At 38.8% G+C, this 288,358-nt stretch overlaps 1 protein-coding gene and 1 long non-coding RNA gene across 2 annotated transcripts; one reads left to right on the top strand and one right to left on the bottom strand.

The window, feature by feature from the left end:
- Positions 1–67,825: 67,825 nt before the first annotated feature.
- On the bottom strand, positions 67,826–259,942 carry TAFA4 (TAFA chemokine like family member 4). The gene is made up of 6 exons (XM_072598722.1): positions 259,232–259,942; positions 205,273–205,408; positions 202,582–202,697; positions 98,399–98,554; positions 75,981–76,105; positions 67,826–69,981 (listed from the first exon to the last, which is right to left on the bottom strand). The coding sequence occupies exons 2-6, from the start codon at positions 205,350–205,352 to the stop codon at positions 69,970–69,972; spliced, it is 489 nt and encodes a 162-aa protein (XP_072454823.1). The 5' UTR covers positions 205,353–205,408; positions 259,232–259,942; the 3' UTR covers positions 67,826–69,969.
- Positions 72,875–100,469, top strand: LOC140497593 (uncharacterized). The gene is made up of 3 exons (XR_011964739.1): positions 72,875–73,426; positions 95,519–95,630; positions 99,746–100,469. It is a non-coding gene; the product is annotated as an uncharacterized lncRNA (long non-coding RNA).
- Positions 259,943–288,358: the final 28,416 nt, after the last annotated feature.

Below are 288,358 nucleotides of genomic sequence, written 5' to 3'. Positions count from 1 at the left end.
TACTTCCTCCATGAACCACAGATTGTGGCCCATCTATAACTTAGTGGTTCATCTTCAAGACCTGCCACAGTCAAACTTCATCCCCTTGAACCAACTTGGTGAATAGACTCTATAGTTTTTTGACTAAACTGGTCCTACAGTCCACAAGCATATATTTCATCTCTACTAAACTCATTTTTATAGCATCATAGGTTTACAACTGGAGTCAACTGATCAGTCAATTAATATGCATTTATTAAGTGATTGTTCTCTGAAATGCATTGTGCTAAGTGTTAGGAATGCAAAGAGAAGAGCAAAATATCCCTGCCTTCAGGGAGCTCACATTGGAAGGAGCTTGGAAATCATTTAGTCCCCTCTTTTTAACAGATGAGAAAACTGAGGCAGAAAATGATTCAATAACTTCTCCAAGTCACGCAAGTAGTACATGATACAGTTGCAATTTGGAACCATACCTTTCATTGTAAAAACCAGAGGTTTTTTTCCATTATACTTCACTGTCTTCATGGTTTTAGGCTCTACAAAATGGACATGACTTTTCCCCAATAAAATGCCTCATTTCTGACTTTGTAATCCCAGAGCCTAGCACAATGTTTGACATATGGTAGGTTAAGCTTTTTGTAGTAAGTTATGAATATTGGTAATTATTTGTTGACTGAGTAAATGAATTATATATCTGTTCTACTTATCTCACCAGGATGCAGTGGAGAAATAACATTGTAAAGCCTAACATCCTATACTTAAGATATTTTTATTAAGCATATTATTAATATATTATTAGGCATATAACATATATAGGCATATATAAGGCATATAATATATATATATATTTTATTAGGCATTTGTTAATGTATTATTAAATAGTAGGTGCTGATGATATCCTGCTTTACCTAGGACATTCCTTGTTAATAAGGATTCAGATTTGAAGCTAGAAGGGACCTTAGAAGCCATCAAGTCCAATTTCTTCATTTTACATGTGAGGAAACTGAGAAACAAAGAGTTTTATTGACTTGCCCAAGGATCTAGTGAGTGTCTGAGATGGGATTTGAACCCAAATTTGCCTCACCACAAACCCAAAGTCCTATTTCAGAAATAATCCCAAATCTGTAAAAATAAAAACAAATACAAAAACCTCTAGCATTCACCACTTTTGCCTATGACAGTCCTGGAAAAGGCCATCTATGATGCTTAAGCAGAATGATAAAATGTCCTTCTTTCCATTTGACTTCTCCTTTTCAATCGTTAGTTAATTACTGCCTCAGAGAATGAGCCTCGACCTTTTTGCCTACTCAGTCAATGCTCATTACACTTTAAATGCGACTCACCAATCAGTGGACTTTTTCCCTACAAAGTCATTTTCATACAAACAAACCCTGGAAACTTAAAAAGAATCTTTAAACTCTATTAAGCAGCACAGTTTCTTGGCAGGCATTTCTCCTGGGAAGGGATGTCTTCTATTCCAGTGCTATGTTATGACAAGCATGACAAACTTGAGAGCAATCTGTTCCAATTCGTGATGTCCCCTCGATTGGGTCAGGAAGAACCCACCAGGGGGCTCCAGAGGTCACTCCTCAGGGGCCAGGATACATTATTTTTGTTAATGGCTATGAACGAGGATGGCTTTCTCCAAAGAGTCCTAAACCATGTTTCTATACTGTGCCACATCATGGATTGCATGTACAATCTTACTGTAACACCAGACCATTTAGTTAGCATATTTTAAAAGCCAAGGTGCAAATGCATTTCTTGACCTGCTGTGTTGGATAATTCCCTCTGCCCTTTCCCAGCCTCACTAGTAAAGTGAGAGCTGCTTCCATTTCTTAAAACTTTAGTGAAAGACTTGTTTCAAATATTGCAAGGACACTTACCATTTCAAATGTAATATTCACCAAATCTCTCCTTCCTCTCATGCCCCTTCAGTTGGTTAGCTGATCTCAGACATTTTGAAATCCATCAGTGTCCACAGAATCATAGGTGTAGAGGTGGGAGAAACCTCAGAGGTCATCTTATCCAAACCACTCCTTTTACTGACAAGGAAACTGAGAGTCAAGGAGGTAGTGACTTGCTTAAGTTGGTTGTTGTTGTTTAGTTGATTAGTCGTATCTGACTCTCTGCTACCCCATTTGGAGTTTTCTTGGTAAAAGATACTGGAGGGATTTGCCTTTTCCTTCTCTAGCTCATTTTACAGATGAGGCAACTGAGGAAAACAGGGTTATGTGATTTTCCCATGATCATACAGCTAGTAAGTGTCTAGTAAGGCTGGATTTGAACTCAGGTCCTCTTGATTCCAAAGCCAGATATTAATTGTCAGAGACAGGACTTGAACCCATGTTCCTTGACTTTTAGAGTTAGTGCTTCTTCTACTACACCACACTACTTTATGAATTAGGCAAGGAGAGGAGGAGAGCACTCTGGGATATTCCACATTCCTCAAAATTTAATTTACAAGCTATTTTTCCAATGATGATGAGGATTACTTTACCAGGCAGAGTTCTTGACTTCTCTATCCCGGTTATACTGGGCACTAAGTAGGAAATAGGGAAAATTCATGAAATAGATGAAGATGGTCTTCCGGGCCACTCCATCTATCTTCCTACACACCTAGCCTTCCTCCATTTCAGCAAGTTTTCTTCATTCAGTCCTCCGACTGCTCAAGTTTCCCCATCTGACACTGAAGAAACAAGGTGCTCATCACCACATGATTCAGATCCTGCTGGAGCCCTTTTTCTCACAACAAAACCTTATCAGTTTTGAGTGTTACTTTCTTAGGACCTTCAATTAAAAGCTCACTGAGGCATTATTAAGGAAAGAAGGAAGCAGGCATTTATTAAGCACCTCTTATGTGCCAGGTTCTACAGTCCAGGAGACAGGTGTTATTATCTCCATTTTACAGTTGAAGAAACTGAGGCAGGCAGAGGTTACTTGTTACATGCAGTCCAAAGTCACACAACTAGTACATATTTGAGGTTGGATTTGAACTCAGGTTTTCTTGACTCAGATCTAGAACTCTCCCATGGCACCACATAGCTGTGTCCAATATTTTTACTAAATGAATGTTTCACAAGCACCAGGAAAGTGAAACTATGACCACTACAAGCCAGTCCGGGTTCATTAAGGACAAGCACACCAAAGTTGCCTCATTTCTTTTCGGGGAGAAAGTAATTAGACTTGTAGATTAGTGTTATGCCATAGACTTAGCATACTTGGCCTTCAGCAAAGCAAATAACACAGTCATTCAAGATACTTTATCCAGATGGAAAAAGTTGGCATGCTACCCTGGAAGGGATCTGGATTTTGAGTTAAAAGATTTGGGTTGGATTCCTGACTCTACCACTTACTATTTGTGTGATCTTGGGCAAATCACTTACACTAGTGACTCTCTAGGCCTCAGTTTCCCCATAGGTAAAATGAGGTGGTTGGACTAAATGTCTTCCAATGTCCCTTCCATCTTGAAGTCTGTAATCCTATGAGCCTACATAGGCTTGATGATAGAACAGTTAAATGTAATCAAAACTGAATGTCTCTAGGAAAGTGCTTTAGGAGTCTTCATTTTACTAGATTCTTTCCAATATTTTTATCAATGACTAAAAAAAATATAGGCAACATACTCATACTTGCTTACAATATTTCTAGGAGATGTCATATTTTAGGAAGATTTTTAATAGGTTAAATGTCATAATAAGAGAATAATAAGGAATATGGAATGTCATGAAAAGCAAGCGTGATATGGTCCTCTATTTGAAAGAACTGAGTATATTTAATCTGCAAAAGAGATGCCTACCAGGTGGAGCCAGAAGTGGATATGATTGCTGACTATGATAATTCAAAAGGTTATCATGTGGAAGAGTGATTCCACTTATTCTCTTTGATCCCAGAAGGCATATCTATGAGCAATGGGTACATTGATTTGAGGAGGGAGGAGATAGATTATAGCTCTTATAAGGGAAAATGGAACTGTCCAAAAATGGAAGGGGCCATCTTGGGAGGTAATGAGAATCTGAGGTAGAAGGCAACATTTATTGTTGGTGGTGTTATAGAGGAGAAATTTGATTAAATGCCATAAAGGTTTCTTTCAAACTCTAAGATTTTTTTATTCTAATTCCCAGTCGGTCACTGACTTCCTGCATGGTCAAACAAAAAAAAAAAACCCTTTATGGGTAGGCAGGGAGATCTGAGGGACACTATGCAAGTATATCTCTATCCAAACTCACTGGGCAACAATGGTACTAAAATTGCCATCATTACAAATTCATTTTTTGGTTTAAAATGTTACCTTTTCTAAAAAAAATCCTCTTTGAAAAATGAGACTTCAGTGGCAGTAAGAACATGTTCAGTCAGCAGACCTAGTATAAATCAGTTCATCAGAGGCCTCTACAAGGTCTTAAAGGAATGTGCTACAGATCCTGCACACGTTGTGGTTGTGTTTGTCCTTCATTCTTGAAGAGGACCATGACATCAAGAGGATGACATGATTTGCAGTTGACTTTGATTCGAGTGAGGGAGCGCTGTGCAAGGTCACCAGCCTCACTTTCTTCTACAGAGCCATCTGAATCCAGTAGCCTGATATTCATCAGGATGGTTGGAGATGACCCAGGATGCAATGTGAGATCCTGGCCCTTTCAGGCTAAGGTCTTATCACCTTCTCACTTTGAGTGAGATACACCCATTCAATGAATAGGTTTCTTTAAGTAATTACTCAAGGAATGGCCCCTTTAATCAAAAAAAAAAATCAAACTGGAAGTAGAAGACCTTCAGGGCTCCTGGGTAAAAGAGAAACAATTATTATTTAGTATTTAAATCCACTCTGTGCTAGGTGGGTGGGGCCTTGCTGTCCAGTCTATGAGCTCCAGAGTGAATTGGGTTTGAGGCTTGATCTTTGAACAAGAAATGTAGCCACTGAACCCAGAGGAAAAAAGGTAGCTTTTAGGAATGGAGGGTACCTTCCCCTGGTTGGAACACTGGAGGAGGAGGAGGAGGAGAGGAGCTGCTACTCACTCACAGGTTGTATTTGTCCTTCATTCTCCAAGAGGACCATGACATCAAGATGATGACATGACTTGCAGTTGACTTTGATTTGCGTGAAGGAGGGCTGGCCTTGCCCACTTAGATGGGTGAAAGAAGGAGGGTCAGGCCTGAGTGGAGAGCCATCATAATGTGTGTGGAGCAATATGAAACCTCCCAACATCTGTGGGATAGAAAGGACATTAAAAGAAGTACTGAGGCCTTCTCCATAGTTGGGAGTAAGAGTTGGGGGAGGGAGGGAATCTGGAGCTGAAAATAAAATTGATTTTTTAAAAAAGAGGCATTGATAAGGGAAGTGAGGAGCCTAGTCCTGTGTTTGGTTAAGTTTTCCTTAGTTTCTGTAGTTATAAAATGGGCATGTAGACACATGCTCTTTTCCTGCCTCACAAGAACATTCTAGAATAGGTAGTAGCAAAAATAATAATATTAGCAATAACTCAGATTTCCATAGTACTTTAGAACTGAAAGGCATCTCAGAGGCCATAGAGTTCAAGCCCCTCATTTTACAAATGACAAAACAGAGGCCCAGAAAGATTAATTGCCTTGACCAAAGTAAATCATACTGAATTTAAAGCCAGGCCCTAAGACTCCAGAACCCACACTCATTCCGCTCTAGCATCTTGCTTTTATAAAATACTTGCATAATAGCAACTGTGGGAGGTAACTAGGACAAGTATTATGGTCTTCACTGAATAAATCCTAAAGTTAGAAGGGACCTTAGGGTTTATCTAGTCCAACCACTACATTCTACAAATGAGGAAACTGAGGTCCACAAATGTCAAATAATTTGCCCAGGATCACCCAGGCAGTAAGTCACAGAGTCGGGACTCAAACCCCAGTCTCCTGCCTCCGGTTCTGATATTCTTTCTACAGAGCCATCTTAAGGAAAGACAGTATTGTTTGCCCAGGGCTTCACCGTCAAAGGACACAGATGTCTTTCTCCAAGTCCTACCCTCTTTCCACAACACCCCCAGAGCAGAAAACAAGGCCAGCTCTTCTAAAGACAGGGCTATAAAATCCAATAACATTATCTGACTTTTGGGGGGCCTCAATCAGGACACATGTCCTTTGTAGGACCCATTATCAGACACTATTTATTTGACAAGGAAAGATCAGAGGGAAATGCATTTTTTCCCAAATTGATAATTTTCAAGGGAGAAAGGGGTTGGCAGCTTCTCCCAACCCTTGTGTGAATGATAGCCCAACAGGATCAATTAAGCTCATTTGTTTACTCTTCCTATTAAAATGGCTCCAAGCAGTAAAACTCAGAGAAGGGGAAAGCAATCTCCACAAAGATCAAACTGATAGCTGAGGATGTAAAAACAAACTCAGCCATCTGAACCAAGCAGGCTCTGGGCAACAGAGGAAGGAAATTTGGAGTCAGAGCACCTAAGATTGAATATCAGCTCTGCTAACTTACTACTTGTGTAACTTTGGGCAAGTGACTTCACCTCTCATGGGTCTCAATTTCCTCATCAGAAAAAAAAAAAGTATTAGGGTAGTATTGGACCTTCCAAAGATCTTTACTGTCCCTTCCATATCAAAAACTCTATGAATGGAAGTACATTGATCCTGATTTGCCCAAAACACAGGGAAGAGAAAAAGTAGGTTTGTGCACATAGGATTCATTCATTTCTGTACTATCTAAAGTGTGGTTATCAGTAGAAGAAAGGAGGGGCCTGTGATTTATTTCACTGTTCTATGGAATTCCCAGGTAAAAAAGTTCTCTCAACTTATGCCAGTCAGCACCTTCTCTATAACTTAGTCTTAGAAAATTGCCTAGACTTGAGCATTAAGAGACAAAAATGTGTGTCAGATACAATACTCAAACCTTCTAGTTTCAAGATCAGTTCTTTATCTGGTATACCATATTGCCTTCCACTAACACGACTACCACTGATGATACCATCACATCTTTCTCTTCCTTCTCCCTCTCTTCCTCCTCCTCCCCCCATGTCTTGCAAGTCAGAAGATTCAGATACTTTGGAAAGTATGTGAAGTGTCTAGTTATCAATAACTGACATTTCTTTGGGAGTGAATTTTTAATGCACAATGTTTTGAACATTTTGGGGCCCATATCTATGATTTCCTAAGTGTAAGGAATACCCAGGGAAGGAACTCCCCCTGCCAATGCAGATTTTCAGCCATATGTGAATTGCTTGGGGTTACATAGCCAGTACACATCATTCAGAAAGGATAATGTGAATCCAGGTCTCTTCCTGACTCTACTATGGCATCCTACCTCTTGCACAGTAGGTACTTAATAAATGTGTATTGAATTAAATTGAATTATGTAACCACGGAGCCAACCATCCCCTTGCTAGCTCAAGCCTTAGAAAGTCCCAGCTTTGAAATAAGATATACAGGTAATGGGGTATAGAAATCTATCTTGCCCTACAAGAAAATAGAGGGGATGGGAATAAGAGAAGGGGAGGGGTATGATAGAAGAGAAGACAGATTGGGGGAAGTGGTAATCAGAATGCATGCTATCTTGGCGTGAGCAGAGGGGAGAGATGGGGAGAAAATTTGGAACTCAAAACCTTGTGGAAGTGTCTGTTGAAAACTAAAAATCAATTAATTAATTTAAAAATAAAAGTCCCAGCATCTCTCAACCTTTGGTATTTATAGAGGATTTTGTACGTACCTGATTCTTTGAGTTGTTAAGTATAAATGGAAACCAATACTTTAAAGGGCTCTTCATTTTTGCCCTGTGGTTCCTTGAAGAGCTAAACTCACTTTTTAAAAATATGTATAATTTAACATTTTAAACCAAGATGGAGAAGACACAGAGAAGGGCACCATGTGGGTGGCAAGAGCAGAGGGGGAGAAGTAATGACTTGTAATGACTCTGAAAATAAGAAGCTGATCACATCATCAGTTACATTTCTGAAATCATGCATGTAGAGTTATTCATTGACTCCCTACTGATACAATGGGAGTCACACTGATCAATTACAACACAAACCACTTTTAAAAATTAAGGGCTAGGCATGCGGTAGGAATGCCCCAAATCACATGATTTCTTTTCTTGTGACCATATTCAGGTAGCCTTTTCCTGATGCAAAAAATCATTCTCCCGTACCCAATATACATGAACTGAAAGAGTTTGAAAGCAAAATCTATGCCTGAAAATAAAAAGAATTGGATCTTCTCAGAGAAGAGAAAGGTGAAGGGTGATTTTTTTTCCTGTCTTCATGCATATGAAAGGCTGAATGATTCCCAAACTTAGACAAGAAGTCATTTTGTGGAAGCCATTGCCATCTTAAAAGATCTCACCCTTCCCTCTCCTGGATTCAAAGAATCAGAATCTCAGGGAAGGAGGGAACTTCAGCAGCCATCTACTCCAGTTACACCTGAAGAAGAATCCTGATTATAACATACCCCAAAAATAGTCTTCCAGACTTTGCTTGAAGATGTCGAATGTAAGGGGATTCATACCTGCCTAAGCAACTCTTTTCGTATTTAAAAATATCTTAAAGGAAAGGTGTTTTTGTTTTTTCCTTTCATTCAAGATTAAACATCCTTTTTTGGAAACCCAGCACATGACTCCTTCTGTCTGAATCTCTCTTCCAAAAGTATTTGAAAATAGCTTCATCTTCTCTAGATTAAGCATCATGATGTCTTCAAGTGATCTTGATATGGCATAAATTCCAGATACTTCACCATTCTAGTTGTCCTCCAGTAGACTCATTTATTCCTCATAATCTTATGGAATTGCCTGAGACTCAGTAAAGGTTATCCCAAGGTCACACAGGCATTAAGTTTCAGAAGCAGGATTTGAATCTACATCATTTTCACTCCAAGTCATTTAAATGAAAACCATACAACATGCACTTCCTAAGTGTCTCTTATCTGCTAGATGCTAGGCCTATTAAGACAAATACAAAAAAGCAATCCTTGCCCCCAAGAAGCATGCATTCTACTGGAAGACCTGACAGTCCACTATTCAGAACAATGTTAATATGAAACTACCATGAATTAAAGCCCAAATCCAGTAATTGTCCCATTAAATCATACAACAAATGGGTTGGGGGAGGGGTGCTATAAATGCCAATTCTCTACGTATTGCATGAAGAAACAATAAACTTATGAGCAATCAAATATAATAATTCTTCCCACAATAATGCAATGCATATATTATTTAGGTAGGATATGTGCAAATTCAATGCAAATTAAACAATTGGGTATATGGTTTACATGCAAATAAGGAATCCACTAGTTTCCAATTTCCATTTTATGAACTGCCTACAGCTACAATTTTCAGAATTGATGAGATGTTCAGACACTAATATACTTTTTGTCATAGTAATGAGATAAAAATGGGAAGCGATAAAAAGGCAACCTTTTATCACAAATTTCTTTTCAGCAGTATGATCAGGCTTAGAAATGGTTTATTAAAAGATATAAAGTCATGGTCCATGATTTGGAAAAGTGCTGATATTTTTTCAAACCAAATATATAGTAATATTTCTCTTCTTTGTCTATTCTAGGGCCTTAATACCAATGTTGTATCTATATGTGGTACATGAAGTCAACTAGGAACAACAAAGTAAACCCTTTGAGTCATCTTTGCAATAGATGCTAATAACTGTAGCCAAATCAATCATTTCTGAACCATGAAAATGACTAGCTAAAATAAAAGTGTCAAACTAGGAAGTGACAAATTACGAGAGGCAATAGCCCAGTTGAAAGCAACTAAAGTTATCTTGGAAAGTCTTCTCGGATCATAAGCAGAGTTAGAGAGCAGGCTAGCTGAAAGTTAAGACAGCCAAATGTGGGTATCAAAAGTGAATTTCCTTTAATTGTGTTGTTAGCAAAATTCTACAAGACATTATTAAAGGGATGGTTAGTAAGCACTTAGAAAAGGAAGCAGTAATCTTTAAAAGTCAGCAATGCATCATAAAGAACTGGCCATGCCAGAATAATGCAATTTTCTGTTTTTATAGGAAAAACAGCCTGATGGACCAAAATACTAGATACACAATGTACAATTTCTTCCATCTTGTGAAGGTAACTAATTAGTGAAAAACACTAAATAGCAAATTCTCATGCGATAAGAATCTAACTATTGCTAATTTCAATATGAAGATATGTAGACTTTCTAAAGCCCCTAAATTAACATTCATTTATCATCTGTTGATACTCAATTTTTATATTTGAATGCAATTAAAAACAATAGCAAAGAACAGTTAAAAACAAAACAATGAAAATAGTTCAAATGGTATTATTTACTGAACAAGTTGACATTGCATGGAAAATTTTGTAAATTAGGTAAGAGAGAATTCTAGGATTATAATAGTTTATAATAATAGTTTATAATACTTTCTTCATTTTGGGGAAACTTAATATGTGAGATTATCATTGCTACAAACCAGGAGTACTCTGAGAGAACTTCATGCAGTAACTGCAAAGATGACCCAAAGGGGCATTCATTTTGTGATGCTCAGTAGTTCTAAGGGCATATAATATACAAATCATCCTTTGCAAATTTAAAGAAAGACTACATAGAAATTAATGACTCTGTAAGACAATAAGAATTCCTAACAGAAAGTCAAATGACTTAGAAAATAAAAGGTCAGCTATCTCAAAGAAAAATAACAAATCAAAGATAGATAACAAGAATCAGAGGATTATCGAGAATCTATGTCCCAAAAAAGACCTGGATTTTGTATTTCAAGAAATCATAAAAAAAAATTTTCCACACTTATTATAACAAGAAGGATATGTGAAAGTGAAAAGAATCTCCTGAAAGAAACTCTAAAGTAAAAACTTCCAAAAATGTCACTGCCAAAATTCCAGTTTTTCAGATAAAACAAAACATACTACCAACAGCTAGAAAAAAAATAATTCAAACATTAGGGAACAATAATCACTATCAAGTAAGCTGTAGCAGTTATCACTCAAAGGAGTGGAGAACATGGAATGAGAGATAGAAGATACAGGTCTACCACCAAGAATAATTTACTCAGCAAGCATGAACATTACCCTAAAAAGAAAAAAAAAAGGTTCTTCACTGTAATAGAAAACTTTCAAGATTCCAAATGACAAAAGCAGAGCCAAAAAGGAACTTTGAAACACAAATATGGTAAGCAAGTGAAAAATAAATCAGAAGAGATTGTACAAGGATGACCTCATCACATTCTAATGGAGAAAGAGAAAAAGAGATTGCAAAGGGTTTTTTTTTTATTTTTAGTTTTCAACATTCATTTCCACAAAATTCTGAGTTCCAAATTTTCTCCCAATCTCTCCCCTCCCTCACCCCGTAACACCTTGCATTCTGATTACCCTTTCCCTCAATATGCCCTCCCTTCTATTACATCCCTCCCTTCCCTTATCCCCATCTTCTCTCTTTTTTTGTAGGGCAAAATAGATTTCTATACCCCATTACCCATATTTCTTATTTCCCAGTTGTATGCAAAAACAATACTCAATATTCGTTCCTACAACATTGAGTTTCAACTTCTCTCCCTTCCTCCCTCCCACTCATCCCCACTGAGAAGGCAAGCAATTCAATAAAGGCTATACATGTGTAGTTTTTCAAAAGACTTCCATAATAGTCATGTTGTGTAAGACTAACTATATTTCCCTCCATTCTATCCTACTCCCTATTTATTCTATTCTTTTTTTTGACCTTGTCCCTCCCCATAAGTGTTTACTTCTAATTGCTCCCTTCTCCCATTTGCCCTCCCTTCTATCATCCCCCTCAACCTACTTTTCCCCTTCTCCCTACTTTCCTGTAGTGTAATATAGATTTGCATACCAAATTGAGTGAGCATATTATTCCCTCCTTTAGCCAAATGTGAAGAGATTAAGCTTCATTTTTCCCCTCTCACCTCCTCCCTTTTCTCCTCTATTGAGTAAGCTTATTCTTGCCTCTTTTGTGAATGATAATTTGCCACATTTCATTTATCCCTTTCTCCTCCCAATATATTCCTCTCTCACCCCTTAATTTTATTTTTTAGATATCATACCTTCTTATTCAACTCACCCTGTGCTCTCTGTCTATATGTGTGTACACACACACACAAATATATATGTATATATACACGTATATATGTAAACACACGTGTGTGTATAAACCCTCCAACTACCCAAATACTGAAAAACATCTCAAGAGTTACAAACATTATCTTTCCATGTAAGAATGCAAACAGTTCAACTTTAGAAAGTCCTTTATGATTTCTCTTTCCTGTTTATCTTTTCATGCTTCTCTTGATTCTTGTGTTTGAAAGTCTAATTTGCTTTTCAGGTCTGGTCTTTTCATCAAGAATTCTTGAAAGTCCTCTATATCATTGACTAACCATTTTTTCTCCTGAAGTATTATACTCAGTTTTTCTGGGTAGGTGATTCTTGGTTTTAATTCTAGTTCCTTTGACTTCTGGAGTATCATATTCCAAGCCCTTCAATCCCCTAAAGTAGAAGCTGTCATATCTTGTGTTATCCTGATTGTATTTCCACAATACTCAAATTGTTTCTTTCTAGCTGCTTCCAATATTTTCTCCTTGACCTGGGAACTCTGGAATTTGGTTACAATATTTCTAGGAGTTTCTCTTTTTGGATCTCTTTCAGGAGGTGATAGGTTGATTCTTTCAATATTTATTTTACCTTCTGGTTCTAGAATATCAGGGCAGTTTTCCTTGATAATTTCATGAAAGATGATGTGTAGGCTCTTTTCTTAATCATGGATCTCAGGTAGTCCCATAATTTTTAAATGGTCTCTCTTGGATCTATTTTCCAGATCAGTTGTTTTTCCAATGAAGTATTTCACATTATCTTCTATTTTTTCATTCTTTTGGTTTTGTTTTGTAATTCCTTGGTTTCTCATAAAGTCATGAGCTTCCATCTGCTCTGTTCTAATTTTTTAAAAAGTGTTTTCTTCAGTGAGATTTTGAATCTCCTTTTCCATTTAACTAATTCTGCTCTTTAAAGCACTCTTCTCTTCATTGACTTTTTGGACCTCTTTTACTATTTGAGTTAGTCTATTATTTTAGGTGTTAATTTCTTCCGCATTTTTGGGGTCTCTTTCAGCAAGCTGTTGACTTGCTTGTTTTCTTGCATTGCTCTCATTTCTCTTCCCAATTTTTCTTCCACCTCTCTTACTTGATTTTCACAATCTTTTTTGAGCTCTTCCATGGTCTGAGACCATTGCATATTTATTTTGGAGGTTTTACATGCAGAAGCCTTGACTTTTAGGTCTTCTTCTGAAGACCTAAATTGTTCCTCTTCATCTGAAAGAATGGAAGAAAATACCTGCTCACCAAGAAAGTAACCTTCTATTGTCTTATTCTTTTTCCCTTTGGGGGGCATTTTCCCAGCCAGTTACCTGACTTTTGAGTTCTTTGTCAGGGTCCAACTCAGCAAAAAGTTTCTTTCAGGATACTAATGTTACAAAAGATCATAGAAGTGGTCAATTGAGGTAGAATAGCTATGGTTCTTTTGTGCTTTGAAGATGCTGTAAGAAAAAAAGTGGAATGGAAAATGATACATAAAAGGAAAATGGATGGAAAGATGAGGGAATTTTTAACACACAGGGTTGCTCAAATACAAATATAATAAGGATGGGGGAACAGGTGTCATTTGAATTTCACTTTCATCTAAACTGGTCAAAAGAGAGCAGAATATACCACTTAGTTTGGTGTAGGAATACTTTAAACTCAAAAGAGATAGAGATAGTAACAAAAAGAGAAAAGGGGAGAAGATTTAAAGAGGAATGAATCATCAGCAGAATAAATCCTAAACTTCGAGAGGGAATAGTGAAAAGAAGAGAAAAAGAAAAAGGGAAATAACTTAGGAGCATATAGAGAAGAAAAAATATAAGAAAATAGGATGGAAAGACATAAACAACCATCATAAATATGAATGGAAAAAATCATCCATGAAAGAGAAGAGGTTAACAGAATGGATTTAAAACAAAATTCAACAATATGTTGTTTACAAGAAAAACACTTGAAATCTAAAGACTCATAAAGAGTTAAAATAATTAAATGGAACAAAATCTATTTGCCTCAGCTGACACACACACACCAAAAATTTTTTAAATCAGGTCTAGCAATAACAATTTTAAACAAGGCAACAATAGAGACAGTTAAGAGAGACAAAGAGGGAAATGGAGAAAATTGATTGATTTCAATACCTAACTGGATGGCATAACTTCTAAATGATTAAAAGGAAAATGAAATGAATTGCAAGAAAAATAGAAAGTAAAACTCTAATGGTGAGGAAACTCAATGTATCTCTACCAATCTTAAATAAATCTAACCAAAAATTAAATAAGGAAAAAGTCAAGGACCTCAAAAGAATTTGAGAAAAATGATAGACTTCTGGAAATTACTGAATGGAAATAGGAGTATGCATATTTTTCAGATGAGAATGGCAGCTTTACAAAGATTGATCATGTCTTAGGACATAAAAACCTCATGAACAAATGAATAAAAGCAGAAATATAATATTTTTAACTTAATGGAATGCAATAAAGATTATGTCAAATAAAGTCTTTTTATAAGTATTTTAAATTGACAGGAACCTAAATAACTTAATCCTAAAGAATTAGTGAGCTAATGAATAAATCAAAGAAATTTTGAGGATGCAACCAAAGTGTCCTTAGGGGAAATTTTGTATTTCTAAAAACTCCCAATAACAAAAAAAGAGAAAACACAAATCAATGAATTAGGGATGCAAATAAAAATAGTGGAAACCAACAATATCAAAATAGAAATCCTAACAACCAAAAATTATATTAACAATTTTTTTATTTTAAATTAATAAATAAAAGAGGTGGTTTTTTTTTTTAAAACAGCATAATAGATAAATCATTAGCTAATTGGATTAAAGAGAAGAAAGAAGAAAACCATATTACCAGTATCAAAAATGAAAAGGGAGAATTCACAACAAGTGAATAAGAAATAAATGATATTATTAGAAATTATTTTTTCCAGATAAACTATACAACAATAAAGCCAATAAATTAAATGGAATATATGAATATTCACAAAATTTTTGAATATTCAAATTAACAACAAGAAATAGATTACATAAACAATCCAACTTCAGAGGGAGAAATCGAACAATCCATAAATGAACTTCCAAAGAAAAAAGTCTAAGACTAGATATATTCATACGTGAATTTTATAAAGAAAAGATGTGAGAATGAAGGGAGCTCAGCTGCATCAAATCTCAAATTATGTACCAAAGTAGCAATTAACAAAACAATTTACGATGGTTACAAAATAGAGAGATCTATCTACGAAATAATTAAGATTCACAATATATAGAAGTAAATGTATTTAGAACTCCAGTATTTATTAAAGACAAAGCCCCTAGCTACTGTAATAAGGAATGACAATTTGACAAAAAAAAAAAAAAAGAATTGCTTGAAAAAGCTGGACAGCAGTGTGGAAGGAATTAGATTTAAATTGACACCTCATACTTTAAGCCAAGATAAACTCTAAATAGAATTATGGTAAAAATATAAAAAGTTGTATCATAAACAAATTAGAGAAACATGGAAAAAATTGCTCATCCAATCAGCATGTGAGAAAAATGACTAAACCAGAGACAGAGGGAATGGTAGAGATAATAAAACAGAGAGATTTGATTACATAAGATGAAAGATTTTGCCAAATAAATCTAATATACTTAAGATTTAGAAGGCAATAATTAACTTAGAAAGTGACTTTGCAATGAATTTCTCTAACAAAGATCTTATTTTCAAGATATGTAGAAACTGATTCAAATTCAAAAGAATAAGAGCCATTCCCCCAACTGATTAATGGTTGAAGAATATGAATAGACTGTTCTCAAGAGAAAAAATCCAAGCTATCTATAAACATATGAAAAAAATGTTCAATCACTAATTAGAGAAATGAAAATTAAAGCAACTATGAAATTCCATATGACAGCAATCAGATTGGTAAAAATGACAAAACAGGGAAGATGATAAATTTCAGAGAGGCTATGGAAAAACAGCCAATAGATAGCAATAGCAGCAGATTTATTCCCATCTACTTAATTTAAAGCTAATTATATTCTCTTAAAGAAAAAATAAAATATTTTAATATGTTTTGGAAGTTTGCCCCCCCCCTAAAGTCAGAAAGAAATGGGTAATATAGATCGAGATCCTCATCGGCTGAACCTGAGTGGAGTCAATATTTTTAAATGAACATTTTTCGACCTTTTTTAAAAAACTACACCATTTTCCAAGTCCTGAGAGATGAATCATTATCAGAACACTCCAGAGTTAACTCAAAGTGCTGTTAGACTGGTCACCTCATTTTTAAATGCAAGAAAGAAAATTGAAGGGGTTATTTTTATGAAAAAGATGTAAGTAACATGGGCAGTATTTTTGTGTATGGGCATCGTTGCTGTGAATTAAGCATAATTTCTCCACTAATACATAAAATATGAAATTTATACTTTTAAATTTTAGTTTAATTTATTAAATTTCACAAGCATTTTATAACCTAATAGAATAAAAAAGAAAATGAAACTGCAAATCTATTATTTACAATTTGCTATTCCTTTTAAATATATAATAAAGTTATCATGTTACTTACTCTTTTTCATATTTTTCTTGCCTCCCCACTATATTAAAGATGGCTACCATTAGACACAAATATGTGTATACACATATACATCTATACACACAAACATATACATATACATACATATATAGGTATATATGTACGCATACACGTAAAATCATTCTAAGCCTACTTTGATTTATCAGTTCTTTCTCTGGATTCAGATAGTGTCTTCTTTCACGTGTCTTTTGTAGTTAATTTGGGTATTTGTAATAGTCAAAATTACTTAGTCGCTTAATGTTCTTAAAACAGTAATGATGTTATTGTATACATTGTTCTCTTGCTTCTTCTCATTTCACTCTTCCTTATTTCATGCAAGTCTATGTTTTTTTTTAAATTATCAAGCTCATCATTTCTTGTAGCACCATAGTATTCCGTCAAGATCATATACTACAACTTGTTCAACTGTTCCCCAATTGACAGGCATCCTCGCAATTTCCAATTCTTTGACACCACAAAGAGAGCTGCTATAAATATTTTAGAACATAAAGATTCTTTTCCTTTTTTCCCTAATCACCTTTGGAAATAGATCTACTGGTGGCATTGCTGGGCTCTTTGGCATGACTCCAGATTGCTCTCCAAAATGGATGGATCAGTTCACAGTTCCAGTAGTGAATTAATGTCCCGCTTTTTCCACATCTCCTCTAATATTTGTTACTTTCCCCTTTAATCATTTTAGCCAGTCTGGTGGGTTTAAAATGGTTGTTTTAATTTGCATTTCTCTACTCATTAATGATTTCGAGCACTATTTTCATATGACTATAAATTGCTTTGATTTCTTCATTGGAAAACTGCCTGTTCATGTCCTTTGACCATTTATCAATTGGCGAATGATTCATAGATTCGACAAAGTTTTTTATATATTCAAGATATGAGACCTTTACCTGAGAAACTGTCTATAATTTTCTCACAGTGTTGTGCTTTCCTTCTAATCTTGGCTACATTTGTTTTATTTGTACAAAATCTTTTTTAACTTAATTTAATTGAAATTATCTGTTTCATACCTCACACTGTTCTCTATCTCTTGTTTATTCAGAAATTGTTTGCCTATCCATAAGTCTGATAGGTAATATGATTCATGTTCTTCAAATTTTCTTGTAATATGTCTCTTTGTAAATAGGTTATGTATCCATTTTTGACCTTATCATGGTAAATAGTGTAAGATATTGTTCTATGTCCAATTTCTGCCAGATTGCTTTCCAGTTTTCCAAACAATTTTTACCAAATAATGATTTTTGTTTCTTTTCTTTTGTTTTTGGTCCTGACCTGTGATTTCATCAGTCTAGAAGATTCCTGGTATGGAAACTCCCTCCATCAATGCTGCATCTCAGCTGTAACTTAGAGAGTTGTTTGGGAAACTGAGAAGATGCCAGTATAAATCAAAGGCAGGACTTCTTGACTCCAAATGTGCTGCTAAATCTACCACCTATGTTACCTCCCATGAAAAACTTGTGCAAATATGAATAGTAATGGTAGTGATACCCAATTTCTAGAATAGACTTGTTATAATTCAGACTTTTGGGAGCCAAGATGGTGGATTAAGCAGTAAATCACTGTAGTTCTCCCATATTCACCTCCAAACAACCATAAAATAGTACCCCAAAACAAATTGTGGAACAGCAGAGCCAGTAGAAAGAGGTGGTGGCACAATCTCTTAGTGAAGGAGACTTAGAGGATCTCAAGTAAAGTCCATCTCACTCATTCATCTCACTCAGGTAAAAGCATCCCAGCAAGCCAGCAGCAAGCCCCACCTCAGCAAGCCAGTGGAAGATCTTGAGCCCTAGTGTGGTGGAGCAGGCAAACACCAACACCAGGACCCTCAACATCCCTTAGCATAGCCAAGGGAAGTGGCAGACTCCAAGTCCAAGAACTGCCATGTGCCTCAGTGTAGCCCTAGGGAAACACAGAAAAATCCCACCTGGCTTAAGCATAGACCAGACACCATCTCTAGGACCCCAGATCAATACCAGGTAAGCTCTCTATGGGCTCCAGTAGTGCCAACCACACTCACCCCACTCCCTCTACACAGCAGCAGATACGAGGGTCCCCCATTGACCCCAGGGCAACATAAGCACAGATCCATGTAAACAGTCAGGCCTGCAGCCACTGGCACAAGGAGTCTGAGACAGAAGCCCTTCTATCCTGGGAGGAGAGATCAAATTTAAAAGGAAGGAAAAAGGCCAGAAAAAAAAAGATGAGCAAAAAACAACAACAAAATCTGACCATAGAAAGCTATTATGGTTACAGAGAAGACCTAGACACAAACTCAGAAGAGGACAACAATGTCAAAACATCTATGGGCAAAACCCCAAAGAAAAACAGGAAGTGGTCTCAAGCCCAGAAAGAATTCATGGAAGGGTAAAAAAGGAGTTGAAAATTATATGAGAGGCAGAAAAAAATGGGAAAAAATTAGAGGAATGCAAGAGAATTATGAAAAAAGACTGAACAGCTTAGAAACTGCTTAAAAAGTAGGATTGGCCAAATGGAAAAGGAGATACAAAGATCCACTGAAGAAAACAACTCCATTTGTCAAATGGAAAAGAAAGTACAAAAGCTAATTGAGGAAAATAACACCTTAACAGTTAGAATTGAGCAAGTGAAAGCTAATGATTTTTTGAGACATCATGAATCAATCAAATAAGTTCAAAAGAATGCAACAATGGAAGAAAATGTAAAACACTTCATGGGAAAAAAAAGCAAATAACCTTGAAAATATGTCTAGGAGAGAAAATATCAGAATCATTGAACTACCTGAGTGCGTAATCAAAAGGAGGCCCTGGTCAGCATCTTTCAAGAAATTAGCAAAGAAAACTGCCCTGATGTCTTAGAACCAGAGGGTAAAACAGGCATTGAAAAAATCCACTGATCACCACAGGAAAGAGATATCAAAATAAAGACACCTAGGAACATTATAACCAAACATCAGAGCAATCAGATCAAGTAAAAAATACTACAAGAGGCCATAAACAAACAATTGAAATGTCAGGGAGTCACAATCAGGATCACACAGGATTTGGCAGCTGCAACATTAAAGGACTGGAGGTCTTGGAACATGATATTCCTGAGGCCAAAGGAGCTAGGACTACAACCAAGAATCAATCACCTGGCAAAACTTCAATCTTCAAGGAGGAAAGTGGTCTTTCAATGAAATAGAAGGATTTCAAAACTTCAAACAGAGAAGAACAGAAGTAAATCAAAATGTTGACCTCTAATATCAAGACCCAAGAGAAGCATAAGCAGGCAAAAAGGGAAAAGAAACCACAAGGGACTCAATAGAACCAAACTATTTATATCCCTACATGAGAAGATGATACTTATAACTCCTAAAAGTTGTATTATTAACAGTGTAGATAGAAGGAATATATGCAGACAGAGGGCATGGGTATAAGGTGAACTCGAGGGAATGACAAAAAAAATTCAAGGAATGAGAAAGATGAGTAAAATGGGTGCAGAAGGAAGGGAGAGGTAGAATGGAGCACATTATCTCACATGAGGAAGCAAGAAAGATCGATTACAGTGGAGGAGAAGATGGGAAGGGCACTATGGGCACTGCTTGGACCTTAATCTCATCGATATTTATTGGCTCAAAGAGAGAATAATTATACCCAAACAGTTGAAAATAGAAATCTATCTTACCTGACAGAGAAGTAGGAGGGGAGGATATTAAGTAAAGAGTGGTGGCAGAAGGAAGTACTGACAGAAAGGAGGGTAGAACAGTGGAGATGATAGATAGAAGCAAAACACTGATGAAGAGGAAAATAGTGAAGAGAGGACAAACAGGAGGAAGAATAGGATGGAGAGAAATACACAAGTAGTGTATTATAACATAACATAATCGTAACACAAGTTATGGTTATAACTGTGGATGTGAATGGGGTGAACTCTCCCATAAAATGGAAGCAGATAGCAGAGTGGGTCAAAAACAAGAATCCTACAATATGTTGCTTACAAGAAACACACAGAGTAAAGGTAAGGGGAGTAGGCTCTATTATGCTTCAGCTGAATTTAAAAAAAAGCAGAGGTAGCAATCCTGATCTTAGATCAAAGATCTTAGACAAAGTAAAAGCAAAAAAACTAATTAAAAGAGATAAAGAAGGACATCTCTCTAAAAGGTACCATAGGCAATGAAGCAATCAAATTAGAAGATCTGTCAGATCTATGGGGAGGGGAAAAATTCATGATCAAACAAGAGGTAGAAAGCATTATGAAATGGAGAATAGATAATTTTGATTGTATTAAATGAAAAGCTTTTATACAAAGAAAATCAACGCAACCAAGATTAGAAGGAAAGCAGACTACGAGATAATCTTTACAGAAAGTATCTCTAATAAAGACCTAATTTCTCAAATGTACAGAAAGCTGAGTCAGATTTATGAGAATACCAGCCATTTCTCAATTGATAAGTGATCAAAGAATGAATAGGCAGTTTTCAGATGAAGAAATCAAAAAGAGTGATAGAGAGAGAAAAAGAGAGAGGGGCATATAAAAAAGTGTTCTAAATCACTTTTGATTAGAGAAATGAAAATTAAAACAACTCTGATATACAACCTCACACCAATTAGATTGGCTAATATGACAAAAACAATGATAAATGTTAGAGAGGAGGTGGGAAAATTGTGACACTAATGTACTGTTGGTGGAGTTGAGAACTGATTCAACCATTCTGTAGAACAATTTGGAACTATGCCCAAAGGGCAACCAACCTGTGTATACCTTTTAATCTAGCAATAACACTGGTAGGTCTGTATCCCAAAGAGATCATTAAAAAAGGAAAACAGACCTAATATGTAAAAATATTTATAGCAGTCCTTTTTGTGGTGGCAAAGTATAAGAAACTGAGGTGATGCCCATCAGTTGGTGAATGGTTGAACAAGCTGTGGAATAAGAATGTAACAGAATTGTTTCATAGAAAATGAGGAGCAGGTAAATTTCAGAAAAACCTGGAAAGATTTGTACAAATTGATGCAAAGTGAAGTGAGCATAACCAGGAAAACACTGTATACAGTATCAGCAATATTTTGTGATGATCAACTAAGAATGACAGCTTTTCTCAGCAACACAATGATCCAAGACAAGAACAAAGCACTCACAAAGGAAAATGCTATCCATATCCAGACAAAGAACTGATGAACTCTGAATGAAAATCAAAGCACATTTTTTAACTTACTTTAATACTACTCATTTTTTCCTTTTGATCTGTTTCTTCTGCCACAACTGTGATGAATGTTGAAATGTGTTTTACATGATAGCATACGTCTAAACTATACCAAACTGCCTACCATTTTCAGAAGAAGGGAGGGGAGAGAGGGAGAAAAATTTGGAACTCAAAATCTTATAAAAATGAATGCTGAAATTTGTCTTGATATGTAATTGTGGGGGAAAAAACAAAATACAATTTAAAGGGAAAAAATAGAACACATTTACACCAAAGATTGTAAACCACTTTCTTCTACATTCCTATAATGTGATTTTTTTTAATGTTATTGAACCTATGATCTCATTGCTTTGATAAGTTCTTTCTGCACAATTTTCCCTCCACCAATACAGATCTGCAATCAATTTGAAACTCCTAATCTTATAGAGGTTCCTGGGTCACAAAGACATTAAGCGACATGTTTGGGATCACACAGCTAGCACATGTCAGAAGCAGAGCAGGTCTCTAGAACTTCCTGTCTCCAAGACTGGTTCTACCTGCTCATAATGCTGTCTCTCAAAATGAATAGAAGCAGGCACAGATTTTAAAACCAGAGGGGAACAAGCCAGCTTCCAGAGAGAGGAAGAGATTTGCATGGACAGTGACCTAGTTTCTGTTTCCTGGTTCAATGATCTTTGAACTATATGAGAAAATGCAGAAGCACTTCAAAATCCCATTCATATTTTTATTTCTCCCCCAACTCTTCAAAATAAAAATCCAAATTTGGTAATTTTATCCTAGAATCAAGTGTTCCTATCAAATTCCATGTGATTAATGGGAATGGGAATGATTTCCATGATGGAAGATGTTAACTGAGCTACTTTATTATTAAAAGATAGGTTTAGAGCTGAAAGGGACCTCAAAGACCATCAAGGTCAACAAACTCATTTTACAGAAGAAGAAACTGAGACATAGACGGTGACTTGGCAAAGGTCACGAAAGTGATAGTTTCAGAGGTGGGATTTGAACTCAGTTGCTCTGACGCCAGAGCCACCCTTCTTCAATATGATATAACTCTAACATATATTACCTGATATATTACATATATTATACACACATGTATATGTATATTATACATACATGTATGTATATTATACACATGTGTGTATATTATACATACATATGTATATATTATACATGCATATGTATATATTATACATGCATATGTGTATATTATACATACATATGTGTATATTATACATACATATGTATATATTATACATACATATATAACATATTACATGATAAATTATATTATAATATATTATATCATATATAATATATTATATTATAATAATATACTATGACAATATTTTATTCTATTATTACTATATTATTTATTATATTATATATTATACATATATGTATATCATACATACATATATATGTATATTATGCATACATATATATAACATATATTACATGATCTAAGAAGATATTAATGAGTCATGACTCATTAATATCTTCTTAGATCATGGGTTCTTAATCATTTTGTGATAATAATAACAATAACATTTATATAGCATCTACTACATGCCAGGAACTTTAAAAATATTACCTTATTTGATTCTGACAACAGCCCAGTGAGATAGGTACTATTATTATCTCCATTGAACAAATAAGGAAATGGAACCAAAGCAAACAGAGGTTAAGTGACTTGCCCAAGGTCACACAGCTATAAGTGTCTGAGTACAGATTTTAACTAAGATCTTCCTGACTCCAAGCCTAGAATTCTATCCACTGTACCATCTAGCTGCCTTTTTCATGTAATGACTCTTTTATTAGTATAGGGAAACCTATGGACTCCTCCAAATAATGTTTTTAAATACATAAGATTACAAAGAAAATTAATTATGTTGAAATACAGTTATCAATTTTTTTAAGTTCATAGATCCTGGGTTCAGAGCTACTCTTTTAATCGTTCTAGAATATCATTGCTGGGGGGTTGTCTTTGTTGGTTATTGCTTTTTAAGAGAGAAGTTACAATGTACCCCGTACTTTTCATATGAATTTAACCAATGAACCAAACTTATTTGAAGAGGTGTCTCCTAAAGGAGGCTTGGACTGGGAACTGGGCTGCCCAAAAAGCCAATTCATATTTATTTTATCTGCTGCTGTTAGGAAACACCTGCACTTTGGTCTCTGGAGCCTGTGAAAGTAATAACCCAACTGACATCCCCTCTGTTTACAGCACATTTTATCGATATTTTGAAAAGGTGTATTTCTCGACATAATTATGCTATACGAGTATTCACACCTCCTTGAGATTTGTGTTGGGTGACCTTGGAAGGGAATAACTCTCAACTAACTGAGTCTATAAATCCCCCAATACTCCTCCTGCTCCCTTCCTGATCCCCTTTCCCGTCTTTTTCATGTGCCCTTTTCACTGGTGGTGAAATGTTGATTGTTAGTGATTTTTCCAGCCTTTGTTGTTTTTTCCCCTGATTTCTCAACTCCCTTAATAAGTCTTCCTAAATGATAGGAAGCTTTCAGAACACTGAAGGTGAGAAGCTGTCCTGCTCCAAAGCGCCTCTCATTGTGAATGTGCAAAAGGCAAAGGCCATCCTTTTTATTAAGGAAGAATGAATTCTGCAGCTGTCGATACAGGGTGGAGGAAAAATGGAAGTAAATGAATTTTCCATTATCCAATCTACTGGATTCACAGCTCATGGTTTTATACTCTCATGTGGATGAATCCATGACCTCAATGATGCAGGTCCCCTCCATTGGGACAAATGGCCAACCATCCAATGCAAGTTATCCATGTCTTCCCATAAATCCTCTACCAAGATTTACCCTACACGTTCAAGGTCTGTTTCTAGGCTGGAGCTTTCACTCTTTGTTGTATCACGGACCCTTTTGACATATGTTAAAAATTATGGACCCTCCCATTCAGAATAATGTTTTTTGTATACATTCCTAATTGAAGGAAATGTACATTTCATTTGGTGGCCAATGAAAACAAAAGCTATATATTATTTTACCCAAGTTTAAAGACCCTCTGATATTTATCCATATATCCCTTGGGTAGGGTGGTTCTGTGGACCCCATGTTAAAAGTATTTCCTTTTATTTCCTGACTTAAAAGATTAGGAACATTTTTATCACATAAAATAAAGTTATATTTTCCAGTTTGGATCCCAACCTCAGCATTCGATCATTTTGGTAATGGAGTCAATGGCCTGGATTAAAATCCTCTCTCTCCTACTTATTACTTATGTGACCTCAGGAAAGGTCCTTAATCTCCCTAGACCTCAGTTTCCTCATCTTTAAAATACTTGATTTTTAATATCCCTGCCATCTCAAAACCTGTAATCCTATGAAGTCTCTCCCTGAGTAGGAAAGATAGAATTGGGACTTAAGCCTAGAGAATGTGAATCAAAAAAGGCTGTCAGGAACCAAAGCATAAAGTGACCTTGAACTGAATTAAATGCTCCTCTAGAATATGGAAGAATTATGTAATGACTGGGCTTGGGAGACTTACTGCTTACTCAGTTGAGTAATCCCCTTTAAATATAGCATCATGGTGGGTTTATTTCCTTAATTCTTTACCCAGCAATAAGAAGAATGCTAAAGACAACCCTTATCCAAGACTTGAATCCAGCAAATTAATAGTCCATTTCTTTGGCAGAAACAATTTACTAAAGGCTTGACTTGGTAATGTGGGGGAAAATACTGTTGTGAATTGGGACAGTTTCTTTAAAGCCATTTGCCAAGCCCCTACTATGTCCACCTAATGAGCCGATTAGTGGTAATAGACTCTTAGACAGACACGCAGAAGAAGGAACATTTGGCAATTAAAAGTATAAAGGGTTTGACTGAAAGCTCAGGGTCCAGGTGTCTTGGGTATTGCTCTGGTAACCAGTCTCCATTGCTAAGACAGTGAATTTCCTTTCACTTGTTTGTTGGTAAAGCAAGAAGCTTTTAAATCCAAGTTAAGAGGAATAGCAATTAATATTAGTTGCTCATAAATCTAATCCCATCAGGGCCTTGTGATAGATGGGATACATTTGATACCCAGCATCCTCTCTCTCTCTGGTTCTCCTTCTACAACTGAGACCAGTCCCAAAGTAGAAATTCTTGTAGGATAAATAATAAAAATGATAGTTAACATTTGTAGAGCCTTTTAAAGTTTGTGAAGCACTTTATCTCTATTTTACATGATTGTTACAACAACTCTAAGAGATAGGTGATATTATTATACTCATTTTGCAAATCAGACACTAAGCAACTCTTTCATATAGTTAAAGGTATCTCAGTAGAATTCTAACTCAAGACTTCCTGATTCCAAATTCAGTACTTTACTATTCCACCTAGTTCTTTCTAATGCTCTTACAAACCACAATGTCTTTTATTTTACTGTATATTTGGCTGAGTAAATGCATTCCTAATTTTCTTATACTTTAAACTTTGCCAAGATTTATCATTATAATTTGTGTTCAGTTGTGTATTTTATATGTATTTTTTCAAATCCTGATTTATATTACAGTTTAAAAAAATTAAAATCTCATATCTGCTATTTTCTTTGCAAGAATTTATAGTATGGCAAAGTTATTTTCATAATAATGTTTCTGACTAAAATCTGTGCATGGGGACTTTGTCCTAAAACAATTCAATAGCATTATGTTCCCTTTTATTTAAGAAGACTCTCTAGCAACCCTGCTTTCACAATGCCTTGGAGACCAAAGACACTTACTTATTAGGACTGAGAATTACATGGCACCAGAATGTTATGTATTGGTTTAGCAGTGCATGAGGTTTGTAAAGCAAAAGCTATGGAGTACAAAGAGAATAATTTATACTATGTCAATGATAATTCAAAGAGAAAATAGTATCAGAAATCCTGAGGAGACTAATCAACATGTAGCAAGCTGTATCCTGACTTTCTTCCCCAGAGCTGGGCTAGCTGCACTTCTGCTTAGCATCCTAGGGTACCCCCAAGAGATTTGAGATAATCTCTTCTCTACTGTGATCAACTCAAGCCCCCACCAACTAGGTAACCTCATCTCTTAGAGAGTAGCGATTAGCACCTTAATAACATTTAACTTCTTTAACATCAAGTGGTTTTACTAATGGATAATTACTTCACATATGCGGTAAAAAGAAATTGTAAACCTTTTCTCCAATACATCTGGGGCATACTTATCCCCAACATCACCTCATTCTCTCAGATACCAGGATTAAAACTTGACTCAATTCCTCTATTTCACTGGTCCCACCATCTTTATATCCAAAGATGACATCTGTGCCAGATGAGTCCTTACTTCAGATTTCACTGGCATCTCTCCAGAAGGTTGCTTCTGAAGACTGTTCCAGATTCTTCAAGGTATCAATGTTGGGCTGACTGACCACTTACCCTGGGTTCTGACTCCCAGATTCTTATACCTTGCTCTCCCAACCTTTTGAAATTCCCTAGATCAGAGAATCCACACCTTTCACCAGACACCATGAGCAAAAGAGTAACTGAAATTCCCCAGAAGCAACATGGCAAAAAGACCACAATTGAAGTTGACAGACCTTTGAAAATCCCTCCTGGACAAAGGGTCTCTTCTTCCGCACAGGGCTAACTGACCAGAACAAATTATAAAATGTCTATGAATGCTCCACAGCTTTCCAACTCATTTCCCCAATGAGTCATCACAATTCTGGAAGCAAGTTTCCCAGGTTCATGACATAGACACATGGAGAGACCGGCCTCAGGCATTTTGTGTACATCAGACTTCTATTACAAATGTTTTGATTGATCATGACTCCAAAACACTGATAATGAAATAAATCACCCTCCTCTAGGTAACTAAAGATACAGAACAAAACATACATTGTTAGACATGACCAATATCTTGGTTTGTCTTGCTTAACTTATTTGGCCCATCAGTCCTGCCACTGGACTTCATTGACTTTGAAAGAGCAACTGAGACTTTAGCCAGCTCTGCCCAGCTCACATCAAAATCATGACCAAGTCAACACCTCACCCTCATGATATCATTAATCCTGAGAACAAAGGGCTAACAAAAATGACAGACAGGCAACAACAGCTTAACTTACTTTTTACAAGGGAGGGTTCAAAGGTGAAGAATCATTGAAAGGAGATAGAGATTTTTTAGAAAATCATCAGTAAAACATGTAAAAAATTTTAAAGGAAAGGCTAGAGGAATATGGAGAAAGAGGGATTCTCTACAGTACTTCTTAAATTGTGGGTTGTGATAGGTCATGGCCCACAGTATAAGAGATGCTGAAAGAGTCGTGAATGGAAAAAGTTTAAGAAACCCTGCTAGAGAATGGGTATGAAAAACATGAAGAGAGAATGATGGTGGAGACGAGGTTTTTTTGTCTAGATGGTACATGAAGGACCAAGTCATGGTTTCAATGTTCACTTGGGTTCTAATGTCACAGGCAAACTAACCAACCCCCTCAACAAATCCTCCCTGACTCCCATGCCCAGATCCTACTGTAAGTACCTAAAGACTCCAGTGCTATGCCTAAAGCTAAGGCATACATTCCTATTTCTGCAACTACTAACCTAAAAGCCTGCCATGAGTGATATGGTTCATGTGGCTTCTGCTGTGTTATAAGTAGCTGGATAAACCTGAGCTACTGAATGAATTTGTCAGTGGTCAAATAGAGCAGTTTAATCCCTTTGGGCTGGAACCCCTGCCGGTGTTCCTCAAGAGATGTGTTAGAAAAGTGAAAGTTTTGGGGAATGGGGAACGGGGAATGAGAATGATCACTATTTTGATTTAATTGCTTCTTATTTACCTCACAATCTACTTTAAGAAAATTCCATTTTTAAGAAAAGCTCTTTCAATGGAGGGGAAGAGGGGGAAGTGAGGGGGAAGGAGAGAACCTTACTCTCATCTGATTTGGCTTAAGGAGGGAAGAACGTACACACTCAAATTGGTGAAAATCTATCTTACACTACAGGAAAGTAGCAGGGAGGGGTAAAGTGAGGGGTGTGGGGATTATGGAGGGGAGGGCAAATGGGAGGAGGAGGTAATTAGAAGTAGTTGCTTTTGAGGAGGGACAAGATCAAAGGAGAGAATAGAATGAATGAGGAGTAGGATAGGATAGAGGGAAATATAGTTGATCTTTCACAACATGACTGTTATGGAAGCATTCTGCATGACTACACATGTATAACCTATGTCGAATTGCTTGTCTTCTCAATAGGGGTGGATGGGGAGGGAGAAAGGGAGAGAAGTTGGAACTCAAAGTTTTAAAAATGAATGTTAAAAATTGTTTTTACATGCAACTGGGAAATAAGACATACAAGCAATGAGGTATAGAAATCTATCTTCCCCTGCAAGAAAATAGAGACGATGGGGATAAGAGAAGGGAGGGCAGATTGGGGGAAGGGGTAATCTAAATGCACCCTGTCTTGGGGTGGGGGAAGGGGAGAGATGGGGGGATAATTTGGAATTCAAAATCTTGTGGAGGTGAATGTTGAAAACTAAAACTAAATTTTTATTAAAAAAGTAAAGAAAATGCTATTTGTTTCACTATAATGTTAGGTGATTTATTCTGGCTTGTTCAGAGAAGATTCAGTCAAAATAAGGACAATTTATGCATCATGTTCCTGTGCTCTTTGCCCCAGCTAGGTTGTAACCTCCACATAGGTAGGAATTGTATCTTATTCACCTTTGTATCCCTTTCAGTATTTAGCACCATTGCAACAGAAAGTAGTGATGTTCAAGGATATAGTTATAGCTTTCAACCAGTAATGGAGACTACTGGACTCTACTCAGAAAACCTTGCTCAGGGACTTGATGCTTAGCAGGCAGTTAGATGGCATAGTGGAGGGAATAACTAACTTGTAGTCAGGAAAACCTCAAACCCAATTTTGTCTCACATTTTCTGTAGCCATGTGAGTTTAGGCAAATCATGTAATCTTTGCAGCCTCAGTTTCCTCAACTGTAAAATGAGACTAACCAGCACTTACCTTCTAGGACTGTTGTGAGGATCAAATGAGATAACATAAAGCAGTTTGCAAAACTTAAGAGAGTTCTATGACTAGTAGCTAGTGATTATCATATCTTTCCTCCCTAAGACTTCCAGTTTTCAGCCAGAGGGATAATCAGACAAGAGAAGGAGCATTGGTTGTAGAGTCAGAGGACATGGGTCAAATTCCTTACAGTATGATCTTGGTGGAGTCACTTAATCTCCATGGACCTCAGTTTTCTCATCTGTAGAATGAGGAGAGTTGACCAAAATGTCTATTGTGCCTCCCAGCTCTAGAGCAATGCTGCTAATGTTATATTTCATATAGAGAAAAGGAAAAGCAACATGGATGTTATAAAGGAATATCAAAAAGGCTGATGTTCAGAAAGACATCTTCATGACATGGCTCATTGAAACTCAGCTCTTATGACTTCCCTCCATGCACACTACATTTCAGCCAAATTGGGCTTCCTGTGGAGATGCACACAATTGCTAATCTTCAGCATCTGTGTCTTTACCATGGTATCCCTAGCACTCAAAATGCATTTCTTCCTCTCTTGCACTTCTAGAAACCTTAGCTTCCTTCAAGGTTAAGTTCAGAGAAGCTCCTATGGTAAGATTTTTCTAGTTTACAAATTGTCAGCATCCTAGCCACAGTAAAATCTTATTAATCAGAAACAGAGCTATCCCAAAGTGGGAACTAGAATGGCATGTGTGAGAAACAGAGTGGACCAATCAAGCAGCAAGTCATGAAGATGACCCCAAGATGTGGGGGCATCTAAATATGGTGAAATCTCATCAATACTCAATGACTATCTTCTCTACCTCCTATCCAACATTTCAACTCCTAGTCTAGGACCTCATGCTCCCAATCAATGAGAGTTCACCAAATCTCTAAGTGCCTCTAGACCAAAGGTATGCTGGATCAGCTCAAATTCTGGCTCCAAGAGCTGAATCTTAAATTTCCTGTGTATTCCTTGAAAAAGAGTAAATATTACAAATTGGGGCTTGATTTATTGTTCTGCTTATTATCTTGACTGAAGAAGGTAATGAAGAAAATGTTAATAATGCAGATTATTTTTTCCAGAGAGCTGATTGTTCAATATTTATTAACACACTTCTAACCTCTACCCCAAACTTTGCTATTACATGTGTAGATGCCCTCTCTTGATTACACTCCCATTTTCTACCTCTTTCTCTGGGAACAGTAATGAAATAATACTACCATTCCTGGAAAGGAAGCATCGATCCATTGTATGACTCCTCTCTCTAACTTTGTGACTCCCTATACTAAAACAACATGTGTTGTCTTCCCCTATTAGATTATAAACTCCTGGAGGGTTGGTATGCTTTGCTTTTAGTATTTACATACCCAGAACTTAGCATAGTGCCTGGCATATAAAAATGCTTAATAAATGCTTTCTTCATTATTCATTCATTGATTATCATCTTCCTCAAACTATTGCATCCTTCTTCATTTGTAAATGTTCTATCCCCCAAAGAGGACGTAAGCTCCTTGAGAACAGTGACTGTTTGTCATTTTGTCTTTACATCTCCAGAAACTAGCACAGTAGCTGGCACGTAGTAGGTCTATAATAAAGGCTTATTGAATTCATACTTCATAAATGATTATTGATCAAATGAATGAAGAATGATAAAACATAGCAAATTTATGCAAATTAATAAAAAATGGCTATCACCCAGAATTTTTGTCTTAGTCCTTGTATAAGGACTTGTATAATGTCTTTCCCTCTGGTAACTAAAAAAGAAAAATTTAATTTGTTTTAGTAAGCAGAAATTAAACATGGACCTAGTGTCAGGCACTCTGCTAGACATTGTCAATAAAAAAGACAAAAATGAAAACAGCCCCTCCTCAATGAGTATATTCTACTTGTAAGAAACATCATGTACACGGATAAGTAAATGCAAATTATATACAAAGCCATTACAGGGTAACTGTAGTGATGGAGAGGTCAGAAGAGCTGATAAGGGAAGGGAATCAGTATGGGGTTCATTATGGGGTGGTTCATGAGCAAAGGCAGTAGGAAATTCAAAAGGCAGAAGGGAAGACCGAAAGCGTTCCAAAGGCTGGTGACTGGTGACAACCCAGGCAAAGGCATAGAGGTGAGAGGGAGAGAACAAATTAGACCAATTTGGCCGGAATATAGAGTCCATGAGGGGTGTCCATGGTGAAATGAGTCTGTAAAGCTAGGGTAGAGTGAGAATGTCATGGAAACAAATATTTAGACATTTAGCTTTATAAGATAGTCACCTGTGCCCTTTGAATTGGCCATTGCTATGGTAGTCAGAGAGACTCTAGATACACAAATCCTAAAATGTTTACCATTCCAATCCCTTTTTCATGAAGCGTCCATGAGAGGTAATATGCTACATCAGAAAGAAAACTAACTCTAGAGTCAGAGGGTCTGCGTTCAAATCCCGCCCCAAACTCACAACCCATGTGATGTAGGCTAAAACATTTCATTTTAAGAAGCATCAGTTTCCTTATCTGTAAAAAGAGGGGGTTAGACTAGATATCCTCTGAGATCCCTTCTAGATCTCTAATCCTTGGATCCAATGGCTCAGAAGATATCTAATTTGTTGATTCATTTTCTATCTCTGTCTTTCCATGACATCTTTGATATGCACTTATCTAAGCTGTTCCCATCTTTAGGGTCTCACACACACACACACACACACATATGCCTGCCTATAGCCCTCCCTGAGCATAAAAGCAAAACTGAAGGGTTAGAGATGCCTCCTCCTTCCCATCCTCATTCTTTCTGGCCACATGAAGAGCAAAGGGAGTTGTGCAATGAAGAATACAGAGAATACACTTACAACATTGGGGTTATTTCCCTGCTCTTCCACATCATTACCATTCCTGCCACAGTAGTGATTCACAGGTGACAGCTTTTAACATGAGTGCCAGTACAATTCACACCCAGCTCCTACAGAGATCAGTGAAAATGTGCTTCCTTTCAAGAGCTGTAGCTGGCCTAGCCTGTCATACCTGATGACTTCAAGAGCAGAATAAACTATACTGTGCTATGAAAATTAAATCACAGCATGGAATAGATTGTCATTTGGAGGGTCATTACAATCATTTTTGCCTTTTAGATGTAATTCAATGTGTTTCCATTTTGTGAAAAGATATAGTTACTGAGAAGGTTCCAGGTCATTAAGATCTGAGAAGAGGGATCGTGATGTTGAGATAGAATGGAAGGTCGAGAAGGTAAAGAGACATTGAGTTCTGCCACTAGCTCTATCACATGGGGTCCCTGGGAATGATTTTCAAAACCATATTGTAGAGACCAATGGGCTGAACTAGTGAGGTCACCAAAACAGTCACAGAAGATAACCTTTCCTTTTTCCCCTTTTAGGACCTTGCCTCTTACTGAGAAAATTGAGACCATGTGATATGAGTTTCTTCTCCCATTCTCTTCATCTCCAAATGCTTAACATCATCCTCTGCTCTTTCTTTCTTTTCTACCAGTCTCTGAGAAAGAGAAGATCATTCTCAAACCCTTAAGTGTTGTTGAGTCATTTTTCAGTCATGGTCAACTCTTTGTGACCCCATTTGGAGTTTTCTTGGCAAAGATACTGGGATTGTTTGCCATTTCCTTCTCCAACTCATTTTACAGATAAGGAAACTGAGACAAACAGGATTAAATGACTTGCCCAGGGTCATACAGCTACTAAGTGTCTGAAGCCAGAGTAGGGCTCAGAAAGATGAGTGTTACTGACTGCAGGCCCAGAGCTCTATCCACTATACCACCTAGCTGCCCCAGTAAGAGAGAAAATAAAATTTAAAAGACAGCAAACAGTCCCAGGGGAGGGGCACCTCATCCCCGCCCCCTTAACCTTTTTTCCAGTTCCTTTTTAAATACTGTCTTCCTTATAATCTCTTTGAGGGAAAGTATTATCTTCCTTGCATTTATTTACCCAGAAGAACAATGCCTCTCCTAGTAAGCAGCTAATAAATCTCTCTCTCTCTCTCTCTCTCTCTCTCTCTCTCTCTCTCTCTCTCTCTCTCTCTCTCTCTCTCTCTCTCTCTCTCTCTCTCTGTGTGTGTGTGTGTGTGTCTGTTTCTGTCTGTCACTTTCTCTGTCTCTCCGTCTCTATTTCTCTGTCTCATCTCTGTCTCTCTCTATCTCTGTCTGTGTGTGTGTCACTTTCCCTGTATCTCTGTCTCTCTGTCTCTGTCTTCCCATACCCCTTCTCATGCAAAGAGAAATATAAAATCATCCCTACAGTCAAGAAGTTTACATTCTCCTTCTACTTCACTCTATACTGTATTTCACTCCCATCACTTGATAAAATTTTGCCAGTGACTTAAAGCCAAACTCAAATCCATTTCTCTAAGAAGTCTTTTCTGATCTCCTTTGCCCCCACAGTGGGTATTAGAGGCTGAAGGAGATTGGGGTAGGGCTTTCGTAGAAATCAGCAATTTCTCCTGAATATCTGGGATTTACCCATAGAGAACTTTCACTAGCCCTGTCAAGCTCCACATAAGCCTCTACCCTTATCATTAGTCTGATTCCCTCAATAAACAAGACAGCCACATTTCCCACCCTAATTATGAGCAGAAAAGAAACTGTCTACACATCAGTTCCAGAATAAGGTGTCAAGGTGTAAAAGGAGAGGGAGGTTTTTAATTAAACAATGTCAGGGCCCTCTTGATGGAAGCTCAGGGTTTAATTCCAACCCACTCTCAGTGAATACAGGAGGTCAAGAGCCCTCCTAGGCTCGCAGCCTTTGGGGTCCAGCAAGGACACATGTTGTACAATTGCTTCTGTCCAGACACATTGTTCATTGCCATGCAGCCATTTCCTATTTCTTTAATTAGGGGAAAGAAAAAAAGAACTTTGATGTAAATTCATAGCGTGTCAGTTTTAATCTGTGTACAATCCATCACACTTTGGGAATGTGTGTGGCAGTTCTCCTTAATAAAGGATTATGGAGAGCACCTGCTGAGACTAAAACATTTTATCATCTTTGTTAGCACCAGGAGCTCCAGAATTATGTCATGTTTGACTCCAAAAATGATTATTATAAGCCCCAGAATTAGAAACACAACAATGGAGCTGCTGATTTCAATTGCCCGTGAAACTCTCATTTGTGGAATCAAACTTAGTAAGTTTTCATTTTAATAGGAAACTAATAGGGCCACAGTTGTTAGACCAAGATGACTAATTCTTCCATTTCTGTATGTGATCAGATAATGACTTTCTCAGATACAAATTAACTACAAAACCAAAATAGTCTAGAAATACAAAAGGCATCCAAGTACTTTAAAAAATATTAATAAATGCCCACATACCATCAACTGAAACAGCATTTTTGGAAATGTCCGCTAAGAGGTTATAGTCCAACTGGATTCACTATGCACAATGCTTGTTATACCCAAAACCATTTAGGTAGCATGTGCGAGATGAACTTAGGAGAATTTTTCTGAACTTCAGGGTTCTGTCTAAGGCAATTATCATGCATCTCCCTGCCCATTCCCCAACATGGAAGGAAGGGAGAAGAAGGGAGAGAAGGGGAGAGGGATGAGGATCAAACCAGTAAATGTCAATTATTATTATTAAATCTGTGTTAACTTTGGTAGCCTCACCTTTCTGGATCTCAGTTTTCTCACTTGCAAAATGAGAAGACTGAAATGCATTAAATATCCTGGCAAAAAATGTCACTTAAAGAACTTTTATAAATGCAACTATGAAAGTTATTTTTACCTGAATAAAAGGTCTAAAGAAATGGAGAGAGATGCAATGTTCTTGGCTAAGCCATAAATCAATCAACAGATATTTATTAAATACTTATTACATTCTGTAGTAGGTGCTAGGGATACAAGGGAAAATGGAAGGAAAAAGGGGAAAAAAGAAAGGAAGAGAGAAAGAGGGATGGAGGGGAAGAGGAGGAAAAGGAGAAGGAAAAGAAGAAGAAGAGAAGAAGGAGGGGGGGAGGGACGAAGGAAGGAAGGTAGGAAGGAAAGATAAGGATAAAGCATTAAGACTATGTACTAGTCACTGTGCTAAATGCTAAATATAATCAATCATTTTAGTCCCAATCTTCAAAGAGTCTCTATTCTAATAGGGGAAGACATCACATAAAGAGGTGCTAGAATAAGGAGGGGAGACACGTTCTGTGTACTCTTTGGGAGAAAGCAACCAGCAAATGGAATAGAGGTCTAGTCTTAGGTAAGGGAAGGCATACCAATAACTCACCATTATGCCCACCAATATGGGAGGCATAGCAGCATAATCTAAGATTCTTGGGAGGGAGATGAGAACAGGCATCACAGTGAGAAAACAGCCAGAAATCATCCGATTTTTACTAACATATCCAAAAATATCAAACACTTCATAGAATAACACAAAATCATAACCAAATTCATCAAGATGAGTATTTATTCTGTATACACTTTATTTGTACATATAAGTGTATCCATATGTACAAAAATGTTCATAACAAATATCAGGTGTAGAGGAATGAATTTCAGATTTGAAATCTGCAGGCCTCAGATTAAATCCCATTTCTCCTCATGACTGCCCATTCGATGTGTCTTTGGACAAACTAATTAGCCTCTCTGATATTCAGTTTTCTCATCTCTAAAATAAGGAAGTTGGACAAGATGATTGTTCATGTCCCTTCTTGTTCTAACTCTATGGTCCTATTTGTGAAAGCGAAAGACTGAAATAAAAATACAGGCGCAAAATTGGGGACACAAATGGAAGCAATTCCCTTGGGGATGGGGAATAGTCTAAAGCGATCAGTGTGGACACACAGAGAACTCACGGACTAACTTCTATTTTAAAAAGAAATGTAAAAAAGAGATAAGGAAGACCAAGTGAACAGAAGATAGAGCCCTATAAAAAAAAAATATTAGAAATGCTACAGCTCAGAAGTTAGAGAATGAAGTTAAGGATACCAAAAGACATTTTCCCCCCAATATCAGAAGAAAAAAAGAGAATAGAAAAGGACTTTTCCTTGAGGAGGGTGGAACCATGTTAACTGCAACAGAAAGGAGGTTGAACTGCTCAATTATTATTTTGTCTCTCTATTCTCTACAAAAGACAGTAATCCTTCTATTGAGAGGTCAAAACAACAATGCTGAACAGGAAGCAAGTGAAAAGATAGTAAAAGAATCCTTGGTTGCCCTTGATGACTTCAAGTCACCTGATCTAAATGAATGGCATCCTTGGTTAGTGAAGAAAACTGGCAAATGTGATTGTTGGGTCCTTGTCCATCATACATGAAAGATCGTGGGAAATGGGAGAGGTACAAGTTTGGAGAAAGGCCAAATGTGGATCAGGTTCATGAAAGAGGTGATTGGAAAAGATCTGAAGAGGAAAAACATTCTAAAGAGCTAGCATGGCTTCATCCAAGTTATATCGGACTAACATCATTTCTTTATTTTGACAAGATTATTAAACTGATAGATGAGGAAAAGGCCATGAATCTATATAGATAACCTAAAATTTAGCTATGCTTTTGATACTTTTGTTGAGTCATTTCATTCATGTCCAACTATCCATAACCCCATTTGGGGCTTTCTTGGCAAAGATATTGCGATGGTTTGCTGATTCCTTCTCCAGCTCATTTTATAGATGAAGAAACTGAAGCAAGCAGGGTTAAGGGACTTACCCAGGATCACACAACCAGTATCTGAAATTGGATTTGAACGCAGGTCTTCCTGACTCTTGGTCCAGTGCTCTACCTAGTACAAGGAATATCTCATAATATTCTGGTGGAGAAGATGGAGACAAAATGGATATGATGATAATACAATTAGATGGATTTGGAATTAGCTAAGTGGCTAGACTCAAAGCGTAGTTGTTAATGGCTCAGAATCATCATAGCAGGAAGTCTCTAGTGGAGTACCCCTGGGGATCTGTGCTTGGCTTCATGCTATTTAACATTCTTATAAATAACTTAGATAATGGCATAGATAATATGCTCATCAAATTTGCAGATGACACAAAACTGAAAAGAATAGCTTACACAGTGGAGGAGAGAAGCAGAATGCAAAAGGCTCTTGCCAAACTTGACCACTGGACTGAATCAAATAAGATGAAATTCAATGGGATAAATGTAAGGTTTCACATGAGTCTCAAAAAAAAAAAGACAACTCCACAATATCAGACGGCTAAGCATGGAGAGATAGCAGGCTTTCTGAAGAAAATCTGAGGATTTTAGTGAACTGGTCAATAAAAGTCAACAGTATAAGGTGAGGGGCAAGACAAAGCAATCTTGGGTTACATTAGAAGGGATATAGCTTCCAGGAACAGGGAGGGGATCATCCCACTGTATGCTGCCCTGGTCAGACCACATTTGGACTATGGTCTTCAATTCTGGGCACCAATGTTTAAGGATCTTGGTAATACAGTATCCAGTGGAGGGCAAGATAGGAGACAACCTTAATTTGACAACCTATGAGGATCAGTTGAACAAATTGCCTATAATTAGCCTGGAGAAAAGAAGACTCAGGAGGAGCATGATAGCAAGTGTTTGGAGGGTTGTCATGTGAACATGTTGTCTCTAAGAGTGGAACCATGAGACGTGGCTAGAATTTACAAAGAAGCAAATTTAAGTTGGATGTCCGGAAAAGTTTCATAACAATAACCAAAAGGGAAATGCCTTGCCTCAAGAACTAATAGGCTCCCCCTCCTCAGAAATCTTCAAGGAGAGGCTACCTGCCCATTTATTGAGCATAATGTAGTGAGAGTTAAAGTAGATGGCCACTGAAGATCCTTCCAAATCGTAAATAGTGTGATGTTGTGATGTCACAGGCCACTGAATTATTTTCTAATTGTTTCATGTATGGCTTGTCCAAAACTGTAAGTTCATTAAACATGGCATCACATGGTCAAGGTTTGTGCCTAAAATCTGTGTGACAATCATGGACACAAAGAAGGTATTTCACCAGTACTTACTAACTTGATTCCCCTTTGGTCCGGCAGCTTTTGAAGCTAGGCTATTTCTATTTCAGGGACAATTTGGGCAGGAAAGGGATAATATTCACTTGTGTGTCACTAAGAACTGCAGCACAGAATGTGCCCTGGACATCAGAGCTGTAATAAGCAATTTTGGCACCCAGGGCAGGGAGCACTTAACATGTCCTCAAATTGACTTTGCAATTCATGATGTGGAAATAATATAAAAAGTAATTAAGATGAACTCAGCTGAATAGAAGCAGGAATTGCTATAGTAACTCACAAGTGGGTGCAATTAACCATGTTCTACAATCTGGTAGCTTCCTATTTTAACTGATTTTTTCTCACTAACTAGGTGCTAAGCTCCTCATTAGTAACCAGGAGTTTCTTCGCAGATTAAAGAACTACATGTTTTTGGCTTTTGAGACTTCTAATTTTCAGAACTCTGTACAAAGCCCCAGTCACCCTGCCTTAGTTACAAACAGCTCTATTAGACCTGAAGTCAAGATACCTGGATTTGAATTCCAAATGAGATGTTTACTAAGATGTTTAACCAAGCACAAGTCATTGAATTTCCCTTCTAAGGCTCAGTTTCATTGGAAAGCAGTTTACATATCATTCAAGGGCTACAAAAATGTGTTACTATTATTGAGCCATGTTAGGCCTTAGTCTTCTGACTCGTCTGCCCCCTGAGATGTTGTGGGGACAAGTGAGAAGGCAGACTGAACAATGCGATTCCCTTAGAAGTATGGATCTGTGATTTTGGAAGTATGGAGAGTTCCGGATGTGGGGACACTCTCTAGTATTGATCAGTCCCTGGGATGCTCCAAGCACTACCATTTTACCTTCCGATACATCCTCAGAAATTCTAGGTCTTATTAAATGCTCCACTGTCAACCCTTGGGATTTCTAGGACTTTCCATCTTCCCTACAGTTGAATTCTCTTACATGTGTTGTCTCCCCCAATTAGAACGTAAGCTACTTGAAAGCAGGGGGACTATTTCACTTTTTCTATTTGTGTCACCAGTGCTTCACAAATGCTTTTTCATAGGGGAGGAGCCAAGATGGTGGAGTAGAAAGATACACATATATTAGCTCTGAACCCACAGCCCATAAAACACCTGTAAAGAAGAACTCCCAACAAATTCTGGAGCAGCAGAAGCCATACAACAATGGAGTGGAGATTTCTGTTCCAGAGAGCCCTGAAAAACTGACATGAAAGGTCCATCACACCCCAGACCTGGAGCGGAGCCAAGCCCTGCCCTGCTCCAAGAGGAGCAGATCCGAGCAGGCTTCAGGAACAGAATCTCTAGCAGCCACAGAGGTCCCTCCACCCACAGATGTGAAAGGTCAGTGAGAGGGTCTTTTCAGCTCGCTGAGAGGGGAATGGGGTATCCCCATAACTCAGGCCCCCTCGGGAGGCAGCAGTGGAGGCTGCAGCAGACAGGGGCTCCCAAAGCAGGGAGGAGCTCAGATCCATTGTTGAAGGTCTCCACATAAACCCCCTGAGGGAACTAAGCCCCGTGTGGTGGCCCAGCCCCAATCTGAGCACCTGAACTTAATCTCACACTGAATAGCAGCCCCACCCCCACCCAAAGCCCTGAGGCTGGGGAGCAGCATTTGAATCTCAGACCCCAAGTGCTGGCTGGGCAGAACTGGAGGCAAGATGGGTGTGGAGAACACACTCAGAAGTCAAGTAACTGGCTGGGAAAACGCCCAGAAAAGAGGAAAAAAATAAGACCATAGAAAGTTACTTTCTTGGTGAACAGATATCTCCTCCCTTCCTTTCTGATGAGGAAGAACAATGATTACCATCAGGGAAAGACATAGAAATCAAGGCTTCTGTATCCCAAACATCCAAAATAAATATTCAATGGGCTCAGGCCATGGAAGAGCTCAAAAAGGATTTGGAAAATCAAGTTAGAGAGGTGGAGGAAAAACTGGGAAGAGAAATGAGAGAGATGCAAGAAAAGCATGAAAAGCAGGTCAACACCTTGCTAAAGGAGACCCAAAAAAATGCTGAAGAAAATAACACCTTCAAAAATAGGCTAACTCAATTGGCAAAAGAGGTTCAAAATGCCAATGAGGACAAGAATGCTTTCAAAAGCAGAATTAGCCAAATGGAAAAGAAGGTTCAAAAGCTCACTGAAGAAAATAGTTCTTTTAAAATTAGAATGGAACAGATGGAGGCTAATGACTTTATGAGAAGCCAAGAAATCACAAAACAAAGCCAAAAGAATGAAAAAATGAAAGAGAATGTGAAATATCTCATTGGAAAAACAACTGACCTGGAAAATAGATCCAGGAGAGACAATTTAAAAATTATGAGACTACCTGAAAACCATGATCAAAAAAAAGAGCCTAGACATCATCTTTCATGAAATTATCAAGGAAAACTGCTCTAATATTCTAGAACCAGAGGGCAAAATAAGTATTCCAGGAATCCACTGATCACCACCTGAAAGAGATCCAAAGAAAGAAACTCCTAGGAACATTGTGGCCAAATTCCAGAGTTCCCTGGTCAAGGAGAAAATATTGCAAGCAGCTAGAAACAATTCAAATATTGTGGAAATACAATCAGGATAACACAAGATCTAGCAGCTTCTACATTAAGGGATCAAAGGGAGTGGAATATGATATTTCAGAAGTCAAAGGAACTAGGACAAAAACCAAGAATCACCTACCCAGCAAAACTGAGTATAATACTTCAGGGGAAAAAATGGTCTTTCAATGAAATAGAAGACTTTCAAGTATCCTTGATGAAAAGACCGGAGCTGAAAAGAAAATTTGACTTTCAAACATAAGAATGAAGAGAAGCATGAAAAGGTAAACAGCAAAGAGAAGTCATAAGGGACTTACTAAAGTTGAACTGTTTACATCCCTACATGGAAAGACAATATTAGTAACTCTTGAAACTATTCAGTATCTGGGTACTTGATGGGATTACACACACACACATGCACACGCACACACTCATAGAGACAGAGTGCACAGAGTGAATTGAATAGGATGGGATCATATCTTTAAAAAAAATGAAATCAGGCAGTGAGAGAGAAATATATGGGAGGAGAAAGGGAGAAATGGAATGGGGCAAATTATCTCTCATAAAAGAGGCAAGCAAAAGATTTTTTTAGTTTGGGGAAAAAGAGGGGAGGTGAGAGAAAAACATGAAGTTTACTCTCATCACATTCCACAAAAGGAAGGAATAAAATGCACACTCATTTTGGTATGAAAACCTATCTTACAATACGGGAAACTGGGGGATAAGGGGATAATCAGGGTGGGGGGGATGATAGAAGGGAGGGCAATGGGAGGAGGGAGCAATTTGAAGTCAACACTCTTGGGGAGGGACAAGATCAAAAGAGAGAATAGAAGCAATGGGGGGCAGGATAGGATGGAGGGAAATATAGTTAGTCTTACACAACACGACTATTATGGAAGTCATTTGCAAAACTACACAGATATGGCCTATATTGAATTGCTTGGCTTCCCAAAGGGAATGGGTGGGGAGGGAGGGAGGAAGAGAAGTTGGAACTCAAAGTTTTAGGAACAACTGTCGAATACTGTTCTTGTTACTAGCAAATAAGAAATACAGTTAATGGGGTATAGAAAGTTATCTGGCCCTACAGGACAAAAGAGAAGATGGGGACAAGGGAAGGGAGGGATGATAGAAGAGAGGGCAGATTGGTGATAGGGGCAATTAGAATGCTTGGTGCTTTGGGGAGGGGGGAAGGGACAAATGGGGAGAAAATTTGGAACCCAAAATTTTGTGAAAATGAATGTTAAAAGTTAAGTAAATAAATTAAAAAAGAAAACAAATGCTTTTTCATTCACTTATTCATTCACCAATTCAGATCAGTGTGATGTAAGAAAAAAAAACAAAAACATTGGAGCCAGCAGGCATAGAATCAAATCCAGGCTCTATCACTTCTACCTGTATAAACTTGAGGTGGTAACTCAACCTCTGTGAGCCTCATTTCCATTATCAGTTATTAAAAAGTGAACTAAAGGACCTCCAAGTCCCTTCCAGAGTCAAACCTATAACTCTATCACAGAAGGTAACTAAATTGTCTATTGCTCAGATAACTAGCTTCTCCCAGAGTCTGAGAGGTGTAAGAGACCTCAGTAGCCTCCCAGCTCAATCTGTATCCAAAAATGATCCCCCCTATCTCACGCCCAACAATTGGTTATCCAGTTTCTGCTTAGAGACATTAAGGAGGAGGAGGAAGTCCGCCCTCCCTTGCAAGGCAGTCCATCCCATGCAGATCCCTGTAGGGAGAATTTGAATCAACACTCCTATTACAAAATTTGAGAATGCTTTGAAGGATCCATGATTTTGTCAATGTGGAGAATTAAATCCAAAGGAGATGACTTAAGCAGATAGAGTTTATGGAGTTGGTCTACAGGCAATCAGCTAGTAAATGCCTGAGGTGAAATTAGAGCTAAGGTTCTTCTTTTGATAAGCATCTATTAAACACCTACCATGTGCTAGTCACTGTGATGAGCACTGTACCCAGATTATGCTTTTATGTTGCATCATAATGCTATATACATAGATATAGATATATCTCATATGATATATGCATATATCATATGTGATATATATCATGTATAATGTATGTAACTCTTTTCTCTTCAAAGTCCTAAAGTAGTCCTATTCTACTATGGACTTGGTTACTGTAAACAATTATAATCTATTCTCCTATTCCACTAGTTCTGTGATTTATTTACTTGGTAACTAAGATTCAAGTCTTGAAAATGTATCATTTCTTTAGAAGAACTCATCAATTAAGAGTTCTGTTTTCAGCATCTGTAACACCTGTACATTGTGACATGTAGTCTCGCCCATCTGTGTACCTATATCCTCTCAGGAATATTCTTTCTATCTTATAGGATCCATGTTTGCCAAATACTCAGGATATATAACTTCTTCCACCCCGGACTAAATAGTCTACATCATATAATAGCCATCTGTAAGAGATGGAGAGCAAACTATCCCCAACACAGATGCAGCTCATTGTCAACAACCTGTCAGATCATTTCCATTCAGAGAAGGTTATGATGCTGTCTCTATTTCATTACATGGAAAATGTCAGGATTCTAGGTTCCAGTAACACTCTCGTGGCTGGCAAGTAAATTGTGCAAGTGCTTTCATATGCAGGTTTCAGAATGAAAGAGTTTCAAGAAGGAATGAATTTTTTTCTTTTGAATAAATGTCATTATTTTGAAGATTACAGCTGTTGCAAGAAGGGAAGAACACAGAAAAATTTCAGCCTATCGCTGATGGTCCATTATTATGTGAATTATAGGATCTCAGATCTAGAGTTGGAAGGGACTTCAAGGGCCACCTGGCCCACCCCTTCATTATACAAGTGAGGAAACTGATATCCACAGGGGCTAACTGATTTGCCCAAGGATACTCAGGTAGTATGTCAAGAGAAGTGACAAGCTCCCAAAGTCTACTGTGAAAAGGAGTCAAAAGCATCGTGGATTTGGAGCTGGAAGTTACCTTGGAGGTCAATTGGTCCAAACTCCTCACTTTACAGATGAGTAAACTGAAGGCACAGAAAGGTTAAATGATTTGCCTAATGTCAGCCGGGTAACAGATGGAGGAGTAGGAATTTGAGCCATGTTAACAAATCTTTCTACCACCCACAGCCATTCAGTTGTTATGGGATCATGACTGTTACTAAATTGACTTCAAAAAGCAATTTTCACAAATTCCACTTTAAATTTCACTGTATGTACTTTAGAATCATACCAAGATCAAACTAGAAAGGGAGAGTGTGGAAATGACTGATGGGCAGATTTAGGCTCAATATAAGGAGGAGAGTATCATCAGTGATGAAAGGGACATTTTGCAAATGATGGAAGTGAAGCCCAGGAAGGATTATTGACTCGATCTAGGTCACACAGGTAGTAAGTGGAAGAGATGGGATTTGAAATCAGGTTCTCTGAACAACTAATAAGTTACAAGCTATCCAAGTTAAGATAGGGCCACTTTAGGAGGTAACACCAACAGCAATTAGGATTTGTATAGTACTCTAAAGCTTACAAAGAATTTTACACATCTTTTTGAATCCTTACAACTACCCTATAACGTCGGTACTGCTGTTATGCTTATTTTACAGAGGGGGAAAGTGAGACAGACAAGGGCTAAGTGATTCGTCCTGGACCGCACATTTGTAAGTGTCTGAAGTAGGATTTGAACTCAGGTCCTCTTGACTCCAGGACTAGAGTTCTGTCCTCTGTTACTGTCCATCTAACTGCCAAGATGGCAATCTCTTCCTCAGGAAAGATCTTTCTCAAAGGCTCAGTGATCATTTTTTGGGACTTATAGAATGGATTCTTATTTTGCTGTAAGCTGAGCTCTTGGGTCCATTTCTTCTCTGAGTGGCTGAGTGGGACAAACTGTTCATCAGGTGAGGAGGCACATCCAGGTCATCTACTTATATCCTGGCAATTTCCTACAATATTTAAATTGAAAGTTACAAACACTCGAGGCCCCAAATTCTCCTTTCAGATAATTTGTATCCCCAAAGATAATAGATCAAAAATGATGTTATGACCGTTTTCCTATTCCCCTCCTCCAGGCTGAAATCATTCTGTTTTTACTTAGCATATATTTTTTTCTTTACATGTATATTTCCCCTTCACCTGAATGTGAGTTCTTTAAGGGCAAAGGGTATTTCGTTTCTATATTTGCATAGCCAGTATCAACTCTCGTTCTGTTAGGAAGACACCATTAATCAACATGAAATCTATCTGTCCAACCTAACAAAAGCCACAACTTTTATTTAGTGGATTTACTACCTAGCTCAGGCTTTATTTTAGGGGCAGTTTGGCCCCAAACTCCATTTCAGAACTGCTTGAAGATGAGAACAGCTGGTAAACTTCCTTTGATATTTGGCAATATCTGAACATCTGATTTGATGAACCGAGCAACATTTCAAGAGATTCTGAATATGTGTAAGTAGTAATGCCGCTAGTTCAGAAAGAATTCACTTTTAATTGCTCTGCTTTGTTGCAAAGATGCAGTGCGAAGATTTCAAACGTCTTTTAGCTGCCCAATCCTTTATGTTTTCATCAGGGATCCTACCTTCAGCTGCCTTAACAGTGGTCCAGGATAAGGAAAGAATTACTCATTGCCCTGGTCAGACCCTACCGTAGAGTATGGTGTTCAATCCATTTAGGAAGGGTGTTGATAGGGTAGGGAGTTCCCAAAGGGGGTAACCAGGGTGAAGATGGGTGTCAAGATCATGTAATGGATATTGCTTTATAGGACTATGCATGTTTAGCCCAGAGAAAAGAAGACATTAAAGAAACATCATAGAGTAGCTGTCTTCAAGTATTTAAAGGATTGTTGCTTGAAAGAATGGTTAGGACTGCTCTTCTTGGCTCCAGGGGCAGAACTGGAAGAAAGTGGGTATTAGTTGTAAAGAAGTAGACTTGATGTCAGGAAACATCGTAGCTTTCCCAAAGTGGAAAGGGTTTCTTTCAGAGACAATTGGGTTGCCCTCATTGGAAACCTTCAAGCAAAGAGTGGGTGGCCATTCCTCGAGAACATTTTAGAAGGCATTCCTGCTCCTCTCAGCTCCTTTTCACCTCTGAGATTCAGCCATTCCAAAATCCCTCCAACAGTGCCCTTTACACCACACAAGGTACTCTATTGAATCTAAGATTTAGAACTGGAAAGAACTTCAGATGCCACCTAGTCCAATCCCTTCATTTCACATACGAGGAAACTGAGGTTCCTGGTTATCAAGTGACTTAATCAAGGTCACACCACTAGCGCACTGGCAAAATTTGAACCTGACTCCAGCATCAGTAGTCTTTCCACTCTGGCAACTAGATAAACAGAACCTTTCATATTTTCTTCACCCTAATTTTTTTCTCCTGGAACTTTTTTTAGATCCACAGAGTTCCATTAGGGATTAGGGGAGCCTATCCGAAAAATCACCAAAGTAATGGTTCTAAAAGACACATGCCTTGTATTTCAAGGAGGTCAAAGACAAAGAAATGTCAAATATCCATCAAATATTTGTAGTCGCTCTTTTTGTGGTAGCAAAAAAAAATTGGAGATAATGTAATTGACCATTGACTGAAGAATGGCATGACTGTAACATAAGAAATGATAAATATGTAGAATTCAGATATATATATGTATATATATATGTATATATACAGAGTAAAATAAGCAGAACCAGGATGATATAATGGAAATACGACCATATAAAGGGGAAAATAACAAACAAAAATGTAGCCTATGTAATTATAATGACCACCTATGATCCTGAAGGAAAGCTGGCAAAATGCACCTCCCACCATTCTTTGAGGAAATAGAGGGCTATGAGTATGGAACTTTGCATACATGTCAGATTTGATTAATGTATCTATTTTGCTAAAGTGTTTTTTTTTATTTTTTCTAGTGATGGCTCAATGAGTAAAGACAAAAAAGAGAAATATCCAGAAATAAAGGTGATTAACAGAAATTAAATATGTGATATACATTTTTATATATTTGTCAATATATAAAAATACAATAAAAATAAGTAAATACAATAAAAAGTAAAATTAAATTAAATCTAAAAATTGTTTTCAAAGCTTTAAGAGCAAATGGACATTGTGCCAGTTCTTTCTGGCTGCTGATTAAGTTATGGCTTCTGTGACCATTAAAGAGCAGACTAGAGAAGTTGATGTCATTTTCTTTCTCGACCATATTGTAACAGCCCCAGGGAGACATTAGCTTGACATCAACAAAAAATGAAATAAAATAAAGTAAAGCCTAGCACGCATACCAGAAGGTAGTAAGTCATCCTTTGAAGCTTGTAGGGAGAATTATACTCTCCTAGGTCTGTGCAAGGGCCAAACTCTCCTCTGTCCAAACTCAGTCCCTCTTCTATTTATCACAGTTGTGGCCCAAGCGGCTTCTGCCAAGGCCTGAGCCTGATTCTCTACGGAAAATTGCAGAGAGATACTGTAAATGGCTTGTTTGGGGCAGACTTGCTGACCATCCTATTTACTCCATGATATCTGCTTAGTAATAAAAATCAGTTCACTTTTTTTTACCCAGTCCTGTTCAATTCATTCTCATTTAAATCTATTTGCTTGTCTGCTCCACACCTTCATAGGGATTCCGTTATTGTACACGTGTGGGGTTTGAGAGTGTGCTTTAAGTATCATGTGATGGTGCAAAATCTGGTGCATTGACACTTAGGAGAGGATCTGATATTTTTTCTTAAGCACAGACTACAAATTGGCCAAGTCTAATATCCAAACACTGAACATTCATTCCATTCTCAGTTAGCTATATAACACTCAAATATGTTTAAATACTTCAATTTTTATAACCCTGATTCCTATTACAATCCATTGTACCATGCTGATCTAGGAGGAGCATTGGATTTATGGACAGAGAACCTGGGTTCAAATCCTACTTGTCACTTTCTACCTGTGTATCCTTGAGCATGTCCTTTAAAAATTTTGGGCCTCCCTTTCCTCATTCAAAACAAAATGATGGTTGAACTGGGTGGTCTCTAAGGCCCATATTATTGATCTTTTCACACCTACTGAATTTGTGGATAATGTAAAAGAGAATATATGTAATCTGTTATATTTTTTTCTAATATTACACACAAAAGTGTCAATAAACAAATCCAGGGTCATGGATAGAGCATTGGACTTGGAATCATGAAACCCCACTCACTTCTAACATTTACTAACTGTGATATTGGGTAAATTATTAAATTCCTCTGACCTTTGGTTTCCTCACCTGTCAAGTGGGTAATACCTCCCTCATGGAGATTTGGCAAATAAAATATAAGGTGTCACAAAAGTCTTTGAGCAGTTTTGAGCCAAAAGTCTTCAAGAAGTAACTCCTCTAAGTCTTTTGGGACACCCTGCATTACACATAATGGTCTTTGCAAATTTTAAAAGTGCTACATCAATGTCAGCTATTATTGTGTCTCTGGATAGCCTAGAAGCCTATGCAAACAATTCGATTAATATAAGGCGTAGTGATAATGGAAGCCATGTGTCAGATCGGTTCCAAAATCAGACAGCAAGCCTAAGCAGGGTGCTGAAGGATCTGGAAACAAGAGACCAGGGACAAAAGTTAATCTTTTTGTTTCTATTTCTGAATCACTAATTACATTTAACTAATTAATAATTCAGTGTTCTGAATTATTTGGGCAACTCTTCATTAATGGAATCAAAGCTGATAATTAAGGTGAGGATCAGGGATCTTCTCCAGAGACAGAGAGCCCAGATGAGCAGAATGAAAAAGGCATCATTTTATATTCTCTCTATATAAATAGGCTATGAATATTGATAGGAGCACATGGTGTACAGAAGTATGGGAACACCAAGTTCTGTCTTTGTTCAGATCCAAAAATCGGAAGACGAAAGTCCCACACGCTCCTACTACCATTCATCAATTCACATGACTCTCCGTTTACAAGGTTACTTTGTAACTTGCTTTGTAACTTACTTTGTAAGTTTCCTTTTACATGGCCGCTGGACAGGATGTGGGAGTATTTGCACAGTACTTTCTGGGTTGTCATTTTTTTGATGATGTACCTGCCATCTTAGACTTCGGAGTTGTCTCCAATGTGTTTTCGGTGCTATAGGAACAGTTGAACCAAGAATAATGGTGAGCCTCAGCTGACTTGTCTAGCCTACTGTCTTCCAGTGTGTCTTCATGCCTTATGCTTCTCTGTCTGTCCCCTCAAGGCTGCGCTCAGGTATCATACCAGTCAGACTTTTCTGAGCACAAGGCAACCATCTGTTGCCTCTAGAATAAAATATGGCATGTTCCAAAAGTCTTGCTGCAATTTTAAACTATTAAAGTATTAAGATTTTAAGTACACCCAGTATAAAATCAGGTTGGCTATATAAGTCCTGCCTAACTTTCTTGTTTTATTGAAACTTCGAAAGCAACGAGGTGGTGCACCAAATAGAGAGCTAAGCTTGGAGTCAGGAAAACCTTAGTTCTGCTTAGTTCTACCCTGACCTCAAACATTTAAGAACTGTCTGACCCTGGGTAAGTCACTTAATCTGTTTGCTTCAGTTTCCTCAATTGTAAAATTAGGATAATAATAGCATATATCTTCCAAGGTTATTGTGAGAAGCAAATGAAATAAAATTAGGAAATTGCTTAGTCTAGTACCTCACACATAGTAGGTACTTAATAAATGCTATGTTTGGGTTTGGGTTTTTTTTTTAAGAACAGCAATAGAATTGGCTCTAAATACAGTCATCTGGATAACACATTTCAACTAGTTAACATCAGGGAGTATTCTTTTAATTATCTACTAGAACTTCCGTTCCATAGTGTAATAGAGTGGCCTTTTTCTTACTTGACTCCATGCATAACCCCTACAGCCTCCTTTGTAGTTCAAGGATCTACCAGTTTTTGATTTTCCGACTGGGGAATTCAGACTCAGTGATGAGTCAAGCTCCACCCCCATGGGATTAGACCCACCACTTATTTATTATATAATATTTTTGAGGGATTTTCCTCCCATATAAAAGAAATATATGCGTTAAGTTTTTTGAATGTTGAATTAAAATATGTCATTGACCTCGTAGCTTGCCTGTTAAAAGTTCAACCCTTTTCCCCCTATGTAAATTTTATAAGAAGTCATATTGTGAAGGTTTCCCCTTCAATCCACCCCAAACTCTCCTTCTCTCCTCCAGTTAATAGTAGTGTCTCCTAAGGTATTTCTCAGGATAATTATTAGCACTTACACTGGACAGGTTGCTCATTGTATGATAACAGCAACCTCCTAAGACTGTAAATGTATCTTACTCTCAACCTTATTATGAGAAACTGACTCTTATCAGTCATCCATCCAGAAAAGACTGGGAAGGGCATTGGATATATGTTATATCCAGGCAACCCACAAGACTAATCATGAATTCAGAAAGACAGTGGCCTAAATAGCCCCATATATAAAGTGAAATTAACAAATTAACACCCTCCAAATTTTCAAGGCCAGATGGAAGACAAGATTCATTGCTGATGTAAAGGATTTTTGTCTATATAAGCAAGAATGACCTGGCCTCAAATTAAACTCTGCCAGAGATTTAGCTGCCTAAGATTCTCTCTGCTAAGGATGCAGTTCTAGGGAAGAGCAGTAAAGCTGCCTTCTCTTCATAGGTATGGGTGCTAACCATCCAGCTAATCACTGGAATTCAAACCCTTTTGAGGCAATAATTTAACCATTTAAACACCTGGCTCATGATTGAAATGTATTTTTCGAATTGTAGAACCACTCTAGATCCAAGTTAATCCTAACTCCAGACAGGTAAGCAAGTACCTATTCATACACGTGGCCATCTATCTTACCTAAAAGAGTCTCCAATGATGGAGAAACTATGACCATTTTTCATCCACCTTCTTTTATTTTTATCATGTATTGTATACATCCATCTGAATACATCCATCACCAGCTTTTTCAGATAAGTAAGCAAGAGAAAAGAAGGAACTAGTTGGCTAGGTAGTATAAGAGATAGACCACTGGCTCAGTAGTGAGGAAGACTCAGTTTCAAATTCTGCCTCAAATACTTGCTTTGTGACCCTGGATAAGTTGCTTGGCCTCTCAAACTCAGTTGCCTCATCTGTAAAATTGGACTAATAACAGCAACTACTTCCCAGGATTGTTGAGGGTTAAATTAAATAATAATTGTTAAGTGTGTAGCACAGTAATAGTAGTAGTACTACTGTTACTACTACTACTATTGAGTTGTTATGAGAATTAAATGAGATAGCATATGTAAAGAGCTTTGTGAACCTGAAAACATTCTATAAATACTAGCTATTATTAATTCAGGGTATTCAGTAAGCTTTAGTAGCTCAAAATTGTGCAAAGAGTTTTGAGACACCATATGTTATATATAAAGACATAATCCCTGCTCAGCAAGCCCTTACTGTGCACACAAAGGACTCCAGAAATTTTAAGCCCAAAAACCTGTCCCCCTACCTTTGCCCTTCCCCACTAGCTCCTCCAAAGAGTACTGAGGGTTCTCAGTAGAGACAGATGATTTCTTCAGACACCCATCATGCTAATTCTTAAGCCACATCTGGCCTGTTAAGATTGTAGTGACCCCAGTTCTTAAGTCCTCGCCCCATGCATTCACAGAAAGCATGTCTTTAAATGATTTTTTAATCCCATAGAACATGAAAGTAGAGAGATTGTTGACCTTTGTAACAACTGGGTTTTCACCTAGATGGTGAATGTCTGTATCTTTGTAATTTATTTTTAATCACAATTAAATAATAATGGCACAGAATGACTGATGAACAATTGGCCATTTCTAACCCTGAATGAATCAAAATTTAAGGCTCCTTGCTAGTATCACTTAGGACTTTATAACATGTAAATCTTTAAGGGTGGGTCACAATTTGGATTTAATAAACTTTCTGTATCTCAGATATGCTATTTGAATGTCCAAAACTCTAATTTGATAAACATTTTATAGCATTTTTTTCATAACAGAAAAGAACGAGTAATAAGGTCATTAGGAGTCAGAATGATGGTTTCCTGAGTTGGCTCCAAATCCCAGGTCAAACCTATTGTCAATAAAAGGAATATTTATTAGGAATGGAATCCATTGAGAGGAGAAAGAAATTTCTGGCATATCAATGTAATATTATCACACTAGAAGAAACAATAGATAGGAAAAATTCAGAGAAAAATTGTGTAAAAGAAGGGTTTTATGACCAATTGCAAATAGAACCATGGGAACCACAGCCACACTGACTATAGAAATGTAAATGAAAATAATGTTTAAATGTAGATGAACTTTGATTAAATGTGATGTTCAATCTTTTTGCCAAAGAAGAAATATTGAAACATATCTCCCTCCTCCAGGTACAGAGGTATGTAACTATGGTGTAGAATCTTACATATATTGGTTTGAGATTTTTTTCAACGTTACAAGAAAAGGTATAGAGGATTTTAAACTTCCCATCATCCCATCAACTGGTGGCAATGTCTAATTGTGTACCAGAAACAGACTAGACAGAAATTCACCGCCTAAATAAAGGTATGGCATTAAAGCTACACTGTATCAGAGGGGAACATTTTAAAGATTCCAGAAAAAGACCTTCTAGAGATTGTGAGTTTCTCTTTGCATTTTAAGTTGAAGCCTGTAATATGGACATTTATTTTGCATGACTTCATATGTCTAATTGATATTCCAATGCTTATTCTTCTTGAAGGATGGAGGGGGGAAGGGAGATAATTGAGAACTCAAAATTTTTTGAAAATGAATATTAAAAATTAAGTAATTGGGTGTTCCCTGTACCTTGTATGTACTGGTGGGAAAGTGGATCGCGGACTTTGGATGGAATCTTTGTGCCAACTACCAACCACTCTGCTATAGTAAATTTCCATTTTCTGCAAGCTAAGTATGATTGACTAAATAATATCAACTAATGATATTGGAGAGAACATGGTGGAATGGGGGGTCTCGCCAATTGCATTTGAAATATACACCTAACCTTTCAGACTACCCCTTGGGCCCTGGGGGGCTGCAGTAACCATGCTCTGGGGTTGGGAGAGGAGCTTCAGAATCTACCCTACAAAAATATTTAAGACCTGCATCTTATACTCTTATTCCCCATGGAATCATACTTCTAGAGCTAGAAAGAACTACAAAGGTCATTAGTCCAACCCTTCATTTTACAGACAAGGCAACTGAGGCCCAGAGAGGTTAAATAACTTGTCCAATGTGACACCAATAGTGACCATCAAAAGTAACATTTGAACTCAAGTTGTCTGACTCCCAAACCAGCGTTCTTTCCACTGATTATTCTGCCTTTATTAAACAATAAATTGAAAGGAAATGTCAATATACAGGAAAATGTCAACGTACATATATTTCCTTGAAAAATCAGTTTTCCTCTTATATTGGCAAAAGTTGAAGGGTGGTTTTTTTAGCTGTTGTGTAAATGAGTAAAATGAGTAAATGTGTAAATGAGCCAAAACTGCGTTTGACTCAACTGGTCAATTACTGTATGATGAATCTGAAAAGAACTTGATAACATTTACATGTTTTACACTTTCTGGAAAAGAAGTTTCCTACAGAAGAAACCCTCATCGATGTTTATACTGACATTTCTGTGGCTTCTGGGGACATTTGCATTGCTAATGTGCCTGATTTTGCTTTGCCAATCAATGGCTTTTCCATTATTCAGTCATTCAACAAACATTTGTTGAATATCTGTGATTTTCCAGACACTGTTTTAGATGCTTTAGGAAAGAAGATACATTAGAAATATATTGAAAGAGAAAGTGCACTGACTCAGGAATCCAAGACAAACATTTTAAACTTAGCTCTGTCATTATTTGCATGATCCTATATGTTATTTACCTTCTCTAATTCTATTCCATCATCAACCATAAATGAATGAATAAATGAATGAAAAAGCACTTATTACATGCAAAGTACTTGACATACAAATATAGAAGAACAAAGCAGCCCCTGCTCTCAAGGAACTCACATTCTATTTGAGGAGAGGACACATAGAAAAAATTTCTGCTATAATTCAGATGGAAAGATTCCATCGTCCTTAGGCTACAGCAGTGAAACTGATGGTAATGCCTCTTCTTTAATGCCATTTTACTGTTGGTCACACCATTTGACAGGGCTAAGGATTTAGGTAAGAAGAAAGACTCACATTTACAAAGTGCACTAAGGTTTATGAAACACATTACGAACATTACCTTCTTTGTTACTCTCAGTAAGTTTGTGAATAGGTGCAATTTCATTCTCATTTTACACATGAGGAAATTGCACATGAATACAGTCCCAACGGTGGCCAAAAGCTAGGCCAGCCCCTAGCTTAACAGAAAAAGAAGAAAGGGATATTCTGGGTCAGGTCCAGCAGGGCATACGACACTAGAAAGAAAAGAAAACCATAAGCAAAATTCAGTCTGAGTGGTCTCTGAGAATCAGTTGCAGAAAGCTAATATAGGAATAATCCCTTAAGCCCAGTAGTAGAGGGGATGACGACTCTGGGCAGAGCCTACAGCAGGTAAAAGTCCTTGTAGTCTGTAACAGGAGGGACAACCCCCCCATATAGAGTCTAGCACCAGAGCAACCCCAGAATTCTACAATGCGGTAACTTCTTCTGGTCCACCATACACAATGTGAAGTAGACCCACTCACACCATTCAGTTGTAGAGCTTGACACAAGGGCAGTCCCCCAGAAAAGCAAACCCAAGAAAAAATTTAAAATTCCATGAACAAATACCTTGGTTTGGTAGATGCCCTGGAGGCACACAGCAGAAGGGATAACAACACCACAACAAGTCCAGGTAATGCCTCCAAGGGAAAAAAAAGTCCTAATCATAGGAACTGTAGGAGTACCTGGAGGAAAGAAAATAAGAGATATGGAATGGAGAGTCTACAGCGGAAAGGAAGACAAGGAAAACTGATACTTTAGAACAAGTGGTGGAAAATATTACTCAAGAAATGAATGGCCTGAAAATTAGAATAGGACATATAGGAAACAACTCAACAATGCAATAAGAAATATCCAAACAAAATCAAGAAAGATTTTGGGGGGGAAAAGGAAAGTTTAAGAAATAAATTTTTTAAATTGACCTGGAAGACAGGTCAAAGAGAGATAGTTTTAAAATCATCAGACAATCTGAACACTATGACACAAAAACATCTGGATATCATATTTCAGCTAATTGTAAATGAAAATGCCCAGAACTTCTAGAAGTAGAGGATAAAAATAAAAATGTGGGACGGCAGGAGAATCCACTAGTCACCTCCAGAAAGGAACTCCAAATGAAAACTCCCAGAGCATCATAGCCAAAAGCCCAAGCTTCCAAAACAAAGAAATATAGTACAAGCAGCCAGAAAATGAGTTTAAATACCAAGAAATAACCATAAGGATTATGCAAGGCTTAGTAACACCACTATAAAGAAGAGGAAAGCTTGGAATATGAGATAAAGGTTTATAACCAAGGATAAACTATTTTGCAATAATAAGTATAATTCTACAGGAAATAAAATGGACTTTTACAGGATTTCCAAGCATTCCGAATGAGATCAAAAGTGAGTAGACATCGGAAATGGAAATGCAGGCACCAAGAGAAACATAGAAAAGCACACATATTTAAAGGGAATGTATAAGATGAATTGTTTACATATTAATGATAGATAAGAAATAACTATTTCTTAGAACTATAATATTTTTAATGGTCATAGAGAAAGGTTAAAATAACAGTAGGTCTGTGAATAATTTTGTTGTGTTCTCAATAGTCTAAGGAGAGGACAAAAATGGGAGGGACAGGGAAATATGCTAAGGAAAAAAGCAGGAGTAAGGTGAAAGAATCACTGTTGTGAATACAGTTCTGTAAGATGAAGGATGTATAACAATGGAAAAAGCAGTAGGGAGAATGGGAATCCTCTCAATCAGTATCCAAACTTAATATTTATGCACCTAAAAACATAGCATCTAAATATTAAAGGAAAAGTTAATCAAATCGGAAAAAGAATAGAAGGTAAATGTTTACTGGTGAAGATCTTTAATATATCCCTTTAAGATCCAGATGAATCTAACCAGAATCATAACCAATATTTTTAAAATTAAGGACCTGAATAGAACCTGAAAAAAAATTGAGAAGACAGATTTCTGGAAACTACTGGATGGGAATAAAAAGGACTTTAACGTATTTCTAAGATGTACATTTACAAAAACTTGATCATGTACTGGGATCTAAAGACCTCACCCTCCAAAAATTTAGAAAAGCAGAAATACAAAATGCATTATTTATTTATCACAATTTATATAATATATATAATTTATATGCAATAAAGACTCAAAGAAAGCCTATTAATAAAGAATTAAAAAGTGATTATAGACTCTCATTATTTTAAAGAACTGATAAGTAAAAGAACAACTTATCAAAGTAATAACAAATTTCATCAGAAAGAATGACAATAATGGAACAACAAACAAAAACATATGGGTTTCAGCTAAAATAGTTCTTGGGGAGAATTTGTGTCTAAACAAAAGAAAATGCAATTTAATGATTTGAGCATGTAATTTAAAAAAAAGGTAAAAATTCCCAACTAAGTAGCAAAGTAGAAATCCTGAAAATTAAAGAGATAAATAAAATTGAAAACAAAAAACTATTGAATTGATAAATAAAATTAGGAGCTATTTAAAAATAATAAATAGTATAATTTTTCAAATAGCAAAGAGAATCAAATTGTTCATCTCAAAAATGAACAAAGAGATCTTACAACAACTGAGGAAGAAACAAAGAAATTTATCAGAAAGTATTTGGACCAATTATACGATAACAATAATGAAAACTTAGAGGAAATGGATGGAGATACTTACAAAAATGTAAAATCAGCAGATTAACAAAAGAAGTCACTATTTAAATAATCCAAAATCAGAAGAAAAATTTGAACAACCCATAGACAAACTCTCAAAGCGGGAGAAATCTCCAGGACCAGATGAATTTACAAGTGAATTCTATCAAACATTCAAAGAAAAATTAATTCCAATACTAATTCCAATATTAATTTCTATCCAGATGGTTTATACTATTTGCAATAATAAGGAAGACATTGTTCCAGTTTCGTCATATGGTATAAATATGGTCTTAACATTTAAGCCAATGAGATACAAAGCAGACCAATATAGCTAACGAATATTAATTCAAACATTTTAAATAAATTATTCATGAGTGAGAGTAAAAGCAGTATACACTAGAAAAGCAGGTTAAATGCAGATTTGGTTCTACATAAATAAAAATACAATGTATGATAAATACAATAAACTATGTCGATAGTATAAATAGTAAAAAGAAACAAAAAATTATGTCATATATTGATAGGGATTTTGACAAAATTCAACACTCATGTCTATTAAAAACTCTAGAAAATCATAGAAATAAATGTACTTTTCCTTAATTTAATAAATAGCAGTGCATATCTAAATCTAAGAACAAATACACTGTGTAATGGAAAAAAGGTAGAGGCCTTTCCTATAAAATTCGGGGTGAAGTGAAATTATCATGACTATTCATTAATTTAGTGCTAAAAACACCAGGTGTAGAAATAAGACAAGAAAAAGAAATGGAGACAATAAGCATGGATAAAGACAGACACAAAGTTACAATGTTATGGATAACATCGTGTACTTAGAGAACCCTAGAGAGTCAAAAGAAAATTATTTGAAATAATTAACAGTTTCAGCAAAGCTGCAGGATGTAGATAAATTCACAAAAATCACCACCATTCCTGTACGTAACCAACAATACCCAGCAAGAACTAGAAAAATAAATTCAATTCAAAATAACTACAGGAACTATAAAACATTTGGGAGCATATCTGCCAAGATTCACCCAGTGACTGTATGAATGTAACTATAAATCACTCTTTGTAGAAATAAAAATAGACCTAAATTATTGGAGAAACATCCATGGCTCACGGTCAGACTGATGACAATGCTATCCAAATTTATTTGTTTATTTAGTAGCAAATCCCCAAAAGAATATTTTATAAAGCTAGAAGAAGAAGAATGAAATTCAACTAGATAAAAGGTCAAGAATCTTCATAATTTTTTAAGTGAGAAGGAAGGGGTTCTTTAAGTAACTGATCTAAAACTGTACTATAATGTAGTAATCATTAAAAACAATTTGGTACATGTTAAAAATAAACAAATAAAGTAGGCAAGTAGAGCCAATTAGATACACAGCAAGGAAAAGAAAACAAACACAGTTAGCATATTTTTGGTAAACCAAAAGATTCCAGTTACCGGGAAAAGGATTATTTGACCAAAAAAAAATGTCTAGGAAAACTAGACATCAATCTATCAGTAAATAGGTTGAGATTAACAAGTCACAACATACACCAAGATCAGCTCCAAATGGATATATTAACAAAATATTTTTTTTATCACATCATTAACAAATTGGAGGAATAAGGAGGAAATTATGCTTCAGATCTACGGATATGGGAAGAGTTCATTGCCAAATAAGTGATAGAGAGGATCGTACAAAATAAAATGGACAATTTTGATTATGTAAAATTAAAAAGTGTTTGCACAGGAAAATCTAATGCATGTCTTAAAAAAAGGAAAAATACATAGATGGTTGAGAAAGAATCTTTGCAACAAATTTCTCTAATAAAATTCTTATTTCAAGATATGAAAGGAAATGATTTAAATTTATGACACATTCCCCATATAAGATAAATGGTCAACTGCAAATGAGCAAGTAGTTTTCAAAGGAAGAAATCCAAGCTATTAATAATCATATGCTCTAAATGATTAATCATTGGACAAATGTAAGTAAGGCAAATTTGAGGTGCCACCTCGTAATTATCAGATTGGCAAATATGACAAAAGAATCAAATGACAAATGTTGGAGGGGCTGTGGGAAAACATGTACTCTAGTGGACCATTATTCATGCTGCGAATTGGTTCAGCCATTCTGAAAAGCAGTTTGGGACCATGCTTAGAAAGTTACCAAACTGTACATACCCTTTAGCCTAGTTATTTCCCTATAAGGTTCATACCTTCAAAGTAATCAAAGAGAGAGAAAAGACTCTATCTGTACAAAAATATTTACAGGAGTTCTTTTTCGTGGGTAAATCGGGTTGTTTATCCACCTTTGGTGTCCACTTTCATCCAACTTCCATCTATGGCTCCAAGCAGTGGGCACACTCTGGTAAAACCTTTTGGTGAATGGACTGAACCTGCATGACAGTAACCAGCAGGTCTTAAACCTATTGGTGAAATAGGGAGATATCTATCCCAAGTATGTGAAGACTTCCCCCAGCAGAATGATTGAATGAGAACAATCTGTTCCAATGGCCATAAAGGCAGCTGAAGCAGGTGCTGTGGAGCATTTAGAGCTTTGTCAGGTATCAAAGATGCCAGGGTCATCCAGTGCATCCTGGGCTATCACCTGCAATCTTGACTTTGTCCTGCCACTGGACTTTGATGACTCAGAAAGAGTGAGGCTGACAACTCTGCCTCCCTTACATCCAATTCCCATGCAAGTCAAGACCCATGTTGTCACTGGACCTCTTCTAAAACAAAGGACCAACAGCAACCACAACAACACTGGAAATTAGCAGGGCATCTTGCTGAGGAAGGGCTAAATAAATTGTGGTATATAAATGTAATCAAATAGTATTGTGCCACAAGAAATTATGAAAGAAGGACAATTTCAGAGGACATTGAGAAGCCCTCTGTGAACTGATGCAAAGAAAATTGAGAACAAGAACAATTTACCCAAAAGCAACATGATAGAGAAAAACAACTTTGAAAAAGTTGAGGAATCTTATCAATACAATAATCAATAACAAGTCCAAATGAATGAAAATGAAACATACCATGCCCCTCCTGACAGAGAGTTAATGAAGTTAAGTAGGAAGAGACATACGTTTTCAAACATGGGAATTTGTAGCTTTGTAGTAAGGCTTTTTAAAAAATTTTTCTCAATGAGATAGAAGAGTAAGGGAAGGGACATATTAATTTTTAAATATTTATTATTTGAGAAATAAAGTAACCTATTTTTAAAGAATGTGGTTCAACAGATAATAAACCACCGGAGCAAGATTTTAAAAGAACATAAAATAAAAATTGATTTGAAAAGAAAGCTCAAGCTTGATATTTCAGAAACTTTAATTTTAAGAGGAATAAAAAAAAATTAAAGAAGAAATAAGGGATATAAAACATGAATCAAAAAAGAAACATTCAGAATAGACAGAAAAGAAAGATAATTAGTTAAGATAACAAGGTTTTGAAAGAATCTTTCTCAGAAAAAAAAGCTAAAGAAAAAGTTGGAGAGGAAATGAGAAGGGAAGTTTTGAATGAATCATTTTACTGAGAGAGTAAAAAGGGAGGGAAAGAAAAAAGGGGAGGAAAGAAACAGCATTGAAAAACACAAGAAAGAAGAGAAACCAATGATTTAAAAATTAGCAAATGATGGGAAGGAGTGAGGGAAGAGGGAGATAGCCTCCTGGAATAGAGTTGCATCAAAGCAAAGCTAATCATAGGAACAAAAAAAAAACCCTAAAACCAAAAAGAAAGCACCAATGGAGAAAGCCAAAAACCTAACTCTAATGCCACTCAATGTGAAAGGAATAAACAATTTACTAAAATGAGAGGGCTGTACAAGTTGCTTACAAGAAATACATTTAATCAAATAAATAGAAAATAAAATTGAGATGCTAGAAAAAATTACTATGTATTAAGTGAACCAAAAAAGCAGCAGTTACAATCACATTATCAAAGAAAACTTTGAAATGGATCGCATAAAAAATTAAAAAGTATATTACATTGTGTTTAAAGGTAGCATAGACAACAAAGCAATGTTGATATTAAACTGAAAAAATGTCTCAAAAGTCTTAGTTCAGTTTTAATATTTAATAACCTTAAAAGGATAAATGCCACAAACTTATAAAAACATCATTTAAAACAAAGTTTTTAAAATATTGATGTTTCTAATTAAAATCTGACATAGCCACCATCTTGTGTTCTATACTGCTTTAGTCAGTAAATTAGTAATCAGATACTCTTCAGTGCCTAAGAGGATTGCATTTGTACTTGTAGTCTTATGATTATCCAAAGCTTAAAGTTTTCATGCACACAGGATAGTTTTTATGTGTCCTCACCAAAAAAAAAAATCTAAAGGAGCTAGATCACATAGCCATGGTGGGTAAACAAGAATATCTACTATAGTGATCCGCTGGTCTGAGACAGCGTCATCTGGAAACTATTACACACACTGAATAAGGGTAGAGCACTCTAATTTGTTCAAATTATTTTTTTCAAAATTCACAAAACTGAAGAAGTATAGAATATCTAAATAATGAAACTTTCAAATGATTTTTATTAGTTACTTTTAAATGTTTGAAGTTATCAAAGTTTAAAATTGCACCAAGGCTTTTGGGACACCAATGGAAAGCCATCAAAATTAATAAAGCAAAAATTAACCAAATTGCAAAAAGATATTGATATAAACAGGATAAAAGTAGGAGGCTCTAATGTTCCCCTCTCAAAGCTGGAAAATCTAAGATAAATAAAAAGAAAAGGGAAAATATAGAATTGTACAAACTGAAACTAGAGAGCTAAAAGATCTATGGCACTTTCTGAATTAAAGAATATACATATATGTCAGCATCCCATGACAGTTTTATAAAAATAGGACCTGTCCTCATGGACATAAAGAAATTGCAAATGAATATTAAAAAGCAAAAATATTAAACATATACTTACAGACCATAACATAATACAATAGTAATAAATTCAGGGAATGCAAGCAAAGACACATATATAAAAGGAGGCTAAGAAATCTTAAACAAGTAGGTCAATGAACAGATTGTGGAAATAATGAACTATGAAATAGACAATAATGATGAGAGAATATGTGAGAATTTCTGGGTTGACCTAAAGAATTCTTTAGAGGTTAAATCATATCACTAAAACATACATATAAAATACGTTCCTGTTGTTCAGTCATTTCAGTCATGTCCAGCTTTGTGAGCTCATTTGGGGTTTTCTTGGCAAAGATACTAGAGTTATTTGTCATTTCCTTCTCCAGTTCTTTTTACAAATGAGAAAACAGATAAACAGGGTTAAGTGACTTGCCTAAGATCACACAGCTAATAAGTATCTGAAGCTAGATTTAAACTCAGGAAGACATCTCTTCCTGATTCCAGGCCTGGCCCTCTATCCACTGCACCATTTAGCTGCCCTATAAAATACAGACAAAACAGAAAAGGACAGAGTAAGTTAATTGAATAGGAATTTTTGTTGTTAATTGAAATTCAAAGTGTTGCAAATTACTGTGACAAAGTTTAGCCACAAACAAGAGCTACAAGAAGACACCCCCAAATGGACTTTCTTCCAAAGGTTGGGCAGGTGGTCAACAAGCGTGGAACGTGTGGAAGACTGTATATTTTCCACGTATCAACTGGTTTTGCTGATTTTTTCTTTTTCATTCTTTGTTTTAAGGATTGACTCTCTGCATGGGAGTAGAGAAAGGAACTCATGAAAAAAATATAGATTGTGTCAAAACAAAAGATGTTAATAAAATATTTTAAATTCTATTTTCAATCTATTTTTAAAGTATACATACAAGATAGTTGGCCCCTGTTTGAGCAGAGAAAAACTCCCACGTACACTTTGGGAGAGCAGGTATTTCACCTAAATTTCAAAACGTTTGTTTCTTCTGAATAGTTCTGACGGCTAGAACTGGCTTAGAATCTTCAGGAAGAAATGAGATTTTTAAAAAATAGAGAGTATGCACGAAACAATCATAATGCTGAAAAATACTAACATACACACACATCAAGAGAAAGAGGAAGGAGGAAGGAGATGAGGATGAGAGAGAGGGAGAGAGAAAGAGAGAGAGAGAAATCTTTAAATTTGCAGAAGTTTTAACATTATTCGTTACATTTGAGCCTTCAACAACCCCATTGAGGTAGTTGCTATAAGCATGATTATCCTTACCTTTCAAATAAGAAAACAAGTTCAAAGATATTAGGCAGCTTACTTGTCATATACAACTTGTAAATTTCAAATGCAGGGTTTGGGGTCTATGGACACAAGTCTTCCTGACTGCAAGGCCACCCTTCTATCTACGATGTCAGCAGTCTCTCTATTTTGAATGGTACACCCCCACTAGAAAAAAAATTAACATGTATTCCCCAACATATGTATATCTACTCATTCATTAATCATATACAAGCATTATTATGCTAATAATTATGAACAAGATAAGACTTACATTAAGCATAAACATTCTAAAACATTTCCAAAAGATTAGTAGACTCTAGATTCAATGGAAAATCACTGAAGTTTACTGAGTAGAAGAGTGAGATCATCCCTTTGCCTTAGGAAAATCATTTTTGGCAGATGAAAATTCATGTTTGAAAGATGGATTGGAGAGGGGAAAGACTTGAGGCAGACAGATCAATTAGAAGACTTCTGTTAAGTGTCCAGGTGAGTAGGGATGAGGGCCTGAATTAGGGTGTCGAGGGTCAGAAGAGAAAAGAGGACAATGCAAGAGAAAAACATCTCACCCTTGAGTGGATCAATGGACTGAGAAGCTGAGGATGCCATGTAGATAGATTGTAAGCTGGATGACAGGAAGGCTGATGGTGCCTTGGTTAAAACAGGGAATATCAGATAAAGACCCCCCAAAAGACCTTGTTCCCAGTTCTGGAGACCACTGAACTATGCTACAGTGCCTCATCATCAATCCCACCCCTGAAAATGCAACTACTTGGAAGATCTTGCACAAATTTTTTGTTTCTGGAGGAGATATGACCGAGAGTCATGACCCTTTAGAACTCACCTGTTCTTGCTCACATAACCAGCGTGCATTTTATCAGTGAATTTTGGTCTCAGCTTCCAATTCTGTGAAGCAACAAAAAATATATCTCTATCTTAATTCCCCAACAGAAAAACAACAGGGATGATGGCTGCAAAATGCTACTTCAAAGACAGAGGCATAAGAGGACCCAGAGAGTTAATAAACTGGGTAAAAAGGGACATCCACCCCAGAGTGATAATTCACTTAACAGCAGTAGAATCATCTGACACTTTCCCCAAATGCCCAATTTACTCCCTAGAAGTAGTTTCCACGCCCAAAAAAGTCCCATAAAGTAAAGTATTATCATTTTTTCCTAGTCCTTTATGAGCTATAAGATTTCTGTGAGCCAATACTGTTATCTTTGTATAAATTCTTTCCCACATGAAGGCACTATCTATTTGAAGTCTGCAGGATTCCTCTTAGTAGACTACCCCTTCCTGAGCAGAGAATTTTACTTGTCTTGCAAGAATTAACTGAGTCCATAAAGAAAGAAATTTGCACAGGAACTGTAGCTACACAAGACAGAACTGAGGCAGTTTTCTAGATAACTTAAGACATCAATATTTTGACCCAAAATATTCAAATGAATGAGGCAAAAGTGTGGTTTCCTTTAAATGTCTCAGAATATTTTTTCATGTATCTCTTTTCCATAATTCCCTTTTGAATTAACAACTCTTACTTCTCTCTACATTGCTACATACATTGTACCTAAATAAATGAATAATGTAAAAATCACAGAATCTCAGAATTGGAAGGGACTCAAGAGTCATCGAGTCCAAGCCATGCCTCCACAATATACCCTCCACGGGAGCACATAGCCTTTGACTGAAGATCTCCCATAGGGTGAATCTAAGATAGCCCTTCCCATTTTGGTTTAGTTCTACTTGACAGGAAGTTTTTCCTTTTGTTGTTCAATTATTTCAATCATGTCTGACTCTCAACCTATCTGAGGTTTTCTTGGTAAAGATACTATAGTAGCTTGCCATTTCCTTCAACAACTCATTTTATAGATGAGGAAACTGAGGCAAACAGAGTCACAGAGTTAGTAAGTGTCTGAGGTCAGATTTGAATTTGTGAAGATGAGTCATCCTGACTTCAGGTGCAGCACTCGATCCATTGTGCCACCTAGCTTTTTCTTTACTACAAGATTAAATTTATCACTTGGCATCTTCCATCCACCATTCCTACTTCTGACCTTTGGGCCAAACAGAACAAGTCTCACTCCTCTTCCATGTTGGTTGGTTGTTGTCCTTCGTCTTCGAAGAAGACCAAAATGACATCACCATTTCAAAGTGAAATTTCAGTGTGTCCCACTGTGGCTGATCAAACCAATATGAGCTCAAAATGCTCTACCACAATATGGGCACAGATAGTCCATCTGAATATTTGGGGTGGATATCCCAAATTTGCACATCCTGCGTTTACTTTGTGCTATCTCAATTCTGTTTTGCTCAAAGAGCACAGCACCTTTTCTTATGTGGGAACACGATGCTGAGCATGGCCTGTGCCAGTGTCTCCCACGTTGCACAGTCATATCCAAAGTTCTTGAGAGAGACCTTAAGAGTGTCCTTGTATCATTTCTTCTGGCCACTATGTGATCACCTATCCCATGCAAGTTCTCCATAAAATAGTCTTTGGCAAGCATACATTTTGCATTTGAACAACATGGTCAGCCCATCGGAGTTGTGCTCTCTGAAGCATAGTTTGAATACTTGGCAGTTCAGCTTGAGCAAGGACTTCAGTGTCTGGTACTTTATCATGCCAGTTGATCCTCAGAATCTTCCTAAGACAGTTCAAGTGGAAGCAAATCAATTTCCTGGCATGGCACTGGTAGACCGTCCATGTTTCACAATCATATGACAATGAGGTCAGCACAATGGCTCTGTAGACCTTCAGTTTAGTAGTCAGTCTAATGCCTCTTCTCTCCCAAACCTTTCTTCGGAACCTCCCAAACACTGAGCTAGCTCTGTGTGGCTTCAGAAATGGCCAAGGAACAGTCGATACAGCGTGTGCTGCCCAGCAACTCCAGGAGAAATGCCAGGAGCAGACCAAGTTTGTAGATCTGACCAGGGCCTTTGACATTGTTAGTTGTGAGGGCTTATGGAAAATTATGTCAAAATTTAGTTGCCCAGAGAAGTTTATAAATATTGTACATCAATTTCATGATGGCATGTTTGCCCCCATTCAAGAAAATAGACAAAGCTCTCGTGCCTTCCCAGTCACCACTGAGTGAAACAGGGCTGTGTGCTTGCTCCCATGTTTTTTACATCATGTTTTCAGCCAGTTGACAAATGCTTTCAATGAGAATGAACATGGCATCAAGATCAACTACCGCACTGATGGCAAATTCTTCAATTTGAAAAGGCTACAAGCCAAGACTAAAGTGGAGGGAGAGCTGGTGCATGATTTTCTGTTTGCAGATGATTGTGCACTCATGGCAGGCTCTGAAGCTGAGATGCAACAAATTAAGGATCAATTCTTTGCTGCCTGTGCTAATTTTGGCCCAATAATTAATACCAAAAAAACATAGGTGTTCCATCAGCCACCACCACACCATCCATATGTGGAACCATCAGTCACAACAAATGGAGAAGTTTTGAATGCTGTGGATAAGTTCACTTAACTTGGTAGTGTACTTTCTTCCATGTAAAGACTCTTCAAATACTTAAAGCCACTTATCACATGTCCCTGAGCCTTCTCTTCTCCAGTCTAAACTGCCCCAGTATTTCCAACTGATCTTCATATGGCATTAAACTCTAACCCTTTCATCATCCTAGTTGCCTTCGTCTGAGAACTCTTAGCTCATCAGTGTCCTCCCTGTAATGTCACACTCAGGACTGAATGCAATGCTCCAGGTGTCACCTATGTACAATGGCTCTAGCACTGTATTCCCAGATGCCATGCTCTCAATGTATTACCTACTTGAGATTTCTTTGTCATACTGTTGACTCATTTGTTAGCACAAACTAATTTAATTTAAAAATTTTAAAAATACAACTAGTAGGTATGGAGCTAAAGTATAAAGACTTCTAACCTCAACACTCCCCAATACCGAAGATATCGAAATGTAATTGGGAAATATTTAATAAAACAAACAAAAAATACTATAGAACTTAGATAATGTTAACATGTGGTTTCTAAAACAATATGGTACCCACAACAATCATATCTCCTTTAGTAGCCTGCGTTTCTATATAGTTTGATACCAATGATACAGATCATGACACTCAGAAGCACTTCTTTAAGTGCATTGACTGCGTGGGAAGATGAGGGAACAATTGCAAGAAACGCAAAAGCTGGGAGATGAAGGAAACAGGAAAAACAAGGAAGAAAATTTCCTCTTGAAAATGCTGTATAGACAAGTACTAAGGACATCTGTTAACTGATGAAAAATTGCAAAAAGCATTCCACGGCAATATTTTCTAGGGGAATAACTGAGGACAATGATACTGGAGTCACGAATGACACAATAGCATAATGAATACTGCTGGGCTTGGAATCCTTAAAGCTGCAGGTTCGAATCCCACCTCTGACACTTACCAGCTGGGTGACCATGTGACCACTTTAACCTGGCTGAGCCTCAGGCAACTCTGTGACACTCATAGTAACAAACACTGCAGTGGGTTTTGGTGGAGAGAGCTCTCCCACAAAAGAAGTCGCAGATCCTTTTCATATAGGTATAAGGCAGCAAAATTCTCCCTTTTTCATTAATCATCTGTGTGACTTTGGACAAATCATGTCACTTCTCTGTCATATGTCAAATGAGAGGGGTGAATTAAATGACTGCTAGTGCTGCTTTTAGCTCCAATTTTATTTATTTTCTCATGACGATAAGAAAGGAAGAGTTATCTTGGGGGGAGGGGGAGAGCACAAGAATAGATTGTCCTATGAAAAAGCATACAAGTAGTATTTGTAAATTTTTACTAATCTCTTCATGCCGTATCATTGGCAAATAAAAAATTTATTTTTGTCAAAAACATGGTTGCCTTAGATTTGAAGGTTGCCCTCGCTTTTTTGCCAGTTCGTTAAATGTCCAAAGCTAGGACTGGCAGCACGTGAGTATAATCCCAGCTACCTAGGAGGCAGAGGCTGGCAGATCTCAAACTGAGGGGTTCTGAGTTTCAGTAGGCAATGTCTGCAGTAAGTTTGACATTAATATAGTGAGATCTCAAGAGGCAAAGGGAGAGAAAGAGCGCAGGTTGCCTAAGGAAGGGTGAATCAGCCCCAACAGAGAAGATCAAAGTTATCTCACCAATCAATAATGAGATCAGTCTTTGAGTAGGCCCTGCACTTCCAGCTTAGACAAGATAGAGACCCAGTCATTTAAAAAAAATGCAAAGCCTTTGACGTTTGAGAACACGCACGTTCATCTGCAGTCTAAAATAATCACACATCCTTCAAACATCAGCAGAAAGGGTTTTGATTTTGTTAATTGTTTTACTCATTAACTAATACAATATCTACCAGGATCATAAGAGTAGGAAACCATAAAATTAAAATACAAACTCCTAAAAACCAAATAATGGATCCACACAGCTGGTTCTCTGCAACCGACTTTGATCATTCTACGGAAGTAAAATTGAATTTTAATTGTCACTGTTATAAGCAGCGTTCTGGTACGGGTGCTACTGCTCATAAACTAAAAAGAATGTGTACAATGGACTAAATTAGTGCAACGAAGTATAAGTTTTTGGCATTTCTGAAGATATAAAAAAATCAGCCCCATGGTATTAGAATAGTATGTACATATTCATAACCACTATGCACTTGGCATCTGGGTCAACAGCCATTCAGGGGCACATTTGCGTCATTGTATTTTGGTCTATTTTTAGGCATCTGAATTTCAAAATAATAAAGCTAGGGGAAGAGGAACTCAAGTTTCACCTCCTTTGACAGTTACATTTCTAGAAACAAGATGAATAATACACTGATGGGGAAAACAATGGGAGAAAAATCTAAGGTGGCATGAGATAATTATCTCCCTCCCAAAAGTGGGCATTTGAAACAATTGGTTCAGTTAAAGAATTAAATGCAGAATTCTTATAATTACCATAAACTGGATCAAGGGGAGATCATTCTTTTTCATGTAGAACAGAGACATTTTTGAATTTTAAATAACTTCTTCAAATATAGTTGAAAGCCTGAAAATCTAAACAAAATTTCTTCTCTTTGTAGATCTGTCCTTAATAGGGATCTCATTAACAAAATATAGGAATACAGATGTTGCACTAATGCCTAACTATTTCACATTCAGAGTTCAACATCTGAAGAACAATTCAAACTCAATTATTTGTCTATCTAACAAATAGTTACTAAAACAATCAGTTCCCAACAAGTCAAAATCTGAAGTGATGAAGGAAATTGCAGAAATATTGTGACCAAAATATAGAGCCCACCGATGGTAATGCTTCATAAATTCACTTCCTCTTTCATTGATCCAAACCCATAAAATTCACTGACAACATGCTTTCCTAGCATCTTCCTTTAAGTCCATTGGGAATTGGGGTAAGTTTCAGCCCAAGCCAATGCACTGTATATTGGGGGGGAAACACATATATACACATAAAGGACAGCTGGAGGTTGTTTCAAATTCAATCATTTCTCCTTGAAAATCAAAATATGCTATGAAAGAAGCAATTTGCTTTCAAACATTCTTAGGACTGACACTCTTGAGGGGATTTCTCAAAAACTTATAATCCTTGAGAATTCAGAATGTTAAGTCAGTTTTCTTAAATTTGTGTAATTCCCAAGAAGGACACATCCTAAAAAGCAAAAGGTGCTAGAGAAGGTAGAAGATGCTGCCATCCAAGATGCCATTTGGAGACTCAAATTCCTCAAGTCCAAGAGAATCTTCACTCAAATAGGGCTATGAGTTCATCTGAGTGAGCATGCTGGCACATGTGTTCTTCTCACCAACAATAAAACACAGCTAATTCTGGGCTACCGGGTGACCTACAAGAAAGAAAATGACAAAGCAATGAGTTTCTCAAAGAACCAGATCTGCACGCAAAGCTTACCCTGCAAGTTATTAAAGCAACAACGTCATGCAATAAGCACTGAGCTGTACTTAGGGTGGGGAGATTGAACTTTTGTCCCTGCATACTAAAGTTTAAAGGGTGCTGACAGTACCTACAATGTAAAAAACATTAAAATGCCTGAGCTTAGCACGTAGCAAGAGTAGAAAGTTAAAACAGAATTGGCCAGCTCATGTGCCTCCTCAAGACACCTTTTCCTCTCTGTATCCCAAGGTCTTTGTTAACAAAGCATCATGTGTTGCCTCTTCTACTCCATCTGAATTTATCTTTAAAAGCTGGTTTGAGGGCACTTTTTGTGCTGATTGCTCTGGTCAAATCTTGAAAATTTTGACCCAGATTCAAAAAGGAATAATTATGACTCTGTGCAGTGTATTTGCATTTGCGGGAAAAAAAAAATATTTTAAATTCTACTTTTTTATTAGGAGGAAGATGTTAACTTGGGGTTTCTGAAGACCATTCCAATAATGTACACATCTGGGCAACTCCCATACACAGAAAATTCAATTCAATATTTATTATGTATAAACTTTATGCTAGTACTAGAGACATCAAGTTTTAAAACTACATCATCCCCCCAGGAGTTTATGTTCTATAGGAAAGTCTATATGGTACACACAAATAGATATAATGCAGGTTAGGGTGAGACTGGGACAAAGAAGAAGTCTAAACTAAATGCCCTGGGAGAAATCAAGAAACAAAACATTCATTTGGAAAGATCTGCAAAAATGAGTCTAATGACAGAAAGGGCACCATCTTCAGGACAGCCTTCACCAGAATCCGTAGCAAATAATAAATCCAAACCATTCCAACAACCATTTATTAAGCACCTACTGTGTACCAGGTCTGCCCTCAAGGAGCTCATAGTCTACTGGTCCAATTACAAAGTTGTGGAGGGTTTGTCATTTGTCATTTAGAAAAATACACTAAGGAAATCAGACCTTTCAAAGTACTAAAGAAGGTATAATTGCCTTTGCCTTCATAACAGGCTGGCTCAGACACAACTAGTTTAGCTTATGAATGTTCAAACTTATCAAGCGGTCACTATAGTCATAGAATTATAGATCTAGAGCTGATAGGAGTCTTGTAGGCCATCTAGTCCCACTTTCATTTTATATATAAGGAAACTGAGTCTCAAGAAAAAGAAATGACTTAACCAAGGTCACAAGGATAGTAAGAGGCAGAATCAGGATTTAAATTGAGTCCTTTGACTCCAAATTCAGACAACTGGCTTTTTGTGAAGCAGAAAATCTTCTGTTTAATTGATTGCCTGCCTCTATAAGGAGCTACATAGAGGAATTATTACAAATTTCTTCTCTCTCTAACACAGTGTTTATGTTCATAGTTTGCTCTGAATGTTCTAATAGAGGATTGAAACTCAAACAATAAAACCATCAACCCTGTATTTGTGTACTGTGAAGAAGTTTTAAGCTGCTCTGGAGTACAGGCACTCATAGCCCATCAAGTGATTTCATGCATGCTGAGCTGTCTAAGTTAATTCCTTCAAGAGTGGTTCTCATAATTATTGGTTAAAATTATAAAGTATAGATAGTTCAATAGAGCAAAATAATGTTGCTCTGGGTGAGTGTTTTAATGCAATATTCACTTTTTTAAAACAGCTTCTTTCAGAAAATCTCCGGCTTTTCTGGGGAAATAAGATCATTAAAAGGCAATAGCTATTTCTTCCTTTATTACTCAGAATAATTAACTACACTTTAAATAAACATTGCAGAAAATCTGTACATTTTGTACCTACATCTCCTTTTAAAGGCACAGTAATAATAGCTAACATTTGTATAGTGCCAGGCGCTGTACTAAGAACTTTACCATTATTATCTCATTTGATCCTCATAACAATTGTGGAAGGAAAGTACTATTATTATCCTCATTTTACAGATGAAGAAACTGATGTAAACAGGGGTTAAGTCACTTGCTCATGGTCACATAACTAGCAAGTGTCTATCACCAAATTTGAACTTGGGTCTTTCTAATCCCAGACCCAGTATTCTATCCACTGGACCACTTAATGGGTTCCTACCTCCTGAAGATATTCCCACAGAGGTTAGAGAATCACTTGTTGAGTTTGGGATGAAATGAGTGGCAACTGAGGTCACTTCAAATGCAAAAATTCCATGAAGTGATATATTCAGTGGAGGCAATTAAGGCAAGAAATAAAGGTTCTACTTGAATCCATCTACCTCCAGACAAACTGTCATCCAACTATATATATTATTTGGTGCAAAACAGCTCTGTTTTATGTCAAATAATACAGTTGGATTTGTAGTCATCTTGTTTAATGCTACTTATAAAGAACTGTTTTTTTTTAAAAGGACCAAAATTCCTCATTCATTCATAGCTCAATTAATAAGATATGATGGTAGCACTCATTGACACTAAATAAGAAATAGAACCATGAAACATGGTCAAGGTCATAAAACTGAGAATCACATATTTGTGGGGCCTGATATTAAAAACTTCAAGGACCCTTAGAGGCCACTTAGTCCAATGCCTTCATTCTAAAGAAAAGGAAACTAAGGCCCAAAGGTGAGTCCCTTGCCCAGAGTCACCTAGGAGGGCATTGGGAAATCTGGGGTCAAGTTTAAGTAAAGAGTTATATTATCTATCTTAAACAACTGAGAGAACTAAAGTCCACAAAACTGCATTCCCAGAAAAAGCAGTACATGTGATTTTTCTAGGGACGCAAAACCAGATGAGCAAAATACTCAAAAGAATATTCTAGAAAAAAACTGGAAAGGGGTGTGTCCATCAGTTGGCAAATGGCTGAACAAATTATGATGTATGAATGTAATGGAATACTACATTGCATAGGAAGTGATGCAAGAGATAGTTTCAGAAAACCTATGGAAACTTGAATCTACAGGTAAAAGGGAAAGTGGGTGGAACCAGGAGAACTATTTCTCCAATAACAATAACATAAAAAAAAAACACTTTGAAAGTCTAAAGAATGCTGACTGAAGCTATGACAAACCAGGATTCTAGAATACTGACAATAAAGTAAGCTACCCCTGTTTTGACAGAGACAGGATGGATTCATGATATAGGAGATACACATTCTTGACCATGGCTCATATGGAAATGCTTTCTTGACTATGCATATTGGTTACAAGACTATACCTATTAGATTTCTTTTCGTTGTCCTTTATCGGAGGGAGATGTCATGATGATGAGGGAAAAGTAATTGAGTCACCAGAAAGAAGAAAATAAAGAGGCTCAATAAAGCATTCGCTCAGAAGAGAACAGAAGGAAGGCCAGAAGGAAGCACAAGCAGGCCAGCTTAGAAAGTTTCATGTTGACTGTCGTCTGTGCAAAAGGAAGCTGTATATAATGGAGATGCACCTTTTGAGGTACAATCCTCTTTTGCTGTCCTACTTTATGTAAATGCGCATTTTATTTGATGTTTATTATGTCCAGTGTAAAAAATAAGCAATTGTTTTTTAAAAGAAAGAATATCCTAAGAAAGCAGTCATCTACACAAAAAGAGAAGACTGGTTAGAAATGATCCCCACATCTCTGTCTAATTACCATGACTCTATCATGTATCTCCTATTGGCTACATATTTTTTTTCACATTTCTATTTAAATTCAGGATCAAGTTCCACCCTGGGAAATTGACCCTCTAGAAAGTCATATATTATGCCTTCTTTGGACATTTCATTTCTGTTCTAAGTGCGTTGTTCTATCTTCCATCCTAAACCATCTCTCTCTCTCTCTCTCTCTCTCTCTCTCTCTCTCTCTCTCTCTCTCTCTCTCTCTCTCTCTCTCTCTCTCACACACACACACACACACACACACACACACACACACATGCGCACATCCACACAAGCACACACATGTACATACATACCTTCTCTATTACTGTGGAGAGGTCAACATCATTGTAGTCCCTCAGGTTCCCATTCTAGAAGTGTTCCTGGATTTCTCACCTTCCCTGAGCTTGCCATCTAAGCAATTACAAAGGTGATCTCTTGAATACACTCCCTTCTCTCTTCTGATGTTGCCACCACTCTGGTGCAAGCCCTCACTACCTTATACCCAGACTACTGAAAGCCTGTCCATGAGTCAGTCCGCCTGCCTAAAATCTCTCCCTACCCCAGTCTATACTTTATTCAGTCTCGAAAACGATTTTTCTAAAGCACAGGTCTGATCATGTCATCTCCCTACTCAATCAACTCCAGTGGTTCCTTCTCACCTCCAAGATGAAATATAAAATTCTCTGTTTGGCATTCAAAGCCCTTCCTAAGCTAAGTCACTCCTGCCTTTCCAGCCTTCTTGATCCTTACTCCCCAACATCTACTTTTTGATCTCTGGACACCACCTGGCTGTCCCACAAAGATCCTCTGTCTCTTAGCTCTGGGCACTTTCTCTGGCCGTCCTCTTATCCTGGAATGTTCTCCCTTCTCAACACTGACTACCGATGTTCCTACCTTATCCCACCTACAGGAAGCATTCTTCTCCCCCTTTTAATTGAAGAACCTTCCCTCTATGTATATAACTCACTTTGTATATATTTGCTTGCATGTTTTCTCCCCCTTCGACCATAAACTCTTTGAGGGCAGGGACTGTCATCTGCCTCTTAGCACAGTGCCTGGTACACAGTAGATGCTTAATAAGTGTTTATGGATTGATTAATTCTGGAAAATATCAAGTAGTCAATACTTCTCTTTTTCTGCATAGTAAATACAACTAGCTAAAGTATCTGAACTGCTGACAAGGAGTCCCAAGTTACTGTTTCTTTTCTTCAGTGCACAGTAACCTAGGCTTGGCAGGTGGACACAGTTATACAAATGAATTTCCTAGATGTGCATAAACTCTATAAAAGACATAAAATGTTTTATACAGTCGAAGTCACACTTCCTTAGATTAATAAAGAAAACAAAGTTTCATGACTTCAGAACGATCCTCCAGTGGCCCACTACCACAAAGCATTCTTGGTATCACAGTGACTTGGGGAGCAGAAGGATGTGACTGACTTTTTGGAAGCTCACAGGGCCCTAATAACCCTAAGGCATATATAGAACAATGCACCACAGAGCAGTACCTGACTAGAGAGGGCAGATCTGCTAAGAGATTGAGTTATGCCCATTAATCTTAATCTCCAGAACCCATTTGACTTGTATCCATTCATTTCCTTGTTTTTGCTTTCATGAAAGGATCGCTAAAAGTGCTGCTCCCTGGCCCCAAAATTCACAGCAAATGAAAAGTTTAGTGTTGACAAATGAATGCAAAACACTAGAGGGAGGAGTTTTTCAAGGGATTTGGGTGGGTTTTTTTAGAGTTGTAATTTATTAGCATTATCAAACATTTAATCGCGTATAGTGATAATAATATTTACTAGTAGGATCATAGTTTCAAAACTGGAATGAACTTAAACCTTCATTTTAAAGAGAAAACAGAGGGTCAGAGACTAGGCAGGTGCCTTCTCAAATGTCTTCATTCTTCCTCTCCCCACCCCACCCCCATTTATTTAAAAACATTGGCTTCTATCACTTGAATCACATTTTCTATCAGATGAACAATGATTTTCTTTTTAAGGAGCATTTCTATTTCAGAGATCCATCTGTATGAGGATATTTGCCATAGTGTTTTGATACATTAGCCTGTCATCTATGGAACCTCTGCTTTAAATCAGGCTCACAAAAGAAGTGAAATAAATTTAGTATCACTGACTAAAAAACGAGCTCCTGCACCAAATCACAGCTCCATAAAACCTGACACAGAGGAGGATGCTGGGAAATCTCCTTTTAGTAAAGGCCAAACCATGGGGTGGCAGGAGAACAACCAGCTTGATCAACGTGAAATACAGTTCTCTCGATGCCTAAATTAGAAAACCATGAAAAATAAGCATCATTAATTACTGGCCATAGCCATTGACTACGCTTGTGTTTTCCCCATGCTTACCTTGGTGGTTTTAACTTTGTTACCGCTGCTGCAAGACCAGCCAGAATAATCCGGAAGCACTTTACAATCCTCTCCATCCAGGCATGGGTTCATATGACACCACCATTTCTGTAGGACGATGGAGGCTGGAAGAGAGAATCCAAGTCATACATGTTAAAGGGGACATTGTTTGCATTGATCTGCGAGGCAAAACAGCACCTTCCTTCATGACTGGGTCACATACACGCAACTGTTACAAAGATGAAATGTCTTTATGCATCATTAACCCCCCAATCTGGAAACGATGAAGGGAGGGAGGGAGGGAGGAAGGGATGGAGGAAGGAAGGAAGGAAGGAAGGAAGGAAGGAAGGAAGGAAGGAAGGAAGGAAGGAAGGAAGGAAGGAAGGAAGGAAGGAAGGAAGGGAGGGAGGGAGGGAGGGAGGGAGGGAGGGAGGGAGGAAGGAAGGGAGGAAGGAAGGGAGGGAGGGAGGGAGGGAGGGAGGGAGGGAGGGAGGGAGGGAGGGAGGGAGGAAGGGAGGAAGGAAGGAAGGAAGGAAGGAAGGAAGGAAGGAAGGAAGGAAGGAAGGAAGGAAGGGAGGAAGGGAGGGAGGGAGGGAGGAAAGGAGGAAGGACGGAAGGAAGGGAGGGAGGGAGGGAGGAAGGGAGGGAGGGAGGGAGGGAGGGAGGGAGGGAGGAAGGGAGGAAGGAAGGAAGGAAGGAAGGAAGGAAGGAAGGAAGGAAGGAAGGAAGGAAGGAAGGGAGGGAGGGAGGGAGGGAGGAAAGGAGGAAGGACGGAAGGAAGGGAGAGAGGGAGGGAAGGAATGCCAAAGTCAGAATTTTAAATGATCTTGATAGGGTAGGACACTGGGCCAAACTGAATGCCATCAAACTTATTACGGGTAGAATCTTACACATGGTTCAAAAAATCAGTTTGATTAAAAAAAAGAAAAAGAGTTGCCAGCAGTCAGCAGTGGGATATGTGGGTTCAAATTAGGGCAACCAAGGTTCCCTCCATTCCATTCCCAGCAGGCCCAGACAGAATAATCCCAGGGAAAAGGTCAAAAGTCTTCATTAACTGCTTCTATTCCCCTCCCTCATTTATTTAGAAATGCTGACTTCTGTTGCCTGAATAATACTCTGAAAGTATTAAACTGAAGGGGAATTTCTACTTTAGGGAGCTATGACTTCTCCATCAGAGGGCTGCTGGCCCATAATGAGATGTGACTGAAGACAGAGCGCCCATCATCACCTCAGCTCTATCTTCAGTGGGCTATGTTCAAAAAAGTAGGGGTCAGGGCCAGTGAGGGAGTAGTCCTGCTGCTGTCTACCCCGGTCACCTGGAGTATTGCGCTCCCTTCTGGGCACCACATTTTAGGAAGGATGTTGAGAAGCTGGAAAGTGTCCCCAGAAAGATGAAAGTTGGTTGAAGGAGCAGAGGATATTGAGGCAGGGAAGACTTGGGTGGTAGAGGGATATGACAGCTGCATTCCTTGACCAGGAGTAGGTTGGAGTAGATGGTCCCTAAGGTCCTTTCCATCTCTGAGATTCTGGGATGTCATCCAAATTTTCAGGAGGCGCAGGATGAGGAAACAATTCACAAGTAGCACTGTTCATAAGTCACAGAGCTGGGGCTCAAACCCAGGTATTCGGATTCAGTCCCAAATGCTCTTTCCATAATACCATAGCTAAATGATAAGTGATGCTAAGCCATGTTGGGGGACATTTTAGACTGAATGGAGTAAGCAACCATCCTCTCCTTACTTTTGCTATCCATAACCACTGAATTTAGTCATGGAGAAAGGGAAGATTCATCAGCTTGAATAAAAACGATCAAAATTAACATTCCAGGGTGAGCTGAGTACAACTCCACAAAGCACCTGGGCCCAGCAGCAAACTCATTTCTGAAGTGCAAAGACAAAAACACATTAAAAACTTCCATCCTATCTTCACGTTTCACTTGCTGTTCAGCCATCTGAATAAAACAGAGCCCATCCGGCCACTCTGCCCTAATTCTGATCACTGAAGTGCCACTTGAAGTCAATTATTGTGCAGAAAACACTCCAAACAAATGGAAAGAGGGAAACCTGGCACTGACTGGTTTTCCAGCTGCCTTGTGCTAATTAGCTCACCTGCAGAATACTTCCTTAGACTTGCCTCACCAACTACCCAGCTGGCAGCCAGGAGACCTGCTAATGAAATGATTTGTATTTTCAACCTACAGCAAGATTTATCAACCAGATAGCCAGTGCTTGGACAAGTGAGACTCTATTTATGGGATGCTGTCCAAACAGGAAAGCACCATTTCTGATTTGGAATCTGAAGACAAGGGTTCGAATCTCAACTTTACTACTTAGTAGCTATCTAAGTTTAGGCAAGTCACTGAACCTCCCTGAATCTCTCATATGTAAAATGAGGAGGTTGGAATAGGATATCAAAAGGTCCTTTCAGCTCTAAATCCATGATCTATGAATAATAATTGAAATAATAATAGCCAATATTTATGTAAGGATTGAAGATTTACAAATGAGTTACATATAGTAACTCATTTGATCCTCACAACAACCCTGTGAAGTGTCATTGTTATCCCCATTATATAGGTGGAGAAACTGAGGCACAGACGGATGAAATGACTTGTCCCAGGTTACACAGCTAGTCCAAGGCAGGATTTGAACTCAAGTCGTCTTGACTCTATGTCCTATGCCTATACCAGCTGCTTTAGTGAGAGGGGTAAAAATTCAGTCATGTCAATTATTTTCCTTGGTTTTTTTCTCTTCCCTCACCCTTGGGAAAAAAAATTTAAAGGAGCTTGATGCAATTCAATTGTTGGTTTAGGAGGATTCGGTCAAACTTGTTTGTACATAAAACATAGTCTGAGTGTGTTTAAAAGTTCCATCCTCTTACAAATACTGATGATTGATTTTTCTCACGTTTAAGTCAGATGGCAGTTTCTAATGAAAGAGAAAGTTAATAAAAGACCATAGGGGCTTAGATCTAGAGCTGAGAGGAAAGTTACAGGCCACTTAGTTCAATCTCCTCATTTTACAGAGTAGGAAACTGAAGCTTAGTGAGGTGACTTGCCCAAGGTCACCAAGAGAGGAAGTAGCCCAGCCAAGATTTTGATCTGAGAAGCCCTGACTCCAAATCCATGATACAGTACTAAAGTGTTGCTGTTTGTGACTTGGTGGGCAGCTCTTCTTTCTAAATGTACGGAGCACCAATGCAATACCCACAGCAGCTCCTATGAACATGCATGCTTGTTTCCAGGGTAAATTCACAAAATATAAACATTCTTCCTCAAAGATGAAAGCAAAATATTTATTCAAATACCAGAAAGCCAATTCCACCATGGTAACCACGAATTTTGCACACATTACCAATAAAGAGAACACAGTCACCCCCAGGCCTGATTCCCTCCATCAGGTCTCCCCACAAACAAGCTCCCTTAGGCAAAATCACTCCCTCTCTCATTCACACTGGCACTCTGCTCTGCCTCCTCTCTCTCTCTCTCTCTCTCTCTCTCTCTCTCTCTCTCTCTCTCTCTCTCTCTCTCTCTCTCTCAGCTCCATCTTACTCTCTCTAACTGCTGCACCCATTCAGCAAACTCCTCCTACCATCAGCTCCATGTTACTCAGTCTGTGGGCTGGGCCGGAGCTCAAAGCAGGTCACGTGGGCCTATTAAGGGTCAGGGAAGATCTTCAAATTCCCTTACTATTCCACTGTAGAGGTACAATGTCATGGATAAAGTTCTTAATAGAATAAATTCAGAGCACCACCTGTAAGGGAATGAATTTCAACTATAGAAACTCTCAAAGATAAAAGTCTGTGAGGGAGCAGGAGTAGGCTGGAACACACACAGCTGCTTGAACCAGCTCATGAGAGTTGGTTGTTAAATTCCAGTGTGACCATTTTTACTTTGGAAATTGACAAAAGCAACAAATCAGGAATTGATTTATCGTTTTACTGATAATCCAGTCTTAATAATGTAGATTAAACTTAATTGTGGGTACAATTTTTTTTTTCAGACAGCTGGTTGCTAAACATTTAATGGCACATTCATAGAGGGACCTCCATAGAGAGAAGTAACCACATGAAAGAAATCAGTTCCTTAAGTCATTGACAATATATCTGCAGCAGTGGTGAGGCAGGGTACAGTCAACGTGTTAGTCTCTCCTAAAGTACTTCACTCTACTACTGACCTACAGCCCGTATAAATTACCTCATATAAATGCTTATCCTTGGCTCAAAGAGTAGTTATAATTCTCCTTCCTTTTTTAAATTCCCAGCTCTGGGACCCCAGACAGAGACAGTTGTTTGTCAATACATATCAGTATCAAATCTTTCCTTTTTTCTCTACAAATATTGTCCTTTTAATTGCTCTCTCTCAACTGTATTTACACTAAGTAACTACTGTTGTTGTGTTCATCCTTTGTTTTCAAAGATGACCGTGACATCAGAGAAATGATGACATGACTTGCACTTGACTGTGTTTTGAGTGAGGGAGGGCTGTGTAAGGTCACTAGCCTCACTTTCTCCTCCTGAGCCGTCTTGATCCAGTGACCAGATATTCATCAGGATGACTGGAGATGGCCCAGATGCAATGGGAGACTTTGGCCTTTTAGGTTAAAGCCTTTTCAGGTATTCACTTACAGTGCGGTAATGCTCATTCAGTGGATAGGCTTCTTTAAAAAGTAGTCAGGGGGATGGTACCTTTAATAGAAAAGTAAAAATAAATAGATAAATCATACTAGGAGGGGCAGGAGCATAAGTAACTATACTCCAACTAGTCAAGGACTATAGCTTGCAATGTTTATAAAGACAGAATGACCATTTAAAATAAAGAAAGATAAACAGAAGTTCTCCATGCCTAGAAGCAAAGGGTGAAAACTTCATTGAAAGAGCCCTGAGGAAAAAGGAGATAACAGAATTATTGCCTAAAGGTACTGAAATTCAGCATTCAGCAGTATATATCTTTCCTGACACTTCTTGGCTGTCCCAGTTGGCCCAATAGACTCATTGCCACAGTCTCATGCCCCTTCAACTGTCTCCATGCCACACAGCTTTGGGGGCCTCCTTTTCCCCTGTCCTGTCCCAAAACCTTAAACCTACTACACTCTGAAACTGGGTCTCCAATGGGCCCCTGCCAAGGGCTCCTGGACCCCCCCAGCCTTAGAGTGATTATCAATAGTAACTGTTGCTGTTTCCCACCCAGCCTGATTTTTGTTTTTCTTGACCTCATTAAAGGGGCCATGCTCTGGCTACTTCTTAAACAGGCCTATTCGATGAATGGATGTTGCCTCACCCTAAGTGAGTACCTGCAAAGACCTTGGCCTAAAGGGCCCAAAGTCTCCCAGTGCATCCTGGGCCATCTCCAGTCATCCTGAGGAATATCACGTCACTGGATTCAGATGACTCGGGAGGAGAAGTAAGGCTGGTAGCCTGCACAACCCTCCCTCACTCAAAACAAAGTCAAGTGCAAGTCATGTCATCATTTCTCTAATGGCATGATCTTCTTCAGCAACAAAGGATAAACACGATTCTCCAGTCTAAGTCTTCAGCTGGAGTACTGCTGTGCTGTTTTAGAAGAAACGTGGATGTTCACCCCAAGGCTGGTTGTCAAAGCCTTCCCAGGTCTGTTCTTTTGAGAGCCTACGTTCTAAGAACAGCTATCTCCCAGAATGAAGATAGCAGGTCAGGATCCTCCCAGGAAGCTAGTGCCCTTATAGGCTTAGCTTTACCTTTCTACCCTCTTCCTGACACAAATATTGATTTTTTTCACATAAATTTGATACATAAAATCCAGAGAGATTTAATATATTCAATTAATATTTATTAAATGCTTTACTCTGTGCAAGGCACTGTGGTAGAAGTTGGGGATAAAATGCAAAAATGAAATGGGTGCTGGTCTCAAGGATCTTACATTCTAACAAATTTAGAATATTGATGAATTTGGAGTGAATACTAATTTTTATGAGAGGCAATCCAGCGCCTCCCAGGCCTCCCTTCCAAGGTACAGAACTAGCCTCTGGAAGACTTTGACACCTGCTGGCAGTTTGACTCTGGTCAAGTTACTTCAGTGCCCCTAAGCAACTCTCTAAGACTTAAAATTGTCCAGCCAATGCTGATCTGCACTGATATAAGGCCACTGGTATGGAGCAATGCCAAAAAAAAAATCAAATTCTTTTTCAATGTGTTGATTGGTTTAATCAAAAAATTTTCTCTTCTTTGTCTTTTTTTATTTTTTTGTTTGTTTCGCAAACACTAGATCCTATCTCACACAGGCCAGAAGTATAGTGGCCACTCATAGGCAGACTGAACTGCTGGTCAGCATACCTAAAAACTTGGACGTGTTCTGGTTCCAACTTCCTCTCCTTTGGCAGCCTACTACCACCTTACATCTACCCTCAGGAGCTCACCATATTGGTGCTGGACTTACTGCAGACACTCAGTTAGCACTGAACTCCCAAACTCTGGCAATCCACCAGTCAGAGCCTCCCCCAAAGAAGGAATTAGAAACATAACACTCCCCTTGTTCATATTTTCTTTCTAATTCCTTGTTATAAATGAAGTTTCTCAGGGAAGGGGAAAGAAAAGGGAAATGCTTGGGGGTGGGGAGAGGTGATGTGAAAACAAAAGAAATAAATAAAAAATCTAAAATCAAAATGGAAAATGACATTTTCAGTTTCCCAGGTTAGATGTCCATGTGTTTTTAGGAACACAGACTTTCAGAGTTGGAAAGCACCTGAGAGGAAATGTGAAACAATGAAATATATACAGAATTTGGAGTCAGAGGACCTACCATCAGATCCCATCTCCATGTGAACCTTGATATATCACTCCTTGGGTCTCAGTTTCCTCATCTGTAAAATTAGAGGATTGAACTAATGTCCTCTAAGTTCTTTCCAACTCTAAATCTGTGATCTTATGAGCCTGTGATTAGAGGTCACCTGGTCTCAGTTGCTGAACAAGAATCCAACAAGTAGTTAACTAGCTTTTTCCTGAAGAGAAAATCAATCACTCAATCAATCAACATTCTATGCTAAGCCCTGGTGATACAAAGAAAAGTCCCTACCCTCAAAGAGCTCACAATCTAATAGGAGAAAAGTTCTAACAGAACACAATCCACCTCCCCTGAGCAGCCCATTCCACTTTTATATACTTCTTATCACTAGTAAATTTTCCATACTGCTGTTCTGTTTTGTCTGACTCTTCACTTAAGGGCTGTTTTCTGGACCCTCCTGGCTTAAGAGTGATTATCAATAATAATCGTAGCTGTTTCCTTCTCAGTCTAATGTAGTTATTCTTATTTGTTTCATTAAAGGGGCCATCCCCTGGCTACTTCTTAAACAGGCCTATTCACTGATTGGGCACTACCTTACTCTAAGTGAGTACCTGAATAGACCTTGGCCCCTTTAGGCCAAGATCTTCCATTGCATCCTGGGCCATTTCCAGTCATCCTGATGAATATCTGGTCACTGGACTCAGATGGCTCTGGAGGAAAAAGTGAGGCTGGTGACCTGCACAGCCCTCCCTCACTCAAAACACATTCAAGTGCAAGTCATGTCATTATTTCTGATGACATGGTCTTCTTCGGCAATGAAGGACGAACACAACCACAATCTCTTCATGACCCCATGGATCATAGCACACCAGGTCCTTCTATCCTCCACTATCTCTCAAAGTCTGTCCAACTTCATGTTTTTTGTTTCCATGACACTATCCATCTCATCCTTTGTATCCCCTTCTCCTTTTGCTTTCAGTCCTTCCCATCATCAGGGTCTTTTCCAGTAAGTCTTGTCTTCTCATTATGTGGCCAAACTATTTAAGCTCTAGCTTCAATATTCTACCTTCCAGTGAATAGCCTGAATTAATTTCTTTTAAGTTTTGACTGATTCAACCTCCTCGTCATCCAAGGGTCTCTCAAAGCTTTTGCACCACAATTTGAAAGTATCAGTTCTGCAGTGCTCAGGTTTCCTTATATTCCAACTTTCACAGCCAGATATTACTACTGGAAAAGGCATAGCTTTGACTATCCAGACCTGCCAAGGTGATGTCTCTGCTCTTTAGTATGCTGTGTAAGTTTGCCATAGTTTTCTTTTGAAGGACATGTGTCTTTAATTTCATGACTGTAGTCACCAACTGCAGTGACCTATGAGTCCAAGAATGTAAAATAGGACACTGTTTCCATTTCTTCTACCTGTATTTGCCAGGAAGTGATGGGACCAGTTACCAAGAAATTAAGGTTTTTCTATGTTAAACTTCAAGCCAGCTTTTATACTCTCCTTTTTCAACCTCATCAAGTGACTTCTTACTTTCCTCTTCACTTTCTACCATGAGAGTGATATCATCTGCATATCTGAGATTATTGATATTTTGCCCAGGAACCTTAATTCCAGCATTTAATTCATCCAGCCTGGCATTTCAAGTAATGTATTCTGCATATAAGGTAAGTAAATAAGATGACAATATACAGCCTTGTCATACTCCTTTTCCAATCTTAACCCAAGCAATTGTTCCATATTCTGTTCTAACTGTTGCTTCTTGGCCCAAGTACAGGTTCCTCAGGAGGCAAGAAAATGATCTGGTGCTCCCATCTCTGAAAACTTGCTACATTTTGTTGTGATTCACACAGTCAAAGGATTTAGTGTAGTTGATGAAGTAGATTTTTTTAACTCTCTTGATTTCTCCATAATCCAGCAAATGTTGGCAATTTGGTCTCGATTTCCTCTGCCCCTTTGAAAACCATCCTTGCTCTTCTAGTAATTCTCAGCTCACATAATGCTGAAGCCTAGTTTTCAAATTCTGAAGCATAACCTTACTGGCATGAGAAATGAGTGTAATTATTTAGTCATCTGAATATTCCTCAGCATTGCCCTTCTTTAGGAATAGGACATAAACTGATCTTTTCCAATCCAGTGGCCATGGTTCTGTTTTCTACATTTGCTGGTATACATCCACATGCAGAGAAAGAACTATGGAATAAGAATGCAGAGCAAAGGAGACTATTTTATTTGGGGGCTTTTTTTTCATTCTCATGGTTTCTCCCATTTATTATAATTCAAACCCTAAGCTCTTGGCAACAGATTCCATCACTTCCTGGCAAATATAGGTAGAAGAAATGGAAGCAGTGTCATGTTTTATATTCTTGGACTCATAGATCACTGCAGATGGTGACTACAGCCATGAAATTAAGACACTTGCTCTTTCAAAGGAAAACTATGGCAAACTTGGCAAGTCTGCATAGTCAAAGCTATGGTTTTTCCAGTAGCAATATATGACTGTGAGAGTTGGAATATAAGGAAACTTGAACACTGCAGAATTGATACTTTCAAATGTGGTGCAAAAATACTTGAAAGTCCCTCCGACAACATGATTAATGTGACAATGTGTTTAATAGGAATGTATATGTAGAGTCTATATCTGATTGCATACCATCTTGCAGAGGGAGAAGAGAAGGTGGAGGACAAAATTTAAAATTTATAGAAGTGAATGTTGAAAACTAAAAATAAATAAACTAATAAAAACTGCAAAAAAAAAAAAAAACAAATTGTGCAGAACTTTAACAGGATCGTCTCTTAGGGTTTTAAATAGCTCAGCTGGAATTCCATTACCCCCACTAGCCTTATTGTTGGCAATGCTGTCTAACATCCACTTGACTTCATAATCCACGATGTCTAGCTCTAGATCAGTAACCACAATATTGTGGTTATGTTAAGATCTTTATTGTATAGTTCTTTTACATATTCTTACTACCTCTTTCCAATCTCTTCTGCTTCTGTTAAATCCCTACCATTTTTGTCTTTTATTGTGCTCATTTTTACACGAACCAGACAATTTCCTTGAAGAGATCTCTTGTTTTTCCCAATCTGCTGTTTTCCTCTATTTCCTTGCCTTGCTCATTTAAGAAAACCGTACCTCTCTTTGGTATTCACTGGAATCCTGCATTCAGTTGGATATAGCCTTCCTTTTCTCCTTTACCTTTCATTTTTCTTCTTTTCTCAGCTATTTTTAAAATCTCATCAGACAGTTTTGTTTTTTTGTTGTTCTTTTCCTTCAGAATGTTTTTGTTGCATCTCCTATACAACATTGTAAACCTCTGTCCATTGCTCTTCAGACACTCTATCTAATGGAACTAATCCTTTAAATCTATTCATCACCTCCACTTTATTTTCATAAGGGGTTATTTGGGTCACACCTTTATGGTCTGATTGTTTTCCCTACTTCAATTTAAGTCTGAATTTTATAATAAGAAGCTCATGATCTGTATCATAGTCAGCTCCAGGTCTTGCTTTTATTGACTGTATAATAGCTTTGATGGCAAAGTATATAATCAATCTGATTTCTATATTGACCATCTGGTGATGTCCATGTATAGAGTTACCTTTTGAGTTATTGAAAAAGTCTTTTTGTTATGACCAGAGGGATATCTTAAAACTCTGTTAGTGTCTGCTCTGCTTAATTCCAAAGCCAAACTTGCCTATTATTCCAATTATCTTTTGATTTCCTACTTTAGCATTCCAGTTCCCTATGATGACATCTTTTTTTGGTGTTATTTCAGAAGATGTTGTAGGTTTAAATAGAACTGATCAATTCTGGTCTCTTCAGCACCAGTGGGTAGAATGCAGACATATTATTGTGACGTTCAATGGTTTGCCTCGCATTCAGTTACCATTCTGTCATTTTTGAGATTATATCACAGTACTGCTCTTCTCACCCTTTTATTGACTATGAAGGCTATTCCATTTCTTCTAAAATGTCCTTGCCCATAGTAGTATATGTATATATGCCATATATGCATATGTATGTATATATATGTGCCAGGCCTAGAGGCCTGAGGGCTACCCGAGTCTTACCTTACCTATCACAGGTCTTTGGCTGGCCAAACCGGATAAACATATGAGAGAAGAGACTTTCCGGAGTTGAACAAGGGTTAGGCTTTATTCAGGGTCCTGGTTACATGTGCAGGGTGAATTCTTCCTTAGGAGAGAGAAATCTTCCAAGGAGGCAAAGATCTTACAGTAAGAGAATGGAAGCAGAAGTGGAAGTGGGGAGAGAGGGGGGAGGGAAGAGCGAAGAGAGGAAAAGGGGCCTTCTGTCCTGTAAGGGCCCCTCAGCGCTAAGAGCGCCTTCGGGCTTTCCTGACCCTACTTAAGCTCTCCTGCCACATAGTTTGCACCTGAATACCGTGCCTGTTAGATAACAATAGGTGTGCCCAGATCCGGGCCAGTCTCGAGGGCGGGGATGCTCTCTCCCATCACATTCACACGGGAAGAGGTGGAAATACACGAGATCTCACTCCTCAATTCCCTGCTGTTTCCTGGGGGGCCTCATGAGAACTCTAAGGTTTAGAAGCTCTCACCTTTACCCGCCCGAGACTGTCCACATGGAACTGAACTTACACCCCCAACATATATGTATATCTGAATTAAATTCACCCATTCTGATCCATTTAAGTACATTGACACCTAAGATGTCAATGTTTAATCTTTTCATCTCCTGTTTGAGCACATCCAGCATACCTTGGTTCATAGATCTTTCAGGTTCCTTTGCAATACTGATTTTTACAGAATTGGACTTTCCTTTTGTTACCAGATATATCTGCAGCTGAGCTTCCACTGGTCCTCTACTCTTCCCCAGTAGCACACTGGACACCTTCTGATCTGATGAGTTCATCTTTCAGTGTCATCATTTTTATTATTTTTGTACTGTCCATGGGGTTTTCTTGGCAAAGATACTGGAGTAGTTTGCCATTTTCTTCTCTGGTAGATCACCTTTTTATCACAACTCCCATGTATAACATAAGTCATGGTTTAATTAAGCTCTATAAGCCCCTCCACCATGATAAGGCAGTGATTCTTGCATCAAACCTAAACTTGTCTCTTTTCAATTTCATCCCCTGAGGGACAAACACAACAGATTACAAAATAAAGTAAAAATCACCTGGGCTTGAATTAATGGAATAACTAGGCTATGAAAAATTTCACTAGTAACATTGCCATAGAGAATTGTTGAGTCACTTCAGTCACATCCAACTTTTTCTGTCCCCATTTAGGGTTTTCTTGGCAGAGATACTAGAGTGGTTTGCCATTTCCTCCTCCAGTTCATTTTAGAGATGAGAAACTGAGGCAAAGAGGGTGAAGTGACTTGCCCAAGGTCACAGAGCCAGTAAGGCTAGATTTGAACTCATGAAGATGAGTCTTTCTGATTCCAAGCCCATGGCTCTTCACTCTACCACCTAGCTGCCTTGGAGAGATAGGGACCTAAGTAGGACCACTAGCACAGACAGAAAAACAAATGCTTCTTATCAGTAAAGAGCTGTATGTAGAACTTCCTGCTGTAGCAGGAATTGGATATTTGACCTTTTTAGCAAAGAAGGTAATTTGATAGTTCAGAAGTTTAAGCTACAAGAGTCAGGGCAGGGCTATGAGCTGAGATAAAGAACCAGAAACAGAAATCTATTCTAATGGCCATGGAGAACATATGGCTCCTTAATACACTCTTCTCTACAGGAAAATTAATGCAAAGGAGATGCATTTTTCCTTCCTTTTCTGTAATACTGCACAGTGTTTCAAATGAGAACATCTATTAGTTTCTATTCTAAAAATGCCTTTGTTAACCATAAAAAAGTTCTTAATTTTACAAAGTCACTACAGCTGCTTGACATAAAAATTCGGGGCACGGAGGGAGTATGGCTTCATTGGTAACCCATGCTGCCACACTGTAATGAACTTCCTCATTTACAAGCCTCAGATTCCGAAAACCCCATGAATTCTACATAACTTGTGGAGAGCCTGGCCCTCAATGTGGCATTTTGGGCCATTATTTTCCAGGTAAAATATTAATAGGCATTGGTCTGGTCCATTTGCATTCCTCATTGTTGTTCAGAGTCTTCTACATCCCTTGTTCCAAATATATAAGGAAAAAAATATGTATTTCTTGGGGTACTTGGGCTGTTACACTTTTAAATTACCTAAGTAAGAACAAGCTCACATCTGGAGATTTAGTTTCTCAAATGTTGATTCACCTTAATTATATTTACATAGAGTTAAGGCTTAACTAAAAATTACCTTTTTACACTGAAAATACAGACAAGAAGATTAAGTGATATCTAAATGGTATATATTTCCCATGGAAATAGAAATTGTCATAGGAATGCCTCCCCATATGTTCATGTATTTTCTGTTTTATTATTTTTGCCTGGACCTCAGTTATCCCAAGTTTCACTTATTGAACTATTTATTAACTGTAGAGGCAAGTAGGGAAAAGTTCTGCAAGTTATATTACATTTTTTTCAGTTGTTTTCCAGTCATGTTCTTTGTGACATCATTTTAGGTTGTCTTGGCAAAGATACCAGAGTGGTTTGCCATTTCCTTCTAGAGGTCATTTTACAGATGAGGAAACTAAGGCAAACAGGGTGAAGTGACTTGCCCAGGGTCATACAGGTAGTAAATGTATAAGGCCGGATTTGAACCCAGAAAAATGAGTCTTCCTGACTCTAGGGCCAGACTCTATGCACTATGGCACCACCTAGCTGCCTTACATTTCATGTTATTATTAGAAAAAGAAAAAGAAAAGAAAAGGAAGCGGTGTGGTGTGATGGATATATAATGTGAGCCTTGGATCATGGGAGATCTGTGTTCAAATTGCTCCTCTGCCATTTCTGAGCTGGAAGACTTTGAACAAGTCATTCAGTATGATTCCCCTACCCATAAAATGAGAAGCTGAAACCTCACAGAGATATTAGGAAGATAAAATGGAGAATTTTGCCAAATGATGGAAGGAAGGAAGGAAGGAAGAAAATAGGGTCCTCCAATCCTATTCAAATGATGCAAAAATGAAGACAATGCAGAGTAAGGATCCAAAAACAACTCAGGCTAAAATAATGGGTTAAATACAATAAAATGCAGTTGAATTTGGAGGGGGAGCTCCAGTGTAAAGTCATATGTTTAAATCTAAAACATCAACTTCACAAGTTTAAGATAGGAGAAACATATCTAGACTTCAGTTTATTTCATAAAGGATCTGGAGGTAGGAGGTCTCACAATGGGAGAACAGAAAACAGAGTAGTACAATGGAAATAGCTATGAATCTTGGGTCAAATTTCCTGAGTTCACATCCTGTCTTCACTTTGTACAACTTTGGTGATGTTGGGCAGTGAGGCGGTACAGTGGATAGAGTCACAGGACCTGAACTCAGGAATACCCAAGTTCAAATCTGGCCTCAGGCACTTAGTACCAGTGTGACCCTATTCATATCACTTAACCCCATTTGCCTCAATTTCTTCAACTGTAAAATGAGTTGGAGAAGAAAAAAGCAAACCACTGTAGTATCTTTGCCAAGAAAACTCTAAATGGGATCATGGAGTTTGAGACATGACTGAAAACAACTGAACAAAAACAACAAAAGGTGATGTTGGGCCAGACCCATATTCATGGGTCTTCATCTGTAAAATGAAGACATTGGCCAGATAACTTCTAACATCCCTCCCAGCTCTAGACCTGTGATATTCTGAACATTTTAATGTGGGAAATAAAAAAAACGAACTCATTCCTAGGCTGCATTGAGAGATAATAGTGTCTAACACTATGGAGGATGCACTTTGTCCTGGTTAAAGCATATATGGGATATTGCATTCCCTTCTAGAAGGCAAAGTTCAGAAAAGACTTTCAGATATGAACTTGGTAACTAGAAGACTGGTGATGCTCTTGGCATAAATATCAAAGACTAGAAATGGCAGTTCATTTGTGAAGGAAAGATAATGAATTCTGTTTCAATCTTGAGCTTGAGATACCTACAGGTTAACCAATAGGCCTTTGGTGATACTGAAACTCAGGAGAGAGACCAGGACTGGTAATATAGATCTAGGAGGCATCCACAAAGAAATAATCATTAAATCCATGTAAGCAGATAAGATCATCAAAAGAGAGAATATAGAGAAGGATGAGGGCCTATCAAAGAGTTTTGGTGTAACACCCACAGTTACCACCCTCCTATAAAAACCTTATTATAACCAGCTTGATACTGATGGTCCCTTAGGAAAGAACACCAAGCAGTGGTCAGACAGGCAGGGGAAGAATCAAGAAGGAGAAATGTCACAAAAAAACCCAAAAATATCCAGAGTGAAAGGCTAGTCAACAGCACCCAACGCTGAAGTCAAGAAGGATGAGGATTGCTAGGTGTTTGGTCATTTCAGTCATGTGTAATTGACACATCCTGCACTCCACTGCCAAAATGACTTTCCTAAAGCACAGGTCAGACCATGGCAGCTCCCTGCTCAATAAACTCCACTGGTTCACAAGCACCGCTTTGGCTGTGGTTGGTTTTCTTGTTCAGTCCTCTCAGTCATGTCCAACTCTTCAGGACCCCATTGGGGGTTTTCTTAGTAAAGATACTGGAGTGGTTTGCTATTTCCTTCTCCAATTCATTTTACAAAGGAGGAACTGAAGTAAATAATTAAAAACTGGTGTCAGAGGCCAGATTTGAACTCAGGGCCAGTGCTCCATCCACTGCATCAACTAGCTGGATTGATAAAAGACTATCAATCTGTACAATTAATAATAAGGTTTAAAGAAATATGGATCAAACCTTAGTTTCTCTGTAAATTTTACAAGATCACAACAAATTGTCCTTGCTATGGATGGTAAAGTACATTCTTAACTAAGATGAATCAAAAAATTCCCAAGAGTATAAAAACTGGTTGTCATCAGAAAGAAGAAAAAATGTGCTTTAAAAAATAATCTCCAGTTCTTACATCCATGAACTGCCTTATTAATCTCTTCTTAAAAACAACTCAAGTACTCATAACAAAAGACAACATATTTCATTAAGCTCTCACTTTGAGAAAATGAATTGAGCTTCTTTCGCATCCAGTAGTTATTTCATTTTATCAAGGGGGCCATTCAGTGTCATCTATGTAGACTCATATTTTAATAACTGTCTCCAATGCATTTCCCATCATGGAGAAGATTATCAGTGTCACATTCTTTGACAGCCAATCAAATCCAACAGATGTTTATTCATTCCCTACTATGTGTAGAGAACTGAATTAGTCTCTGAGGGAGTTATGAAGTTTAGATAAGATATGGCCCCCGCACTCATGGAGGTTGCTGACAGTCTAGTAAGGGATACAACACATACACAGAAACCAACAATACACAATATTACGTGATTTATGAACTAGTGAATTACAAAACCAAGTACTAAGTAAAGTCTAAGGAGTAGATAATCCTGACTGGACAGATCATGGAAGACTTTATGGAAATGGGACACTTGAGTTGGTCTCTACAGTTTAGGTGGGAATCCAGTGGAGAAGGAGGGTGCTGCAGACACAAGGAATGAGGTGAGGAAAGGTATAGAGGATGGCCAGTTTTGCTGGAGAATAGAATGTATGAAGGGGAGTATTTTAGAAATATTGGGTGTCACCTGACAGTGGAAAAGTCGTGATTGCAAATGCAATCAAAGCAAATAGAGAGGCAATTGGGAGCAAGTGAAGGTTTTTGAACATAGAAAAGTGATGTCATCAGGTTTGTATGTTAGAAAGATTCTTCTGATAGTGATGTTGAGTATGGATTATAACAGTGTGAAGAGGTAGGAAGGAAAGGAAGGTTGCTATGGCAAGAGTCCAAGCTGGTTATAATAAGGTTTTTTTTTCTTTTTTTTTTTTAATGTTTAACAATGACTGCCATACAATTGAGATTTTATCCCCCCCACACCTACCCCCCACTACCCCCCTCCCTCCCCACTACTGCATACAGTTCTGTATAGATTCTACATATACTTTCCTATTGAGTATATTTTCACTATAGTCATGCTATGTAGTTGGACTAAAATAAATGGAAGAAATCATATAACAAATCAAAACATGATACACAAAAACATACACATACACAAACATGATCTGCTACATTCTGCGAATGACTTCCATGTTTCTTTCTCTGAGTGTGGAAGGCATTTTGCCTTAGAGAACCACCATTGGGATTTTATTATTTTTTTTTTAAGAAGTTCTTGCGTTATTACAAAATTCCAAGTCTACCAGAAAAAACTCTCGCACACTGTGGTCGTTGCTGTGCACAAAGTTCTCCTGGTTCTGCTCCTTTCACTCAGCATCAGGTCACATAAGTCCTTCCAGGCCTCTCTGAAGTCTTCTTGTTCATCATTTCTTATGGCACAATAGTACTCCATTACATTCATATACCATAATTTATTCAGCCATTCCCCAATTGATGGACATCCCCTTGACTTCCAGTTTTTGGCAACTACAAAGAGTGCTGCTATAAATATTTTTGTACATGTGGGACCCTTTCCCATTTTTATGATCTCTTGGGGATACAGTCCTAGTAGCGATATTGCTGGGACAAAGGGTATGCACATTTTTGTAGCCCTTTGGGCATAGTTCCAAATTGCTCTCCAGAATGGTTGGATGCGCTCGCAGCTCCACCAACAATGAATTAGTGTTCCAACTTTCCCACATCCTCTCCAGCATTTATCATTTTCTTGTTCTGTCATGTTTGCCAATCTTATAGGTGTGATGTGGTACCTCAGAGTTGTTTTGATTTGCATCTCTCTAATCAATAGTGATTTAGAGCATTTTTTCATATGATTATAGATATCTGTAATTTCTTCTTCCAAAAATTGCCTGTTCATATCCTTTGACCATTTATCAATTGGGGAATTATAATAAGGTTTTTATAGGAGGGTGGTAACGGTGGAATTGGAAAGAAGTAAATGAAGGTGATACTATAGAGATGAACTCAACTGAATGGCTTTGGGAGGTAATGAAGAAAAAAAGGTCACAGAAAATCCCCAGTCTGTACACATGGGGAGCAAGGTGAAGGCTGTTGCACTGAAAAAAACAGTGAGATTAAGAGAAGAAGCAGGTTTAGGGAGGAAATAGTGAACATAGTTGTGGATGTGTTGATTTTGAGTTGTCCATGGAACACATAATTGGAGGTGTCTAATGTAACTAGACAGCAGAGTTCAAGAAAATGGTGAAAACATAGACTAATAAATTCTTGGAGGGTCCTAAAGACCAGCCCACGAAGTTCACATTTGACTCAGTAGACTACAGGGATCCACTGAAGAGTTCTGAGCAAAGGAATAAAATGGGCAGCAAGGTGGCACAGTGGTTAGAGCTCCCGATTTGGAGTCAAGAAGTGTCATCTTCCTAAATTCAAATCTGATCTCAGACACTTACTAGCTGTGTGATCCTGGGTGAGTTATTTAATGCTATTTGTCTCAGTTTCCTCGTCTATAAAAAAGAGCTAGAGAAGGAAATGGCAAGTCACTCTAGCATCTTTGCCAAGAAACTCCCAAATGGGATCACAAAGAATCAGACACGACTAAGAAATGGCTGAACAACAATATATAAACAGATCTTTTGTAAGGAAGAGTGGTCCAGCAGCAAGGTGAGCATAGAATGGAAAGGGAATCCAGTGGAAGTCAGAAGATCTATTAGGAAGCTATTGAAACAATCCAAGTGGTATTGAGGGCCTGTGCTAGGGCAGTAAGAGCTGAAATAGAGGAAAAGACAGATGTGAATCTTATCGTGCAGACAGGATTGATGGGATGTGTTAACTTACTGGGTATAAGAAGTAAGGAAAGGATCAGAGAAAGCATCAGTTTAAAACAGAGGCAGCTGGGTATATGTTGATGCCCCTAGCAGAAATAGTGAAAGTAAAAGAAGGTACAGGTTTACAGAGACAGGTCCTCTCTACTATTTACTTCCCCTGTGAATCTGAGTAAGTCACTTAACTCTTCTGAGCCTGTTTTCTCATCTCTAAAATGGAGGTGGGGTGAAACTATGTAAAATCTAAGTTTTCTTCTAGCTCTAGAGATCTATGTATGATCCGATAATTGATTTGGTTCAGACATGTTGAAGTGAGGAGGGCATTAGGTGTCAGGTAGAGATGTCCATAGATTATTAAGGATACAGAGCTGGAGTTCAAGAGAAAAGCCAAGCTTGAAGAATCACATTCAAGGATCAGCTGCAGAGAATATAAAGTTAAAGGCTTGGGATGGATGAGATTGCCAAGGGGTAGAGAGACAGAGACAGAGAGAGAAACAGAGAGACAGAGACAGAGAGAGAGACAGAGACAGAGAGACAGACAGAGACAGAGATGGAGGAGGAGGAGGAGGAAGGGAAGGAAAGGGAGTGCTGAAGACAGAGCCTTGAGAAACACTCACTTTCAAGGACCAGGACCATTATGTGACATCAACAATGGAACAGTCAGAAGTGCAGACAAACTGTAAGATACTAGATTTCAAGTTGGAAAAGGACCTCAGAAGTTATTTATTCCAGCCTCTCATTTTCCATATGAGGAAACTAAGGTCCAGAGAGACTGTGCCGTGTCCAAGGTTACACAGGTAGTAACTGATAGAACTGGAATTAATCAACTGACAAGCATTTATTAAGTACTTACAGTGTTCCAAGCATTGTGTTAGGCACTGGGGATCATTATTTTTAATTCTCCCTCTATTTGTAAGGAGCTTTCATTCTACGCCCGAGCCCCCATCTCTGATGCATCTCTCTTTCCATTGTGCCACATACTGTTTGTCTCCCTCAGAGCAAGAGAGTTAATGCCAGGAATGAAGCAAAAATCCACAGAGAGTAATCAAGGGACTACACTTGGGAAAATGGCCAAAGAGGATGAAGACTGAAAACATTAAATATTTAAGGTAAGTGATGGGGGTTCAGGGGAGGCAGGAAGGAACATATGATGTTCAGAAGCTGCAGTTATTTTTGATATATGTTTTTAAATTATAAATATTCTCCCAAATCAAAATCTTCTCAAATTAACACAACCCAAAGAAAATGATCATTTCCCCTAAAAAGTTCCCCAAGGTAGCAGCTGAGTCTCAACAAATGCTACATGTCAGGGACTTGTGGATTTTCCACAAGGTTATCATAATCCACAAGGGGAAGAAAAAAAATCAAAGCTGGCAGCTGGGATTCCTGCTGTTTAACTTTAAAGAAGTCGTGATTTTGTGTGAAAAGCAAGGAAAACATTAGATAAGAACCTTCCTTGTGGATTAGCCAAAATATATAAGGATACACTGATTTTCACGTGGATATTAATTACTTTTCCTTGGCACCATTTTTAGGGGCTCTTGTTTTAATTTAAATGCAAATTCCAAGCGAATCCTCTTTACTTTAGATCTTGCCCATTCTTATTGACAAATAAGATAAGGATGTCTGTATCTAGTGAAGAATAAATCTCCTGCACACCCGCTAATGGCAGGGCCCTGCATAATTAGTACAGGAGAAATGACTGAGCAGAGAGAGCTAACATCCCTGAAAGAAGTTGCCCAGGCCAGGGAGCCAATGGCACGCTAAGTCAGGAGCACTAGCATTCGGGGAATAGTTTAAAGGAAGGCTAACAATCAGTAGTATTTATCTAGGGTTTGAAAGTCTGCCAAGTGTTTCAGGTTCAACATCTCCTCTGAATCTCATCATAATCTGCGGAGGTAAGTTCTGCTCTGGCCATTTTACAGAGAAAGAAATGGAAATTCAGAGAGAGTATCTTCAAACACATACATACATACATACATACATACATACATACATACATACATACATATATATATATGTGTGTGCCAAGAAAGGGGTAGCTAAGTGGCACAGTGGGTAAAGTGTCAGGCCTACAGTCACAAAGACTCATCTGGCTTTAGACACTAACTGTGTAATCCTGGGCAAGTCACCTAACCCTGTTTGCCTCAGTTTCCTCATCTGTAAAAACAGACCTGGAAAAGGAAATGGCAAATTACTCTAGTATCTCTGCCAGGAAAACCCCAAATGGTGTCATGAAGAATGAAAAACAACTGAACCACAAAAAAATGTGGCAGGCACCATGCTAAGCACTTTACAAATATTATCTCACTTGATCTTCCCAACAACCCTGTAAGGGAGGTTCTATTATCATCCCCATTTTCCAAATAAGGAAGCTAAAGCAGAGGTTCAGTAACCTGCTCAGGGTCACACAGCTAGTGAGTGTCTGAAGCAGGATTTGAACTCAGGTCTTCCTGATTCCATGTCCAGTATTTTTTACCCACATAACTACCTCTATGATAAAGATATAAAGATGACCCCCCTAGTAACCCTGACAAAAAGCAAACTTGTACTCCCTATTTTATGCCAAGGACCCTGTTTCCTTACCAATTCTTGCCATACAATTCAAAACTGAGCCTGAGATATTTCAAATAAAATCAGATTTGCAGGTCCATAATCCTCGACTTTTCTGAGTCATCTTCTACTACTAGTCTCTGGAGTTATGTAGATATGTTGTTTTTTTCCTTGTTGACCACTGAATTACAGCAGATCACCTAGATGGAGATCAGGAGGGGACCCCAGTGGCATCTATATAACCCCCTCATTTCACAGCTGAAGACACAGATTTAGAGATGAGGTGACCTGATCAAGGTCACACAGTTTAGTAAGCAGCAGGATCCAAACCCTTTTCTGACCACAAATCCACACCACACTACTAGGATAGATGACCCATCCATACTTCCTTCCAATAGGGTCAGACATACAACCATAAATTTAGGAGATCTGAATCTTACTGCTCATACCAAAGATAATGTCCTGGATGATTCAAGTCTTTCAGCTGCAGTACTCTGCAGGCAAAAGACATGGATTCAAATCCTACTCCTGACACTGCCCAGATGATTTTGGGCAAATCACTTTGTGGGCCTCAGTTTCCTCATCTGTAAAATAAAGGTATCAGTTTAGAAGGTCTCCGAAGTCTCTTCCACTTCTAGATCTAAGATCCCATGATCACATGACCATCCCTATAAATTTCAAAACCAAAATGTCCCCTTCTGACCACCAAGACTCTATATGTTGTCTTACCCTACTAGAAGGGGGACTCTTCAGGAGCAGACTATCATCTCTTTTGTATTTGTAACCCTAGTACTTAGTACCAGTGTTTGGCACAGGCAGCATTTAATCAATGTTTTTTATTCATTCATTCATCAGATTCAATCCCTTCATTCTACAGGTGAGGAAACTAAGGCAGAAAGAGGTGTAAGTGATTTGCCAGTGTGACATAGCTAATATATCAGATGAGATTCACAGTCAGAGCCTAGCGTTGGCCACTACACCATACTGTCTCTCTAAACCTAAGTGATAACCTGATTACCAAATGCTTGTGTGCTGCGTCCAACCAGATGTCAGTAAAGCTGCTTAGTGATTTGCCTCCTAAGTACCCTAGTCTAAGATAAAATGCCGCAAGCCATGAATACTGCTTGCAAAGACACGGGATGCATCATTACATATATTAAGAGACTTAATTATGCCATGATATATTCATCACCACCAACAAACAGAGACCGAGAGAAGGAAGGATTACACAGCTCACACAGCAAAGAGTCAACAAACAGGGCCAAGAGGTGAAGTTTCTCCAGTCTCACTGAGATCTTAGTGGCATCAATTAGATACTGCTTACCTTCAACACAGGAAGGCTGAGCCCTCGTTGTACCAGCAACCTGCCCTGGGAAGCAAGAACACTTGACAGTCTGGGATCGCTCCTCAATCCTGTTCTTATTGCAGCAACGGTGCACAGCCACCACTTCGCAAGTCCCTTGCTTGACCTGGTGATGTCCTAGATGTGCACAGACAAAAACATACACAAAGGCATTTAGCCTCACAGCGGGCAAGAACAAGGCTATGTCGCCATTTGCCATACCCAAGTTCATTCTTTCTTTCCTGATTTTTAAATACAGCACAACTATGTTTACTGAGATGTAATGTAGCATGATAGAGAGAGAATCAGCCCTTAGTTAGGAAGACCCGGGTTCAAGTTCTATCTCTGACTTATATTGACTATGTGACTCTGAGGAAGTGACTTAACCTTTCAGAGCATGAAGCCTCTACTTCTGTAAGACAAAGAGAAAATAACACACGTCATCAGTAGAATGAATTTAATAACCAGGAATTCACTCCACCAATGAAACCACTGGTCAGAACCAAAATCAATACATAATTTGTTCCAGGATGTGCTAGAACCAGCTTTAAGCAGCTCACAACAGCTATTTATTAAATTTTCAGTGTGAGCATTTAAACTTCAGAAACTGGCAAATGTTTTTCTTGTACTCTTGTTTTCATCTTACTTAGAGACCAAAAAAATTTAATTTACTTTTCTAGGAAGAATTCCTGGGCTCCCCAACTATGCTGGTTGTTATTTTGATTTTTATCCCTTCAAAAATATTGCAATTAAAGATTTATGTCCAGTTATCTAGGAGACATCTTGGTGTGGTGAATAGTGAACTGATCTCATTACAAAGAATTGCTTCTGACACCTGCTGAGATCATGAATCTGGAGCTAGAAAAGGTTTCAGAGGTCATTTATTCCAACCTTTTCATTCCACAGTTGAGGAAACTGAGGCCCAAGTTAAGTGACTTGCCCAAGATCAGAGGTAGGATTTATGACTGACAGCTTTTGGCTCTTATCACAAAGTAGGGAGACATACTTGGTCCTAACAGAATTTAAATTTAAATAATATCCTTTAGAAAGGATATTGTGAGTCGTCTAGTGTCCCAAGGGCCCAGAATACACTTCCTTTTCACCTCCAGCATCTTCAAATCCTCAGTTTCCTTTGAGGCTCAATTCATGTGCCACATCTAACAGGAAGACTTTCCTGATTTCCTCTAGTTGTTTTCTCCCACATCAAATTCTATTGTATTTATTTTATCTGTTTAAATGTAACTTGGACCCTTTGAGCAATGTGGCTCTTATTACTACCCCATATGAAGTCAGTATAACCAAACAATGAAAATTTTGAATACTCCACAGAAAACGCAAATGTGAATAAGAGGACCGAGACCATCAGTGATCAAACCCAAACTACTGATTTAGACATAAATCAGCCAACAAGAATCTGGAGAAGGAAAGCCAAGGCAAGGAAGATTCTTGAGAACGCACCATTTTGAGAGAAATTATTGTTTTACTATTAACAACCAATTATTAAACTGGGATCTAGGCCTCTCTCCTCAATTTCCTCATTAAGGCCCTGTTCCTGTTTTTTTTTTTTTAATTCACTTTATGAAGAACATGGCTGATTAATGAGATTGCCCCTAGACGTCAAGGAACATGCCTTTCGATCTTAGGTAGGATTTCACCCAACCAGGCAAGTTCTTACCCTGAGGAAAAGAGTCCCTGTCCTTATACTCCTCCATTAGAGCTCAGAGTGACCCAGCTCATGAAGGAGAAAACCAACCAGCACGATCTAGATGGAGATGGATTCCCCTGTCCAGATTGTTGGTTCTGGCTGAGTCTCACAATCAGGCCACGTTCTCAGCAGGCGGAGCTGAAGACTTCTAGCCCACCTCCTCATTAAACATCCACCAATCAGGGTTGATTTTCTCTTGTCAGGGGCCATTCCCTTTCAGAAAGTATATAAAGCTTTTAAGCTCTTCATGGCTTGTCTTTGGTTAGAGAGAAACCACTGACCATCAATTTACTGATTGCCAGTTAGCCTAATTAATAAATTGACTATTAATTACCCAGAAACTCTGTCTTTCAGGGTTATTCATTGTGCACAATATGATGATCAGTTGACATGACTTATTCTGCATGGTCCATAGGGCTGAATATCCAGAAAACAATGAGTTCAAGTTGTTAAGAGTCTAATTTAGATTCGATAGCAGGAAAAACTACTTTAAAATGGAGATGTCCTTGGAAGGTAGGGGCTTTGCCCCTTACTAGAGGGCTTCAAGAAAAGGTTGGATGAATACTCATTGAATATTTGTACAGGTTGTACAAAATGACCCCTGAGATCCCCTCCACCTCTGAGATCCTGCGATTGTGTGGCTCTGATTTCCTGCTGCTTACCAATAACTTGAATACATTTGCAAAATGTAAAGGCCAAGTTCATCATTTAAAAAAAACTGTTGGCAGCAAAAATCACATAGAGCTTGTGTCAACAGGCATAAAAATGGGGGGAAATGCTCGATTAGGTTCATAATAGCAAGATTGACCTAGAGGTCAGGCATTTTCTGGCAAATGGTGACTAGCTATGTAGAGGGGCCAAGATGAATTAACTCCTCAATTATCTGTCGGGAAATGCCCTCCCTGTTGGCCATTAGACTGTAATTAGATTACTAAATGACACAAGAGGGTCAGCAAGTGAAGGGAGAGTTATCTCTGCGCCTGTAACACAAAATGGGAGAAATATGCTCCAATGAATTCTTATAATAGACAAAAAGCTTTTCAGAAGGGCCACTAATTTTTAAAGTATGAAGAAAAATGTTATCAAATGGGCTATTAATGTGTCTCATCTGAAAATGCAAAGGGAACTTTCTATTTCAACTATGAGCATCCTATTCTCAACTTCATCAAGAAAATGAAAGGGTTGGGCTATGTGGTCTCTGAGGTCCCTTCCAGATTCAGTGTCCTGAGATTCGATGAATCTACAGCCTGGGAATAATCAGTCCATCTATTTGGAAAAACAGGTATAGTCACATTCAGAAAACCAACTTAGTAACTTCAACTGACAGGGTTGTGGCCTAATGGAAAATTGACTGGAGTCAATCAATTGATCAATCAACAAGCGTTCACTAAGCGCCTACTATTTCTCAGACCCTGTCCTAGGTACTGAGACTACAGAGACAAAAGTCCAACAATCCCCACCTTCAAGAGGCTTATATTCTATCAGGGAAATTACTATATATGTATGCCCAAGTACATAGAGAATTATAGAAAGTAAATGCAAGATTATTTGGAGGGAGAGTGGGGGAAGGGGTTAGCACCTGGGACAATCAGTCTTCCTGTAAGAGGTATCACTTGAGCCAATCAACCAACTGCTCATACTGGAAATTATATTTATCACACTGGAGGCTTATAGAAAAAACACCCTTTATGAGGAGACGAATTAGAAGCCACCTAATATACTTCCTAACTGGACAATATTTATCAAATCACTGACCCTCCCAAAAGCTGTTTCCCCATTCATAAAATGGAAATAATAATCCTGATAATTCTTTCCCTCTCTAAGATGTCCAGATCCATTTTTTGTATAGAATCATATTAACATGAGTTATAATAATAATCATAATATAATAGTTTAAGGTTTATAGACATTTTACATATATTATTACATTTGAATCTCAAAACAGTTATGGATAGTATTATTATCCCTACTTTACAAATGAAGAAACTGAGGGAGATAAAGGTTGAATGACTTGCCCAAGGTCACATTGAAAAAGTATCTGTAGTAAGATTTGAACTTGGGTCTCACCTTTTACAAGGTAGTTATGCACATTTTTCTCTTTGGTAATGTTGTAATAAATCAATGCTCCTACAAATAGTTATCTCTTGGGGTCAGCTTACTTCAGGCAACCAACTGTTCTAACCAGAATAACAAAGGCTTGTGGGTCTGGAAAGGACCTTGAAACCAACTAGTCCAACTAGTCCAAGTCTTTTGTATCATGTTGAGGAATTATAGGAAAGATCCCCTTATATATTTTTGCCCAAGAACAAGGGAAATAGAGAGAATTAAACAGATCTCTGATCTCCTCAGTGTGGGTGCTACCTCCAACTGTGCATATTACAGTCTATCATGGATATGCATCTTATATGACCTTTATCCAGCTCCTCCCCTGAATCCACCACAGGGGGATCATTGAATAGCGGAAGTCTTTCCACTAGATCCATGGACATTCTCTAGATGGCAGCTAGAAGACAGAGTAAACAGACTCCACCTGGAATTAGGAGGATCTGAATTCAAATATAGCCTTAGAGGCTGTGTGAACCTGGGCAAGTCACTTAACCTCTAACTACCTCAGTTTCTTCATCTGTAAAAAAAAATGGGGGCAAGAATAACATTAACCTCCCAAGGTTGTTATCAAGATAAAATGATATGATATTTGTAACTAGAAGATGATGGAGGGTACTAAAACATTGGAGAATGGTCAAGAAAGGTCTGAACTGGAGGTGGCATTTGAAGGAAACTAGAGATAGATGTGATAGGATGGTCCATTGTCAGGAAGGAGGAAACAACAAGAAGGGTAATTTAGCTGGAACCTGGATTGAATGATGAGGAAGAAGGTGAAAAAGTCTGGAAAGGTAACCTGGAACCAGATTGTGTGGTATCCATTTAAATGACCTAGGTGCAATAGGAAGTTTCGGAGCTTTTTCAAATGGGGAAGGGGGATAGAAGGGATAACACAGTCTGATCTGTCAATAATGTCACTTCTTCGCTGTTTGGAGGACAGAACAGGGAAAAGAGAAAAGTAAGGAAATTATTACAATAGTCCAGGGAAGCATTGATAAAAGCCTGAACTAGGATTATGAACTTGTAAATGGACAGAAAAGGACCTTATAAGAGATGTTATATTAGGGAGAATCAATAGAACTTGGTAAATGATGAGATATGGGGATAGGGAAGAGTGAGGAGTTCAGGATAATAATAATAACATTAATAATAGGTAGAATTTATCTAGCACTTTCAGGTTTGTAAAGCACTTTACAAATATAACTTTATCCTCACAACAAAGGTTCTACTATCATCCTCATTTTATGCATGAGAAAACTGAAGCAAACAGAAATTAAGTGACTTGCCCAGGATCACACACCCAACATCTTGGGTTGGATTTGAACTCAAGTCTTCCTGACTCCAGGTCTAGCATTTTATCTACTGCAATATTTAGTTGCCTCACAGTGATTTCGTGGTTTGAATCTTGTGATTAGAGGTTGACCTCAAGAGATATTATGGGAGATGTAGTTTAAACCCAGCTCTTCCAGTAGACTTCAAGTTAACACATTAGACATTATACTATCATTCTACCATTCACTCTACCATTCATTAGAAGAGTAGCTATTTCTCTGTGCCTTGGTTTCCTCAATTACAAAATGAGGGAGTTGGACTAGGTAATCTCTAAGGTTCTTTTCAGCCCTACCATTATAGATATTCTATATTATGTTTTAATATCTTCTATATTACATTATAGAATTATATAGAGGCTCCCTGCACCTATAACAGGTTCCCCCTCTTTGGACATCTTCAAGAAGAGACTGTTGAGTGTGTTGTAAGGAGTGAGTTGTAAGGAGAATTCATTGAGGAACATGGGCTATGCTAGACAGTTTCTAAACTCGCTTCCAAACGCGAGAGTCCTTGGCTTCAAGAAACATATGTGTTTGGAAGTGAGAAAAGACTTCATGGAGAAGATGAAGTTGACTAAGATCTTGAAGGATAATTATTACATCTAGAGAGAAAAGTCAGCATACTGGGTGAGAAAAACAACATGAACTTAGGCATAGAGAAGACAATGAAGAATATACTGATGTTGCATGTTAATAATAACAGAAAATGTGCCTGAGGAGCTTTAGAGAATAGTGACATTATGCCTGGGAAAACAGTACCATTGCAGAAAGGAGAGAGAACCAGAGGCCCTCTTCACAGAATCATTTCATGGAATCAGGCAGAAGCTGGATGACCACTTGCTAGAGATTTAGACAAGCGACTGTCAGACTTGTACTAGATGGCTGCTAATCAAATCTAAGGAAATCTGACATCCCTTGCAGCTGTAGTCTTTGGTGTCATTGAATTTTAACTCTTTCATTTTCTGTTCAAGCATTCAGAAAAACTGAGGGAATGAGAGAAAAAGAGCCCTGCAAAGAGATCACCAGTGACTAGGTCAATCATTCAAGGCAACTGTCAAGAGCTGAATGAGGGGAGGGGAAGAAATGAATCTGGACCAAAGAAAAAGAGACAAGGAGGAAAAAAGAAGTAGGATATTTGCTACCTACCTTTGCCCTCAAAATCGTCCGTCTTGATACCATTTCAAAGAAACTAAGTTGTTTTGCTTCAGAAGCTGTTTTTTATATTATGATTTTTTGATAATAAGAAGATTTCTGCTGGGAAGAAAGTCATTTGCCATTGTTTGCAACCACTCTCACAAAGAAAAATTATCACCATTGGAGTAATTTAAACTGAAGATAGCTTTTTTTAAAGTAAGAATTAAGGTGATTTTAATGGTTTTTTATAGTCCTTTATGGTAAATGACAAATTAATATGGAAGGGATAAGAAGATAAGGGAAAGAAGGTAGAAGAAGAAGGGAAGAAAAAACAGAAGCATTCAAATAGATTCTTGACTTTAGAAAGCCAGAACTTCCTAATAGAGCTGTCCAAAAATCAAATGGGCTACGTGTGGGAAGAGGGATCAAAGAAGTTTTCAACGTCACTGGAGGGCTTCAAGAGAAGCCCAGATTTGTTATAGAAAAGATTCTTTTATGGATTAGACAAGATGGACCCTTTGCTCCCTTCCAAATCTAAATTCTAAGATTCTGCAATCATTCCACCATACCGTATGAGGCCACATCTGAAGTATGGTATCTCGTAGGGTCCCCCAAATTTTACAATGGAGTCTAGAAAAGGGCAACAAGACAGGAGAAAAGTTTCCAGATCAGTTGAAGAAATAGGGATGCTTAGCCTGGAAAGGAAACATGTATAGCTATCATTGAAAACTTGAAAAGTTGCCTCCATAGAAAAGCGATTAGAATTGTTCTGCTTGGTCCCCTCAGATGGAAGAACTAGGGGCAGAGGGGAAATATTTCCTAGTGGCAGATTTAGGAGTGATGTCAGAAAAAGGTTCCTGATAATTAATTAGAGCTATCCCAAAGCAGAAGAAGCTATCTGGGTATGTATTGGGTTCCCATTCACAAGACATCTCCCAACAAAGGCTAGATCACGCTTATTGGGCATAACATAGATAAATTTTACTCAGTTATGGGTTGGAGATGACCCCTGTGTTCCCTTTCAATGTTGAGATTCTGTCACTTTGGGAATCCCCAAATAGTCCCCTATCAGCACATAGGAAAAAAAATCACTTTAAGGGTATCTGATATATTCCACTAACTTTCAAAATCATCTATGATAAATAACTATCTTCATTTTTATTAAGTATCTAAAATTTCTCATGGGTTCCAACAACCATTGGAAGTTAAATCATTTTCCTCTTGGTTCTGCCCAAAAGATTTCCTGTGATATTTTAGAGACTTTTTGTATAGATTTATTCTTAACAGACGGAGAATGTCTTAATTTCATTTTTATATGTGTACGAATGAATAAAATGATAAATAAATAAATGCTTTAGATCATATATAGTGCCTTAGAAAAATTTTAAAAACATTCAAGTTAGCATTTATCTGAATGCTTACAGAATAGATGTTGGTATAATTCTTGACTAAAATTAACTACTTCACGTATAAACCCATGTTGGCTTAATGAATATGGATTTTCAAGTACAGACTGACATTTCTAACTTCACAGAGGACCAAAAAGTCACACTACGGCATATTCTCACCTCAGTCTAAAAAAGTCACTTGATGACAGTGTTCTAAAAAGTTAAATACTTCCCCCTAACATTTATGTTACATAAGGTATGAACTAATACATGGGAAAGATGTAGTTTGTTAAGAAATAGGCCAAACAGAGATAAAGGCAACCAAGGTCAAGGCTGTTAGGAATGTGGAGAAACAAGTACACTCATTCATTGCTGGCCGAATTGCAGACTCGAATCTTTTCAGAGAATCTTCTGACGGTGGGCTAAAAAGGCTATAAAAATAATCATAGCCTTTAACCCAAAAGTTCCATTGTTGAGAATGTGACCTGGAAATGTTATCACCAATCAAAAGAAAAGATTTTATAGAAGCATTATATATAAATAAAAAATGGAAGCAACCTAAATATCCAATAGTGGAGGAGTGTGGTTGGCTACAAATGGATGGATTAATATAATGGCATATGACAAAGTCATTAATATTGAACAGTCATCGGAATATAGGGAAATAATAGAAATACAATTCTAAAATAAAGAAGGGAAAATGCAGAAACAGAAGAATTGAATAACCCTAATTGCTCATATAAGAAGAAAAGTGAATGAGAATTCAGATAAAAGCTTAAAGTAAGAAACCAAAAAGTTGTGACATTTGCATAGCTGAATTTCTTTGTTTAAATAATAACGATGATAGCAATGATAAAATTTTACATTTATACAGCACAGTGTATATTATTCACTTAGGATTTATATAAATTAAAATAGTCACAAAGCAAGTTTAATTGATTTTATTTGTGTTCAGCATTGTGTAAAGCAAATGACTTAAACATTTTTTAAATAATCCAAAGAAGCTTCATGTTACCCCTCTTGTTTGTATTAAATCTGCATGGATTTATCTAAAAATCTGCATGGAAATATCTAAGCTTTTTAATCAAGGGCACAAGTAAAATCATTCAAATAACCAACTAAGGCAGAGTTCATTGTTATGCCTACAGAAACTGACTTATTTCAGTACAGTTGTTGATCCAGGATGATCTGGGTTAGGCCAATTCTCCAGTGAACCTGTGATCTCGTCAGTTTTACTGCCCTCACTGATGTAGACTGCGGTCCATCCTCTCCTCACCTGTTCATCCTATACCTCTCATACATGCCCTCCCCAAAGTTCTCTGCACAGGGTGTACCCAATGTGCTGAGAGGCTTCCTCTCATTCTTTTGGTGCTGAGAAAATATAAATGGATCATTTTCCCCTTAAGGAACCCTACTCTTTAATAATTCTCCATTGTAGCTAAAATGGACTATGAGCTATTCCCCAAACTCCACACTTCATGTCCTCCTCGGGACACCTGCACAAGTTGTCCCCCATGCCTGGGGTATGCTCCCTCCCCATCTTCACTTCTCAAAACTCTTGAAATCCATCAAAGCACAACTCATATGCATCTCTTCCACATAACATTCTCTGTCCATTAACAATATTTTTCTTGTGTATGTTATATCCCCTCAGCCCCTCCCCATCCCATCCCAGTAGAAAATAAGATCCTTAAGGGAGCAAACTTGTGTTTTTGTCTATTTATCCAAGTGCCTAGAAGAGTGATATACACTATACAGTGCTATACCACACAGTACTATAGATGGAGCTATGCAGAGCAGGTACTTAATAAATGTTTCTTGAGAAAAGGGATATTAATTAAATGTGAAACTAAATGGGATCTTAGGCCGCATAGTCCAACCTTGAAACTACAGTCCAGAGAAAAAAAGGGACAAAGAGGTTCAATGAAAGTTCTGACTGCCTGGAAAAGAAAATGCTTGGTAACTTTCAGCATATGGAGTACTCTTCTGAGAAAAGTGTGCCAGTTCCCCTAAATTGGTGGAACCTACTCAGTATTTCCATTCAGACAGAGCTACTCAAGGAAAACAATCATCTAAGCTATCCTTTAGCAGGCAGCTCTTCTCTCTACCCAAGTGGTACCTCTTTCCAAAGCAATCTGTCATAACATGGCTTCTTAATACCTCTATTCCTAGGAACCAGAGAGATAAATGTGTTCAGTGTTGGTTAAATGGGAAAGGAGACGGAATACATGGGAAAATTAATAAATTTGGAATTTCAAAAGGAAATTTCGTAGAGAATGGTGTAAGCTTTGTAGTTGTTATAAAGGAAAATTTCTTTTTGAAGTTAAAAAAAGGCCTAGTGTCAATTTTAAAAAAATACATAAAAATCCTTGAGAGGGAGTTCAGATGAATGGAAAATGTATGGGATTTAAGTTCATAGTATCTAGATAGAAATCCTCCTCCTTCCACTTACAATTCTACCTCTATTGTCATTCCTACTCTCTGGTCCTCAGTTTTCTCATCTTTAAAATAAGGAAATTATACTAGCTAGCCTTCCAGTTGTAAATTCATGATCCTGATTTTTAAGCATGTATATGTGTCTTTTAATATCTGTATGATTTTATCATCTGATACACAATTGGATACATTTCTTATTTACTCATTCGCCAAATATTTACACAGGACAAACTCTGTAGACAGAAATATCAATATACATGTTACATGGAAACTAGAAAAATGATGATCCATCTGTAGATTAAAGATGTAAAAATAAAATAGGTAGCATTTTTCCCGCAGAGGAAAAGAACTATCCTTCTAAGTAAATATTCTAAAGCAGTAAACTGCATGATGCAATTTATCAAGACATGAAAATGATGCTGGCACAGGATAAAATCTCTGCTCTCCTCTCCCTGATGTTTACTGGCAGGTTGGGTCATTTCATGAAGGCATCTACTGCCAGAGTGAAGAGATTAAAATGAAACCCTGAGTCAAAGGGGATTTTGCTAAGATTTTTCTTCTTTGGTATTAAAGCCAGCAATAAAAAATTAATGCTTCAAGTTTTTTTCCTCATGATCTCATGAAGAAATTCACCACAGGTACTCAGTAACAGGTCAAACCAGTTCCCACATTAGGAGGCCTGAAGTTATATTCCAAAAAGCTATTCCCCAAGGAATTTCAGAGTTGGAAAGGACCCCAGTGGCCACTGAGTAAAAACCAAACTTCAGTGGGGGGGATAAAATCTCAATTGTATGGCAGTGATTGTTAAACATTAAAAAATAATTTTAAAAAATTGCTTTGCCAAAAAAAAAAAAAAAAGAAAAGAATCATTATCAAAATTTCTGTACTGAGGTTTCTCAATAAAGATATATAGTACTAAAAGTAAAAAAAAACAAAAAAAAAAAAAAAACAAACTTCAACAAGAATCCCATCTTGGGGACCAAGCCAGAGATGGCAGAGTAGAAGAAGCACCACAGCCAAGCTCCCCCAACATTCCCCTCCAGCAGCTTTAAAATAATGCCTTAAATCAAATTCTGAAAAGGCAGAGCCAACAAAGGATTGTGGTGAGATATTCTTCCAGTTCAAGACAACTTAGGTCAGAAGGAGAGGGCTGTGACACTATTAGAGATGGTGGGGCAGGGTGGAGGTGAGGGAAAGCTGTCTCAAGCTTCAGGATTTGGGGCGCCACTGGTCTGGGTCTTTGGAAGATTTTGGTGCTTCCAAGGTTATGCTATCTAGGCAGAGGTGTGGTCACTGCTTTCTTGATCTGTGCTCTGGTCCTTCCTCAGGAAGGACCCCCACAACCCTTTCACTGGTAAAGCATATTGCTCCTCAGGGTCTTTGCTCCCTTCTGAAGAAAGACATACTGCTTCTCAGAGCCCTTTTTCCCTTTAAAGGAAAGAGATGCTGCTCCTTAGGGCTCCTGATCCCTTGTGACTACAAGCACTCCTCTCTGCCCTAGAAGTCTGACCCAGAAGTGGGTACTGGGCAAAAGTTTGAGGCCTCTGGATTACATGTGGCCTTCTAGGCCCTTGGCTGAGGCCTGCTGACTGAGTCCAAGTTTTACAGAACAAATCCTTTTATTGTAATCTTTTAATCCTTTTATTTAATCCATGTCCTGCATCTAGTGCTAGCTCAGGGGTCCCTTATAGGCTCTTTCTAATCAACTGCCCAATACCCTCATTGTCTGTGGTTTGAGAGCTCCCAAAAGTGTGGGCCAATTTCAAGGCCCACAACCAGTGTTACTGCCATGTGGGCTCTGGGTCAGTACCCACCCCTGTGTCACAGACCTTTATTTTTCCCAATACTAAGTTGTCTTGGGCTGAAAAATTTCTCAACTCAACCTTTTGTTGTCTCTGCCACTCCAACATTCTATTTGAAAACAATTTTAAAACAATGCCTCAAAAAAAGGAACAAGGCCCCTGAGGAACTGCATGGAACAAAGTCCAACTTCAACATGAAGTTCAAAGTCAAGAAAAAGGCTAGAAAAATGAAAAAAGTAACAAACCAAAGAACGCAACCATAAGAAGCCATGAGGGTAACAGTGAAGGTCAAGATATGAACTCAGAAGAAGACATTGATGTCAAAAGAGATACAAGTAATGCCACAAAGAAAAATGTGAATTCAACACAGGCTCATAAAGAATTCCTGGAAGAGAAAAAAAAATTGATTTTTAAAATCAAATAGTAATGGTAATGACCCTCATTAAACTGGGAAAAGAAATTAAGATGCAAGAAAATTATGAAAAGATAATTAACAGCTAGGTAAAAGGGGCACAAAAATACTAAAGAAAACAACTTAAAAAACAGAATTAGCCAAACTAGAACCGGGAGGAACAAAAACTCACTGAAAAAATTAATTTCTTAAAAGTTAGAAATGGGCAAGTGGAAACTAATGATCCCAGTAGACATCAAGAAACAATAAAAATAAACTCTGAAAAAATGAAAAAATAGAAGAAAATGTGAATTATCACAACCACATCTGGAAAATAGATTGAGAGCTCATTTAAGAGTTATTTGACTATCTATCTAAATTAATTTACTTATTCAGTGCCATACCAATCAAAACATCCAAAAAAAATTTATAGAGCTAGAAAAAACAATTCATCTGGAAGAACAAAAGATCAAGATTATCAAAGGAATCAGTGGGAAAAATGCAAAGGAAAATGGTCTAGGAGTACCAGATTTGAAACTATATTGCAAAGTGGGAATTGTCAAAACAATATGGTACTGGCTAAGAAACAGAGTGGTGGATCAGTGGAAGACATTAGGTTTACATAGTGGTAAACGACCATAGTAATCTAGAGTCTGATGAATCCAAAGATCCAAGTTATAGGGGAAAGGATTCTCTACTTGACAAAAAAAAATGCTAGGAAAATTAGAAAACAGTGTGGCAGAAGTTAGGCATAAACCACCATTTTACACTGTATACCAAGATGAAGTATACCAAGTTTAAATCATAAGCAAATGAGGGAAGCACGAGATATTTTACCTGTCACATCTATGGATAAGGGAAGAATTTATGATCAAACAGGAGAAATAGAGCATTCTTGGGTTTAAAATGGATAATTTTTATTATATTAAATTTAAAAGGATTTGCACGCACACATGCACATACACGCACAAACACTAAACTTAATGCAGCCAAGATTAGAAGGAAAGTAAGAAACTGGGTGGGCAGCAAGAAATTTATAGCAAGTTTCTCTGCTAAAGGCCCCATTTCTCAAATATATAGAAAACTAAGTCAAATTTATCAGAATAAGAGCCATTCTCCAACTTGATAAATAGTTAAAGGATATGAACAGGCAGTTTTCAGAAGACATCAAAGCTATGTGTCATCATATTAAAAATGCTCTAAATCACTATTGGTTAGAGAAATGTAAATTAAAATAACTCTAAAACACCACCTTATACATATCTGGTTGGCTAATATGAAAGAAAAGGAAAATGGCAGATGTTGGAGGGAAAGTGGAAAAATTGGGGCACTAATACATTCTTAATAGAGTTGTGAACTAATCCAACCATTCTGGAGAGCCATTGGCAACTATGTCCAAAGAGCTATAGAACTGTACATGCCCTTTGATCTAGCAATACCACTAGTGAGTCCGTTTCCTAAAGATATCAAAGGAAAGGGAAAAGTATCTACATGCACACACATATTTAAAGCAGCTCTTTTCGTGGTGGCAAATAACTGGAAATTGAAGGGATACCCATCAGTTGGAAAATGGCTGAACAAGTTGTGGTAAATGATTGTGACGGAAAACTGTTGTGCTATAAGAAATGATGAACAGGATACTTTCAGAAATACCTAAGAAGACTTCTATGAACTGATGCAAAGAGAAGGAAGCAGAACCAGGAGAACGTTATACACAGTAATGGCAATATTGTAACAGTTATCAGCTATGAAAGATTTAATAACTGTTCAATACAATGATCCGTTACAGTTCCAAAGGACTCATGATGAAAAAATGGGGTCCACCTCCAGAGAGAGAACTGATGGAGGGCTGATTGAAGCATAATATTTTTCACTCTTTATGTTTCTTGGTTTTTTTGTTGTTTTTCCATCATGGCAAATATCAGAAATATGTTTTACATGACTTGATATGTACAATTGAAATCAAAGTGCTTGCCTTCTCAAGGAAGAAGAAGAGCCCAGAGGGAGGGAGAGAATGTGGAATTCAATGTTTTAAAAAACGTTAAAAAAAATAAATATATAAAATATTTTGCAAAATAATTTTTTTAATCCTATCTTTAACATACATGACAAAGGTTTATCCAACCTCTACTTGAACACCTCCCATCATAAGGAACTCACTCTTTCTCAAGACCTCCAGTTCTGCTTTTGGATAGCTCTATTAGTTTCTAACATCTAGCTTTAACAGACCTCTCTTCAGTTTCCATCATTGTTGCTTCTAGTTCTGTCCTCTGAAGTGAAGCAGAGGAAATTCTTATCTCTTCTCCAAGTGACAACCTTTCATCTTTTTGAAGACAAATAGTATGCCCTGCCCCCAAGTCTTTCCTTTATCCATGCAGAATGACCACTGCTTCGCAATTTATACTCTTAGAAAACTATCTGGGGCAGTGAGATGTTAAGTGATCCTTCTCCCAAAATAAGCAGCTAGCAAGAGTTAGCAGTGGGATTTGTAACCAAGGCCATCTCCCTATCCACTATTCCACACTGCCTCTCCCATGCCATACATTGAACCTGAATAAGCAGCTGCCACTACTTTTATTGCTGGAAAAAAAGAAAGGATATGAATAAGTATAATAAGGGAGAGGACTCAGGACCTGGGTACATTCCTAAAATATCCTTATAATCAATGTTATAATCTTAACATTTCAGTTCAAACGCAAGCACCCACTGGATAGGAAGCTTTTCTTTTCTTTCAAAAAGACTGGATATTAGATGACTTCCAATTCTGATAAGCTTATCACAAAGGCCAATGTTTTAGTGTGACCTGGTCTTCAGGATGCATTTTTAATAGGACAATTCATACCAAGCTGCACATGAGTACTAAAGATCAATCAATAAATCAATCAACAAGCATTTTTTCAGTGCTCCATGTGCTGGGCACGGTACAAGGTATGTAGAATGCAAAGATCAAAAGGAAATAGTCTGCCCTGAGGGATTTTATAATCTATCAGAGGAAAAAAATGTACATATAAATAAGTATATCCAAAATCCAAACAAGATAATGGGAAAGGCACTGGCAATCGAGAGACTCAGGAAAAGTTTCATGTAGACATAAATTCACTGGGCTTTTTTTTCCCCCTGAATCTTGGAAATAATTTCCAAGCAGGCCATTTGCCTAGCATGAAATCAAGATCATTAATCATTCAAAAAAACTATACATAAATGTCTAAAATCATTGCAACGGTGAGCATTCAAGAAATCAATTTATTTCAGGGTAGAAGGAGGGGAAGAGAGGAATCAGACAGTTGTATTGTCAGTTCCCAATGTAAAACTTAAGACATCAAAATATGAATCAAAAAGGTAATCATTGAAGTATAACCTAGAAAAATAAAGGAATTCTTTTTTTCAGTAACTCTGGGATTGGGGAATGGGAGTAAGAGAAATGGGTCTGATGTGTTTTTTTTTTATTTTTATTGGTATGAAGGACTGCAGATATATAAAATCCCTCTTCCAATGAAGATTAGCGACTCTACTGTACTTTATAAAAAGAGTTTCCTGGGGCCCTGAGAGGTTCTGAGACCTACTCAGGGTCACAAAGTTAGTATATCCAAGCTAGTACTCAAAAGTGGGTCTTCCTAACCTGAAGGTTCTGCTTCGCACCACTGCCTATGAGTTCAGTAATAAAACCTGCATATGGTCTACAGACAAAAAGCTCATTGTTGGCAGCAGAATTGCAATCAGTTGGTGCTGAAGAGATTCGAACTTATTCAGATGTTTTTCCACCATAAAAGTTGATAATAAAATAATGAAGTCTAGCTCATAGGAGAAGGTGACCTAATGGCAAACCGAAATGCAAAGAGAAACCCCTTGGAAACATGGAGCATCCCTTCAAACCTTGACAATGAGATTGCTTTGGATTTTACTAAAGAAGAACTGGAAACTTTCACGTGTGTAGGAGGATGAACACACTGAATAAGCTGAGTGAACCATGTCCGACAGTGAATTCTTTGGTCAGAGGGTCACAGGTGACATCCATATGGAGATTAAAATCTTCTACAAAAAGTAAAACAAGTGACCTTCTGTGAGACAAGGACTCTGAAGTTGTACCAAGGAGCACGGCATTAAAACAGAGTAGTGGATAAATTGAAACAGCTGTGACAGAACTTGGTGTGGGAAATGCGAGTAGGGGAAGAGGAAAAAAGAAAGTGGAAGGTGACCCAGAAGTGAAGGAAAATTTAGGTGGGTTAGCCTGTCTCCTAGCATGCCATGTCAGCCCTATTAAATAAAGACTCAAGGTCCACTCAGGCTTGGACCTTCTAACTCCCAAGCACAGGCATCCCAGGAGTGAATCAAAATTTTTGAAGAACAGAGGTGCTTTGAAAAAAATGGAGAGAATGTTATTTGGGGAGAAAATGTCTCCATAGCACAACCCTATAAAGGTACTCAGGTACTGAAAAAGCTTGAAAACTGGGCACCTTTAGGCTCCGGATCTTTTCACATATTTGACAATTTCAGCATCTCTAGTTTTATCCACACAGCATCAAGATTATTCCTTGTCTGTCCCTTTTATAAACTCAGTGCTAGGCTGGCATTGACCCAATCATATTATTCACTAGGCACAGTAGCTAACGGCATCATTAGTGATGGCAGGGTGTGTCTAGACATTTCTGTTCAAATGAATGGAGAAAAAAATGTGGCATCTGGGGAATTAAATGAGAGATCTCCATTCCTACTACCACATTTCCTTGATGTCTGAATTATTTCTTTTCCCTCTGCCTTGTTAGAATGAAAATTGTGTCTGTCTGAGGAATGGCTGCTTTTTATTTTTGATTCAAGCCTTGTGTCCCTAACAAGTACCTGACTATCAGCAGGAGAGAAGCAGAGGGAGCAAGAAGGAATACCCTCTATTAATATGCTCAGCATGGAATAACAGATTAACATATGGACTGACATTCTCTTTATTTGGAGAACTTGCAAACTAGTAGCTCCATGAAAGGGACTTCTTAAATGTCTGGCATCAGGAAGACCTAAATTTGAACTGTGCCTTTGTCACACACTAGTGATGTAAATATGACAAAATCACTTAACAACTGAGTACCCCCCTCAAGGGACTCTCTAAGACTATGAGTTACAGCCAAGCCAATAGGCACTTAGCAAGCATCGGCTATGTGCCAGGAACTGTGTTAAGCACTGGGGATGGAAAAAAAGGCAAAACAAAAAAGCAGCCCCTGCCCACAGTCTAACAGAAGAGGGAACGTGCAAACAACTTTGTACAAAAAAGACAGAGCAAATGGAGATAATCAATAGAGGGAAAGCACTAGAATTAAGGGGAATCAGGAACAGTTTCTTGCAGAAGGTGGAATTGTAGCTGGAACTTGAAGGAAGCCAGGGAAGTATAAAAGTAAAGACCCCAGCATACACAGGAGGGTCTGCTGTATAAGTTCTTTGCTCTGCTTTTCTAAAAGGAAAGTAACTTTTGAAGGGTCAACAGTCTACTTTAATCAAGCACATATATCATTCACTTAGTTCAGGGGCAAAAGTCAACACCCTGAAGTTCAGAGAAAATACAAAGAAATCAAAATCCACAGACAGGACTTCCAGCTGCCTGACAGATCAACAGACAGATAACTGTCTGACCATACATAGTTAGTGAGAAGCACCAGCATCTAGGCTCTTTAGTGGCTGCCCAGAGTCTCTTCTAATTATATCACATGAACCTTCTTACAAAAAATAAGCCCCAAAGTAAACCTCACCTCAGAGTATTTGTACTTTTTTCAGAGCCAGAGGGCATCATGACCCTTGAGAACCAGTGCCTCATCAGAAAATTAACAAAAGGTGTCAGTCTCCCCTAATCAAGTTTTCCTAAATGGGCAGACCATTAAGGTGGGAAAGATCTTTAAACTCTCATAGTTATCATTACAGGAAGCCAGGAGGCAGAGATGAGGAGGGAGAGAGTTCCAAGTGTGGGGAACAGTCGTAAATAGCTATCATTTATATCGCTTTCTTAAGACTTGCAAAGTGGATTTTATGTTTCGGTTCATTGATCCTACAGAGAAGTTTCTAATCTATACTAATAGAGTGTGTTTCCCTCTCTGAAAGTTCCCTAAACCAAATCCATCATAGGTCCAGACCAAACAAAGTATATACTCATGAAAATGGGGGGGGGGGGGGAAGGGGGTCAGTCATACACAAAGGGACAAAACAGAAATTATCTCTCTTTTCTTAATCTTTCCTAATAGGATAGAAATAGTGATTGATCTGTGATTTTCTTAGTATAAGCCACTCCTCAATCAGGAAACATTCTCTCCTATGCTGGTTGGAACCTTTTCTGTGACTTGTAGTCTAAGAGGAATGCCTAGGAAATTGAATACAGGCCAGCAGTAGGACTAGAACCCGGGCACTGCTGACTTGGAGGTAATGAACATTTAAGCTTGTGGTTCAAGTTACAAAAATGTGTTCTGATGGAGGCACTACTCTGTCCAGCTATCTGTTTCTCCATATGCATATAACCTGAACTCTATGACAGAGTGGCTCCCCATCCCCTGATATGTTACACCTATACACCACACTTTTGTGAAAACACCATGGGTGGTGATTCAAATGTCAATGATGACATCTACTTTTACAACTTTTTTCTTCTTTGCTACAAGGCAGACAGTTAAAATCAACAACGAAGCTAGAAATCAAATGAAAAGTCTGCTAAGAAAGAGCATCCATTCTTGATTCTCTGTACTCACATTAAGGTCACAATCCATCTTAACTAAAATTGAAAGATGTGATGCTGGTATGATCTCAGAATAACCTCCAAGGCTTTCAGATTTGTTGGAGTGAATACTTTATAGAGTTTATTGACCTGACTTAGCTGATTCAAAACTTTTGTGTTTCAAAAATTGTTCTGTCATTCATGGAGTTTTGTAATTACTGTATCTCATGCAGAAATAATTTTCATCTAAGACATTTTTTGAATTAACTAGATTAAGTTGAATGCCACTTAAAGTAAACAAAATTTCACTGAAGGGGGAAGCAAAACTTTCCCTTCATTTGTAATGAAAATCAAGTCTTTCATCTTAAATTCAAGCAGGAAGCTAAAGTGCTAAGTGAAATGAGCTTGTTACTTTCAGATACCTGTTAAATGGATGGCTGTCTACAAGGAGAAAAAAACCATCCTGATTCATTCTGTTCATTATCAACCTATAGCAGAGTGCACTTGGAAGAGCTTAATAAGGAATATTGTCCCAATGGTGGGATTAAATTGCTTCCTGCATTTCTAATTGTATTATTCTTGTCTTCCTAGAGTAGCTCTCCTGAAGCAGAAAGTTCTACGCATCCTTTGATCTCAGATCTACCATTGCCATAACTGATAGATGAAACATCGAAAGATCACAGTAGAAAGAGCTGTGAGAGGAGGACTGAACATGAAGTCATAAAGACAGGAGTTCAGCTGTGACCTTGGATAATTAACTGGCTGTGTGATGCTGGGCAAGGCATTTAACTGCTGTCTGCCTTAGTTTTCTCACCTGCAAAATAGAGATTATAATAGCACCCACCTCTCAAAATCATCGTGAAGATAAAATGAGATGATTTTTGTAAGTATTTTGCAAACTTTAAAATTTTATATATAGAGATATGCATGTATATTATATTAGCTATTATATGCCTTGAACGCAATCATCACAAGATTTACAATCTGACAGTCAGGAAAATGAAGAGGTAAATGAGATCATTTTAGGAAATTCCTGTATCCAGGTTGATGGAAGGTACATAATGTGTCAGCACCAACCAACTCTGTTCCATAATATGTAAATCCATTGTAAATCTAATATGAAAAAGGCAAACCTCACCATGAAGTCACAGAATCTAACTGTATACCTATGGGACAGACCCGCTAATTTATAACAATGTTTCTGTAAAAGCAGTTTCTCCTTTGTACTGTCATTAAGCCTAATGTCTGGTTCTAGAAGAAGTAAGAAAATACTGGGTGATGTTAGCCTGTACTATTCTCCACTATTGCTCCTTATTGGTGTGGCAGCTACACAGAGCAGTGCAGAGAGCCCTGGACTTGGCATCAGGAAGACCTGAGTTCATATCTTGTCTAGAGAAAATAATAATAATAGCTGTGTGAGTCTGGGCAAGTTATTGATCTCTCTATGCTTCAGTTTCCTCATCTATAAAATGGGAATATTAATAGCACTTACCTAACAAGAGTTGTGAGGATCAAATGAGACAGCCTATGTAAAGTGCTTTGCAAACTTTAAAGTGACATATATTGTTGTTGTTCAGTAGTTTCCATCATACCCAACTCTCTGTGACCCCATTTGGGGTTTTCTTGGCAAGGATGCTAGAGGAATCTGTCATTTCTTTCTCAAGCTCATTTTATAGACGAACAAAAGGAGGCAAATAGGGTTAGGTGACTTGCCCTGAGATCAAATTTGAACTCAGGTCTTCCTGACTCCAGACCAGGTGCGCTATCCACTTCACCACCTAACTGCCCCAAAGTGACATCTAAATACAAGCTATTGCTTTATGAGCCCATTTCAGCCTAAAGTATCATCATCCCCACTCCCACTCTCACAGACACGGATTCCCAGGGATTTATGGCTATACCTCACCTCAGGGACCTAGGGGTACCTTTGAAGGCTTAGAGATGATTCTCCAATGCCATAAACTCAAGTCTTTCCCTCAAGATTAGCAACTCTGCTCAATTTCCATGTCAGGGAACAAGATGACTCTCCCAGGATAAACTGATCACTTACAATCTCATCACCATACTGCTAATCCAAACTTGGATATGTAGACACCTTCTCACCTCCCCCAGCCTCCTCTCCCCTCTGGTTGGAGGGTTGGATGGTAGAGTACTTAACTTTTCCCAAAACCTTCCTCTAGAGAGGGCAGAAATTGGACTTTCTGCTCATTAGCCTCACCCTCTGCTCAGTTTCAACTCCACTGATGCCCCCTCCCTTCCAGCTTTCTTTTGTATGTTGTCTTTCCCTATCAGATTGTAAACTCCTTGAGGTCAGGAACTGTTTTTTTTCTTTTTATCCCCAGGGTTTTAGCACAGTGCCTGGCACATAGCAGATGCTTAATAAATGATTACTGAATTGAATTGAGCTGAGAATCACTTTAGTCATCCAGTCTTAAGTAGTTTTCAGAAAGGAGTTTTTCAGAAGGCAGTTCAGTAGGAATGCTTGGCATAAAGCATCCCCCTAAAAGTCTATGAAACTCTCCCTTTAAAAAAAATCTAGGAGGAAATAGGCTCAAATTTAGATGGCAAATGTGGCAAGGGAGTGACAATTCATGGTTGCTAGAAGCTCTTTTATCCCATTTATGGATAGCTCAAGATATCCCCTATGATGAATCCATGTCCATCTGACCTTAAATCCCAGTGAAGGCACTTCTACAAATTACCATTTAGGACACCAAAGGAAAGCTAGAAATTTCAAGTCCTCCAGACCCTTTAAAGCTTACAAAGTTATCCTCCAGCCAAGAGGGGTATGCCTAAGGTCTAGGCGAAGATCTCTCCTCTCTCCAGCCCCTTGCATTCCTCCTAAGAAGTAGACTGGAAAGCCACCCTTGCTTCAATTTCTGAAATTCAAACCCTTCTCAATTTACTTGATAACTTATAGATGATCCCTGGATGTGACCCAATTTCCTTGACCTATCCAAACATTATTTTTGTGTACAACATCATTCCAGTTCAAAGATTTTTTAGCACTCAGTATAGGATCTAGGAAGGATTTAGTGGTTGAAATCTTTCTTATCCTACTAAGGTATGGAGCAGGAAGGCTTCAGACCTCCACAGTGTCACTACTATATTTTAGGGATCACTTCAGCTAAAAAAAATAATCAGTCAGCTGGGAGCCTTTCTTTCTGATGATGAATCCCTCTGCATAGTGAGGCTGGTCCTTGGATGACAAACACACAGTCCTCATCAATGGAAAGTGTATTTGAATTCTTTCTGACTCAGCAGGACACGTGAGCTTTCCAAGAGCTCATGCACCCCTAGCATCACTTTCCAAAATACTCCATTCCATGATTATGCATTAGTGTGAGCCTTTTCATGGAGCATCTAATTTGCATATGGAACAGACTATCCCACCACCAATTTTACTCTGTGAAAACACCCTCTGTCTAAGTGGCAATGCACAGTTGGTTTATGAGTTTGTTTCTGAAGTATAGTGCTCACAGAATCAGAGAATCACTCAACCTCAGATTTGGAAGAGACCTCAGTGACCATCTAGCCCAACCTAGAACTGAGCAGGAATCCCCACTGCAAGACATCTGACAAGTGATCCTTCAACCTTTGTTTAAAGATGTCCCTTCCACTGTGAGGGAGCCAGCTACTTCCTGCTCATTCTGGTTTCAGATAGCTCTAATTGCCAAGAGTGTCTTCTTTGCATCAGTCTAAAATCTGTGCATTCCACCTCCCCATTGTTCCTCATTCTGCCAAGAAATCCAAAGAGTCAAAAGTACAGCCCAGATGGGAATGAAAAAGTGAATATGCATGGTGTGGTTCCTTCCTTAAAATGAATGTTCTGGAAGGAACTCATCAGGTTTCAAACATACTCTGCTAATTATAATTATTGTCCACAGCCCTGAGGATAAGTCAGGGAGCCCTGATCTGTTCAGGGTCACACAGCCAGGAGATTTCAGATGCAGGACTTGAACCCAGATTTTCCTGGCACTCTATCCATTAAACCATGCTATCTCCTACTAAAATATGACACTGATTACTGAGACTATTTCATCTCCAACTAAAAGTAGGTAGTATATAGTATAGTGGAGAGAGTTCTGGACTTGAGTTAGGAAGACCTGACTCAACCTGACTCAAATCCTGCCTCAGACTAGCTGTTTGACCATTCACTTAACCTCACTCAGGTGCAGTTTCCCCATCTGTAAATGAGCATGACAATAATAGCACCTACTTCACAGAGTTGTTGCACCAAATGAGACATATATAAAGAGCTTTGTAAATCTTTAAATACTAGCTCTTAGCATATGACTTCAAAGATATACTCCTTAGCCCAGTTTAAAGATTGTATTGCCAACCCACCCATTAATCAGTCATGAAGCTAAATGGCCTAAATGCATTTTTAATTCTGAGTTTAAATCTGAGGAAGGGAACGTTAGCAACGTTTAGTATGCAACGACGTTCTCGCAGTACGACACCCTGAGTGGAATGTGACAGACGACAATAATGATGATCTTTCATAAATGAGAGAGAGAAGTTACAAGCATAAGGAAGAAAGGAGCTGCCATCTTTACAACAACCCTTGACTTATGGGCTTTAAAAGCAGCATCTTGCACATAAGAGTAAACCACTCAGTGACAATGAATCAAATGCAGCTGCAGAAAGAAAGGTTCCAAATTGGACAAAGTGAAATTCCCAAAACCCCATTACTTCAATGCCCACCTGCATTGGAGTCACGGCATAACCTTATGGTGCTTAATGGCACAATCAAAACTGATGTCAAGCCTCTGACACTGGATGGCTTTCCCCATTTACATCCACCAATAACTCATTGAGATGGGTGTTGTCTCCAAACAAAATGGGACATAAACACCTCCTATTTCCTCCGGATTAGCTCCTGATCAAGACCTCCTCAACCCTCACTTTTCAAACCTCACTTTCTATGGAATTAAAGGTAAGCCTCAGAATTAAAATGTTATTTACTAGGTTCTAGCAAGCATGGAAGGGCTTTACTTTGCCATGAATATGACCATAGAACTTAATGACATCTACATGTCAATGCTTAGGGAACAAGGTACTAATTGATTTTAGTGTTTTAGAGAAGAATAAGCCCCCCCTTTCACTGTCTAATAAAAACACTCATTAATCCCGCTAGTCCAATTTTTTTAATTCTTTACAGCCCCCACATCTGAACTTTCAAAGCCATGTGGAATGAACAAGAGATAATATCACATGGAGTAGATAGAATATGAGCTTCTTGAGAACAGGCACTGATTCCATTTTTTGGTTAGTATTTCTATTTGCTGGCACTTAAAATGTGCATGTTTCGTGAATTGAAGTGAAGAGAACACACTGGTACAAAAAGGATATAAACAAGCATTTATTAAAAGCCAGGAACTATGATGTTTTACAAATCTTATCTCATTTGATACTCACGACTACCCATGGGAGGTAAGTGCTATTATTATACCCATTTTACAGATGAGAAAATTAAGACAGACAAAGGTAAATTGATTTACCCAAGGTCACACAGCCAGTAAGTGTCTGAGGCTGGATTTGAACCCAACTTCAGACCCAGATCTCCAGTCACTGAACTTGATAGCTGCCTGGCAATGGAAAGGGTGCTAGATATAAACTTAAAACACAAGTTCAAATCTGATTTTTTTCCAACAGTATGACTTTGAGCAAATTTACCTCTTTGTGCCTCAGTTTCCTTATCTATAAGATGAGGAAACAGGACTTAGGTGACTCCAGACTTCTTCCAACCCCATATATATGATGCTACAAATTAACTTCAGAATTGTCCTTAGAACCTGGGTTCAAGCTTAATACCTGACATACTGGCATATATCAGCTGTGTGACCACAAGTATATCCCTTAACTTCTCTGTGCCCCAGTGCAGATGTTTGGAAGATACACAGTGGTGTACAGAGATTCCATGCAGTCTGTTACCCCTATCAATGAAATCTCAGCTCTAGGAGAAGGGTGGAATATAGAATAAAGGCAATTCACTTACCAAGAGAGAGGAAATTTGTTTACTAGACATCTACTGTGTGATGAATTATACACAAAGATATCTAATCTAGCATTGAACAAAATCTTTTATAATTTGTGGTTTCTGGAGGTCAGAAATGAGAGCCACAGAATGAAAGAGGCAAAATGGTAGAGGTTTGAAATCAGGAATCATCAACCAACATTTAATAAGAGTCTGCTATATTTCGAAAAAGAAAGGACCCTTGCACTCAAGTAACCCAGAAAATATCTGGGTTCAAGTCTGACCTTCAACAGTTGATAACTGAGGGAACAAGGACAACACCCTTCATCTCTCTGAGCCTCCATTTTCTCATCTGTAAAATGGGGGTGATAGTACCTACCTCATAGGGTTGCAGTGAAGATCATAGGAGAGAATATTTGGAAAGCTCTTTGAAAACCTGGAAGAACTATATAAATGTTAGATCTTATTCTCAGCCAGGATTTATTCACACCACTATAGCAATTTAGGTTTGGGAATAGCATGGAAAGAATATTCAACAAGGATGGGGCATTGGTTCAGTTGTGTCATGAACAGAAAATTGGAAGCAGTCTTTGTGTGCCATTTCAGCACTATATCTATGGTGCTCTGATCCCTTGACTCCATATTTGCCATGGTGGAACAGATACTCCGTCAGCCCGCATGTCAAGGCTGAAAAACCTCTGACTGCCCATGTGCTACACTATTTATTATAGGTTACCAGGAAACAGTGTCAACAGTTTTAACCTCATTCTCTTGGACCAATTCAGCTTTGAAGATGGTCTCATTGCCTTTTAGGAAATAACTAGGCTAACCCAAGTGGAAAGGACAGTTTTATAAATGTTCAGTGTCAGATAAACCCTCATCTTTTCCCATCCCTTCTTGAATTTCTCTCTCCTCTAACACCACCCCTTTCTTTCATCTTCCCAATTCACTTTTTTTTCTTTACCACTCTCTGACTGATTCATTTACTTTCATCCCCTCCCTTCCAACTTTTCTTCCTTTTCTTTCTCCCCAGGACTGTAGGCATATCTACTTAGTATTATCCATTTTAGAACGTAAGTTTCCTGAGAGTAGAATTTGTCCTCATAGATGCCAGCACAGTGGTAAAAGTGCAGAGCCACTTAAAAAAGGCTAGTCTAATGAAGAAGGCAGCAAGTTCAGAAGTAGAACCTACACAGCAATTCCCCAACCTAATTCCCCAGGTCAAAATTCTGTACTGACCAATTATCTCAGCCTGTGACATACAATTCTTATATCTCTGCCTTCAACCCTAACTCTCTGCACTGGCACTTGAGAAGATCTGACTGCTAGGATAGCATGCATATTGTGCCTACGTTTCCTCAATCAGTTGTCAGAAGAAGAGAAAAACCATTACAGGCACATTTCAGAGTTCAAGAATGATTCCATAGTCTCAATACTTTGATAGAACCTATCCATTTATTCTCAGTTTAACTTATTTTTCTTTCCAATGCCTTCCACCCAAAGGTAGGCCATGGACACAAGTGGAAAGTGGCATACTCAGAAAAATAAACTACAAAGGATGTGGGGTCAGAGTGACTTCATTTGAAGTTGTTTTAATATTGTCTATATTTTAAGCTTTGTTTTTTAATATTGTCTAATGATGGTTGAAATTCATTTAACTCATTTAGAAATCTACTGTAATAGATATTGCTTTACTGGCCATTTTAGGAAAGTATTTGGAATACTGCAATGATTTTTGGAGATCTATTATACTTGGGGATTTTGGTGAACTGATTATTTCAGTGGTATGGATATTCCACCCACTGATAAAAATCAAAATCTCCCAATTCCCTCTCACTCTGAGTAATTCTTACTCATGCTTTCCTGAGGCAGGATGACATAGTACAAAAATGGGGAACCTACAGCTTCGAGGCAACATGTGGCCCTCTAGGTCCTCAAGTGCAGCCCTTTGACTGAATCTAAACTTCACAGAACAAATCACCTTAATGAAAGGATTTGTTTTATAAAACTTGGACTCAGTCAAAAAACTGCACCCAAGGACCTAGAAAGCCACATGTGGCCTTGAGGCCACAGGTTCCCCACCCCTGACAGTGGATGAGAATAGAAGAGTCAGGAAAAACTGGTTTGACACTTGCTTATTGTAAGACAATGGACAAGTCACAGACTCTCTGGGCCTTAGTTTTCTCACGTATAAAATGAAAGAGTTGAACTTGATGACCTCTGATGTCCCTTTCAATTCTGAGTCTATGAGGCTATGATCCATATACAGCTATCCTTTCCACATACAGGGGGTTTGGGGAGGGGTGCCCTTGAGATCTGGAAAACCCACATAAAATTTTTGACCCTTCCTTCATACCAGAGAAGAAACTTGAATTTTTTTTCTTTTTCTTTTATAGAGTGTTTATATTACCTTATTGTAAAATTTGGGTTAAGTATTTCATCATAGGTTCTGAGTCATCTGTTGGCCTTCATATGTCACCTGTTGTTCCCACAAAATTCCCAAAAATTCCCATCTAATTTCTTATGTTGACACACAATATATCAAAACAATGGGGAAAGTCATAATGTAGAAGGATATCTGTATACTCCACAAAGGATGCTACCAGATCTCACCCAAAGAACAGTAAATACAAGCTTAGAAAAACCAGATGGAAGAAGGAAAGGGGAGGGGAAAGAAAGAATAAAATCTCATAAAGGATATGCAGAATTTAGAGTCAAAGGACCCTGGTTCAAATCCAGACACTGTCACCTTACTTATCTATGTGATCTTGGAAAGACATCTAACCTCTTTGGGTTTCATAATGAGCCTCTTAATTAACATGACCTCCATGGTCCTTTCTAGCTCATAGTAAGTGCTATACGAATGTTAGCTATTGTTATTATTTTTATCATCATCTCATCTGAGCCCCATAACAACTGAGTGAAGTATAGATGCCACGTGTTACTTGCCCCATTTCATGGGCAAAGTAAAAAAGGATCAGATTAAGTGACTTGCCTGTGGTCACACAGTTTTAAGTAAATGCTACAAGTGATCCAGTAGGCTATCCACTTAAGATCTAGGCAACTGATGAGGATGTTATTCATTTCTGAAAAGTATTGCTAATGATAATGCTCCATAGCCAAAAGGACAAAGGACACAACTCAGTTGTACAGGCATGTTTTCTATTCAAGACTTTAGTGGTCTACACAGTTATGTTAACATAGATATAATGAGCACAGTGAAGTAGGTCAATGGTTACCACTAACTCATTTGCAAAACCCTTGGGATTTGTCATAATGGTCCAAAGAGTTCTCATGAAAAAAAAATTATTTAATTGTGTCTTAAAGAGTTAATAATTGCAAAATATTATGGGTTATATATTAAGTTACCAATCGGGAAGGAGCCAAGATGGTGAAGTAGAAAGATACACATATACTAGCTCCGAACCCACAGCCCATAAAATACCTGTAAAGAAGAACTCCCAACAAAATCTGGAGCAGCAGAAGCCACAGAACAATGGAACAGAGGAGATTTCTGTTCCAGAGAGACCTGAAAAACTGACATGAAAGGTCTGTTGTGCACCGGACCTGGAACAGAGCCCAGCCCTGCCTTGGCTATGTGGCACTGAGAGGAGAAGATCCGAGCAGGCTTCAGGGACAGAATCTCCAGCAGCCACACAGGTGCCTCCACCCACAGGTGCCAAAGGTTGGTGAGAGGGTCTTTTCAGCTTGCCGAGAGGGGAGCAGGGTGTCCCCATAGCTCGGGCCTCCTCGGGAGGCAGCAGCAGAGGCAGCAGCTGACAGGGGCTCCCAAAGCAGGCGGGAGATTGGATCCATTGTTGAAGGTCTCCACATAAACTCCCTGAGGGAACTGAACCCCATGAGGCAGCTCTGCCCCCACCTGAGCACCTGAACTTAATATCACACTGAAGTCCTGAGGCTGGGGAACACCATTTGAATCTCAGACCCCAAGCACTGGCTGGACAGAACTGGAGGCAAGGTGGGTGTGGAGAACACACTCAGAAGTCAAGTAACTGGCTGGGAAAATGCCCAGAAAAGGGGGAAAAAAATAAGACCACAGAAGGTTACCTTCTTGGTGAACAGATATCATCTCCCTCCCTTTCAGAGGAGGAAGAACAATGCTTACCATCAGGGAAAGACATAGAAATCAAGGCTTCTGTATCCCAAACATCCAAAATAAATACTCAATGGGCTCAGGCCATGGAAGAGCTCAAAAAGGATTTGGAAAATCAAGTTAGAGAGGTGGAGGAAAAACTGGGAAGAGAAATGAGAGAGATGCAAGAAAAGCATGAAAAGCAGGTCAACACCTTGCTAAAGGAGACCCAAAAAAATGCTGAAGAAAATAACACCTTCAAAAATAGGCTAACTCAACTGGCAAAAGAGGTCCAAAAAGCCAATGAGGAGAAGAATGCTTTCAAAAGCAGAATTAGCCAAATGGAAAAGGAGATTCAAAAGCTCACTGAAGAAAATAGTTCTTTCAAAATTAAAATGGAACAGATGGAGGCTAATGACTTTATGAGAAACCAAGAAATGACAAAACAAAACCAAAAGAATGAAAAAAATGGAAGATAATGTGAAATATCTCATTGGAAAAACAACTGACCTGGAAAATAGATCCAGGAGAGACAATTTAAAAATTATGGGCCTACCTGAAAGCCATGATCAAAAAAAGAGCCTAGACATCATCTTTCATGAAATTATCAAGGAAAACTGCCCTGAGATTCTAAAACCAGAGGGCAAAATAAGTATTCAAGGAATCCACTGATCACCACTGGGAAAGAGATCCAGAAAGAGAAACTCCTAGCAACACTGTGGCCAAATTCCAGAGTTCCCTGGTCAAGGAGAAAATACTGCAAGCAGCTAGAAAGAAGCAATTCAAGTATTGTGGAAATACAATCAGGATAACACAAGATCTAGCAGCTTCTACATTAAGGGATCAAAGGGCATGGAATATGATATTTCAGAAGTCAAAGGAACTAGGACTAAAACCAAGAATCACCTACCCAGCAAAACTGAGTATAATACTTCAGGGGAAAAATTGGTCTTTCAATGAAATAGAGGACTTTCAAGCATTCTTGATGAAAAGACCAGAGCTGAAAAGAAAATTTGACTTTCAAACACAAGAATGAAGAGAAGCATGAAAAGGTAAACAGCAAAGAGAAGTCATAAGGGACTTACTAAAGTTGAACTGTTTACATTCTAACATGGAAAGACAATATTTGTAACTCTTGAAACTTTTCAGTATCTGGGCAGTGGGTGGGATTACACACACACACACACACACACACACATACACAGAGAGAGAGAGAGAGAGAGAGAGAGCACAGAGTGAATTGAATAGGATGGGATCATATCTTTAAAAAATGAAATTAAGTGATGAGAGAAATATATTGGGAGGAGAAAGGGAGAAATGGAATGGGGCAGATTATCTCTCATAAAAGAGGCAAGCAAAAGACTTTTTAGTGGAGGGAAAAAGAGGGGAGGTGAGAGAAAAGCATGAAATTTACTCTCATCACATTCCACAAAAGGAAGGAATAAAATGCACACTCATTTTGGTATGAAAACCTATCTTACAATACAGGAAAGTGGGGGAGAAAGGGATAAGCAGGGTGGGGGGATGATGGAAGGGAGGGCATGGGGAGGACGGAGCAATTTGATGTCAACACTCTTGGGAAGGGACAGGATCAAAAGAGAGAATAGAAGCAATGGGGGGCAGGATAGGATGGAGGGAAATATAGTTAGTCTTACACAACACGACTATTATGGAAGTCATTTGCAAAACTACACAGATATGGCCTATATTGAATTGCTTGTCTTCCAAAGGGAATGGGTGGGGAGGGAGGGAGGAAGAGAAGTTGGAACTCAAAGTTTTAGGAACAACTGTCGAGTTCTGTTCTGGCTAGTAGGAAATAAGAAATACAGGTAAAGGGGTATAGAAAGTTATCTGGCCCTACAGGACAAAAGAGAAGATGGGGACAAGGGAAGGGAGGGATGATAGAAGAGAGGGCAGATTGGTGATAGGGTCAATTAGAATGCTTGGTGTTTTGGGGTGGGGGAGGGGACAAATGGGGAGAAGATTTGGAACCCAAAATTTTGTGAAAATGAATGTTAAAAGTTAAATAAATAAATTTTAAAAATAAATAAATTAAATAAATACCAAAAATATGTGTGTATATATATATATATATATATATATATATATATATATATATATATTAAGTTACCTTGGGAAACATTTTTGTTGTTGTTGTTTGAAAAGGTTCATAGAACACAAAGTATTGGGAATCACTGCTTTATGAAAGAAGTTAAGTCAATGTTGTATTTGAGTTACCAATGTGTACTACACATGGTGACAACCGAGCAACTTCCTAAATGAACAAATCAATGAATGTGGTTTCAAGACTCGGCAATTCCACATGGCCCCATACCTTGATCTGTGGCAATGTATTACTTTGATGACCCTTGGTAAAATACACCATTCAAAGTCTTTATGGCCAGTGCTCAATGTTAGATACATGGTTAGGAATGATTTGAAACTCCAAATTCATGAAACTCTGAAAATCCATGGAAGCATTATTCATTCCTAATGGCACAAGCCAGGCAGTATTCTTGAAAGTGGTTCCAGATCTAGAAAACCATTCTTCACTGAAGTCAAGTCAACAAGTGTTTATTATGTGCCATGTACTGTGCTAAATCTGGGGATACAAAGAAAGGTGAAAACAGTCCTTGCTCACAGTCTAAAGGAAAAAATAACTTGCAAACAGCTATGCACAAATAAGATACACATGGGACAGACTGGGGAAAATCAACAGAGGAAAGACATTAAGATTAAGGAGTCCTGGGAAGAGGTCCTCGTAGAAGGTGGGGTTATAACCCAGGCTAGAAAGAAGCCAAGAAGCAGAGATGAGAAAGGAGAGAGTTCCAGGCTTGGAAGGCAACCAGTGAAAATACCCAGAGTCAAGAGATAAAGTATCTTGTTTGAGGAACATAAGAAGGGAAATGTCCCCGGATTACAGAGTGTATAGGAGGGGTATAAACTGCAAAAAATACTGGAAATGTGGAAAGAGGCCAGGTCATGAAGGACTTTCAATGTAAGGCAGAAGATTTCTATTTGACCCTGAAGGTAAGAGGGAGCCACTAGCGTTTGCTGAGTAGAGGGGTGACACAATCAGATGTGCATTTTAAAAAGATCATTTTGACAGATGAGGATAGACTGGAGGTCTATCAAAGAGATAAGGAGATAAAGCAGTAGCCATTGCAATAGTCCAGACAGGAGGTGATGAGTGCCTTACTGGTGGTGGCTGTGTCAGAGGAGAGAAAGGAGCCCATGAGAGAGAGGATACAAAGGCTGAATAAACATGGTTCAACAATGGCTTGTGTATGGTGGGAACGAGGGTGAGAGCCAAGGATGACAGCTATACTGCTAGCCTGAATGAATGGGAGGATGGTGGTGGAAAGTTAAGAAGAATGACTTAGAGGGAAAGAGAAGAAGTCCAATTTTGAATGTGTTGAATTATATTAGATAGAGAGATGGATGGATAGATGGGTAGATGATGGATGGATGGATGATAGACACAGATAAAAAGATGATATATCTCTAAGGATAGCTAGAAATATAGATAGAGATGGAAGGGAGGAGGGAGGGAGAGACATACAGACAGACACAGAGAGAGAGAGACATATAAGCACAGGTATAGGTATATCAGAAGAAGCTAAAAAGACAGGAAGACCTGCTGTTCAAATCTCATCTCTGACCTGTCATTGTCTTTGTTGTCATTGTATAGTTATTTTTCAGTCATCCCTAACTTTCCTATTTAGGCTTTTTTTGTCATTTTCTTCTCCAGCTCATATTATGGATGAGGACACTGAAGCAAACTCACACAGCTAGTGTCTTTCTGAGGCCAGATTTCAATTCAGTTCATCCTGATTCTGGGCTCAATGCACCACGTAGATACCCTCATCTCTAATATATACTGACTATGTAACTTGGGAAAAATCATTTAATTTCTCAATGCCCTGGATAGATCCCTAAGACTACACATTGCAGAGGAAGTAAAAACCTGCATTGTCAGAGGTTCCTCACCAATGGACTCCTTATACCAATGAAGCACAGGTCCAGGCCTTATTTTTGTCTCACTGGATGAGTAGCATAATCTTGGGGCATCAAAGTGGAATCCAAATGGGTTTTAGAGCTCCTCTCCAGTTCATATGAAACTAAAGGCCAGAAGCAACTTCCCCAAGGACATACAAACAATGAACAACAAAAGTAGAATGTAGAATTTGAACCCAAATTCTTTGACTGTAAAGCCAATACAGAAGCTGCTTAAGATCCTTAAGCTAATTAGTGGCAGAGTCCAAGCCAGAAGCTGGACTCCTAGCTTGGAGCTCCTTCTTCCATGATGTCAGACTACCTCTTTGAAAGAAATCAGGAAAGATATTTTGCTCTTGCTCCCCTGCTCTGAGGGCACTGCCAACCCAGCAGTCACTGGCTCCTTCCTAAGCAGTTCACTGTGGCTTGTTTGAAAGCTTGTCAAAGTTAAAGAGGGTAGGGGTGGGGCAAACAAGCCAGGTTTTCAGCTAGGTCCATTTTCGATCAATTTAATGAGAACATAAGCATGTGAAACATGAAAAATAAGCCAAAGAAAAGAGTAGAGTGATGAGATCAAAATGGTCACCCTTTGGCTTTATCATGGCAGTTCCCAACGTAAAGGAAACAATGTGAGGTGGAAGGCAAGGAGCCAATGTCACCACTGAGACAGTGACACATTGGATCAGCACTTTCAAGTGGACAGCAGCTTCTCTAGGGCAGCAGAGAGTACACCTTTAAGTTGTCCATGATTGCCCTTACCTCCTCCGAGCTACTGTGGCTTACTGAGGCCCCATTTGGAATTGCTTTTTCTGACAAGTGTTAAAAGGTGAACAGATATGCTGATCACTCTCTTTATTACCTTTCCCCAGAGATGGTCACCTGATGAAAATCATTCATCCTAGGCTTTCATTTGCATGTGCTCCCAAAGAAAGCCACTCAAACAAAGTCAAGTTTTCCAAAGGGTGGTCAAGTGTTTTCTGGAACTTTCTGATGATTGCTGCCTAATTTATCATTCTTGTTACTGGGATGACTGATTTCTTGAATCACTGTGCATTTAGCTGCCTAGGAGGAAGCAGGGTTTGCTACTGCTGCTGTTGTAGCTTGGAAAGAGAGAAGCAGAGAGAAAAGAAATATGGGCCAGGCTGGTAATGACCAAAAGCTATTTCACCTGATGGCTGTTCAGTGTCTTATGTGAAAGGCCAAGATTAAGAGGCTACTTTAGTCTCTGAAGAGACTCCAATCAAAGCAGAAATGCAGGAGGGCCATTTGCTATGGTTAACATCTGTCCAAGGGAAATGGACATGAGCCACTAACTCATTTTCCCCATTCCATCAAGCAGCCCTTGCCCATAGAAAATACTTCCTACATGACCCCAAAACATTGAAACATCCTTTACTGGGCAAATGTGAATAACAAGCCAATAACCTGGATTTTAGGAGCAGTATAAGAATATAGATAGCAATATAGGAAAATAGATAGATTAACAGAACTTGGAATTAGACATTCCTGGGTTTGAATCCCACATCTAATAGCAGCTAAGTAATCTTGGACAAGTAAGACTTAACTTCTCAGTGCCAGAGTCAATTCTCTAAGGAGGAAAGGGGGCTGGATTTGGAAATGAAGGACCTGAATTCAAATCCTAGCTGTCAGAAATTTCCTGTGTGACTTGGGGCAAATTACCTTTCTAGGTACCTGTCTAGGTCAATTAATGAATCAATAAGCATTTGTTAAGTGCTCATTATGGGCCAGGCACTGAGTTATGGACACAACACTTAAAAATGAAAAGCTCTACTGTAAGAAGCTTACGTTTCAGGCATACTTCCTTTTATTGGGCTTTGCAGATATTGCATTTTTTTAGAAATTGAAGCTTTGTGGCAACCCTGCAACCAGCAAGTCTATTGGCACCATTTTTCCAACAGCATGGGCTCACATTGTGTCTGTGTGTCACATTTTGGTAATTCTTGTGCTATTTCAAACATTTTCATTATTCTTATATCTATTATGGTAATCTGGGATCTTTGACGTTACTATTTTTTTACTGTTTTGAGGTGCCATGAACAGTGCCCGCATAAGACAATAAATATTGTGTGTGTGTTCTGACTATTCCTCCAATCAGACATTCCCCCAATTCTCTCCCTTCTCATCTGGCTTCCCTACTCCCTGAGACACGACAATGTTAACATTAGGTCAATTAATAATCCTGCAATGATCTCTAAGTGTTCAAGTGAAAGAAGGAGTCAACTGATGCAGCAAGTTTCATTTTTGTCTTATTTTAAGAACTTTCCACAGCCACCCCAGCCTTCAGCAACCACAACCCCATCAGTCATCAACCATCAACATCAAGGCAAGACCCTCCACCAGCAAAAAGATTACAACTCACTGAAGGCTCAGATGATGGTTAGCATTTTTAGAAATAAAGCATTTTTTAACTAAGATGTATGTATTTTTTTAAGATAATATTATTAGGGCAGCTAGGTGGTGCAGTAAATGGAGTATCAACTCCAGGATAGGAGGATCTGAGGTCAAATCTGCCCTCAGACACTTGACATTTACTAGCTGTGTGACCCTGGGCAAGTCACTGAACTCTGCCTCTCAAAAACAAAAAGATATAACACTATTGAACACTTAATAGACTACACTATAGTATAAATATAACTTTTATATGCACTGGGAAACCAAAATTTTCATGTGACTCATTTTATTCCTATATTTGCTTTATTGCAAAGGTTTGGGACAAGCCTGAAATATCTCCAAGGTATGCCTGTGTAGAGGATTCTGTGGTTTCCTTCTAGCTCCCTAGGTGGTGCAGTACGTACAATGTTAGCTAGTCCTAGAGTCATGAAGACCTGGAGTCATGAAGTCAAATCCATCCTCAAACATTTAATAGTTGTATGACTCTGGACAAGTCAATTAATCTCAGTCTTCCTCATTTCTTCAACTTTAACATGGAGATGATAATAGCACCTGCCTCCCAGGATCAAATGAGATATTGGTAAAGCATTTAGCACCATGCCTGGTACTTAGTAGGTGTTTTACAAGGCTTGCTTCCTTCCCTCCAAAGATAATTGGTGATCCATGCTTGTATAGACAATATATCTATCCATTTCCCCCATACTGACCAGATCACAGAATAATCTGGTGTTCACAAATGCATAATCTGAATTTTAAACTACTCCTCTAACCACAGCCTTAACTTTAAAATCCATCCTCTTGATTCTCTGAGCTTAGGGAAAGATATGCTTTCAAGGACCATACTTCTCACTGGTGTCTCCCACGATTAAATTTGTAAGCCAACACAAAGAACGATATTAAGAAGTGTCTCTGCTCCCAGTGTTTTATTTAACATATAACACCAAGTGAAGGTTATATTATATTTTTAATCTAGTGCAAAATGATAAGAGCAGCATTAAGCAACAGACGAAACATCGTTCTAATTAAAATCACCAGTTAAATAACTTTTATAGGCTTTTTTGTCACTCCAGTTGTTGTTTAATAAATGGTATTGGCTTCTAAGTGTCCCATTTTCATACATACCAATCTGTTGGTATTACACATGAACTAGAAAGAAGTCAGAGCTTTAAACTCTGAACAGCGACTCTAATTCACATGCATCATGAGAAGGTCAAAATGAATCAGTGACTTTTTTTTTTTAATGTACTGCATGTTAACCAGAAGAAACGAGGTCTGACATTCTGCTACTCTCCTTGGTAAGAAAACAATTCTGGACAAAAACATGGTGAAGAATAATTCAATTTGAATTTAGGATGAGCAAGTCCAGGGCGCTGGAGGATAAATATTGTGGTGAGTGCTTGCCCACGATAAGCCTGGCTTTGTTTAAACCTCATATTTTTCTTCATTCTCTTGATCAGGAGCAGATCAGCAGATGGCCTGAAGTGATCATAAATATGTAAGCCATCGAAGTGCAGTTGGTTGAAATGAAGCCAAAAAAAAAAAAAAACTGCCGTTGAACAATGCAGAAAAATTGGGATAGGAGTGGGGGGAGGAGAGTATCTGATGCAAAAGCCAGAAGGAAGTTTTTGTTATGTGTGGTTTTCCCCCATATAGTGAGTTTTGGAAGCATCCGTAGCAAATCAGGAAAAATCACCCACTTCTTTCCTTGGCATAAAAGAATGCAGCAGTGCCATTTTTAAAAGGTTATATGTCAGGGAAGTTAGCCTTTTCTTTCAATTAAATTATCACATTTTCACAATTGAGAGCTCCAAATGGATCTTCAAGTGCTTTCTTCCATGGAAACTTGCTGTCAAAATCCAAGCTTGCTATGAGAATGAAGAGGACAATAGAGACCACAAATGGGATTATCGCAATGGCGCTTCCTGCCTTGATTTCTTCAGGGCAGAGGGGTGTTTTGTCTTCCCTCTGCACTGACTAATGCAGAAGCTGAGAAATGGTGTCTGGCACATAGTAGGAACTTAATAAGCACTTATTGATTCTGAGAGATGAGTGGATCATACAGTGGCTAGAGTGCTGAACTTGAGGTTGGGATGACCTGAGACAAAAATGAAACAGCCCTGCTCTCTAAGGAGTTTAAATTATATTTAGATGACCTTTAAGATTTGGTTGGATTGTTTTTCTAGCTCAATAGATGGTACAGTGGATAACACTCTAGCCCTAGAGTCAGAAGGATCTGAGTTTAAATTCATTCTCAGACACTTAATAGCTGGGTGACCCCAGACAAGTCACTTAACTAACCTCTCCAAGCCTCAGCTTCCCTGTTTGTAAAATGGGCATAATAAAAGCATCTACCTTCAAGCGTTGTACGGATTTTTTAAAAATATAATTTTAGCAAAGCACTTTGTGAATCTTAAGGCACTATGTAACCAATATCTGTTATTAATATTAGGTGTTTAATATTTACATGTTGATGAGCTGATTAAATATATCTAAGAGACAGGGAGTACAGCTTTTTGTACAGGGGGCCAGCCTTGGAGTTAGAAAGACTTGAGCTGAAGTCTTCTCTCCCACATATGATGCCTGTGTACCTACATGCAAGCTCAGTTGCTTACAGTTTCCTCATCTGTAAAATAAGCTTGAGAAGGAAATGGCAAACTACTCCAGTACTTTTGCCAAGAAAACCCCACGTGGGGTCATGAAGGGTTGGACATGACTAATTGACTAAACAATAATATGATCCTAAGTCATTTAACTTTTGTGCATTTCAGTTTTATCTCTTCCAAAGAAGGGGTTTGATTAGAGGACCTCTAAAGTCCCCTTTGAACCCTGACACATAAGAAAGGGAGCTTAGAGGTCATCTAGTTCAATTCCCTCATTTTACAGATGAAGCCCTAAAAGGGAAAGTGACTTACCCAAGGTCACACAGGTAGGAAGCAGCAGTGGTAGGATTTGAATCCAGATTCTTTAACTCCAAATCCAGCCTTCTTTCCCTTGTACCACTCTAAAACTAAATGTTACAAGTACATTGCCTAGCTAATTGGATGGAGGAAGTTTCTACTCCTAGAATAACATATGCTGACAAAATTAGAACTCCCTCCCTCTCCTCACTTAAAAAAAGCCCTCTCTACAGAATTCAGCATCGAGGCAGTAACCCACAGTGGTTTCAGTAAAGGTTGGAACACACTTCTTTCTCAATTAAATAGGTGGTGGACTACAGGCACCAAATAGTGAGGTCACATCATTATGCAGTTTTGTTTAACTCTTTGTTACTGTTGTTGCTATAAAGGAGAGTACAATGGGAGTGGGGTTTGCATATAATCTCCAAGAATTAACTAGACAATCATTAGGTTATATGCCTATCATCTGAGTCCCAGTCCTCCTCATTTGGGAAGAGATTCATCACCAAACACTGGCCCTCAAGTTATGCACTTTGTCCTACAGTAACTGAGGCGATCGTCTGGTAAAGATGTGGAAGGGCTGTGAGTTGCATCCAGTAACCACACACTGAGGACATCAGCAATCTCTGGAAGCACTGAAGGGCATGCTTGGCAGTAGCCACTTAACAAATCTGTACACATTCAACACAATGCACTCATCACAAAAATGGAGGAGTTTCCTCAGGTTTCTTGGAAAATATTCAAGAAGTTGAGAATGCAGATAGAAAAAAAAAGACCTATTATTTCAAGAATTAGAGTAATGGAGGTAGAGACAAAGGGGACTTTTAGAGGTCATCTAATCAAACCCCTTCTTTTGAAGAGATAAAATTGAAACTCATAAAAGTTAAATGACTTAGGATCATAGTTGTTGTTTAACCAGTTAGTCATGCCCAGCTACTCATGACCCCATGTGAGGTTTTCTTGGCAAAGGTAATGGAGTAATTTGCCATTTCCTTCTTGAGTTCATTTTACAGATGAGGAAACTAAGATAAGCAGGGTTTAGAGACTTGCCCAGAGTCACACAGTTAATAAATGTCTGAGGCCATATTTGAACTCAGGTCCTTCTGACTCCAGGGCTGGTAGTCTATCTACCATGCTACCTTCCTGCTGAAAATTTTTATTGTTCGATCATTTTGGTTGTGCTTCACTATTCATGACCCATGACCTCATTTGGGGTTTTCTTGGCAAAAGTACTGAAGAGTAGTTTGCCATTTTCTTCTCCAGCTCATTTTATAAATGCAGTAAGCAGGGTTAAGTGACTTGGCCAGGGTCACACAATTAGTAATGTCAGAGGCCAGATTTGAACTCAGAAAGATGAGTCCTCCAGACTCCAAGCCTAGCACTAGATCCACTGTGCCACTTAGCTGCCTTAAGATAATAGGGTTATTTTTTTAAATAGAAAATATGTATATAACACTGAGGTTTATAAAGCAGCTTTAAATATATTGTCTCATCTGGTCTTCACAACAACCAACCCAGTGAGTTAAGTGCTATTATGATTCCCATTTTGCACACAAGGAAACTGAGGTTGAGAGAGATTCACTTGTCCAGGGTCACAAAGCTAACAGATGCCTGAGAAAGAATTACAATCCCGAGTCTTCCTGAGTCTAGCATTCTATCCACTGTGCCAACCATCTGCCTCAAAAGTTGTCTAATGAGGCTAACTTCCTCATTATACAGAAAGAGAAACTGAGGCCCACAGAGGTTAAGCTACAAGTAATAAGCAACCAAATTTGGTCTTCAGACTCCAAAGCCTATTAGACTGCTGCTCAGTTAGCTTACCCTTCAACAGACAGAAATTCTGTAACAAAAAAAAAATTGTCAAATACTGTATGCTGCTGAATTCATTGTGGAAAATATTCTACTTGGCCCCAAACTGAGAAGCATAAGTTAAAAACAAGAAATTCAAGTATATTTTGTCTCCAATTTAGAGCTATCTAAGTACTTGAAGGCATTTTGTATCTATTAAAGAATCTTATCAAATACAGATTTTGAGCCACCTGGGGAAGTGGCAGCATTTTAATTCACAGATTTATGCCTTGATGTATAGATGTTCTCTAGTAACCAGACAAAGAACAGAGATATTTGCATCAACCCAACTCATGTTTGCTCTAACCAAACAGTCCCTTGAGGATAGTGAATATGCCCCCTTTTATTTTTCATCTTTGCAGTCCCCAATGTGTATTATAATGCAATCCCTGTCATACACCAGTGGGAGAATAGGAAGAGCGCTAAATTTAGAGCCAAGAGAGAAATGGTTTCCAATCCCAACTCCAATACTTCCTAGCTGGCATGACCACATACAAATCACCATGCCTCAGTTTTCTCATCTGTAAAATTGAGATACCTTAGAGGGTTGCTGAGAGAATGAATGTATGTAAGTGCTTGGCACAGCTTAAAGCACCACATAAAAGTTCTTGGTTTATTGAAATAGAAATAGCATATAGTCCCATATATATTTCCTTACACATAAAAGGTCCCACCTACCTTTTCCTCTCTTCCCCCTTCACTTATTGCTCCCCAACTTCATTCCAATTTTTTACCTTTCCCTGGAGTGGTTCCAGACTAAGGGGGAAGAATGGTGGAGTTAAGGGAGGGTTTTTGTTGTTTGGTCATTTTTTAGTTGTAGACAACTCTTTTTGACCCCATTTGGGATTTTCTTGGCAAAGTTACTGGAGAGACTGCCATTTTCTTCTACAGCTCATTTTACAGATGAAGAAACTAAGGCAAGTAGAGTTAGGTGACTTGTCCAGGGTCACACAGCTAGTAAGTATCTGAGACTAGATTTGAACTCAGGAAGATGAGTCTTCCTGACTCTGGGCCCAGCATTCTATCCATTGTGCCATTTAGCTGCACATTCCCCTTTCTACCCTCCTTAAGGGAGGAAGGGCAGGCAAACTACAGCAGACCTTCCTCCTCTCCTGCCAGTCACTGCCAGGTCCGTAAGCACCAATGCTTATGACGTTCAACAGTGTCAATAAATATGAGAATGTCAAAACAGGAAAGGGACCTTAGAATCTAGGCCAACTCTCCCCACTGCTCCCTGCCTAACCCCAGGCCTCCATTTTATCAATGAAAAAAAACTTAAATCCCAAAGGATTGGATGACTTGCCAAAGATGCTGATGAAGGACTATGTAGCCTTGGTTTCCTGGCTCCCAGTCCTGTACTTTCTGCCACTCAACCACCATCTACCTCCTGTCCTCTCTTAGACCCTATCCTGCCATTCACTCCTTGCTCTGCCCAAGCTTTTGCAATAAGACAGTCCACCACAGTTTCATTCTGCTCCCTCTCCACCTTCATGCTATACCAAACTTTCTCCCTCACTTTCAAATCTAGTCCTGGAAACAGTAATTGAATTAATATTACCATTCCTGGAGAAAATAAGTCAACCAATTCCCCTTTCACTCCATTCATCATCTATGTGAATTTCCAGAACAAAACATTCCCCCTCCCCAGCCACCATCCCCTCTAATCTCCTATTAGAAAATAATGAATAATGTGTATATAGTGTTTATAAATTCTTCCAGAAATGGATCTATTCATTGTAGGCTGATACGTATGTATGTACATATGTATATGTGTGTATTTCTCTCTGAGTTGTATGTGTATATGTAAAATTAGAAAAGTATTGGTTTGTTAAAATGAAAATTTTTAACAGTGAGAGGATTAGACTCATTGGTAACAGTGACCCCAATCTCTGTCCCTAGAACTCTTTCCCTCCATATCTCTACTTCTTAAAATCCTGGTTTCTGTCAAGTCTTAACTAAAATCCTTCTGCTTTTCTTCTTTTTTCCTGCCTTTTCCTTTCTCTTAATCCTAGCAACCTCCCTCTTCTGATCATCTCCAATTGGTCCTTTCTATAACTTACTTGTACAGTTATTTACATTATTTTCATGTTGTCTCCCTCACTAGGTTGTGAATTTCTTAAGACTAGGGATCGTCTTTTGCCTCTCTTTGTATCCAGAACACTTAGCATAGTGCCTGCTTGGAGTAGGCACTTAATAGTTGGTAGGTTGTTGTCCTGTTTGGGAAGGGGACCAAATTGACACTACTATGTTGGAGTCAAAGTACAGTGCATCCAAATGTGGCTTGTGCCTGACCTGTGATAGAGCCTTCTGAGCTTATGTTGGTCTGATCAGGCACTTGCTAACTAACTGGCTATTCACTTCTGGGCCATTTCATTGCTCATCTGCGAGAACTGTCCAAGGTATGAGTACTGATAGACTAACTCAAGAAGCTATCCATTCAACTGCATGTCATAATTGATAGAATATGTATTTCTCATCAACTTCTTTTTTCCCATGTAGTCATATATAGGATATGTGTGTTTGTTATGCATATACATAAATATACATATTTAATTTCATATTCAATCATTGACTACCAATGTATACCAATGACATGTAAAGTAACTTTGAAAAACATTATTATGACAAAAATTTGACCTTAAAGGAACTTATTTCCTGACCCTAGACTATAGATAAAAATATAAGCACAAAAAATTCAATACCATGAAAAATTCAGGATAATTAATATTTTTCTTGTCTCTTGTTATTCATTTTAAGGAGAAAGAGAACCAAAATTAAGCAGTGAATTGAGAGAGAAATGGACTCTTTGGATAATCCCTGAGGAAAGTTGAGGTGATCCAGAAGACTAAGCAAAGAAACAATAACAACAGCTGATACTTGTATGGCATTTTAAAGCCTGCAAAGCACTTTACATGTATTATCTCAGTCAAGCTTAACAACAATTTAATGAAAGAAATGCTTCAGGTCTTGTCACTGACATTTTGTTGTTGTTCAGTCATTTCAATTGTGTCCAACTCTTCTCAACCCCATTTGGGTTTTTCTTGCAAAGATACTAGAATGGCTTGCCACTTCCTTTTTCAACTCATTTTATAGATGAGGAAATTGAGGCAAACAGGGCTAAGTGACTTGCCCAGGGTCACACAGCTTGTAAGTGTCTGAGGCCAGATTTTAACTTAGTTCTTCCTGATTTTAAGCCCAGCACTCTATCTACTGTGCCACCTAGCTCCCATTTTACAGATGAGGAAACCAAGGCTCAGCATTAACAAGTAAGTTGCTTGCTGCTGGTCAAAGAAAAAGAAAAAGAGGGAGAGTGAGGGAAGGGGATTAGAAGAGAAAGTGTCCCATGCCCCCATGAGACAGAGGCAGGGTGGTTTGTGAGGTTTTCAACTCTACCCCCTCTCTGGTTGAGAAGGGTCGGACTGTGCAGGGCTCAGATAGACCTAGTTATGTCAATACCCAGGAGCTATGCTTCAGTCATCCCCACTCTCTCTCTCTTCTTTCATCTCTCCCTACCTATTACTTCCTTCTCTCTAGCCAAAAATCATGCTTAGGTCTTCATCATCATCATCATCATCACCCTGTTACCTCCTCAGGTTCCTGTTCCATAGATCTCCTTCCTTTCTCAGTTAAATTCCCAGAAGGGAGAAAAGGACATTTATTCTCCTTGCTTTAACTTCTACTACCTCATCACTTTTCATCCTATTGCAATGAGGCTTCAGATCCTATCTACGACTGAAATTGTTCTTTCTCTAAATTTACGAATGATCCTTTAAACTCTAAACCTTCTCCTTTTTTGGGCAGAATGTTGGACTTGGAATCAAAAAGACCTGAGTTCAAGTCCTACTTCTGATATTTACTAGCTATGTGGCCTTGAACAAACAATAACCTCCACTTGGAGCCTCAAGCAGCCTTCTAACCAGTTGTTATCTCTATAGGTAGAGGGAGTTCCCACATCAACAAAATAATGGGATATTAATATCTTTGGAGAGAGACAGAGGGAGGGAGGAGGAAGAAGAAATGTAGAAGAGAGAGGAGAAAGAGAAGAGAGATTGAAAGGAGAATGTGATGTAAATTAGAGTTAAAAATCTTCCCTACCCATTAATAGGCCACTGGTGAAGCCCATTAAGGAAAGCTTTTGTTAATTTCAATGAAGCACTGGATCAGGAAGGTTATGATGCCCTCTGGCTCTGAAAAGTGTAAATATACTCTGAGATGAGGTTTTGCTTTGAGGGCTTGGAAGAAGGTTCATGTGCCAGATGAGATTCTGGATAGCAGTTATGGAGCCTTCCTGGCTTTGAAAACCCAGATGTTGGTGTTTCTCTCTGGTAACTATGTATGAATATAATGGTCAGACAGTTGGATCTGTCTATTGATCTGTGATATATGCATTGCTTATGGTCAGACAGTTAGAAGTCCTTTCTATTGATCTTTATTTCACTGCGTATATTTTCCTTGTTGGTGAATGTAATTAAAGTAGATTATTGACTCCTTAAAAGTTGCTCTTCTTTTAGAAAGGCAGGTTTAAGAACCTGTACAGCAGACCTTCCTGTGTATGCTAGGGTGCTTACTGCTGCAGAGAAAGTAGAGAAAGAGGAAAGTAGAAGGAAAGATGGAGAGAAAGGAGAAAATGAAGAGAGAAGGAAGTGAAAGAGGAGAGAGATGGAGAGAGGAAGACAGAGAGGAGAAAGAAGAAAGAGAAAAGGATCTAAAAGAGAGATAGATAAAGGAGAATAGGAAGAGAGAGACAGAGAGGGAGGAGAGATGGAAAGGAGAGAGAAGAAGAGAAAGTTGGAGAGAGGAAGGAAGAAGGAGAGAGAGGGGGGCAAAAGGGAGAGGGGGGCAAAATGGATAGGGATATAGAAAGATGAGAGAAATAAAGGAAGAAAGAGGAGAGTTTAAGAGAGGAGAAAAATGGAAAGAGGATGAAAGAGAGAGAGAGAGAGTTGATAAAAGAACAAATTAATGAATGCTCTAGGTTTTCGGGGTATCTCGTTGTTGAGAGACCCTAAGAGGTAAAGAAAGCATTTGCTGCTAGAGGGTCACCTCATAGTACAATAAACTGAAAGTCTTTGGGAAAAACTTGGGACCAGCATCTTGAAGCATATGTCCCACAAATGCCATAAACTCAATATGTCTGAATGTCTCATCTTTCCCCTCCAAACAAGTTCTCTTAATAGACTTCCTTATTTTTATAAATGATCCTGTGATCAGTAGAAAAATCACCCAAACTCACAACCACAGGATCACCTTTAAGTGTACTCTTTCCCCACCACATCCAGTTTCAGTCTTTTTCATTCTTCCTTCTTAATGTCTCTCTCAATGACCCTTTCCTTTCCATTCTTGTCCTCCTCTACCTCATGCCTTCCTTGCTGGAGTGTTAAAACTTCACCGAATCCATCTCACTGTTCCCATGCAGCATAGCCAGATTAATCTTCCTAGAACTCATTTCTTTAGAACTCTTTATTCAAAAACCTTCAACTAGGCCATGTTAGAAGGTCCCAGACTCTTAGTTCATTTGTCAGGTTCCTTAACAAACTCATCATTCTCTTCCCACACTTCCTCATACAAACCCAACCAATGGGTTGCTCAGAATTGGACTATTTTGGACTATGAATGGTCTGAAATGAACCATGTGATTTCCTGCCCTGGGGCTCTGTTCAGACCCCCTCCCTTTGAAGTCCTGTTCTTTCTGTCTTCCCTCTGGGTGTTCCATCCACTGCATCACCTTACTGCCTAGCTGTGTCCTCCAAGACAAAGATTTTTTTCTTGTCTCTTCCAGGGCCAGGACAAAATCACATGGTTCTTTCTCGTAATCTCCAGCATCTATTCCATGTTAGGTGCTCAATAAATGTCAGTCATAACAATGGGCATAAAAGTACTTTGGAGAGTTAAAAGTAAATTTAGATTTTTTTATTTTCTAGCTCCTTGACTATTTCTGAGTGTAGCCTGTACCAACTGAGGACAATAAATTAATTAAGTTAATCATTTAATTAAGGATGGTTAATCAGAACAGATAGCATTTCTTCTGAATTATTATTCCTCCACTAAAAACCTCCTGGATTGCATCATGGTGGGCTGGAGGTAGCCTAGAGCTCTTGGATGTGGGTCACAGTGACATGTAAGGTTCAGACTAGTTACACCTAGAACAACAAATCCATGGTTCCATTACCCCTAACTCTTCAGGCCTTTCTACCTCCATGTCAGCAATTCTGGGGAATTCTTATTCTGGGGAAGCCTCTGCCCCCTGTAGCCCCTTCCTCTGATTACTGAGCTCATTCCTGGGACCACTACTGCAAGATGTGTCTAGGCCATCAATTTTCATTTCTCTCCCAACTCTACTACTAACTCTCCAAACTTTTCCACCTTGACCCTATATAGATACTCTACACCCCCTTCCCAGTTATCTTTTATGTATTGTCTTCCCCATTAGACCGTAAGTTCCTTGAGGGTAGGGATTCTCTCTCTCTCTCTCTCTCTCTCTCTCTCTCTCTCTCTCTCTCTCTCTCTCTCTCTCTCTCTCTCTATTTCTGGAAATTAACATAGTGTCTGACATATAAAAAATAATAAATGCTTTATCTAATTATTCAAAGATAGACCACCAAGAGGGGTAGGTACAATGGATAGATTACTGAGCTTGGGATCACAAAAATTCATTTTTTTTGAGTTCAAATCCAACCTCAGTTAGTTGTTAGCTATGTGACTCTGGGCAAGTCACTTAACCCTGCTTGCCCTAGTTCCTCAACTGTAAAATTATCTGGAGAAGGAAATGGCAAACCATTCCAGTATCTTTGCCCAGAAAATTTCAAATGGAGTCACAAAGAGCCAGAAACAACTGAAATGACCATACCAACAACAGGCCACCAGATGATAATTATGTAGGATACAACTTACAAAATCTGTCTAATGAAATAGCAAAAGGCAAAAGATCTATTGCAGCAAATATCATCTTCACAATCATAAAATAATGTCTCTTTTCAGTAGCAAAATACTGAATTATTAAAGGTGTTTTCAATTTATGTTGAACAATGGTCCTTGTGATGAAATTTTAGTTCATCAAAATGAATTGGATATCAATACCTCTCCTGGAGTCTACCATAACAGGAAATGGATCGTAGTCATTTGGCCAATGATGAAATTATTGATAATTTTAAATACTTTAATACTCTGATGCATCTGTGATCTCACGTACTCAGATACATCTTCCAAAGAAAATTCACTCAACCTACTGGAAGCTTTTCTTGAAATGGAGAACATGTACCTATCCATCCATTTTTCCTCACCTGAGTTATGAGATAAAATGACCTGATAATAGGTCACACTGGGCCAATTTAAAATAATTACATATCATTCAGATGTCTTGTTTTTGTGTAACTTATCTGTCTGAAACACAAATAAGAAAATATTGACAAGTCTAAAGCATAAAAAGTAGCCAACAGCACTCTGCCTTCTATTTAAAGATGCTGCTGTCAAATCCATCACTTAGCAAAGTATTCTACAGAGCTTCTTACAGTAACTCTGGAATAAAAAAACAGAGGGCAGAGAGCTTCTGCTGGAATTAATTCTGCAATTCTATTGAGCCTCCATGTTAACAGGTTGAAAAAACATGCTTTTTCTACATGGCAGCTATCGACAACCTTGAAAGGCATCTTGTTTATTTGTGGTTGCTATAACTGTCTTCCTCAATTATCAATTAAAAAGTGAGCAAAAACCCTGTCCAAATATATAATGAGATATAAAGAACTATTAGCCAGCATACTAGGACCGCAAGCTAACAGTCCTACCAGTTAAGTTTCTAAATCCTTGTTATAAACACTGATTAAAGTTTGTTATTTTTCATGCAAACAGAAAAGGACTCGGTTCAATCCAAGTGCCTTACAGAATACTGAGCATGGATTATTTTGAGCTGATATTAGTGGACATATATTCCAGTAATCAGTTAATCCCCAAGCATTTATTAAACTCCTAAATATACTGGACACATGGCTAAGCTCTGGAGATACAAATATAAAGTCCTTGATATTAAGGATTTCACATTCAAATGGGGGAGACAACATACACATATCTAAATAGACACCAAACGGAGATACAAGGAATACAAGGTAGTTTGGGGAAGGGGGTAATAGAGTCTGGGTGTATCAGGAAGGGCTTCACATAGCAGATAGGCACTTGGGCTGAATCTTAAAGAAAACCAGGGATTCCAAGAGACAAAGGAGAGAAAAGAGGGCATCCCAGGCATAACCCCCCAGCACTGTCATAGTCCTGGGCACACGGTGCTTAATAACTGTTGGCAGAACTGAACTATACCTTCTTGCTCAAGATCTTTCCCTCACTCTGCCATAACATGGTCCATCTAAGAGTGAAATTCATCCAAATTCAGTTCCCCAAGCCCTGCCAGGCGATTTGCTGGGCACTAGAAACACAAAGAGAAAACAGAAACTCTCCTCCTTCTCAAACAGCTTAAGAGGGAAACCACAGACACATAACACATTGAGAAAGGAAACAAAGTAACAAAGATGCATCATTGCATTGTGATTAGAGGGCAAGCCTTGGACTCGATGCCTGGGTGGAAATCCCTCCTTCAACACATACTGGCTTTGAGATTCTGGGCAAGTCTCCAAGGCAGGGGTTCTTAATCTGGGATCCACAGGATGCCCTTGGATATAGGAATAGATTTCAAGAGGTCTATAAATTTGGATGGGAAAAAAATTACATCACTATTTCAATATATTTGGTTTCCTTTGTAACCCATTAGCTTTATATTACTGTCATCGGTCTTCTTTGAGAAGGAAGGATGAAAAACCACAACTTTGTATTATCAATTTTAAAATATTTTTAGGATAAAGGGTCTGTAGTGGAGGAGGAGGAGGAGGGGAAGAGGAAGAGAAGAGAAGAAGGAGGAGGAGAATGTGAGAAATGATTATTAGTAACCAGTATCTTGAGGAGATTCAAAGGCTTTCCTCTTTTTCTAAATTCCTAATTTTTTAAAAGGTTCCCTTTTCTTGAAGGACATCCCTGATAATGAGATTGCTTTAACTCTCCTAGATCTTGGTCAAAGCCCACTTGGCCTTGCAAAGGAATTTAACCTAAGGTAGGGAAGCCTACTGTGTTCTACTCCACCTTGGATAGGGTATACGTTCCTTGAATTTATACCCTAAAGCTATGGGTGGTCTAGTTTAGCAGTACTTTCCCTATCGAGGAGATATTCAGCTCTTCTTTTTAATCTAGCCCATCTGCAATAATGTTAACTAATTAGATCTGATTGTAGTTTGATGAACCACCTACTGTTTTGAACAGTATATAAACTGTGAGTCCATAGCCATGACTCTCTTTGGTCTAAGAGCAATGACCAAATGACCCTCCTTTTGTTAATAACTTCAGGTCTTAATAATAAAATGATTAAATTAGCCAGAAACTATAACTCTCAAACCTTTTTAAACATCACAAGAAGGAGGAGGAGGATGAAGAAGAGAAGGAGGAGGAGAAGAGGAAGAAGAAGAGTAAGAAGGTGGAGAAGGAGAAGAAGAAAAAGAAATAAGGAGAAGAAGGAGAAGAAAGAGGAGAAGGAAGAGGAGAAGATTACCATAAAGGAGATGAAGAAGAAAACTATAAAGCAAATGAAAGGGGGGAGGCAGAGAATTCCTATCTAGGGAGATCTAGAAGGGCCTCATGTAAAGGGGGAAATCAGCGCTGGTTTTTGAAGGAAATGAAGGATTCCTAGTGGCAACAATGAGGAAGTAGGGCATTCCAGACCCAGGAGCCAACCAATTCAAAGGCCTTAGAGACAAGGGATAGATAGAATGCCATGGACGGGGATGGACAAAGAGACCAGGATGGCTGGAGCAGAGAACGCCCAAGGACAGTTAATGTCAAATCAGCCTAGAAAGACGGGGGAGCAGTACCTCCCTTGAGGATTTGAGCCTCATTTTTCATAATACCACCCACTTCTTGGGCTTTCAATATTTTACTTTAGGAAATTACACCAATTTCCCCTAATCTCTTGTTTCTTTAGGCTTCTCTACTGGTGGTAATTTTCTAAATGCTTTTCTTCTCTCCCCCAAAAGAAAGTCACAAGATCCACACAAACAACTATCACTGAACTCAGTCACCTCCCATTTTTTTCTTCCTTAGCATACCAGGCATAAGGGGACATTTGTTCTAGTTTACACGTTTGGTACAGTAAAAAGAATAAACCTGAATCTGCCATTAAATCAGCTGTGTAACCTCAGACAACCTGGACCTCAGTTTCTCCATCTATAAAATTAGGAGAGTTAGAACAGTATAGCAAAAAAAACCTGAGTTCAAATCCTGCTGGTGCTAGGTTTATTGCCAATACCTCCTCAAGGCAAGTCCCTTTACCTCTAGTTGATGTTTTCCTCACCTATAAAATTAAGTGGCTGGACTAGATGATCATTCAAGTACCTTCCAGCTGTAACATTTTATTTTTTTCTAACTTGGAAACCACCTCTCTATCTACCATGTCATGCTATCTCTCTAATGACAACAATAGCAGTAGTGTTGCAGTCTAGGGGTGCCAGAAACCCTGAAATGCAAAGGTACAGTATGGGAGTCTGCCTCAAAAGAATTCAACCACTCAAATCTTCTTTCAGTCAGAAACCAAGTTTACTGTGTCACCAATGGAAACGGGCCAGACTCCTAGGGAATCTTCACTATTTGTGACACCAATACAAGCAGGCCAGATTCTTATGGAGTCTGTGCATTTGAGGAGGGTAAAATTGATATTTTAAATGGAAAGACTGTGGGAAAATCTTGATGAGACCTAGAAGTGGCAAGGAGCCTGGTCCAGAGGTAATAGCCAAAGCATTCCAGATGGAATTAAGGAGTGCTAGGTAATCAAGGTGGGCTGGGGTAGATCAGATGCCTTGGGTGGAGGCACCAGGGATCTGGGTAACTGAAATGTATAGAAAATTCAGGGACTGGGTTGCTTTCAAAGACATGGTGCTTTCCTTTTAGGATTTCAAATCCCATCTCCATCAGTAGTAATAACAGCAATGATAATAATCATAGAAATTTATATACATTTCAAGGTGTGAAAAAATTTTTACAAACACTATCCCATTTGTGCCCCAAAACAACATTGTGAGAGACAGGTATTTCAGGTGCTGTTAGTCCCATATTAAAGAAAAAATGCAGTCACTAGGGGTGGGGAGAGGTTTAAGAGCCATGGTCTCATGTGGCACATTTAAAGCATCTGAGTTCACAGCAGTTCTGCCCTTGGAATCATAGGTATGAAACTTGAATGGCTCATGATACAATCCCCAGTTAACAGTGGGTTGTGGTCAGGAACCCAGACCTGCACTAGAAAAGGTCACTTGCTCCTAGGTAGCTCCCAGAACTGTCCCATAGCCTCATGCCATGAACTCAGGGTACACAGGGAAATGCAAAGATCAGGGTCAACCACATGTTTATTGGACTTTCCAGAGCTAATCCCCAGGTAATTCAGAATCCATCAGCTGCAGTTTTTAACAGAATAAGAAGACACAGACATAAAGTACCAATTGGACCCACCAAGATGCAGCAACGCCAAGGAAGGCAGCAATGATAGTCAGTTCCCCCATGTCTTTTTCCACCTGAGTGAACCCTCAGTGTTTAAAAAAAGTCTCATACCTTGCTTCTGGCTTCTTTAGCATTCACCTCTCATAGTCTCCCTTAGAGGCAGGAGTGTGAGCAGAGCTGCCAAAGTCACCAGTACTAACCATGTAGTCCTTCTGATGCTCCATATGTAATACGGGAAGAAAGGGAAACCCGCCCCCCCATCTCATTCCTCCCTGTTTTCCTCCTTTTGAGAAAGAAAATCTTAAAACACCTGCTATAACAGAAAATTCCAGCACCCAGTAGTACTCTCCTGTTAGCTTCCTCTCCTTCCATGCAGGGAAAATATACACTTCCCAAGACTTTTTTAATAATGCAGGCCTTCTACCTGTCTAAACCTTACAAGCTCAGTGAAAATCCCAACTTGTTTGATGACTTCACCAAAAGACATCAGCCTTTCTGTAGCATCAGAGGGAAGAGATGCCCCCCAACCAAGTGTAGGCCCTGGCCACATATGTACCCTATGTATGGGTCTCTCCATTTGTGTTTCCTGGTCCCAGGTTTTGCCTGTCTGTTGTCCCTCATTCCCCACTAATGATGGTGTAGTAAGTGTAAGAGAGTGTACTCTTGAGTATGTGAGGGACCTTCTTGCCACTTAGCCTGCTATGCTATTTAATTAAATGTCTTTTGCCTTAAACACATAGATCTTCTGATTCCCTGGTAAAAGAAACACATCAGGTCCTTGTGGGCCATGGTTTCAAAACAATGATGACCCATACTCATAATATGCCTCAATGCTCAGAGTAGTGCTCAGAGAGGCCCACATCTGCAGGAGAGGGAAAAGCAGGGGAAGTCATGTCATATTCCACGACTCAACCGTGCATTCTCTGAGGGTAGATACTATGTCTTAACAAACCTTTGAATCTCTCCCACGGTGATCTCCATATGATAAGGGCATAACAAATGTCTATACAATTGAATTCTAGGAATTGACTTGAGCTCCTCATTCTGTCATTTCAAAATTAACTTTTCTTTAGGCACATATTTCAGGAAAAAGTCAGAAAAAAAAGAAGTCTTCGTTCTACTTATCAATTCCTTTGCTGTTTCTATTAGCCTTGCTTGACAGAGAAGAAATGAGAAATAAAATACAAAATTTGAAAATGAAGAAAGAAGAAACTTAGGCAAGTAACAATGTCTGCTTGAAGAATTCATCTGAAAAAATGAAATTTTAGGCAAAGGGAATCAATGGATTTTTTAAAATCATATTCCTGAATGCTAAAACCAAGATATAATAATGGCTCTGAAGAGGGAGAGAAGATCAAAATTCCTCCTGCGTTTTCAAGGTTTTTTTTAAAAGCTACTTGTACCTTAAAAGATAGATATTATAAAAATACAATTACATATAATACATTATAAATATTATCGCTGCAACAAGGATATATATGTAGAGATAAAGAAGACCAATTGGCACAGAGTTAACTGTTGTCAGGAAAATACTTTATATTTATTAGTAGAGCTTGAACCTAGTTTTATGTGACTAGAAATTGTCTAACCTGAAAGTGTAGGTCACGATGACCTCAGAGATCCTCCAGGAAATGCTTCTTTGAGATCCATCCATTCCTCAATAGTTTGTGTTTTGGCTTCACCCAAATTTTATTGAATGTTTATGCTTACCTGCTGAAATACATCTCAAGCAACTTTACCTGAAAATTGCCCTTTCTGGAAACTACCTCACTACCTACATACTGGCCAACCAGCTATTTGTCCTTATTCCCTTGTTAGAATGCTATATAATGTAAAACTCACAAAAGCTGAGAGAGGGAATTAAATCATTTTTGAGCTCTTTCCTCTGCTAAACCAACTTAATTTTTTTTTCTACAACCTTTTTAGCTTTTAGGGTTCTTGACTGACACTATTAGAGAAATAGTTAAATCTGTATGAAACATAGAACACTGGCTGTGCCCTAGCTATTTGCTTAACCCTTATCATAATGCCAGAAAATGTCCTATGGAATAATTTTGAAGTGCTTGTGAACTCAGACCATTAGCAATGAAAAAGCAAAATGAAATCAATCAGAACACAAGTATTTATTAAGTACCTACTGAGTACCAGGCACTGTGCTAGGTGCTGGGAATTCAAAGTCAAAAATGAAGCATTCCCTGCCCTCAAGGAGTTTATATTCTGTTTAGGAGCATTCATTCTATCAAAGTAATGCACCATGTTGGAGAAAGGGCTAAATTAGGAATCACTGACTGAATTCTCCCACTTACTAACTCTGCACCTTGCAAAAAGTCAAAAATGAGGAGATTTGGCAAAGCAATCACATCATAGAGTTTCTAAGGACCTTAAAGATCAACCAATTCAACCCTTTCATTTTACAGAGGCAAAAACAGAGACCCAGGGAGATGAAGGGACTTACCCTTCACAGGCAACAACAGCAAGGCTGATCCAGACTCCAAATCCAAAATTCCACCATACTGCACTGCCTTTCTAAGGTCCCATCAACTTTTTAAATCTATTGTCTATTTCTATAAAGAATTTGCCAAACAAAAGGAAAGATTCTTTCCATATAACAATAACATATCTGAGTATATTGACAGGTTATTTACATTGACCACTCCTTTCTCCGTTACAGCACTTACAGCAAGTTTCTCTGATAAAAGGTCTCATTCCTAAGATATGAAACTAATTGAAATTTATAAGAAAAAGAGCCATTCCCTAATTGCCAAATGGTCTAAGAATTATAAAGAGATTATTCTAAAGGGAAGAAACCCAAAACGTGTGTGTGTGTGTGTGTGTGTGTGTGTGTGTGTGTGTAGACAGAGAGAAAGAGAAACAGAGAGAATGTAGAAGGAGACAGAGAGAGACAGAAAGAATGTGTGTATACACACACACACACACACACACACACACACACACACGCACATATAAACTCTATGGTCAAAAGCTGCCTTTTTTTCCCTTTGGGTTTATTGGCTATATTTCCTGCTCAAAGATCAAGCCTTAAACTCAATTCACTCTGGAGCTCATAGACTGGACAAGTCCCCAATGGGGGTACCTCACTCAAAGTGAGAATGCGATAAGACCTTAGCCTGAAAGGGCCAAGGTCTCACATCGCATCCTGGGCCTTCTCCAGTCTATCAGGACACTGGACCCAGATGGCTCTGGAGAAGAAAGTGAGGTTGATAACCTTGCACAGCCCTCCCTCACTCAAATCAAAGTCAACTGCAAGTCATGTCATCATCTTGATGTCACTGTCCTCTTTGAGAATGAAGGACAAACACAACTGCTACTACAACACACATTTATACACATGTATACACACATGTATGCATACATATATTTTTCCTATAGATATGTGCATGCACATATATACATAAAGACATTTTATGTGCATATATACATATGAAAAAATGCTCCAAATCAATGCAAATTAAAAAGTGATACTAAGATTCTACCTCATAACCATCAGAGTAACAACAGTAACAAAAAAAGAAAATGATAAATGTTGGAGGAACTGTGCAGAAATGAGCACATGGATGCTCTGTTGATGCAACTGAATGAGCTCAACTGTTCTAGAAAGCATTTTGGAATTATACAAAAAAAGTAACTAAACAGTGTGGGCCCTTTAATCCAGCTAGACCACTGCTAGACCTGTACACAAAAGAGATCAAAGAAAGAGAAAAAAGTCTTTTATGTACAAAAATATTTATAGCACCTCTTTTTGTGGTGGCAAAAAAACTGAAAACTAAGATGTTTCAAATGTCCAAAAATGGAGGAACTTCTGAATAAGTTGTGGTCTGTGAATATGATGGAGTACTATTGCACTGTAAGAAATAAATAGATTATTTCAAAAGTACATAGACCTACATGAACTGGCACAAAATAAAGTAAGCAGAACCATAAGAACAGTTTATGCTGTTCAATATTAGAATTCATCAATATTATAAAACTGAACAATTTTGGAGACTTTTTTTTAAAATAACAAAGAATGAAATGGACAAAAGCAGGAGAACAATTTATACAATTCTGTAGGAACAATTTTGAAATCTTCAGAGGTATGATCAATACAAATAACCTTGATTCCAGAGAAGCAATGGTGAAATATGGTGTTTATTACAGAAAGATGAAGGATTTAGGGTGAGAATTTAAGGTGCAATAAAGGAGATAAATGGGTAATAGGTAGATAGATTGATAAACGGATAAATAGAAAAATAAATAGATAGCTAGATGATAGATTTTGTTGTTGTTGTTGAGTTGTTTCAGTGGTGTGACACTTTATGACCCCATTTAGGGTTTTCTTGGCAAAAATAGTTTGGAGTCAACTACTGGAGTAGTTTGTCATTTCCTTCTCCAGCTCATTTTGTATATGAGGGACTGAGACAAACAGGGTTAAGTGAATTGCCCAGGGTCACACAGCTGATGAGTGTCTGAGGTTACATTTGAACTCAAGTCCTCTTGATTCCAGGGCTAGCATGCTATCCCTGGAATCAAGTCCTCTTGATTCCAGGGCTAGCATGCTATCCACTCTGCCACCTAGCTACCCTAAATGATAGATGGATGGGTGGATAGGTGGGTGGATGGATGGATGGATGGATGGATGGATGGATGGATGGATGGATGGATGGATGGATAGATGGATGGATGGACTAACGGACATCTGTAAAATAAGGAGGTGGCCTCTAAATTCCATTTCACCTCTGGATCCCTTCTACTACGGTCCCTTCCTTGCCACCCACTATCACTGATATACATACACACACACTCACACACTCACATGCATGCACACACACACACTATAAGGCAAATTGATTAACAAAACCTCACAATTCTCCTTATCAGGAGCATTTTACAAAAAAAATTATTTCATCATTTCACAATTCATGGTGGAGGAGGATGGAAAGAAATTTCCTTTTTATTTTTTTCCTACTTTAGGTAAACTGGTAAAGTTAGCTCCTAGAGCAAGAGAGCGAAATCCAATTTGTGAGAATTTCCACTACAAAGCCCAGATGCCTCATGGCGATGTTGCCTAAGTACAAAGTGCTACAGCTCGCAGGTGACATAATGAGGTCACTGGGGGCAAGAATACTTAGAACTGATGGAAAAAGAAATCTATAAGGCGTCTCAGGTTAGACTTTTCCAGGTTTCAAGAGCTCAGCTTTTCCTTCTTGCCTCCTACAGGTTCAAAAGCCCGACTCAGAGACATTAGGTAGTGCACTCATTTTAGTAAATCACCTTATCCAGCAGCCATCTGATTTGACTTCTCAAAGTTTTGTTTGTATATTATTTTCCTCTCTTTTCAAAATGACTTTGTAGTGCATTGTTATAATTTATCATCATCTATCAGGTTCCCTTTGGACTCTGTGCAGGATGCAGCTCTACAACCAGGCTGATTTAGCTTTGATGGGCATCCATCTATTCTACATCATTTGATATTAATAATTGCAAGATTGCTGAGTTATTTCTCTGGCCCCATGTATTGGAGATCCCAATATAATCTACTAGATGTCTCAGAAATGCCTTGCTGAAAGAGCCTTGAAAGCTACATTTTGTATTACTAATTCAAATGCTTTCTGGAAATAGACAAATTATAGACATAATGGGGTCTAAATATTATATTAATTTACAGTATGATTAATATATTTATGTATTTTCTATATAATAAAATAATTAATATGTCTTTCAGTGTGACCAGAAAGATGCAATTTGCTGCAGAAGGTCATTGTGAAAGTCTACCTATAACCTTCTCAAGTTTTCATCAGGGATACCCTTGATGTAGGAATAAACCATTCCCATAAAGGTCTTAGCAAAAGAATCATGTGTGGGCTTATAAATTCTTTTGGAATCTTATCCTTTTTTGAAATATCTGAAAAAAAAAATCAATTCCTGGACGACTTAAAAGTTGTGTTCTCTCCAGCAAAGATTTCTTCAGTATGTATTTGGACCGTCCAGTTTTTACTAGCTCACCTTCTTACATGCCATTACTACTTTGGCAGATAATATATAAGATACAGAGGTGATCAAATCCAAATGTGATGGTTTCAGTATTGTCATTAAACAGAACAGGTGACTATAGAAATACAAGCAGACTGTTTCCTTTCATGCCAGTTTGTTATCCTTATTCCAGTCCAACCCATAAATAAATGATCTAACAATGAAATGCTAGGTTTCACACAAAGCTATGAGAATTTCTTTCCTCCCCTCCCCCAACCGATTTTCACTGTTTTAGTTAATATTTATATAGCCCTTAAAAGTTTTCAAAACTCTGTAACTATTACCTGATTTTATCCTCACAACAACCCTGGAAGGTAGGTGCTATTATTCTACCCATTTTATAACTGGCAAAACAGAGGCTAAAGGAGGTTAGGTGCTATCTGCCCAGGGTCATGAAGTTTGTAAGTCTCTGAGGTTAGATTTGAACTCAGGTCTTCGCGACTCCAAGTCCAGCCCTCTATCCATTGGATATTCTAGCTGCTTGTGTCCTGTATATCTATATTCCTCAGAATCTTCTGTTAGTGTTTTCTAGGAACTTTGCAAATGAGTTCATACTCTCAGGCAAAATTGTAGTTGGTTGTGCTAGTCAATAGAGATACAAGGACAAAAACGAAATAATCCCCCTCAAGAAGCTTACACTGGGAGAGGAGGGGGACATGTATACCAAAAAAAGAAATACAAAATACATTCAAAATAAGTAAATACAAAGTAATAGGCACACAGGGATGGGGAAACTGTGGCCTCAAGGTCACATATGGCCCTCTAGATCCTCAAATGTGGCCCTTTGACCAAATCCAAGTTTGGATTTTTTCAAAGGGCTGCACTTGCGGACCTAGAGGGCCACATGAGGCTGCAGGTCCCCACCCCTGTTAAATAGGGGGAGAGAAAAGGACACTGACAACTGAAGGGATCACACTCTCTTCTTGGAGAATGAACTTTAATTAAACCTTGCATAGAGGTAAGAATTCAAAAGAAAAGAAAGGAAACCATTCCTGAGACGAGCAGCAGCTCACAAACACAGAAACAGGAGACAGATTATGATCTCCAGAGAACAGTACAGAAGAAGATTTTGCTAGAACAGACAGTGCATAAGGGAGAACAATGGGAAATCAGCCTGAAATATGGTTGCAGTCAAACTGTGAAGGACTTTAAAAGCCAAACAACAGTTTCCATTTTATCTTAGAAGCAATAGGGAGCCACCAAGGTTTAATGAGCAGAGGAGTGACATAGTCAGATCTGCGTTTTAGGAAAAACTAGTTTGGTAGCTACATAGAGGATTCAGTGGAAAGAGCAGAGAGTAGAGAAGAAGAGAGACCAAATGATATGTTATTCTAACTGTCCAAGGAACAGGAGGACCTGAATTAGGATGGTGGCTATGGAAGTAGACCGGGTCAAGGGGATTAATGTGATTGAGTTAACAAAGTTTGGCATTTGAAAGGGACACTGAATGAGAAAGCACAGGGTAGGAACTGCACCAGCTAAAGATAGATCCACTGAAATACTGAAGCTCAGATGAACACACCTACAAATGCAGACTCTCACATAATTTGACTGAAAAATACCTGAAGCAAATTGCACAGTTGCTTTACCAAATTTTGGCAAACACAATGGCATATTCCTTGACAGTCCCAAACCTGGGAACCCTCAAGATTCCTTACTATCGTTCAATGTTCCATCCAAGCATACTGGAAATGAGAAATAATTTTGGTGGTGTTGTCATTTCAGTCATGTCTGACTTTTCATGACCCTAGTTGGGGTTTTCTTAAAGATAGTAGAGTACTTTGCCATCTCTTTTTCCAGCTCATTTTACAGATGAGGAAAGTAAGGCAAATAGGGTTAAGGGACTTGCTCAAGGTCACACAACTATTAAATGACTGAGGCCAGATTTAAAATTAGGAAGATGAGCCTTCCTGACGTCAGACCTGGCATTCTATCCTCTATGGTGCCACCTAGCTGCCCTATTGAGAAAATTGAAGAGGATAAAGAATTTGTATTTGCCCCTAAGTCTAGTTTATTACATGAAAATCAAGCTATTGATTTTGATTCAAGAACTCCTTGCACCTAGAAAAGAAGTACCTTGTTAAATTTCAAACACTCTCAGAATGACTCTTGAATTCTTAAGTAATCATGAGTGCTCACGAATGGCAAATTCATTTCTAATATGTCAGTCAATAAGCCTTTCTTGAGTACTTCCCAAGTGCCAAGGACTGTGCTAATGCTGAAAGGGAAATGAACTTTTCTCTTCTTTAGCATCATAAGATCACAGGTTTAGAACTGGAAGGAATGTTAGAAAAAGCACATATTAACACTGCCTCTCCTCTCCATTTTGATGTTGGTGAGATGAGGGAACCAAAGTCCAGAGACGTTCGGTTGTTTGCCCAAGTTCACACAGCAGTGTCAGAAATGGAACTAGAACACCTATTTTCTAACTGAAAATCTAATGTTCTTTCTACTCCATTGTGATTCTACTTCATTGTCTCTCTTCAATGACTAGAGTTCTATTTAGTTCAGAACAAGAAGTTTATTTAACTGTAAAGAGGAGAGGGGGTAGGGGTGCCACAAGACAGATGGATGCACTGGGTCTTCTAAACCCCAGTCTCCTTCCCTTCCAGCAAGTCTAGACCCCAACCAGTCTGGCTGGTCTCACCTTTAGGTATCGAATTGAAGTATTTTCCTGAGACACTAATTCTTTTGGCTAATGAAAGTTTATCCAAATCTCAGATTCCCCACCAGAAGAAAACAATGGTTTCCTCTAGCCCTTCCTTCCCTTTTACTTTAATAACAACACCACAACCTCTAATATGATTAAATAGGTACTTATCATTTACGAGTAAGTCATTTGGGTGGAGCAAAGGAGGGTAATAGCAATAAACAATGGATTCTGAGAATTCAGGGGGAAAGTTATAGATAAGCTTAGAATTGAGAGAGGCTCTGGTTTAAATTCCACTTATACATAGACTAGATCATGAGCAAATAACAATCTCTTGGACCCTACCTTTACTTTTTCAAATATGTATGAGAAGTTTTGTATAGTGGATAGAGCCAAACTTGCTCATTTTTGGGTTTTTTTTATTTTTATTTATTTTATTTTTAATTTATGGAATGAAACAAGCATCTCTATAACATAGTATAACAAAAATATATAATTGTACATGTTTTTATCTTTTTTATATCCCTTATCCCTTAGGAAAGTGCTTGACTTTAGTCAAGCAGATGCTTAATACTTAAAGCAGATGCTTAATACTTTTTCATTCTTTCATTCATACATGCTTGATCTCATTTGATTCTCACAACTGAGTGAGGGAGATATTTCCAGTATTATTATAACCATTCTATAGATGTGAAAACTGAGACTGATAGCTTGAGTGATTTTTCCATAGTCACACTGCAAGTACTTCAAATCAATTCAATGCTAGAGGCATTAGTTTAGCACCTACTATGTGCCAACCATCATACTGGGCATGAGGATACAAAGAGAAAAATAAAAGTAATCCCTACCTTCAAAGAGCTTACATTCACTGGAATAAAGTGAGATGTGTACAGTTAAGAAAATACAAATATAAATGCAAGGTGGGATACAAAAGCACTAGTAAGTGGAGAGGTATCAAACGCAGATGTCACAGAGTGCATACTTCATAATTAATTAATTAAACCAGAATCAGAAATGGCTGCGTAATTGTCGTGGAGATTAGCACTGAAGGGGGCTAGAATTTCTAAGAAATATAAGAGGGAGAAGGAGCTTTCCAGATGGGGGTCTTGATGTCTATGTAAAGGATATGGGCAAGGGAGAGCCATATCCTATATACAAGACAAGTCTGCCAGGTTTGCTGGACAGCAGAATATGTGGAAGCAGTAATATAAAGGATATAAAAATATAAAAATATTTTTTAAAATATAATATAAAGGAGAAGCTGGAGCCTGTGGTCTAGCCAATCAATCAATCAACAAATATTTATTAAGCCAAACTCTTCATAGCATAGCACTAAGGAGGTTTACAAAGAAACAAATAGGATGCCATTTTTGCTCTCAAAGAAATTAAATTTGGGATTGAAGTACACGTAGCATTTCTATGATGCCCTTTTGGATCAGTTACAAGGAATGAAAGGATGAAAAAGAGACACCTTCTGTCTTCTAGGAGGTTATAACCGACAGGCAGGAATGGAAGGGAAAGAAGAGAACAAGCAAGCAAATGACTACAATACAAGCAACTAATGGTCAATAAGATAAGACAGACCAATCTTAAATTACGGCACAATATTATTTTAACTATGTTTCATTAATTATGGATATGATAATTAACAGCTCATTCCAAATGTCACTAAAAACTATTAATAGTGTAATGCTAGTTTAATGGCATGTGGAACCAGTCATTAATTATGACATCCATAATTAATAAAACAATATCACAGTGATATTTAATGACATTTGAAATCATTCATCATAGGTCCAAGCAAAGTCATTCCCAAAGGGGCAGAGTATAGACCACTCAATAGTTGAGGTATGCACTGACTCTCTTAATATATGCAAATAGAAATGAGCGAAATCATTTCCTAAAGCCAAGACCAACCCAAGTTCTCCTTCATGCCCAAATCTAAACCATAACCCTTTCACACAGAAAAATGTTTCCCTAACTTTTAAAATGCATTGCTGGTTTCTTCTTTCTCTTCCCCATGGCCCCAGGCCCTGCTTTCCAATCTCTGTTAGAAGTGTTGACTTTGAGATCAGTTGATCCTTTCTATGCAGTCATTTTTCAAAGGCTTTTTCCGTCTTTGGGGTACAATTAAAAGGGAAAATCTAAAGTAAGCAGCTCTGTGGGCTTAGCTCAGCGTTTAAGAAACCTGACAGAGCCTTAGCTACAGCCAGAGGAAGGTATTGGCACAGAGATATGTGCAAGAAAGACTTGATGGGCAAGTCAGTGAGGCAAACAAGGTCATCTAACTTCTTTCCAATGAGAAGTTATAAGAAGGCTGAAGTTCCTAACAATTGGAAGCAATTAAAAATGCAATGAGTCATTTCAGTAAATAGAATGCTGTCTATCACTAACGGTCCAAATGCACACTCACTATTTGAAGGATGCACTGGATGACCATTTATTGCTAATAATACTATTGAGATAATTCAAGATTCCCATAGGGGATTAGCATAGATGACCTCTAAAGATCCTTCCAACTCTATGACCTTATGAAAATAAGCCCCAATGTACTAGCACAGTCCCTAAAATAAGCTCCCCCTGGTAAATTGAGAAGGAAACATAATGAAAAATACGTTGACTCCAGCCCAGCCCCCTCCACTTATTTCTTTTTCTATTTTCAAAGGATATTTTTTTCTGTACTGATGTTCTCTACTCTGATTGAGCAGATACTTTCTGAAATCCCTTCCAACTCTCAAATTCTGTAACTCTGTTACTTCTACCTCCATCTCCTTCCTGCCACCATGATCTGCCACCATTCCCTGGTTTCCTTCAAGTCTCAGCTTCTGCAAGTAGCTTTTCCCCATACCTTGAAATACCAGTGGCTTCCCTCTAAGGTTGCCTCCAATTTACCCTACGTATATCTTATACGTACAAAGCTCTTTGCATACTGTCTCCACCATTAGGGTGTAAGCTCCTCAAGGCCAGAAACTGGTTTTGCCTTTCTTTTTCTCCCCAGTTCCTATACATAGTAAGTACTTAATAGGTGTTTGTCGAGTTATTGTTGACCATTCCCAGCTGCGATAACAATCCACGAGATTCCCCTGTGAGACGGAATTGGTAAAGGCACAAGAAGCCCAAGATTCTAATTAGAACACAAGAACCGCATCATTCTGTGAGTGCCTCTTTGGCTTTCCTCATATTCTAGCAAATCCCAAACCCTTTGCTTTCCTGACCTCTCTTATTCATTCAGATATTTCTGACTGGATGCCCCATAAACATCTCCAGCTCAACATTTCCAAACAGAATTCATCTTTCCTCCAAAATCTTTCCCTCTTCTTAATTTCCCCGTTTCGGTTGAGGGTGCCACAATCCTTCCAGCCACCCAGTTTTGCAACATAGGAATCATCCTCGTTGGAGCCTCTCTCTCTCATTTTACAAATATAATCAATTTCCAAATATTGTTGTTCCTACCTCCACAACATCTGCCTCATCTATCCTTTTTTCTCCACTCACATGGCCACCCCTCCATCTCATCTGGACTTCTCACCTTGACTACTGCAATTGTATTATTGATTCATCTGAAGTCCCAGGATGTGCTAAAGACCTCAAGAGAGCTCACTACGTTAAGTCCAGGGGCCATGGTTCCACAAATTCACTTTGTCCTGTTCCCAATGTTCGAGAGAGCTTATTAATGCTAATTTAATGGGGAACTACATAATGAGAACCCCGCTTAGAAGAATGTTCAGTGTCCTCTACCTGACACAATCCCCATATGGATATCTGGTGAGCTTCCATCACATAATGGAAGGCCTGTGTTCCACTTCAGAACATGTATAAGTATTCTGTCACTATTACAATTCACTTTGTGTATGTCTTTTTGATTAACTGCTTGCTGGAAATGGGTGTACAGACAATGACTCTCATGAGGCCTGTTGCCTTATGTTTCTACTGGTCTTGCCCTGTTACCCACAATCTTCCCCACCTTCCATCCACCTCACTTCCACTGTTAGATTGTACTCTCCTTAATGCTAAAAAAGTAGTAATTATTTTTTTAAATCATAGAACCTCCAATTTTATTTTTAAAACATTTTTTACACACCCTCTAAGTGCAGATCACTGGAAATTAAAAGATAAGGGAAGTAGGGATCCCTGTTCTGATAGAGTTTATGAGGCAGGTCCTCAAACCATGACTGCTATCCATCAGGGCAGCCTAGCCCCTGGTCCCATCTCCCAGGAATCTTTGTCACACTGCAACTCTCGAGAGTTGTCTTTAAATCAAATTACTTAAAATACGTAAAGCACTTGAGAAACTGCATGGCACTATATAAATGCTATCAGTTATTACCAAATTAAAGAACTCTTCATTCATTCAATCAGCATTTATTAAGCACCACTATGTACTAGGCACTGTGAAGACAAAGACAAAAATATTGCAATCCCTTCCCTCAAGTAGCTATTGCATGGATACAAAACATACACAGATAGGGTGGGAACTGGATCTGTAATCCCATTGATAAAAGCAAGTCCCAGATGAGAAAACCCTCTCAATCAGTGCAGGGTGGCATCTTCTCTACCACTTAAAGTCTTGTAAAGTTTCCTAGAGTTCCAAGGTTCCCTAACTTACCTAGGTTCAGGGACTTGAACCCTGAAGCAAAGAAGTGGCACAGTGGATCGAGTGACAGACTTGGATTCAGGAATATCTGAGTCCAATTCCTCCCTCAGGTATTTACTAGCTGTGAGACCCTGGGCAACTCACCTAACCTTTCTGCCTCAGTTTCCTCATCTGTAAAACAAGACAGTTGGACTGCTTGATGGTTTCCAAGGTTCCTTCTAGCTCGGAATACAAGATCCTATGATCCTGGTTCCCACAGCTATCTCTCCATTCTCTACCCTTCACTGCCTCTCAGATAGAAAATATATACAAAGTTATCTCAGGTAAGAAGAAGGGATACCCTAGTCACAAGAAGAAGTGGCCTGCAAGCTGAACCTGGAAGGAAGCTAGAGATTCTAAGGAGGAACAGCAAGGAGAAAATCTGTTCCACACATGGAAAATAGCCCATGCAAAGGCAGGAAGATGAGAGATGGTATGCAATGCTTTTTCTCTATGGAGAGTCACCCCACTGGTGCTCAGCACATAGGAACTGTTGGTTATTCCAAAGAGGATTAGGAACATTGCAAAATGGCACCAACACTAAAAATCCCCTGGTTCCTTTTTACATCTAAATCCTGAATAGTTAAAAAAAAAAAAACCTAAAGACATAGTTTAATTACATTAAATCTCTGTTGTCGCTGAATTGTCGTGTACTCATTCACACAGACCTTCACTGACAGCAGAAGGCCTCAAGCCCCAGGCTCAATCAAAGGGTGTAAACAAACATGGCAGGAAAGAATTCACTACTGTCACTTCCTACTGATTAATTACTGGGTTTAGAGGGGAAAGGGACTCACACAGGACACTAAGTCAGTGTGTATAAGCATTCTCCAGTAAGAAATCAGGAAAGCCCATAATTTTGAGATCCACTTCTATTTTCCTGGTATGTTTTCAATATCTTCACCTAGTGACTGTGAGCAGTATGTACTAAGAAAAATGAATGGTCAGCCATGTTTAAGTGGAACTTGTGAAAAATGACTCTTGTCTTACTTTTAAATCTTTTAGCAAAAGGCAGCTGCACATCGGACACAGCTCATGCTTTCTAAGACAGATTGGTCTCAATGAATCCCGTCCCCAATTTGGCAGGTCCTCTAAATGTGTTATGCAAACTTGTCATTCAGATGGCAAGATCATAGCTTTAGAGCTAGAGGGGATATTAAGGAACGCTTAGTCAAACTCCCTAATTTACAGTAGGGGAAACTGAGGCACAGAGAGGTTATGTGACCTGTACCCAGGTCATAGGACCTTAGATTTTGAGACCATCTAGTCCCTTCATTTTCAAGGTAAGTAAACCAAAACTCAGGGAAATTAAATGACTTTTCCAAAGTCACATAAATAGAAGAGAGTAGATGAAGAATTTGAACTTAGCTTCTCTGTCTCCAAATCCAGTATTCCTTCCATTATTATGATTAATAATAACAGTGATGGTATTATTAATAATAATTAATATTTTGATAATAATAGTATAACTCTAATCATCTGCCTCCTCTAGTCACAGAGATGACACTGGATACTCAAAGGCTACACATTTGCTCCAACAGATCCCACCAAACTAAAAAGACTTGATGCCCTGACCCAGTAATGTGCTCTTATTCAGAGATCAGCCAAGCTAAGTCAGGGAAAAGAGATTCATCCCCAGAAGGTTGGCCAGCTGTTAACGAACAATGTTGGCCATGGCTGAAATCCACAATTTGGTGAAGTATTGTAGTCTATGAAGACTCTAGTGCTGGGAGAGTCCAAAGGCTAAGAAAGAGCCTCTACCCTCAAGCAGCTAACAAACAATCTAGTCAGAGGCAATAAAAGCTAAACACAATGACAGTGAAAACCAGAGTCAAGTGACCTCCACGGTCCCTGCAGGACCCTCAGCAAACCACTTTGTCACTGGAGAGTTCATTCATTTGTAAAATGAGAAAATTAGAGATGGCTAGCATTCACATAGTTCTTTAAGGTTTGTGAAACATTTTCTAAATATTACCTCACCGTGTCCTCACAATAACCCTGGGAGACAGGTGTTTTTATTGTCCTCATTTTACATATGAGGAAACTGAGGCAGACAAATGACTTGCCCAAGATTACATAGTTAGGAAGTGATCTCTTACATTCCTTTGAGTTCTACATTTTAGAGTTCTATGATTCCAAATATAGTAAAAGTACTGGACCTGTGAATTCACTGATAGAAGGAATTCTTGCGTGAAGAAAGTCTCTCTACCTAGGAAGGTCAACACCTTTTTTGTAACTTGTAGTCCTATGCAGGGGTTATTCACTGGGATCCATGAACTTTAAATATATATATATGTAGCTATATATTATATAATATATATATTTCAATGTAATTGATTTCCTGTATAAGCCTATATATATTATTCTATATATTTAAAAACATGACTCCGAGAAGGGGTCCATGGATGACCTCAGACTGCCAAAGGGGTCCAGGACAAAGAAAAAGGTGAAGAACACCATCTGAAGGAGTTATTCAGGGCACTAACAGGTTAAGTGACTTGAGTAGGGTTACACAGCCAATATGGGTCAGAGGCAGAACTCATTCTGGTTCCAAGGATAGAAGTCAGGCTCCAGCCTGTTGGGTATAATGCAACACTAATGAGGGTAGGCTGACAAGCAAATAAGGAGTAGTCTTTCCTTGTCAATTCCAATCTCTCGGTAGATATCAAAGCCCTCTCTTATAGATACTCATCTAATCTGGATTTAGCTATTCCCAAAATCCTCTCCAGTTTAGCAAGTCAATGAGCCAGAGGAACCGAAAAAGGTAAACTGAGGAGGCAATCTCAGTATTCCTCATTTTTTGCTGCCTTTATTAAGTATATTTGTCAGCCCCAAAGCCTGGTTGCTTTGATGCTGTATTTGGGGCTAGTAAAAAAAAAAATCATTTAATCTAGACTCTGAATGTACTTGGTATGTCTTTTGCATTTGCATATCTGTGTACATATCTCCCCAGAATCCTCCCAAGAATAATGTAAAGTCCTTGAGAACAGACTTTTCTTTTTTTCTTTGTATTTGCAGTGTCTGACACATAGTAGGAGTCTTTGAATTCTTGTTGTATTGGTCTGAATTTAATTGAATGGGGGTTAGTATAAGATAAAACTAGAAAGGCTAAGTGAAGAAGCTACATTGGCAGAAGAGACCTGAATGTCAGACCACTTCTAGTCCATTCACCCTGACGAGGACCAGCATTGTACACATAGTTCAAGGGGAGTGGCTGGTCAAAGGTCAAATCCTCTGCCTCCTTCCCCTGATGCCACCCCTTCCTTCCCACTGCCCACTCCACACTCCCTTCCACATCCACACAGATTGAACAAGTAATTCTTCCTCTTAGCCCAAAGGGGCCTGGAAGTAATGAAGCCTGTCCTATTCCCCCCAAGAGTCAGATGTTAACCTCTGATGGTTCACTAGCACCAGTAAACTCTCCCTTCTTGATCTGCACTCAGCATGCCTAACTGTTTTCTGTTCCATCTCATTAGATCATCTGACAAACATTAACTTTGATGCATGGGGATTGTCAAGATATTTGAAGACACCCCATTTTCCAGAGCTAAGGCCTAGCAAGCCCTGAGCTTGGCTTAACAACAATCCTTTGCACTCACCCTCTGAATGATCTTACCCTCTGGCAAAAATCACATAACTACTGTACTGCTTTGACCAACACCAGGTGTTTTCTGAGCTCGGACAAGCACCTCACCAACTTAGACAAGTTCTGGTCAGGAAGCCCTGCTATGAATCAAACATGTCAGTGTGGCTGTTACCCTTCATAGTTAGAACTATAGTTCACTGTGCAACCAGTAGTATAAGTATTGAGATTTGGTCACACTAAAGCAGGTCTTCCCACTAGGGACAGGGAGGTCTAATCTCTCTGCTAGTTTACAAGCTATTTCCCTCACTTTGAAATTAAACGTCTGTTTGACTGCTGACTCTCCTGTCTCTAGCCTGCTCAGTCTGGCTACAGGCATCCACAGGTTTAGAAGTTGGTTCGATCCAGTTGACAGAATGTTCTAACAATGTCAACTAGAAAAAAATCCACATTCCAAATTCCATCTACCCCATTGTGAAGAATTCTACCCAGAAAGATGCCCAGGGAATTCCTTTTAAGAAAGGAATGTCAGCAAGATTAATTTTGTCTTTGTATGTGTTGTCATAACCTGACTTCAGAGAATTTCAAGAAGATGCCAAATGAATGAATGAATGAATGCATAGTTGGACTTGATGATCTTCTTCTGACAGCTCTGAAATGTCTTTTTGCCAATGTGTTTACTTCTTTTTGCTAGAGGTGGTACTAGTTCTCCCCAAAATCCATCATCTTTCCCCATCACTTGTTCATTCACTATTTATCACCTGGGCAACTTCTCTCAGAGGATCCATCCTCATACAAGATTAATTGTGTTCATCAGCTCTCAGATGGTTCATATAATTGCATGATTCCTTTAGTTCTCAAAAATTTTATTATTGATATTTTTATCTTAGAATTGGTTAGAAGCTCTCTTCAATTCTCTTCTCTGATGCTTACTAGTTCTACAGTTTGGGCCAGCTAGGGGGTACCATAGTGCACAGAGTGCCTGGTCCAGAGTCAGGAAAACTCATCTTCATGAGTTCAAATCTGGCCTCAGTCTCTTATTAGTTCTGTGATCCTGGATAAGTCACTTAGCCCTGTTTTCCTCAGTTTCCTCATATGTAAAGTAAGCAGGAGAAGGAAATAGCAAACTACTCCTGTATCTTTCCAAGAAAATCACAAAAATGGGGTCAGAAAGAGCTGGATATGACTGAAAAATGACTTGAATAGCAACTTCTACTAATAATAATAGCTAACATTTATATAGAACTTTTAGGTCACAAAACAGTTTAAAATGTTAGCTCATTTGATATTAGCTCTATGACAGAGATGTCAAACACTTTGCCCACAAGGCATCCCAAACTTCTTATCAGCTTAGTCTAAGTTTATGAATGCTTCTGTCATGGGTGGGCATGATCAAAGAACACCACCCTGTAGGAACAACGGCATGGACAATGGAAAGGTGCTGGATGTGGAGGCAGGGAGGATCTGCTTCCAATCCTACGCCTTCTGTTTGTTTCCTGGGTAACTCTGGGCAAGGCACTCCATCTCTCTGATCCTCAGTTTCCTTGTCAGTAAAAGAGTCGGATTAGATGGACTCTGATGTTTGTTCTAGCTCCAGTGGCCAATATGCTAGCAATAAGTGTCTCTCTACTCAACTAAGCTAGTACTCTGATTGCAGACCCAGTTTTCAAACAGTACCAGACTCATCATACCCTTTTCAGCTTGACAGATAGTATTTATTAAGTAAGACTTAATAAATGCTTTTCAAATTGAATTAAATTAATAGCAGCTTAGGGTCTGCTGCCCAATTTTTGAGAGTCCAGGGTCACTTGAAAATCATGATGATTACCCAGAGGCAGATTTCAATAGAAAAGAAAAAGGGAATAAGCACTTATATAACATCTTTTGCTGTTCAGTCTTTTCAGTCATGTCCAACTCTTCATGACCTCCTTTGCAAGTTTCTTTGCAAAGATACTGGTTTGGTTTTCCATTTCTTTCTCCACCTCATTTCGCAGAAGAGAAAACTGAGGCAAACAGGATTAAGTGACTTGCCCAGGGTCACACAGCTAGAAAGTGTCTAAGGTGAGATTTGAATTCAGAAAGATGAGTCTTCCTGACTCCAGGTCCAGCACTTCATCCACTGTACCATGTAGCTGCTCTATATGTGTACCTACTATAAGCCAAACACTATACTAAGTGCTTTTACAAACACAATCTCATTTTATCTTCACAACAACCCTGGAAGGTAGGTTCTATTATGATGTCTATTTTACACCGAGGCAAACAGAGGTTGAGTGACTTGTCCAAGTTCACACATTAATATCTGAGGCTAGATTTGAACTCAGGTCTTTCTGATTTCAGGCCTAGTGCTCTATCCACTACACTACCAGCTGCACTTCAAAGTAGAATATGTCTGCAATAAAGGAAACAAACTATGAGGCAGGGACTTCATTTTAAAATTAACTCATCACAAACTCAGATAAAGTACACTCTTTCACAATACTGTTTGATAAATCACCTTTTGCCTTACAAAACTGTATTTAAATGTTCTTATTACAGCAGTATAATTACCACCAGAAGAATAATTTGACCTCTGAAGGAAATTTACAAAGACCAGCTTGGTCTTTAATCCTTGACTATTCTCTGTCTACACTTGCTGACCTGGAAAAATCACCTTCTCCGTGGCTTCAGTTATGACCTCCAGGGTTCATTGAACCAATCCAACCTCATTATGCATGCCAAACTTCTCATCATCTCAGTTTAAGCTTGCGGATGTCCCACTAAATGCCATGCTCAATCCAACCTCTGCACCTTTGCTAATCCCCCCCAGCAACAATGCATCACTATTTCTCTCCATCTGTCCATACAGCATCTATATTTCAAGACTCAAGTCCCACCTTTCCTATTCCAGGAGAATTCCAGCCCACCTTGATCTAATTTCAGAAGTTCCTTTTTTAATTCACCATATGTATCATGTAATCAATGTCTTACTGTATTACTAGCAACTTGTTCTACAATTTATTTAATCTAATTCATTTCAACGGAGCTCCATTCTGTGCTCGCATTAGGTACATGGAAACAAAAATAGCTCCTATTCTTAAAGAGTTTACATTCTCCTTCAGGAAAATTATATGTGTGTATCTATGTATGTGTGTATACTAGACATTACAAGAGGTAGTGCTATGTAGAGCATGCACTACACAGCCTGTGCAAAGGTGTGTAGACAAGAAATCTATACATAAATACATGCAAATGTTTTTATATACACGTATGTATGTATACATATATATGACATTAATCTACCTCTAACTTCTCTGAATGCATCCCTTTATGCATCTAGAATGCAGGAATTTAAACATTTATTAATCTACATGTTTACCTTCTGCCATCTCTTAGAATAAAAAGCATTCTAGGATCACAGAAAATGAAGTGGATAATTTTGATAATATGACATTGAAGCTTCTTTGGAATAAATAAGATTAAGGTAATTAGAATGTACAGGGAAACAGTATATTAGGGAGGAGGGATCTTTGCATTAAATATCTCTGGGAAGATATATAAGATAATAGCTCAGATAGATAACACCAAGTCATTCCTCAATGAATAAGTAGTCAAAGAACATGAACCATTGGGAGCAGGTAGGTGGCACCAGGATGCACAAAACACCAGGTCTGTAGTCAGGAAGACAAATACCTGTGAGTTCAAATCTAGTCTCAGACATTAGTTATGTGACCATGGGCAAGCCACTTATCCCTGTTTGCCTCAGTTTTCTCATCTGGAAAATGAACTGGAGAAGGAAATGGCAAATTATTCCAATATCTCTGCCAAGAAAACTCCAAATGGGGTCATGAAGAGTCAGACATACCTAAAAAATGACTAAGCAACAATTTGAAGAAGCACAAACTACTAGTAAATATTTGGAGGATTGATCCAAATCACTAATAGTAAGAGAAATACTTTAAAGCAACTGTGAGGTCATACTTCACACCCTCAGGGAAATGGCAACTATGACAAAAAAAAATGGAAAGAGTGTTGGGGGGTGGAGAGGCATACTAATTAATGTAAAGCATATCCCCAAAGTTTTAGTTTAAGCTAAAAACTGCACTAAAGCTTTTGAGATACTCTATTGTTGGGTGAGCTACAAATCGTGCTAGTCTTCAAGAAAGAAATTTGGAAACACACTCAAAATACTGGCAAAGATATATATACCCACTGATACAAAGGTACCCCTACTGGGCTTATGCCAACACCTCAAGGAGGTCAGTGATAAAATGAAAGGTCCCATATATACCAAAATATTCACAATACCACTTTTTATAGTAGCAAAGAACTAGAAATGAATTTGGAATGTTAAAACAAATCGTGATATGTAAATATAATGAAAAATTTCTACACTCTAAGAAATAGCAAATATGATGAATACAGAAAAGCATCACAACATTTCTATAAGCTGATGCAAAGTAAAATATGAAGAACCAGGAAAAACCATGCACAACATGACTACAAGAAATCAATGGAAAAACCAGCAACAAAACAACTGAAATAAAGCTGTGAAATCACAATGACAGGAGTTGACCCCATGAAAAATATAAGAAAGTTGTACCTCCTCCCTTTTTTGCCAAATGGGGCATAAAGTCCTACCAATAATGCTGGATTTTTCTGATATCTAATCTTGGATGTGTCTGAGCTTGTGTAGTTTGAGTTTTCGTTTTGTGCTCTTTTTTATTTTTTGTCATAAGGGATGTGTCCCTGGGAGGTAGTTATACTGGGGAAAGAAATAATTATTTATATAGTACCTACTGTGTACCAGGCATTCTATTCCTCACTTTTTATAAACATTATCTCATTTGATGCTCACAACAATAATCCCAAGAGACAACAGAAACGAAGTGACTTGCCCAGGTTCACAGACATAGTAAGTGTCAGAGGCTAGATTTGAATTCACATCTTCCTGACTCCAGGTCTGGCATTCTAAACCCTGCACCTCCAGCTACCTCTACTGGGAAATGTATGTGGGCAGCTAGGTGGTGCAGTGGATAGAGCACCAGTGCAGGAGTCAGGAGGACCTGAGCTCAAATCTCACCTCAGACACTTGACACTCACTAGCTGTGTGACCTTGGGCAAGTCACTTAACCCCAATTCCCTCATCCTGGGTCATCTCCAGTCATCTTGATGAATATCTGGTCACTGGAATCAGATGGCTCTGGAGGAGAAGTGAGGCTGATGACCTGCACAGCCCTCCCTCACTCAAAACATAGTCAAATGCAAGTCATGTCATTATTTCTCTGATGGCATGGTCTTTTTCAGCAATGAAGGACGAACACATACACTGGGAAATGTAGATGATATGAAAACAAAAGATAACACATTTTTTAAAAGAAATATTCTGATGTTTACTACACACTGTATCCAGAAGAGCCACCAAACACTCAACCTTCATTGCATCAGAAGTACATTAAAACATAACTGGGAAAGATTTAACAAAAGAAATAAAATTAGATAAAACATTGCTAATATTAAATTTTAACCCATATGCAATCTTTCTGTGTGGATTAATGCCCCCATTTCTATTTGAGTTTGATACCACTGGTGTGGTATCCTTTTATTTTATTTCCTTTATTTATTTATTTCCTTTTATTTATCCAAAAATTGTCTCCTTTATACATCAGTTAGTCAAACATTATTTAATCTACTGTGTGCCAGGCATTGTGCTAAGTGCTGGGGATACAAATAGGAAAAAAGAAAGACATTCCCCATCCTCAACCTAATGAGGGAAAACATCGCACAAATAGAGTTGAAAAGAAGTGAAGTGGGAAGGTTCCCTTCACGGGCATGGCAAAGTAGTCAGAAACGTCCCAAAGTAGTGCAACCAGGTGAAAATTGAGATGTCCTGAGCTGAGCTCCCTCCTTAAATGGAGGTTTTAGGAAAGTAATCTAGTCTAACCCCTTTATCCTAAAGATGAGGAAACTGAGGCCCAGAGAGGCAAAGAGATCTGACCAGTATCATACCCCGGCAGATTCAGGAATTGAATGAAGGTCCCCCTACTCTGTGTCCAGCACCTCCCCCACTGCACCCAACTGCCTCTCCCTCCGGCCAAATGCTAGCCTTCAGAGTTCTTCCCAAGACCCTTTGATAATCACAGGATTTAGATCTGGAGGGGACTTTAGAGTTCACTTCATCCAACCTACTTTACAGATATTAAGACTTAGATCATCACAGTGAAGAGACTGATTCAACATCCCATGGTGTTGTCCTTTTCAAGACCTCTTATTCTAACACCCTTTTTGGAGTGTGGTAATTGGAACATCCCATGGCATTCCAAGTATAGATCAATTCCAAATGACGATTTATCGAAAGATGGCTTATTGATTTCCTCCTGGTTGTGACATAAGCTCAACGTGGCGCCATCTTACCTATTTTCCTCTGCTGGTAAGCACCTTCTCTTCTTAATACAACAATTATTTTAATTCTTATCTGTCATTTCATGGAAGTCTCCCCATACACAGGTGTTTACAAGCACGGGAAGACGGTGTTTCTGCCCCTAAGAAACTGGGCTAATTGGAAAACAGGATAAACAGGAAATCATGTCAGAAGATGGCTAATTAGGCAAACTCAAATCACCTACATTTTTTTTTTGCTTAATGATTTTTAATAACTTCAAGATTCATCTGGCTTTAAATTGAGAGAATTTTTTATCCCTGACCAAGGAATCAATTTTCTCCAAAGAAAATATCAACAAATAGATACTTAAATGTTATTAATATTCTTAGGAATGAGATGGGACAGAAAACGGATAATCAGAACTTTGGCATATTTTCAATCCTTTTAATTCTATGCTGCTTGGTAATCAATGATATAATCAGACACACACACACACACACTCACACAGAGTATTAGTGAAAGATTACAATACAATCTGAAATCTCTGATTCCAGAAAAGAAGGAACACACAAACCAAATTCTCTCCATCTCCTTTCCTCAACTAGCAATTTAAAATCTGATTTCTGATCTTTAGTCTGCTTACCAAGCACTAAGATGATATCACAAGATCCTTAGAATTACCAAAAATGGTCTTGGTACCCCATTTTTGCAAACTGTCGTGTCTCTGGTCTTTTTATCAGTGCTCCCGACACTATCTCTGCTTCTTCCCAGAGAGGAAAGTTTAAGTCATCAGATTTACGTTATATTTTTTAATTCACTCCCTTTGTAGTTTTAGTTGATGTTCTACAGGGTTAGCCATTTCAACCAGGATTCAATGGCCTGGGGCACATCAGGCACATGTTAAGGTATAACAGTCTTCTTGATTCTCTGTGAAAATCACATTCTGACATTCTCCCATTCATATGAGAGTGATGTTAATAAACTGATCAATGCAATGTCCTTTTAAGGCTATGCTACAACGCAATTAGATAGTACTATGGATGGAGACTTAGAAGCAGGAAGACCTGAATTCCAATCCTACATCTGACATTGTCTATCCATATGACCCTAACAAAGCCATTTAATCACTCTCAGCTTCAGTTTCCTCATCTGAAAAACTGGGTTAATAATAGCCCCGACCTCCCAGTTTGTTATGGGGATCCAACGAGACAGCAAATGTAAAGAATTTTGCAAACCTTAAAGTGTTCTTGAAATGTAGCTGGGGAAAGAAGAGCTATGAATGGCATACCAAGAGTACTGGACTGGGAAATGGAGGGCACAAATGGGAGTCCTGGCTCTTTTGCTCACTGCCTGAATGACCGTGGGTGAGTCATTTCCCTTTTTTATTGTCTTTTTTCTTCCCATCTAAAATAAGAGAATTGATTGGATGACCTCTAGGCCCATTTTTATCTCTAAATGCTAGCACATCTCTTGCCAGTCAATGCAGCATTAGAAACTATTATTTTTAAAATCCAAAGCTTTTCTTTTATCATCTAATCAGATACCAAGAGCATGACAAAGCAGAATCCACGATTCCTATTCTCCTTTTGGTAGCTACTTTTAGATGTTTTATTGTGTACCTTTAATCAGTCCAATTTGGCTTCATATGATAGGCTTAGAGCTGGAAAGAACATCAGAGGTCATATAATCCACATCTATGACGTTATCATTACCATTCATGATGATGATAATGATGATAAACACATATTAGACTTTGAGATTTGCAAAGTACTTAATATTATTAGTTCACTTGATCCTTACAACAGCCCTGTGACCAGGTGCTATTATTATGCCCAATTTACAGATAAGGAAACTGAGGCACAGAGAGGTTAAGTGACTTACCTAGAGTCATACAGCTAGTGTTTGGGGCAGTGTCCAAACTCTGGTCTTTCCAGAGTCTATCCATCATACCACCAACAGCCTCCTTTTTGGATTGATTCAGATACTGAAGCCTTCTTCAGACAAAGCCATGTAGCAAGCCCAAGATCACTCATACTAAATAGCAGAACCATAATTCGAATGCAGGTCCTCCAATTTCAGGATACTTTCCATTGTACTATAATGCCTCCCACCTCCCCTAAGATTATGTAAAAGCAAAAGCAATTAATAATTAGTCCTATGGGGGGGGAGGGGGTATCAGAAACACCTGATTCAGAAGACCTAGAAAACTTGCCTTCTATTTTTCATTATATTGATCCTATTTCTTAATTCATGGCTTTATGCTGCAAAGTTTTCCCTTGGTCAGGCAGAAAATGACCTTGCTAATACCATTTATTATTTAACTGAACACAGTCTAGAAATCCCTGCCATAATCTGGAATAAGACACACAGAGTAAGAGTTAATCACCTGTAAAGAGACAGTAGTTAACACTCACTAAAAAATGCTGAGAATATTTCAAGAATGCCATTTCTTTTCATGGCCATTTTGACCAAGTTGGGTAACAGACAGAGGCACAGGAAACATGTAGTCAGAGAACTTACCAAGCATTTGTTGACCCTTAATTTAATTGCTATAGTGTAGTCAAGGTATGCCAGGACTAAAACTGACCAAAGCAGAGCTTGGCAAGTTATCTAGGCAGGTATTTTATTGAGTTGGTCCAAGAGTCATGTAATTTCTGTAAGGAAAAGTAAACATTCCATCAAATTCATAATCAAGAGGAGCTGTCTTCCATATCTTGGCTTTGGAAGGTGCCTTCCTACTAAAGAAAGGTGTGTCTTATGGTCCAGTAGGTTTTTTGGTCACCTCCTGTGATCAGTATAGGAGGAAAGTTGCTATGAGCAAACTCCTTCACCAACACAGACATGCAGCTGCCTTGCAATTTGTCTTTGAGAGCTGTCTGTGGACACCTAGATAGTAAATGAGTTGCCCAGGTGTAATGTTAATAGGATTTAAGATCTTCCACCACCACCACCACCCCACTCATTAATAGATCTCATGTGGAGCCCATTAAGGGAAGTTTGCTTAGGGGAGGCTTGCTTGTAGGAAGTTTTTCACACCTTTTGCTAATTTCTAATTAGGCACTGAGTCATGAGGGTTGTGAAGCTTTCTGGCTCTGAGAAGTATATATATATTCTGAGTTGGTATTTTGCTTTGGGGGTTTGCTTGTGCCATGGCAGAAGCTCGGTACAAAGTAGGTGCTTAATAAATGTTTGTTGATTATTGATTGACTGCACTGCTTACGATGCCACACTGGTTCTCTGGATGTCCTCTACATTATCTCCAAAAGAAAAGAGAAAACTATGGACAGCTCAGAAGCTGATGAATTCTCAATCTTCCTGTTCCCCTTTCCCACTTATCTCCCCCTCGGCAAAAATGCTACAAAGTAGGGCTTCAGAAAGATTTGTTGAATTGACTTAGATTTAATTGAAGGAGGGAGAGGTTTTTACTGCAAATGTTTGTTTGAGAAGACCTAAAAATCAATTGCTACTTGTGGGCAGGAACCATTTCTTTTTTGTCTTGGCACCCCCAACTCCTAGCATGACAGCTGTCACATAGTATGGATAAAGATTGTGATTTAGATGATAGAAGGAACTCTAAGATGAGGAAACTTGCTCTCTACCTGTAAAGATTAACACCTCTGCAATTTATGATCTTAGAGGTGAAATTACTTGCCCACAGTTACATAGCCAATACACATTGAACTCAGATCTTCCTCATGGCTCCAAGGTCAGCTCTCCATCATTGTGTCTCACCTATCTCTTGGCACAAAGTAGATGCTTTATAAATGTTTGTTCATTATTGGCCGACCAATTATATGATCTCTTAGACTGATAAAAAAATAGTTTTTTCAAACTATTCTCTCTCAAACTTTCCCTGGAAAAAATAAGTGCTCAATTCTGAAGTATTTAATAGCTCGTGATGTTGTGGTCGCTGCTTGTCCTTTGTCCTAAAAGAGGATGATGACATCAGGGAGGTGATACCATGACATGCAAGTGAACTAGATTTAAGTGAGGCAGAGCTGTTCAAAGTCACCAGCCTCACTTTCTCCTCTGGAGCCATCAGGGTCCAGTGGCCAGGCATAGATCAGGATGACTGGAGGTGGCCCTAAATGCTGTATGCAAAGTAGGGAGAGAGAGTGACTAGACCTAGGATTTCACGGATAAAGGGAATTTTCCAAGAAACTCCCCCACATAGATGCAGGTCAGCACCTCCTTGTCAACTTAGAGTCTTAGAGGTTCAGTGAGTTATCCAAGACCACACCAGCACCCATCTGTCAAATGTGACACTGGAATTCGGAGTTTCCTGGTTTCAAGGGCAATTTTTTATTCACTACACAATAATGCAGCCAAAACTTCAGCTAAGCAAGTAATCTAGCTGAGAAGGTGGTGCTGACAAAGAATTACTGACACTAGACAACACTAGACAAGACAGGTGTTAAGTGCCCATATACTTGAAAACAAGATTTACTGAGTGCTGCCAAGTCAGATGACCCTTCCACAGATATTGGAAGGTTCACCGTCTCATCTCATTCAGAAAGGACTGAATCCCAGTCACCCTCTGAGTTAGAATGCTTCATCCAAGGAAATATGCTTCTGTTTTGGTAAACAGGCTGTTTCTTGGCATTTACAAAGCAGAATTGTTCTAGGCATGATTTTCTCAATTTTCACTATGGGGACAGTTGATATCACCCTCAGGAAACCACCCATGCTGAGGCTGCCCTTTTTAGTCTGCTCTATTGAGTCCCATGGTTCCAGACAAACAATGAAGGAAATTCTCATCATATGGTTCTCACACATACTCTTCCCACATAGCCAAAGTCTTCCAAGGATAATCTAGATAAACTCCAGAGAGTGCAGAGTTGGAAACCCAAAGAGAAGAGTCAGAAGCAATGAGAAGTCACAAGAGGCAGATTTAGGTTTAATGTCAGGAAAATCTTCCTAATCATTATAGCTATCCTAAACAGGCAATCTGAAGGAGAGGGAGGTTCTCGGTCCTCAGAAAGAGTCTAGAAGACAAATTGTTGACCATGCAAAAGTGGGGGTATCTTTCAGGTATGGATTAAACTAGATGACCATTGAGGTCCCTTCCAACTCTCTAGTTGGAATTCTGGGAACACAGGCCTCAAAGTCCATCTAGATTTACTACCACCCATAACATCACCAACAAGGGGCCATCTTGCCTTTGGTTGAAGATTTCTGGTGGCTTCCTGAGGCTTACAAGCACTTCCCCCACCAGAAGTGAGATAATACAAGTGTTACAATTGCCGTTTTACAAACAGGTAAAGGCTCTGTGAGGATAAAGTTATAGTCAAGAAAACCAGAGTTAATACTTAAAATGGGGTTTTCCAATTCCAAATCTAGTGCTCTTTCCACCATCCCATTCCCCCTCCTTAAGGAAGGGAAAAGGAGGCACTCAGAACACAGTCAAGAAGGTAGAAAATAGTGCAGAGTTTGCCCAGGAGGACCCTGCTCAAGTTTAATATTTGACCAGAAGCTCTTAAGTGAACAACTTAAAAAGAAGTCACTTGTTTTCTTTTCTCTACTCTTAGGCACTCTAGATAGAAATGCCATGGTCCATAGTAAAATGTTATTCTGGTCTTTGCAGATCAGGATGACATAATGACCTGTTGGTCATTGATCAGAGACATAGGTTTGAAGTGTTTTTCCAGGCAATCATGCAGGAGCTGCACTGATTCAGTCAACACCACTCTAGCTCAATGCCCATTCTACCTAATTTGCACATGAGGCAATGGGGCACAGTAAACTGGACAGACTTGGCAACAACATGGAATCAGGAAGCCCTGCATTCAAATTCTATCTCTGATACTTAGTTATGTACCCACGGTAGATAATCTTTCACTGATCCTCAATTTCCTCACCTCTGAAATGGGGATAATACCTGCAGCACTTGCTTACCTCACAGGGTTGTTCAAATGCATCTCAAATTAGACGGTCATGTAGGCAAAGGGTTTTGCAAACTTTAAAGTGTTGTGTATCAGCTATTATTCTATGAGAACTAACTGGCTGAGGGCAAGAGGTCCAGTATGGGATCTTCAACAGAGCAAAATTAATTGGCCTGGTCATTATCACATTGATGGCCTTGGCCTTGGGAGCAGAGCCTCTGTCCACTGGAGCTTACCAGAGTCTCAGGTCCTGTTCATCCCACTGTCATTAACTACAGGACTGTGGACAAATCTGCTCCACTGTGACTTATGGTCAGACATTAATCGTGTGTCACTCTATGTTTGGGTCCTGCTTAAACTGCACGTACAAAAAGCAGAACGACTGAAATTACATACGGCCAAAACTCTAATTTAAGTTATTTGGAGAATGACTACCCTTTGCAATGACCAAAAAGCCTGAATTATAACATATTTGAGTAATTTTGATATTTTCAAGTATCCATAGTCATATCGACTAGTTACTACTAATTGAAGATCCAACATGGCATAGTGGATAGAGTGCCAGCCTTGAATTAGGAGACCTGGATCAAGCCTTGCTTTTAATATGGACTGCTTGTGTGACTATGGGCTTTGATATATTCAAAAAGCATTTTGTTTTCTTAACAAAACTTAAAAACTTAACCCTGTTTGCCTCAGTTTCCTCACCTGCAAAATGAGCTGGAGAAGGAAATGTCAAACCACTCCAATATCCCTGCCAAAAATCCCAGATGGGGTCATGGAGAGTCAGACATGACTGAAATGACTGAACAACAACTTCCTGACTACAAATCCATCATTCCATCCATTGAGTCACCTAATTTACACTCTTCATTTGCTTAGAAAATCATTTTTTCTTAGCTTATAAATTTGAACCTGCCTTTTTCAGAATTGCCAAAAACTCCAAATGAAGGAATTTCCAACTGAAACTTTTAACTACTGAATCCCACAAGCTTTGACACGGTCTCACCTAGGACTAGTCAAAGTCAGCTAAGGGCAAACTAAAGCTGTGATTGTTTCCCTGTTTTGGGTCCTGGCCCTCTTTGGCCATCTGGTGAAGGTAATGATTCCCTTCTCAGAAGAGTGCTTTTAAATACAAAAAACAAAATACAAAAGGAATCAATTATAATGAAATAAAGATGCAACTCTTTCCCATCCAAATTTACAGATCCCTTGAAATGTGCATGTGTGTCCATCCTTCATTGTCGAAGAAGACCGTGCCATCAGAGAAATAATGGCAAGACTTGCACTTGACTTTGTTCTGAGTGAGGGAGGGCTGTGCAGGTCACCAGCCTCACTTCTCCTCAAGAGCCATCTGAATCCAGTGACCAGATATATTCATCAGGATGACTGGAGATGACCCAGGATAAGGTAATTCGGGTTAAGTGACTTGCCCAAGGTCACCCAGATAGTGAGTGTCAAGTGTCTGAGGTGAGATTTGAACTCAGGTCCTCCTGACTCCTGTGCTGGTGCTCTATCCACTGCACCACCTAGCTGCCCAGACCCCTTGAAATCTATCCACAGAGACAAGGAAAAAATCCTTGAAATAAAGATCATCATAACCTAGAACGTAGAACACAAATGATAATTTAGTATTGGAAGGGACCTTAGAGACCACCTAGTACAACCCCATCATTTTACAGATGAGAAAACTGAGGCACAGAAAGATAAAATGATACAGTCACTTGAGTGATAAGTAGCAGAACTGGAAGTCAAATGGAGTCCTTTTAACTCAGCAGAGAACAGTGTTTCCTCTGTACCACATTGGGATTCAGACAACAGGCAGTGGCAGAGACAACATGACTCCCAAGCTTATTATGATCCTGCATACTATAAGTATACTCTTTCCTAGAGGGGCAAGGGAGGAGGGGAAGTCCTCAAAATGATTTCTTGAAGATGTCAAAAAAAAGTGAAATGTTGATCATCACATTCTGTACATATAATTTTTCCCCCAGAGACTGCTATCAAGGAGTATAATGAATATTAGATGTTGCTTCTCCTTTGCAGATGGGTATCATTTCCAGTCTGATGAGAAGAGATTAGCCTGCCACCACCAACAAGACAAGTTTAATATCCCCACTTAGCATTCACTGCCCTCCATTGGTCGTCACTTTCTTCAAAGGATGTGAGATGGTGGCAGTAAACTAGCAAACTCGACAGCTACATTTCAGCTTTTAAACTCAAGTTCAGATGATGTTCTAAGAGCAACACTTGAAATAAATACCCCTTCTGTCACCCTCATGAAAGCGCATGAAATAATCAAGTCTATAATTAGATACATCTGCTGGGAAGAAGATGTGCCCCTTTGGTCTCACTCACTGTAACCGACCCAGCCTTAGGGCCACATTCATTTTCTTAGTGTTCAAGATTTATTTTCGACCTTTTCACAAGCAGCTGTGCAAAAAATTATATATCTCATAATACTGGATAGTATTTCTATTTTGCTTTAAGATTTGAAAAACACTTAAAAACTATTACAAATTGTCTTTACATGTAATTGGGAGGAAAATAAGATATTATTTAAAACTAAAAAAAACCATTGTCCTCTCTTGTAAAACATTTTAAGGTTGGTTCCTTGAAGCATATAATCTTTGGCAATTTCACCCTTTTTCCCCTTATAATCCCCTATTTTTATTAGTTTGTTTATTTATAGAGATCAGCTAGCTGTTTGCACAGGGCTTTTCAGGCACGTGCCAGGGGTCCCTCCTATTTTAATTTTTTAGAAAACCAGGTCAGTTGCCCCTTCCCTTTGGGGCATTCCCCATTCCTTTGACTACCCTCCTTACAGTTGGTCACAATGAAAGAGTAGAATGAATCAACCAACCAACAAGATTCTATAAAGCACCTACTTTGTGCTGAGTGCTGTGCTTTTTAGCATTATTTCATAGGAGCCAGAGCTGGAAGGGACCTTCCAGCTCATTTGTCCAGTCCTTCATTTTACAGGTAAAGAAACTGAAGTCAAGAGAGGTTAAGCAACTTCCCCTGGGTAACAAGGAAAGCAAGCAGGCGTTCTAGTCTACATGACCAATAAGGTGGAGGGCTAAATGTTTTCTCTGATCCTCACAACCTCTCCTACCAATCACAAACAAAAGATAAAGGACTTCAGTTGCCTCCTAGTCCGTAGAGTCAAACTCAGATAGGTACAAGGGTCCCTAAACCTTGCATATGGATCCCTGCAGGCAGCACATTGATTTAGAAAAACCACACATTCACATAACCTGTGAACTTTCTGTTGTATTTTTATTTATTTTGTTAAATGCTTTCAATTACATTTTAATCTAACTGGGACTGCACTCTCTTGTGGGTGGCAATGGGTTGTATATTTGATATTTCTGGTCTAGAACACCAAGAACCTTAACAAAGTCATAATTTGATGGACTAATTCCTAACCCCTAATACCCCCTTGCCAAGTTGTAAAGTTGATCGACCAGCTTCCAACAAAACTCAGCTAAACCTTCCTCCCCATCCCACTCCCAACCCTCCTCCTAATGTCAGAGAAAACCAAAAGGCAGAAAAGCTTGCTTGAGTTAGGGGAGCCAAACCTGTATTGCAATAGAATTCGTCCAGAGACTCGAGAAACAGAGAGCTAGGGCAGATCACCCACAGGTGTGGCCAAGTGGCTATCCATTAAGCCTGAGAGAAAGAGCCCAATATCCATGTGGAACCAGCTCTATTCTCACAGAAGTTATTTGGGAACAGAGATTAAAACCAATAAAATATGAATTGCCAAAAGTAGAAGGAAGCTGAGAAGACTGCGGATTAGCTCCAAGGAAAACCACATTCAAAGGGGAAGGAGTCCAAAAATAAGCAACAAGGGAATAAAAGGGGGTAGAGGGAGACTGAAATTACCAAAGATTGTATACTTCAAATAACCATCCCTAACATGTTTTACAAGAGAAGGCGATTGGCAATGAATAAATGAAACATTTATTAAGTTTTATTACGTGCCAAGCAATGCACTAAGTTCTGAAAACATAAATACAGGCAGGTAAGACAGTCCTGCCCTCAAGCTTACATTCTAATGGCGAAAGACAATACATAAAGAAGACCTAGAAAGGGAAGGGAGATGGAAAGATATACATATGTTGACATACTTTGGAAATGGTCAAGAAGTGGCTTGGAGTCCTGGTTCAGAGCAAGATGAGTCCAAAGTTCAGCTATAAGAGTACGGGGAACCAAAGGCAACTTGAAATTGGAGGGGATCTATCAAACATCATATCGAAAGGATAATAAGAATGGGGAAAAACAATTGTTGGAGGAGCTGAGGGAAGATAGTTACAGTACTAATGTACTGTTGCTGAAGCTTTGAATTGGTCCAACCACTCTGGAAAGCAATTTGGAACTATATCCCCAAAGTCAGTATTCCTTTGACCTAGAAATACTGCTATTAGACATATATCCCAAAAGAGTCAAAGACAAAGTAACAACATACACCAAAATATTTATGGCAGCTTTTCTTGCCGCAACAAAGAAAACTGAAAACAATGAAAGCCCAACAATTGGGGAATGACTGAACAAATTATATTATATGAATGTAACAGAATGTTATCACACAATAAAAAATGACAAATATGGCAGATTCACAGAAACCTGAGAAGACTGACAGAAGCATAGCATGAGTAGAACCCTGAGAGCAATTTAGAAAATACAATAACATAAAGGAAAATAATTGTGACATACTTCAGGATTGTGGTCAAGATAGCAGGGGCCAATCGTGACTTTCAGGGACTAATACTGAGGCATGCTTCCCACCTCCTGACAGAGAGGTAAGGAACAAGTGGTGCACATGAGCAAAATATCTTCCAACAACAACGTTACATTTGTTTTGCCCAATTATACTTATTTGTTGCAGGGACTTAAAGGAATGTGGGGTTGAAAAATGATATGGATGGAAAAAAACTGAAAAAAAAATTAAAGGATATCAATGAAACAAAAATTTCACAGAAAATGTCACAGAAACACAGAGCAGAAGAAAGTTCAAACTGGGGGACACAAATCGGGTGTTTCATTATCATTAATTTTAATGTATTTTTAAAACTGTAGATTATTTCACTATTTCATTAAAATTCTCTGTCCTTTAAATGTTAAATGTTCATGTTTTTTGATTGAGTTTATGTTGATATTAAGTTTATAATTAAGAAAAGGTTTCTTAAAGATGGAAGGGAACTTCCACCCCAGAGTACTAGAAAAAAGGTCCCTTCAACAACTGATGATGCAAAGAATCATCAGTTCATATTTTTCTATGAATACTGTCCAGTTCACCATCCAGTGGAATCTCTTCCATGTTTATTTAAATGACCTTGAATCCTCTGGACATCTTTCAATGAATTAATCCTCTCTTCTATTGAAAAGTTATCCTGAAAGTGACTTACAAGCCACCTAGTTCTCCAAATCTGACCTCCCTATGCATTTGAATATGAATGTGAAAGGAGGTAGGGAGAAGAAGACAGGCACACTAGTATCCTTACTCTCTTGAGCTTTTTTGATAAACAAAAAATTATAATAATAACATTAAAATGGCATGAGACAAGTAAAATACATCTGAATGACAGACTGAAACATAAAAACCATAAACAATATAAGAAAATGAAATAAACTATCTCAATTTTAGAAGGGAAATTAGTGTTTTCTATTCAAGAAAGAAATTATTAGGGACAAGACAGATGTGCTCGACTACAGGAAAATAAATTTCTGTGCAACACAAAACATATAATTATAAGAAAAAGACTGGGGAAAATATTTACAGTTTACTTGACAGGTGAAATTCTGACATCTAAAATATATAAGAAACTATTACAATGTTTTTATAGCCTAGGAAAAACTGACTTTTCTGGCCAAGTTTTCCTTTACTCAATAGGCTATCCATGCTCTGGCTGAGAGGTACCAAAGACTCCACATGAGGCCCACAACACTCTAGACTAGATTTAAAACTTGGGAAAATTTTTAATAAAATAAAAAAAGACAATAAAATATATTGTACATATGGTTTTCTACACAAACATGTGGTCCTGGGAACCTTATGTACCATTTAGTGACCCATGTTTCTATTTGAGTTTGACACCACTGCCTTCACCTACCCCCACTCCTTTCCTACCCTTTTTTTCTGGACCCACCTATACCCAACCCCATAGACTGAAATTCCTTTGCTTGGAAATTTCCAGGCTAAAAAGTCAGTTTCTAAGCTGATTAGCAACTCCATATTGGTGATCTAAGAGGTAAAAAACCAATTAAACTCATCTCTGTAGGTCCCCATCCCAATCTATATAAAATACCTGAACTTCCCTGACCTTAGAACCATCTAAACCCTAAAGTAACAGGAGTAGGAGTCAAGAAGAGCACTGGCAATGGAGTCAGAGAATCTGTGATCAAATCTCTCCACGAGCGTTTGCTACCCAGGTGACCTTGGGAAAGTTGTTTAACATCATAGATTTCAGTTTCCTCACCAGTAAATGAACAATTTTCAGAAGAGGAAATACAAACTGTTAATGAAGGGGTTGGACTAGATAGTGTCTGATTTATCTAGATCTAGGATTTTACGATCATAGGAGTCGCAATAATATTTGAGTGTAATCATGCACTGAGTGCAAGGAGAAGCCTTCCAACACAAGGAGACTGGCTCTTTTTGCCATGGCTTAATGACCACTGCATCTGAAGCTTTCTGGAAACATCCCTCCTTGTATTCCTTCCCCTTCCCAATTCTGCTGTGAAGATATCAGATATAGCCCCAAGGAGAAGGGTCTAAAAGCTACTAGCTCCCATGCCTTTTTGGTCCTGCCTCCCCCTTAAGGTTCTTTTGAGTATCTCCAATTAAGTGCTGTGTCCTTCTCTTTTAGACCTAACCATACAAATAAAAAGGCCTGTTACTTTCAGCACTAACTGGCCCACCTACTTCTTCTGTGAAACCCCTTTAGTCCCAGCAATGGACCCAGACAAAAGTCATAGTGAAAATTACCCATCTGCAATGATCAAAAGAACATGAATGAACCATTTCAAAAGAGGAAATGCAAATTGTTAATAACCACAAGAATAAATATTTGATGTCAATAGCTGTTGAAAGAATTTTTAAAAATCTCCCACCCACCAAATTGACAAAAATGATGGAAAGCAACAAAACTCGATGCTAACAGGGCTATGGATGAATAGCACTGATTCATTGGTGGTGGAATTGCAACTTCTTTGATTAGTTGGGGGGAGCAACACAGCAGAACACAGTAAAAGCCATCCAAAAAATTAATTATACCTAATAATTCCAATTGCAAATATAAAAGAGAAGGAGAGAGAGAAAGAAACTCTGTTTGCAGATTTTCATAGCAACGTAAAACCGATGTACAAAAACTGAGAACAACCTAAATGCCTATCAATTGGGGGAAAGTGAAAAATATTGTAGTGCCCATTAATGTCATGGAATACTGTAATTCAGTTAAGACGAACAAGTGTGAGGACCACAGAAACAATCTGGGAAAGACTTTCACTTTTTAAATTCCTGGCAGAACCAGGAAAATGAAATACAGAATTTAACCACACGATGAACAAAGAATCCTGGTGACATCTTATGGATATAGCAATTAACCTAGGTTCAAGGAGCCCTGGGTTCAAATACTTCCTCAGAAACTGACTAGCTACGTGACCCCACAGACAAGTCCCATAAGCTCTGTGCCTCAGTTTCGTCATCTATAAAATGAGGAGGTTATTAAAAGGTCCCTTCCAACTCTAAATCTCTGATCCATAAGCTTATTACTAAGAGAGGTTAACTAAAAATCAGTATACTTGATATGTTAAAATTAACTTATCAACAAATATTTATTACCTTCCAGCTACTGTATGTGCAAAACACTAGGAACAGAAGATCAAACGTAGTCTTGTCCTGTCTTCAAGAAGCTTAACATTCTACCTAATTATTCAATTTAAATGAAAATAGTTACTAAGCAAGTTTAGTCTTTGTATCAATGTTCCAAGTTAAGATTTTAATGATTTTTGTTAAAGGATGGGATGTTGGACTACAAAGTAAATGACAAATGAAAACTGTGCCTGAATCCCTTCAGAGCTGGGTAGTTAGGAAAGAAAGGCAACGGCAGCCCAAGATGCTTAAATTAGTCTTTTCACGGTTGATGGAGACCATCTTGTCAGGAGAAAAAGGAATGACCAGGCCAGATGCCAAGAGATCTCGGTGCCAATTCTGCCTCTTCTGTAATCTGGTGTTGCGACCTTGGGAAAGTCACTGAGAATCTCTGAGTCTCAGTTTTCCCACATATGAAGTAAAAGCATTGGATTTAATGAAACCACAGGTCCCTTCCAGCTATCAAGTTTGATATTAAGACTAGATTTCAAACTGTGTAGTACACAATGCAATGCATAGACTCAGGTGGGGAGGCTTCACCACTGGCTTACACACACACACACACACACACACACACACACACACACACACACACACACACTTTAGGAATTCAAGAGCCAAATCCTTTTAGCCCATAAAGAATCATGCTTGAAAAGGACTATAAGCCCTGTAAATTAATCCGTAAATCTTTCCTGCTTCTTGCTCCTGAAATATAGCAACACTATCTATTCCTGGGTGATCACATCCTACACTGTGAAAATGAACATTCATTCATAGCAGGGATAAAACACATCTCACCAGGAGCTGCATTTTCCAGAACAAAATACCAAATTAACATCAGATTCACTCTGGTGGGAATGTGCCAAATCTAATTATTTGTCAAAACAAGCCTGGCAATTGGAAACTTTCGGAGTTAATGGCCAAAGCTATCGCCAAACTGGCATGATGTTCCCCCCATATCCCTTCTGTTGAAAAATCTTTTTCGCAGAGGACTTTTTCTCTGAAAGCAATCTTATTTCCGGCTCTGAGTTACCTTCCCCACTTTTTACTGCTTGACATTACAGCCAGAACTTAATGCTGTGGTTCCCCCTATATTTAGAAACCGAGTTGTAAAATACGTAAATAATATACTGAATTAAACATTAAGATATAAAAGGAGTTGAGTGGAACAAAGGGATAAAACATATTGTGCACTAACCACGTCTGACCCAGGAAAAGACAAAGGACCCATAATTCTAATTAGAAAAATGCACAGTTATGACTTGCATCATTAGACTACAAGCTCCATGCCTGTCTAATCAGCTCCCGCATCCAGAGATTCTTTGCCTTGTAGAGCCCTCTAGTGGAAGTCAGGGAGTATGGAAGGGAGCTTTTGTTGGAAAGCGTCTCTACCTTAAGAACAATGCTCTCTCACTTTGCAACCAGTGGCTGATGCTGTAAAGAGGGGTCGTGTTCCCAAGAGTTGGTGTCCTCTTCCTGAGTCTGAGCGACCATTTAGCAAAGTGAACCAGTCTCCCTAGAATCCAAACAAATGGACCGTGTGCTTTCTTTTGGGGTTTAGGCTATAAGAAGAAGGCAATTGATTCTCTGGAAAATTTGTATTTTTTTAAATATCATTACGGTCAATACTTTGTACACCAGTTGGAATCACAAAAACACAAGCCAAATTGGTAGAACTGTTAGAGAAGTAGAAATGAAATGCTCACCTAGAACAGGGATTCATAACCTGGGGCCTGTGAAATTTTTTTAATATTGTGATGTTTTTCAATATAATTGGTCTCTTTAGCGACCCTATTATTTAATGTTATACATTTTAAGTCATTATTATAAGAAGTTCATGGGCCTTACCAGACCACCTCAGTGGTCTATGATCCACATAAAAAAGCTAAAACCCAATGATCTACAAGAAAATAGAAGGAGAGAGCTCAGAAAGTCATAAAATTAGCAAGTGTCTGCAGTGGAATGGGAAAGAGCACTGATGCAGCATTCAAGAGCCTGGGTTCAAATGGGAAGCTTGCCATTTCTTTCCTGAACGATTTCCACAAGTCATTCAATCTCTCTCCAATCAACCAGCCAGCCTTGATTAAGGGCCTAGGAGGGTTCCAAGCATTGTGCTGGGCTGTAGGATTACAGACAATAGTGAAACAGATGTTGCGCCCAAGCATCTTCAGTTTCCTCATAGCCAAGACTGAATGAAATAAAAGCTTCTCCAAGGCCACTTTTTCCTCATTTGTAAAATGAGGTCATTAGACTAGATGACAGCTCAGAATTTATAATATTATGGTCTTTCATGTCAAGTCAATTCAACAGGTCTCAGTAAACACCTACTATGTGCTACTAGGGTACAATAAAAAGGGAAAATAGTTCCTTCCTTCAAGGAGTTTATCATCTAAGGGAAACTTCATCTACATTCATTGAAAATATTTACTGAAGCCCACTTGTTGTAGGGCACTAAATGGATCCTATGAGGATATTAAATAAGCAACACATTATCTCCAACTTCAAGAAGATTTGTTAGCAGAATATTATGGGGACCTAGCTTTCATAGACAATAAGCCATTAAGATTGCTTCACTGATGCAATTAGATATTTACTCCCAGCATGAAAGAAATATGAATCTTGTTTTAATCAGATATATTGTATTACCATCACAGGCCTCAAGGAAGGGAATGGTCATCCATCTTGATTTCCTTCTTAATGGTTAAGTATATCCTCATTTTACTTAGTAGCCAATGTCATTCATAGATTTGTCTAAGCTATTTCTTTATTTACATTATTCTTACATTAATGAGTTACTTATTGGTATAATAAATAGATAAAGCAATGTCCTTGGAGTGAAGAAGACTCCCACTTTACACTCTTACTAACTTCTGGACAAGTTACTTGGCCTGTTTCCTCATCTGAGTAAAAGCTCCTTCAGGGCTGGGGCTTTCGATTTTGTCTTTTGATGGATGTATCTATTGATTGATTGGTATGATATGAGCTCCTTCAGGGGAGGGACTTTTCATTTTTGTCTCTGTACACCCATCATCTAACAGAGTGTGTGAGCCATACATTGTAGGTACTTGATAAATGCTTGCTAATTTAATGAGGACATGATGACGAGACATATATGGGTCATCAACTGCTCCTAAGGAGAAGATAAACACTTCACTAATCTATTAAAATATTGAAGGAGCAGTATGATATAATGGATCAAGCACTTGACATGAAATCAAGATCTGGATTCAAATCCTACCTCAGATACTTAATGGCTGTTTGACCATGGGCGAGTCAATTAACCTTTCTGTGTCTCAGATTCCTCAGGGTTGAACTCAGCGGTCCTTAATATATGTTCTATGTCTAACTGTGACTCTGTGATTTTCTTTATGGATTTTAGTCTCAGGTGATTCTATTTCCTCTACCATTCCCACTGCCAGCTTTCAGCAGACCCTATTCTCAACCATTTTCCATCCTTTAGTGCAGCTAAATTTAACACCTCTCCTGGAATCAGTACCTACTCTAGGCATTCAATTTGTCTCTAGGGTCAGCAAGAGAATTGAAACTTAGAAAAATGCATGCAGAGGAGGCCCAACCAAGATTGCCAACAAGCTTCTTTAAAATAAACATTGTTTTTTCCTGCCCCAGGTACTAGGAAGAAGACAGCTCCAAGGCAGGAGTAAATAAAAGGATGAAGAGGAGTGTGTCAGCAGGCAAACAGGGCATTAAAGAAAGTTAAAGAGTGGCTGATCCCTGGATGCCTCCATCTTCCACTTGACAGTCAAAGATATAAACACGAGAAAAAAATTCTCAAAGCGATCTTACAAACTGAAGAGTCCTTGTTTCCCCTTCAGTGTATCCCAAGTTGCCCATCTATTTGTTTTACTCTAAATAGCCTTTACAACATTCCTTTAAAACAAAACCATTTAACAAGGTTAATAAGTTTCTGCAAATAAAGCCTGAATCATTATGGCCCCTAATATTTCAGCTTTACAGGACAAAAACAGGTTTATGTGGCCAAGGTCTAGGCAATGATTCAGTTAATTTAAGCCACACAGCCATCCCAATGAAGCAGAAAATAACCCCAAATCACAGGGTCTTCAGCAGTCATCTAGGGATTCTTTACCTGGGGACAAGACACACACACACACACACACACACACACACACACACACACACACACACCTGGCCAAGAGGTCTATGGATAGATTTAATCATGGAGAGTTCATGAATTTGGATGGGGAAAAAATTACATCTTCAGTCGTGATCTTCAGTTGGTGAAGAACTTCTAACTGAAACGTATCGTTTACTTCATTTATGAATATAGGCAAGTATTCTGAGGGAGTCGCTAGACTTCAGCAAACTGCCAAAAGGGTCTATGATATGCACCCAAAAAACAATGACTTTGAAGAACCCTGATCTAGTCCAGTCCAGACTTGAAAAGGAATTCTCCTTACAACAACCCTGACCTTTGCTTCATGATGTCCAATGAGTCAGAAATCCATCAGGCCAGGCTGGTTCCGCCTAATTCCACCTCATACACTCCACTGTCTAACCAAACTGGCCTCCTCACTCATGTCCATGTATGACATTCCATCTTGCATCTCCGTCTTTTGGGCAGGCCACCCCCTATGCCTGGAATGTCTCCTTATCTTGGTCTCTTGGAATTTCTAACTCCCTTCCAGACTAGGTTCCACTGCTACCACCTTCAAGAGATCTTTCTTGCATCTCTCACTTTTTAATTTTCTTTCCCTCTCTCCACTTCTCTGCCCCAAAAAAGCCATGTTTACTTTGTATGTATATTTACCTATGTCTGTATGTGCTATTTCTCACAATATAATAATCATAATGATATTTTTACAGCATTTAAGAGCAAAGAGCTTTTCATATGCAAAGGGGTGGGGAGATGGACTAATTAGGTCCCAGACCTTAGTCTTTTTCCAACACAGCCACTTCAAAAAACCTTTGATGAGATTAATTTCAGTCATCAAACCAAAAGGTTTTTTTTATTGTGTGATGATGCAAAGCCTTCTAATTAATTATAGAGAACTGAGGAGGTACTGAGCTGAAACTGAGTTGGCCTGCCCATCTCTCAGTCTCTTTCCTTGGGGTCTTTGAGTAAGAAGGGCTGCCTTGCTCTTTAAGCTTCTGGGGTGGGGAGGGTGAGGAGGGACTCTACAGCAGCACATGGCACCTTTGTTTCTACTATGATTATTCTTCCCTAAATTAAATAATTATTCTGATTAGAGGTGTCCAGGTGACCTGGTTTGGGAAATCTGAGGTTCCTATAAGAAGTCCCTCTGGCAACCAGAGATGTAGTACTGGCCACCAGAGTAATAGTGCCTCTATGGGAAAACAGTCACCCATGTATGACTGCTTTCATAGAATGAGATCCCACATTCCTGAGACTTAACAAAGGCACTGTCCCTTGGGCCCCAGTGGCTACCTAGACCACAGGAAGCTCCACCTAAGAGACACTTAATGAGGACTCTACAAAAAGAAAAAAGAACTTCAAGGGCCAGTTATCAAATGGTTACATTCTCTCTACCACTATGCTGTAAGTTTGAACCCATTCTCCCTGATGACTACCTGTGTGCAAGGAGAGAGTACACATACTAGGTTTAGAGACAATGTTTTGTACCAATCATTGATGCCACTACTCAGTAAATCCCTTTTCCAAAAGCCACTGGAGTTCAGCTGATTCTGATTGATAACAAGGAGCACACCAATGGGGGCTTGTGAGCAACAGTAGTAGAAATTGTAGCTTATCATAATTACCCTTAGAATGCAGAGGGGAGAAGTAGTAATCACCTTCTAAGAACCTGGCTGCCCTACCAGTGTGATGGGAGTTGGTGAAGCGACCTTAGATGGGATACAACAGATAAGTTATTATTTAATTTGATCCTCACAGGAGAATTAGTAACCCTGTTATTATTCCCATTTTTGCAGAGGAGAAAACTGGGATACAGAAAAGGCAACTAACTTGTTCAATGTTACACAACGAATAAACATCTGATGCAGAATTCAAGGACTCATGTTTCTATCACTGTATTCCCAACACCTAGAACACATAATCAATGCTTTAAAAATGCTTTTTAAATTGACGTGAATTCATGCCACTACCTCCTGGGGCAGCTGATTCCACTCTGAGAGAGCTCTAATTGCTTGGAGGTGTTTGTTTCCCTCAAGCTCATATTGGTTTCATCAAGATTTCTACCCTCATTCACTGCAAGGTAGAAGAAAGAGAGGCAAGAATGTAAGGCAAGGTGATGTCGCTTTAATCCTTAGAGGAATTATAGTGGGTAGAACTTAAGACTTGGACAGAAGAGAACTGGGTTCAAATCCCACGTTGGCCATTCATTAGCCATGCAACACTGATAAGTCACGTACCTCACTTTCTTCAATTACAAAATGAAGAGTTGAAATAGATGACTTCTAATATCCTTTATTGCCCTAATTCATTTTAATTTATTTCTAGTACCCCTTAAAACCAAAGGAGAATATCTGGAACAAGACGATTCTTCAGGTCTGACCTCCTCATTTTAGAAAGTCCCAGGAAGGTTAGAGAGGACTAGACACAAGCCTTCAAGCTCTATGGGGCTAATCTGCCCTGGCCTCAATAGCTCCCTCTTCAAAACTAGAGCAAAAACATGTCTCTCTCCTTCTATCTTAATGGAACCAGGTGAAGAGAAATGAAATCTCCACAAGGCAGTCAATAGCTAAGTTGGATTTAATTAAGCAGGTCTCCAAAGTTTCTGATTTTGAAATGAGGCTGTTTCGAACAGGGACAGATACAGACCTTATCAATCACTCCACCAAAAAATCAACACATATTCTCTTTAGCACCCACACCATTCCTGTGCTAGATGCTCAAAAACAGGACACTGTCCCAGTCCTAACAAGTCTGCATTCAAACAGAGGAGCCAATTTATGCAAAAAGAAGCATAAACAAAACAAATACAGGATAACAGGGTGGAGAAGGATGTCTAAATGTTTCCCAATTTCATTAAATCTCTTCTAGATGGAACACTTTTTTAAGAAATCTATTCTAAAATGGTCAGTTGTTGTAAACCTTGTTAAGTTCCTTGTAACTCTGCTATATCGGATGGATGTTTGGATTTGGGCGATGTTTGCTTCCCTCTAGTGATAGATGCTTGGTGGCACACATTCCCGAAACAGGCACAATTCAAAAAACTTTAGGAACTCAGCCTCAGCTTTCCATTCTGTAGTTGGCCCCAGCACCTACCCAAAACAGCCTGCTCCTTTAACCTCTGACCTTTTGGGGAGCTTCTCATCAAAGACCTCCTAGTCCCAGATTCCTGCTCCGATGTTAAATTTTATCATTTTTCTGAGAATAATGAAGACCTAGATGGGAGGGCTTTTCTTTAACAAAAGGAATATTTGCTGTTCTCCTCTTAGGAATGGATGCTCTTAAGAAAGACTCCCCCCAAACTCAGCCCATCAAAATGGAGTGTATTTTTCCCACTCGACAAATCATACCTATCCTATGAAATCCCAAAGCATACCCTACAGCCATTCAAATGATAAGCTGTATGGGGTGCCCTTTGCAAATCATGAAGCACACACGCAAATGTCAGCTAATTTCATCATTATCATTATTATGATTAGGACTGTCCTATACCACCAGCTGCCAAAAATAAAGATCCTTCCTTGCTTGCTCTAACTTGGGAGTGATAGCCAAATAAACTTTCCTGGGCATAAAGGTCTAAAAAAAAAAAACAAACTGCTTTTCCACAAATAAAATCCAATAGCACTTACCTCCCAACTCAGAATTCTCAAAGTCCCAGCAACCTTCTCCAAAAAAGAGTTTTCTGAGTTTTATAGTTTGGACTAAATTCTACCATTGATTACAAGGCCTTCATGATGCTGTTGAGAATTTACCTCATACACAGTTGTAACTCATCATGGATGATTTCCTCCTGGCCTGGAGGTCTCAAGTCCCACCCTGATCCAGAAGAGAACTCATTATCTTCCCCCACACGCTGTCTCCACTCTTGTTGGAGATCACCCAGGTTTCCAACTGCAGAATCCTCTTTGTTTCTTCCCTTCCTATCATTCCCCCATGTTCAGTCAGTTACCAAGTCAATCCTACATCTCTAATCCAGTGATGACAACCATAATGGGAACTTCACCAGTGCTTACCTATGTGCCAAGTCCTGTGCTAAGTGCTAGGGATATAAAAAAGGGAGGAAAAAATAAATTCCCAATGGTCTTTTAAGGCAAAATGCCTTCCACATCTAGAGAAAGGACTATGGAATTCAATTGCAGAATGTAGCAGATCATTTTTTTGTGTGTATTACGTTTTGATTTGTTATATGATTTTTCCCATTCATTTTAATTCTTCTACACAGCATGACTATAGTGAAAATGTATTTAATAGGAATGTGTGTGTAGAAGCTATATAAAATTGTATGCCGTCTTCAGGGGGAGGGAGAAGGGAAGGGGGAGGGAGGGGGAAAATCTAAGTTATATGGTAGTGATTGTAGAACACTGAAAATAAAAAATTAATTAAAAATTATAAAAAGGGGGCAAAAAAACTCAAAACTCTACCTGTCCTCAAGACACTTACATTCTAATGGCAAAGAAAATGTGTAAATAGCTAGACACATAGAAGATGTGTGTGGAAGAGGTAGGAAGTCATCCAAGAAAGGAGAGGACAAAGGAAGCAAGCCTGCTGTAGAAAATGACTAAGTCTTGAAGAAAGACAGGGAAACCAAAAGAGAGAGGTAAAGAGACAGAAATTTCAAGAGTAAGGGAAGGCCATGGCAAAGTCACAGAAAGGGAAGATAGAGGGTCAAGTTCAGGAACTTTTGCTAATGTTGCTAGCTGAAACAATTGCCGGTGTAGCTGGATGGGAAAACACACAGAGGTAAGGAAAGTGCCATATTTCACTGTATAATGATTGCAGATTTTATGCCAAATTTATTTTGTGAAAAGTGGGGTGCAACCATTATGTGAATCTTTTTTCAGCTGTGCCAGTATTACTTAAAAATCACTTATTACTCAACTGTCTTTGATGCAAGATTAGGATGCACAAAATACTCATGAATATATGTTAAAAATGAATACTGACAATACATGTGCACTGAGAATTCTAGGCTCATAGCTCTCAAGGAGATGTTTGAGAGAGAAATTTGTATACATATGCCACTGGTGAATACATTGCTACTCGGTTTACCTTTTAAGCGGTGTGATGAGCGGAATTATGTGACAATTATGCAATGAAAGGTTATAAAACAATTTTCGGACTGAAAAAAACAGGGTGCAACAATTGAAAGGTGAAATATGGTGTAAGACTGGAAAAGCAGGAAGCAGCCAGGTTGTAAATAGCCTTAAATGCCAGGCAAGAGCTTTTAAATCCCCAGTAGTCACCACAGTGCTTTGCACATTATGGACACTTAGTAGATGTTTGTTGAATTTAATTAAATAGTTGAAGTTGGTGGTGGTGTTTGAGTGTTTCAATGCTTATTGGTGAAACTGTTCTCACTCTGGAAATTCTGACTTTCCTTCTATACAGCTGTGAAATCAGAAAGAAAAAACACAGTGTTTAATTGTATCAATGATACAGATATGTAGATGGGTTTCAGCTCATCAGCTTGACAAAAAATTATATCAGAAACCGTCCTATAAAGGTTTTGCTAATAATCAAGAAGCTGAAACCTTCCTTGGATCGCTGGGTTAGGATGCAGGTGCTGAGTTCACTTTACAACATTCTGTTTCTAATTTATAGCACCTCTTTTCACCAACAATTTCTGCAACCAATGGGACACAAGAGGTGGCAACAAATAATGGATGATCAGAAAAGAAGGTGGGTTGGGTATGGAGTGAGAGTCAGGGGTAATCCACGAATTCCTTAAGGACTGAACTGGTAGCCATGCAATGAAAAAGGGCATTCAAGGGAGCAGCCAGGAAGAAACGGCTAAACTGCTAAGAGGATGGATCCACTCAAGCAATCAAGCATCCTTTGGACTACAAAGCAATCCATGTTATTGTTCATTCATTCATCCTTCATGACGCCATCTGGAGTTTCCTTGGCAGAGATCCTGGGGTAGTTTGCTATTCCTTCTCCAGCTCATTTCACAGATGAGGAAACTGAGGCAAATGCAGTTAAGGAACTTACCCAGGATTACACTGCTAGTAAGTATATGAGGTCAGATTTAAACTCAGGTCTTCCTGATCCCACACCCAGAGCCCTGTCCATATGGTGCCACCTAGCTGCCCATAATTAATGTAATTACTTCCTCCCAAAACTGTTTGGAATTTCATATCTTCTAGCTTCCCTGAAAAGATATGTAGATACAGATGTAGACAGACATAAACATAGATATGAACATGAACATAGATGCAGATGTAGACATGGATATAGATATATAGGTGAAGATGGAAACAGAGATGGATATTGGGAGAGAGAAAAAGATGTGGATATGTATGTGTGTATATATGCATATGTATGTATCTTTTGTATATATACGTGCATATATACATGTATACATGCATGTGTACATACATATATATGTCCCACAGTTATTTTATCCTTCAAATTTTATTTCTGCCTTTTGTTTATACGTCACTATCATTTCTAAATAAACCTCTCCCCTACCAAGGAGTTTCCTTTGAAACAAAGAAAAGGAGGCAAGCAAAATCAACAGGTAGGATCTCATGGACAGCATGTGTAACATTCTATATCCATCCTGTCCCATTCTTCCCAGTGAAAGGAGGTCATCATCTTTCCTCCTTTCCAAGACCAGTCATTAGCATCCTGCTTCATTTTTGTATTTAATTACATTACTTTAGTCATTATGTTATATGAATTTCTTGCCTCTATTTACTTCATTTTACATCAGTTCTATATACAGGATGTCCCTAAAGTCTTAGTACTATTAAGCTATTAAAGCATAATCACAGATTTATAGTCAGAAAGGACCTTAGAAGGCAGCTACATGGTACAGTAACTAGAACTCTGGACTTTGAATCAGAAAGACCTGAGTTCAAATCCAGCCTTAGACACTTACTAGCTGTATGACTCTGGGCAAGTCACTTAACCTCTGTTTGTCTCAGTTTCCTCATCTACAAAATGTGGATAATAATAGCACTTACTTCCCAGGGTTATGGTGAAGATCAAATGAGATCCCATGGAAAGCATTTTGCAAACCTTAGAGAGTCTTACAACTGCTAGCTGTTATAATGGTCATTATTGTTATTCTGATTAATAAAGGTCCTCGGGTCCAACTCCCTCATTTTCCAGAGAAGGAACTAAATCCTAGAGAGACTGCAGGACTTGCCCAGAGTTTCAAACAACTTGAGGTGGGATTTGAACCCAAATCTTACTGACTCCAGAATTCTAGCTACGACAACATGAGATGTTCTGGTTTGCACGTTGGGCAACATTTTGATGACAAAGTTGGTCATTCCTAGGCAGTTTTTGCCATTTTAAAAAATCACCATGTGGTTATTATTCATTCCTTCAACAAAAACTTATCAATCATTTACTATGGGTAGAGCAGTGGGCTTGCCGCTGTACAAGACACAAAGCTGTACAAAACACAGTCACAGAGTTTACAATCTAAGGCAGATATGTAAATATCTATAACACAAAGCATCATGGGATGAGTGCCTTACCAGAAGTCAAACTAAATGCCATGGAATCCCAGAAAAAAGAATATTCCTGGCTAGGTGACAAGGGAAGGCATCATGGTAGGACTCACAATGGAACTAGGTCCTGAAGAATGTGTCTGCAGGACCATTTGATACAAGCTCTAGAGCTGAAAGGGACCTCAGAGGCTCCTAATCCAAATGCTTTACTCTAGAGATGAAGTAACAAAGGCCCAGAGAAGGTCTTGCCTGAGATCATATAGCTAGAAAATAGGAAGCTAGAATTTGAACCCAGGCCCTCTGCCTCCAGTCAGTGCTCATACATTTGAGGGCAGAGAAAAGAAGAAAATGAAAAAGACACACATTCCAGGCAGAAGGACTATCCCAAAGTCCCAGAAACAGAGGAATGTCCGATGGCCCAGACTAACTGGGAAAAATGGGGGCCTGGGAAGAAATGAGGTAAGTTGGGGTCCAGTGGAGAACTTGGAGCTTCCGTTTTATTGAGCAGACAGTGGTAACCAATGAAAGTTTTGATCAGGGAAGCGGCACAATCATAGTGGTGATTTAGAAAGGTTAAGTCAAGGATCTTACCTGGAATCAACCTGGAAAATTGGGGGAGAGAGGAAGAGGAGGAGAAGAAGAGAAAAGCAGGGAGAAGAAGCGGGGTAGAAGGAGGAGGGGAAGGAGGAATTTGGACTCAGGATCATAGCTGTCAAACTGGAAGGGACGCTATAGCCCATCTAGCCCAATGATCTCATTTTATAGATGAGAAAATTGCGGTCCAGAAAGATTAGAAGAGTTGACCATGTTTACACAGGTAATAAATTGCAGAGCCAGAGTTAATGAACAGTTAGGAGGTTATTCTAATAATCTAAGCTTAAAGTGATAAAGGCAGCTAGGTGACACAGTGGATAGCGTGCCAGCCTTGGAGTCCAGAAGACTCATCTTCATGAGTTCTAATCTGGCCTCAGACATTTCCTAGCTGGGTGACCCTGATTAAGTCACTTAACCCTGTTGGCCTCAGTTTCCTCATCTATAAAATGAGTTGGAGATGAAATAGCAAACCACTCCAATATCTTTGCCAAGAAGACCCCTAATGGGCTCACAAAAAGTCAAATATGACTGAAACACTCTAGCAACAACAAAGCAGTAAGGACCTAAGTTAGAATTGTGATGTTGAGAATTCTCTTTCACATAGAAAGAAAGGTCACAAAGTGAGAATATTATGCCAAAAATCCAGGTTTTTAAAAAGCTACAGCATGAACTTACTTTTGGAAGCAGCTAGGAGACAGAGTAAAAAGATACTGGACCTGAAGTTAGGAAGACCTGAGTTCAAATCCAGATTCAGGCACTTGCTAGATGTGTGACCATGGGCAAGTTGGTTAAATTTCTATCTGCCTCAGTTTCCTCAACTGTAAAATAGTAATAACAATAGCACCTACTTCCAAGAGTTGTTATGAGATAATGTTTGTAAAGTGCTTGATAGATACCAGGCTCTTAGTAGATGCTTAAAAAGACTTTGTTTCCTTTCCTTCCTTTATACAGTGTGCCCTTCAATGCTTGGCTGGGACTAGCCAGACCTCTCATAAGGCACGTGCCTTTAGAGAAACTGGATGGTATTTCATCACTTCTTAGCATCCCAGCTCTAGAACTAGGAGAGATCTCAAAAGCCATCTAGTCCAAATCCCCCATTTTGCAGATAAAGAAACTGAGACACCAGGAGGGAAGGGGGTGATTTGACCGAGGTCATCTCACTACTAAGGATCAGAGATTGAATCCTTAACCCCATCACTGGACTCCAGGACTGTAATTCTTTCCACTGCCCCACACTGCCTCTTCATTACTGTTATATGCCTACTCAAAACCACTGTCATTCCCATCTAGATTTGTCCCTGAAATGATACATTTTCCCCATTCAAAGGGCTAAGCAATGAAGCAAGAATTTGACCCCAATCAACTGAAGGTTCTGCCTTGTCCTCGGTTTCCTTCAAGTTTTAATAACCTTTCAACATTGTCCCTCGAGCTCAGCCCTCGGAAATCTGAAAATCTTCTGTTAATAACCTGCCTGGCTGCAATGTTTTCCTTGCCTGATGACAAGCATGTCTCTCGACCTCCACCCAGGAAAAGCGATGTGGACTAATCAGATAAGGCTAATGACTTAAAACACTTTGTCGTCCAAAAGGAAGTCATCTAGAGATACATGGTGGGGTGAGCTGCTGGCTGCCGGCATTTTGGAACCTCGCATGGTATTGATTTTATGCTGATTTGCTCAAACTTCCATCATGATTTGGCTTGATCTTCATCAAAATGTGTAGCTCAAGGGGGAAAATGAGTTTTAGAGGATTTGAAAAAAATGAACTTGAGTCCAAAATGATTTATGACCTTCGAATTCGAGTGCTATGTAGTGAAAAACAGCAACTGGATGGGGAATCAAAATGTTTAGCATCCCTAAACCACAGGAAAGCCCTTTCCAGGTTATACATTACAATTTTTAAGTTGACAGACAGCCCAGCTCAGGACTCAAGCGAACGTCTTTCATCCAAAAGTCTAAGAATTTCTGGGACTGTCATGTTGTAAATTGCAGTTTCTCAGGACCTGGATTAATTGTTTGGCAGTCAGTCTGCTGACAACCATGAATTATGAAAGAAAAAGCATAAATCTTTGGGGAGTTTCTCAATGCAGGTCACTCTAAGTGGTGATTAAAGTGGCGTATGTTGTTTGTGTGTGTGCACGTATGTGTACCTTTGGGGAAACAAGGGAAAGAGGGGGAAGGGGGGGGGAAATGGAACTGCTGGTGACAAAAGTTTGTCGACCTTACTCCAGAAATAACAAAATCACAGACCCAGGCGGCCATAAAAATTATCAGAATTGCTTGCCTTTCAGAATCGTAGACTATCAGAGTCTGGCCGTCGAGATCATCCATCCAATCTCCTTTCCAACACACCCAAAGAGAGAACTTCTCATTTTGATGAAGGCTTCTGGTGAGAAGCTGACAATCCTCCAAGGCAGCCCATTCCAATTTTACACAGTTCTAACTGTTTTTCCTTACATGAAGCCAAAATGAAATGTTTCAAACCTTATGTTAAAGGAAATCAAATTGCTTAGTTCTCACGCTTCCCCTTTGTGACGTTATGGTCATTCATTGGGTCAGAGATCTTGAGTTGCAACAGATCTCAGAGATCAACTAACCTAACCCTCTCATTTTACGAATGGGGAAACTGAGGCTCATGAGAGTGAAGCGACTTGCCAAACATGATACAGCTAAGTAAATATCAGAGGTGGAATTTGAACCCAGGTCCTCTGACATGACAGTTATTGTTCTTTCCATTTTATAATCACTATCATTAACATTATTATTTATGACTGAATTAATATGGCAACTTTCTTTCATATACTTGAGTTATCCTCACAATTTTTCTCTTTGTATCTTCAGTGTGTGGCTTGCAGCACTCAGCACATGGTAAGCACTTCCTAAATGCTTTTTCATTCATTTTTCAACAATTCTATTCTGTTCCAATACAGACTAACTGATAACTACAACCCACTTCAGAAGGATGCTGGGAGAATGAATGAAAACAAGCTGCCTTTTGTTCTAGAATTCTTGGGAAAAGACACTATAAAACTGCAGGCATTTAAGAAGAGAAAAGGCAAACAAATTCACTCTAAAAAATGCCAAGAATGTCAACTTCTGGCACATCAAAATACTGTCCTGATATTTTTGCAACCTTTTGCCCCAGCTATTAGACACCATCCCCAGCCTGGTTAGTTATCAGTGGCTAAAAAGTGGACTCTGATATTGGAGGAGTGTGATTAATTGATCTCAGTAGTGTATAATGAGTTTAAAGCTCCTACCTGGGTGTCCCCGGAGATGATGGCTAGAGGCCGACAACAGTTTACTGCATACCATTAGCACAGAGACCAGGAGGAGCCAATGAGACAGCAGCACTGATCTGGCACAGACTCTCATCCTAAAGGCAGAAAAGGAAGGAGTTCAATGAAGGAGCAATACTTTAGGGGACTATGAGACAGTGTACTATGGAAGCAGGAGAAAACAGAAAGAAGCTACAGTCTAAAAATACCTGGCAGGGGAGGGGAGAAAGATGCAGAGGAAAGGGTATCATCAGAGATGATAACTTTTTCTTTAGGGAACACCAGTCAAATCTAATTTGCACTTGATTTGACTCAATTTCTGATAAATCCATCTTAGAATTAAGAGTTTCAGAAGAGAATTCCATGCTTAGGTATTAAGATCAGCCCTGTTTTCCTATGATCCAATTCAATGGCCTGATAACTGTATTTGGGTTAGATTATTTTTACACAATCAATTGAGAAAGCTACATGTTTCAAAGCAGTTTCATTGAAATGTATGTAGTTTCCATATTTTTTTTAAAAAATCTGAGGAAATACTGAATATTCCTCACATACACATGAGCGCGCATGCACACAGACATGCACGCGCGGGCGCACACACACACACACACACACACACACCAAGTCAAGCACTTGTGAATGGAAAATGTCTGGTCTGAAAGCACAGACATATGTTTTATTGAACAGGCCCTCAGATTTGGGAGGGGGGAGCACAGTTCAGTATTTTATATCTAGAAAAAGGACAGTAGTCATCAAATTATTTTGACTTTACGAAAGGCATATAACTCTTATATATTTACATATAACTCTTCAGAGATCATTTGTGCTAATCTGGTTCAGTTACCTGAAGTAAAAATAACAAACACAAATCCAGAAAACTTATTTTCTCTGGGCTTCACAAAATCTGGGAGGGCAAAGGAGGACAGGAGATAAAGCCTTGGCCTTGAAGTCAGGAAGAACTAAGCTCAAATCAGCCTCTGAAGTTCACTAACTGTGTAACCCTGGACAACACATGTCAACTCTATGTACCTCAGGCAATTACTTAGGATTAAGTCATAGACACGACTCTCCATTTTTGGAGGGAGTTTTCACACTGGGAGTTCTCAAGTCACAGACCAAGAAAATCACCAAACCGAAGAGTTGGAAATGACCTCAGATGCCATATACTCCAACTGGTACCAAAGTGAAGGTATCTCTTTAAGATGTTACATTATCATTATTATTCTGAATTCAGGTCTGCTTACACCAAATCAAGCATTCTCTTTCCATTGCACCACACTGCTTCTCTTGGCAAATACCCTTACAGTTTTTTATGTCTTCCCCTACCCAATCCCCAGACCACATGGGGTAACTGAGTTCATAAACAGTCATGTTAGGACACTACAGAAATGGCATGCTGAGTCTGATAGTGAACAACACTCTAGGTGGGTTCTCTTAGAATATATTCAATAGGTCCTCTCCAGGAAACTTGGTACCACATCCATAGGGTACCATTTTTAGCTTGGGGGGAAATAACAGAAGAGCATCAGAGGAGATTCCCACCTCATAAAACCATCTCTCTCTGGACTTTCTATCCTTCAGTTAAAGGAACCTCATTGAAAAGACGCCATACTATTCATTGGCTGGAGATCTCCTTTCGTGATCTGAACCTACAGACAAACATAAGATTTTCAGCTTGTCTTTAAAGAAGTATGTGTTAAAGATGAAGCTTGGTAAAACCATGGGTGGGGAACATGATAATGTCTTCAAGTTTTTCAACGGCTCTCATACAGAAGAGAGATCAGATTTGTTCTGCTTTGCCCCAGGGTACATAACCAAGAGTGTGGTTAGAAGTTGTGGAAAGACCATTATACACTAGAAAGCAGGAAAAAACTTGCTAATGATTAGAGCTCTCCCAGAATGGTATGAGCTGCCTCAGGAGTGAGGTGAGTTCCCTCTTCTCGGATATCTTTAAGAAGAAGATGAATGGCAACTTGTCGGGTGTTAGCAGGTGTGGGTTGGACTAGCCAGACACAGAGATCTCTCACAGCTCTCTACAATTCTGGATAATGTGAATTCATTATTTTGTGACCCTTAGACCATCTTGTCCAGTTGCATATTGGTAAATATTTACTAACTGACTCTCTGGGGAAATAAAATGTACACATAATACACTTTTAAGTTTAGTAAGCATTATTAACATATTCCCCATCACTATATTAATTTTGGGCAATCAACAAAACAGTAAATCGAGTCATGATTTGTAACATTTGCTGATTTCAAGGTGTAAACGCTCACACTGAAAATTTAACAATCAGTTCTCTCAAACCAATACAAGCAGGCTCTAATTCACCCTTGACTTTATCGGACACAAGATTTCAATTTTCAGATGGGGAAAAATGCTCTCACAAAATGGTTATGCTTTCCCTGGGTTAAAATGAATGTTGTTGAGCAAAAATCCCAGGTCTTTACTACTCATATCTCTGTACAACTCTTTGTAAACTGAAAGAAGTCCAAAAGATTAGAGCCCAAAATAAAAAAAAAACATGAGCCCCAAAGTTCCAGAATCTTAGATACGAGGAAGAACTTTAAAAAAAAAAAAAAAGATGAACGGGGCCCCAGAAACACTCACATATGCCAAATTCTAGTATTTAGAAAGTGCCATCTCGATGTCACCATTACAAGTCATCTTACCTTGGGGACTTCACAAGAATTGGATTCCAGTCAAACACAATTATTCCAGAAAGCGTTTCAGAGCAGCTCCAAATTTCCATTTGCAGCTAGACTCAACCATTGCTGTGATTCACAAATTTCTTTTCACTTGAGAGACCTATTAAGGAAACCCAGATAGATAGCGATTGGAATGTTGATACGAAATAGAATTCTATTAGCAAAGTAATTGTTTTATGACTCCACCTCCTGTTTTAAGCAAGGCTCTCCTCGGTGTTTAAGCTGTTCTAACATGGAGAGGGAAGTAAGATTGCATTTTTAAAATACATTGCATTAGCTGAATATTAGTTAAGAACTGTATGATGTAAAATTAGCTGAATTCCTCCAAACAAAAAAAGTAATCCTAAAATATTGACATTGTGGCAACCCAGTCAATAATAATAAAACCAAGTGAGAAGTAACAATCTAGGATTTGCAAAGCAAAATGAATACTACATTATAATTTTGTTCAATCCATCACAGAATCATATAATGTTAAGGGAAAGCAGTATGATACAATGAAAAATGTGTATAGGTGGAAGACGATGGTTTAAGTCTTCCCTCTGATATTTAGTATCAGTGTGATTTTAATGAAATCTCTTAACTTCTCTGTCTTGTTTTCTTCATCTGCAACACAAAAGGGTTGGTCTAGATAACTTCTAAGGTCCCTTCTAAATCAGTGTTCCTATGACCTTGTAGCTTTCTAGTTCAATCTTCTTAATTTTCCAATCAAGAAATAATAGTCTGCTCCTATAGAGCACTTTATAATTTACAAAATGTTTGACCCATCATCTCATGTAATCCTCACAATAGCCCTGTTGGCTAGGTACTATTATCAACCCCATTTTGTGGAAGAGGAAATAGAGGTTTAGAGAAATGACTTGCCCAGGATTACAGAGTTGTCTTCCTAAAAATTGTCCAGTGATTCAGAATTCAGGTTTACTGACTCCAGAAGGTATGAAACAAGCAAGATTTCCAGGATTGTGTGCTTTTACAAATATTTTAAAAGAGAAGAAAGAGGGAAAATATTTTTACTTTGATAACCCTCTAACATATAAAAGGCACTACTTTCTCACAGATACAGAGTTGTAGGGGCATTAGAACTCACCTTGTCCAATTCTATCATTTTACAAATGAGGAAATTGGGACCTGGGGAATTTAAGTGATTTCCTCAAGGATCCACAGGTAGTAAATATCTGAAGTTGGATGTGAACTCAGATTCTCTGTTTCCCTTATCATGTTGATTCCCATTAGATGCTATCAAGTCACAAAGCATCTGTAGATGGTCTTTCAAACAACTTTCTAATTTACAAAGGGCATTTTTTGTAAGTGGCACCCAAGTAGCATCTGTTGCAAACTCCTCAGAAAATTGAAAGACAAAAGTGTCTCATTTTTCCTGTTGCTGATTTATATACATCCCTTCAGTGGTGGAGATTTGAAAGAAATAATGATTTGCAGCCATACATATTAAAGTTCCAAATGCGATCAAGAATTAGCCTTTGAAACATATTTTAATTATTTCAGAATCCTACTGCATACATCTCAAATCCACTCCCAAGAACCACTAGGATTTTCTCTCCTTTCGGAACACCTGAAGATGATTTACGAAGTTTGCCCACCAAACACATTCTGTGGAAGAATCCACCTACTGAACATGAAGGGTACCCACCCCCTTTCAAAGAGTGGGAGTGATTAGGGCAGAAACCACAAAGGAAAAATGTCCTTTAAGAGGCATTTGGAGGGGGAGGAAAAGAATTTGGAAAGGAAAATAAAATTTAAAAGCAAACAAAAAAGAGTCGTATGGGCTCTGCTAGCACCATGCTAGAAACTTGCATTTCCCTGGCCCTCTTCCTTTATTCTAGATGTTTTTTCCTTTCTTTACCCAAGGGCACACTTTGACCTTCTACTACCAAAATGAAATGCACAGGACAATTCATCAGACGCAGCCATAATGAACTCTTCACTTCTCAGAGACTAAAGTGACCTTTTCTTGCTAATATTTGTCTTGTTTTCATCATACCAAGGAAACCAAGAGGAATTCCTGTTTTAATTTGTTGGGAGGATGGGGAGAATGGATCCATCAGTAAAAAGAAATGTGGTCAAATGGTTTGTACCCCAGACCAGGGGGTGTCAGCCGTTTAATTTCAGCCCTCACCAACCTTCATTCAATCAAATTGTCCCAGTTTGCCTATTAGGCAGTTCCTTTGAAAGGTTCATTCTTTCACATCATTTTTAAACATTTAGTAACTGATGCATCCCCGAGCCCTGTTTCAATGTCTCAATGTGGCAAAGAGGTGACTCTGAGTCCTTGAAATCTCTAACAATACTGCAGAAGCTTCAGCAAGTCCTATCAAGCCACAAAGACTTCCAAAACTGCCCAGCAGCAGATTGTGGGTCTTCCAAGGACCATGGCAGGTCAGAGAGCCTCATCATCAGAGGCCTGGTCACCAAGCGTTGCTGTTGTTGCTACGATGTTGTTGTCTATGTCAACCTGCTAATCATTTACAGAAATAAAACATCTGTGACCAGCAAGAACACGCACCAGTCAAAACAATCTGGTACTGGCTAAGCAATAAAGTGGTGGATCAGTGGAATATATGAGGTACAAATTACATTATAGTAAATGACCATAGTAATCTAGTATATGATAAACCCAAAGATCCAAGCTTTTGGAACAAAAACTCATTTTTTGACAAAAACTGCTGAGAAAACAGGAAAGCAGTATGGCAGAAACTAGGTAAAGACCAACATCTCACATTGTATGCCAAGATAAGGTCAAAATAGCTGCATGATTTAAACATAAAAGGTGATGTCATAAGCAAATTAAGAGATCTTTCAATAGTTTGTTGGTCAGATTTGTGGATAAGGGAAGAATTTAGGACCAAAGATGATACAGAGAACATTACAAAATGCAAAATAGATCATTTTGGTTCTATAAAATAAAAAGGTTTTGCTCAAACAAAATCAACACAAAATTATAAAGAAGGCAGAAAACTGGGGGAAAATGTTTTGCAACAAGTGTCTACGATAAAGACCTAATTTCTCAAATATATAGAGATCTGAATTAAATTTATAAAAATACAAGTCATTCCCCAACTGATAAATGGCCAAAAGATATGAACAGGCAGTTTTTAGACAAAGAAATTAAAACTATCTATAGTGATGTGAAAAAATGCTTTAAATCACTGTTGAACAGATAAATGAAAAATAAAACAACTCTGAGGCGCCCCTCACACCTATCAGAGCAGCCAATATGGCAAAAAAGGAAAATGTTGGATGTTGGAGAGGATGTGGGAAGCCTGGAACACTAATTCACTGTTGGAGTTACTACTGATCCCACCACTCTGGAAAGCAGTTTGGAACTATGTCCAAAGGGCTATACAACTGTGCAGCAACAATACCACTGCTAGGTCTATATACCAAAAGCAACCAAAAAAAAAAAAAGGAGTACCTATTTGGACAAAAATACTTATAGCAACTCTTTTTGTGGTGACTAAGAATTGGAAATCAAAGGGATGCCCATCAATTGGCAAACAAGCTGTGGTATGAGATTGTAATGGAATATTATTATGCTAAAAGAAATGACAAGCAGGTTGATTTCAGAAAAACCTGGAAAGACTTAGATGAACTGATGCACAGTGAAGTGAAGAGAACCAGGAGAACATTGTACAAAGTAATAGCAATATTTTTCCATGAAGAACTGGGAATGACTTAGCTATTCTCAGCAATACAACGATCCAAGACAATCCCAAAGAACTAATGACAAAGCATACTATCTGCCTCCAAAGAAAGAACTGATGCTGATTGAGTACAGACAGAAGCATGCTATTTTTCACTTTCTTTTTTTCCTTTTTCCCTTTTATTCATGTCTTCTTGTACAAGATGACTAATATGGAAATGTTTTTATATAATTGCACATGTGTAACCTATATCTTACTGTTTACTGCCTCAGAAAGGGGGGAGGGAAGGGAGGGAAGGAGGGAGAGATAGAATTTGGGATTCAAAAGATTAAATAAAATGTTTAAAATTTTAAAGAAATAGTATTCTGTGGGACAAACAAAACAGAATATTCACCAATGAAATCAGAGAGGTCTGAAGAAATAACACAGCATGTTGTGGCTATCATTGTGTAATTAATGCCAAAAATGTATCAGTTATAAGGTTGGATGCAAGATTTCTAGAGGATGGATTTTTTTTCTTCTTCTTAAACACGACAGCTACAAGGCGCTTCTTGCTACCCCTATTTCCCTCTATCTTTTCCAGGGTCATCCCCAATGCCTGGAGAGCTGTCCCTCCTCGCCTTTGCCTCTCAGCTTCCTTAGATATGCAGCTCACCACCCACCTCCTGCAGGAGCCTTCCCTAGGTCCCTCCATCCCACACTATGAGCATCTTCCTTCTGAGATTGTCTCCCATGGATGCAGAACAAATCTTAGTCATTTGTATGTAGAATGTAAACCTCTTGAGGAAGAGACTGCTTTGTTTTGTTATTTAACTTTCTTTGTATCCCTCGCACTTAGCACCGCGCCTAGCCATAGTAAGCATTTAATTAATGTTTGTTAATGATAGGAGTGAGGGGAGAGGAAGTGAAGTCAATGAATATAAATAGCTTTTTTCCAGGAGTTTGACTATGAACAGGAAAAGAATAATAGCCTGGGGGACCAGTGAATGTTTTGGGTATTTTTTTTAAATGGAGGACAAACGCACGTTTGTGAACAACTAGGGACAAGTCAGTAGAAAGGAAGATATTGAAGATTAAAGGAAAAGGGTGATTATGGGGGCAAGATGAGAAAAGAGGTGGGAGGGGATATAATTAAGGGTACTCACCTGGAGGACCAAAGTCATGGATCATAAACTCAGAGCTAAGTGGAACTCAGAGGGCATTTAGTCCAATACCTTCATTTGAAAAATGGGGAAACTGAGGCACCGAGAAATGAAGTCACTTGCCCAAGATAAAATAGGCAGTAAATGGTGTAGCTAAGATTCAAGCCAAGAATCTTATAACAATAACCCCCCCCAAAAAAAACCTGTTTTTTGTCATTTCTGTAGCATAGGAGGGTATGGAATTATTGAATCTTCTAACTAATGCATGTTCTGTTCGGTTAGCCTACCTTTAGGAGCCTTGAGCCTTTCTCTAGGCAGCTGAGTGGTACAGTGGTTAGAGAACTGGACCTGAACCAGAAGACCTAACCAGCCAGCCTCAGACCTAGCTGTGTGGCACTGGGCAGGTCACTTCTCCTCTGCCTGCCTCAGTTTCTTCATCTAGGTTGTTGTGAAAATTAAATGAGATAATATTTATAAAGCACTTTGCAAACCTTAAAGCATAATAATGATAATTATTTTAGCTTAGGGAAATATAAGTGAAGCCTCTTATATATTATAAAAATATCACCACCGGATATGTTTAATACTTAGCTTTCTACATCAGTTTACAATATGTAAATAGACAGAGAGAAATAAAATGGATTCCTTACTCCCAGACTTTTCACTGAGAAATCACGTGTGCCTGGCTCATCGTAGACAATTAATAAATTTGTGACTTAATGGCATGTGATGTCCCAAAGTCTTTACATCGCTTCCACCTCTGGTTTTCTCCCAGTATAAGGTATTCAGAATGATAGTTTCCATACGTTGATTTCAGAAAATTAACCACATTCTCAAAGAACCTTGAGGTTCTCAGTGATTTAAAATATTGCCTTTGTTGGAACTACATTGAATGTGGGAAAAGTAGCAAACTTTTGCACACTTCCAAACACCCAGATACCTGATGTCATGGAGATCAAACATCTGGATGATGTACTACGCTTGTCACTAGATGCTCTAGTATAGACACAAATCATTTTCATTAGAATACATTGGACTATTCTTTCCCTAGACCTGTAAACTTTGAAAATCTAAGGCATGACAAAAGGTTCTTCAGAAATGTTGAGCACAGAGCATCTGAAATAAAATATCTTGAAACTTGTGAGTTAGTCCAGGTGGTAGCGAGAGGGATTATGACAATTTCCTTTCTATCTGGACCCACTCAAGTTGACATGGGCGTATAACATACTCCATTATTCTATTATCACAGTGGATTAGTGTGTGTGTGCGTGTGATCTTTATTTTCACTATTCTTTGGTTTCCTTTGTAATCTTTGGCATTTTATTTTATGCATTTAAAAACATGATTCTAAGAAAGGGCCCATCAACTTTACCCAACTGCCAATGGGGTCCAAGTCAGCAAAGCATAGTACATAAAGAGTTGACCTTGGAATCAGAAGCCCTAAAAGGCAGGTGACCTCTGAAGTACCCACCTCTACATCCACAATCCTGGGATCTGTGACAAACCATCTTATACAATTTTAATCTATGTCTTCCCCTAAACTTATCATCAGGAGTCTACCCAACATGCTGGAGTCCTTCCTCATATACTCTCGATGTTGCATGGGCACTGATGGGGCATCCACGCAATTCATCAATTATCCCTCATTCTTCCTACATAACTTGTCTATCTTTTCAACCAAATATGTGACACAACTATAATAACAATAACATCTGACATTTGCTATTATTATCACTCCTACTTTAGGACACATTTTTCATCTATGCAACAGCAAATTGGTTTCACACTATGTTTAAACACTAAAAATCTATTACTTTTAGTTCCTTCCAAACAAAAGGAGGTGAAAGAACCAATAATCTTCAAGTGTCAGTTTAAAAGAAATACAAAATCATTTTGAATATAGTCTGGATATAACAAAGCCAATGTTCACTGGAGTATTCAAGGAATGGAATAGCATGGAACATTTTGGCTCAGTTACTTTTCTAGAGATGCTTTTCTGTTCCAACTTTCATCAAAAATATTTCTAAAAGAAATGCAAATTAAAACAACTCTGAGGTAGCAACCCACACCAATCAGATTGGCAAATATGACAGAAAAGAAAAATGACAATTGTTGGGTGGGATACAGGAAAATGGAGACATTACGGACTACTGGTGGAGTTGTGAACTGATACAACCATTCTGGAGAACAATTTGGAACTCTGTCCACAAGGTTATAAAACTATACATACCCTTTGACCCAGCAATACCACTACTAGGTATGTATTCCAAAAATATAAAAGAAAAATTAAAAGGACCTATGTGTACAAAAATATTTACAGCAGCTCTTCTTGTGGTGGCAAAGAATTGGAAACAAAGAGGATGCCCATCAGTAGGGGAATGACTATAGTGGAATACTATTGCACTATAAGAAATGATGAGCAGGTTCCTTTCAGAAAAACCTGGGAAGACTTATGTGATTTTGATGCAAGGTGAAATGGGCAGAACCAGGAGAACATTGCACACAGTAGCAGCAATATTGTATGATGATCAGTTCAGCAGTGCAATGATACAATTCCAAAGGACTTAATGATGAAGAATGTTATCCACCTCCAGAAAAGAATTCATAATGTCTGAATAGAGATTGTAGCATACTTTTTTTTAATTTATTATTCTGAGTTTGATTTAAAGTTTGTTGGGGGGAGTGGTCTGTGTTTTCCTTCACAGCATGGCTAATATGGAAATGTTTTGCATGACTGCAAATGTATAACCAATATCAGATTGCTTGCCTTCTCAAGGTCGGGGAAGGAGAAGAGGAAGAAAGGAGGAGATTTGGGAATTCAAAATTTCTAAAAAAAATGAATATTGAAATTTTTTGCTTACATGGAAATGAGAAAAAAGAAATGAAAAATGTTCATTAAATGAACTATTCTACTTTATTGACATAACTTTTTTGGTTCAAACCTGCAGTATAGTAAAAAAAAAATCTAAAATTAAAAAATCTATATCTAGAGTACAGAACCTAGATCCATATCCCACCTCTCACATTTACCTATGTGACCTTAGACAAGTCACTTCACTTCCCTGGGACTCAATTTCCTCATCTGTAAAATAAGAGGATTCGAATAGATGGCCTCCATAGTCCATTCCAGCTCTATATCTATAATTCTACGACCTATGCTTTCTCGATGTGAAAAAACCCTATACTGATGTAGATCAGCAACTCCTTTGTCACATATAGTCTTAGAGATTTACCTAGACACAGAGTGGCTTCTTTATGGTCACCCAAACAGTGTCAGAGGGAGGACTTCATCCAAGGTGTTCCCTAATTCCAAGGACAGCTCTCTAGATACTCCACCTTGCTGCCTTCCCTTTTTTTGCTAAGCATAAGAACATTGTCCTTGAATGAACTTAAAATCCTCATTCTGATGATGCATTTGATGTCACTTTACATTATTGTAGGTGTAGGGACTATTAGACTCACTACATATGGACTCCAAAGCCTGCTCAGAATATACTCTCAACACTTTATTCGACCAGGACCCTAAGAAAAGATTTGCCTTATTCTGTGAAAAGTTGAGTACCAAGAAAAAAAATCCCAGTAACCAGTAAAAAACTGTAGTAACTGAAATTATTTGCCTTCTAGTTAAATAAGACAGTTACTCAAGTCTGTTTGGTAATTTTACTTCAATATACACATACACATGCACACAAATACATATAGATATACACAATCTATAGTGTGCATTTGACAATTATATCATGTCATGTGGCTTTAAGTACTTAAATGCAGAATTCCCCTAAAATTCAATTTAATTCACTCCAATTAACATTAAATGCCTATTATGTGTGAGGCACTGTGCTAAGCTCTGGGAAAGACAAATAATGAAAACATACCTGATATGAAAGAGCCTACATTCTGCTGAATTTCCCGTGGCAACCGGGAAAGTCAACCTATAACAGATATTAAGGCTAAACTTTTGGTTACAGAAATCCAAGTTTGCTGATCTATCTAGGAAGAAATTCATTACCAAGACAGAAAAGGTTCCCTTTCATGAGTCTGTTTCAGTACATTTCCTGAAAAATCAAAATTCAAAAGTACTTTTAGCAAAATAGAAAAGGAAAGGCAAGGACTTTATCTTTAAAAGATTTTTGAAGTCCAACACCTAGATCTTCCTTTTCCCCGACGGCCATTCACCTTGGCGATATCCATGCTCTCACTTGCATCACCTCTAAAGAGGAGATGGCTAAATAATGAGCTATTTCGAGATTTAACAAACAGTCAGCTCACTTTTGACCTTCCCAGGTGGGGACTTATTGGAGCCTACTGGGAAGTCCAGGTAAATAATACCATTTACTCCTAGTGGAGAAAAGCAGAAAACCCTAAGGAATCAAGAGCAATGACCAGTCATTCCTTCCACTTCTGCATAAATTCACCTGTTAATTCAACTAAAAAGCAAAAATGATAGAAAGTGACAAAACCTTATGAGAATTAGAGTTCAAAGAGACCTCAGAGGCCATCTACTCCAAACCTCAAATTTTACAGATAAGGAAACTGAGGTACAAGAACTTGCCTGAGGTAATGCTAGTAGTAATAAAGGTAGGATTTGAATACAGGTCCCACACTGGCTCATCAGTATCATCCTTAATATTCAGGAAAAGGGGGATTTTATAGGGATGGGAGGGAGAGGTATATGGTTGTCTGGAGTGGTTTTGGGTTTTGGTTTTGTTTTTTTTTTCAGAATAATTTCCTCACCAAATGCCCATCAAGTGATCAGAGAGAAATCTCTTCCCATGACTAGTAGGAACTCAGTCTTTTATTAAGCAACCCAGATTTGTCCATATAAAAGAACCCAATATTTCTCTAACCTGAAATGAGGAGAGATGTGGCTTTTTCAGTTGGTCTAAATAATAGAATCACTCCCAAATCTTTTCTGGCATTTTAAATGCCTTCCCCACCAAGGATAACAAAGCCAAAGATAACCTATTCACAGATGACAATTCTGCAACAAGACAGGTTGTTTAGGGAGCTTTTTATTCTTAAGGGCAACGCTGATGCAAGGAAAATACCATTAAGTAGGTTAGCGTGCCTTCTTTGACTGTATTTTCAGCAGTGATATGTAGTCTATGTTCATTCTGGACTATCATTTATAAGTATTTTATAATGTGTGCAATTAGTAGCTTACAGCATGCTTATGGTTTTATGTTAAATAAAGCCTCATTTTTCTGCCAATATAAACTGCATACACATTGTAAAATGCATTTTTACAGCTTGCCTAAAAACATCTATAAAGACTTTACTATTGGTTCCTTTTACAATTTTACAACATGCTTTATAATAAGCTATTAAAGAATACAACTGCAACTATTAAATATTAAAGAATTTTATAAGTGGCATTTCAATTTCAAGTGTTAACCAATCCAGTCTCATTTCAATGAGATGGAAGATCTCTTAAAAGACTGTTGCAATCTCAGATCTCTAAAGTACATGAAATAGATCTGCCATGTTGCACATAAGGTTCATGATTCCTCTTCTTCAGAACTGGATTACAGAAAATGAGAGAACATCTTTATTTAAATGAAGTGAAACTGTAAAATGGTTTAACTGTACAAGAAGGAGAGGAGAGGCTGTTCCTGAACCCATCAATATTTTCATAACAAAGACAAACTCCAATCTTTAAGTGACTAGTGAGACTATAAAGCTACCATTACTACAAAATCATGGTTTAGAGAAAACCATTCTACCTAAAGTTCCAAGAAGAACATGAGTACCTGTAAAATTAAGGCACACTTACCTAATTCGGAATTACTAACCGTTGCCCCACAGCTTGTCATCCAAATGCAAGTGCCCAGTTGTTGGGCTTAACAAATAGGAACTGTAATGGCTATTTAGCCATAAATCTCTAAAGGCCCAATTATCCTGACTGCAGCGGGGTTTTTTTTTAATTAGACCAGTTTTTAATTGGAATTTTCCTCTCATTTCTAATTTTTCATGTAATCAAAACAGAATGTCACAAGTGTTTTGCTGAAAATTATTCTGAGTGTACCACATTTGTGGTGGGGGAGACCTTTGGCTGTCCCCAAACAATTGGACTTTCCTTAAAGTGAATAGGGGTTTAGTAAGGAATTGGAGGGAGGGAGGAAAAAAGGACAAAAATTTCATTTCGATTAAAAGATCAACTACAAGAGATCACAAAATATTTGTGAAAATAAAAACTCCATGGACCCAAGTATAGCTTTTAGCCCTGTTCTGTGTGGTTTCACAAATCTTAGAATATTTTATAGAATATTTTCAAGCAGGAAATAGAAGAAAGATTAGTATGTGCAGTATAGCATGGGCACACGCACATGCACACACATGCGCCATAACTGTAACTTATTTAGTGTTAAGGAAAAACTCTCATTACTCTCTGGAACAATCTTCTGCACTTCTCCATCCCTGGGTTAAGTCACTGTGGTTAATTTTCAGCTGTGAGGATTTTAAACATTCGTGTGGCAACAGTGCCCTCTTGTGTGCTAAGTGAGCAAGGCCTCTTTTAAGTGAACTGCTATTAATAAATGCTGTTAAAACGACCAGCGGGTTAGAAGCAAAGGGTCTTAGAGGCCTAGTCCAATTCCCTCGTTCTATGCATGAAGAAATAGGTTCGGAGATGTTAAGGGGCTTGGCAAAGACCACACAAGAAGTAAGTGGCAGAGCCAATATTCAAACCCAGGCCCCATGACTCCAAAACCAACTGACGGAATCAACCTTGTTGCAAGGAGAGACACACAGATGGACAGAATAGATAGGCAGAACAGATAGATAGAATAGAAAGACAGACAGATAGATACACAGACGGACAGATAGATGGACAGAATAGACAGACAAAACAGACAGACAGAATAGAAAGACAGACAAACAGATAGATACACAGATGGACAGATAGATGGACAGAATAGATAGGCAGAACAGACAGAATAGAAAGACAGACAGACAGATAGATACATAGATACGGATATAGGTGTGTGTATGTGTGTGTGTGTGTGCATATATATATTTCAATGAAATAAGATTTTCAACATGTGAAAATATCAATGGTTTATATGCCTTTGATTACTGCTTTAAAGAATGTGTCCGGGAGGAACCTGATTTTACAATACTTTACTTACTTAGCAAGGAGTTAACCCGGGACTGGGCTCCTCTGAAGCCCTCCCTCTATACCAAAAGTACTTAAAGGGAGAGGAAGGGTATAGATTTTTAGGGTTCCATGAATTTGGATGAGAAAAAAATAACATCTTCACTTTCACTCATTGAAATTTATCATTTTCTTCCATTATGACTTTTTTCAATTTATGAAAAAGGGACTGTAGACTTTACCAAATTGCCAAAGTGGTTGAGGAGGAGGAGGAGGAGGAGAAGGAGAATGAAGAAGAAGAAGAAGAACCAGTAGTATATAGTGCTTTAAGATTTGGAAAATACTTTACAAACATTATCTCATGTCATCCTGTGGAAGGTAGGCGCTATTATGATCTCCATTTTACAGATGATAAAATTGAGGCAGGTAGAGGTTAAGTGACTTATCCAGGGCCACACAACTAATAAGTGTCAGGATTCAAATTCAGATCTTCTTAACTCTAGGTCCAGTGCTCTATCAACCACACCAACTAACTGCCTAAGAAGGTTAAGAATGCCTGCCCTACACTAATTTCCAACTCCTTTTCAATGCTCTTCCTGTCACCTTTTCCCTGCCTTAGTAAAATAGCACATGCTTTAGAATTAGAATTCAAACCTCTCTTCCGACATTCACTAACTGTAACTTTACATTTCTTCAAGCCTCAATTCACTCATCTTTAAAATAGCAGTGATCACACTTGCATAATCTCATTTCTTTAAAGAATATGGGGGAATAGGGAATATTTTGTAAATCTTGGGGTGAAAATGAGCTGCTACTGCTCCCACTACCACTATTAATGCTCCTAGTTGTTGTTGTTTCTGTGGTTATTTCCATCCTAGCTGACCTGACTGCAGCAGCATCCCTTCCATAAATCCTTCCCCAATTTGTAGAAGTCCCACAGGATCCAGAGTGCTGGATTAAGATGGCACTTCCAGTGTTTACTGTCTATGTAACCCTGGATAAGTCATTTCAATTCTCTAATCCTCAGTTTCCTCACCTGTAAAATGAGATTTGGAATCAATCTTCTAATTCAACATCTATTACTCTCATGAGTTTACTCCATCCAACTTTCAAAGATTTTCCACCTTCTATGGGCTTGTTATGCAATATTATTGAACAATTATATCATTGGCTGATTGCTCTGTGGGTATTAGTTTGTTTCTCCAAATAGATCATAAGCTTCTAGGCTCAGGAATCAAACCAGGTCATCTTCTATTTTCATAGGAGGCTAAGAACATAGCAGGTAGAAAGTAAGTTTCGGGAGGCAACACTTCCAGTAGATAAGTGGTCTCATACACATAACATTGCCTCCCTCACCGTGCACATCTGAATCTACCCATTTCTTTTCATTCCATGAGATCATTCCATGAGATTCATGTCGAGTTGCTTCCACTAATCATCTCACCATTGGGACATGCCCAGCATGCTAGTGGCCTTCCTCTTCTTACACATTTATATGTCTTGGGTACCAAGGCAACAACCAAACAGTCTATCTGTTAATCCTTACTCTTAACACATGACTGCCTAGCTCACTTCTTTTTCCAATTAAACATTTCTTTGATGATATCCCTTATGCCATCATGAGGATAAATTGTGAGTTTCAATATGATAGAAAAGTACATATAGAACTAGAAGTGACCTAGAGGCCTCTGAGCCCAACTCCTTTCATTTTACAAATGTAGAAACTAAAGCCCAGAGTTTGAATGACTTACCTAAAGTCACTTGGCAATATGCATTCAAAATGGGATCTGAACCCAAGTCTTCCTGAATACAAACCCAGTACCTTACCCATTGGGCTATTTGGCTCCCTAGGCAATTCATACCCATGCCATCCAACTAGGCTTCCACTTCTAGAGCTGGAGAGCTTTACCTTTTTTGGTGTCATGGCTCCCTTGGGTAACCTGGTGAAGCCAAGGGACCCCTTCTCAGAATATTTTTAAATGCATGAAATTAACTACATTACATTGAAAGAGAGTCATGAAAATATTTTTTAAACCAATTTATGGATCCCACCTTAAGAAAACCCTAGTCCTAGAGGCCATCTCAAAGGTCCTTCCTCAGGTCCACCAATGAATCAACCATTCACCAAACATTTATTAAGCTCCTTCTGCAGGGCAAACATCATGCTTAACAGATGCTCATTAACAGATGATAGCTGCTGTTTCAAAGTAGGGCTTCAAAAAGTGACTTGATGAATACATCTGAAGGATGCAAAGCAAAGAGGGCTGTGAAGTCCTCCTGCAGTCCTCTGTCTGGATTAAATCATCAGGTGCTTCCAGGAGGATCCCCAAAAGGCCTTCTGATTTGAACTGTTCTTGGTTATGTTGTTAGTGAGTGATATGCTGTCATCTGCATTACATGACCATCCATATTTATTTAAAGGTGGGAGGAATTTCATTTAGAAATTGGAGGATATGATTTTAAATAGCAAAATCTAGAAGATGATCGTAATCCTTGGAAAGGTAGAATTCTCTGGAATGAGAGGGTTCAACTGTAGTGATTCCAAGTTCCTTTTCCTTTTTTCAGGGGTCCTGAAGCACAGGACAAAATGAAGGGGCCCACAAGGAGTGGGGGGGGTGGAGGGTTAAGAGGGAGTAGGGCAGGGGAAGAGAAGAGCAGTTTTGATTATTCATAGGCTCAGATAGCAGTCCTTTCTGATTTACATTTTCTGTCTGGTGAAGTCAAGCCTGTCCTTTGATCACTATACTATAGCCCAAATGCTTACTCAAGGACTGGGAGTCCTTTAATTTTTTTCTCAAAAAACTCCAACACAACCCAAGTTCTAAAGTTTACTGAGAAGAGGAAGAAACCCTCTGACACATTTCCAGCCTATGTTTTTAACCTTACCTCACAGTACAGCCTAGTATAACACTCGATGCCCTACCCACTGAACCACCCTGCCTCCCTTGCATACCTGTATTCTCAGAAAAATGGTTGAGTTGTCTCTCTCCATTTACATCTTGTACTTTTTCCATTTGCATGTTTTGGCTCACATAACTTCATATACACAAATGCCATCTCTGCCATAGTCACCTTGAAGAAGATCTGCCCTCAGAGGCACCCAGCTCAAAGACCACCTTCTCAATCAGCCCCCACCCCACCCTCACCCACTCTCCTGTGCCTCCTCTAAGCAATTTCCTGTCCTTTGTGGCTCTCTAGCACTTCTGACAATCTACCACGTACTGCATTCATTTGTATGCATGTATTTTCTCTCTTGCCCCATTGTAATCTCCTAGAGAACTGATTTTTTTTCCTATACATCCACTTCAGCACTTGGCACAGAGTTTTGCATGTAAGAAGGCATTTGATACATATTCCTAGAATGGGTATTGAATGAATGTATGCATGTGTGAATGAATGGTCTGAATGGTTTCCAGAAGTACCCTGTTAAAATGTAAACTGGGAGGCCAAATACATTAGTACTCCTTAGCACCTGAATCCATCTGCCAGTTCCTCAGCTGGAAACTGGGCCCAGAGGGAATGGGACATGGAACTTAGCATAGAAACAAGCTTCAGAGAATGGGGTACTGTTCAGGAGAACAAATCACTAAGGTTCCAGTGATGGGGAAAGGTACCATGGTTAAGGTAATGGAGGGAGGCTAAAAAAGAGAGAGAAGGTGGACATCTTCTATTTCTGAACCCTCAGCCCAACTAGAGACCATGCCCTGAAGGACTCTGAGCCCTTGAACTCCCCTCCTGGGACCCACTCAGTCCTTTCAAGGCCCACTATATCCAGCCAAAGATGCCACACTTCACTAATATGTCCTTACCATCCTCTTCCCTGCCACCATGCAGACCCTACCCCAGCTCTCCACCCTATTCTAGCTTTAGAACCATAATTAAGTCAATATGGCTATTGCTTCCAGAAAGGGCATGTCAGTTAAGTTTCCTGTGGCACCATTCAACATCCAGTGACTTTCTAAACTCAAACACTCTCTATATGTTGTCTTCTCCTCTTAGAATAGTAGCTCCTAGAGGGCAGAGACTATTTTGATTTTATATTTGTATCCCCAGCACTTAATATAGTGCTTAGAATATAGTAAGCATGTAATAAATGCTTTATGCATTCATTCATTTACTGAAGGCAAACTTTCCCTTCTTCTCAATACTGCCTCTAGTGGGCCCAAGCTGCTGGTGCAAAAGGCTAGCCACTCATGACTTGATTGCTGAGTTAGTTGCCATTATATGAGTCCAAGAAGGTGTTGAGTGGAAATGAGCAGGCAATACTTTTCTGCTTCATCAATCATAATACAGTGGAAAAAGCACCAGCAAGAAATTGACCTCAAATTCTACCCCTAAAATACATACCTGTTTGACTTTTGGTATCCTCAGTTTCCTTGCTACAAAATGAGGGAGTTGGACTAGAAAATCTCTGAGATCCCTTTCATATCTGGATCTCTTGACGATACTATGACTTAGGGTCAAGAGGGCCCTGGATTCCAATCCTGCCCTGATATTAACTACATGACTTCAGACAAATCTCTGACCCTCAGTCTCCTCAATTGTAAAATGGAGCTAATAATACCCAAGATACCTCCCTAAGAAGGTTGTTGTGAAGGTCAGATGAGAGAGTTAGAAAGACCTTATGGTTAGATAAAGTTGGGTGATGTAAAGCATTATACAAACCTTAAAGTGTTCTACAAATATCAGGGATTTTGGAGGAGGAGAAAGGATAGGAAAGATAGAATTTAAGAGATTCTGGCAACAAAAGGTGATCTCTCCTGCCATGAATTCTTAGTCCTAACAACACTAGGCTGGGAGCCAGCGTTTGTAGGCAGAAAGCCAAGCGAGCATGGAAACAGTGATTTGGGCGTAATATGTGGAATGACTACAAAATATCCCATCCATTTCAAAACAATTCCAAACTCAGAAAGCATTTTCTCCCTCTGTTCTGCAGAGAGATCAAGCTATCTTCCCAGGTCTTGTTCAAGTGCTCTCTTCAACTGTCATGAACTGAGAAAAGGGTAAGTTGCATAAATTGGAATCCTACAGATACGAGGCCAAGTCAATAAGAATTTACACAATTGTAAAACTGTCATGCTAACCAGCTTGCCCCATTTCTAAACTAGTTATGGTTCCTAAACTATTTCTGTAGCTTGAGTAATATCTTAACTCATGCGACTCCAGTGAAACTATGGTCATCCCCAAGATCTAAGCTACTTGTTGGCAGTGGCCTATTAGAAAGTTTCTGCATATTACAACTAGGATAGGAGTCCAAAGTAATTCTAATGTTAATGTTATATTTTTATTCTATGAAGTCTTCTTGACCCCCAAGTCTAGAAATTTGACATGCATGTATTAAATGCCTACTATGTGCAAGGCACAGAACTAGGCGCTAGGGACCTTAGATTTATAGCTGGACGGAATCTTGGAGAGCCTTCATTTTACAGAAAAAGGAACAGAGGCCCACTAAACCACTTGTCCAAGGTCACACAGATAAATAAGGGACCTCAAATCCTACAACACCAAATCCTGGGCTTACACTTTTTTTCACTGAACCACCTCTTTATAAGAATTTTTTAAAAGTTCCTACCTTCAAGAAAGATGGCATTCTACTGGGGAAAACAATATGCACATAGAGAAGTAAAAATAAAACAAAGTAGATATGAATTAGATACAAAGTAACTTCACAAAGCTACCTAAGGAAAAGGGGAAGTCAGGACTTGACAATTTCATTATGTAAGTGATCAACTGTACCTTAAGAGATTGTCCTAAGGGATAAATGCAAATGTGTAAAAACTCAAAATCGGGGGAAAAAACAGGTCTATTAGTCACAGACCCAAAAAGGAGCCAACAAACCATTTCACAGAGGAAGACCTGGTGGAAAACTACATGAAACTAAGCTGCTTGGAAGCTGGACATTATGAAAAGCATTGCAGGAACTGTAGTCTGACCTGTGCATGCTACTAGGAGCCTTGGAGAGAGTGCTACACTTAAAATCCTGAACTTGAGTTCAAATCTCACCTTTGATACCTGTTAGCTGCATCACAGGCAAGGCTACCTCATGCACTAGCTGACCATGGCAACGTCATTTAACCACTCTGAGCGTCAGTTTCCTCATCTGTACAATGGACAGGTAGTTATCTGTAGTACCTAATTCACAAGGCCCTTAGGAGGATCAAAGGAGGGAGAATAGATCAATCATTTTGTAAAGTTTGCAATCCTATGTAAAAATCAATTATTATTACTACAAAAAGCATGGTCACCAGGAAATGCTGTCAGTTATGATTCATCCTGTTACCTGTAGACACTTTTTAATTATAATGACCCAGTATGACACAGAAGAGGTGAGAAAACATACCTCCTTCTCTTCAATGTGGGCAGATCGGTGCTCTGGCTCTCATCTTCCTGAGTTCAAATCTGGCCTCAAACACATCCTCATTATGTGACCCTGGGCAAATCACTTCATCCTAATTGCCTCATTTCATCATCTATAAAATGAGCTGGAGAAGGAAATGTAAAACCACTCCAGTATCTTTGCCAAGAAAACCCCAAATGGGGTCACAAAGAATTGGACATGACTGAAATGACTGAACCACAGCGACCCTTCAGTGCAGAGGTAAGAGGAATGAATGGATGGATGAATGAATGAAGTGGAATATTAAATAACCTTTGACACAGAGTCAGTGTGTTCATTGGCTTTACTGAACTTTTTTTTTCTTTTTTAATCTTTGTTACCAAGGAAGAGTTACTGGATAGGAGAGGTTCACAAATGAAATGTGATGTTAAAAATGATACAGAAAAAAACCAAAAATCACCCTTGGTAATTAGGGACAGAGGTAATGGAAGCAAATAAAAGCCAGAGAAAATCTCAACTCTCCAGTTTATCCAAGAAAGCTGACCTTCCCTCCCACCAAACCTTTGATCTCAGCACCAAAATTCAGAGATTAACTGATCTACTCTCCCTGCCTCCCCAGCCCTCTTCCTGGATCAGAGTCTTAACCTGAGGTCAATGGTATGTAGATTTCAGTGGGTCTATTTCTTTAACTTTGATGACTAAATTTTAATACAACTGATTTTCTTTATGAGCCTTTATATTTTATGTTATGGACTTAAATATATTATTTTTATAGGTTTCCCCAGTCTGCCAAAGGGGACAATGACACAAAAAAAAGTTAAGGAACCCCGATCCGAGGCTGCCCTTTAGACCTCAGAGGAAGACCACCAACAGGCAGTTGTGCATAGAGGAAAGTCCTCAATGATCTGCCAACTAAATAGCAGCTCCTCACTCTAGGCAAGTCACTCAACCCTGCTTGCCTCAGTTTCCTCATCTGTAAAATGAACTGGAGAAGGAAATGGCAAACCACTCTAGTATCTTTGCCAAGAAAGCTCCAAAAGGGCTCACCAAGAGTCAGACACAAACTAAGCAACCACAAAAGATAAAGTGAGCTCATCCTCTACAGCATCTTTACAAGATTCTCACCTAGTAAGCGTTTTGTAGCTTCTATGCTTTTCACATTTTAACCTTACTCTTGGATTAGTGTTTGTAACTACAGGTTTTTCTAGCACATACACTGGAACCCTTCTACTGGAATCCTGTACCTAAAACAGCAGGAGTTTCTAACCAGTCTAAAGGTAGGACTGGATTGAATCTAAGGTCCCTACCAGCTCTAAAAATCTTTGAGAAGTTATGATATTTTGAACTAATACTTTTATAATACAGCCAGGTCCCAATTAATATGAATATTAAATCCCATGAAGGTATAGCATTATTTTAATTCAAACTACAGGCCTATACAACTTGTGAACCCACAAGCAGTTTACAGTCCTCAGGCCTCTTGAAGCATGCCAAAGGATTTCCTGGGACCTTCGAAAAATGTAGAGGAAAACATCCGTTGCACATACAAGAAATCTACCAAAAGCGGTGTAAGCCCGCCTGCCTGTGGGCTGCAAGTTGTGCAAGTCTGAATTACTATATTCTATAGAATTATAATTTTAAATAGAATGAGTTTGAATATATGCAATCCAGAATTCATCGTTAGCACTCTTCAGGACCTAGCTATAGTAGGGAAGCATTATTTGGGTGTCATTTGGGGATTAAGAGGAAAGTTGGATGGCACAGTAGATAGAGCACAGTACTAAGAGTAAGAAAGCCCCAAGTTCTAATCCTACCTCAGATACTTTGTAGCTGTGTGACTTAAGCTCTCTGTGCCTCAGGTTCTCCAGCTGTAAAATAAAGGTACTGCTGTATCAGATAAGTTAACATATGAAAAGCAATTTGCAAACCTTAAAGTGCTAGGTAGATATTAACAAAGCAAGGCCGAGAAACTGGAAGACTGAAAGCTAACACACTATGATCAGCAGTATTATAAAGAGGTCCTGGCTGAGAAGCCCCTACACAATGGTCACTAGTCTACATAGGAAGGCATTAAAATTGGCCAAGATCCACCAGAGAAAAAGGCCATCCACCAACCAAAATGGTGAGCTATCCCTCTGTAGGATCGTGAGCTTCACAAGAGACCCCAGCAATTCTTCACCACTGGAAAGGCCCAGATAAGAAATATCACTGCTGCTGCTTTGGCCTTCTATCACCTCATTCACCCCCCTCCCATGATAAGAGAAAACTGTAATATATTAACTTATCCTATGCTGACCCACTGAGTCATTTTGGGGGGAAGGGTGAGAGAAAAGAAACAGGAGACAATATGGAAAACTTTCTACCAAGCATAACAAATTATTCACAATAGTACCACAATGTGATGCCCATTAAAGATGCAATATGATTCTTAGAAGGCTTTTTTAAAAAACCACCTCAATTTGTTCCATGGAAAAAGTAGCATCTTCTCAACTGGCTCTTGCAACTGCCTTGCAATAATGTATTCTGTCTCCCAAGTGTGGAAGTGGCTTCATTATTTTTACACAGCTCTTTTAAAAAGTCTATTTCGAAAGAAGCATTTCTGAAAGCTACCTTGCAATGTTAAAAACCAGTGCTCTAAATACACATGGGCTAGGAGGGCAATGTCAGACTATCTTTCAGAGGAAAATGTAAGCCAATTGATTTCTTGGTAGACTGCTATAAGAAGGAGGGGAAGCGAAAGGAGGTTCTCTCATCTCTGGGGCAACAGGTGTCAGAAACTCAGAAGGCTAACCCTGTGCCTTCCCTTCAAGGACTGAAATATCTAAGCAGACAAACATAAGGAAATAGAATTTAGAGCAGCCAACAAAATGATATCTGGATTTATGCCTGAAGCACCAACTAAGTGAAGTGGAAAGATGGAGCAATTATCTGATGAATTTGGTCAATGTCATTGGACAGTTATGAATAACCCACAGGGCAATGGGAGGGGGAGAGACAAAGAGGCTGCACATTATGTCAACAATGGCTTGTATATGACAAGTGGCACTGAAGACAGCAATGACATTAATGCATAACTGCAAAAGGAGACAGGCCAGTCATGTGTAGGCCTAGTGGATAAAGCTCTAGACCTAGAAGGGGAAAGAGCTGAGTTCAAATCCTCCTTCAGGCACATCCTATCTGCATGACCACAGCAAGTCACTTAACCTTTGCCTCAACTTCCTCATCTTTAAAATGGAGATAAAAATCACACCCACCTCAGATGGTTTTTGTGAGATTCAGCTGAGATAATGTATTTGAAGTATTTACAAGCCTTAAAAATGGCATGTAAATGTCAGTTATTGTTATTAATATTGTTATAGAATGAGAATGAGAGAAAAAATATGGAAAGCCCACATGCTACACTGTTAGCTGCCAAGATATTTAAAAAAAAAAAAAAAGAACCAGAGGAAGATCATTAGTGTATCTAGTAGGTTCCTCTATGGATGATTTATGGCTATGAATCACACGGGATTAGTTCCTTAAAGATGAACTGTTGCATTTGTCTTTGTACCCCCAGAACCCATTAGAGTGCCTGGCATGTAGTAAATGCCTGATGACTGACTGATTAACTGACAGGCGGGAAGATATGGAAAGGGGTTGGATCTGTGCCAGTGGAAAGATCAAAACATAAGAAAAAAAGTAAAAAGCCGACAGAAGATTCAATCCCAGATGGTCTATTTCCTCAAAAATATGCTTTTTTTCCCCTTTAAGTGATCTAGACAATAATAATATTATATATAATATATATGTGTAATATATATTATATATAATATTATTATATATAATAATAATAACAATTCTCTGCTTCATTGTCTCATTTTGTTAACGGAGACATAATAGGGTGGACTACTGAACTTGGTGCCGCAAGACCCAAATTCAAATCTCAGCTTTGCCACTTCCTACCTGCGTGACATTAAGAGACTCTTTTCTCTGAGTTTTGGTTGCCTTGTCCATAAATTGAGGAAGTTGCACTAGATTTTCTCTGAGATCCCACCCTTTTCCAGACATGTGCTCTATGATCATATACCAGGAACCCACGGAGTTCTCTAAATCAGCGTTCATGACAAAAAGGACCAGACTGGCCACTAGAGCCAGCGGGCCTCAATGCCAGGAAGCGCAAGGAAAATTCATTCTCCATGGGCCCAGTGTTCAAGACACAAAGCACACAGCATAGGGAAACAGCTTGCCCTGTCTGTTTCTCAACACATCCATTTTACAATTATCCTCATCACAACTCTAACTGACACTTGTTACAATTCTCCATGGGGTTTTCCAGATTTAAAGTCAAAGCCCATTGAAAACAACAGTTTTTCAATGGTCCCATAGCAGAAAACCCAGAAGTCCAGCAAGAACTAATCCACAGAGCCGTAATGATAAGTAGTGGCATTTATGGAATACAAATTGAAATAATGTTATCCACAAAGAGAAAGACCAGAGGCAGGAATGGAAAGATGTCCTTGATTTCAACCATTAGACTAAGGATGACTAGCTATGGTGCCTAATAATTCAAAAGCTTATGAGTCCTTTCCTTTCCCCCCTCATTCTCTCTCTCCTTCCTTCCTTCTCTCTCTCTCTTGCTTTCTCTCTCTCTCTCTCTCTCTCTCTCTCTCTCTCTCTCTCTCTCTCTCTCTCTCTCTCTCCCCCCTCTTTCTCCTCTTTCTCACTCTCTTTCCATATCTCTTCCCTTTCTCTTTTCCTCTCTCTCTCCTTCCATCTAGCTCTCTCTTTTTCTCTTTCTGTCTTTCCATATCTTTCTTTCAATTTCTCTCTCCATATCTCTCCCCTTTCTCTCTCTTTTTCTCTCTCTTTCCATCTAGCTCTCTCTTTCCATCTCTATCTCTCCCTCCTTCTCCCTTATCTCACCCACATGCATACACACACCTACACCCTAACATAGACTGTGATTAATTTTTTTTGGTTTAATGGAACATAAATTATGGATAACATCTATTCTTCCTGAGGGATTAGACTTATGCAGTTAAGTCCCAGGAGGAAGAACCAGGACAAATGATTGAAAGTTATAAAGAGGAAGATTTCAATTCAATATAAGAAGGAATTTCTAACAATTTGAGTTGTCTAAAAAAAGAAATGGGCTCAGATTCCCTCAGTAGGCGCAAAGTTACTTGTCACTAGAAGTCTTCAAAGCTCAGGTGACCACTAACTGAGGATCTTAAAAGAGAATTCATGTCTCCTATAGAAGTTGCACTCTCCACCAAAAATGACCTCTTAAAAGTCTAGCCAGTATTCTGTGTTCATTGGACTTGCTGACTTCTTTAAAAAAATATTCTCTGAGAGAAGATTTTTTTTAATTCTTTATTTTAAGAGATGGCTCCCATCAGAGAGAAGAGGAAAGGTTATATGGGAAATATAAGCAGTGCAAAACGAAAGAAGGGGCAGCTAGGTGGCACGGTGAATAGATGCTAGGCCTGAAGTCAGTAAAACTAATCTTCCTAAATTCAAATCTGGTCTCATACTTACTAACTGTGGGACCCTGGGTAAATCACTTTACCTTGCTTGCCTCAGTTTCCTTATCTATAAAATGAACTAAAAAAGAAAACGGCAAACAACTCCACTATCTCTACCAAGAAAACTCAAATGGGGTCACGGAGAGTTGGACATGATTGAAAAAGAACTGTACAGTAACAAAAGAAATTAGTAAAATCTTTGTTTTTCCAAGAGTGTGTGACTGTCAGTATTGACTTCTGCGATGTGATGTGCTCAAGGAGCTACTCAATCTGGAATCAGAGGAATTCATTCTAAATTTCAGCTCTGCTAGCTAGCACCTAAGAAACCTCGAGCAAGAAATCTCACTTGTAAAAATGACAGCATCTGTGATGCTATCTCAGGCCCCTTGCATATCTAAATCTGTGAGTACTATTGGATTACCAATGCAAGAAAATCTTATTTTCAGTGTTCAAAGTTAGGGACCCAGGGTCTTTAGAACTGTATCAATCAATCCAACAAGAAACACAAACTTATTAAGCACCTACTATGTGTCAGGAACTGGGGATACAGAGACAAAAAAAGTGAAATAATCCCTATAATTTAAGGACCTTAAATTCAATCAGGGAGATCACATTTACAAATATAACTATATTTGGAGTAAGTAATTTGTTGTGTTTTTCTTTGAGATTGGGTTTTTATTTCAAGACAAGGTTTCTTCTTTTTTTAAGGAAAGACCATGAGTAAAAAGGGCTACCCTTAAGTGAGATTACAAAGGAGGATATTTAGTAACAATTGACTATCAAGACTTACTACCTGAGTAATCTTGAATGTCACTTAACCTCTATGGGCCTCAGTTTCCACATCTGTAAAACAAAAGGTTTGAAATGGATGGTCTACAAGGTCCCTTCTTATTTAAATCTATGATAGTCATCTTGAAGATAGTAAAGAATATAGCTCTAAATTTAAAGTGACTGCTTGGTGACCTAAAAAGTAGATGGAGGCAAAGAGATGTCTCATCTCTCCTTCTTAATTGTCCTATTTTAGGGGTTCTTAACCAGGAGTTTGTGGAGAGATTTTAGGGGATCCATGAATTTGGATGTGGAAAAACTTACATCTTTATTTTCACCAATTTCAAACTGAAATTTTGAATTTCTTTCAATGATAAATGTAATGGAGGGGAGGGGGACAGAGGGGCCCATGGGATTCCCCAGGTTGCCAAAGATGTCCATGATTCACAAAGGGTCAAGAATCCCTGTTCTCTGTGGAAGTCTTCTTTTAGAAGATTTATGCTTTGGAGAATGTCTCCACCCCCAAATGAAACATATCCTTGCTACTGATAAGGAAATCGCAAAGTTGCTGTATGTAAATGAAAGGGGAAAATTAGATGACAGGTTGATGCTGAAATTTTAGTACCTTTTAAAAGAAAGTTCATTATAACCTGATAAAACACTGGATCTTTCACCTTGCATTTGTTTTTGCATTTCAATAACTGTTGTCCAAAAAAAAAACATGTTAACATCACTGCTAACTTTGTCGCTTTGACTGAAAGTAAAATAATACCAAGAATATAAAAATATAATACTACCAATAGTAGTAATTCTGCTAGACCAATCAATGAATCGAACTGGAAGGTGTGACGCATGAGAAGCTTGAGACATAGTTTCTGGATAATTAATCTTTTTATTATTTTCTGTTAGCAGATGGTTCATAAAAGGGGTCAGTGGCACTCCTGAATGCTGAAAGAAGGATCATGGTGGCTTCTTGACACTTATATGCCACTGGAAGAATGGGTGCTCCCAGCAGGTGACAATCAACTCTGATTGGTTAACAATCAGTGAAAAGAATGAATATTATAATGAGAAGTGGACCTATTCTAATGAGGGGTTGGAGGACATGACTTTGATTCTATCAGTTTTTCTCCCAGACCACCCCCAGCCCCAGACAACCTATTTCAGTCTCTGCAGAACCCAATGGGCTTCCCCACCTGGGTGTGGTAAGAACACAATTGAAGAGAAAGTTAAATCCAATCTCATTATCAATGTTAGTCCTTGGGGGGGGGGGGGGTTGTTGTTGATCTGACTCAGCAGATAATGAAGAAACAAGAAGGGAAAAAATGCTGAAGCTTCCCAAAAGGAAATAGTTACCAATATAAGAGGGAAATAATCATTTATTTGAAAAGATTAACCCACTGGAATCCAATGCATTCTCTGGTAAAAATTCATTCACAGAAATCAGTCCACCCTGTTTATGGATTTACAGCAGCATCTTTTCATAAAACAGGGCAAAAATATCTTATCTGGAAAAAAGTATTGTAAGCAATTAGCCTCTGAAAAAGCTTGCCCCAAAAGGTTACTTTTCCCTCGGACTTGAGCTCATTGGGTAGTTGCCAATCCAAGTCCTGAATACACATATAGGGCCCGATGACCTCTATCCCACTATGGTTCCATGTCAGATGGAAAACTGTCATGTTGCTCAAGTCTCTGAATCTGTCATCTATAGAAGAGGACACCAGATGACCAGCAAACTTCAAGAGTGTTAGTAACAAATGATAATCTGTATAAAATGTTGTTTGCAAAATACTTTACATAGACAGTTTCACTTGATCCTCATCAACAATCCTCTGAGAGGGTAGAATAGATGGTATTATTCCCATTTTACAGATGAAGAAATAAAGGCTCAAAAGCATTTAGTGATTCGCCCAGAGTCACAAAACTAATAAGGGGCAAGTGCAGGATTTGAAACCAGGACTTCCTAACTCTAGGTATAATGATCTTGCCACTAGGTGGATGGGCAGAGTTTCACAGCATCATTTGAGATGATCCTGGAGAACAAGTAATCATTCTTTGGCTTTCCAGTATCATGGGACAAAGGCTCACAAAATCAGAGCTGAAGGCCCTTGGGTTATCTAGTCCCACATAGGTGGCACAGTGGATCAAGGATTAGATCTGTAGTCAGGAAGACTTCAGCTCAAATTCAGCCTCAGACACTTACTGACTGTGTGGCCCTGGGCAAGTCATCTAACATTTATCTACCTCAGTTCCCTCTTCTGTAAAATGGGGGTAATAATTGCACCTACCTCCCAGGGTTGTTGTGAGGATAAAAGGAGATGTTTGCAATACACTTTGAAAACCTTAAAGTGCTATAAAATAAAGGTTGGTTATTATTACTACTATGATTATTAATTATTATTATTATTATTACAAAGGAGACAACTGAGGCATAAAGACTGTGTTCCATTCAAGGCCACCGAGATATTAAATGACCAAGCCAATCCAAGCCCTCTGATACCAAGCCCAGCACTCTTTTCACTGTCCCGTTAAATCAGAATGCTAATGTGTATAATGTGTGTGTATGTGTGAGTTAGAGAGAGTGAGAGAGAGAGGGAGAGGGAGAGAGAGAGAGAGAGAGAGAGAGAGAGAGAGAGAGAGAGAGAGAGAGAGAGAGAGAGAGAGAGAGAGAGAGAGAGAGAGAGTTTTAATGGGAAAAGAAAAAGAAAAAAATCCATCAAATCAAAATATACGTGGTAGGTCAGGGCAAACAGGTTAAAGCTCAGAGGAGATATCATTATTGCTCCAATTCCAATTCAATCCAAAAAGCACTTAAGTGCCTACTATGTGCTAGCCACCGGAGACACCCAAAACAGAAGTTTCCAGTTGGATCAGCACAAAGTCCCATGAAATTATGGTTTCAGTTCTCCACATCTTGTGCCTTGTGAGACTGTTCACCTGTGACAAATCCCTTCAGATCAGGGCTTCATCTGTCATGTCCCGAGGAAGAGTCCAGGGCCAAAAGGAATGTGCTGAACAAGCTGAGAAGTTATATTTTGCCCTGATTTCTATCTTCACCTGATACGATTCATCCCTCATTTAGAACAGTTATTGGGTTTGTATTTTTCTACGTAGTTTTTCTTCACTTTTCTAGACATCTCTCCAAGGGTGTTAATGAAAATTAAATTTTTCAAGAGTGAAACAGACAATCTCCCACCTTTCCTACCTGCCTGGGTCTCTTTAATCACTGAAGCAACAAAGAGAGAGCCGGGATCCAGGCTCCCCTCATTTTAGTCAGTCCCCTTTCTTCAGGGTCTTTTGGCTTATTTGCAATATTCTATATTAAAAACGGGGGAGGGAACAGCCCCGTAATTAAAAGAGCCCTTCGGCTCAAGGACATAGCTGAAATTTGTTAGATGCTTGACTTAACTACTGGCCACTAATTAAATGCAAAACAGAAACATGAATGCAAAGTGGGCTACGGAAGAGAGTTTATTAGGCTTTTATTTTTCCTCTAAAATGAGAGCACACACACATCCCCACCACTACCATTTCAGCCCCACCGGCATTTGAGAGCATCTTGGTCAAGATTAGCAAGCAACCAGCCTGCCGTTAATCAAATCTTCCCTCATCAGCGTGTGCCACTGCATTCAAAGAGAATTAATAAAGGGTTTAGCTGGAAATCAGGAGAACCAAGGTGCTGTTGGCACCTGTTTATGCATTCCCAGCAATGTGGCTGTTCTCTTTCAACAGAATAGAGTTGGGAAAGCAAAAGGAAATCTTTCTCTCTAGTGCTGCTTGGAAACCCAGGGAGGACTCCAAGGATCAGAGCACGTCAAGGAAAAAGTTTTGGGTCCTCAACCATTTTTTATGAATCAGTGTGGAAAATAAATGGAGGTGATGTGTTTCCCCTTACTTTAAAAGGATGGGATTTACTTACTCCTAGATCTCTAAACTGAGCTAGCTAGTCTTGTGCATTGCCAGAGGAAGTGGTCACCATTCTAAGTGTTTGAGGAAGACAGGGACCAGGAAGTCCTGTCTACTAAAAATATCTCTCACCTAAAAATATCCCCCCTAACAATCTGTGCAATTCAAGGTCCTATTTGGGGGAATTTGGGAATTGGACAACATGTCACCAGTTTAAATCAATCAGCAAGTATTTATTACATATTTATTATGTGCTAGACCCCGGGGATACAAACACAAGAGTGAAGCCTACTACCTGTCCTCAAGGAGCTTATATTCTACTCCATGCAAATGTGAATACTTCAGGGAGTAACATTTCTGCCCAAGTTGCCACCTACTATACAAAGCCATTCCTGATCTCCTCCCCATTCACAGGACCAAATAAGAGCTAACATTTATACAGTACATTAAGATTTCCTAACCCTAACTGCTTTACAAATATTATTTCATGTGATCCTTACAATTAACTCTGAGAGATAGGTAGTATTATTATCTTCATTTACAAAGGAAGAAATTGAAGCAAACAGAAGCTAAGTGACTAGCCCAAGGTCACCCAGCTAGTAATTTTTTTAGTCTGGATTAGAAATCAGGTCTCCGTAACTCCAGTTCTCTGTCCACTGCACCACTAGCTAGGACTTGAAGTAAAAAGTCTTGATCTCCCCAGTTAGGACTAGAACTGTTTCTATGTTTGTCTTTACTTCTCCAAGGCCCAGGCTTCAAATAAATGCTTGATATATTGGGGAAGGGAAAGAAGCAGACCTTTACTGAGTACCTTCTATGTATCAGTATCATCTGTGTATTGCATGTAACAAAAATCTCATTTGATCCTTACTTCAAGGTAGGTGCTGATATCATCCCTGTTGATACAGTTGAGGAAAATGAGATAGAAGTAAAATGACTTGCCCAGAGTCACACAGCTAGTGTGGCTGAGGCTGGATTTGAACTGGGTAGAGTGCTCAATCCACTGTGTCACTTAGCTGTCTCTTGGATTGAGTTGAATTCTATTTGGTCAGTTATGCCATAGTATAAATGGTTTGCAAGAGCTTGTCCAATTTGTCAGCCAGCAGAGGTCAGCTTTTTTCAAAGTAAAATACCCAACTGAGAGAAAGAATTGCCGGGTTTTACCTTAGAAAGAAAGCTAGAGGAAGGCCTGACCAGAGACAGGCTGTCTATGCACAACACCAAAACAGGAAGCAGCTTAAGGACAGTGCGGATGGGGAGAAGAGGCACCCAAAAAGGGGAGGAATGCTGAAAGAGGAGATGGAAAGTGCCAGAAATGAGCATCACCTCCTTCTCACCAACTTCCCCTCCATCTGACTTGGGTTCTCACAATGGTGGCTGAAGGAACCCAAGAATTCTGTTATATAGCAGTGTTTTCTTTCACTGTAGTTAGAAAATAGATCTTTCATCCAGTGAGTCTTCTCAAAATCTAATCCCTGGGACCTTGTTTCATTAAGTATTGTTTCTGCTTTTGTTGTTTTGCGGACAAGTTCTTTTTCATTAGAAGCCCATCTCAAGTGCAGTTATACATGGACTTAAGAAGACCTAGGTTCAGGTCCTGATCCTGATACTGGCTGTGGGACCTTGGAAAGTCACTTAACCTTTCACAAGCAACTTCCTAAGACACACCTGCTACATCAGGGATGGATTGCAATGAGCATTATTGAAGCAATTTCCGCACCAAGGAAATCATACTAAATTATATGCTCTTGACATGTTAATTTATCCAGATCTAGGAGAAGCTGCCCACAAGGGGTTCCACCTGACTGTGTAAAGACCTTGATGTTTAGTGCCCAGGCTAGTAAAATAAAGACTTAATGCATGCTGACCAGATTATTACGGAACAAGGGCAGCTTTCATGGGAACATAGCAGGACTGGACCATATAGGAATACCAGAGAAAAGACAAATGTTTCTTCTTATTTTTTTACATACATTGCTTGAAGTTATCTACTTTGTCTGGGATTCCAATGCCCTGGAATCATCTCCTACCATGAACTCCTATATTGATTTAAAGATGAACTCTTTCAATACATTCTTTAAAATAGGGTGAGTTTTTAGAAATGCAAAGAAAGAAGAGAAAGCATTGTCCATAACTTATCAGGAGAACTCCAGCTATAATTGGTTGTTGAGAAATTCTGACCACTCAAGTGGAGGTTTCCAGCCACTCCATCAGTTTCAGAAGAGACTCTAAAAACCATTTATTACACTTCCCAAACTGATTCATGGATGCTTTCTATCATCAACCAACACTTAAATTAAATTAAAAACAGGTAAATAAAAGTATCCACTTGAAAACTTCCAATGACAGGTGAGTAAACTAATTCATGAGGTAGTCCATTACATTTTTCTTTCTTTTATTTCTTTCTTCCTTCCTTCCTTCTTCTCATTCTTTGAATAGCCCTAACTATTAAGAAGTTATTCCTAATGTTAATCCAAAGTTGCTTCCCCAGAACTGCCAGCCATTGGCCTTCAGCATGGACACTAGGACCTGATCTCTCCTCCACATGACCATCTTCAAAATATTTGAACACAGTATCCTCCCTAACTCAATTTGATTCAGCAAATATTTAAGCTTTCTCTTCTCTGGGTTAAATATCTTTAGCTCTTTCCATCGATTCCAATCATAATATGTTATTATTAACTAACCAAGGTAAAGAATGACTATGCATTGAGACTTTTCATGTCTTTAGATTACTAATAGCTCACATTTCTATGGCAATTTAGAGCTTACCACACACTTTCCTCTCAGTAGCTGCATGAGTTCTAGGTAATGTAATTATCATTATTCATATTGCAAAAAGGAGGATAGCTAGGGGCAGCTAGGTGGAACAGTGGACAAAGTGCCAGATCTAAAGTCAGGAAGACTCATGTTCCCAAGTTCAAATCTGGCCTCGGATACTTACTAGTTGTGTGATCCTGGGCAAGTCACTTAACCTGTTTGCCTCATTTTGCCCATTTTTAAAATGATCTGGAGAAAGAAATGGCACTCCAGTATCTTTACCAAGAAAACCCCAAATGGGGTTGCAAAGAGTTGCACATGACTGCAAAATGACTGAACCACATCAACCAAAAGTTGGACATTTAGGTACAGAAAGATGAAGTGATCTGTCCATGGTCACGTAACTAACATAAGTATGCATTAATGAACACCTCTCCTTCCTCTAAGTAGAAGGGCAAGGGGCTGCTGGTTTGAAATGTATCAAATGCTGTCAGACACAATGATTGTGACAATTGGATCTATTTAAATATTTCTATTTATTATGAGGGAAGGAGCAATAGCCAATGTATAGGATATTACTGGGGCAAAAAAAAAAAGACATCAGAAAAGCAATAAATAAAACAAATTTATCGACTAAAAAAATAACATCAGAGCCAAAATTAATCAATCCCAGGTTGTTTGACTCCTAGCCCAGTCTGCAATCGTTCTATCAGCAAAAGCAATATCAATTTTTTAAAAAGAAGTTCAAAACCTACTAGCATGGATGTAAACTTGTATCATTACGATTGCATATATGAGGAGAATTCTTCCTTGTGAGATATTGTTTAAGAAAAGTTTCCTACAGTTTCTATCTAATGTTAATCATTTATGAAATATTGAAGCTCACAGCTCAACAAATGGAGTGATTTCAGGTGGCAAAAATACATTTCCTGTCAAATCATATCAAATAAGTCACGTATCAATTTGCTTAAGAGAATCCTAAGTACGTTTTAATATTCCTCGAATTCTCGGGTGGCTTTTAACAATTCTTTTCACTTCTTACTTCCAGACTCCAAGGTTTGCTTACTGGCTACTATAATTATTCCAGGCTCTCCAGCAGCAGCACGCATGTGGGTATTACCATTGTGCCTGTCCTCCAGCCCAAAGGTTTTCCATTAGGCATATTGGTCAATATTCAATACTTCTCCCAAAAAAAAGCAATTCTGAGTCCATTAAAGTTAGTTGTATCCTACTAGACCATAAACTACTTAAGGGCAGGGATTATGTTTGGTCACCTTTGTATTGCCTGTAGGATTAGCTGAGATGTTCAACAAATGTGTGGAATGAATGAATGAGGAGATCCCAGAACTCTACCATGCGGTCCTAGAAAGGAGATAAACCTGCTACAGTGGATCCTTCTAACATCACCCATCAAATCTCTGCAAATATCTGGCTCTGCCACAGAATCAGAATCCCCCATCCCCCTCTCAAAAAAAGAAAATCCTGGACATAAGATATCTTAATTGTGCTAACATTTAATAAGGTCTCATGAAGTTTTAAGTAAATCCAAATTGCTTTCTATAGGTATAGAAACATAAAGGAAGGAGAAATAAACAAAATGAATGAATGAACAAATGAAAAAAAGAAATGAAGAATTCCCTATAATGGTACTTTCTTCACCTCATGAAAGACTCAGTCACCTCAGATGTAATATAGACATTTATATGGGCTCCTGGATGAATGCCCCCTCACATAGGATCCAGGTAGTCATTGTTTGGTGCTCTCCTTAGATATTTGGTAGCGGGTTTTAGAGACCTGGGCCTTGTCTAAGTGCAATTTTGCATTTCAAAGTTTCACCTTAAAATCACGAACATTTTAATTTTGTCCAAGGACATATCAAGCTCAAGACCTTCTTTGGGGATTTGTCTAGGAAATTATATACAACTCTTCTAGTTGTACCTCCAGAGTTGTCACCTTGCTGCACAGCTCCTAAGAGTTTTGACCACACTTTAGGGGATATGAATTCAGTTTTGGGACCTCCAGTAGTGGCAACTGATTGTTTCAGCCATTTCCCAATTATATCTGACTCATCATGATGCCATTTTTTTGGTAAAGATACTAGAGTGGTCTGCCATTTCCTTCTCCAGCTCATTTTACAGATGAGGAAACTGAGGCAAACAGGGTTAAGTGACTTGCCCAGAGTCACACAACTAGTAAATATCTGAGGCCAGATATGAACTCAGGAAGATGAGTCTTCCTGACTTCAGGCCTGGCACTCTATCCACTGTGCTTCTTAGCTGTCCTACAGTTCATGGATACTACCTGCTAAAATGATGAGATTTTATTTCTTTTCCATACTCTTTATATAATCAAGGTTTAAAATTAAGGAAAAATAAAAGTGGAATTGTTTGTGTATCCTTACAGTAGGAAAAATAGCAAAGTTGAACAGTTTCTTCAACCCATGCTGGCAGGTGGCAGAATGGTTTGTGAGACAGTCTGTGTTCATCCTTCATTTTTGAAGAAGACCGTGACATCAGAGAAATGATGGAAAGATACTACTCAACCTCTATGCCTCTTCATCTATAAAAAAGAGAAAATAATACCCAGACCAAATATTCTGCAAGGTAGCTATCAGGCTTTTTAAAAAAAAATAGTCTTTGCAAACCTTGAAGCATTATATAAATGCTAGCCATTAACCTCCCAAAAAGAAGTGACTTGACAGATGTCCCCTTCTCCTTCCCTCCAATGACTGAATAACCACGTCAGAGTCAACTGAATATTTAACTGGGCAATTGGATCATCTTTTGTCTCTTCCCATCTTCTCCTGAAGATTTCTGTAACAAATGGGATAGTTTTGTCATTGAATAGATACACCAAACTGGAGGGGGGAAATGGTTTAGAAAAATTCAGACTCAGGGGGATAAGATAAATTAAGGGGTGATTATTTCTCCTATAAATGGATTTGCCTAGTTTTCTTTAAATAGAGTTCAGAACATCACACAGTAAGGACATAGATTTAAAATGAAAATGAATTCTCCAAGATCTTGACCAACCTCAATATTTTACAAGTGAGGAAAAGGAGACTCAAAGAGCTCAGATGACCTTCTTAAGGTCACACAAGTTTCCCCTAATGCCTTCAGTCAGTCCATCAAGTAATAAACATTTATATAACTGCCTACTCTATACTTGGTATTGTGTTTAAGTGCCAGAAATGATCTGTCAAAATAAAGATCATAGACAGAGCTAGAAGGAAATCTTAGAGCAGGGGTTCTTATGTCAAGGAGCCCTTGGGCAGCCAAGTGGCAACATGGATAGACTGCTGCTATCAGAGTCAAAAAGATCAAAGTTTAAATCCCACTTCATACCCTTACTAGCTATGAGACCCTGGCCAAGTCACCTAAACACTCTCAGTTTGATTCCTCATCTGTAAAATGGGGATAATAATAGTACCTCCCTCCCAGGGTTGTCATAAAAATCAAATGAAATAACATTTTGCAAAACACTACGTAAATGCTAATTATTATTATAATTAATAGTTTAATGAAGCCTGTGTATCCCTTCTCAGAATAATATTTCTAAATAATTAAAGGAAATTCCAAATTTCAGTTAAAGGTTAATGAAAATAAAGATGTAATTTTTTTTCCCATCCAAGTTCACAGAATCTCTGAAATTTAGAACCTCTGCCTCAGATGCAGGTGGAGAAACTAAATTATATTTGACCTAGGTCCCACAGACAATAAGTAACATCACCATGTTCTCTGATTCTTACTACCTATGTGGACTAAAGCAAGTTACTTCATTTCTGTGGAACTCAGTTTCCCCAATCTGTAAAATTCCAAGGTTAAACTCTTTGGGTTCTAAGACTCCTTCTAGCTTCAAGCTCATGATCCCATAACTGCAATTCCAGTACCATTATTTCCACTGAACAATATGTAAACAAAAACTTGGTTCACGTGTAATTTTGGGAGGATATTTTTAATACATTAAGTGATATTTATTATCCATGGTGTAACTGGATTCAGGAGTCTGAGAGAGCCAATCATGGGGATGTGGCCATGATAAGGTGCTCTGTAAATACTGAGTCAGTGAATGAGTGAGTGACAGAGCAGTTTAGGCTGTCTACCCAGCTCCTTAGATTCAACCAGCTTAATCTAACTAAGGGAGGGTAGGGAACATTGAAATCCAATCTGCAACAACAAAAACATTTTCTAGGGCAAGAAAATTGCCTAGCTTGATGGAGCAGCCTGGGGTGCTTAAGGTTAATAGCTGTATTTACATAGCCATCAATTCACTTTTCAAAGAACTGCCCCACTGGGGCTCACCACATCTGTCAATCAGTCCCAGCCACTAGCCAATCCCGGAGGAACCACTGGAGGACAGGCCCAGGTGGCAATGTCCTACAGAACTGGTCATGTCAGTTTGTTTGTCTTACAATTCAATCCTAATTTTCTGTTCAAATATTTTGGACATCCTAATCACCAAACTACTTACTACACCTTTACTTTCCCTTCTCTGCTTCTGAAATGTCTTGACATGGCAGAGGTCAGTGGCAATGGCCAGTCTTAGTCCTGGAAAACTGAAGCTGAAGCAAACCCTCTTCTCAAGAGGAGCCTAGAGGTACAACTGCAAGGGATGTCTGAAACCACCCAGGCCAACTCCTTCATTTTAGAGAGAAGGAAACTGACCAAGGAAGTTGAGTGACTTATCCAAGGATCACACAGATAGGAATGTCTGAAACAGAATTTGAATCCAGGTCATCTGACAGTTCCCTTTCCAGTAAAATAAGGAAATTGAACTAGTTATCCTCTAAGGTTTTCTTCCAACACCATTACTGATTTTTATTTCTGAAGACAATAGGGGAAACCTGTATGACCTTGGATCATTTCAGAGCATCTCTAAATTTCTTTTCATTTCACTGCACTGCCACAAGAGGTAGGAGACTAGGACTGGGGGAAGGTGGGAAGGTGTTGTATAAACCAGCAGATATGATAATTTTCTTAGTTGTTTTCTGTCTAAATGTTTTTGCTTTGTCACAAGGTAGGAGAGAAGATGATATATCCTTGAGAATGACTATAATATAAAAAGGAAAAAATACACACACACACATAAACACACACACATTATAGCCTAGTGTCTCTCAACTACCAGTCCATTCCATGAAAACCTTTTTCTTAACTATCAACTCTTTAAAACCTATGTTTTTAAAAACACACTGTTCCTTCCAACATTCCATTACTGTCTCTCTCCTCTTCTCTCACTAGACACCACCAAGATCCATAGTGCAGAGGCTGAATAGGAGGGAGAGAAGTGAGATTTTTGACCATTTTGCCCATCCTTTGGGTTGGGAAACACCACTGAAATTAGCAAGTTCATTCACCAAATTTCTCACCATAGTTGGATTCAGTACAAGGTTGAATGGTAGGACAAAGGGATGATGACTGCCTTGTGTCTTGTTAGTGAGTTATACCAACCTAAAAGCAAAACCAGCTAGATTAAAAAGGGTTTGCTGATGGTTTCCAAAATAATTGTCAATACAAACCTAGTTAAATGCAATAAGAATTAACCTAAGAGAGAAAACATTTTAAATTCCAAATTGGAATGACAGCATAACTCTAGAAATTGGGGGTAATTGGGGAAAGATCAATGCAGCTAGCGCATCTAGTTCAATCCCCAAAATGTACAAATGAGGAAACCAAGTCCCAAAGAGCATAATAACTTGCCTAAGGTCACAGCCAGGATTTGAAGCAGGTGTTCTAAGTTCAAATCTCTCTCTCTCTCTCTCTCTCTCTCTCTCTCTCTCTCTCTCTCTCTCTCTCTCTCTCTCTCTCTCTCTCTCTCTCTCTCTGTCTTGTCTGTCTGTCTGTCTTTCTGTGTCCTCTCTGTCTCTATCTCTGTGTCTTCTCTCTGTTTCTGTATGTCTGCCTGTCTCTCTCTCTCCTGTCTATTTCCTCATATCAGACACTACCCATCCCAAACTCTATTTCTACCAATGATACATACATTTGTCTTCTTGCCAAAATTAGCTGTAAAGTAAAATTACCTCACATAAACTCAATTTTAAAAAAAACTTCTAAGACAAGAATTAAGCATTTTTACAAATGTGGGGGGGGGGGGGGTGGAGTTGTTTGTTCTTTTTTACCAAGTAAATACTTCATTTTGCAAACAATGAAACATTGAAAATAATTCAAGTACAGAACAAGGCCTGATGTAAAATCCAGCTATAGCTTCTATTTCATTAAATATACATCCTAGTGCTAAGGAAATAGCACAGGGACTGGGCAAGAGGCAGCTGTGTGTCCTAATCCCACCTCTATCAAAAATCACCTAGAGGTGCTGGGGCAAGGACCGCCTCCCCACCCCCACCCCCCACCCCCCACCCTTGCATTTCAACTGTCTCGTCTTGAAAGCAAGAGGGTTGGACTAAATGACATGTCATGGTCTTTTCTGGCTCTAACATTTTATGATTCTATGTAATTTATTTCTCCAAGATGATGGGGAAAAAAGCCCTCTGTTTATAAAACCTCCTTTCTCCCTTAAGTCCTAGAACAACATATAGAGTATATGGAGGGGAAGTCTGTCCTTATTCTAGAGGCAATAGGGAGCCGTTAAAGCTTCTTCAGCAGAAGAGAAACACCCAGATCTTTTGTATCAGATGATTCTCAACCCACACAGAAATTTAAACTAATATAATCTTTTAAAATTTTCTATGTCTTAACTATGGGAGCAGGGAAATCAGACCCATTATTTCATTAGTGGAAGGAAATCCCAGGGAGGCAACTTCCTCTTCCAATAGGAATTAGCCCTGCTCAGCAGCTTTTCATCCTAGAGACTTGCCTGGGGTTACACGGCTTGCCCAAGATTACACAGTCAGCATGCGTCAGGAGTGGAGCTTGAAGCTGAGTTCTCCTGATTCTAAGGTATTCTATCCATTATTCCATGATGACCTTAATAACACTGATCCCAAATCAGAAGCAACCACCATGTCTGCCCAATGAGAAATGATCCAAGGAACATAAATAGATGGTGGTGGCTTTGGTGGGGCTGAGACTGGTGGCGATGGAAATAGCAATACCTGACATTTATACAGAGCTTTTACATGCCCTTTCTCATTTTGTCCTCATAGCAACCCTGTGAGATCAGTACTGCAGATATTTGCATCCCCATTTAGAAGATGGGGAAACTGAGTCTGAGAATGGTGAAGTGACCTGCCTACGACTAAGTTTCCAGGATGAAGTTTGACCCAAACGTCCACCATGCCTCACTCAATAAGGCAACACAACACTCAGCTTAGCAAGGCAAAAAAGGTAGAAATAGTTGGCAGTCACGGATAACTCATCAGGCAAAAAAAGATCAGACCTTATTTTGAATGTTATAGACAATACACATAACAAGTTCACTAACGTTCAGCTATGTTTCATGGAGAAAATATTTAAACATTCTAAAAAAGAAGCAAAAGTAGCATGCATGGAATTCAATGTGATAAAGTTATTAAGAATGGCCCACAAGGTTGACAGCATTGTACTAGGCACCAATGAAGAAATAAGGCTAGGATGCTCTGAAATTAACAGCATGGTGTCGCAAAAAGAGTAGCAGACTTGGCATCAGGCATCCTGGATTCAAATCTCTCCTCTAACACTACGTCACCATAAACAAGTCACCCAATCTCGCCAACATCAGAATAATACTACCTTATCTATCCCGCAGAATTGTTGTGAGAAAAACACTACTGAAATTTTAAAATGCCATAAGAATGTGAGGATTTTTATTTAAGAATGAGATTTTATTTATTTATTTAAGAATGAGATTTTAAAATAGGACCATATTGAAAAGAACACTAGCTCTAGAGTTAGAAGACTTGGGATCTAGGTGGCACAGTGGATAAAGTTCTGGATTTGTAGTCACAAAAGCCTGAACTCAAATCCTACTTCTCATACTTATAGCTCTATGACCCTAGGCAAATGACTTAACTCCTCTGGGCCTCAGTTTCCTCATCTGTAGAATGAGGAGGTTGGACTCAATTGCCTCTAAGTTCCCTTCCAGTTCTAATTCTACAATCCTATCATCCAGTTTCCCCCTCAGTGACTATAGACAAGATTATTTAACCTCTGTGGGCCTCAGTTTCTTCATATGTAAAAAAAAGGGGGGGGGGTCTAGATAGCATCTGAGATCTCTTTCAGCTCCAGAATGATCTAACTTTGACAGACAAAACTGAAGTAACAAATGCTTCTCTCATGATTCCTTTTCTCAGTTTCTTAAATCAGCTCACATTTAAGATTCGTAAGAAATTTCTTTAAGATTTACAAAGCAATCTCTTCACAAGATCTCCAAGAGATAAGTAGCCTGAGTGCAACTGGCCCCATTTTACAGATGATGAATTTGAGACTCTGAAAGTTTAAGTGACTTGCCATGGATTTGAACTCAAAATTCTTGGCTCTGAGTCTAGCAGTCTATATATGGTGATGAAAATGAATCATCAATTTCACAATTTTTTAAAAAACCCACAGATACTTTCTCAGAGTGATTATGATACAGACAAGTTTATCAATGGATTACAGGATGGGAACCCTATTTCCCCATCCCCCTAAAAAACCCTAATTATTCTCCTGAACAAGCCAAACAGTATTTGGCTGGGCACGTTTTCACGCTGAAATCCAAAAGCTGTGTAAAGAATGGTGAGGATACCAGAATTTGAGGGCAAGTATCCTTGACAAGATTGACAAGGTGAAATAGATCCACCCAGGGACTCTGGAGAACACGGAACTTGCTGAAAATAAATATTGTTTCAAGTCTGGTATACAGTGTCAGCCACTACTTGTGACACCCCTAAGCAAATGAAGACAGTGAAACTAATATATGGCTGGAGTCAAACACAAGTAACTTCATGCCTATTATCTATGCTTTGGTTTAAAAATATTTGCACATCAAAACCAAATCTGAATTTACACTTGGGATCTGCCAGTCTTTATAAATGCGAAGGGAGTAAACTTTGAATCAAAAAGCCGGTCTTCATGAAACAAGTGTTTTCTAGGAATCTTGCCAGGCCTGTTTCTCAGGGTGACCTTAGCTTTCAGGCCCTGGAAAGTGTTTCCTTTCCTGATTAATTCTTCAGCAAAATAAGGAAGATAATTAGAGGAATGTGTTCATGTGGGCATCAGGAAAAGCCAATTTGTGATTTTCCCCACTCTGCTTTCAAAAACATTGGCACTCACCCTAGCATTGATTTAAAAGGGTTAACAAATAAACTGGGAGAAAAGTCAAGATAAGAGTGGCATTTTTGATTCCTTCCCACCACAGCTCATTAAAATGATTCACCAAGAATCAGAAGTGTGCTAACTACTCATCTATCGAAGATGAGAAAGAAAAAAATTACAGAGGCCACAAACCCATCTGAAAATGGCAAATGCCTTTCCACTGCATAGAGAGCCAACTCAGTGGAGTGGTATTTGGGAATGTGTAGAACCAAATCAGAACACACAGTCAAAACGAAATTCAGGTGAACCAATGTTCTGTACTAAAAAGAGCCAGTTATATAAAACACTGCGATGTTTTCATCCGTGGTATTTGGGACTGCTCACTGTAGTCTTGGGCATCCGTAATAATGATATGATTACAGACAAAATTGTCACCCACAATTTCCTGGACATAACAATAACCCATACAACTTTAAGAATGGGATTTTTAGTAATTGTTTCTTAATTTACCAAGAAAATGGAGGTCATTTAATTAGAGCTTTCTCTTCTTCCCTTCTCTTCACCTCCAATTCCTTTGGTATCATCTCCACCACCATCCCTTATCCCCAGGCTCTGACAATGAGGTGGCCCTTCTCCTTGCCAATGTCAGCTCCCTTCCCCAAACCTTTGATTCTCAACCCCTCCCATCTACCCCAGCAGATTGAAACCATCATCACCTTCCCCATCTCAAATCCTCCCCTTCTTTATTAATTCCTTCCCTACTGCTTTTAGACATGCTCATCTCCCTTTTGTAAAAAGATTTTTTAAAACCTTACTAGATCCTACCATTCCCTCATCTTTCTTCCCATTCTCAAATACCTAGCTAAAGCTGTCTATACTCCAAGTCTTTATTTCCTCTCCTCTCACTCAGTCCTTAACCCTTTGCAGTCTGAGTTCAGACCTCATCACACAACTGAAATTGCTTTCTCTAAAAGTTACCAACCATCTCTTAATTGCCAGATTTGATGGGGTTTTTTCAGTCCTTTCTTCTCAACTTCTAAGTCCGACTTCATATTGTTGACTATCCCTTCTCTCCACTGTTCTCTCTTGCCTTGGTTTTCCTGACACTAACCTCTCTCAGTTTTCCTCTGCCCTGTATAACAACTGCTCCTTCTCAATTTCCTTTGCTGGCTCATCATCCATAGCACACTTCTACTTGGTGGCACTCTCCAAGGTCCTATTCTGGGCCCTCCTCTCCTCTCTCCCTAAGAGACCTCATCAGCTCCCATAGACCTAATCATCTCTTTGCAGGTGATTCCTCAGTCTATATAGCCAGCCTGACTTTCAGGCCTCCATCATACAATTGCTTATTGGACATTTCAAGCCAGATGTTCCAGATGGCATCTCATACTCAGCATATCTAGAACAGAGCTTATTATCTCTACCCCAAAACCTGTCCTTCTTCTAAACTTCTCTATTTCTGTTGAAAGTATATTCTTACTGGTTCCTAGGATCACAACTTCAATGATAGCCTTGATTCCCCACTCTCCCTGTCCCCTGTAGCCAATACATTTTTAAATCGGGCTGTTTTTACCCTCACAACCTCTCTCATATCCAACAACTTCTCTCTACTTAGGCAGCTCCCTCCTTACCACAGGCCCTAAGCACATCTTGTCTAAATTTTTGTAATAGCCTCCTACTGGGTCCCAGCATCTCAGATCTTTCCCCGTTCCAATGCATGCTATGCACTACTGTCAAAGTGAATTTCCTGAAATATGAATATTACCACATCGCTCCTCTACTCAACAAAACTTTTGTAACTCCCTATTGTCTCTAGGTCAAAATGAAACCCCTTCTGGTTAGCTTTTAAATCCCTTCACACTTTTGCCCCAGCCTCTCTTTTCAGCCTCATTGTAATATTATGCTCTGCCATCCAGCCAAACTGGCCCTCTCTCTGTTGCTCATACATGAACAACATTGCACCTATTGCGTCCATGCTTTTGAAGTGGCCATCCCCTCCGTTTGGAATTCACTCCCTCCTCACCTCTGTCTTGAAGAATCCCTTACGTCCATCGAAATGTAGCTCAAGTGTGCTCTTCGACCCAAAACCTTTCCTGACCCTCCTTCCCACTACTGCTGACCTACTTCCCAAACTACACTGCATTGAACTACTTTGTCTTCATTTGTATTTATTCTCCTAAAAGTTATTCAATATACTTATATATGTACTTGTGACTTTTGCTACTCTTGCAAGCTCTTTTAGAGTAGAGATTGTTTCATTCTTTTGCTAGAAATCATTATTTGTTAAATAATGATAAATTAATATTTTATTAAATGCTAGAGATTATTGTTTATATCCCCAGTACCTCTAAGAATGTCTGTTACACAGTAGATGTTAATGCCTGGCATACAGCAAGTGCTTAATAAATGTTAATTGATCAATTGATTAATATCACTATAACAAACCTTCATAACTTCCAAACGACATGAAGATGCAAATTTCCCAAAACATAGACACTTGGCAGAAGAAAGCAAAATGATGTGGAAATAAGAGGAGGGCATATTATCCCCCTTGTCCTCACTGCTACTGTAGATGTCTTGAAGGTTTCATGAGATTAAAGAAGGTAAGTTTGTATACCAACACTGTTTTAATTACAAAAATCAATTTTCTTATCATCTCTATACAAATGATTCTCACATCTCTTCAGCTCAGGAGAGAAACTAGATAATTCAAGAAACTTTTAGAGATCTTGAATATCTAATGGGCTTCTCAGGTCCAAAACTGAACTTTATATTTTTATATTATATATTAAATACTATATAATTCATATATGAAATTTATTATTTTATATATTTTATTCATATATATGTTATCTATAATGTATATATTATTTCTATATACATATTATATATATTTATATATTTTATATATTTACATATCTATATATTTTATATTTTATTATATATTATGCTATATTTATATTATATATAATTATATTATATATTTATAAATATATATTATATTTTTCCCCAGCCTAAATCCTCTGCTCTTCTCAACTGTCCTCTTACTCTCAAGGGTACCCCCAGCCTCCCAGTCACATGACTACTGTCATCTTACAACCTCAGTGTCTTTCTTCTTTAACTCTTCATTCCCCTTCTCATCCACACTCATCCAATCTGTTGTCATGTTCTTTTCTACTTTCATAGCCTTTGTGACATACAGTCCCTTCTCCCCGCTCTCAGAGTCACCACCTTAATACAGTCTCTCATGTTAGCTTGTCTAGGCTATTACAATAGTCTTTGAATTGGTCTCCCTTTCTCAGATCTCTTCCCATGCCAACCCATTTCACTGCCCAGTGATTTGACCCAAACACAGATCTGCTGTGTCACTCAGCTACTGAATAAACTCCAGTAGCTCCTTATTACTTCCTCAATTAAATCTAAGGTCCTCTCTGACATTAAGTGCTGGTCATAGCTTGACTCTTCCTGCTTTCCTAGTATTCTTACTTGACTCCCCTCTACACATCCCACCATCCAGCTACACTGACCAATTTGCTGTTCCTTGAATACCACACAACCTGTATCCTATCTCTGCCTTCACTCTAGGCCTCCTCATTTCTGGAATGATCTCCCTCCTCACCTTTATCTCATAGCTTCTCTGATTTCTTCAAAATTCAATTGGAATCCCATCTTATGGAGTAAGCCTTTCCTGGTTCTCTAACCCTACGGCCTGACTCTGAGATTACCTGCCATCTGTTCCAAGTATGTATATGTCTTATGTACACAGTTGTTCACATGTGGTCTCCCCCATTAGAAGGTGATCTGGCCAAGGTCAGGAACCATGTTTTTGCCTTTTTTTTTGGTATCCTCAGAGCTTAATACAGTACAGTGCCAGGCATGTAATAAGCCCTTGAACAAATACTTGTTCTCTGACTGACTACATATGCAATAATCAGTTAAATATTTAACATAAAAGAATGCTGTAGGTAGTGACTTGCTCTAGTGAACCTACAATGAGAATAATAAATGAAAACAATGTTGTTCAATTGTGCCTGACTCTCTGTGACCCCATTTGGGGTTTTCTTGGCAAAGATGCTGGAATGATTTGCCATTCCTTTCTCCATTTTACTGATGAGGAACTAAGGCAAACATGGTTAAGTGACTTGCCCAGGTTGCTCAGCCAGTAAGTTCTGAGGCCAGATTTGAACTCAGAAAAATGAGTCTTCCTAACTCTAGGCCCAGCACTCTATCCACTATGCCATCCAGCCACCAAGTATAAGCAATAATGACTAATAAAAAATACTTTAAGTTCAAAAAGCATTTTACACATATTAGCTCATACTATTATCCCCATTTTAGAGAACAATAAAATGAGGCTCAGAGGTATGAAATGATTTGCCCATGGTCGCACATCTATGTTCCAGAGGTGAGGTCTGAATCCAGGTCTCCTTAGCAAGTGCACCAAGACTTTTTCCACAGGGTAATTATAGTCATGAATAAACATTCAACGCTTGTAATGGGCCATAGCTCAACATGATGCTGATCTATTATTAATTTTATAAAAGGACGGAAACTTGTCCTCACTTGCAATGCATAAATCAAACTCCATTTGCTGGTAACTGTGCCCATGTTCTCCAGCCCTCTACTCCTTTTTGAGAAAAATGCAATCACATTTTGGATCAAGTTTAGGCCTTATCTTCACCTTAATTACTACCCTGTTTGTCTTTTTATCTGAAGCAAAAATTATTCCTGACATTTATGAAATCATGATCTGCCTGGTTGTTGAAGTAAAGGAAGCAGTATTGCTGCTAGCTTTATTTTGGGGGGAGTTGTGGCAGGGGATAATGTGTGTGTCTGTGTGTGCACATGCATGCTCAAGCAAGCAGGGCTCTCTCCCTTACACCTGTGATTTCATTAATGGAAACTCCTTTCACTGAGACAGATTAGCAACTTATTATTTGCAAATGTAACTGACATGCCCATGATCACACAGCTAGTACAGATTACAGACAGAACTTGAACCCAACACTTGCTGACCCCAAAGACTTTTATCCACTAAGCTACACCAATGCTTAGTTATCATTGATATTAGAAGGTCAAAATAATTACATAATATGATTAATGGCACCTTTTTATTTTGGAAACAGCAATTTTACTAATTCATAAAACCTCAATATAAATGTGTATTCTCTGTTTTAAGCTGAATTTCATTAGAAAAGGGATTTTTAACCTTTTTTTGTATCAAGGTCCCCTTCTCAGAATAATGTTTTTAAATCCATGAAATAAAATATGTAGGATTATAAAGAAAATCAATCATATTGAAATACAGTAATGAAAATATATTTAATAGAGTTTACAGACCCCAATTTAAGAACCCCTACAAAAGAAAGGTCTTGGATGTCTAATTACTTCATTTTTTAGGGAGTGGAGATAGGAAGTAAGGAAAGCAATAGTCCTAAACTTTAACCAGTGAGTTTTCTGATGCTCTTAGACTGTGCATCTCTTCTTCCAATATGAAACTGATGGAAATTCAGCACACACATGGAAGAAGAGATTAGCACCCAGGGACTGGACTCATATCCTCCTCTTTGCTTAATGGAGACCCACGCTCCAAGCTGGTCTGTAAGGCTGGGAAAGAGCAGTCTAAAAGGTGCCGAGCTAGATGGATTCTGCCCTGGGAGAATTGGGCCCATGGTAACCAATTTTATGGCTCTTTTGATTTGTCTCTGTGCATGTGTGTGCGTTGAGAAGGAATTAATCCAAAAATATAGAAGAAGGATGCCGAGTGTCTGCAATGTGAAACTGGGCTGCATAATGAGTTCTGAAAGCAGAGAAAAGGTAACAGATGTTTATATTACAATCTGGCTGTTGCTGTAAGAGCTGCCAAATGGCTGAAATAGTAACCCAACTTGGAGTCCTCTTCATTTGTTGCCCTAGATATAATGGTAAAAAGTCGGTCCTAGTCAGCATCAGCCAGTCACATCCCTTAAGCAATGGAGTGCACAAAATACCCTGTGCCTCAAGGACTTCATATGATCATATGATCTTCATATGAGGCAGCACATGAGCAAGGAAAAGTAGAATTTGGGATCTTAACTTAAGATTACTAGAGTAGAAATATTTACGGAAGGAAGGAAGGAAGGAAGGAAGGAAGGAAGGAAGGAAGGAAGGAAGGAAGGAAGGAAGGAAGGAAGGAAGGAAGGAAAGGAGGGAGGGAGAGAACGAGAGAGGAAGGGAGAAAAAGAATGAAGGGAGAGAGAGAAGGGAGGAAAGGATGGGGGAGGGAGGAAAGGAAGAAGAAAAGGAGGGATGGAGGGATAAAAGAAAGAGTATACTCAGTTCCAAAATTCAAGTTCAAGGACCAAGTCTCTGACTTCAAAGGCTATTGACAAAGGTCGTGAGGCTGAACCTTCTCAAATTCAATATGCTAGAGTAGAAAGAAGGCTCAGCTGGGAGTTCAATGTCTGAGCTCCCACCCTAAACAAGTGTGTTGTGTTGGGAAAATCTCTTCCCCTCTCAAAAGACTTTAATTTTTTTCACCTGTAAAATAAGAACATTGGATTGGTTGATCATTCCTGTCTCATCTAACTCTCAGTCATGGCTGAAGAATTCTGAAGACATGGAGCCATAATTTCTTGGGAAGGAAGAGTGAGGACTCCTAGTGATTGCAATAATTCACCATTAAAAGAATCATATAAAAAGACCATTGTCTCTGGTCACGTTACATTTGGGCTGTACTCTAAGTCCTTTCTCTTGCTGTCTTTCTCAAAATTTCTTCATCTGTAAAATGAGGGGTCACACTATAGAACCTCTAAGGTCCCTTCCAGCTCTTCATCTATGATGTTATAACAAAGAAAGTAGAAAAGTAGAAGAAAAAACACAAAATTTCCCCTTCAAATGTGAGCTCCTTGAGGTCAGGGACCATGTTTTTGCCTTTTCTTTATAAAACCAGGAGTTAGCACAATATCTGGCACATAGTGAACTCTTAATAAATGTTTGTTCACTGTCTTGTTGACTGAGTGGAATTTCCAAGAAAGGGCCTTCTACCATGTCCTATGGTTATGAAACCAAATGAAATCTATGCTGAGATCTGCTCTTCTGATTGGTGAGTCAATGAGTCCCTAGCCTGGACTACAGTTTCATGAGAAATTTCAGTCATATTTTACTCCCAGTTCAAGTCTCTATAGATTTCTCCAACTCTATTCTAGCAGCCCTGTCCCAATACAGGGACGTCCTCCCCACATTCTACCTACTCCCCCTTGTTTGTTCCTTCCCTATTAAAATGTAAGCTCCTTGATGGCAGCACTCTTTCTTTTTACTTCTATTTGTATCCTCAGTGCTGAGCACAGTGCCTAGAACATATGAAGTATTTATGAAATGTTTTGTCTATCTAATAAAGTAGTCATGAAAAAAATCAGAATTCTCCTCACAAGACTCCTTTTAATTAAGATATCTTAAATTTTGTTTAATTGCTCCTTGTCTTTGTTTTAGTTGTAGATTTCAAGTACTGGATTACCTTAAACCAGTTATGGAGTTTATTGAAAAATGCAAAAACCGCATTTACATATTCATTTATACAAGAAGGGTATGAGACTATAAAGTCTTACTTGACCCACTTCACCACCAACATATGGGTGCTATTTCTTGTCTGGGTAGGAGACACAAATCCCCAGATGTAACTCTTCCTAGGTCCATTTTTCCAGCCTGAATACTGGATGACCCACATAACTTAGAGGCTATGTGATTTTATACTGGGGTAGACACTGAAGTGGGATCTTTTGATATCCCAGTCCACAAGTAAGAAAATAAGGCTACACCCAAAGAGTGGTAGAATTCCTTTGGAATCAGATGCTACTGCATTCATGGATATTTATCAGTCTCTCTGGCAGTGTCTCTGTTTGCATGACCCTACAACTAGAGTGCAGAGACTATTCTAACAAGCCTACATTAGTCTTACTTATTTCCTGTGAGGCAATGGCCAAAATTAAATATTGAGTGTACCTAGCCTGGTATTATCTTTCTTATGTTGCAAATAAAAACTGACCTTATCAAGCTGTTGTTTTCACAAAAACAAAGAACTTCCCTATCTTCTCCCAAAGAAAGATTTTAATCTGGAGTGTTAGAAATAGCATCTACAATCTCAGCAATAGATAGAAATGGCAATCCTTGTATATCACAGCATGGACAGAGAACACACCTTCTTTATCAAAGGGTATTCGATTACCTGGAATTTTTGGCCAACCAAGATTATCACATGCTACAGAGCAATGATAGTCGATGCTCAGACTAGCACAGCCCAGAGGCACTGCAGGACCCTGAAATGCTTTCTGAAGCATCAAAAAATAATAAATTATGCTCACTCTGATTTTATTATTCTGACTCTTTGCAAATTGGTAATCCATGCATTGCTGGAATACTTGACATTGAAAATAAAAATCCAATCTCGGTAGGAAGATCATCTACTCCAACTCTTTTATTTTACAAATAAGGGAGCTGAGACTCAGAGATAGTAAGCAATCTGTCCACAGGTAGCAAGAGACATGGTGTAGAAGAGACAGTGTTTGGCTTGAAGCTGAGAAGGCCTGAACTCAAATAGTGCCTCACTAGCTACGTGATCATGGTTAAATGCATTAGTCTCTCCAAGGCTGTCAACAGCACAATGGAGATAATAATTCCTCTAGCACTTACCTCAAAGGATGTTGGTAGGGCTCCATTGGAATCATGCACGTATGTACCTGGAAAACTTGGAAACCTTATATAAATGTCAGTTACTATTATTCCTAATCATGTCAGGTGATATAGATAAATGTATAGAATTTCTTCTCTTTTTTTTTCAAAATCAAAATTGAAAGGACCGTAAATGTATGGAAAGAAAAAGGGAGAATGTCGCATTAAAATATTAGCTATTGTCCCTTATGTACAAAGATGACATTACTGAAACATCATCGTTTTTCCCCATGGTAATACATTTATAATGAGATAGCTACACCATCTCACACATTTATAGATCCCAGGCTTTTCAGCACAGTGTAGTGCTGGGCTTGGAAACAAGAATCAGGTTAGAATTGTATCTCAGAATCTTATTAGCTGGGTGACCTGGGTGAGATGCTTAACTGTTCTGAGCCTCAGTTTCCTCATCTGTAACATGGGGATGAATGATAGCACCCACTTCCCAGTGTTGCTGTGAGGCTCAAATAAGATAATGTATATAAAATGCTTTGTATGCCTTAAAGGACTACATAAATCTAAGCTGTTGTAATTATTAATAATAATGCGGTTATTAATAATAGTTCACATTTTCATAATGACTTAAGATTTATAAAGTGCTTCCTCACAGGAAGCCACTGAGGTAGGTTATATAAGTAGCATCATCCATGTAGAATATAAACTATTTTGTCCCTGCATTCATATCCCCTACCTCTAGTACAGTGCCTGGCACTTAGTAGGTACTTAACCAATATTTATTCAATTGAATTGAATCTTCATTTTACAGATGAGGAAAGAAAACCCCAAAAATCAGAAATATCAGAGCTGAGGGGCTGATATAACGAGGGCTCACTTCATTCTAGGTTTGGAACATCTTGCACAATACCATATTTGCTGCCTCTGGAATCTATTCACCCATCAAGATACTCAGTTAAAGAGGCAAGACCGTGATTATTGTTTGTGATTGAGTTAGTCACCACATAAGCCAATGATGTCAAACTGGTTTTGCCATAGACGTAGCCAAAGGGAATGGATGGTTCACTTAACATCGTAATAATGTCATACCCACAGTCTTACTGGAAAAACACATTGAGATCCATCAAAAGACCTGCACCTAATTCTGGTTCTCTCATTCATTTTCTATGACTAGAGGGATATCACATTGTGTCCCTCGGTCACAATCTCCTCATTTGTGAAATGAAAAGGTCAGCCTAGATGATTTCTCAGGCCCCTTCCTACCTTCTAGAGTCCTAAGATTGGATTCTTAAATCAGATATATGTCAGCATAAGAGAAGAGATAATTTAGCTATCACAAGACATAATATGCAAAATCCAGTATGCAAACTGAAAGCACTATATAAGTGTGAACTATTGATATTTTGTGATTATATTGGAATGAGAAGTTGTAATTGGCTAGAGAAGACAAAGAGGAAGAGGGGAAAGAGGAAAACAATGACTTAATTTAACCTGAATGGATATTATCAGGGAATAGAGACTTCATTTTTTGAGGGGTTTTAAGATGTTACATGAGACAGGTTGCAACAACCAGGCACATCCACACACTACAATTTCAGTTACGGCATTATCAGGATCAACATGTATTTCAGATCAGGCTCCTCCTTAAAAAATATTTTCATCACAAAGAGTTGCTAGAATGGAAGACAATTTCACAAATCCCTTTACAGACTTCTCTGCTCAATCAGATCCTCTCCCTGAAGATGCAAGGTGAGACAAAAAAAAGACAGCACCTAGAACAGTGCCTGGCACATAGTAGGCACTTTTAATAAAGGCTTATTGATTGATTACCTACTGAATAATTTACACTCCCTCCTTGATGGTGTCTTTAGAGCTAAAAGTAATTCCACTGCACTGGGTACAGAATTTATATAACAACAAATATCTGAATGAAAAGTAAATGGTTCATCTGTCTTGCGGACAAAATATCAAAGAGTTGGCCCATTTATCAAAATAATCTCAAAATAGTTATGGGCCAACAGACTCAAATATAGGCTGAGGGTGGGGGACTGAGCAAAAGGGAAGGAGGAGGAGATGTTAAATGAAAGATATGAAAAGTATACTCATGCAATTCATTGTATATTTGTATGACCACAATCCTGAAACTGTATGATGAACACAGAAATCCCCCAAACTCTCCACCTCAACATTTAATTAAGAACTGAGTGTTACAATAATGACTTTTCCTCCATTTTCCTACTTAGAAGTAGCCTGGACTCCCTTGCTTGTATGATAATGGGACTTTTGTCAATGTTTGCTCAAGACAGTCACAGGATTGGCTGGTGATGATGTCATACTCCTGTGTTAATCTCCACAAATGCAGTTTTAATATCTTATGCATCAACACATCATTTACAGAAGAAAATACTGCATTAAATAAATGAGTGAATAGATAAAACAACCAGCTGAGAAGGGTTATGGACCACAGACAGAGGAGCAATCGAATGGTCATTATCAAATTCAGTAGATCTAGGTCACCCAACAATACACCTCTCTAAAGAGAGTTGATTACAAATATTTGAAACACAAGTGGTCATGGAACCTCCCCATTTTTTTTAAATCCCACAGATCGGGGCTGATGAAAGCAATTAAAACCCCACCGAGTTATTTGCATGTTTGCAAACTCAAACTAAACTCAAACAAATGTGCAGCAAGTGCTTCTCGGAATTGAGCAGATTTTTGCAGGAGAAACAGTTCAGGAGCCGCTTGAAGTCTTATCACAAACGCAGGAGCTATGATTTCTGCTTGTATGTTCAATAAGGGTAGTAAAGATAACTGCGGTGAAGATCAACCAGGGTTTGGCCAGCTCATGCCAAGTCCAAGACTTGGGCACCTGCACTTAAGAAGCCCTGGCCGAAGCTCTCAGCCTCCCAAGATTCTGATTGGTAAATTAGGACGCAGCCAAGAAAAAGCTTTGAGTCAAGTGAGAAGCGCCATCCAAGCCAACTCCTGGGGTCAGTTTTAGAGCATATAAGTCATCATTACTTCTAATGAGTCTGAAAATTGCTCTCATAAATAAGTCACTGCAGTTAAGTGTTGTTTTTCCTGCTGAAGGCGTGCATACTTGCCCACTGATCCATTCTTACAAACGCTGCGCGTTCCATATTGTAATGTCGTTGACCGGTGGGCGGCTGGGAGAATGCTCCAGTAATGCTACAAGGCTGTGGTCGCTTCTAACATTCTCATTCCACAGGGAGTTCAAAATACAAAGCAGGTTCGAAAACATACTTTCAAGTCGGTACCTATGACACCTCTACTCACATCCTCAGACAAATCGCTCCTAGGGCTAGTCGTCTGGAGGGATCTAACCCAGTCTGGAGTGTGTGATCTGAAAGCAAAGGCATTAATTTGTGTAAGTCGGAGGGGGCTGGGGGCTGCAAGTGGGGCATAAGCTATTGTCTTCAGCCACTCTACCCAAGATATGTCACAGACATCAGGCGAGGGATAAAGGATCGGATCCATCCATCCCAGCAGCGCATCTTTGCCTGTCAGATCAAATCAGCCACAGCAAGACTGTGGAGATGGATGCTTCCAGCATCTTAAAGGTCGAAGGGGAGATGATTGTAAGCAGAAAAGATTAAACTCTTAGCAAATTCTAGTGGCATCAGGCTACCCCATCATCACCCCCCAGATTCCTCTTCCCCCCCACCCCGCCCAGGTCTGCCCAGTGTAGTGACCTCTCCCTCTCTTCCCCTCGTCCTCTTGCCTCTTTCTCCTCCCCCATTCTTCCCTCGTTTCTTACCCTGCCACTGCTATTATCAGATCAATCTTAGCTCCTAAAGGGCTCTTTACCTCTTTTACCTCTGCCTGAAAAAGTTCTTTTCCAACACAAGCAAGCGGCGCTCGGGGTGTCTCCCTTGGATCCTACAAGTCTCAAAGTAACAAAGTGAGAAGACACAGGAGGAAAGGAAGAGAGAGAACACAGCAAGCGAACTGTCTGTTCGTGCTAACGGGCTGAGAATAAAGGAGGAGGGGAGCAGGGTGGCAGGGGAACGGAGCGTCTGGCTGTGACGGATCTGGTTCGGATTTCTCAGAGTAACACCTAAACCAACGTCCCTGCGAGAGCCCAAAGATTGGAGAGAAGAGGCTAGGAAAGGACGGGGTTGGGAGGGAGCACAGGAGCGTAGAGCAGCCTGGCTCCGTATGGGAATGGCAACTGCGTCAACTTGGGGGTCGCTTTTCCTCGGGGACTGAGGATCCAAGAATCTCCAACTCTGAAGAGTTGGAGAAGCTGGGTTAGCCTGGAGTACCTTGCGGAGTTTCTACTGAAAGCTGCTGCCGCCCGGCCCTGCATCCCGAGCCGCACTGCTCCAACGTCTCTCCCAAAGCCCTGGCGCTCCCCAGGGTGCCCTGATCAGAAATGAGGGAGCTATCCAGAGAGCGAGTCCAGCAAGCCGACCCCAGGTCCCTCTTTCTAAGAGCTGTTGGCCAGTGCATCCTGCAACATCCGGGCGCATCCCCTGGAGATTTTGCCCAGCATGGAGTGGACATCCTCCTACCCTCCCGCTCTCCTCACTCTTGCCTCCAAGTGCTCCCAGTGCCAGGGCTAAACGCCCCCGACTCGAACCGCGGCGGCTAAGCAGACTGGCTACCCTTTCTTCTCCACCCAAAACGAACCACACAACCCCGCTCCTCAGTCCTTCAGCCGCTTTCTGGACAGTGCCTCAACGCACCTACTCAGAGCCCTGGTTGCGGCTGCTTCCGGCAGTCGCCCACCCAACCTAATTTCTCTACCCCTCTGGAGAAAGAGGGAAACCCTTTCCAAAGATTTTCCAGAGCTCCTTTGCCTGTGCCCCACCTCCAGGCGTCCGGATCCCTTCTGCCAACCCAACAATCATTTGTAGCGCGCCCCGCGTTGCTCTGAGCCCCCAGCCCAGTCCTTACCTGGGAGAGGCACCCGAGAGGCAGACAGGCTGGGGAACCCGAGCGGAGGAGGGTCAGGACCAACAGCTGCGCGTCGCCCCACCAACCAACCACTGCTTCTGCCTGCCTGGCTGCCTGCCTGCTCTTTCGCTCTCTGCCACTTCTGTTTACACGACTTAAGTCCGTGATGAAGGAGACAGAAAGCTTTGTCCCGGGAAAGGGACAGCTGTGGCCGGGGCGGGGACGGGGAGAAGCCCCCCTAATTCCAGCCAGGGAGTGGAAGGGTCCGTAGAAGGGGAGTTCAAGGATCAGGGAAACTGGGGCCGATCGCGGGGTATCCAGGGAGCTGAGCCGTCGCCTCACTAGGGCTCTGAGAAAGCCCAGTCAGGGGTCCTGAACCCACTAAGCTCTACCATCTTCTGCCTCCCTGCTCGGGAGGCGCGAAAAAGAAGTTCTCAAGTCCTGCCAAAGAGACTAGTGGCAACCCCGGGTTCCTGGGGGACCGCGAAGTAAATAACCAAGGAGAGGAGCAAACCCTGAGAACGCCGGGGCGAAAGCGGAAGGTCGACGGTCCGAGTTGTCCTCCTTCCCGGCCAGCCTCCCCGTCGAGGGGCGCAGCTGGGAGGGCGCGATACCCTGCCACTCAGCCCGAGCTTGCTAGAGCCGGGAGAAAGCCAAGAGAGAACTGTCTGGATCCAGCCCCCACGGAGGGCCCACCTGATTGGTCAGGGCCTAACTGGACACCTCCCGTCCCCCCCCACCAGCTCCACATCTGTCCACGTGGGCAGTGTCACTCACCGCCCCCGTCCGCTGCCGCGTCCTCTCACTCCCCCCACCACCACCACCTCCGGCTTCTGCTCTGTTATCTCCTTCTCACTGGGGAAACGGAGCAGGTGCCGGGTAGGGATGGAAGGGAAGCGATCCCGAGGGTCTCCAGGGAAGGACAGTGAGTGAGTTCTACTGGTGCAGCGTCATCATTGTTCTTCCTACCTGGAGCTGGGAAAAACCCTCCGAGGCAGCCTCTGGTAGCTGGACTTAAGATGAGCAAACCTCACGACCTCACCATCCCCGGGCCTTCCAGCAGTTTACAAACAAGCATTATTATATGAAGCAGCAAGGAGTGCATGCATATATAATTCATGCAGTTATGTAACCTTGCATGTCTCAAAAGAAAAAGTCCCATTCCTAGACCCTCGATGGAGAAATACCCTTAAAGCCTGTCTGGCCCTCCTCGATCGCCCTCTGCACTGAAATAATGAGTTTCATGTCAAGCACTTCTGACCTCTCAGCTGTGCTCACCACATACGTTTGCCACGTTATTTTGATCATCCTCTAACACTTAAGCCCGAAGCCCTTCCACTGGAAAAGTGGGCCACTACAGACCAAGACTGCAGTGTTGCCAAGTTGACATCAAACTAAAAAAAAACTTTAAGAAGAATTCATCATCCCTATTTTAACAGAAGAAAAAGACTCAGAGGTGACCTGAAACTAGAGCCTCTTCTGCATTGGACTGTCCCTTACTGAACCAACTCGGGTGGCTTCCTAGAGCCTGTAGGAGAGAATATAGACTTATCTGTGGATCTTTTAAAAACCCTTCACAACCGGCCTCACTCTGTCTCTTTGGACATTACCCTCTCTGCCACACCCTGTCATCCAGCCAGTTGGTTTTCCCTCAGGTCCTCACTCATGACCCTCCCTCCCATTGTCCAAAATACACTCATCCTTTTGTTCAAACAAGTCTTTGTGACCTCATTTGGGGTTTTCTTTGCAAAGATATTAGAATGGTTTGCTATTTCTTTCTCCATCTCATTTTACAGATAAAGAAACTGAGGCAAACAGAATTAAGTGATCTTCCCAAGGTCATACAGCTAGTAAGTGTCTGAACTCACAAAGATGAGTCTTCCTGACTCCCGGTCTGGCATTTTATCCACTGCACCACCTAGCTGCCCTCCTCTCATCTTACTCATACTTAATAAGAGTCCTCTCCCTTCAAAATGAAACCAAACACCATCTTCCTGCGTGAGGCCTTTACTAATACCCCCTCAACTGTTAGTGCCCTCCTTTCTAAACTCTCTTGTACATTTTGTGTATATCTGTATTACTTTTATATTTGTATTGTACATATTTTACATGCATTGTTTCATTCTTTGTCATTCATATACCCAGCACCTAGTATATAGCATGCTGAAAATATTCGATAAATATTATCTGTTGTTGTAGTTGTTTTCAGAAACTCAGAAAAATCCCAGTAGTATGGCATCCTGAGAGATCTGGGATGTCCTTTGAAGCAAATAGTCTTATTTTCCCAACTTTCCATCTCTAACTTTTCTTTTTCTCATTCATAAAAGGAAAATCATATTAGGATTTTCTGAAAAAGAACAAGTTGATATCCCTTCAATAAACTGGTATTAAAGGTCTTTTTTTGCATCTCTCTCTGCGAAGACTTATCCAACTTGAATATTGTCTTCAGACTATTTCATAGTGGAGTGGAAGCTATGGGAAGCATGTTTCACTAACAGCCTGCATGTAGAGTATCTGCCAATTTCCACTGATTTGTCAGTTACTGGTTTCAAAATAATCTGATGGACTGAATTTTGCGTACCAAATCACTACAGATAACCCAGAGTAGAAAGTTATCACAGTGTCCTGATAAGACCTCATTCATTCATTCCACAAACATTTAAACAAGCACCTGTTATGAGTACTCACTATGCTAAACCCCGGGGGATACAAAGATGAATTATGGTGTCCCTATCCTCGTGAAGTTTACAATCATTAGTAGAAGATATAAGATAAACACATAAATAACTATTATAAATGGGAAATGAAACACGTACAAGAGAGAAGTGCCAAACATTTAAAGAGACTTAGGAGAGGAGACATCACTGTAAGGAAAATGGGAGCAGGAATCAGGGAAAACTTAAACAAGCTTTGGCATCTAAGATGGGTCTTATAGGAAGATAGAGATTTCAACTGGTACAGGGTGGGAGGGTGCAATGAAATAAGGTGAAGCGATGAGGAAGGGCCACCATTTTAATCTTTCCTCTGAAAGGTTCCTTTTATTCATTTTGGAGCCTTCACTCCTGTCCTGTTTGCTGCCAGCTTAAACTAGGTTGAGTTTAAGCACAACGAAAAGGTTGTTAAAAATTGTCTCAAATTCTTCATATTTCCGTATAGGACACATAAAGGAAGCAGGCACAGAAGTTTCCAAAAATGCCTCACTTGACTAGATCTCCATTTGAACATTCTCCAACTGTTCATCCATAATGATATTTGAATTTTCCATTGTAAACTTGAAGAAAATGAGAAACATTTTTTTATTTGTTCACATAACAACATTCCATTCAGCAACACGTATGTCCAGACATTTAATCCATTCCATTATCATCTGCTTTCATCTGTGTAGAAAAACATTCCAGTTCTCCTATCCTACTGACAAAATTTTGTTACCACAAAGTGAAATGTAGCAAAGCTTTCCCAATTCCCTTCTTACTCTGGCATAACTCTTTATATGTAGGCTATCAGAAATAACTGAATAAAAACTAGAGAAGGCAAAATGCACTTCTATAGTATAAAAATTGTAATGAATCTCTTACTCAACTCTAGGATCATGCCACAATCTGGATTCAATGTGGGGAGGAGATATGCAACTCAAGCCCCCATCCTCATTTTTTAAAACAATAGACCAGGCAGGAACCAAAAATCAAATAAAGCATTTAATTGCAAATTAAGTAAGTAACATAGGAAAGCCAAGCAGCTGGATAACTCTCACTATCACCTCCTATCCCATATACAAATAGGTACAACTTCCTATAAACTCACAAGCTAGTAGGGAAGACAAGCTCTTCCTGGAAAAGACACTGAAGCTAGAAAACTCTTCTTGTCCGATTTTGTTCTATCCCCTGCATTTTCTTTTCTTGTCCAGAAATTCTAATCTTCCTTGGCTCTGCCCCATAGCCATAAGGCTGGGAAGCAGACTACTCCATTGCTATACCCAACCAATATAAATGTCATCTGCTGAAACTCCACCCTCTGCTGATACTTGTCTACAATCCCCCGGCTATCATCTAGTGAAATATGGCCATTGCTGTTGCTTCAGGTAGCATTGTTTTCTTAAGATATAATAAACCAGTTAAATGCTCCTGATATGTCTGTAAGTGTCCTCTGAGCTGGTGGGGCAAAAAGGGGCCAAGCTACGTGAGCAAGTGTGAGACTTTCAGGTTCACCTCTCCCACCATTTACTCAGATTTCTTTCACCTCTGCCCCAGCTTAATGTGTTTTCCCCTGAAATGAACACCTCCCTGTAAATATTTCTGAGTCTTGGAATAAGTATGTATGTATGTATGGGTGTGTATATGTGTGTAAGCACATGTATGTGCATGTGTGTATATGTACGTATCTGCACATGCACACATACACACATGCATATGTGTATGTATCCCTTTTTACTTGTCCTTCCAACTTCTGCCATGCAACCTGAAACCTCCAGAGAATAACAAAAACATTAGAGGGAGAGGTTTAAACTAACAGCCTTCACTGACAGTGTCATGGCCAGACCCTTGTTCCCCTTACATAATTTTCATATAGCTTATTTTAGGCTTTGAACAACTTGTTCCTCAACTCTTTGTTTACGTTGTCAACATCCAGAATTAAAAATTCACTTTCATTTTGTTCTACTTTCCACCTGGCTCAAAGTGAGACCTGCAATTATTCTGATAAATGGACCACCTGCTTTCGTCTGGTTCTCCTTGTCCGTTCTGTTGCTCAGTATGCTCGGAGGCGATGTTATTGGCCCTTCCAGAGCAAGATTCTTCATTGGCTCAAAGCAATATCTCTTCAGTATAATACAGAAGAATGAAGAAGACTTTTCCCCTTTTTCCAATAGACTGCCTGACCTAACTCTGTGCTGAATCTGAACACTGGCTGCTTTACAAAGAAAAGGATAAACCATCTTGCAATGGGAATGCAGATCTAAACACGGCCACATCTGTGCTATGTGTATCAGATTCTATTCTGGTTGGTTCCCCATGGTGCTGGTCAGGAGGAAAACCAGGGAACTTGCAGCAGTGAAAAGATGTGAAACTAAGCCCATTAGCTTATTCTGCCCAGCCCAGGATTCCAGTTTTAACCAGGAAGTGGGCAGCCTTTTAGCCTCTTTATTATTTCCTACATTGAAAGCTGGTCAATGTTGTTTTAAAATTCTGGAAATCAAACAAAGTCTGGCCATTATCTTTGGGAGGAAGGCTTGGGTGGGTGCAGCCATCCTTCCTGTTCCTGACCACACCACTTTAATAATTTACAGTGTGTAGGAGAGCACTACTTCAGAGCAAATTAGCATAATATGAATATATGGAACCACAATGGAAGAACATTTTTACTGATTTTACAAGGGAAACAGCCTCAAAGATAGATTCCAGTCATGGTCAGCCCTAGGTAAAATTATGAAGTAGGCAGCTTATCCTCCATGCTCCTCACCTCCCATTTGGACATCCTTTCTGCAACATATGCTCAGCATCCTTACAGTGCTCCCCAGCTGCCAAAAATGCCCATAGTTTTCTTTTATTTGAGTCCATCCTGCATCCAGTGCTCAGACCTTTTCCTTTTCCTATCCTTTCATTGAAATTTATCTATTCCATCTCCTGTTATTTGTCAATGAGTCAGTCAGTCAATATTCGTTTGTCAAATGCTTACTATGCCAGACAGGTAATAGCAGCTACTCTGATAAATTTGTCCAAATTCACGATTGCCTTCCCAGTAGCTCTTGAAGGTTTGGCTGAACTGGTCTTCTTGCTGCTGCTCATTCATAGCACCTCATTGGCTATCTCTGTATCTCCCATCCTCTGCTTAAAATCCCAAGTCTTCTACAAAGCCCTTCTCAAACCCTGCCTCTTACATGAGGCCTTTTCTGATCTCTCTCTAAATGAGGACTTCCTCACCAAAATTACCTCAGATTCATTTTGTGTCTGTTTTAGACAGCGAGTTCATTGAGAATAAGGACCATTTTTTGTCTTTCTTTGTACACCCAGCACTTGGCACAGCATAGCAGATATTTAATCAATGCCAGTTAACCGATGAACTTTTGTGTATTTATACACAGTGAATTAAACTCCTCAAGAGTAGGGACTGTTTCATGTTTGTCTTTGTGTCTCTAATACTTAGTGGAGTGACTGGTACACAGTAGGCATTTAATAAGTTCTTGTCAGTTAAGTGATTGAATAAGGGGGACTTCCTGGAGACTGACTTAATCCAAAGGTTATCTTTTGATGTGGAACTATCAATCTTTGTAATAGGCTAATGGAGAGGGAGTGAGGATGAGGGAGATTGAGAAAAGGTACATTTAGCAGTAGGTAGACCTTTCCAATCCCACTATATAGCAGTCCTGGTACTAATGCCTTCTTCCCTTCTATTAGGCAATTCCATTGCATTGAGACAAGGAAACATGAGCTCCTACCTCTGGAAAGCAAATATATTCAGAATACTTCCTTCCTCACTCTCCAACACAGATCCTCCAGGATGTAAAAGAGAAACATAGATGAACTAAAAGAGTCCACAGGAAGACAACCAGAAAGGAAAGATCTCCTTTCATCTCTTTTAAGGTCTACTCTTCGATTTCTCTTGGTTGTAGTCATGTGGGCCCATCTCCTTTTACAACAGTTGTTTCAAATCCTTTAGTCACTGGTAGTTTGGTTACAGACCTGGACTAAAAATGAAGATTTTATATAAAGTAAACATAGAACTTGGAGAAAATGAACAATCTCCTCTGTAAGTATCTGCCTACATTCCAATGAAGACTTAGTGATCTCCAAGTTGTGCCTTTCATATTTACAATAATCTTAATCCTGGCTCTCAGATCAGCATCATCACATCTCAGAACCAGGAAAGGGACTCCAGAGGTCATGAGTCTACCCCATACATGAGTGAGAATCCTCTGACTTTCCCAACAAATTCCCAGTCTCCTCTTGAAAACCTAGCATAGTGGTGAGCCCATTACCTTTTGAAGCAACTCATTCCATTTTAAGATAATTCTGTTAGGAAGTTTGTCCTTCCATTGAGCCTAAATCAACCTCCCTCCCAACCTCCTCTACTTTTCATTCTGCCCTATTAGCCCACCCGAACAATTCTAAGCTTTCTTTCACATAACTGCCCTTCACCCCTGAGAGATAGCCAACACATACTCCTGAGTTTTCTCTTCTCCAATCTAAACATCCCTGGGTATTTCACCTTATCCTCATTTGGCATAAACTTGATGACTCCCACCATTCTGGCTGCCTTACTCTGCACACTCTCATTTTAAGAATGTCCTTGGGGAAAAAAGGCATCAAGAATTAAAGATCTTATCTAGTAGATTTCTAAGCTTATTTCCAGTAGAATGCTCTTCCTACAGACCTCACTCTCTCCAAATTTACCATGATCTTTAATCAGGTAAAAAGCACTTCCGAGCACAATGTCCCTTCTCCCTCTCAACTCAAGGTCTTAACTGTCAATTACCCTATCCTTACTCAAAACTTTGATAAAATGAAAATTAATACCATTAGCACCAAATCATTGGTTTTGATGTCCATTCTGTTGAATGACTCAAACATATACTGTTATTTTTTTTAGCAGATCAAAATAATATAGGCATCCCTAAATTCATACAACATATATTGACCCAGAAAAGTGGAAGGAGGTCCAAGGTGTATAATAAAGATATTTCATGGGGTAATAGGCAAGGGAATGAGTTTCTGGGGAATAATAAATAATGGGTTTGATTCAAAAAATCAATCACAACACAAGATGATGGAGGTACAACTAAATCTGAGAAAGGGTCTTCTAATACTGCAAGCTTTCTATGAAACAGCATGGGATGCAGTAGCCCAGATAGCTATTGTGATTTTAAGTTACATTAAGAAAGGCAGTGTCCCATCAATTGCAGAATGGCTAAACAAGTTGTGATATATGATAGTAATGGAATACTACTGTACTATGAGAAATGATGAACTGGTTAATTTTAGAAATACATGAAAAGACTTGCATGAAACAATGTAGACCTAAATGAGCAGGACCAAGTGTACGTTTTATACAGTAACAGCAATGTTGTTCAAAGAACAACTTAGAATGACTAAGTCATCTTGAGTCTTATAAATGCTCAAATCAACTACAAAGGACTTATGAAGAAAGACACTGTCCATGTCCACAGGAAAAAACTGCTAAAAAGAAGTCTGCATAGTATGGTTTTACATACTTATGCATATTTGTGCCCCTAGGGCAGGGCGGGAATAAAAGGAGAAAAAATTAAAAATACGCAGCAGAGAACAAAAGAAAACTTAGATGTAAACACAGAAAAGAAGGAAAGCTTTGAAAATTATGTGCAGCATTTATTATATAGGCTTTCAAAACTGTGAAATTGAAATTTGTAGTTTTGTATTGAATCTTTTTTATGGGCTATAACCATGGACAGCCCTCCCTCACTCAGAGTCAAGTGCAAGTCATGTCATCATTTCTCTGATGTCATGGTCCTCTTCGAAAACAAAGGATGAACAATATACATGGAAATGTTCCCTTTTTTGGTCTTTTTGTATTTAAGTTCAAAATGAATAAAACTTTGTGGAAAAGGAAAGACAGCATATGCTTCTGATGAAGATGCCTGAGTGGATGAATGGTCACAGAGAAGCCCATCTCTCATACACATATTCCAGCAAAGATCTAACAAAATCATCACACTGCGTAATAATTATGAATTCTAGAGAGAAACACTTTCATCAGTAGCTTCATCCAAGTTAAGACTGAAGTTAAAAACAAAAGCGAGACAAAAGCCCTGGCCAAGGGGTCCATGCAAAAAAAGCTAGGATAAGTATAGCTACAAAAGGTAGAAAGTTACCAGCACAGACCAGAAGCATTCCAGGGGCATCCCAACTCAGGGCACTCGATACCCAGTGGCAGGAAGATTGTCCTACTCAGATGAAGAAGCTGTGAGGTTGTTAGGAAGCCAAAGTACTTTTATTACTCTGACACAAGCAGGGCTGGTTGCTGCAAGCACTTGATCCAGCACATGGTGCAAGGTTTCACAGCACTCTGTCCTGAGATGCTCCAGAAGACCCTGAAGACAGATCTCAGACAATCTAGGGAGGCCCTGAATCATGCCAGCACTCTGAGCACAGACACACATGAGGAAGTAGAAGCCAACAAGAGGAACCCAGGATTAAACAAAGATTGAACATATCATGCAAGAATTCAGGAGGAAGCAGAGGCTGACCTTGGCACAATGTTCGCATTAGAAATCTTGATTGGAGGTAGGAGTAAAACAAAAGACACTCAACATTATGAAGAAATACTATGGGGCTAGAGATACTCAAGAGAAAAACCCAGAAAACTCCATAGAACTACAAGAAAAGCCTCAGATCTTTTTTAAATGACCTAGCCATGAAGACTATGAGAGAACCTGAAAGAAGTGACACAAGATTTTTTCTGAGATTGATCATTTAAATTCTCTACTTGTTATTCTGTTAATCTGTATGTTACATATACATAAATTAATATTTGTCCATTCAAACATCCAAAGAACAACCAATTCTATTATTACATAAACTATTTTTACTTATCAAATGTTCTAACTCACAAACATAAAGAAAAATTCAAATCAAAACAACTCTGAGATTCCACCCTACATCCATCAGACTGAAAAAAATGACAAAAACAGAAAATAAAAAAAAATTGGAGAAGATAGCGGAGAACAACCATAATGATGTAGGGTTGATGAAGTTGTACCATTCCAGAAAGTAATTCGGAACCATACCCAAAATGTCAATAAAATCTGCCTACCCTTTGACTCAGTGATACTATTACTAACATATGTCTCAAAGAAATCAAAGAAAGAAGGAAAAGACTCATATGTACAAAAATATTAATAGCAGCACTTTTTGTTGTAGTGGAGAACTAGAAACTAGAAGAGTACCCATCAACTGGCATGGCTGAACAAATTAGGATATATGAATATGGTGGAATATTATTATACAATAAAATATGAAAAAGGGACATATTTAAAGAAACCTAGGAAGACTTATATGAACTGATGCAGTGAAGTGAGCAGAACTGCAACAATGGAAAGAAAAACAACTTTGAAACATGTTAAGAACTCTGTTCAGGGCAATAATAAATCATACCTGCAGAGAACAGATGATGAAACATGCTACACACCTCCTGCCAAAGGGCAATAGACCAGAGATATACATTTTAGAACATGGCTAATGTGTGGATTCATTTTGCTTGACTCTGCTTATTTGTTGGGCTGGTGCAGTGATTTAGGGGAGAGGAAGCTGAGATACTGATAGCAACGTCAAAAAGCTAATAAAACATTTTTAAATTCACAGAAGAACACACAACATTCAGTAGGACACTAAGACAAGCAAATGAGTTCTGAAATTAACATATTGCATTTTTATATACTTCTTTAAAAAAACAAACTCTGTGGAATAGAGCGTCTGGTTTTCATATCCCATGATCATCCAACTATTAAACCTGTGTCAGCTTTCCATCATAAAGACCTAGGTTCAAATCCTGCCTCAACGGTTGTGTGACATTAACAAGTCACTTAACTTCTCTTAGCCTCAGCTTCCTCATCTGTAAAATGGAGAGAATAAAAACCCATAGTACCTAATCCACAGTTGTTGTGAGGCTTTAATGAAATAATGTGTATAAAACATTTTTACAGATGTTTTATGTTGCAAAGAACACTGGACCTGGAGGCAGGAAAATCTGAATTCAAATTGAATCTCTGACATTTACCAGCTGTGTAACTTTTGATAGGTCACTTAACTTCCTTCTGCCTCAGTTTCCTTACCATGAAATGGGACTAATAATAATTAAACCTACTTCCCAGAGTTATGACGAGGATAAAATGAGATGATATTTATAAAAACACTTTGCAAAAACACTCTACAAGTGCTAGCTATTATTATTATCACTAAACACTAAGCACAATCTAATCTTACCAAATAGGTCTGCTCTGGTTTGAAGGGATCCTTGCCCTTACTGAATACATCAGACCAGCCTGGCATTCTACAAAGTTATTAACAAACAGGTAAAATGACAGTTACTGCTCTTCTAGTCAGTTTATTGGAGTTCACTGTCATTAGAATTTAGATGTCTTGTGGTTAGGATAGTGATAAATATAGGAAGGGTAAAGTAGATTTTTGACAGCATTGTATCTATAATGAGATGTTTACAGCTGGAGGAATTTTTGAATAAGCAGCCTGAATGGGCAGCTCATGCATTCCTCATACAAAAGTCAAAGTAACCATCACAGTAGAAGGCACAACAAAGATGAGAGGACAATGAAATAAAGTGAATGAAATCATGAAGGAAAGAATAAAATCATGCAATAAAGCTCAAATGCAAAGATGGGAAAAGAATAAAAACAAAGACCTCCAGCAGCTAGGTGATGCAGTGAATTAACCACTGGCTTTGGAGTCAGGAAGACCCTAGGTTCAAATCCTGCCTCAGACACTCACTGGCTATGTAATCTTGGCCAAGACACCGAACTTCTATAAACTTCAGTTATCTCAGGTGTAAAAAGAAAGGATCAGACATGACAGCTTCTAAGGTCCTCACTACTCTAAATCTATGATACAGTGAACTCTATTACCACTTCCTAGAGAAGTTGAAAGTGATGTAAAAGTCACCACAACAAAGTGGTCCAAGGAGCTCAGAAACTAACTTAGCAAATACTGATTAACAAGTGGTAAAAGTTCATTTGAAAACACCACAGGGGAGGACCAAAGGCATAGAATGTAGGCATGGTGTTCTATACACAGAGTATCTTATAAACCCTGGCCAGGATCCCCTATGCCTGACCCATAGTAGGTGCTTAATAAATGCTTGTTGATGGGTTGCTTCATAAGATTGCAAAAGGCAATTGATAGAAAAGAAACCTTAAAAGAATCAGAGAAACCAGAGTATTCTTTGAGGATTTCTCTATGAAACCATAGGGATGACAAAATAAATAAATAAATGAACACAAAATAGAATGGACCTGGCAGCAATTTCAGAACAATCTATTCTCATAGGCAACAGAGTGGAATTATCAGATTTGGATTCTACCACCTCTGCATCCAGCTCCTTATGTGATGAAATGGTAATGCAATGGCACTTAAGAACCATCCCACTGTGTCTGTTATTCATTGATTTCTTTTAAAAGCATCTGACTGGGTAGAACAAAATGTATCCTTGATGGATCTCCTAAACCCATTAATATGTTAAATTTATACAAGACTCTTAGAGATTTGACTGAAGATAATTTTGTTTAATCGTCCACTGAGCATTTACCTCAAGCAAAGACCAGGTTAATTGTAACAGGGATTCCTCCTTGATGGGGTCTGCTTGGTTCAGAGTGGGTTGGATTGCATGGCCAATGAGTTCCCTTCCAACTCTGAAAGTCTTTGGAAGTGTTTGTGTGTGTATTCAAAGTCGAGAGCAGTTTGTCCTAATCAAGTATAAATGAAAGAAATCAGTACAGGACACAACAAAAAAAAAAGTCTTTGAGGGTTCCATTCTCAAGACAGGTCAAAGTGAGAAAAATTCCAAAAGAATGGAAGGTCATGATTCAGAGCTGGAAGGTACCTTAGAGGACATCAAGTCTAATCCCTTCCATTTATAGATGAGGAAACTAAGGCAAGGAGGGTTAAGTGACTTGTCCAGAGTCATACATACAGTAAGTGTCTGAGACAGGTTTTGAACTCAGGTCTTTCTTCTTCTGAGTTCAGCACTCCATTCACTACACTACGTTGCCTCACTATCTTGATCTAAAAAGGGCAGTCAAGAGGATATTTCCAGTTGCCTAGCTACTCGCCTTCTTTCTCATCTCTGGAAAATGAGAGTAGCCTATGCATATATCAAGACAATGAAAACATGCAAACAGAAGAGGAAGAGTTTTACAGGCAATTTTCCAGTGACCTCCATCTTTAGAGACCCCTAACTGAATGAGAGATAGTGAAAATACAAAGTCACTTTCTGGTTTTTTTGTTTGTAGAAAAGAGTATTTGACTCAAACTAGCAAAAAAAATATAGCTTGGAGGGGCTTCTCAGAAAAGGTATCTCTCATATATATGTCAATATTATGAAAAAAAATCCATGAAAAAGACAAAGCAGGCAGTTAGGTGCCAGAGTGAATGGAGCACTAGGCCTTGAGTTGGGAGGGTTCTGAGTTCAAAGCTGGCCTCAGGCATTTATAGATACACTAAGTGACTAGGCAAGTCGCTTAACCCTCATTGACTCTAAATTAGAAAAAAAAATCCATGCATAACAAAACAATAGAGAACTTTATCCATGATTCACATGGCATTGACATCAAGTCAGGTATCGAGCAGGAAGATAGATAAATGTCCTCAAAATCATTTGCCAGTACCTTCATCAATGCCTTTAAAAATGCCGAACCAAAAAAGAATCTCTGATAACTGGTAAGGGTCTCCATATGCTAGAATGTTTTCCCAGATGACATTCAACTAATGCATTTGGTTCCGGAGCTCTATAAAGCCTCCTTAGTGAAATCAATGAATCAACTAGAAACATTTATTAAGTATCTACGGTGTGCTGAGAGCTATATTAGGCACTAGAAGATGAAAAGAAAAATGAACCAATCCCTGCCCTCAAGGAGCTTACAGCCTATCCATCAATCCACAAGTATCTATCAAGCAACCATTCTATGTCACACTGAGGAGACAAAGACTGAACAGTCTCTGTGCTCAGAGAGCTTACGCTATTTCAGATAAGATTTATAAATATTTACAAATTACATACAACATAAATACATGGTCATTTGAGGGGAAGCAAATGAACAGTGGGAGGTTCAGGAAAAGCTTCACATAGAAAATGAAAGGTAGGGTGAACATCATCAATCTGAAGCATTGATGACTTGTGAGAAATTTGTAGATATCCAGGATATATATATAAGCAGAAAAAGACGAGGGCAGAAATGAGAGGCAACTGATGCTCCATTTCAGAAATACATCGATATCTCCAAGGTGCTAAAAGAACAAGAGGGAGGTTTCCACCACATTGGGTGGGCCTTCCACAGGGTACTTTTGGGAAAATATGAACAATAATCACAAAGGACTAGCACAGGTGAGCTAGCATAGCACAATAAGGGACAAGAAAGACATACATATACATTCACATATTCACATACACATACACACACACACAAAACAAATGTTATATGCCCGAAAGGTGTCACACAACTTGTGAAATAAGATAGCTAGGTATTTTTGTCTACTTTGATACTTTGAAAGTTATTTGTTTGATTCCACGTCAGGGGAGGAAGTACCCAAGCAGATAAAAAATAAATAAATCGTTCAAATATCCTTCAAAATATCAGAGTAGGCAAAAATATCTGTGTGTCCCCTCTCTGATTTTTGTATGGTAACCTTTAGGTATGAACCCTGTATATACAGGAGGGAAGATGGAAGGGAATCTTTCTAGTCACTTAGTCTGCTATACTATTGAATTAACTGTCTTTTGTTTTAAACTGATATGCCCTCTGGATGACTTGTTAAAGAAATACACCGGTGGGGGCTTATGATCTATTGTTCTAAGTATACACTGGCTGACTGTAAGTGTGTCTTGAAACTGAGGTGGATTTTCTTTTTTTTTTTTTCAGTTATAAAAATATATTTTTTATTTTTTATTTATATATATATGTATTCATTTTACTTATTGTTAATGCTGTACAATCACTACCATAAAACTTAGATTTTTTTTTCCACCTACCTACCCCCCCATACTCCCCTCCCTCCCCAAGACAGCATACAATTCTATATAGGATCTACACATACGTTCCTATCGAATACATTTTCATTACAGTCATGCTGTGCAGAAGAACTAAAATAAGTGGGAGAAATCATATAAGAAACCAAAACATAATATACACACACGCAAAAAAAAAAATGATCTGCTACATTCCGCAATTCAATTTCATAGTTCTTTCTTTGAATGTGGAAGGCATTTTGCCTTAGAAGACCATTGGGAATTTTTTTTTTTATGTCTTGGCATTGCTATGAAGATCCAAGTCTGCCAGAAAAACCTCTCGCACACTGTGGCCATTGCTGTGCACAAAGTTCTTCTGGTTCTACTCCTTTCCCTCAGCATCAGTTCATATAAGTCTTTCCAGGTCTCTCTGAAGTCTTCTTGTTCCTCATTTCTTATAGCACAATAGTACTCCATTACATTCATATACCATAATTTATTCATCCATTCCCCAATTAATGGGCATCCCCTTGATTTCCAGTTTTTGGCCACGACAAAGAGAGGTGCTATAAATATTTTTGTACATGTGGGACCCTTTCCCATTTTTGTGATCTCTTGGGGATATAGTCCTAGAAGTGATATTTTTGGGTCAAAGGGTATGCACATTTTTGTAGCCCTTTGAGCATAGTTTCAAACTGTTCTCCAGAATGGTTGGATGAGCTCACAGCTCCACCAACAATGAATTCATGTTCCAACTCTCCCACATCCTCTCCAACATTTATCATTTTCCTGTTCTGCCATGTTTGCCAATCTAATTGGTATGATATGGTATGAGGTGGATTTTCAAAGACCAGTTTGTAAAAGGGATGCTACATATTAAAAAAGAAAGACACAACATGAATAAGGCGAGTCACAGGTTTAAGCTCTTTGTGACCCACTTGGCTTCACTCTCTTACATGGCCGCAGAGTATACCCCTAACATGAGCCACCAATTCATAAATGTGCCGCTGATCCCCAGGGTTCTGAGCAGGAGAGTTCAAGAAGATTGGCCCAAATCCATTCCCAAGACCAGACTCTGTATCTAACATTCTTCTGCTAGAATGCATGTACTTTCCACAGCTACCAAATCCACAGCCAAACTCTTGCTGAGTGACGGATTGTTATGGTTATTGTTGTTTGGTCCTTCAGATACTGAAGTCGTGTGTCATTTCCTTCTCTAGCTCACTTTACAGATGAAGAAACTGAGGCAAATGAGGATTGAGTGACTTGCCCAGGGTCACACAGCTAGTAAGTATCTGAAGTCATATTTGAACTCAGGAAAATGTGTCATCCTCACTGCAGGCCTGGCACTCTATCCATTGTTCGACCTAACTACCCCATCAGGGATTGGGGAAATATAATTCCTAAAACAGACAGCTAAATGCATAGATAGAGTGCCAGACCTGCAGTCAGGAAAATCGGGGTTCAAAGGTGACCTCAGACATACTAGCTGTATGACCCTGGGCAAGTCACTGTACCCTCAGTTTTATTACCTCAGTTTCCTCATCTTCAAAATGAGCTGGAGAAGGAAATGACAAACCACTATAGTATCTCTGCCAAGAAAACCCCAAATGGGATCATGGTGAGTCAGACATGACTGAAACAACTGAACAACAGTTCCTAAAATGCAAAATTCTACCACCAGTCTAGACCACAAGTGCAGGGTTAATATCCAAGGATACTAATTCTGCATCAGTTCCTTTCTCTTTCCTGGAGTCAAATTAGGTTTGCAGTCTGGTTTTTTACTCCCAGTTAGAGTCTAACACAAATTTATTACTAGCTAATTTCTTACTGAGGAGGAACAGCTGAATCATTACAAGGATTTTGTCTATAGCAGCTAAATATTTTATATTGCTTGAAGTCTGAACTCTCGGACTGTGGACTGCAGACATCATTCATTATCTCAAAATCCATGTTTGTCTCGAATTTTGATTTACAAAAAAGGAAATTGCATTTATTACTTAGATACAAAGTTTTTCATGAGGGTAAATAAATTCCTCCCCCCTTCGAGGACAAAAAAGAAAAACCCGAGGTGCTTAATAATGGCTTAAGTGGGCTATAGAAACATGATGTCGCAACATATTAAGTGCACTATTTCATTCTGACCCAAATTTCTCTGGTCCTGTGGAATGCTAATGAATGTCTTCATCGAATGCAAGGGAAAATGGAACTAGTTTATTAGATACAGAGAAATCTTAGGTTTGAAATATACTTATGAAAATAACTAAATTGTCCTTGCAGACAGAACTCATAACCTCCAGTTAGCTTACCCTTTCCAGGATCCTTTATACTATCAGTTAATAATAAGTGAACATCTCCACTGCATATGTAGGAATAATTGACACACTCTGATTTGGGTATGAGGCTTTAGGGCTCTGGGCAAACCTTGAACCAATCTCTCTCCATTCTTTTAATGCCTAGAAAACGAGTCAATTTTAGATCATATGGTTATGGTTTCCTTGTTTCCTAGAACCCTGTTTCATACAATCCATTTCTTCAACTAATTAAAATTCTTTCTGGTTATTGTCTTTTTTCTTTTTAATGAACTCTTCAACAGATGCCTCTCTTAGGTAGTCACATTTTTATAAAAATTTCCTGATTGTTTATCTGTACTTTGGAACCCTAGTCTTTTTCCAATGCATGATACTCTCCCCTGTAGGGAGCTTCTCCTTTCCAACAGCTGAGAAATAAGTTTAAGGCAACTTACATCCCTCCAAGCTGCATTGATCAAGATCTCAGTTTCTTAAGGTTTGGCTCATTTACAAATTATTTCTGAATTCATTTTCTATCCAGTCTTAGGTAGTACAATTATTCTGCTATGTGATGGTATAATCAGGAACTCATGAGATCATAGGTTTAGAGCTGGAAGGGAATGAATGCGACCATCTATTCCAAACTCCTTTTATGGAGAAGGAAACTGAGGCACAGAAAGTTAAAGTGACTTTCTCAGGGTGATTCAGCTAGTATATGTCTTCCAGGTCTTCCTGACTTCAAGTCCAACACTCTACTTAAGATGCCGTGAGGCTCACTAGGACCTGCTGGGACAATTAGATTTTGCAGAGATCTGGGCCTCTCCTAGAGTAAGCCTTTATAACCAATTAGACTTTTTAGATGTGTACTAGAGATGACCTGAAAAGCTATAAGCCAGATAAATGAGAGCAGTCCCAAGGCAAAGAGTCATTTGCACTGGTCATAGTGGACAAACCATGATCTAAGAGTCAGGGGGCCTCGGACCTGGTCTTCACCTGGATACCAGTATCACCTTAAGAATTTGAGTCTCCTTGTTTGGAGTTCACTTTCCTCACACCTGTGAAATGAGAGGCTGGCACTCCATGATAATGATTATAAAGTAGAAAACATGTAGAAACAATCGCCATGATGCTACAGTCAAGGTGGTACAACGGATAGCATGCCTGGCCTGGAGTCACAAAGACCTGAGTTCAAATTTGATCTCAGACATTTCCTAGCTGTGTGACCCTGGGCAAGTCACTCTTATCTACTTGTCTCTCTTTACTTGGCAGTAAAATGAGCTGGAGAAGGAAAGAGAAAACCACTCTAGTATCTTTGCCAAGAAAACCCCAAATGGGGTCACAAAGAGTTTGGCATGATTGAAATGACTGAAAAATAACCACAAAGCATGTAATGTACTGGTCATGATGTTACATACTGAGAGTACAATACAAAAATGACATGGTCCCTGAGCTCAAGGAGTTCACAGAGTATCAGATCCTAATGGTGGGTAGAATCTATATCTACCTACCATTAGGATCTGTTCCATAAACCCATAAACTCAAGACTCAGGGGCTCTCAAGGATGATTACATAAATAGTGATTAGTGCCTTTTGTTTTAAGTATGGAAGGAAGGCTATTAACAAATGGGGGTCATTATAAAGAAATTAGCTTTTGGATACCATCCAGTAACTACCCTTGAGACTATGCTATTTTTGCAAAATAAGATGGTATAATAAGGCTACTGCCGTATCCTTCGCCATAAAAGAAGCTATAAATGGCTCTGATATCAATGTATAAGTATACAGCAACGCGTGAACTGAGTTATCATGCTCCCCCTGACTCTGCTAAAAACCTCCATCTCCTTCAACTGAAACCTATGTGGAGTGGACCTAAAAACTCTGACTTTCCTTCTCTGAATGCCCTTCAGTTTGTCAATGTCCTTCCTAACTACGGCATCTAGAATTAAACATAATGTTCCAAATGGGAAGCTGACCAAGGCAGAGGAGAAGGGAACGATCACTTCCTCCTTTCTGAGAGCTGGACTTCTCTTAATGTAGACTAAAATCACAGTAGTTTTCTCAGCTGCCATGTCCTAGTGCTAACATATTAAACTTGCAGCTCACTAATATCTTCAGATCTTATATGATCAAATAATCAATAAGCGTTTATTAAGTGTTTATTGTGTGCCAAATACTATACTAGGTGCTGGAGATGCAGATTGTTCCTGTCCTCCAGGGGTCATATTTTAATGGCAGAGAAACATGTAGCTAACTAACTACACACATATATACATACATACATAGAAGCATAGATACATAGGTACACAGTACACACAGTACATTTATTAAGTGCTTATAATGTGCCAATAACTATAAGATACATACTAAGTAGATATTTGATGATAAAATATACTCACCAGTATCCCAAGCCCTTGAGAGGCTTTGGTAGATGATCTTCAGCCACTGTTGCAGCAAAAAAGTTCATGTTCTCCTATCTTCCTGCTGATGAATCTCTCCAAAATTAGCTGGACGGGTCCTCAGACCACAGATATCCCATCACTGGAACCCTACTTGAAACCTTTCCAGCTTTGCCTCCATTACCGTACTCTTTGAGTAGCAAAGGCCACCAACACATCTCAGGGAGGCATGAAAATGGGACTGGGGTGGAACCAACCCTACTACCAAGTGTTTTATATGAGTGTTAGGGAAAGGAAAAGCATAATGAGAGCAAAGATGTTCCAATTCAAGGCAATTCCACAACCTGCTATGTGCAAGGCACTGTATGAGACTCTATGAATACAAAAGTAAAAACTAGACATTCCCTGCTCTCCAGCTGCTGAGTCAGCTGGAACAGATGCCAGGTTGACCTCTAGGAAAGAAGCTTATCCAATCTAGGCCCATCATTTTAGACATGAGGAAACCAAAATATCACATGGGGAATACACATCAAAGAAAGGATTTGAAGTCAGATCCTCTAATTCTAAGCGAAGTATTCATTCCATTACATACAATTCTCTCTTTAGATCTAGGACAAAACTGGCAATGAAAGGAGAGAGCTTAACTTGTGTACTTCCCATGGCCGCATTGCTTGCCCTTGTCATCCTGGTTCCTGACCACCAAAAGGGGAGTCCAGTAAAGGGATGATGGAGCCAGAAATCACTCTAATCTATTTCCAAGAATCAATGGAAGACGGACTCACTAGAGCTTTGCCCTGCTTGTTCCTACCCCAGCCTAGGCAATGTTTTCTTTTAGCTTTGCCCCGGGGGACATATGGAAAGGGGAAATGCCAGGTTGGGTCCAATATAAAGTTCATTCTTCCCAAGGTTCTACGTCTAAAAGGAGCACCAATAAATCTAAAATTTTGTGTGCTACATTGAACTCAAAAGTATCTGGGGGTAGCCTTAACCACCCCTACCTAAAGCCTGGATGTCTCATGTGGCAGGGAGATCAAGGTTCAGTCACCAAATCTAGAGAAAGGGAGTAAATTGGAGATATGGCATCCCCTACATGACAAAACACATATATCCCAGATGGTTGGTTGGTTGATTTGTTGTTGTCCTTCATCTTCAAAGAGGACTAAAATGACATCACCATTGTAAAGTGAAATTTCAGTGTGTCCGACTGTAGCTGATCAGACCAATATGAGCTTGGAATGCTCTACCACAGGTTGGGCACAGATAGTCCATATGAATATTTGGGGTGGATATTCCAAATTTGCGCATCCTACATTTACTTTGTGCTGTCTTAATTCTGCTTTGCTCAAAGAGCACTGCACCTTTTCTTATGTGGACATGCCATGCTGAGCATGTCTCCCATGTTGCACAGTCAAATCCAAAGTTCTTGAGAGAGACCTTGAGAGGGTCCTTGTATCGTTTCTTCTGGCCACCATGTGATCACCTGCCCCATACAAGTTCTCCATAAAATAGTCTTTTTGGCAAACATACATTTTGCATTCAAACAACGTGGCCAGCCTGCCAGAGCTGCACTCTCTGAAACATAGTTTGAACACTTGGCAGTTCAGCTTGAGCAAGGACTTCAGTGTCTGGTACCTTATCCTGTCATGTTATCCTCAGAATTTTCCTAGGACAGTTCAAATGGAAGCGATTCAGTTTCCTGGCATGGTGTTGACAGACTGTCCATGTTTCACAAACATATAACAATGAGGTCAGTACAACAGCTCTGTAGACCTTCAATTTGGTCTACAGATACATAGATTGTTATATATGCATCCCAGATAGACAGAAAATAAATGACCAGAAGGTCTAAAAACATCATATTGATATCCAGCTAAAACTGACCTGATCCTCTGGGTCAGATTTCACAAACAGTACCTTTCCATTAAAGCAATGTGACCCCAATGGAGAAGCAGTTCCCAAGTCACAACCACCGTGACAAGATAACACAGAAAGTTTTGTTTCCAGTGTGAAATCACCAATGACTGGTGTACTTCTCACCACATTCCAGGGGTAGAGGTGCAGGTTATTACATATTTTATTAACAGTTCCATAACCCCTTCCTCACAAAGGTTATGCTCTTGCAGTCTTGAATGCTGGATAGTTTAAATATATTTTCAAATGGAGAATTTCTTCTCTACACAGATAAAAATGAAAATCTTTCTCCCAAAAACCCCTCTTTTAAAAAAAAAATAAGGTACTCAAATTGTTTGGTTTCATCCAAATTTCTAGTGAAATTTGTCATTCATGGCTTGAACTTAGTCACAATTAGGCTCAAAGTTTGGTTACATCATTGCCACTCACCAGGCTCCATGGGGTAAGTTCACCTAGCAGATAAAATACAAACACAGGGAAAGAGTAGCATTTCCCTCAGAAGAAGGCAAAGGTTGGCAACTGGAGTATTTTTAAGTTTGGAGCAAGAAATTATTGATTTTCCTTTAGAGGTAAGAAGACGTCTGAAGTCCAGTGACATTGTGGGACTCAGCAGAGTTCCACTTTCTTTCCTTACCTATTTTGAATTTCTCATTTCAGTGTCAAGGTTAAGACCAAAGGTATATCTCTAGCCTCCCAACTTTTCTCATTCCCCCTCCTACTCAGTTGCTAGCTGAGAGTGACTTGAAGTAGGTCCACAAGGGGCCTGGAGCAGTGAAAAGGTACTTCAAAGGGCAGGAGAGAGCCATGAAGCTGCCCCTCAGATCTTTCAACTCCCCTAAATATCAACCATAAAACCAATGGACTGTGACAACGCAGGAATCCAAGTTCATTCCAAATTACATCTTCCTAAAGTTCATCTTTGTTTTCGATCATAGTCCTTGAATCATAAATGTCGAGGATGAAGTAGAGAATCTCAAACTTATGGATTCCAGGTTTGCATCCTATTTACCACCAAGGAGATTTGCAGTGAATAGCCCATAGAATGTCTTTGAGGGATATTAAGTCCTCTAGAAAAAGCCCATACCAGAGCAAGCTATGATAATTATTGCCATTTTTAGAAAACAAGTCTGAATGGGTCTCTGGGTCAACCACCGAAAACACCATCTATTGGGGTTTCAAAGACATTGCTGGGCATAGTGTTCTCAAATGTAATGAAATGTATACAAAGTACTTGCAAACCTTAACGGAGTATGGAAACATGAGGTATAGATATGCATTTGATGTCCAACAAACAGAGGAAATTCATCAAGATCTTGCAATTTTTTTCGTCTCTCATATAGATGCTATTTACTCTAGCAAAGTTACAAAGAACATTAAAGTTTATATTTCCTGGTCTTAGTAGGAAATTAATCAGAATCCATCTGTTTCCCTCTCATCCTGAACAATTTCATTACAACTAAACCAGGGATTATAGGATTCTTCCGTCTTCTTTTTTTCTACCATAGTTCAGTTGATTTAGAAACCCAATGATTAAAGCTGCTTACTTTAAGGAAGATTGCTTCCAATCTTCCTTCTTGCAAGGGAGAGAATGATGAAAGCAACTTGATCTTGAAATATTCATATCTGAGACTTGAAATCTGTATTGGAGACATGATGTATGATCCCAACCAATGAATGTTTATTTTAATGTAATATTTCTTATCTTTACAATATCACTCTCCCAGCAAGCTCTGGAAAATATGTATTAAATATATTCAATTTTTTTTCTAACTCTCTTTCCTCTTATTTAATTGTAAATCAGTACAGTGTCTATAATGAAGTGAGACCTGGATACAAAGATTACCTTTCTGACACCAACCATTTATAGAAGTAAGTACCATTTATTCTTATGGGGCCTGAAAACAGTTGCCTACAGCAGAATGGGGGAGAAATGGGGAGAATGATCTAAGTCTGAAGCAAAGATATGTTTAGCTTGGGGTTCAAAAAATCTAAAGAGTTAGAAGTGATTACTGTAGAATAATTCTGAACTTACAGAGGCTTATAAAGGCACAATAATGAATATTTTCCTCTTTACTCTTCTTTTCCTTCCTCTTTTCATAATCTCTTTTCTTTTTATTCCCTAGCAGGAGTCTTTGTTTTAGTGCTCTGATTCAACTCCTTCACTATCCCTATTTTCCCCCATGAGATTTAGCGGGGTGAAAGGGAGTGAGATTAAACTCCAAAGGAATAAAATAAAAATTAAGGGTTGCAGTTTCAGGCTGACCGTGATGGATGCTGTTTGAAACCTCTCCACACACCAAGAGCCTTTTAACAACATCACAAAAAAGGAAATGGTCTAGATGGCAGAAGGGTTGGCATCACAGTTAGAGAAGCAATGATATCGTGGGACTGAAAGTAAAATTCTGGCAGACAACGCAGACTTTCATCTTCTGAAATGGATAAAATGAATACCACACGCAGCCAAATCTGGGCAGGGACTTTTGGATGAGATATTAAAAAAAAAAAAAAGTTCCTAACTGCTCTACATAGGCATTAAAAGTTCAGTTATAGCAGGCCCAGAAATTACCTTTATGTCCTTGACATTTTCTCCACCCTTTCCATTCTGCTTACTGCAGGAAACCAGTTACTGGCCTAACAGTTCTGAGTCCCCAGAGACAAGGGCGCTTAAGAGGAACCACATATATACATGTTGGGAAACTTACGGAATGAAAGGTAAAATGATAAACGCTCATCCTTGGACTCCACAAATGGAATGTACACAACCACCCACTGGAGGTACCTGTTCACCATTATGATCTTTGGGTCTGTGTTTTCTTCTCAGTAGTCACAGAGAGCAGAGAGAAAAGGCTGGCTTAAGCCATGGTGTTATAAATAATCAAGTGAATTGAGGACTGTTTCTCTTTTGTTTTGTTTTTTTTCCTACTCAATGCCTTGAATTAGTGCATTTGAAGTTCCCCATCTCTAAGGTGGTTTGATAAATGCTAAACCCTTCTGAAATCTAGTATCAGTGATATTTCCCAGAAAGTCTACTTGACGGGTTTCTAGTTTTGAGAAGACAGATGGAAGTCCTGAAGGAGACAATGATTTTAGTGTCTTCCTATAATATCTAAAAAAGATATAATGAACTCCCTCCCAATATGGATCCAACACACAAAGTATGCTATTGTATAGATCTCAGCATTTGGGGAATGATTTTTTCCAAGCCATTGCTGTCCATTTTTGCACATTAAATCCCACAAAGAGATTTATTTACAACGTTAAATCATTTCTTTGCTGCCTGGCTACATTTTTAACTATTAAAATATTCATCACACACTCTGAGAACCTAATGCCAAGTGTTTTATGACCTTTTAAAGGCTGGCTTCTTTAAAAAATCACCTTCAAATGCAGATGTCAGTCTCTGAGAGGGCCTAAATGAAAGGGGGCCAGTTCACAGTCAATATCAAAGAGATAAACAAGAGATCATTGCCCAGAAAAATGCTATCAGAGATATGCTTATTAAACAAAGACTTACATAAGGCAACGTTGAGAGGAAAGGACTCTGTGGAACTACATTTGTTCATTCTGCCCTGGAGAAAACAGTCTCTGTCTTCTTGAAAACCCCAACCTCCCATGTTCTCTGCATTTGATGTTGGATTTTAGAAACGTGACTAATGCCTAAGTATTATTGTTGTATAGAGTCCCTCTCTTTATATCAAACAGCACAATTGAATTTCAGCTCTCCATCTACTGTTTTTCGAGGTCCCAGTGATGGAAAAATATCATAATTATTTTCATTTCAATTACACAAATTAATTCAATTACATTGAAGAAAACTGGTACCAGATAACCAGATTGCTGGCCAGCTCCTGCTAATTGAGTAATTCAGTTTACTAAATATGTAATGTGACAAATTTTAAAAAGCTGAAGTCAGCAGTAGCCAGGACTAGGAAAAAAGATTTCTACAATACATGTTTACTCTTTACAGCATTTCAGAGATGGCCAACTCATTCAACCCACCCCAGAACAAAAATCCTCTACATTCTACCCAACAAGTGGTCACTCAGCCTTTGCTTGAAGACCTTGATTAAGAAGAAAACCTTGCCTTTCTGAGGCATCCTATTCCACTTTGGAAAAATCCAAGTGTTTGGAAGGTCTTCCTCACCTAAGGCTTCCATTTGCCTTTTTGAAAATTCTATCCATTGCTCCTTGATCTATCCGCTGGGGCTAAGCAAGACATATCTAGTCCCCCTTTTACTTGAACCTAATGACCTCTGAGATTCCTTCCCAGTTCTATGTCTATGACTCTCAACAATCAAATCCATTGATAGTTTTTCATCTTTTTGGTCACATCATAACCAAGGGCACCTTTTAGTATGAGTGGGACCTTAAGCCATCCTTGACAGGAAAATGGAGGGTGCGGTTATCCCCAAGAATTGTTGCACAGACCAAATCAAAAATGTAAGGAAAGTTTTGAAGGGGAAAAATAGCTCACCAAGAGAGAACTTGAAAAGTGAGATGAGGCACAGAAGGTATCTCAGGCCTTTTGTCTTAATGAGGTTTACAGGATGACTGAGAAATTCCAACCTCTGTTAACACTGGCTGCCTCCTGGAGTCTCTGCCTGCCCATCAAATAATACAAGCTCTCTCCTAAACTTGGGATCTTGAAGTGTTCCCCCTTTTTCTCCCCCCATCCTTAATGAACTTTCTACTTTCTGCTGAACTAGGATTTCATTGTGTCAAATATAAAATCAGTGTGAAATTATACACACACACAAACACATGGGAGGATGGAGGGAAGGAAGGAGAAAGAGAGGCAGGGAGAAGGAGGGAAGCAAGGAAAGAGAGAGAAAGGGAGTGAGAGAGAGAAGGGGGGGCAATGAGAGAATTTGTTTTACTTGTCTATGTATATTTGTCACAAGAGTTTTATTTTTCTTTTTGTTTTCTAATGAGGAGGGAGAGATCAAAAATAGATTTTGCTCATTAAAAAAATTTAAATTGTTTTTAAAAGAAAAGTTAGAGTAAAGCAAGAAAACCCGCTAGCATTTCTTTTTACAATACTTGACCTTTCCAGCCTTCTACACTTCAGCTGAGAAGTAACTGTATCAAAATGGAGTCACTCCGATGCTGAACAGACATTGCTGGTACCACCTCATTATTCCAGACCCTGAGTTAAAGGATGTTTCCTTCTGATGTTGCTCCTACTCTACCCATCTTTTCTAGAATCCTTGCTACCTGCTCCCTATCTCTCTTCTTATACCATTTTCCTCAAGCCACTGAACCAATATCCTTATAATTGTTCTCTTTTGGCTACCCCACAAAGCAAAGACTAAATTCATAAACATTTTTATAGGCATCAATCTGAAAGAGAAATCTATTGGTCCAATTAATTAAAATTCACCTCTTCTATCCAACAGCAATGAACAGATTAAGTTGAGGAATCATCAAATTAACTCTTTCCACGTGATTATGATATAACCATACACAAGGATAGAGCAAGCATTCCAGTTCTTAAAATAGAAATCTTGTCTTATCTCAAATTTAGGGCTTTTTGTTGAGCATTTGTTTGGTATTTTTTTACTCTGCAATATACATTGTACACTTATCTAGGAGAAGAAACAATTATCCAGGCACTGTGTTCAACTGCGTAGTGTTATCTTTTAATTAGCCCATGTAGCCTTTTTTTATTTAACCCAGTTTGAGTCCTGACAACCACTTAGGTAGTGATCTGAATAATGTTCACTACTCTTTCTATCAAGTCTATTAAAAATAACTCTCCAGTTATAAAGCTGTACTCTCTCTGGAAGAGTGGATAATTTCCATTTAGTTGTATTCCTTATAATCATGGATTATGTAGGGATTTGCACTTCACAGTGTTTTCTTCACAGTAATCCAATGCAGGTACAAGTACTATTGCCCTCCATTTTTCAGATAAGGAAACTGAGGCTGAGAAGTAAAGTGATTTACCCAAAAGATATTGCCCACATAGCTAGAAAGTGACTGAGTTAGGACTCAAATGTGGGACTTCTAACTCCCAGTTCTGAGCCCTTTGTGATCTAACAACCTATAGCTATTAAGTTATTGCTTTTAAAAGAGATGAAAGCACGCAAAAAGAAGAAAAAAGTTGATTCAAAGTTTGGGACATAAGCCACTAAAATAGTAGTGTATGTAATATAAATACATAAATCTACAAATATGTGCATATTCAATGGTAATTTAACTAGTCATTAGAAAGGAGGAAGAATTGAGCAGTTACATAGAATGAGTAGATGATCCATTACATTAATGAGATATCGTCTCAGAAAACAATATAATGTTTGGAAGGTTGAATCCACAGAATTAAGTAGAGGTCCCCACAGGTCACTGTGGTTCATGGGTGTCTCTGGAATTTTATTTGAAAAGGGAAGAAAGAGCAAGGCTGAAGGGAATTTCCAAAAGGCCAGTTTATGGGGGAGCTGCTGCTACACTGGGAGGTTGAGTTTTCCTTGTAATTAAAGGGGAGAAAAATTAAAGTAAACTAATGATTCAAAACCTGATGATGGCAAGATTAAGAAGCAGGCTAAGGAAACAGAATCACCTAATTCTCTGGTGGCCTGGGAAAAAACAAAAGCTGAGAGCCTCTGAATCTCTACACAGGCCATAACCAGACCCAATTTAATCCAGTCATTCTGAAGCCCAATCAAAGCAAAGTCACGAATGAATACAGCTGGAAAACTTTTACCCAAAGAATGGACTCTAGACCAGGTTGAAGTTGGTGAAGTAAGAACCCATAACATTTGAATTTAGAGAGATGGTATGCCTAAATATTATATATTTTTTTAAATCTTACTTTAGATGGTCATTTTATTTTAAGTTAGCATATAAACATGGGTAACTGGTGGTTAATAAATCTATACTGTTATTTTTATACAGACATATTTTTGAAAGAAAAAGGTAAATCAAATGGTAAGATCATATTCTTTACCTCTCATTATTTTCAATTAGCCATTCTTGCAATGTTTCTGTCTGTTGGACCTACACTACAGAATCACAGAATCTCTGAGTTGGTGCAGACCTTGGAAGCCATTTAGATGGTCCAGTACATGGAGCACTGGGTTTGCAATAAGGAAGACCTGAGTTCAAATATGGCCTCAGACATACTCACTAGCTGTGTAACCTTGGATAAGTCCTTTAAGTGTACTTGCTTCAGTGTCCTCTTTTGTAAAATGAACTGGAGAAGGAAATGGCAAACCACTCCACTATTTTAGCCAAGAAAACCCCAAATGGGGTCATGAATCAGTCACAATGGAAATGACTGAACAATTAAAAACAGAAACACATTTCTGGACAGGAATTCACTTCATAACAACCCCATATATCCTCTGCTTAAAGTCCTCCAATGATACAGATCCAAATACCTCCTAACACAACCCATTCCACTTTGGGGTAATTCTAATGATAAAGAAACTTTTCATTATATCAAGCCAAAATCTGAATGTCTGTATCCATTGCCTTCTGGGGTCAAGTAGAATCAATATTGTACATGGAACCCTTGGACACTTGAAGATCACGTTTCCCCTACATAAGTATATTCTTGTCTGTGCTAAACATTGCCAGTCCCTTCAAACAGTCCTCAAATGGCATGATCACAAGGCCCTTTGCCATCTTGGTAACTACATTTATTGGAAACACTTTCAACCTCCATTTCCTAGAAAAACTAACCAGTTTCTAGAGAATGTGTCATATCTGTTAACCTTATTTCAGGGTCAGACTATACCACGTCATTGAGGACATCATATCAATTTTCTAGAGGATAAATTAAAGCTGAGATTCACAAGTGCCTCAATGTCATTTTAGATGTAAATATTAAAACA

This window comes from Notamacropus eugenii, chromosome 3 (assembly GCF_028372415.1).
Source record: "Notamacropus eugenii isolate mMacEug1 chromosome 3, mMacEug1.pri_v2, whole genome shotgun sequence".
Classification (NCBI taxonomy): Eukaryota; Metazoa; Chordata; class Mammalia; order Diprotodontia; family Macropodidae; genus Notamacropus; species Notamacropus eugenii.
The sequence above is the reverse complement of the archived record's forward strand: the minus strand, read 5'-3'. Positions and strand labels throughout refer to the sequence as shown.

Bases quoted from the DNA above. Each gene is read 5' to 3' on its own strand.
- TAFA4 (XM_072598722.1), bottom strand. From the start codon at position 205,352: ATGGAAATTTGGAGCTGCTCTGAAACGCTTTCTGGAATAATTGTGTTT. The intron at 202,698-205,272 runs GTAAGATGACTT...TTCTGCCTTTAG, and splicing joins ATTCTTGTGAAGTCCCCAAG to GATGAGAGTCTGTGCCAGAT. The intron at 98,555-202,581 runs GTAGGAGCTTTA...GTGCACATCTAG, and splicing joins TCATCTCCGGGGACACCCAG to GACATCACCAGGTCAAGCAA.